Raw genomic sequence first — 218,775 nt, 5'->3', positions numbered from 1 at the left:
ATGAGTTCAGTTTTGGATCTAAGGCCTGAGAGAGATCAGGGATGGTATGAGTGGGGATAAACTCTAACCTTGCAGGGAGCGAGAGGAGCCATGGGCTTAGGGGGAAGGGATGCTGGGGCAGCACTTCACGGGCAGCAGGAAAGCCTTGGATGAAGACAGTTAGTGGGCAGCAGAAGCACCAGAGACTGTGGCTCCCCTTCTCCCTACTACCAAAAAATAGTGATGCCAGAGCATGGTAGCTGCTGTCTTTGTCGTCATACCAAAAGCAGTCTGTGCTGCCTCTTTCTTGACTGACCTGCTTTTATACAACTAGTGGGAGACTAAACTAAGCAAATCTGTTCTTTTGAGAAATTCCACATGTACTATTTTAGGTCTGTGGGATGTTTACCCTTCAAGTTTACCTTTGAGTCATTAGCACCCCCTCTCATTTAGACTCAGCCTGGTTTTGTGTTTCCATCAGTGGGGCTAAGAAATACCTTGTTGAGGGCTGTGCGTGTTAACACCCTCTTGTTTTAGAGTAGAAAGAATCCTGTGCTTTGCTTCAGACAGGGTGTAGACTAGAATCCTCATTCTCTTATTCCACTGGAGTTCTTGCGAGGTACAAAAAATACTTGTGTTCTTCCTTTGTGGCCCAGTGAAGTCAGCACTCCTGCTAGGTGAAACTAAGGTGCAGAGAGGGTAAATAACTGTCCAGGTTCTTCTAAATAAGTAAAACAGATTTTAGTTGGAAGTCTATTCAGTTCTAATGGCCTTACTATTTTATCTGAATTGTTTTTCTCTAATTATTTTTAGCTATATACTTTTAAGCATTAAGGAGGAATAGCTGGTCCTTGACTGTATCCTAAACATTTCTTTGTAGACTCCACCCATTTTGGATTAAAATATTTTTCTTGTGGAAGTTTTTTGTCACTTGACACTACAGAGTCTGTGCTTCCCCAGGAGCTGGTCATATTGGGGAACACCAGTTCTTTTCTAGAACTGAGCTCATTTTCTGATGGAGAATGTAGGCTGTAAATGGGTGACAGATGGGCTCCACCGTCACAGTACATGAACCAAATGTGGATTTCTGAAGTTCAGAACTAGAGGATGAGCAGAGGCCATGCCCAGTGCCCCCACCACCACTACACCTGGCCTGGCCCTGAGGACCATCATGGCAGCTCCTCCTCCCCTGCCTTCCCACACTGAAGCCAGTTTTTGCCCCTGAGCTCTTACGTGGGAGGAGAAGGAATACCTGCAACCCCTCACACCGAAGCTCCCTCTCCCAGAGCCTTGCCATCCACACCAACTTCAAGCACTTCTGGGCTCCCATTGTCCCCCCCTCCCTCATTCAGGCTTGTTCCACTCTCTGTCCCCAGAATACTTTCACACTTTTTAAAGTGCTGAGTCTGGAAATTTGTAAATTCATGTTCCTTCTGTGCTAGAGTTCGAAAAAGAAAAAAAAAAGTCTGAATAGTAATGTGTAAATTCCAAAAAATATTTTTTAAGGCAAATTTTACCAGGGACAGAAGATTCACAGTAACAAAAGAAACCCTGTTTGACCCTCTCCTTTGCTCTTGTTCTAGAAGCTGCTCTACTGCTGTGTTTTGCAAACTTAGTACCACACCACCATCCTTTCACCTGTCATGCAGGACCCACCACTGGACTCCACTTCCCAGACACTTGGCAGGACCTCCAGCAATTTCAGTTTTCTTGTCCAACTCCTGATCTTTGCAGATTTTGCTCTTCCCTGTTTGGACCAGTTGTAGCCTCAACCTCTTCTCTGCACCTTTCCACACACCCCCCTGGGCATCAACTAGATAGCTTCTGACAGGGCAGGGAAGGGGAACTCTTGACTGCCAAGTTCCTACGTATCCCCGTGGCATCTACACTGAACTGTGTGTGCTCTTACGGTGTACTTTGGGTTACCCCCAAGACCTCCCAGGTCTTGTATGCCAGGCACTGCTCACTTCCCTGTCTTGAACACTGGCAGCAAGGTGGGGGCAAGCAGGACTTGTTTGGGACAAGTCCTGGGCTCTTATGGGACTCCTTATTCTCACCTGTTAGGCTCCATAGGCTAAGGGCACAGGACGAAGCCCAGTTAAATGGGCTAAATCCTGGCTCTGCCACTTACTAATTGGTCTCGGGGCACTTGCTATGCCTCAGTTTACTCTTTTGTGACATACTTCTCTTCATCACTAAATTGTGGAGGGGATTAAATAAATGAAGACAAGCTGAGCACCCAGGACCGTGCCTGGCATAAGCAGACACCAACTGTTAGCCATCAGAACAACCTTCTTGGCCTTCTGAGTCAGTAGTGCTATATACAGTGCCATGGAGTTCGACCAGGTGCCACCTGCTCTACTGACCAGAGTTACTGCCATGAGTGAATGATATTAGCCTACAAGCAGGGCATACACAAAAATGAGGAGGGGACAGAATCCTACTGGAATAGGAAGGCTAAGCCCAAATACAAGTCATGGAAATGTGCAGAAATTTCAGGATATGGGCTAGGGAGCTAAAACATGTTTCAGTTTCTAGAATAACGCACCACAGGTTGTTAAGAATTACTGGTTCGGGCTGGGGATGTGGCTCAAGCGGTAGCGCACTCGTCTGGCATGCGTGCGGCCCGGGTTGATCCTCAGCACCACATACAAACAAAGATGTTGTGTCCGCCAAATACTAAAAAAAAAATAAAATAAAATATTAAAGTTCTCCCTCTCACTCTCTCTTTAAAAAAAAAAAAAAAAGAATTACTGGTTCCCTCTGGGAGGGAAGGCAGCAGGATAGAGGAGATCATTAAGGTGCAGACTTTCACCCTAGAGTTGCTTTTTTAAAATTCAAATAATATGGCAACTTGTAATTTAAAAAGCAAGTGTGCTCTATGGGTTGTAGGTCCCAGCCCCAAGACACACCAGTAACACCATGATACCTGTGCATGTGCAGTCCTGAGGAATCCAGCTTTCCTATCCCCACCTGGGCAGCCTGGCAGGATGGGACCACTCAGACTGACCATGGGACAGAGGTGATCACAGAGAGCCCCACTGCTGTGTGTGCTTCCGCTGCTGCACTTCTCACTGTTGCTTTTCAACTGTTTGTCCTACCAGCTTGAGTTTAGAGCTAGGACTCCTGTGGATCATCAGCACCTCTCACAGATTTGGTACAGATCTTATTAAAAATATCAAACAGGGGCTGGGGATGTGGCTCAAGCGGTAGCGCGCTCGCCTGGCATGCGTGCGGCCCGGGTTCGATCCTCAGCACCACATACCAACAAAGATGTTGTGTCCGCCGAGAACTAAAAAATAAATATTGAAAATTCTCTCTCTCTCCCTCCTCTCTCTCTTTAAAAAAAAAATGAAATAAAGGCCTGATGATAACTAAAGAATATTTTTAAAAAAAAATCAAACACATGAATAAACAGTACCGCGTGATCCTGACCTCCATCCCCTCCCCTACCACCCAAAATGGTTTCTGTTGATTGTCACCACCAACCACAGCCTCACTCCAACTGTCATTGAAGCTCTTAGGCCATCACCAAACTCCTTAATATGGTACATCAACCAGAGAGGGATTTAGCTGTCAGGGATAGAAAACCCAAAGCACAGATGCCTTAAAGATAGAAGGCTGGAGTTAGGCACAAAATTGCCAAGGACTCAGATCCATTTATTTTGCTGGCCTGTCACCCTCAACATCTGGCTTCCACCTCGTGACCCAAGATGGTTTCTTGGATCTTCCAGCCAGCAATGGGAGGAAGGTGAACTATAATCACTTCATGATTTTTTTCTTTACTGAGGATTGAACCCACAGTCTTGTGTATGTTGAACATGTGTTGTACCACTGAGTAAATTCCCAATAACTAGCCCCAAGTTATTTATTTGGGAGGAGTTACTGGGTATTGAGCCCAGGGGTGGTTTACCATTGAGTTACACCACAGCCTATTTATTTATTCAATTTATAGCAGGGATTGAACCCAGGGGTGCTTAACTACTGGGCCACATGCCCAGCCCTTTTAATGTTTTATTTTGAGACGGGATCCCACTAAATTGCTTAGAGCCTCACTAAGTTGCTAAAGCTGACTTTGAACTTGTGATCCTCCTGCCTCAGCCTCCTGAGTTGCAGAGCTTACAGCAGTATGCCAGCATGCATGACCTTGTTATTCTTTTTCTGAGTCTCTAATCTTTTCTTATTACATAAATAACCATGAGGGCAGGGACCAAAAACACCTTACTCTTAATATTTGTCACTATAGTATCAACTCCCTTCCCTGAAGCTTCACTGGGCAGTGGTTTATCTGGGTTTAAGATGGCTGTCTCACAACCGTGACTCAGTCACCCTTTGGCAGGTGCTTCCTATTGCTTCTCTAGGGCACCACATATTTACATCAGATCTCTAGTTTTTCATGACACCACCATGCTCTGGAGATAGTTCCCTCCGCCCCATACTGACCTCAGCAGACTGGTGAGTGGGAAAGGCTGTGGGCCCTTAGTGCTCATCATTTAGCTTCCTATGTGCCTCACCCACCCAGAGCTAAGCACATCAAGATTTATGAAAAAAAATGTTTAATTTGTCCATTCAATACTATTATTCCTCACAGTCCAAGGGAAAAGAAATCTTTTTCAGGACTGTAACCTGGGTTTGCTTCTGTTTCCCTCTTTCCCTAAGAAGGGATTTCTTGTTAGCCCGCTATCTGTGGGGGTCCCTTGGAAAACGAACCCTCAAGCTCTGTAATTTCCAAGAGTTTAATAAAAGGACTATTTACAACAAAATACAGGGAAAGCAAAAAGGGGTGGTGAAGCATCCTGAGGCTGGCAGGGCCAAGGAAGGGAGAAGCATAGGAGCCATGGACTCTGACACAGTGTATAACCAGCCATCCGAGGAGAGCCAGGGGAATAAGTTCCTACTGCTTTTGCTGTCCACACTCCTCCCAGGGCCTCGAGTTGGTGGGTCCCTCTTGGAGATGGACAACTCACAGAGGTCAGCCCTAGGGTACAGAGCAGGATGGAGAGCAGAGAGTGGACCTGTAGGAGCAAATGGAAACTGCCTAGCATGAATTCTTTTCAAAATCTTCACACTCATCTTGAGAAAAATCAGCTCTTTTTGTAGAGAAGAACTAATGGCACCCTGAGGTACAGCTTTCAATAGCAAGCAATAACTGCCAGCAGAAGTTCTCCCAGAGTCCAAGCTATTCAGTCAAGAATAGCAATTTTTGTGCACCTACCTGTAATCCCAATGATTCAGGAGGCTGAGGCAGGAGGATTTCAAATTTGAGGACAGTGTCAACAACTTACCAAGACTCTGTCTCAAAGAAGTCCTGGGGATGTAGTTCATAACGATTTTGTGGGGAGGGCACAAAGGTGGACTTTGTCCAATCTGTGGGGGGAAAAGAGATATTTTATGCTCTAAAATCTTGCGTCTTCTCAGCTCTTCTTACCACTGTGAGGCTAAGATGTAGCTAGCTCTTCTCTTCTTTGGTTTTGAGGGTAACTACTTGTACGAGTTTGCTCAGGCTGCTATAACAGTGTTGTTAGGGCTTCAAGAATAGGAATTTATTCTGGGGGCCAAAAGTCGGAAATCAAGTTCTCAGAAGGGTTGGTTCCTTCTGCATGGCCTTGAGAGAAAGATCTATTTCATATATTTCTCCTTGGTTGGTAGGTGCCTGTTTTCTGCTTGTTATTTCACATCATCTTTCCTCTGTACATGTCTGTGTCCAAATTTCTTTTTAAAAAAAATTACTTTGGGCTGGGGATGTGGCTCAAGTGGTAGCGCGCTCGACTGGCATGCGTGCAGCCCGGGTTCGATCCTCAGTACCACATACAAAGATGTTGTGTCCGCCGAGAACTAAAAAATAAATATTAAAAATTCTCTCTCTCTCTCTCTCTCTCTCTCTCTCTAAAAAAAAAATTACTTTGATAATATTTATTTAAAATATGAAAGAAAAAGCAAACCCCTTAAAATTTATCTTGAAACTTCTGCAATAGTTAACCTATCGAAGTCTTTTAACTCATTTAGAATGTGTTAACTGTCTATAAAAAGGTTAGTGAATGCAGGCTCAATGCCAAATTTCCTCTTTGGGCCCACACTGATTGCCTCATTTTATTGCTTATTTAAAGACTCTGTCTCCAAATACAGTTACATTTTGAGGCACCAGGGGCGAGGATTTTCTTACTGTCACGTTATCAGTATAGATTCCCTTGACCACAATAGAGTTGACGAGGACATGAAAGATGCCATCTGCCTTTCAGAGCCATCAGCCTGCCCACTACCCTTAGAAAGATCACTTTCTGGGCTGGGGATGTGGCTCAAGCAGTAACGCACTCGCCTGGCATGCGCGGGGCACTGGGTTCGATCCTCAACACCACATAATATAAAATAAAGATGTTGTGTCCACCGAAAAACTGAAAAATATTTTTTTTTTAAAAAGAAAGATCACTTTCCCTTAGGCCAAGGTGGAATTGGGGGGCAAGGTTTCTAGCCTACTCCTGTCCAGAGCAAATCCCCAGGGACTGATATGGGTTCAGCATGGATGATGAGATTTTGGATGACCCTTGTTTTCTCTGTTTCTTCCTCAAATATTTTCTGAGTACTGAACTAGGTGGTCCCTGGGGAGGTCAATGGGAACAAGGCAGGGTCTCTTCTGTAAGAATGAAGGAAATGAGAAATACGCTAGAGGCACTGCAACAGTACCAAAGCCTGGCCCCACGATGCACAGCTCTCTGGGCCTTGCATGGAGCCCTTCTCAACATGGATGTCCACTCTCCCCTTGTCAGTGATGTTCCTGTGACTGGAACCAAAAGCCGGCCATGGACTTTCGGCTCTTCTTTGGGTCCCTTTTACCCTTCTATATGCCCATCTGTGTACCTTGCTTCTAAGGCCCAAATCAAAATTTTCATCAGAGAACTGCCCCCTAGCCTCTGTAGTCACTTTTCCCAGAGAAGGAACAAAGAGCCAGAAGGGCTGGGACTTTATTCCCGCCCCCCCTCTGCCCACCTACCTTCAGGCATTAGCCAATGCTGGATGTAGACTGGGGGCAGGGCCTGCTGGTAAAATGTGGCCTCACATTCAAAATCAAAAGCAATGACTAGGGGTGTAGTTCAGTGGTAGGAGGCATGAGTGAGGCTCTGGGTTTGATCCCCAGCTCCCAGCAAAACACACACACAAACATCAAAAATACACCTACCAGACCCTTTATGGCTGAATTCTAGATTCTTAAGCACCCTGACACACAGGCCAAAGTAGAGAAGGACCTGTCTCAAAGATATTTGTGGATGCGGCTTTTGCATAATAGAGTGCATCATAATTTGATACACAGAAAACCTACACAACTGTACCAGCTTGGAAAAGAAAGGATAGGGACAGTTCCAGAGTGAAAAGTCTTGTTGGCCCTCAATCTTTTTTGGACAGGAAGCAGGTTGAGAAAATTACTCATGGCCAATATGAGCCATTTCTTGTAGGAAAGGATGACTTTAAGGGCAGAAGCAAGAGCTCCTCAGAAAAATGGAGAAACTTGATGTTTTAGTTGACTTTTTTGCTGCCGTGATCAAAAGACCTGATAAGAACAATTTTAGAGGAGGAAAAGTGTATTTGGGACCTCACGGTTTAGAGGTGTCAGTCCACAGAAGGCTCGAGGTGAGGCAGAACATCATGGCAGAGGGGTGTGGCAGAGGAAAGAGGCTCAGGACATCACATCAGGAAATATAAAGCAAGCTCCACTCTTCAGGGACAAAATATAGACCTCAAAGGCACACCCTCGAATCCCACCTTCTCCAGCCACACCCCACCTGCCTTTAGTTATCACCCAGTTAATTCCATCAGGGGATTTGGATAAGGCTCTCATAACCCTATTGTTTCACCTCTAAATCTTCTTTTTTTTTTTTTTTTTTTTTAAGAGAGAGTGAGAGGAGAGAGAGAGAGAGAATTTTTAATATTTATTTTTTAGTTCTCGGCGGACACAACATCTTTGTTTGTATGTGGTGCTGAGGATCGAACCTGGGCCGCACGCATGCCAGGCGAGCGCGCTACTGCTTGAGCCACATCCCCAGCCCCCTCACCTCTAAATCTTCTTGCATTGTCTCACACATGAGCTTTTGGGGGACACTACATATCTGAACCACAACACCTTGATAAATGTTTGACATTGAGGTTATTCTCTTGGAAGTGACCAGGACACTCGAAGTAAGCTCAGGCTAGACTACCAAATGATGAGAGCCACACAGAGCATACTCTGAAGGAAGAGCACCCATCATGGATATTCTCATCCCTGCTTAGTTGCCTGCTGAATGCAGCCACAGGAGTGACTTGTGCTGCATGGGCCATGCAGAGCAGAAAAACTACCAAGTTGAGCCCCATCAACTCACAGAATCATGAAACATAAATCATTGTTTTTTTAGCTACTAAGTTTCCAGGTGGATGCCACAGTAGACAAAACATTTCTATCTTCTTTTACTCAGTCTTTTGATAGCACTTAATGTAGTTGACCATCCCTTCTTAATTTAGATATTTGGCTGGGTGCAGAGTTGCACCCTTGTAATACCAGCTACTGGGGAGACTGGGGCAGGAGCATTGCAAGTTCTAGGCCAGCCTGGGTGACTTAGTGAGAACCTGTCTCAAAATAGAAAGGGCTGGGGGTGTAGCTCAGTGGTAGAGCATGCCTGGGGGATTTAACCCACAGTATCACAAAAAATAATGATTTTAGAAAGATCTTTGGATTTTCCAGGACCAGATGGATTCTCAACTGAGTTCTACCAGATCTTTTTTTTTTTTTTTTTCAAAGAGAGAGCGAGAGAGAGAGGGGGACAGAGAGAGAGAGAGAGAGAATTTTTTAATATTTATTTATTTTTTTTATTTTATCGGCGGACACAACATCTTTGTTTGTATGTGGTGCTGATGATCGAACCTGGGCCGCACGCACGCTAGGCGAGCGCGCTACCGCTTGAGCCACATCCCCAGCCCTCTACCAGATCTTTAAAGAAAACTAATACCAATCATTCACAAAAACCATGAAATAGAAAAGGAGGGAGCACTGCTAAACTCATTCTATGAAGCCAGTTATCAAAACACCACACAAAGAAACATCAAGGCAAGAAAACTTCAGACCAATATCCTTGATGAGCGCTGATGAAAGAAAAATCTTAATAAAATATTGGCAAACCTCATACAAAAACATTAAAAGGTAGTGCACCATGATCAAGTGGGTTTCATTCCAGGGATACAGGGTTGGTTCAGTATACAGAAATCTATAAATGTAACTAACTCACCACATAAATAGACTTAAGGACATGAATCACCTGATTATCTCAATAGATGCAGTAAAGGCATTTGACAAAGTACAGCATCCATTCATGTTTAAAACACTAGATAACTAGGGATAGAAGGAACTTACCTCAATGTTGTAAAGGCTATATATGACAAACCCAAGGCAACCTTATACTGAATATAGAAAAACTGAAAGCATTTCCTCAAAAAAACAGGAACAAGACAGGGATGCCCACTTTCACCACTCCTATTCAACATAGTCCTTGAAACTCTGGCCAGAGCCATCATACAAGAGAAGGAAATTAAAGGGATAAAAATAGGAAAAGAAGAGCTCAATTTATTTCTATTTGCTGGTGACATGATTCTACATTTAAAAGACCCAAAAAAACTCCACCAGAAAACTTATAGAGCTCATAAATGAATTCTGCAAAGTAGCAAGTTACAAGATCAGTACCCACAAACCAATTGCATATCTATATTCCAATAATGAATCTGCTGAAAAAGAAATTAGGAAAAATAATCCATTTCTAATAGCCTCAAAAACAAACAAACAAAACCTTGGGAATCAATATAACAAAACAGGTGAAGGACCTCTACAATAAAAACTACAGAACTATAAGAAATTGAAGAAGACCTTAGAAGATGGAAAGACCTCCCATATTCTTAGTTAGGCAGAATTAATATTGTCAAAATGGCCATACTACCAAAAGCACTATACAGATTCAATATAATTCTCATTAAAATTCTTCACAGAACTAGAAAAATCAGTTATGAAATTCATTTAGAAAAATAATAGATCCAGAAGCCAAAGTAACCTTTAGCAAGAAAAGTGAAGCAGGAGGCATCACAATACCAAATCTCAATTATACTACAGAACTATAATAAGAAAAACAGCATGGTACTGGCACTAAAACAGGCATGAAGGGCAATGGGATAGAATATAAGACACAGAGACAAACCTACATAAATACAGTTATCTAATACTAGACAATGTTATAAAAAATATATGTCGAATATATCTTTAACAAATGGTGCTTAGAAAACAGGAAATCCATATATAGAAGAATGAAATATGGCCCCTATCTCTTACCCTGCACAAACATCAACACAAGGTGGATCAAAAACCTGGGAATTAGACCAGAAACCCTGAAACTGCCAGAAGAAAATATAGGCCCAACACTCCAATATGTAAGCACAAGAATGGACTTCCTTGACAAGAAATAAAATAAAAATAAATGGGATTGGGGTTGAGGTTCAGTGGAAGAGCCCTTGCCTAGTATGTATGAGTCACTAGGTTTGATTCTCAGCACCACAAATAAATAAATAAAATAAAGGTCCATCAACAACTAAAAATAAAATAAATGGAATAGCATCAAATTAAAAAGCTTCCTCACAGCAAAGGAAACAAGAACATGAAGAGAGCCTACAGAATGGGAAAAAATCTTTACCACCTGCTCCTCAGATGGGGAATTAATATCCAGGATATACAAAGAACTCAAAAAATTTAACACTAAAAAACCAAATACTCCAATCAATAAATGGGCGAAGGAACTAAACAGTCACTTCTCAAAAGAAGAAATACAGTCAATAAATATATGAAAAATATTCAACATATCTAGCAATTTGAATAATGCAAATTAAAACTACATTGGGATTTCATCTCATTCTAGTCAGAATGGCAATTATCAACAATACTAATGACAATAAATATTGGCGAGGATGTGGGGGGAAAGGTACACTCATACATTGTTGGTTGGGACTGCAAATTAGTGCAACCACTCTGGAAAGCAGTATGGAGATTCCTTTAAAAGCTAGGAATGGAACTACTGTATGACCCAGCTATTCCACTCTTCAGTATATACCCAAAGGACTTAAAATCAGCATACTATACAGTGATGCAAACACATCAATGTTTATAGTAGCACAATCCCCAATAGCCAAACTATGGAGCTAATCTAGGTACATTTCAACAGATGAATGAATAAAGAAAATGTGGTATATATACACAATGGAGTATTACTCAGCCATAAAGAAGAATGATATTGTGGTGCTTGCTGGTAAATGGATGGAACTGGAGAATGTCATGCTAAGTGAAATAAGCCAAACCCCCAAAACCAAAGGTTGAATGTTTTCTCTGTTATGCAGAAGGTAATCCAAAATAAGGGGGAGGGGATAAAAAAATAGAAGATCAGTAGAGTAGAAAGGGAATGAAGGGAGGGGAGGAGAAATGGGTTAGGAAAAGACAGTGGAATGAATATGACCTAATTTTCCTGTGTGTGTGTGTGTGTGTGTGTGTGTGTGTGTGTGTGTGATATATATATATATATATATATATATATATGAATATACTATAGTGAATCCCACCATCATGTGTATCTACAAGACACTAATTTAAAAAAATAAAAACTAAATAGCAGAAAGATCAGTAGAGGAAGGGAATAGGGTGAGAGAGGAGGAAAGGGAAAGGGGATGGACTGGGGACTGAATTAGTATAAATTATATTCTGTGGGGGCTGAGGTTATGGCTCAGTGGTAGAAAATTTGCCTGGTATGCACGAGGCACTGGGTTTGATCCCTGGCACCACATAAAAATAAAAATAAATAAAATACAGGTATTGTGTCCATCTACAACTAAAAAAATTTTTAAAAATAAAATAAATTATGTTCTATGATTTTATAATTAAGTAAAAATGAATCCTAATGTTATAGAGAAGTAAAAAGAATCAATAAAAAAAAGATATCTGGCTCCTGTGACTCCATATTCTTCTGCTTGCTTCTTACTCTACTGGCTTCTCATCCCTTGGAATCCTTCCCTTCTAGAGTCACACTCTTTTTTAGGGTGCTGTCACCCAGTCCTGTGGGTTCAACTGCATTTGAGTCTTCTTTAAATGCCAGATTCAGATCCAAGCATCTGCTAGGCATTTCCACTTGGGCATCTTATAGCCATTCTCTCTTTTTTTAAATTTTTATTTATTTATTTTTATGTGGTGCTGAGGATCGAACCCGGGGCCTTGCTTGTGCGAGGCAAGCGCTCTACCACTGAGCCATAACCACAACCCCCTCTATTTTATCTTAAAACCCTTCATAATCTGTGTTCTAGAGGGATACCCAGGATTCATTTTAATCAATACACCAAGACTTACAGATGACAGTCACGAGGGAAGATTTTTATACTCTCAGATCTCTAGAAATAGGAGGGACAACAAGCCACAGGGAGGCAGCCAGAGCTAGGGGGAAATATGGGCAAGGGTCTTTATTGTGGCTTCTATAGTAAGGAAGTGGGTCAGCAAGCTTAGGGTAGGTTAGCCTGAATAATTTCTGCAGCCTGTGAGGCATACAGAGACTGTTCTCAGTGGCCTGAGACCCTGGGTCTGTAGGGAACAGGGCAGCGGAACAAAGGCCCAAAGTATGGTAGCTCCAAGAAGGAGCTGGCTGCAGGCATGGCCCCGGCTCAGCTGGTTTGCACTGGAAGGCAGTTCACATGTGACTTGTTTGCTAGCCCTAGGAACTAGCCAGCCCTGTGAAGGGCAGTACTTCCAGTGTCAGCAAAGGCTAAGATGTCAAACACCAAATACAGTATCTAGAAACTGTGGCTCTTTCTTCTTGTATTCCTGTTTTGTTTCTGTAAGGTCAGTATTAATGACCCCTTTTTTATACATTTTTAAAAGTTTATATCTATTTTTTGTGGGATTAAACCCAAAGGTGCTTTACAGTCTTGCTAAGTTGCCCAAACTGGCCTCAGAATTTGTGGTCCTCCTGTCTCAGCCTCTGGAATTGCTGGGATTACATGCATAAGACTACTCAAGGCTGTGACCCCTCTTTTATTTCTGCTATTAGTAATTTTAGTCTTCTATTTTCTCTTGATCAGTCTAGGTAAAGATTTGCGCGCGCGCACACACACACACACACACACACACACACACACATTTTTTTAAAAAAATCAGTCAAAGAACCAGCTTTTGATTTGGTTGATTCTTTGTGTTCTTCTTGTGTTCTCTATTGTGTTTATTTTACTTCTTTTGGGACTTGGTTTGCTGGTTTCCCCCCCTAGTTTCTAAGGTGGAATGTTAAGTTATTGACTTGAGATCTTCTTTTAAATGTAGGTATTGACAAATTTCCCTCTAAACATTACTTTCACTCTGTTTTATTTTTTCATTTATCTCAAAATATTTTCAAATTTCCTTTGTGATTTCTTTTTGGACTTAATATTTAGAAGCATGTTATTCCACATACTTGTGAATTTCCTTCTGTTGTTCATTTTTAATTCCATTATAGTCAGAGAACATATTCACAAGATTTATAATTATTGCATTGTGCAGTTGTCTTTTTAAAAAATATTTTTTAGTTGTAGGTGGACACAATACCTTCATTCTACTTTTTTTTTTTTTAAACGTGGTACTGAGGATGGAATCCCAGACTCTCCATCATGCTAGGTAAGTGCTCTTCCTCTGAGCCACAATCCCAGTCCTATGCAGTTGTCTTTTAAATTAGATGTGGGCAAAGAGTTGCAAACAAAAAAATATATATCATACTATACTTTTTAATATAGTATTATTAATTATTAATGCTATACCTTTACTGATGCTTTTTAGTTCTTCATGAGGATTTGCATTATTGTTTAATGTCCTTAACTTTCAGCCCAAAAGACTCTTTAGTATTTCTTTTAGTGCTAGCAACTAATTCTTTCAGTTTTTGTTTATCTGGAAATGTCTTAATTTATATTTCATGTTTGAAAGATGATTATGCTGGATATAGAAATCTTGGTTGTTGGGCTGGGGTTGTGGCTCAGCGCTCGCCTTGCACATGTGAGACCCTGGGTTCAATCCTTAGCACCACATAAAAATAAACAAAGATATCGTCCCCATGTAATACTAAAAAAAAAATTTTTTTTAAATCTTGGTGGTGGCTGTTTTTTTCTTTTGGACTTTGAATATGTCATTCTGAAGCCAGATTTAAAATTAGGCAGTCAGTGTAGTTAGGTAAATCGGTAATATTGAGTGAAATCTAAAATGGAGGCCATGTTGAGAATGAATTTCCGGAAAAGTTGAGCAACTCTTGAAATGTTAATGAAGTCCCAAGAAAAGCCCTAGGCCCAAAGTCCATCCCAAAGAAATGTTAATGAGGACTGGGGATGTGGCTGAAGCGGTAGCGCGCTCACCTGGCGTGCGTGCGGCCCGGGTTCGATCCTCAGCACCACATACCAACAAAGATGTTGTGTCCGCCGAGAACTAAAAAAATAAAATAAAATAAATATTGGGGCTGGGGATGTGGCTCAAGCGGTAGCGCGCTCGCCTGGCATGCGTGCGGCCCGGGTTCGATCCTCAGCACCACATACCAACAAAGATGTTGTGTCCGCCGAGAACTAAAAAAAAAATAAATATTAAAAATTCTCTCTCACTCTCTCTCCTCTCTCACTCTCTCTTTAAAATAAATAAATATTAAAAAAAAAGAAGTGTTAATGAACAGCCCCAGCAGATTTGAAGATAGCCCATCCCAAAGAAGTGTTAATGAAGTCCTTCCTGCCCAGATTACTTCTTTGGCCCACCTGTGTCCCACCCCTCGGGCCTTCCCACCTACATGCCATCACCAAAAACTATAAAATGGAGAGACAACCTCACCTCCACGGATTCTACCTCTTGGGTCCCCTTCTTCCTCCGGGAGAAGTCTTTTCTGCTGTCCTTTAATAAACTTCTAATTTCTACTCTGACCTTGCCTCGGCGTGCTTCTCTGGTGTTATTCTTCAGCATTGGGGAAGCAAGGACTCGTCACCCTTCAACAGCGGTAACAATTCCACTTCTTCTTTTTTTTTTTTTTTTAAAGAGAGAGAGAGAGAGAGAGAGGGAGGAGAGAGAAAGAATTTTTAATTTTTTTTTTTTTTTTTTTTTTTTAGTTCTCGGCGGACACAACATCTTTGTTTGTATGTGGTGCTGAGGATCGAACCCGGGCCGCACGCATGCCAGGCGAGCGCGCTACCGCTTGAGCCACATCCCCAGCCCACAATTCCACTTCTAATAAGTAAGATTGCTAATAAAAAAACATGGTTAATTTTATGGAGGATCCCTTGTGCATGATGAGTTGCTTCTTTTTTACTTTTGATATTTTCTTTTGTCTTTCAGTGGCTTAATTATGATGTGTTTAGGTGTGGATCTTGAGTTTATCTTACTGGAGTTCAATGAGTTACTTGGATGTATAGATTAGTGTTTTTCATAAATTTGGAGTTTTGGCCACAATTTCTTCAAACATCCTTTCTTTCCTCTTTCTCTTTTTTACTCCTAGTGTTACCGCTTTTGACCAGTGATGAGTCCTTGCTTCCCCAATGTTGAAGAATAACACCAGAGAAGCACGCCGAGGCAAGGTCAGAGTGGAAAATTAGTTTATTAAAGGACAGCAGAAAAGACTTCTCCCGGAGGAGGAAGAGGACCCAAGAGATGGAATCCGTGGAAGTGCGGTTGTCTCTCCATTTTATAGTTTTCGGTGATGGAATGTAGGTGGGAAGGCCTGAAGGGTTGGGACACTGGTGGGCCAAAGAAGTAATCTGGGCACTTAAGTCAGCATCTTCAAGTTTGCTGTTCATTAACATTTCTTTGGGATGGCCTTTCGCCTTGGGCTTTTTCCTGGACTTCATTAACATTCCAGAAGAGTTGCTCAACTTTTCGGGAATTCATTCTCAACATAGCCTCCATTTTAGATATTAGACCCGATTTACCTAACTACACTACCTAATTTTAAATTTCACTAGTACTTGGTGTCCAGAATGGGTCTGAGGATTTGCTCCTTTTGCTTCATTCTTTTTTTTGCTTGTTTGTTTTGCTCCATGGACCAGAAAATCTCAATTGACCTATCTTCAAGTTTGCTGACTCTTTTGCCTGCTCAAATCTGTTGTTGAATCCTAGTGAATTTTCTTTTCGTTGTTCTTTTTGGCTGTAGAATTTCTACTCAGTTCCTTTTTATAATCTTATATGGATATTCTCTGATGAGACATCATCCTCACAATTTCCTTTCATCTTTTGGAGAGAGTGTCGTTCATCTCTTTCGACATACCTAAAATAGCTGACTTTTGTCTATAAAGTCCAACATCTGGGCTTCCTCAGGGACCGTTTCTATTGATTAATCTTATTTACTTTGTATGGGTCATAATTTCTTATTTCTTTAAATGTCTTATAGTTTTTGGTTGAAAATTGGACATTTCAAATAATGTGGCAACTCCTAAAAGCAGACTCTCCCCTCTTTAGGGTTCATTGTTGCTTCTTGTTTTAATAGTTGCTGCTTCTTTGTTTGACTTTTCCAAACTAACTTTGTAAATCGTGTATCTGCATTGTACGTGACCATTGAGCCTCCAGTTGGTTAGCTTTCTGAATGGAGTAACATTTGGAAATTGTTTCCCAGTCTTTGCCAAGGGGCTCTGTGTGCATTTTGGTGCAGAGAACTTCAGTGTGAAAGGTTAAAATCTTTTGGAGTGTTTTCTGAGCTGGAGCTTTTCAAAGTTCCTGTGGACATCTAATTCTTCAGCTTTTTGTTAGTTTATTGTTTTCCCCAACTGTTATCTATTACCTTAGCCAGTCATATTATTAAAGTATTGACAACCCTTAGGCTAATTCCAATGAGACCAGGTAAAGGCAAACCTTTAACCACTAAATAGGTCAAATAATGACTTCCTTGGGAATGAGCCTTTGAAAGGGCTCCAGTACTTACCCTCTCCCTGGTACAGATACTGGGAATGTGGGCTATTAATTTTCAAGGTTGCCATGGAACTGGAGGTGGGAGAGGACTAGGGTAAGTTAAAATGCTACAAAGATTGCTCTTCCTAGTGAGATTCAGCTGTTTTTTCTTGAGAAATGCTAGATGAGTTACTGCAAGCCTTTGGTTAATTTCCAGAGCTCTGGAAAAGTTGACAATTTTGCCATTTTTTTTTTTTTATTGCTTTAATGCAAGTTTTTTTTTCCCATTACTTTTTGAGGTCTTAACCCACTCGTTTCACTGATATCACCTTTCCTTTCCAAAATTTATTTTATTGTAAAATAATATCAAAACCACAACTAAAATTAAAAATTAAATGCTTAAATTAAAAGTATTTATACTACTAAAAAATTAAAATCACAAAATCCAACAAAATTGCTCCTCATCCAATTCCCTAATTAAGTTAATCCAGGGGTTAACTGGGGTTGTGTCTCAGTGGTAGAGTGCTCACCTAGCATACATGGGGCACTGGGTTCAATCCTCAGCACCACATAAATAAAATATATTGGGTCCATCTAAAACTAAAAAATAAATTTAAAAACGTTAATCCATATTCATTTGTCCATGTTACTATGAAGTTTTCCTTACACTTAATAATTTTTATTTTTGGGGAGGTGGTGGTGCTGGGGACTCAACCTAGGGCCTCATGCTTAATCTGCTCTACCACTGAGTTGCACTCCCAGTCCCATTCCCCTCCCCATTTTTGTGGTAATTCTACAGTTAATATAATATGGGTTCACCCCAATCTTCCTGTCCCTCGTCTTCCCTTTTCCACTTTCCTAGAACCTATTGCTACATCCTACAACCACAGTTTCCTCCAATGCTCAAAACTATTCTGGTGCATACACACACAAGTAGGGTCTCTCTTTGTTAGACATTTCTATAATTTTTTTCTCAACACATCGGTCAACAGATTTAATGCATACTTGATAAAGCTGTTAATAGTGTGCCTTCGAGTCAGCCATATGCTCTCGGCGCTATCTAAATGCTTGAGTACGTGACTTCCGTTCCTTTTACGTCTGGTTCCCGGGCTCAAGAATCCTGCTCATTTTAAATTTAATAACTACCCCGCCCCCACTACCCGGAGGACTTTTAACAACTCACCCAGCAACACACGAGAGTCCTTGGCTCTGGAGGGCCTTTCAACTTTGTTGAGGCTTTACTTGGAAGGGGTGGGGAGAAACGGAGTCGTTTTTTAAAAAACCAAACCATTTTTTTCGGTTTGAAATACGGAATCCACTGCCTGGATTCCAAGGGCCGAGGCAACAGGCCCGTTTGTAATTGGGAGTGATTGTTTCCACTTGTTCCGGGGGGTGGAACCCACATCCGTTGTCCCGCTTTTTTGTGTGGCACTGGGGATTGAACCCAGGGCCACATACACTGGGGAAGTGCTCCACCACCGAGGCACGTCCCCGGGCCCAGGCTGGCCTCAAACTTGAGATCCTCCTGCTTCAGCCTCCCGAGAGGCTCGGGTTACAGGCGAGCGCCATCGCGAGGCCCGTCGCCTCTGCTTCTGTTGGTCCCTCCAGGAAGCCAGGCCGTGGCCTGCGCGACGCTTGAACTCCTTAAACGCGCCGGCAGGCGGACGGGCGTCCCCAGCGGCGCCGACGACGCCAACGGGCCGCCGCAGGGAAGGATGGCGGAGGAGTGAGCTGGCCGCCTGGGTGAAGGCGCTGAGCCTCGCAAGCGCGACCCCGGAGGAAGGGGCTGCTCCTCCCCAACGCCCGGCGACGCCCCCTGAGGGCCCCGGTTTTGAGCCCCCGCGGCTGCAGAAGGCGGGTCAGCGCCGAGCGGTCGTCGAGCCGCGGCGCCCAGCTGGGAGCGCTGAGGCGAGGCCCGCGGCCCAGCTGCGGCCCGGGGGCGTGGCGAGGCCGCACAGGTTCTGTTTTGCGCCGCCCGGTCCGCTTTCGGTTTCGTTTCCCGCCAGCCTCTCCGCCCCACGGGAGTCGCCCGGCCGGCCCATGTCCGTCGTCGCCGACGTCGCGCCAGTCCGCGGTCCGACGGCCATGGCCCAGGCCGCCGCCGTCGTGGTGGGCGAGGTGACCCAGGTGCTGTGCGCTGCCGGGGGCGCCTTGGAGTTGCTGGAGCTGCGGTGCCGCTTGCGGACGAGCGTGGGCGCCGAGGCGCTGGAGCGGCTGCTGCGGGAGCGCGGGCGCTTCGTGGTGGCGGCGCGGGCGAGCGCCGGTGGTGCGGCGGCCGCGGCCCCCGAGCGCGTGGTGCTGGCCGCCTCGCCGCTGCGCCTGTGCCGCGCGCACCACGGCCCCAAGCCCGGCTGCGTGGGGCTCTGCGCGCAGCTGCACCTCTGCAAGTTCATGGTCTGCGGCGCCTGCAAGTTCCTGAGGGCCGGGTAAGGCGCCGCGCTGGGCCGCGGGCGCCCAGCGGGTCGGGGAGGGGGGCTTCGGTGGCCTCGCCTCGTCGCTCACCAGAGCAAACCTCTGTGGAACGCTGGGAGAGGGGCTCGGGTGGAGGAGCGGCCTCTTCTCCCGAGGACGTCGAAAACCGAGTGGCGCCCACGGAGCGCGGTGCCAGGACGGACACCTGTTGGGAAGGGGAGAGAAAATGTGTCCGCCCTGGTCTCCAGAGCTGCCTGGGAGGGCCAGGCCGCCTAGAAGCCCATGTCCCTGCCATTGCCCTCCCAGGCCTTGGGCATCTGGTTCCTGCCCACCCTTCAGGGGTCCTTATTTACGGGAATCTGGATCACCGCCACCCAGCCAGGCTCATCTGGTTGCCTTCCTCTGTTTGGAAGGCCCTTTCTGGTTAATGCCTTGGACCTCAACTCAAAGGTCACTTCCTTTGGAGCTCTTTCCCCTTATTCATAACATCTAGGTGTTTATTTTTCTCATAATGCTCAGTCCCCTTGCCCCAGGTGAAAGTAAGGACAAAGGCCATAGCCAAATGCAACAAAGACGAAGGCCCTTGCAGTAAATAGTCTAAGGACCAAGGCCCTGCTGGCTGTCTCAGCGTCTAGCCCTGTGCTCTGCCCCCTGGCAGGTGGTCATTGAAATTTGTGGAATGGATTGCTGAGGTTTATGCAAAAGAATTTGGACCTTATCCCATCAAGCAGCTAGAGAGAGCAGCCATCAAGTTTGCATTTTAGAAGAGGTCTTAGGTGATGGTGAGGATGTTGATTTAGAGGACCTTCTTGGAAGCTAACCCAGTTATCTAGAATTATTTCTTCCCTTCTTTTGTCCTTCCTTACGCTCTCTTCTTTTGTCTTAACACAGTAGATATATTTCTTTCTCAGGTTTAATAGTCTGGGGCAGGGACCTTGATCCATGCAGTCATTCAGGGACCCAGGCTGACTGACCTGAACTCTGCCCTCCTCAGTACATGGCTCTTGGGGCCATTCTAGGTATCAAGTTGTAAAGGTAGGTGGAAAAAATGAACAAGGGACATTTACATGGGCTAGGTCTAGAAGTGGTAGACTCCCATTGAGTAGAAGCTGTCTCAAGACCATACCTAGATATAAGAATGTTACGAAATGTCTCTAGGAGCCAGCTGTCCAGAAGTATCCAGATTAGAAAACTTCTGGGGTATTTTAATATTCCAAGGGGTACATATGTGAGAACTTGGGGAAGTTTAGGAGTTGGTGACAGTGTGGAGAGAGGCTGTGGAGAACTGACAACTCTTGGGTTTCTGCTCCTACTGTGGATTGAGAGCAGGAGAGGATATTCGTTCTATCTGAAGCTTGGGAAGAAGGCTGGGCTTCTCAAGATACTGATCTGGAAGATTTTGGGTGGTGAGTGCTATGGCTCCAGTCCCAGAAGTGGATCAGATTTAGGGAGAAGCTTGTAAAGAGGCTGAGGTGGAACCCTGGGAAATCTGCCCCCCAGTATGAGCCACCTTGGGGGGGGGATGGAGCAGTTTCCTAGAGGAAGAAGACACACAATAGTGGGTCTGGATGGGGCCAGTGATGGGGATCACTAGTGAATCTTTTTTTTTTTTTTTTTTAAGAGAGAGAAAAAATGAATTTTTTAATATTTATTTTTTAGTTCTCGGCGGACCCAACATCTTTGTTGGTATGTGGTGCTGAGGATCGAACCCGGGCCGCACGCATGCCAGGCGAGCGTGCTACCGCTTGAGCCACATCCCCAGCCCCACTAGTGAATCTTTTTAATGTGTGTAGTTGGTAAAATAAAGATGACTTTTTCCACTCTTATGCTAGTTCCCCAAATTTAGGGTCAAATTTTACTTGTGTTGGAAATCTGATGTTTATTGACTTAAATGACTTGAGTCTTTTCTTCATTCCTCATCTTTCTCATTTCCCTGATTTACACAAGGAAGTTTCTTGAACTATCCTTCTCTAACTCATCAAGGGAGAATGGGTGTGGTTGACTAACTTTCTGTTTTCCCTGTGATTTGTCTTCCTGATCACAAGATCAGGTCTATGGGAAATGGGGTATCAGTCCTGCTACAGAGCTGGGAAGGAGTTATGGTCCCTGACTCCCAATCCTGTGCTCAGGGAGTGGGAGTCAAGAGCACAGTCACAAGAACTAGCCCATCTTGATTCAGCGCAGCTCTGCTCCTTGGCTGGTGATCTTGGGCAAGTGGCTTTATATCTGAGCCTCAGTTCCCTCATCTATGAGATGGGGACAATAATATTACCTCACAGGCTTGTTGAGAATTGAGTTAACGGGCTGGGGATATGGCTCAAGCGGTAATGCGCTCACCTGGCATGCGTGCGGCTCTGAGTTCGATCCTCAGCACCACATAAAATTAAATAAAGATGTTGTGTCCGCTGAAAAATGAAAAATCAATATTAAAAAAGAGAGAATTGAGTTAACTCATGAAGCATTTAGGCAGTCCTTGGTATAAGCTCGATAAGTTTTACTTGTTGTCATTATCATCATTAATCATCATTATAATCATTAGCCTCTGGCAGCACCAAACTACTTGCTCCTCTACCTGTGAGGTTCTGCCTTTCTCTCCTTGTCTGGTTCTTCCTTGCCCTCTTTGTGTTTGGCTTAAGGCTTTACACCTTCCAGCACCCTCTTGTGACTTGTTCTCCAGTCCTCTCCCCAACCCAGACTGGGATGCTGCTTCCCTCTTGCTGCCGTGTTCTCATTGCACCTGACCTTGTACTTTCCACCCTATATTTGAGTCATCTCTGTTTCTGTTGCCTTTACTGAAGAGGGAAAGAGAGGAGTCAAGAATGACCTCGAGGTTTTTGGTCCATGTGGTTGAAAGACGGATGATACCTTTGACTGAGGTGGAGGAGACATTGGGAGGTGCAGGTTTGGGGGGTAGATCGGGAGTTTGGTATTCTTTTGAGGTGCTTATTGTAAGTATGGCCTGTGTAGAATGGCAGTGTCTGGTTTGAGCAAATGCAATCTGCCCGACTCTTTCTGGTCTTGGTAACCTGGGCCATCAGGATGGGGTACCAGGTCCTGTCACCCAGTTCATGTTCCTCAGATGTTTGAGGATTGAAAGTATGGAGGAAGGGAGCTGAAAAACGGGCTGGGCTCAGGTGGTGTGTGTGTGTGTGTACGTACACGTACCTATGCATACGTTATCATAAGGCACTCTGATGGTTCACTCAGCCCATGTTTAAAAGTGCTTACTGATAGCCAGTGTGCTGTGAGGCCTTTTTGGATGTTGACCCTGTCATTCACTTTGAATGTCCTCAGAGAGGTGTTGTCCTGGGCCTTTGGCATTGCATAGTCCCATCTCTTTCTTGGTGAATAAACATTGTTTTTGTTACATGGGCATGCTGGTTTTCCTCTGGTGCTTGTAAGTACTATCAGGAAGTATTCCTGAAAAATTGTCATGAAGACTAATTTCACTAACTGTGTTAAGTTTGCCAAGGCTGCTGAGACAAAATGCCATAGACTGGGTGGCTTACCCAACTGAAATTTATTTTCTCACATTCTGCAATAAGGTGTTGCAGGGTTGGTTTCTTTGGAGGCTGCTTTCCATGGCTCCTTCTCACATGGTCTTTTCTCTATGCATGACTGTGTTCTCTCTTTTCTAAGGACAGCATTTGTGCTGGAGTAGGGCTCACTCTAATGACCTCATTTTAATTTAACTACTCCTTTGAATACCCTGTCTCCAAATTCAGTCACATTTCTAAGGTTCTAGGAGGTAGAACTCCAGCCTAAGAGTTTGGGGGGACACAACGTAGCTTGTAACACCATCTCTGCTTCTTTGCAGGAAGAACTGTAGGAATGGTCACAGCTTGACAACTGATCACAACCTGAGTGTGCTGAGATCTCACGGTGTTGACCACCTCACCTATAGTGAGCTGTGCCAACTCTTGCTTCAGAATGACCCCTGGCTTTTGCCTGAAGTGAGTGCTAGTGGGGGGAAGGGAGTCCCTGCATGGAATATGGAAAAGACTGGATGGTTGGAAAATAAGGAAATATTATGGTTGAAGTGAAGCCAAGGACTCTATCTTGACCAAAGGCCTGCTACATAGTGGAGACCTGGATTTAATTTCCAGTTCTGCTGATTTCTAGACCTGTGACCTTGGGCCAGCATTACACTTCTTGAAACCTTTCATTCCTTATCAGTTGGGCTGGTACTACCTCACTTGCAGGGCTTCGTGAGGTTGGGAGTCTGTTTGGCCAATGCCTCCAGTAAGTGTTACCTATAGAGAGGGATGAGAGATGCCAGCAGCTCATTCCTGTGTAGCAGGAGTTGGGACCACATTGCTGGGTATCACTGGACCCAATTGGTCTGAGGAGAAGCCTTCCATAGCTGCTGACAGCCACATGATGCTCTCTATACTCATTGCACACAGGCAGTTTTGAAAATAAGCTGATGTGAATCCTCAGATTGAGTAAAGCTCCCTGCACTGGTTCTGTAGCAGTTGGTGGGTGGGTGGGGATTAGAAGTATGAGAAATTAATTGGGGTAGGGAACAGGAGAGGGTGGGATGAACCTTCAGATAGCTGTGAGGCAGGTCTGACGTTCATGGCAAGACACAGGGAAAGACGGGGCTGGGTAGAAAGACTGACTGCAGCATGGTTCCAGGAAAGATTCCACCCTGAACCCTCAGGCAGCACTAGAGCTGCAGTGGCTGTGACTCAACCAGATTGGGCCTGCTTTGGGATCAGAGTGTGCCATCATAGGCTGGGCAAGGCCCCCAGTGTGAACAAGGCAGTGGCTCTAGGGCAGCAGCTGTGCATTATTTCTCATGTGCTGCAGGAGATCTGAGAGCTACACATTCCTGTAGCCAGCACAGGTTACATGGGTTGCTTTGGTGCTGTTTATGATTTGAGATAACAGAGATTGGCGTATTTTAATGAAAATGCTTCCATATTCAATGAAAGTCACTACCCAGGTGCTAGCATAGCATTGTGACTAGCACAAAATGTTAACTTTTTTCTTTTGCCTTTTGGAAATTAATGTTGATTTCATTCAGCTCAACTTTCTGAATATCCACTGTGGGTTAGGCATGGGGATCAGGAGATAAAAGGTTCTGCTCTGCCCTTCTAGGAGACACATTGAATGGTGAGACAGGTGCATGAGGCTTTGTTTGAGATGCCCTGGAAGACTTATGTACTGGATTCTGGGGACTGGGGAAGGCATCCTGGAACAGAAGATGCCTACTCTGAGTGCTGGAGGATGAGTGAGGGGAAGGGAGGGACTGTGAGGCAGATCTGGGGAGAGGAGCTGTTTTCTCTGGGACTACCCCAGCGAGGAGGGAACTGGCACAGTGAGGCTTGTGGGGCAGAGGAGGGGGAAGAAGGAGAAATGGGTGGGCAGAGGCTTCTTCTTTTTTTAAAATACTTTTTAGTTATACATGGACACAATATCTTTGTTTTGTTTATTCATTTTTATATGGTGCTAAGGATCGAGCCCAGTACCTTATATGTGCAAAGCAAGAGCTCTGCCACTGAGCCACAACCTCAGCATACCCCCACCCCCAGGCAGAGGCTTCTTGATGCATTCTGTATGCTGAGGAGTGTGTGGCATTGTGTTTGGAGAGGGAACATTAATATTTGGGAGCGGTCATGTTGTCTGTAGTGTGAACAGTAAATTAGAAGAAGGTGACCAGTAAATGACCAGTTATGTAGGCCTTTTCTGCTTGGGTGGGCAGGTTGGCTCAGAACACCCTGCCAGCACATGAGAGCTGAGACCTGAACCCAGATACAATGTGGCTGTCCTGCCAGGATTTCTGCTCTTGGTTTAGTCCCTTACCAGATGACCAGCTGGGGGTAGCCACTATGAATCAGGCATCTACCATGTGCAGGCATCATATTGGTCCTTTCCTATTTCCTGTTTATTCCTCACAAGAACCCTGTGATGTAGGTGGCATTATTCCCATCTTAGGGATTACAAAACAAAATACCAGAGCTGACTAGTGGCTGGCCCAAAGTCAGGCAGCTTGTAAGTGGCACAATGGATTTCATGGCCCAGCCCTTTGGCATTTTCCCTTGGGGCTTTCATCCCCATATGGGGGGGCCCTTGCTGATAGTAGCTTTGGTTCCACAGCCCTTTGAGTTATTCCAACAGCTTGTGAAATGTAATACCTGTGAATTGAGTAGATGGGCCCCTGGTGGTCTCTGGCCTGGTTCCCATTCTCAGGGATTTGGAATGTAGAGGAGAAGGAGCAGTTGATTAAAGTTCAAGTAGCAGGTTTGCCAACAACCCACTTCAACAAAGGTGCTGTGGATCCTGTGTGATTGGGGCCACCTGTTGAACTTCTCGTGAGTCTTTCGGCTCCCTTGAGAAATGAAGGAGTGATATTTGGCTTTCTCTAGATGCTTTGACCCCCAGAGCCTCTCTTATCCTAAATTATAGAAAGGAGAGCTGGGAGAGACTGGGGCCTGCTAGAGGAAAGTGGTTGAGGCTCTGGGTTGAGTGTAGGTTGGTTGGGAGTCATCAGGAGGCTGCCATTGGTTCAACATAAAATGCTGCTTCATACTGCTATGAAGTCTTTGGCTCTTCCCAATGGAGGAGCTGCTTCTAAGCAATCTGTTTTCTGCCTGGTTCCCATTTTAGCCAAGGGCATGTACTGGCAGTCCTCATATTGAATGAGGGATGGTTTCATATCTGTGGTCCATGTGAGTGATGGAATTACACCTTGGCTTCAAGGTCCCTTATCACATTACCTGGTGGGTAGGGAGGTGTGTGGTGGGAGACTTTCCTAGATTTATGTCTTTTTCTCTGTCAACAGATCTGCCTACATTACAACAAAGGAGATGGACCCTTTGGCTCTTGTTCCTTTCAGAAGCAATGTGTCAAACTCCATATCTGCCAGTACTTTTTACAGGGGGAGTGCAAGTTTGGTGATAGCTGTAAGAGATCCCATAATTTCTGTCATTCGGAGAATCTGGAGAAATTGGAGAAGTTGGGCATGAGCTCTGACCTGGTGAACAGGCTACCTTCCATTTACAGAAATGCATATGATATCAAAAATAAGAGCTCAGCCCCCAACAAAGGGCACCCTCTTCCTGCAGGCCCTCAGGGGACTTCTGGTAAGGTTGGTGGCAAGTGCTACAGGCCCTGGGATGTGGGTCTTTGAGTGCTTGCCATTTTCTGGACTGTGTCTTGGGCTCTGCTTATACCTTGGGGTGTGTGAGACATGTCTCCCCTCAGAGCACATAATCAGACCCATTGGTTGAGCTGTAGAGTAGCTACATTTTAATAGGTCACTTCCTAAAATACCAGGTGAGTGCTTGGACTACTAATCTTATCTGATTTTTCTGTTCAAAAATTATTTTTGCTGTATCTGTTTTTTCTTTCTATTTTCTTCACTTATGTTTTGTTAATCTCATATAACTTTAGGAAGCTCAGAAATACACATATTTTGCTTTAAATGGATGTTTAAGAGTTTTCATTGTATTATTACCTTGCTAGAAAGGGAGGGAGGATAAACTTCTGAGTAAGGTCCCAAGGGCAGTCACCACACTGGGGAAGAGAGGGAGGTACCTTCTGGGCCTGGATTTTTTCAAAAAATCCAGGGCTTATAATGAGAAAAGGGAAGATGAATAACAAAATGATAAGTGATACTAAGCAGGGAGATGTCACAAATGAATTTTATATGCTTATTTAGTGGTAAGTAGGTAGTGGTAAATGTAATAAATACTCACTGGAGTGGTTCTAGAAAAAGTAAACTCTGAAAGCACTTCCATACCCTTTTTATATTAAGAACCTTGTAATTAACATAATTTAAAAAGTTTCATTTGGAGGTGTAAACTTTCCATATATTTTCTTTTTCTTGATTTTTAATACCCAGTTCTAAGAGTTCATTAATAAGTATTTGTTATATAGAAGCAAACCTTGTTTATAGAAAGTAACCCTCCATTTGTCTTTTCCTAGTGACTTGGGTGGACAGCCAAGTGACTCGGGTGTACTTGGTTTGTTAAGTAGTTGTGGTCTTGAACTCCTGGCTTCTCACTGAAAAGCAGAGTGCCTACCTGGGTGTCTGGTGTGCTTTCACCCCTAACAGGATGGCTTTGTCAGTTTTCCTAGTCTGTTTCTATTTTGTGCAGAGAAATGAATGAATTCTCTTTTTTCTCCTTTGTACTTTAACTACTGTAACCCTACATTGCTGGAAAGTGACACATCTTTGTGCTGTTTCTTTGTAGAAAGAAGAGACAGTTCAGGTTCTGTGTCCCCAAACACTCCTACACAGGAGGAGAGTGATCAGATCTGCTTGTACCATATTCGGAAAAGTTGTAGCTTTCAAGGTAAGCTGGAGGAGGGCCTTTCTTCCCTCTCTTGGGAGGGGTAACTGCTTCTTTGTTCCTGGAGCTGTGCTCTGAGGTATCCATAGAGAGAGGAGGGGGCCCTGGCACTTTGACCAAACCAATTCTGAAACTGTTTTGTTGGGGGGTTGAGGATAGCAGGAATTCTTGGAATTTCTAAAATTGAAACTGTAGATGAGTTTTAGGAACATAACCATTTGGATCTGTAGCAAATAAATGCCAAGTGTTGACCGTTGGTCAGCTTGGGATGGAGCCACAGACCTACTTGAGACAGAAATGCTTAGTCCTTAGTGAAATCCAAGGTGAGTGTCACTTCTAAAGGATAACAATAGGCCTAGGGGAGTGCTAGAAACTGGAAGAGAGGAGACACTTGTGTTAATTCTTGGAGGATTAGTTAAGTTAGGTTGTTTTTTTCTGTCTTGATCCAGTGTATCCCTTAGTCCCTCTTTTATCAAAAGTAGCAGTGTGTGTGTGATTTTCACTAAACCTTTGTTTTCTTCTTAACTGCTAACCTGGCCTTTGAAGCAAAATTTCTTCTCAAATTCAGTGATTCCCCTTTAAAAGCAACCACCGAAACTTCTTGTTTCATTTTCAGTCTTTAAAAGTTACCCAAGCGATTCATGAATACTTTCACTTTGTGAAAGAGTCAGATAATACAGAGTAAAGCAGGAAGTCCTTCTTCATCCCTCCCCAAAGGTAAACACTGGCTGTGTGGTCGTGATATTTGTTTTACATATTTTTAAACAGACAGGAGCTTGTGAAAACATCCTATTCAATCTGCATCTTTTCGTAATGGTGTGTTTGGAGATTTTTTCTTTCCATGTTAGCATGTGTAAGTCCACCTCATTTTTAAAGCAACTGTCTAGTATTCAATTAGTAATGTTCTGTTAAGCATGCAAGTATACATGTGTCTTTTCATGGATTGATTCCTAGCACTAGATCAAAGAGTGTGCTATATGTATATGTATATATTTATATTTTAAAATCAAATTTGATATAACTTATACTTGATATGCATCAATTTAAATTATATGCATCAATTTAAAATTCTGAGTTTTGATAAATGTATATGATACTGACAGAATATTTAGCACATGGAATAGTTACTTCACTCCAAAATGTCCCTTTACATTTAATCCTTACCCCATAACTCACCAACTCCAGAAATTCTTGATCTAATTTTTAACAATGTAGGTTAGATTTACCTTTTCTAGAATTTCATACAAATGGAATCATATAGTATGTATTTTATATTTTATTGGGCCTGGCTTTTATCTTTCTCAGCATGTTCTTGGTATTAGCATGTTGTCAATATTAATAGTTTGTTCCTTTTTACTGCTGAGTAGTATTCCCTTGCATGGATTCATTGCAGTTTGCTTATCCATTCATATGTTGATGAACATTTGGGTAGTTGTCAATTTTTGACTTTTATAAAAAATAAAACTATAAATATTCATGTATAATTTCTCATGTAAATGATTTTCATTTTTCTTGGCTAAAGACCTAGAAGTGGATTACTGGGTCATGAGGCATACTTAACCTTATAAGAAACTGTCAAATTGTCTTCCAAAATGGATATAGTATTTTACATTCCCAACAGCAATATATATAAGTTCCAGTTGCCCCACATCTTTGCCAATGCTTGGTATTGATAGCCTTAAATTTTAGCCTGGAAGTGAACAATGGTGTCTCATTGTGGTTTTAATTTGAGTTTCTCTGATGATTAGTAATGGTTAACATTTATTTTCACGTGCTTATTGGACAATTTTGTGTCTTCTATGAAATAACGGTCAAATTTTTGTTATTTTTTGTTTTATTAAAATAGTGAATATGTCACAAACCACACAATTAACCCATTTAGTATTTTTTAGTTTAGTAACAGAATTGTGCAGCCATCATCACTGTCAGTATCAGGATGTTTTCATTGCCACTAAAGAAACCATGCCATTTGGTCATTCCTCATTCCTTCCCCGCACTCCCAGCTCTTGGTAACTATAGATGTCTGTCTGTCTCTATGGATTTGCCTGGATATTCACATAAACAGAATTGTACAATATTGATCTTTTGTGACTATTTTGCCATTTTTATTGAGTAATCTGATCTCTCATTATTGAGTTGGAAGAGTTTTTTATATTATGTATATTGAAAATTCATTCTCCCAGTCTCTTTCATGTTCATTTTCTTTATATCTTTTTAAGAATAGATGTTTTAATATTAATGTCCATTTAATATATGTCCATTTGATGTTCATTTTAATACCTTTCTTTTTTGGTATTTTTGTAATCTAAAAATATTTGCCTATTCCAAGACAAATATTCTCCTGTGTTTGATTTTTTCGTAGAAATTGCAAAGGTCTAACCATTATGTTTATGTGTGGCGGTTACCGCTTATCTCTGATTGTTCCTTCCCTGGGAATTGCTTCTCCTGTGTGGACTTGCTGCCTCACTCCATTATTTTCCCTCATGTGTTGGGTCATTCTTGGCTGTCTGTCACATTGTACTTCACAAGCCCATGCGTCTGTCTTCCTGGTTGATTCCAGGGAACTGATTGTGATTCCATCACAGAGGATTTGTCTCAGTGATGACAGGTAGAGGCTGCATGTCTTGCCATGGGGTGGGCTGCTGGCATGTAGGGACTTGAAGAGACTTAGTGACTGTCTCAGGTAATTTTTTCTTTGTGCAGCCCTGATATCCACGCTTACCCATTCAACTTGGAAGCATATAGCAAGGTTGGGCAGCCCAAGCAAGTCAAGTACGGGAGTCCCACTCCAGTGGGTCCCCTTATTTGCATTGTGATGGGCCTAAGAGTTTCATCTGCCCCTGAGTCTGTGAAGCCCCTGAGACAGTCTTCTTCACTATGTGGAATCTTCTGCATATTTTGCTGAGTTTTTCCCCTCTTTTTGTGTTAGTTTGGTTCTGTCTGCTGCATTGCTTAGGAATTCTTCAAGAAATCTGTTTTTTTGATGGTACTTTTTATTGCTTTCCTGTGCTTTGGGGTTGGTTCTTCTATCTGGCCTGTTATTTTAAGGGACATAGGGAGGTGAATGTAGGTGCTTTGCCTGCGCAATTGATTTGATTTCTGTGACTCACCCTCTAGAAAGCCTAGACTCTGGAATACCCCAGTGAAACGGGGAATATTAGAAGGAGGGAAAGAAAGTAGAGAAAGGGGACAGAGGATCAGGGAAGATGAGGACAAGGGAAAGGGCCTGTGCCTTTACCTCTCTGCTAGAATGTTCACCAGCCATGTGGTTGCAGTGACATTCTCCATGTGCCTTCCAGCTATGAGCAGTGTGGCCTTCATGCTTGCTCCTGCATCTACTGTTTGACCTCAGTGCTTTCCCCAGGCTCCTGGGTCTTTCTGGAGGAAACATCCATCTGGTGGGTCATGGCAAGGTACACCTTCCTGAGGGTGCTTTCTTGTGGGCAGTTTTTCTTTAGGCTGCCCAAGATTCACCTGGAATTTATAGAAATAGCCTCTCAATATTGGGGTGCTCTGGGGAGGCTTCTCTGCTCTTATCCCTGATCATTTCTTTAGTCTCCTTCAGGAAGGGAACAGGAACTCTTATGTGATCATGACCTCTGCACCATAGCCTGGCCTTATCACTCCTGACTTAGCCCCTTTATTATTCGTTGTGTGCATTCCTTGTCAAGAGTCCAGGAGGTCACTTGGGCTGGTGTGAGCTGTCCATGCTCAAACTCTGGATGAGTTCAGGGATCTCAAGTGTCTCCTGTCATGTGTCCCTCTTTGTTGAGCTTAGAGGTATCCTCATGTGAGTTCTAGCAGCTTGTCTCCTCAGCTCTTTCAGCCTAGTGCTCTTTTTTGCCCTGTCTGTCCAGCCCCAGGCCTGGTCTTTGATAAGCCCTCACAACATCCCTCTGCTCCTACATGGTGCTCCCCCCACTGCAGTGCCCTTTAGCAGACTCTAGGAAAGAACTGGCATTGAAATGTGCCTGAAGGAATGCATATGATTTTAGAAAATTCTGATTTTTTTCAAGTGTCAAATTAGCCAAACTTCATTAGTGTTATTTTGAAATATGAATAAAAAATGTACAAAGGACAGTAAGAAATAATTCTTTCTCACATCTGTTTTCCTTTGCACCCAGGCTCTAGCCATGATTACCCAGTCTTTAAATATCCATTTAGAAAGATGTCATCTGTGTACAAGTGTATGTCTATTCAGTCTTTCTTTTTTTTTTTTTTTTTTTTTGTGGTGCTGGGGATTGAACCCAGGGCCTTGTACATGCAAGGCAAGCACTCTACCAACTGAGCTATAGCCCAGCCCTCTATTTAGTTTTATTCTTACACAGGTGCATTGGCAGACTTGTGCCTTTTTCACTTCACTGGATATTTAACTTTTTGGAATATGTAATATATTCTTGTGGTTCAAAATCAGAAGTGTACAAATATGACAAAACTTTCCTTATAACTTTGTTTCTAGTCACCCAGTTCTCCTCTGCAAGAAATAATATCTGCATATATGTGCATTTAGCCACAGTATCTCCAATCTTTCCCCCTCATTTTCTGTCTGGAAGCATTCTGCACCTTTCTACCTTACAGCATGTATCTTGGCGGTAGGTCTGTGTCAGAGTGCAGGGAGCCTCCTGATCCTTTCCTTTCTCCCTGTCCTCTCCAGCCATCCTCTGTAGCTGTCACAGAATCTCTCAGAGGCAGAGAGTGGGTGAAAGCTGTGTTCCAGTGGTGGGACTGGTTAGAGCAAAGTTTAGGCAGGCATCATGACCTCAGAGAGACAAGGCAGAGATGTGGCTGCCTAGGAGCCCGGGGATGGTGGAGGGGAGGAACTTGAATATTGGTAGGGCAGAGCAGTGAGTGTGAGGGGAGACTGAGGGAGGGGTAAGTCTGTTGGCAGCCAGAAGATATCCTGGCAGCCAGAACTGCACTGCTGAGCCATAACCTGCCTCACATGTTGGGGTTGGAATGGGTTTATGGTAGAGATGAATCTGGCTTTGTCTCTGATCTCTGCCCGTCCACATGCCACATGTCTAGAGATATTGAGCACTCAGACAGACCCCCTTCAGGGACTCTTTTGTGGAGTCAGGGTCTTGCTGCCTTTCTTAGGCTGTCCTTAAACTTGAAACCCTTCCATCTGAGCCTCCCAAGTAGCTAGATTACTAGTACATACCACTATACCCAGCTTGTGATCAGCTTTTTCATAATAATGAAATGAAATTCATAGATGATGTAACCCACCAATGTACATATGTTTAAAAATCAATGAAAGGGCTGGGGATGTGGCTCAAGCCGTAGCGCGCTCGCCTGGCACGCGTGCGGCCCGAGTTCGATCCTCAGCACCACATACAAACAAAGATGTTGTGTCCACCGAGAACTAAAAAATAAATATTAAAAAAAAAATCAATGAAAGGTCTTATTAAAATATACAAAGTATTTCAGTATCTAAATGTTCAGGTATGACTGCACTAAGAAAACAAAGACTTCCCACAACTTGGCAGAATATTCTCAGGTCAGCAAGCAGCACTATACCCAATGATAGCCACAGGGTGTGGCTAAGCCATGTATTGCCAGGTTGTCTTACCACTTTATGTTTCTATTTTAGATAAGTGCTATAGAGTTCATTTCCATTTGCCGTATCGATGGCAGTTCTTGGATGGAGGCAAATGGAAGGATTTGGATAAAATGGAGCTTATCGAAGAGGCATATAGCAATCCCAGGAAAGACAGGTAGGAAATGTGTCCTTTGTCTCTGCTTTGTGCCTGGACTTCTGTGTGTAGTGTTGGAAGTTTAGCTTAAATAGCAGTGTTTTGTTTTGATGGTTTTCACATGCACACACAAACCCCTCACATACTCTAAGCAGCCTGGTCTGGAGGTGGAAGCTGGGCTAGAAATTGGAAGTTCATGTTCATACTGGCAGTTTGGTGGCTCTGTTCTCCCATCTTTCGGGGAGGAGTTGTAGGGAAAGGAGAAGATGGTACCATGACCAAGTGAGTTCTCAATTATTTACTTCTGTAATTGATCACATGCATTAATTCATTTGTTAATGCAGAAAAGTGAGAGGTGATAGTTTGTGATGTTTTAGCCTTTTTTTGTGAAGTTATATAACTGAACTACTGTTTATTGTTTAGCATTTAACTTTTTTTTTATTTTTCTAAACTTGTCCAAGTGTTTTCATCCAGTTAATTCATAGTAAATGGGAAAGTACCAGACAGCTTTATTTCCAAATACTTAAAATTATTTGGATTAAACTCGCTAGAATATGGTGCCAGGATGGGAAACTTAGCCTACCATTTGTGTAATTTGCAAATTGCTGTTGGTTAAGTATGTGAAACAAATTACTCTCCTTAGGAGGATTAAATGGTTCACATATCACCCATAATCTTTCTTTTTGAGGCAAAATTTATACACAGTGATGTGTACAGATATTAAGCCTGCACTTCAGTGAGTTTTGATAAATACATACAATCACATAACCAAAACTGATTGAGACATAGGACATTTCATCTCCTCAGAGGATCCTCATGTCCCTCCCAATCAACCTCACCCCTCTAGCCACTACTGTTCTGACTTCTTTATCATAGATTAGTTTTGCTAGTTCTCGAACCTCTTAAAAATGGAATCCTGTGGTATGTACTGGAGTCTGGTGTCTTTCTCTGAGTGCTTTGAGACTTACCCATGTTGTGCCAGTCTCGGGTGCACAGGTGAGTTTCTGTGGGGTGGATATCCAGGAGGGGCTTTGCTAGGAAGTGGGCTGCATACACACTCAGCTCTGCCAAGTGATGCCAGACTGTTCTCCAAGATGATTGCACCACTTTCCCCATTAGCAGTCTCTAGGGACTCATCTCCCTGACACCTGCACTTTCCTGGTCTAGAGTGTAAATATGATCTTAGTTTGAATATCCCAGATTCCTAGTGAGGGAAGCTCATCTCCACATGTCCATTGGCCGTTTTTGCTTCCTCTGCTGTGAAATGTCAATCCTGTTTTGCTTGTTTTGGGGGATGGGGACAATTTTTTAAAAAATTCTATTTATTCATTTTGAGGAATTCACTACATTTCTGGATGCTAAATATGATGTAAATGAATAAATTCTTCAGATCAATTTATTGTATCCTTTTAAAATTAAAAAAAAGTTATTCTTTTTTAGATATACATGACAGAGTATATTTTGACATTTATACATGGAGTATAACTTCCCATTCTTGTGGTTGTACATGATATGGAGTGACACTGGTCATTTGTTCATATATGAACATAAGAAAGTTATGTCTGATTCATTCTGCCGTATTTTTCTTTTTTTAAAAATATTTTATTCATTTATTTTTAGAGAGAGAGAGAGATAATTTTAATATTTACTTTTTTAGTTTTCGGCGGACACAACATCTTTGTTTGTATGTGGTGCTGAGGATCGAACCCGGGCCGCATGCATGCCAGGCGAGCGCGCTACGGCTTGAGCCACATCCCCAGCCCCTGCCGTTTTTTTTTCTATCCTCCTTTCCCTTTATTCCCCTTTGTCTAACCCAATAAACTCATATTCTTCCCTCACTACTTCTTATTGTGAGTTAGCATCTGCATATCAGAGAACATTTAGCCTTTGGTTTTTTGGGATTGGCTTATTTCACTTAGTCTCCAGTTTCATCCATTTATCTGCAAATGCCGTAATTTCTTTTTTTTTTAATATTTATTTTTTAGGTATAGATGGATACAACACAATGCCTTTAATTTTTTATGTGGTGCTGAGGATCGAACCCAGGTCCTGCCTTTGCTAGGTGAGCGCTCTACCGATGAGCCACAATCCCAACCCAAATGCCATAATTTCATTCTTCTTTATGGCTAATATTCCATTGTGTGTGTGTATGTGTGTGTACACACATACATACACACCATGTTTTCTTTACAATTTATGGTATCTTTTAATGCAAATATGTGTTTATCCATATTTTACTTTGTGACTTTCTTTTTGGTATCTTAAGAAATCCTCCTAAGCTCAACACCATAAAGAAATTCTCCTGAGTTTTCTTGTCAAAGTCCTACTATTTTCAGTGTAGTACTATATTTAATCTCTCCCTTCATGTGGTAAAAGTTGAGCCCAGTTTCATTCTTACGCAAAAGAATTACCAGTTTTGCCAAAAACTACTTTAAAAAATATATCTAATCTTTTTGTTGTGATAAAGAATATACAACATAATTAAAATGTACCATCCTAACCATTTTAAGTGTATTTCTCAGTGGCATTAAGTGCATTCACATTGTTGTGGCCATAATCATTGTCTATTTCCAGAAGTTAGTTTATTTTTAAACCCATAGAAAGCCAGATTTGGTAAAATGTTAACATATCTCAGCTCATTTTTAGATAGGGTGTCAAATTTCACTTTTTGAAAGAGTCCATTCTTCTTTTTATCTGTCTTCAATACCATCTGTGTTGGCTCTGCATTCACACGTACACACTTGTCAGTGTCTGACCTGATCACTGTCCATCTCTATCAGCACCACGCTGACTTTCTTGTTAGAACTCTCTGTATAGTATGTCCTGGCATCTGATAAAGCAAGCCCCCACCTCCTTTCTTCAAATTGTCTTGGTCCTTGGCATTTTGTTCCTTAAGAAATTTAAAAATTTCATCAGCTTTTACAGAAAACTCCATTGTGTTTTTAAATTGAAATTGCATCGACTCTTGTCAGTTTCAAGAGAATTGACAGCTTTGTGTCATTGATACTTTCTATTTATGTACATTATGGCTTTCTGGGCTCTCAGCCTTGGTCTCTTCAAGTGTTGCTTCTCTGGATTTCTGATTAGACATATGTTGAGATTTCCTCACTTTTCTTTTATGTCTCCAAACTTCTCTTTTATTCTTTTTCTTTCACTGCTGCATCCGTGGGAATTTCTTCTCCTTAATTTTCCAGTTTACTAGTTCAGGCTCACTTGGAATGCAATGTACTCCATCTAATTCTACTATTATTTACTTCTAAACATTCTGATTTTTTTCCTTCAATTTACCTGGTCATATTTTTGCAATATCTTAATCCTTACCGAAACTTTCAATATTTAATTCATGTTTAAAAATACTTTATACATATTTGCATCTGAGAATGCTAGTTTGTAGCTCTTGGTGGTCTGACTGTATTTATTAACTAAATTTCTCATGCTGTCCTGTTTCTACATGTGTCTTGTTATTTGCTTTTAATCTTACATTTGATGAAGCTTATTGGTGGAAATTCTCTTGAGGCCTCAATTGAAGGTAAATTTCTCCAGAGAGGATTTGTGTTTGCTTCTTTGGGAACCACACCTTTAAAACTCACTCTTGCACAGAAATGTGAAACAGAGCTAAATTCTGTGTGAGGTTTTAGTGGCTCAGGAGTTTGTGGGGGAGTTTTTTTCCTCTTCCATCCAGATCCATCATGAACACAGACAAATTTTCTTGCTGACTGCCTTGCCAAGGCAGGTTCCCTCCCCATGCCCTATTACTAAGGATGCATACTGTTTCAGGGCCCTGGGTTTATGCAGAAGTGTCTCTAAATTGAACCTTCTACCTTCCGTAGACGCTGTGTTTGTTTCCTCTTGTCCCCTTGACTGCTAAAACCAAGGCTCTTGGCCATTACTCACTGACACTGCCTGTGGACAGCTGCTGGCCTCAGTCCTCACTTACCTCTCTGGTTTTGTATCCCTCTCAGTCTTTGGGCAGTATGGTTTTGAAAAGGGAAACCTGTTCTGGTGGCTGAGCATGCTTCCCTTAAACCCTGCCTACCAGCTCTTTGCCTTGGGACATGTTTCTTAGCCTTCCTGAGTTTCTGTTTTCCCACCTGTGACATGGAGTTAATAGCCTCACCTGATAGGGTTATGAAAATTAACCTCCTAATGTATATAAAGTACTTAATATGGGGCTGGCTCACATGGTAACTAATCACTCAGTATATGTTAACTCTTGTTGCCTTCTGAGAATGTCTCTTCCTCAATTGCAAGCCATGCATTTTATTTTTTAACGAACCCAGACAGGTTCTCCTACAAGAGGCAATTCTCTGCCACTGCAGTCCTAGTGCATTTTGAAAAAAAAAAAAAATTTTTTTTTGTTGTATTAGGAATTGAACCCAGAGCACTTTAACACTGAGCTACATCCCCAACCCTTTTTATTTTTTATTTTGAGATGGGGTCTCCTGTCACTGAGGATTTTACTGAGTTGCTGAGGCTGTTCTTGATTTGTAATCCTCCTGCTTTAGCCTCCCAAGTTACATTACATGCATGCACCATCACACCAGCATTGAAAAAGAACATCTTAACCAACTTTATCTGTGTTTTGTAGTGAGAGGAACTTTCATAACTAGTCTTTGAATTGCTCTGATGATGATGATGATTTTGCATAGCAGACTTGAACTTAAAAGGCAGTTTTCCCATCTTTGCGAACACTTCTAAAAAATGTGCATGAGGGGCTGGGGCTCAGTGGTAGAACATTCACCTAGCGTGTGTGAGGCCCTGGTTCTATTCTCAGCACCGCATAAAAATAAATAAAATAAAGGTATTGTGTCCAACTACAACTTAAAAAATATTTTTAAAAAATGTGCAATGAAACTTTAATATTTGTCATTACTGGCTGTATATCTCCTGGCAGGAAGCTGAGGGACCTGTTTGTTTGGCTGTGCAGTTTTCAGTCTGCCTCTTGTTTTCTTTGGCAGGATCCTGTGTGCTGAGTCGGCCAGTAGCTTTCACTTTGATACTCTGAACTTTGACACTATGAGGTTCGGCACCGCCCAGGCTCGTCGCCTTTCCACAGCCTCCTCAGTCACCAAACCCCCACACTTCATCCTCACCACTGAATGGGTTTGGTACTGGATCGATGAGTTTGGTTCTTGGCAGGAATATGGAAGACAAGTAAGTGTGAAGGAAAGAGGGTGAGTATTTTTTCCAGGGTGGAGGAGCCATTGAATACATGAGCATAAAGATTGCTAGGGAGCCTTGATAGAGTCAAGGATCCTCAGATCCCTGAATGACTCAATGGCATGGGGGGCATTAACTCGGTAATGGTAGGACAAGATAATTTGGATTCATTTGTACCAGTTTTGCATCTTTGACCAATTAGACATCCCTTGGCTCCTAAGGACTGAATGAGAAAAACTGAAGTGAGACCAACTTTCTTGATTGGTTTTATTAAATGGGATAGACAAGTGCTTCTCTTACTTATTAACAGAAAACTCCAGAGCTAGTTCCTCGGCATGAAGGTGTGTTCGTGTAGCTGCAGTATAAAGTTTAAAGCTTTTCAAACTGCTTTTCTTGCCTATTTCTGCGACTTTCCAGAAGATGGCCATATATAAGAAAATTGATTCATATCAGAAATTGATTTGGGGGGGCTGGGGATGTGGCTCAAGCGGTGGCGCGGGTTCGATCCTCAGCACCACATACAAAGATGTTTTGTCCGCCGAAAAAACTAAAGTAAATAAATAAATTCTCTCTCTCTCTCTCTCTCTAAAAAAAAGAAATTGATTTGGGGTCTGGATCAAATTTCTCTCACTGTCAATTATTTGAAGGTGTTTATGATGAATGAGATTGAAGGGAGTCTCTCTCTGATTACTTGGAGAAGTGTAAGAATAGGGAGATAACCATTTATATAGGGATCCCTCTCCTCAATGAAAGTGAGCTGTGGAGCCTGATATCTATCTATTGTAATCTGGGTTGTAGGAGGCTATATTGAAGTTTTGGTTTCTTTTAAAAATATTTTTTTAATTAAAAAAATTATTTTTGGTACTAGGGATTGAACCCAGAGGCGCTTTACCAGTGAGCTACACCCCATCCCTTTTTTATTTTTTGTTTTGAGTCAGAGTCTCACTAAATTGCTTAGGGCCTGAATTGCTGGGGCTGGCCTCAAACTTGTGATCCTCCTGCCTCAACCTCCTGAATCACTGGGATTACAGTTGTACACCATCATGTCCGGCTGGTTTCTTGTTATTAACTGCACTCAGAATGTTATTTTCTCTGGCCTCACTTGGAGATCAGCTGCAAGGGAGCAAGGAGTTTTCTCTTTTGCCACTGCTGATGCATTCCCTATGCCTGGAATGATGACTAGCAGGTTCTCCGGAAACAGACATTGGCCAATTAAAGGAGAGTATATACTGCCCCTGTCTGTTGATCAGTTGGAGCTGGGCACTTACCAGTACACTCTTCATTTTCTCTTTAGCACCAGCCTCTCTTCAACTGTTGATCTGCCTGCCTGTCTTTTTCCCTCTGGCTACTTCTCCTCTCCAGCCTTCTGGGACTCATTACCTGTGTGGGAGCCTTGTTCAGACAGGTTTTCCAGAGTTGGTCAAGATCTTGAGGGGAATAGGCTGGGGCTGACTTGGAGGAGGGGGAAAGGACATTCTGCTGTTCATGCTCCATGAACTCTGCTTGCCTGCTAACAAGTAGGTTCCCCAGTGGCTTGTCAAACTGAGTTGTCACAACTCGGTGGGTCAGAGACCCTAATTCTCCCAACAACCTGCATTTGGAATTTTTTTCTTATATGTTCTTACTCCTTTACTGCACTGCATAAACTTGTTGAGGAGAGGTTAGGGTTCTGGGAATGAGCTGTATGTGGATGTTATTGACATATCCAGGTGCTAGTGGGGCATGGAAACAAAGGGGTGGACTTGGTGGGTTTCAGCTGCATGGTCGTTTTTTGTACCGTTAGCTCGACAGCCTCAGGACCATCTGTCTGTTTTTTCCTTATGCGTTTCTAGGGTAACTCCATATTAGGTTTCTTTTTCAGTTCTCTGCTAATTGCCAGGTCAAGCCAATTTTCCTCTTGATTATTAGAAAAGCTAGGTTTTTTTTTCTGTCTGAACTCAGGAGATACCTCAAAATTTCAAGGCATAATCAGATACTTTCTGGTCCTGCCTCAAGATCTGTGGGAACCTGTTCTAATACCCCCAGATACTAAACTTGGGCCTCCTTAGTTTAAAGTTGGCTTCTTCTTCCAGATCCTGGAACTTAGGCACTACTCTAAGAACATAAGGTAGGTGGTTACTTCAAAAATTGTCTACCAGGGGCGCTGGGGTTGTGGCTCAGTGGTAGAACGCTCGCCTAGCATGTGCGAGGCACTGGTTTGATCCTCAGCACTACATAAAAATAAATAAATAAAATAAAGGTATTGTGTCCAACTACAATTTTAAAAAAACTTGGGCTGGAGATGTGGCTCAAGCGGTAGCGCGCTCGCCTGGCATGCGTGCGGCCCGGGTTCGATCCTCAGCACCACATACCAACAAAGATGTTGTGTCTGCCGAGAACTAAAAAATAAATATTAAAAATTCTCTCTCTCTCTCTCTCCTCTCTCACTCTCTCTTTAAAAAAAAAATGAATCATTTAAAAAAAAAAAACTTGTCTGCCTAGTATACTCTCTGTTGATGGTCCTCTTGGAGCCAACTCATTTTCACTCCTCAGGCTCTGGCCTTGGCTCACGTCTTTTTTGCTCCTTCACCCCCACCTAATCTTGATCATTTTCATGAAGTCCCTTTAGCTTCTGTTGTACTCCATGCAGACCTGTGTGGGACTTTGAGCACAATACATAGACATGTCTGATTGCTTTTGTTTCTCCCTCCTTTCTTGCTGGACTAAATTGCCCAGAGGCAGGGGCAGATCTTGTTTAATTTATTGTCTGTCCATAAAGCATAGAACCTGTGGCCTAGGAGGAGCAGGGTGCTAGGAATAGGGGGAGTAGGAAAAGCTACAGGGACAGGGGGGGTTATAGGTTAGGTAACTTTAATTTTAGTTATCAGAGTATTAACTATAATAAAAATAATGAAGCAGGAAGTGGTAGTGCATGCCTATAATCTCAGCAGCTTGAGAAGGGAGGTAGGAGGATCACAAGTTCAAAACCAGCCTCAGCATTTTAGTGAGTCCCTAAGCAACTTAGTGAGACCCTGTCTCAAAAAGGGCTGGGGATGTGTCTCAGTGGTTAAGTGCCCCTGGGTTCAGTTACTGGTTCAAAAATTATGACAATGATAAGTAACATTTATTGAGGACTTTTTCCAGGCATTGTGCTAAGTGCTCTTCAGGTATTACCCTGTGAGGGTAGTATAGTCTTATCATATAATGCGATGAGTATGCATGAGTATGATAATTATTCTTGCTATATATTTGAGATAATGGAGACTCAGAGAGTTTAAATAATTTATCAAGAAATGGAGTCTTCAAGTTTGGAAGTGAATTAGTTCATTTTATTTGGCTGTAATAAAATACCAGAGGTTGGGTACTTTATAAAGAAAAAAGGTTTGTTTAGCTTACAGGAAGCTGAAAGGTAGCTCCATTTATTCAGCTTCTAGTGAGTGCTCTCTTGGCTGGGTCACAACATGGTAGAGAAGCAGAAAGGGAATTAGCTATGTGCAGAAAGGACCAAGTATGTGGGGTGGCCTTGCTTTATAACAACCACTTTTTTTTTTTTTTAACCAGATATAAAATCTTTTTTTTAAAGAGACAGTGAGAGAGGAGAGAGAGAGCGGGAATTTTCAATATTTATTTTTTTTAGTTCTCGGCGGACACAACATCTTTGTTGGTATGTGGTGCTGAGGATCAAACCCGGGTCGCGCGCATGCCAGGCGAGCGTGCTACTGCTTGAGCCACATCCCCAGCCCCATAACAACCACTCTTAAGAGAACTCTATCCTAAAGACCAGCATCGAACCCTTTTGAAGGCAATGTCCCCAGTGACCTAAGCATCTCCTCCCAAGCCCCACCTATTAAAGGTTCCACCCCTCTTAACATCACTACACTGGGGACCAATGCTCTGGAGCAGGAACCCTTGGGGAACAGACCACATCAATCCATAGCAGGGAGCCAGAATTCAAACTCAGTGCAACCCCAAACATTAGCTATCTTGGAGGTGATCATAGATGAGATGAGGGTTTGAAATGGATAACTGGAAAAATAGAAGAGTTTTCCAAGGGACCAGAAAAACAAAGCTTCATGGAGGAGGACAGAAGTTGGATTAAAGATGGTGGGAATGGAAGGAGCTGGAGAAGAGGCAGTATTGCTGGACTATTAGTCAAGCTGTGTTGGAGAATCCACTGTTGATGTTTCACCGACATTTGAATGGCTGCGTCATCCTTTCTGAGGAACTCCAACACTCTTCTGTTGCTCCCCTTCCTCTTACCCTGCTCAGCAGGACCTGTCTTATTGTCTTCAATTTACCAGGGAAACTTTTAGGAGAGTTGTGTTGCCTCCCTTCTGAGCATCCTTCCTTCCCCTGTCACACCCTGCTCCTTGGCACTCCTTCCTTCCTCATGATAGGACTGTCCTTGTGGGCATGTCTTGAAAGTGGTATGGATATACCACCATCTTTTCTCCTTATCATGGGTTCTTGCTTTCATAAGTTTCTGGCTTTCCCTTCATAGGGCACAGAGCACCCTGTAACCACCATTAGTAGCAGCGATGTGGAGAAAGCCTACCTGACATTCTGCGCCTCAGGGACCGATTCCCAGGCATCTACCCTGAAGTTCCAGGCTGGAAAACACAACTACGAATTAGACTTCAAAGGTAACCCCGCCCCCCAGCAGAGCCTGGCTTGTGTGGGCACAGCCTTTCACATGAACCTATAACCTGAGCTGGCATAGGAAAGAAACAGAGGAGTGCTCATCTAGAAGTGGAGGCAGATCCGTCAGTGGATGGTGCTGGCACCACAGGGTTGAGATGTGTTTGGGAAATGTGAGGAGAAAGGACCTGAGGAGGGGCAGGAGCCAGAGTGCGGAGGTGCAGGCAAGGCACCAGCTGCAATGCAGCTGTCATGAGGGCTGTGGTGCATCCCCAACAAGGCCCCCATGGCTGTATTAGCGTCCACCTCAACACTTCCTGGTAGGCAGTGCTGGTGTGCCTGCTTTCTGGTAGGTCCCCCCCAGCCTAGGCGGGATGCCAGCTAGGTTAAATATGTGGCAGAACAAGCTTTAATTAACAGTTCCTGAAACAGGGACCTGAATGGTTTGTCCCAGTTACTTTACTCAACAGAAGCATGTCGAACACTTTGACCACTTTCTTCAGAGACCAGTTTGGAAATTTCTTTTCAAGTTTTAGTTTTGCTATAGCTTCTCTTATGCAATTTCCACATGAATATAGCAGTCCAGCTATTTAGTTCAGTGTTGTTCATGTTTCACATTTTAGACTTGGAGTCCCGAGTGTTCAGCATTGTAAAGGGAATACTAGGGCCTTGCTCTCCATACAGTGTACTGTTTTTGCTATTTTTTAAAAAATCTTTTTAGTTGTAGATGGACACAATACCTTTATTTTGTTTTATTTTTTATGTGGTGCTGAGGCTTGAACCCAGTGCTTTTACACGTGCTAGGCAAGTGCTGTACCACTGAGCCACAACCCGAGTCCCTGCTTCTGCTATTTTTGTGGACCTTTGTTCTGTGTGGAGGGCAGCAGAGTGTTTCTGATGAACTATCTTAAAACTGCTTTGGCTGCTTGCTTTTGGTCAATTGGTTTTGTAGCACTTTGGTTTCGCTTAAGGCAGAGCCCATGCTGCTCAGGATACCCTTTCAGATAAGTCTCTTCTGCTCTCCAGTGGGATTAGCTCTGTTGGAGGATGTTGGTATAGGTGTGTGGTTTGCACTCCATGGCTGATAGACACAAGTATGTGGAAGGGCTCGGTGGGACTTTAGGACTGCCTTGTAGACTAGAGCTGTGCAGCTCACTTTTCTGCCTGCTGACAATACTTTGAAATAATTTTTTAAGTACCTAGAAAATATCAAACAGATACAACAAAAATGTCAGGTGCAGCACAGTTCATTCTTCTGAACCTAGACCTCACTGCCGGGGATATAACAGACTCTGAGGACAAGAGTGGAGAAGAGCATATGCAGGCAGTTAGAAAAAGCAACTATTGCAGCCTGGTATAAGTTCATTGGGTGGGCATAAGCCTGGTATAATTCTTTTTGGTAGGTAATAGCATCCACAAAAGAAGTTTGAGGTGGTTGGCTTTGCCCTCTACGAATAATGAAAGCAAGTCTCAGAACAAACTCTTGATATACACACAGACAGACATTTTTAAACTGTGTATTACGAAGCAAGCGTATTTAAGATATACACACAACAGTCCAAGTCACTACTTGTTCTGTAGGGTTAGGAAGACTCAGCTCAGTCCTTTTTGGGATGCTTGTCATAGAGTCACTCAAGGCAAAAGCTAAGATTTCAGAATCAGAATTTTGACATCCTGTTAGCTTAGCTAACTACAAACAGACAGAACTCCCCAAATCAGGGCTCATTTAGGGACATAGTCTAGTGTATCCTTTTCAAGGGCAAAGGTGGGAAAAGGCCTCACTTTATCCATGGAAGAAAGAGAAGGTATTGAATACATATTTAGTCAGCCTACATTTCTTGAAAAACTTTTAATCTCATCAGTGAAAGCTCATTTAAAATTCATCACAAATGGTTAATAGGCCAATAAAAAAACTATTTAAGTGCACTAATGAGCAAAGCATCAATGGGAAGTTGAGTTGTAGGTATCATAAAGGATCATGGAAATTGCATATAGGTGGTGTACTCCAAATGATGATGTGGGTGGCCGTGGTGTAAAGGACATCCCTTGGGTTATCTATCAAGTATATGCTCAAGCTCAGTAAGGGAAATTCTAGACATCTGTGATTTTAAATGTTAGGGTGTTCTTAAAATGAAAACAAACTTATTTTTGTACTATAAGTGTGGAAAGTAGGATTTGACAGGATTTTTCTGCTAGGTGGGGATATATGCTCTAACTTCTAGGTATTCATTTTTTAAATCAAGCATTTATTGGTGTTGTAACTAAAGGCAGTAGTATTTCCTCTACCCCCATCTTCAGAATGAGTAGGAGATTCTTGAAGCTGAGGCAGCAAGAATTTTGTTTATTAAAAGATGATACACATGTAAAAAAGTTGATAAACACTGCTATAGAGTTAGCTTAATCAAACTAAAACAAGTTGTAAGAGTAAAATTATTGTATTAACTCTAAATCCTACTAACTCAAGACATGGTAATTTGGTCTCAGGCTCGGTTGAAGCTATTTGATATTCAAGCTGGGAAAAATTGCTAAGCAAAATAATAGCTTAAACAAGATTGGAAGGAACAATTTAAAAGCACTCATGTATAATTGATACGTCAATTACTAATCATTCTTCTATTCATTAAACCCAGTCTCCCAAGGATACTTATTTTCTTTACAAATATTTGAAATGTATGAAACTACCTTATTTTTAAGCCTGGTTCAGGGCTTTACACATTTGGATTAGCTTTCCATCCCATTTAATTTGTGTTTATAAAACATTGTCCTCTCATTGGCTGGTTTTTTTTTTTTTTTTCAGACTTTGTTCAGAAAAACCTAGTCTTCGGCACCATCAGAAAAGTTTGCCGCAGACCCATATATGTGTCTCCCCAGGATGTGAAAACAAAGCAAACCTGGTAGGTTGCACAGGGGCTCCTGCTTGGTTGGCATGTGCTTTCAGTCAGGGTGCAAAAAGCACTATTGGTGTTGTGACTAAAGCTCTATCACTCAAGCCAGCATTCAGATCCACTAGTTGGGGAGTCGTGAGCTGGGGTTAGAATTATCTTGTGAGTAGAATCTTCATCGCATGTAATGCCAGGACTACCTGTTGGGATGTCCAAGCCAGGCTGGACTTGAAGCCAGCCCACCAGTTTGTCTTTTCAGTGTAACAATTGAGTTATAGACCTGAATTTTTAAAAATATTGACACGATAAAATAATGATGGAATTAATAAAACCCATGTATTTTAGTCTTGAATATCAAGGAATACCGAATTACCAAAAACTGGCATTACAGTCACTAATGGGCCAGTTTCATCTTCATTCAGGGTGGGTTTTTTAATGTCACAGAGTGGGTACCAGGAACCCCTAGGTGAATCCCTTTCCTTGGGAGCACAGTGGTAGAGGAGAAAGACCTACAGCTGATGGGGAGATTGACACTGATCAGGCCCCATTTGAAGCAAGATTTCAGGCTGGTGCAGGTTGATGAGATTGGAGTTAGGTGGGGAGGAGTCAGTACTCTCCAAACCACAGGCCATGTGCGGGGCGGGTGGAGGTCAGGAAGGTGGCCTAGATGGTGGGTGGTGGTACCACAGTGCCCCTTACAGTTTGGGTTTGCCACAGTCCATGTTGGGACTTCGGCCGCTGCTGTCAGCTAGGTACAGCTCCTTTATTCAGGCTCATTTGTGTTTCCTTGGAGATAGTATCTCTCTTGGTTCTTTTAAGACCTCAGAAGTAGATTTTGGTGGTTGTTTTTGTGAAACATAGAAAAGTCATTTAAAACACAATTTGTGGGACTGGGGCTATGGCTTAGTGGCATAGTGCTTGCCTAGCATGAGTTGTCAAACTCTTGGATTTTTGTCATTCTCACAGGTGCAAAAGGATGTGTCTGTACTTTAGCTTTTTATCAATGAGGTTGAAATTTTTTCCTAATGTGTAAATGCTATTTCTCCCCTTTCCATCTTATTTTTCCTGTGGTCTGTTTGTTTTCCTATCCATTTTTCTATCAACTTTTTGTTTTTTTGGTATTTTTCTTAAATAATGAGAACCTTTCTTTGTTAGGGAGACTAGCCCTTGGTTACTTGCTTCTGTCGGCTTTTCAACTTTGCTTATGAAGGATTTAACCATACAAACATACTTACTTCTGATTTTACTTTTTTTGTTAAATGTATCCATCTCTTTATTGCTTCTGGATTTAAAGTTTTGGTTGATTACTTACTACCTTCCTCCAGCTAGAAGTCATTTTTTTATTCTTTCCCTATCCAGACCTGTCCTAGGCACTTTGGAAAAGTTTGTCTCCTTTCTGAGACTGGCTATCCTGTGTCATCATTGTAATTTATTTTTCAGGAGGGCCACAAGCAGATACCAAATGTTAGAAATAAAAATAATTATTTTGGCCAAACACAGACTCAGATGTGAGTGATTTAGTATCCCTCCCTCCCTCTCTCTCTCTCTCCCCCCCCCCCTCTCCCTCTCTCTCCCTCTTTCTCTCTCTCTCTCTCTGTGGGCTGAGTGCTGCACACTGCTCATGCTGGTGAAGTGCCTGGTTCTTCTCAGCCTGTGTGATGGTAGCTGGTTGTCATTAACTCCACTGGGAAAGGCTGCTGGGGCCTCCATGGCCCAGTGGGACTCTCAGGTGGATCACATTCAGAAACATTTATGCATTTACAGTTAACAGAAGCACAAAATGTGATCTCCGTATTCAGAAGTTACAATACAGGAATATCATTTAATGTAATATTTGAAACAGCATTTATACACATCAAGTATCTGGTTAAGTTCTTCCCATTGTCCATAAAAATATTTTATTCATGTGCTTTGTCTTTATTTTTTCTTTTTGCACTTCTTAAAAAAGACTATTCTAGAAACTACATTAAATTACTCACATTTTTACCATTTCTTTGTCTTCTCATATTTCCCTAGAGGAAGATCTGTTGAAAAAAATCTTTTGTTTTGGGTTTGTCAGAATGTTTTTTGTTTGTTTGTTTGTTTTTGGATTGGGGGTACCAGGGATTGAACTCTGGGGTACTAAATCACTGAACCACATCCCCAGCCCTATTTTTTAAAAAAATATTTTTATTAGTTGTTGATGAATTTTTTTTTTTACTTATTCATATGTGGTGCTGAGAATCGAACCGAGGGCAACATACATGCTAGGCGAGTGCTCTACCGCTGAGCCACAACCCCAGCACCCCCCAGCCCTATTTTGTAGTTTATTTGGAGACAGGGTCTTACTGAGTTGCTTAGTGCCTCACTTTTTGCTGAGGCTGGCTTTGAACTTGCGACCCTCCTGCCTCAGCCTCCCAAGCCGCTTACAGGCATGTACCACAGTAGCTATCTGTCTGAATGTTTTTGTCCTTAATCTTGAAAGACATTTTCACTGAGTATAGAATTTTAGATTGTAGTTATTTTCTCTTAGACCATTGGCGACCCCATTTCACTGTCTTCTGGTTATGCTTTTGAGAAATTGGCTCTTGGTCTAACAGGCAATTCTTTGACAGTAGTCACTCCTTTTTCCATTGGCTGATTTTAAGGACTTCTGTCAGTCTTGGTGTTCTGCACCTTACTACACTGTGTCCAGTTTGTGTCTGTATTTATCCTGCCCGAGACTGATTGGTTGGTGTCCAGTCTGTTCTGCTCTGACCTCCCTGTCTGGAGCTTCCTTCAGGTTCTGACCAGATCGTGGCAAGGCCTTCTTATTCTTCTGTTCTCTGTGCCTCAATTTCTTCCCCAGTTTCTTTCATCATCTTTCAGCTTAGTGCTTCTCTCTCCTCATCTGCTGTTGAGCATGTCCATTGAGCTCTTGTTGTCAGGGAGTCTACTTTTCATTTCTAGAAGTTCTGTTTGGTTCTTTTTGTAGATATTCCAGGTCTTTTAATGGTTTTCTTGCATATGTTTTTAAAGTTTGCCTTTTATTTTTTAAACATAGGAAGAATAACTGTTGTTTTGTGAACTGATAATTTCATCATCTTAAATCTTTGTGTGTCTGTTTCTGGCTGATGCTTGCTGGTGGAACCTTGATTAGTTATTTTTAAACCATGCCATTTTCCTAGGAAGGTTATTTGTGGGAGTTCTTTGAGGCTTAGAATGAAGGGACACGTCTCATGCCAGCAAAACAGAAGGTAGATCTGCTGTGGGAAGCACAGCACATTCTGAAACTTAAGGAGAATGATTTGGAATCATAGTTTCACAGTTCGGTTCCTAATCCTGTTGGGCCATATGTCTTTTAGAACTGCTTTTATTTGTCTATTTTTATTTTTAGAAAGGTAATGTGGTGCCTGTATTATGTGGCACTCTATAATTTGGCACATTGAAATTACTGCAGTAAAGAATGTATATTGTTACTTTAAGAAGGATGAATACAAACCACAAGTAGTCTCTTACCAGTTCAGTTAAATGTCTACTGCCAAATGGGTTTTGGTGTCAATTTTAAGTTTAAAAAAAAATTAATGTCAATTACACACCATTGAGGCTTTCTAAAGAAAAAAGTCTTTGGAGCTTTTAAATTTCAAGACTGGATAAAGGCTGTGGCCTATGTGTGCTGTTTTACTCATGTGCTGTGATCCTTTTGTGTGGTTATTGGGATACAGATGAGAAGTGTATCTCTTGGGACTGATTGTTTTAGGTTTGGCCACAAAAGCAAAGATAAAAGTACTCCCACAGTATGAATATTGTGTTATGTGCCTCCTTGCATTGGGTTGGCTTTTAAAATATGCTGAGACTCATAACTGGTGATGTTGGTAATGGAGACTACCTATGATAGATTTGGTTGTTGAAGGATGTCTAAATGGTTTTGTTTACATGTTGTAGCAGTGTGAAGTTTCAAGGCCCAAAGAGCATCCCGGACTACTGGGACCCCTCAGCTCTGCCGGACCCAGGCTTTAAGGTATGGGACTCACGTAGGGCTGGAGAGGATGGGTTCTATAGAGAGGACGAGTGTGGCCAGATTGCACTGCGAAGCTGTGGCTCCTGAGAGCAGGAGGGCAGAGGTACAAATAGGTTTTTGTTTTTGCAGGGAGTTTTAAGCCCAAGTGACTACCCAGGAGATGGCTGTGGCTCTGAGGGGAGAGGGTACAGGGTAGAGGGAGGAGAATGAGTTGTGCAATTTGTTAGGAAGAGCAGAAATAAGGAGTTGTCCTTGGTTAATAAAAATCAGTTTTACTAAGGAAGAAAAGAAAAATGAGGGGAAGATTTGAAGGGCATTTATTTATTTATTTTTGGTACCAGGGATTGAACCCAGGGGCACTTAACTACTGAGCCACATGTCCAGTTCTTTTTTATATTTTATTTTGAGACAGAGTCTCACTAAGTTGCTTAGGGCCTAAGTTGCTAAGACTGGCTTTGAATTTGTGATCTTCCTGTCTCAGTCTTTGTAGCTCCTGGGATTAAGGGTGTGCGCCACCACGCCTGGAGGATTGTCGGGGGAGGGCACGGATATTTAAAGGGGAAAAGCAATAGATGCTAGAAAATAGGAGAATGGACAGTTCAGTAGCTCAGTATGGGCCTGCTCTCTGATGGGAGCAGTGCTGAACACAGTGGAGTACTCAGACTAATGTTCTACACTGCCCCATCTACATGGAACCCTTGGGCCGACTTCTGACATGTTTTCCAACTTGATGAGCCCTGTCCTGGGAGAGCTTCTCTCTTGGAGCTTACACGAAGCACAGGCAAACACCAGCAAGTGCAGGCAGCGTGTGGAAGGGCTGGAGGAGTTCAGACACCTTTATTGATACTAGCTCTTGTAGGCTGCATAGTCCATCCATTGTCTCTGGCCTGCATGTAGAAGAGCAGGGACGTCCTGCGTATACCTAGAGTGGCTGGTGTAGGCAACATGTACCTATTCTTCATGATGGTCTCCCAGTAAACAAGAGGGAAATGACTATAATTTGCAACTATCTCAGGCCTGGAGAGACCCTCTCCGAGGGGAACAGAGCATGGTTGTCACTATCTGGCTGACTTGCTTCTGCTGTTCTTACATCCTAGCAGTCGTAGGAGGGAATTCATCTGTATTTTGCACTTTGACAATAACATATTAAAATATTGTCCCTTTTCAGAGGATCATCCTGAATTCTTCCTCAGAAGAGTATCAAAAGGTCTGGAACCTCTTCAACCGCACGCTACCTTTCTACTTTGTTCAGAAGATTGAACGAGTCCAAAACCTGGCCCTGTGGGAAGTCTACCAGTGGTGTGTTGGGTTTGCTATTGGTGGGCTGGTGGCTCTGTCCCATCACCCTGCTACCTTCTTAGCAACAGCATTTTCCTGAGTCTCCAGGAAAATCAGTAGCACTGTTTACCCAGTGGTGCTGGGTATCTTGTCTCCTTATCCTCAAGCTGTGTGGCAGTGTGGCCCACTGTGGAACTGAGAATACTGAGGCTTCCCAAGCTTAGACTTTGTTCCTGTCATAACTGGTAGTAAAGGCTGCTCCCACCCTTGTCCATTCTGACACCATGAAGATTGGCGGGATGGGATAGGATGGCCCACCGCTGCTCTCAGTCCCAGAAACTTTAATGTATGGCCACAGAGCAGGGACCTCATTTTCCACATAAGGGCTGATATGGTCTTGGGCACTGGCACTTCGCTTTGTGGGATGAAACACTATAGGGGTTTCCCTGAAGGTTGGGGCATATGAATCTGTGCCCATATGGGTCAGGGACAGTGTCATCTGTACAGTGTCATGGTAGAGGGGAGAGGGTTGGACCCCAACTGATGAGCCTTCTCCCAGCTTTCCTCCACTTCCCAGCTTCCTAAACTCAGTTCTGCTTAGGTGGCCCTGCTTTCCTGGGAGATCTACTTCTGGAGCCTGAAACTGTGGAGGGAGGGGAGTTTCCCTTCTGCTCTTTGCCAGGGGCCATTCCACCTTCTTTCCCATTCCCTGGCCTATAGCAGGAACCTCCCGGGCCTGGCCAGGGAAACCCACAACTAATCTGGTCGCATGATGCTTCTATTATCTTGGCAAATGCATTTCCAGGGGTTCAATAGACTATATTTGGTGACTAGAACCCTCTGCCCCAATATGCATCCTTCTGCAATTTTAGGCAAAAAGGGCAGATGCAGAAGCGAAATGAAGGGAAGGAGGTGGATGAGAGGCAGCTGTTCCATGGCACCAGCACCAACTTCGTGGATGCCATCTGCCAGCAGAACTTTGACTGGCGGGTCTGTGGTCTTCACGGCACTTCCTATGGCAAGGGTAAGGCGAGGGCGGCCTCCACTGCAGCATGACTCGCCTCGTTGCAGGGCTGCCTGCTAGAGGGCAGGAGGGAGCAAGCCTAGGTTGATGAGCTGGTCTAATCGGCAAGAAGTGGCCACCTGCCCTCTGAGGGCATGCCCCTGAGCCCTCTGTGGGGATGCTCTCCCCTGCCCTGCAGTATCCTGACTATCACTCCTCTGTATATAGCTCAGAGCTCAACCTAAGATGTGGCAGGGCAGCCCTCCCTACTAGGATGTTGCTTCCCTGTGGAATGCAGGCCCTGGGAGGTAGTGACAAAGTCAGAAGAGGAGAAGGGACACCTTTTTACCCCGATGAGGTCACTGGACTATGCTTTCATGATGTCATAGAAACCTGAAAACCTTACAGTGTCATGGTAATGTCATGCTATTGTTCAAGTTATCTGCTTTCCTGGCCCTTAGTTATTTTTAAACTTTATTTGGAAATAACTTCAAACTCAGGAAAGTTGCAAGAAAAAAATATATATACATACATTATATAATCTCCTGCATATATTTCACCTACTTTTTTTTTTTTTACCTACATTCATCAGTTTTAACATTTTACCATGTTGGTTTTATCATCTTCTCTTTTTTTTGAACTGTTTGCAAGTAGATGGCATATATGGTATTCCTTCACCCTTTAATACTTTCTAAGATCAGGAAGGCTTGTCTTACAGAACCACAGTGTGGTTACCAAATTTATAAGTATAATAACCTGCAGTTCGTATTTCATTCCCATCGATTATCCCTCAGGAAACTTCAGTCTGATGTGACTATTCTGGGGCTAACATGGACAAGAGCCAGGGGTAGGTTTGTGAATCCCAAAGTAGAGATGGCAGCTTCCAGCCCAGGTTCCCATTTGACAAGGCTCATAGTTGTATATGTTGGGCTGCTGATGGCCGCAGAATGGCTCATGAATTGAATCTCATTCACTTTCCCCACAAAGCCTGTGAGGTTGGGTGGGGTAGCCCCATTTTAAAGCTGAGGAAGCAGGTTCAAGAGTTAAGTAGAGTGATGTGCTTGGAGACTGTTAGATTTTTGATGGTTTCAGAACTGGAAGGCGTTTTCTTGCTGACTTAAGTGAGCCCCCTGATGCCTTGCCATATGGAAGGCGTTGACATGTCGATGCATGTCCCTTCATGAGGGGAAAAGGTGAAGAGGAAAAGGGGCAGGGAGATAGGGTGTCGAGAGAGCAGAGGCTCCTGGAATTGCCCATTCCCACAGTGACATCTACCAACAGGTTTTTACTCTCCCCTTCTTGACTGTGGGCCTGTCCTCCCAGTGCCCAGCAGGGCCCATGTGTGTCATTTCAGGGAGCTACTTTGCCCGAGATGCCGCATATTCTCACCACTACAGCAAATCTGCCACGCAGACCCACACGATGTTCCTGGCCCGGGTGCTGGTGGGCGACTTCGTCAGGGGTAATGCCTCCTTCGTCCGTCCCCCGGCCAAGGGAGGCCAGAGCAATGCTTTCTATGACAGCTGCGTGAACAGCATGTCTGACCCAACCATCTTCGTGGTCTTCGAGAAGCACCAGGCCTACCCTGAGTACCTCATCCAGTACTCCAGCTCCTCCAAACCCCCTGCCACTGGCTCCTTCCTTGTGGCCCTGGGCTCCCTATTTGGCAGCCGGCAGTGAGGGCGGCTGGGGTGCTCCAGGCCAGCTCATCTCTTTTGAAAGAGCTGTTCAGGATGTTTTTCTTTTTAAACAAAACTTTTAATGAACTGTTGTTTAATGTTGGCTTCTCAATGAAGTTAAATTCTTAATCCCTTGCTGGTAATAGTTTTCCCTTTTAGGTCACTTTTAGGCTTGCTCGTGAATTCGCCAGAAGTGACTGTAGGTGAGCCCAGTTTTGCTTTTTAATAATGTGTTAATATTGTATTTGTACTCTGCTGACTTTGCTGCTTATTGGCATCAGACACAGAGTTTATAGACACTGTTTTATGGATTTGTTTTAATTGTTAAGGGTTTATATCTCTATAATGATTCCATTTCTCAGGGTCTCATGACCTCTGTTTTGCCTTTCATCAGAGGCACTGTAGCTGTGTGGGGACGAATGGAGTGTGTGGAGGGACCCAGGACAGGCCTGGTGCAGCTCTGTCAACATCTGCCTTATGATCTGGCACCAGCCCAAGCAGCTCTATGGCTGATGCTCCTGGGCTCTGTTGTTGGTTGAGCTGTGTCATGTTGTCAGAGCAGTGGCTCCTGTGTGGTGTCGAGTCCCTGCTGGTTTTCCTTCGTCTTAGTGGGGTCAGCAGTCATCCAGAGGAAACAATAGCCACCCTGGCAGGAGATGTGGATGAGTACCCCAACCCCTGGGCCTGGCCTGTGAATGCCCATATCTGTATCCCTTAAGCACATTGGATACCTCCAAGTGTGGGTTTTATGTCCCTATAAGGTTGAATACCTGTGCTGCAAATGTCACATGAGAGTATGGAAATAAAAGACTATTTATCTGAAGTGGATGAAGACTGGAGCTTATTCTTCTGTGTCTATTTTATTGAATAGCTGCTGGGTACCAGATTCTTTTCTGAATACTGGGAACTGTTTTAGTCCTTTGGACTGCTGTAATAACGTTCCATAGATTTGGTGGTTTGTAAACAACAGACATTTATTGCTCCCAACTAGAGGCTGCAAGTCTAAGGTTAGGGTACCTACAGATTTTGGTGTCTGGTGAGAACTCATTTCTCACAGGTGGCACCCTCTTACTGTAATCTGCATGGTAGAAGGTCTCTCAGGCCTTTTATTATACAGGGCACAAATTCCATTCACTCCACCCCAGGACCTAATCACTTCTTAAAATCCCACTGCCCAATATCATCACCTTAGGTGTGAGGGTTTAATGTATGGGTTTGGGAGAAGAAACAAAATTCAGTCCCTAGCTGGGTACAGCAGAACTGTCATTGGCCTTATAGGGCTGTGTATGGACTTAATCACAAAGCTAAGGGTTTGTGCCTCTCCCTTGCTTGAACACTTCCAAGGCCTTAGGAGGGCCCTAGCAATATATAGTCACATGACTGTGTGTTTTGGTAAAGTTTGCAAAAGTTTCATATTTGTTATATCCCCCACTCACAGAAAGTTTCAGCCCCACAAAACCCAGGTTCACTGTTGATCCTGTGCATCATGAACAGAGCATGCTGTGGTATCTGGGTGTTGGCTGGTTTTGGCCCAGTTGGCAGAGAGGCTGGCAGCCTCCTAAGAGAAGAGTTCCATCCTGACTTGGTGCTTCCGCTTCAGTTGATTTGTCCTGTGATATTCAGATCCAAGGCTAATTAGTTTCCCCATCTTTGCAGTGTTGCAGCTGTCTGCAACCTTACCCAGGTGATAGATCAAGCCAGAGAAGAGCTGAGTTCAATGACCAGAAAAAGGACCAGCAACTCCACCTCAACTACCAGCAGGGCCAGCCACATGGCTTCATGTGGTGTGATTTTCAGATCCCCCAATGATGTTCCCCTACAGCCTGACTAATCCTGAAAGTTCCTTCATTGTCCCCCACCCCCTTTTTTAAGATGTTGATGGACTTTTGTTTATTTATTTATTTATTTTTATGTGGTGCCGAGAACTGAACCCAGTGCCTCACATGCTAGGCAAGTGCTCTACCACTGAGACACAACCCCAGCCTCCTTCATTGCTTTTTGACTGTCATTGGTTACCAAGTCATTGTTACAGTAGTGGGGGAAGGGGCCATAGAGAGGCACCAGATCAGGTGCTTGCCTTGAACATAAAGGCTTGAATGTAAAGAACACTCCTGTGCTTCTTAACCACCCAATTACCCCAGGGGTAATTGTAACCAGGAATGGCTCACTTGGGAGTATGGGTGGAAGAATGGCCAGAGGAACAAGGTGGGAATTCGTCATATGTGCTGGGAAAGTTAAGTGAGCTATGAAGAACAGAGAGGCCACTGGATTTGGTGACCTTTGAGAAAGCAAGTAACTCCTTGGACTATCAACACTAGAGAAGGGCATGGTCCATGTGGACAACCTGGTGGGTGCAGGGGAGCTGTTTTGATGGGTCTACGAGAGGGTAGGCATTATGATGGAAAGGAGCCAGAATGATTACAACTCTGAAGATGTCTGGTGCTAAGGCATAGTAGGATCTAGGCATCTCAGCTGGAGGAGTTGATCATGGATGTTTGTGAGGACACAGTTGGAATATAGTGAATGATTGCATGGAGGATCCAACCAGTTTAGTCCCTGCCATTTCCTGCCCCATGATAGATGGTGGGCATGAACTGAGGGATTTAAGCAGGACCAGGGATTATGGGGTTCAACAGTGTAAAGTCTGAGATTCCAGTGATTCTAGCACACTCACTGTGTGAGCAGATGGTGACCACCTGGACATGGAAGGTGAGGGAGGCCTGATGGAGCTGATGGGCTGCGGACGCAGGGCCAGAGCCTGGCTGGGGCCACAGGGCCAGAGTTGCAGGTTGTAGGGACTGTGCTCCAGTAGGAATCTGAGTGCTCAGTTGGGCTGATCTGCAAGTTGAGGTTCTGAGGTGGCAGTAGGGTGCTTAGGGGTTAGGGGGCCAGTGAGGGAGGTGGATGGGTCCTCAGGAATTTATGGTTTTCTCCAGTGAGTCTGAGTTCCAGGCCCAGGCATTGTAGAGTCTGGATGACCCAGAAAAAGTGGTGACAGCAGGTGGGTGGAGAGGGTCATGTGGTCCGTCTGGCCTGGGCCTCCCAGAACTGGGGCCGTTGAGGCAGTGGTGGTTTATAGGGCTGGGACAGCATAGGGAACAAGGCTGCCATCCTTCTTTTTTTTTTTTTTTTTTTTTTTTTTTTTGGGAATCGAACCCAGGGGGCACTTTACCACTGAGCCCCATCCCCAGCCCCTTTTATATTTTGTTTTGAGATAGTATCTCACCACGTTGCTTAGGGTCTCAAGTTGCTGAAGCTGGCTTTGAACTTGTAATCCTCCTGCCTCAGCCTTCTGAGCTGCTGGGATTATAGGTGTGTGGCCTGGCTTTAAGGCTGCCTTCCTTTCTCATGTTCAGCCCCTTCAAGCTGCTTACATGTCGAATAGAGGAGCTTCCCTATTTTATAAGTGAAGAGACTGAGGCACAAGGAGGGGAAAAGCCCAGCAACCACACATCTTCTGAGGGCAGAGCTGGGATTCAGTTGACAAGTGCTTTGCTGAAAGTGACCTCACTAACACAATCGTTATTTTTACTAAAATTCACCTCTATATTTTGATTCCTTGATTAAAATTAAGAAAAGATTTGATGCCCATTAAGAGAAAAAGGATATTTCAGCCCACATTTTTTTTTTATCTGTGGAAACTTATAATAAAGTTGGTATGACTCTACCCAGAAAAGTCAAAGCATAATAGAGTTTTGGAGTGCTTTTGAATTTGAGTGTATGTGAATATCATTCACTCTCCAAAACTGCACAATGCATGAGAAACTGAAAAGCTCTGTTCTAGTGCCATTAGAACAGGCTCACCTGAGGGCTCCGTGTGTTCCCTGAACTGTAGAATCCTTCTTGTCCGAGGCCAGGACTTCCTTTAAAACACCATGTTCTCAGTAATTTTGCCAAAACTATACATTCACTTATTTATCCACAATCTTTACTTAAATCAGTGGTTTAAACCCCGTTGGCAGTGTCAAAACCAAGTACAACAAATATTTATTAAGCATGTGGGAAATACCTCATAAATAACCTCCTTTATACTTGCATACCAGGCACCCTCTCAATCATGCCAGATGTGTTTTAAAACATTGGCATTTCCATGTGAGGGTTTTCTTAGAACTTAGGGGTGCCCTTATAAAACACCAGTTTGCAGATACTGTAGCCATGAGATGTTCCCTCCTTTCCCAGACACCTTCTGTGTCAGCGAGACACAATCTTGATGTGGACTCCATTTTTGGGGCCCAAGGCAGATTTTGATTCTAGCTGCAGTGGAACCTAAAATAGAGGAAATGAAAATATTTATCAGAGTTAACTGTAAGCAGGAAAACTTCTTGGAACTGGGCCAGAAGCAGGGTCTATGAGATTTCCTCAAGATTAACAAATCTGCCTCTTGTGGCCTGGCGTGGGCCCCAGCAGCACACCATTAATGAAATTTTTAAAACATCCCCTTTTTCTGGTGAATAAAATGCCACAAATGAGGAGCGTATCAGGCCCTGCACTTATCCACCCAAGAAATCTGGTTAGGGTATAGTAATATCTCACTTGTCAAATGAAGAAACAGTTTCAGGGATGCCAATCAACACGTCTACGGTCACATGACTAGAACATGGAGAGTAAAGTCTTCCACTATTCTTTTTTTTTTTTTTTAAAGAGAGTGAGAGAGGAGAGAGAATTTTTAATATTTATTTTTTAGTTCTCGGCAGACACAACATCTTTGTTGGTATGTGGTGCTGAGGATCGAGCCTGGGCCGCACGCATGCCAGGCGAGCACGCTACCGCATGAGCCACATCCCCAGCCCTCTTCCACTATTCTTGCCATCCCTGCAGTCCCCTCACATCTCATTGCTCTCTTTGGGGATAGTAGCTTCAGGCTGTTCTCTGCTCACCCATGCTGTGGTCCCTGATGTTCCTAAAACTTTGCCATGTCTAACTTCAAAGGCAGAGGCCATGATGGGATTGGGGTTTTGAAACCTGAAGAACTACTAAAGAAGCCAGTTTACACACCCCTGGAGTGTGTGTAAAATGAGGATTCGGTGGCTGATGTGAACCTCAGAGCAAAGAAGGATCCACTGGGTTTCAGTGCTGAGGCCCCAGCTAGGCCTATTCGGATGCCTTTGAGGATTGTATCAGGCTGGAGAAAGGGTATATGCCAGGAAACAAGATGGTCTGCACCTGGGCAGTGAGCACCCAAAATATGGTCGTGCAAAGGACTGAGGTTTTGATTTGATTCGAGTAATTAGATCGTAAATAGCCATATGTGGCTAGAGGCACAGCATGGGTCTAGATGAACTTGAAACAGGAGTTCCAAAAATGGGGAGGTGGGTTGAGGCTGGAAAAATCAGAGAGGGCTTCTGATTTTGAAGGAACTGGGTGGGGCTGTGAAGGTGAAGCCATGGGAGTGGGATTTCTTAGAGGAGGTAGGAGGAATGATGTTCAAGGTGGGGCAGTAGTCCGAGGGCAAAACCCTCTTGGGGTGGAACGTTGGGTGGGAAGTTTCAAGGTGGGCTCAGGCTCATCTTTAATTCAGAGTGAGTTAGAATGGGTTCAGAATGGATCCAGCAGGCCCTGGTTTCTCATGGCTGGTTTTTGTTCTTTTTTTAGTATTTTTTTATTTTTAGTTGTTGATGGGTCTTTATTTTTTTAATTTATTTATATGCAGTGCCAGGCAAGTGCTTTACCACTGAGTCACAACCCCAGCCCTCATGGCTGGTTCTTGAGCTGAGGGATGTATTTTTGGACATTGATCTGGATATTTGTGTCTGAAAAGCCCCCAAAAGGAAGTAGTTGACCCTAGAATACTGAGACCATCAGATGCCCTGTCCTTCCTTTCAGTTTGACCCCTCACTTGTTCCACCCTTACCATCAGCCCTTGGTGGACGTTTTCATTGCAGGGCCTCAGTCTTTGTGTACCCCAGCCAAATCCATTTTCCTCCACACCCGCCTAGCCCAGTTTGTGTGTCAGAGGCACTGCCAGTCTCCAGATCTGGAAACATTATTGTCTGTCACTGTGTCCTTATCAGTCCCCTTACACTGCCTGTTCAAGTCTGCAGCTGTGCAGAAGGGTTTCCTGGTGGCAGGACCACGCGTGCTGAGAGTCAGTCCGCTATGCAGGGAGGTAGCTTGATGTCATGCTGGAGCACTTGGGAGTGTAAAGGTTCTAGGTTTGAACCCACCTTCTTTTTGGCCAGTCACACATTTGTCATTAGAATTTGTTGAATGAATGAGTGAATAGTGCCATGGCCTGACACGCAGCTGGGTACTGGGTACTGGGCACAGTACCATTGACCCTGCCCTTACTGAATCTGCAGTCCAATTGTGTGACCTCAGGAAAGTCACTTAACCTCTTTGAACTTGGTTCCTCATTTAAAGAATGGGAATAATAAAACCTACCACAAAAGGTGGTGATTTAAGCTTCCTGGCCTACCTCTGGGCCTAGAGTATGGGTGAGAGGGAGGCCGGGACGGGAAGGTAGGGGCGGGCGTGAGAAGGTCCCAGATGGGTGAGGGCAGTGTCTGTGAGCCTCACTGGAACTTCAGGAGTGAAGGTATATGTTGCTGGGGAATGTGTGTCACCACTTGTGACAGGGACTGAGCCGAGGCAATGGGGGACAGGAGAGTGACCATCTGTACAGTGGGAAGGGGAGCATCCTCCAAGGAACTGAAGCCCTTCTGCTTCCCATCCATGCAGAGAGGACTATAATGCGTTGGGGGAGCCAGAGAAGGTGCAGGACAAGCCATGCACCCCAAACCCTTCAAAGGTGGAACGTTTCACAGCCACGCACACATCATCTGGCTTCTCTGCTGAGGAGGGAAGAGCTGTAGCGACATGAGGCCCAGTCCGAGTGTACATCACAGGGCCACTACAGGCAGGCTTTTGTCCAAGCCCAAGTATTAACTCACAAGATTCTCACTTGGAGAGGTGGAGGGTATTTTTCTCATCACCCCCTTTTACAGATCAAGAAACTGAAGCCCAGGGAGGTTAAGGAGCCAGCACCAGCCCTCACACACAGCCTGAGGCTGCCCTGGTTGACCAGCTGTGGTGCAGAGAACTGGAGTGACACCCTCTCCCCAGAACAGTGGGCCCTCACCTGAGTCTCAGGGCAGGCTTCGAAGCAGAATTTGCTCAGGACATGGAACAGTGTCAGCTTGACCTCCAGCAGCCCCAGCCGGATCCCAAGGCAGCTCCGGGGGCCGGCCCCGAAAGGCAGGTATGTGAAGGGCTGCCGCTGCCTCTGGGCCTCTTTTGTGAACCTGAAAGTCGGTATGAAGGTCAGTGTTGGCCCGAATGCCTGCTCCCTGCCGTCTGAAGTCCCTCCTTCTGGCTGAGCAGCCCTTCATCTGAGCCCCCATTACCTCAAGTAGGCATAACCCCTGCATGGTTTCCTGCAGGACTCTCCCTAAGGCTCTGGGAACTAAATGAAATCCAGGTGGTAAATCCCAGCCCTGACCTGGAGCCAGAGGATGATGAGGCATCACCCATCTCCTTCCTCAGTTAAGTCCCTGGACACCGGCCACTGTGCTCCCTACAGACATCCCAAGGCCTGTCCTGCTGTCTCAGTTGCCTCCCCTACCACACTGGCTTTGCTGACCTGAGCACCTGAAACTTGAATCACTGGGACTTATGATATTTGGACACCAGAGGTCCTTCCTTGGAATTGCTGAATCTGCTACCAAATTGCAGCATTTGCCAGGTGTGTTGTGCCAGTGGAGCTAGGGGACCATCACGTTTTGTAACAGCCAACTTGCTTCTTACTACCTCTTATTTGGGTGCTGTTGGTATTTCTTGGTCTTTAACTATATTTCTAGGACCTGCTAAGCAGTGGGATATAATTTTTCTAGATCCCACTTCCCAGGGTTTCCTAGTGACCTTGTTGTATGTACAGTTGGGTTAGGTCCAGATGGTGCCATAAAGGTGAAGACACAATGGCTTTCTGGCCAGCTCTGCTCCTGCAGATGGCAAAGGGAGGGCTAGCGATTGATTCTGACTTGTGGCAGGGTGTGGAGGCCTGCTTGGGCATTTTAAATCACAGAATCTAGAAATGAAATTAGATAATGGACCAAATCCATGTCAGGAAAAGGAGGAGGATCCAGGTCTCATGAATGTAGATGGCAGGGAAGTTTAGCTGACACTATAGGATTGTGTTGAAATGACTGTTTCTCTCCAGTGCACACTCAAATACCACCCCACACCCTGCATCCTGCTTGAACAAATGGAAGAGATTGTTCTTTACGTGCATCGCTGCTGAATGTCAAATCTCTGGATTCAACTTGGGGCATTTTAAAATGTTACAAATGATGTCTGAATTGTCATGACCTTTGACTTTTGGAGGGACAACTGCCTGTACTTTTCTCACCGCTGCTGAGGAGTCTCAGTCCACAAACATGGCTCAGGGCCCATTTAACAGGGGAGTGCTCACCTTTCAGGGTCAAAAGTCTCAGGGTCCGGCCAGTGCTTGGGGTCATGGTGCAGGGCACCCACCGCTGTCTCCAGCACGGTGCCTGCTGGGATGTGCTGCCCCAGCACCTTGCAGTCCCGTGCCGCCTCCCGCGTGAACCTGCAGAGATAGGCAAGAGAGATTGCAGGTGGGTGGGCTGCAGTAGACAGTGTAGCCAATGTGGGGTGTGGAATGAGGCAGGGGAAGGAGGCCCAGCCCCCATCCCGTGAGCCCTCTACTGCCCAGGAGCCTCTAGTCTGCAGGCTCCTCAGGTGTGCCTGGCCTTTGCTGCAAAAGCCCGCAGCCACCCCTCTGTCCATCTATCAAGGAAGCAGTGGAGTGCCCTCTGTGTGCTTGGGGTTGTGGGTGCAAGGATGCCTTCCAAGGGCTTGTTCCTGGCAGAGGCGTGGAGGGTAGTTTTTCAGTTCCTTCCCTTCTTGTCTTCCCCCTCAGCTTCTTCAGACTGTCCTCGCTCACCCGCTTACTTCGTCCCCTCCGTTTCACTGCCTAGCCTACTGTCCAGCTTCTGTCTCCTCCCCCGGCCTGCAGACGGTCCTCATGCAGAGATCGCCAAAGACCATTTCGGCTTCCTCTTCCTCGGCCTCCTGGGCCACTCTTTCCTTGCACCTTTCTTTGCTTTGGTTTTGGTTTTTCTTTGGAAATAATTTTGAACTCACAGAACAGCTGAAAAATAAGCTGCTTCCTCCTCCTCCTCTTCCTCCCCTTCTCCTTCTCCTCCTCTTCTTCCTCCTCCTCCTCCTCCTCTTCCTCCTCCTCTTCCTCCTCCTCCTCCTCTTCCTCCTCCTCCTCCTCCTCCTCTTCCTCCTCCTCCTCTTCCTCCTCCTCCTCCTCTTCCTCCTCCTCCTCCTCCTCCTCTTCCTCCTCCTCCTCCTCTTCCTTGTCTTCCTCTCTCCATTTACTACTTGATTTTTAATGACATCACTTGCTTTGGTTTTCCTCCTGCGTGACAGGAGTTCCTTCCCCTCCTCTCTTTAGTAGGTTCCTCTGATTCTTCAACCTCTTATACCTGGTGTCTCCTAGGATGTCACCCACACTCATGACTTCCACTACATCCTGAGGCCCCTTCCCCAGCCCCAAACCAAACCGCAGGTTCGTATTTCCAGCTGCAGATTAGACCTCTCCCCTGGGCTGTTCCATAGGCTCCTCAAAGTTAAGGTGAGCAGAGCCGCTGCAACAGTTGCCCACCTCCCCTCCTGGCTCTCCTCCAGCGGTTCTGGACTCTGCCCTTTCTGCACATTTGCCGTGAGGCTTACTTAGTGGACGATCACATTTTACTGCCTCCTCCTTGATTGAGAGCTTGATCTTTTTTCTTCCAATCCAGTTTTCTGGCAGCAACCAGAGTGGCTTGTCAATCTTGTTAGGAGAGAGCCCTGGAGCTGGGCAGGAGTCCCAGGTGTCTGAGGCTGTGTGGCCCCAGAGTGGAGAATGGAGTTAAAGTTAGTGGCCAGTGAAGCTTGTAGCTGAATGTCAAGTTCAGTGGGTGTAATGGAGCCATGAATAGGAGAAGGAAGCAGGAGATCAGAAACCAGGAAAACTGGGAACAGTTTGGGGTGCAGTGAGAGCCTTTTGGGGAGCATTTGGGATTAAGGCCTGAAGTAGGTGGGGGCACTAGGGCCACCTCAGGCTACATCAAGGGCTGAGCTGAGGGTCTATGGACAGCTCCTAGAGCTAGTGAGACCATACCCCAAGGTGACCCTGGGCCTCCTCCATGAGCCTGCCTGTGAAGGCCCTTTTTGGGTCCTGAAGAGTTCTAGCAGGTTGAGTTCTAGTGTCCTTATCTCACCTCGGTTTCTTACACCGAGCACCCGTTACCCAAGAACACGGAGCAGCTGCACAACCCAGCACAGCGCTCATGGAAGCTTTGCCTTGCTTGACGTGGACAGAGATTCACCTGAGAATGGAGCTTCCAGTTTCGGAGCAGCATAACTTTACTCTTGGGGCTGAGCCTGGCCACCCCTCAGGTCAAAGTGGCTTTCTGCCTCTTCCAGAAAATTCTTGCCCAGGAAGATAAGCCACTAAACCAAGAAATAACTCCACTGTTTGCTTTAGAAAGTAAAGCAAACTAATTTATCTGGGCAAACAGCTTTCCTATCAGAACAATAGATTGCTCACTTGAGATAAAACAGAGGAGTGTCAACTATCAAGCCTCCCTTTAATACCCTCGCCTCCCTATAGCTACCAGCCCCTAAACGGTTGTGTCCTAGACTCAGCCCCATTTCAATCATTTTCACCTTAAACCTTTAAACCCTATATAATGCCCTCATTCTGAGGTCCTGTTAAATGAATATGCTGTTACACTTTAGATCTAGAATCTCCCAGAAACAAAAGTTGAGATGGAAAGCCAAAGAACCTCTCATTTCCTCAGTTTGGGTTACAAAAATGTAGAATTCTAGATTTTTGGTTTAGCACAAACTTCTAAGAGTTCTGGCCATAGTTTGTTTGGAATTTTAAAAGATGGGACAAAACCTTCAGGACAAGGGCAGAGTCACAGCCACTAGCTTCTCTGTATCACACTGCCCCTTCCCACCTGCCCACCCTCTTCCCAGCTACTTCTGGGAATATGGTGTTAGAAGTTTCTTTCTGATTTCAACATCAGCCCGCTTACTAGGCAGGAGGATTCCAAGTTCTAGGCCAGTCTCAGTAACTTATAGAGACCCTGGGATTATAGGTGTGCACCACTGTGCCCTTACTAGGCATGGACCACAGTAAGGAAACAAAGCCCACTTCCTCACCTTCGATGTTTCCTAACAGGAGGGCTGGTGGGGGTGCCAGTCATGGCCCATGTCATGGCTTGGTCTCCAACACAATTTCCCTTGTAGAGGAGGCCTGTTTCCCCAACCTGACTGGAATCTCAGGGATGCACATCCCTCCCCTCTGCCAGCCTACCCCTGCTCATTTCTGTACCACCCAACTCCTCCCCCCCAAGTGCCCAGAATCAATGGAAAATCTCCTGCATATTAATCCCTAAAACAGAACATGAGGGTGTCTGACTATAACAGCCTCAAAGCTGATGAGTCAGCTGCTATGGTAATTCTGTAATATTCTAATGCCAGAACTCACCCTGGTGAGGTTGGATTTACTCATTTATTTATTTATTTATTATTTTATTGTAAAATATAAATAGCATAAAACCTACCATTTGGACCATTTTTAAGTGCACAGTTCTGTGGCATTAAGTCCATGCCTACTGAGCCACCATTACTGCCAGGTCTTTTCATATTACCCAAGGGAGACTGTCCCCATTAACCACTGACCTCCTTCCCCTCCCCCAGTCCCTGGAACCCACCTTTGTGCTTTCTGTCTCTGTGAGTTAGATTGCTCTATAAGTCCTGTGAGGTTTACCTAAAGGAAATTGGGGTTCTCCATTATCTGCCTCTCTGCAGATAACTGCTTCTGCTAGAGAGGAGGAGGTCTGGTCAGGTTGTCATGCCTGATGGCAATGGCATAATGCCATTTGTTTTATTTTTAGGGTAGACTAGAAGTTTGCGTACGAATCTAACATTTCTGGAAGTATGCCTCAACTTGTACCAGTGGCTTCTCAAGGGACTTGGACTCGGGCAAAGAAGGATTCCTTTGGATCCTTCTTTATTTTTTAAAGTATAAGCAAGTTATTTTGGTAATATAATCACTTCAAAAATTAAAAATACTTCTATGCTGGCTTTTACTTCAAATCTGCCCCCATTCCCCACCCAGCCCTTTTTATTTTTTGAGACAGGGTCTCTGTGAGTTACTGAGACTGGCCTAGAACTTGGAATCCTCCTGCCTCAGCCTCCTGGGATTATAGGGGTGCACCACTGTGCCCTGAAGCTTACCTAAATACCTTAGAGGAAATATAATTATTACATAAGTTATGATGATACCCTGCTCCTGCTCATAAAAGAAACCAAGAGCAAATGTGAGGCTCCTCTCTCTGTTCTCCTCTGTTTTAAGTTTTCCTTTAAGACTGGAATAGTTAAGATGCCAGGAAGGAGACCCCATTCAGATCCTGACCTACTCATGCCTGGAATGGTAGCAAACACCCACACTAAGACCAGGGCATGGGTTTGTGAAGTCGTAACCTGTCCCGAAGGGGACAAAACAGGCCATCCTCTGGCACCTGTGCTTTTTCATCTTTACCAGAATCAGCTTTGACCACTGGAGGCTGGCTAGTAGGGCCCGCCCGTCCAGTGGCTGGGTCTCTGCCTGGCTAGACTAGGCCTCAGGAGAGGCATGCGGTCAGCTGAATGGTACTGTGCCCAAGTGGATTCATTCAGATCACTAACCAAGAATTGTCACATTTTCTACACTGAGTTTCTTCTGTGGATAAGTCAAGCTGTGACAGTGCTCAGGAGAAGTCACCATGCATTTCTGGGAGAAAGTAAAATAAACAAAATGCTCACTGTCCCTATATCCCCCTAAATGTCACTCTGCCCCAACCCTTGTGTCTGCTGTCTGGTGGGGGCTGAAGGCTGGGGGAGTGAGCTGCCAAAGAGCTGTCCTGGATCAAGCCCAGCGCCTTGTCCCCTCTCCACAACCCGCATGCTGTAGCTGCCTAGAGATGCTTCCATATCTATTTTCCTGGAGTCTCTCCGAGTTTTTGTGGGGCCAGAAGCACAGGTGTCATGGGAAAGAGAAGCCCAGAGCCAGTGTGGGGCTTTCCCAAGATCCCCCAGTGCACTTCTATGGGGGAACTTTAGTCAGTCCACCCAGATTCTCTAGGTATCTCAAGATGGTCTCTGTGGTATGTTGATTCAATTGAGATCATGGGTAACCTGGTCCCCAGAGCAATGACTGTACCAAGTGACTCTTTATTAAGGGGTTGCCAAGAGAACTGACCATAGCATTGTGTGTCCCCACACATGTCCAGGTTGATTTTTCTATTTTAGAGGCCGTTCACTTTGTTCTTCAACATGCCACCTACATGAAGTCTCATGGGGTGAATTCCTGATTGAGTTTAGATCCAGGAAATAGTGTGTCTTTAATCAGTTGTAACTTTCCTCCCACTGGGGAGCACAACTGTTCGACTCAGCTGGTTCCGCTCTCTGCCAGGAACCTCAGCCACCACGCAGAGGTCTGACCCCAGTTAGCAGCCATCTCTGAGCCCAGTAAGGGCTCTTTAAGCAGACTCATTCAGTTTTATCACTGACTGTTTTGTTTTGAACTTCATTTTAATGTGAATACCACTGCCCACAAGTCCCCTTGGAAGAAAGCTAGATATAAATCATGAGGGAGTCGGGAGGAGGAAGAGCAAGAGCGGGAGGAGGGGGCGGGAGGCGAGGAAGGGAGGAAAGATTGGAAAGCAGTTTGTTTGAGGCTCCCAAGAAAATTAAGAAAGAGCCACGGAATCAGGTCTTGATGCTGGTGTTGGGAGAGCCCCTGACTCACTGGCCTCTCTGTACCAAGACACCTGGCATGCACACCACTGTAAGTTTTCATATTTGCTTTTGAACTTGAACATCTTGCATAATATCTATAGTCACACTCTTTGTAATGCTTTTGGTTTGAAATATCACTTTGAGATATCCTCAAATCTTCCACATTTTCTCTTTAGAAATGGCAAAAGGTACCTCCATATGGTCTCTGTGGTATGTTGATTCATGGAAGTACTGACTAGAATTCATGAGATACAATTAACTGCCTGTGCTTCTTCTGTTTCTATAACCTGAAACCTGGCCACAGTTTTGCTGCTGTTGAGAGCCTGTGGACCAAGGTTAAGATGCCCTATTCCAAGAGAAGCCCCATTTGGGGAAAATTGAAAGAAACAGATTTGATTCCTATTCTCAGGGCACTTTCAGGTTGGCGTTGCTGACTGTACGTTAGTGACATGTTGTGGGGTGGTCAAAGTGTGTCGGAGAATATAATATGAAGTACCATTACTGCTAAAAGTGCTGGCAGGGGAGGAGGGGCGACAGGTGAGTCAGATGTCCTTGGCTGGGAAGTCTTGTCTAGGAGTTTGGAGGATGTTACGGGTTGGAGCTGTTGGACACCAGGGAGGAGCATCCCCAGCCCTGGATGATGTTGTCTTCAAGGGCAGGGACTTTGATCTGCTTTGTATCCAGGCTGACTTCCCAGTGGTTGGCAAAGTAGATGCTTAATAAACAGTTGCTGAACGAATAAATGATTAGACAGGGGCAGTGGCGAACTCCATCAAAGGCAGGAGGCCAAAGAGATTGGCTTGAGTCGGGGAGGAAGACTACATTAAGGAAAGACTGGTGATGCTTCGAGAAAGTGGTTAACCTACAGCAGAATGGGCCAAACATCCGGGGCATTGTGCCTGGTGCCACGGGAGACAAAGGAACCCAGGACTCAGACTTTGTCATCAAGAGCATATGTGATAACACAGCTGGTCACAGGCTGGGACCAGTGAGGGTTCCAAACTTCGATGCTGAAGGGACCCAGAGTGCAGGGCAGGGGGGGGGTTGCGCACATACCTGAATGCCGGCGGGTACATCCTCAGGGTCTCTGCGATCACCATGTCCAGATAGGGCAGGCCTTCCTGGAGGCTGTGGTACTCAGGGGCCCTCTAATGCAGGGTAGGGACAACGGAAGAAGGTCGGTTAACTGGAGCCCCACGGCACTATGCCTTTTTCATGAACTTCAGAGTTCCGCTGCGACCTTAGCAAACACTCAAGTGAAAAACCCACAAGATGAGAAGTAGATGCCATCCAGGTGGCATCAGACCCGCGCTCCACATGTTCTGTTGTGCTGAACTTCACAGTGCTGGACATTATGAGCAGGTACAGTCTTGGACTTGGGTGAAAGTAACATAAATTTTGTTCCCAAATTACAGCAGCAGTTGTGTTTATTAAGATCTGATTATGTGGCTGACTGAGTTCTGCACATCAATTACCCCTTCAAACCTCCCAGCAGACCAATGAGGAAGCTGTTTTCCCATTTCTTAGATGAGAAAACTGAGGCTGAGAGAGGCTGTCACATGGGTGGAAATCGGTACACCACAAAGTTAGAAGACAAATAATGAAATAGTAAAGAAGAAAAAAATGTTTATAACATTTATAAAACCTTAATAGTAACAAAAACCCAGAGAACTATTATAAATCAGTAAGAAAAGAACTCACTAGGAAAGCTGTTGAAAGGATGCTCATAGCCAAACCGAAGAACTACAGGTGGTTGTGATGAGAAACCAAAGTAAATCAATGAGATCCCCATTTTCACACAGCAGATTAGGGCAAGTTGGGGACTACTCAGATTTGGGGGGTTCAGGTATTGGGGGATCCTAGCATCACTCCCTGACTCTCACCCACATTTGAAGGGGGGGACATATTGCAGGTGGGTGGAGCAGGATGTGGGCACACCAGTGGGTAGGGTGGGTCAGGGTGGAGGCACCGGAAGTTTATTCACTGCTCAGTTTATTCACTGCTGGGCTGGTTTCTGCAAGGGAGGACTTCCCCGACCCTCCCAGCCTCTCCACATTCCTCAGGGCCAAGTGAGTCGGTTGGTAGGTCAATTCGCTAACACTAATCCAGGAAGGATCCCCACGGTGGGGGGGGGGGGCTTTCTTATGTCCCCGCCCCTCCCCGGAGCACCATGAGCTAGACCTCCTGGACAAGTTCATTCTGCCACCACTGCTTCCACAGATAGGTTCGGGTGGCCTGGCTCCCCTTGCAGGGGGAACCACTTAAAACCTGGGAGCCACCATGTGGCTTGATCTCCCAGTGATTTCCCTGGGGGCAGTAGCAGTACTGTTGCCTGTGAACCTGCTAGAAATGCAGAGAAGGTAGAAGGCACAGAGGTGGCAGAAGGGGCAGGGCCAGGACGCACGGAGTCTTGAAGTCCATGGTAGATGTTTTAGCTAATGTAAGATGGTATAGCTGTTCAGTATGGTGCATGTGTTCTTGATGCCCCTGAGTCAAGTTGCAGAATCTTTATAGTTTAATCCCAGGTCTATATGTTTGTGAATTTGGAAGACGAGTGAGGTATTGGCACTTTGTGATAAAAAATAACAATGATTGGTTTTCCCAGTGCGCTCTCATCTCAATTCTGGGTACTGTTCCTTCGTTAGGGTCTCACAACTTCACACCACACTTCCCACTTCCACTGCAGGCCTCCAGGGCTGCCAGATGAGCTCTGAGCAGTGGGAAGGGCCCTGTGCTTGGGGGCTGATGCTCTGTGGGCACTGTCTTAGAGTCCTAATAACTTCATCTTTTCTTTATGGTACCAGAAATTGAACCCAGGGGTGCCTAACCACTGAGCCACATCCCCAGCCCTTTTTATATTTTATTTAGTGAGACTATCTCACTAAGTTGCTTAGGGCCTTGCTAAGTTGCTGAGGCTGGTTTTGAATTTACAATCCTCCTGCCTCAGCCTCCTGAGCCATTGAAATTATGGGCATGCGACACCACCACGACTGGCATAACTTTATCTTTGAGCCTGTGTTTTGGAAGAAAGGGAGAGGTTTATCTGCACCATTAGTGGCACTTCCTCCTGCTTTTTGAAGATAGGCCTTCACGTTTCCACTTTGCTTTGGGCTCACAAATTATATAGTCAGCTCGCAGACTATGACTGGCCAAGGAGAAAGGAAAAAAGGAGCGTTGTGTAGTAGGCAGAAGTTGAACATGGGTTGAGCATGAGCTGTTGGTGGCCACCTTCTGCTTCAGGGATTAATGAACAGAAAACAACAGTTGGCCTGGGAAAGAAGACACAAATTAGACAAGTGGAGGGAGGCAGAGGCAAAGGACAGGGAGACTGTTTCCTGGTGTTTTCCCGAGCTCCGGTTCCCCTTGGCCTTCTGCTTTTTGGCAAGTAGCCTGGGGGGTAGCATCTCAGTGCTCTTCCAGCAAATTCTCAAAGTTAGCATCTGAATTCTGTTATCTGCAACCAAAGGAGTCTTAACAAATGCAAGAATGTGAAAGAAAGAAGAAAAGGAAGGAATAAAGAAAGAAAGGAAAGCAAAAAGAGAAAAGAAAACAAAAGAAACAACACTGAATCTGGAAGCCATGCTCCCAGCAGGTACATAGTGTAGGTTCCCAGTGAAAAATATAAGCTGTCAGGGTTTGTCAAGGGAAGTTGTTAAGATAGGCTGATTATGAAACCAAAGCCTCGGGGCTGGGGATGTGGCTCAAGCGGTAGCGCGCTCGCCTGGCATGCGTGCGGCCCGGGTTCGATCCTCAGCACCACATACAAACAATGATGTTGTGTCCGCCAATAACTAAAAAATAAATATTAAAAAAAATTCTCTCTCTCTCTCTCTCTCTCTCTCTCTCTCTCTCTTTAAAAAAAATAAAATAAAAATAAAACCAAAGTTTCCATCCACCCTTTCTGTGTTTCTAGCTTCCTACTCAAGGTTCACATGTGACCATCACCTTGGCCTAGTGGGTCTGGGTGCGCCTGCGCATCAGAACCAGCTGGATGGCTTTTAATCCACGCGGGCACTTGGTCCCACTCCTCAGGGATTAAATGAGTGGCCCAGGGTAGGGACTGGGCACCAGTTCTTTTAAAGCTTGTCTGGGACATGAGTGCCTCCACATGGGAGGAGTGGAAGGCAGGGGTGGAGGGAGGCCCCACTATGTTCTAGTGTAACCCAAACAAGGCAACAAAGGTCAAGTTCCCATCCCAGGTGCAGACCCTCCGTCCACCCATCCCTATTTGCTGGCCTGTAGTTCTTGCTTTGAACCCCAGTGATTCAGGGTCCTGAGCCAGTCCTGCCAGCAGAGGGCAGCAAGCGTATGGTAAATGAGGGTTCCCCATTCCTGAAAAGGACCTTAGAAATCATTGTATCCAAATTCTTCAGATAGAGATGAGAAAAAAAGGAGATGCAGAGAGGAAAGCCTTGGAGCCCAAAATCTCACGGAGAGAAAAGTGCTCCTTTCATTTAGCTCTCCCTCAGCGAACACCTCATGCCAGTCAGGTGCTGGGTTCTGGGATCTGGATATAATGAGGGCCCTGCCCCTTGGAGAAACACATTTCCAAGCATATCATGGTACTAGATGTGTACAGTTTTCTAGAATGGGCTTTGGAGGAGTGGAAGGCTAGTTCTTGGGAGACCATTTATTTAGCCATTTAGGAACTTGTATGGAGCCAGCACATACTATGGAGCAGGCACTGTGCTAAGCCCAGGAGGTGTGACTAACAACACTGGGTCTTTTACTCCCTTGAGACTCTCTCTCTCTCTCTCTGTCTATCAGGATACAATCCAGTGGAGAGGAGGATGGAAAACAGATGAAGAGCGTGCACCCCAGACATTTGGGACCTAGGAGGCTGGGGTGGGGGGACAGGGACCAAGGTCTACACTGAGACCTTTCTGATGAAAAGTGGGTAGGTTTGTTTTGATGTGTGTTCAAACAAACCAATGAAAAACAAATACCATGGATCAATCAGGGGACTTTGAAACCAGCTGGATATTTGATCCTTTAAAAAAAATTATGGCCCATTTTGTTTTTAGTGTAATGATGGCATTGGGGTCATGTTTTAGAAAAGACTTCTCATTTTAAAGACATATATGCTGAATATTGACAGATGGCTGGATATATATGATGTCTGAATATTTTTAAAAGTTGGAAGTGGAGGAAGAAGAGTGTGGAAATCAATGAAGCTGGGTGGTTTCAGGTGGGTCCTATGGAGGTGGGTGACACTCTGCATAATAAAAAGGTAAATAAAAAGTTTAAGTGACAATAGTGAATGGAACACCTATTCAGAAAACTCAAGGTGTGTGTACAGAATTTCAGGCTGGCCGAGTAGGTCAGGGGCCATTGTGAGCTGGCCCTGGAGAGTGGTCGTTTGCCAGGCAGAGGGGTAGAAAGGCATCTCATGAGGGCAACCGCTTGGGCCAAGCCTGAAGATGCTGGAGAACACAGGTGTGGCCCTGGGTGGGAAGCACATGGTGGGTGGTGGCTGCCAAGAGAGGAAACGGGATGGTAGCTGGTATGGATGCTGCATATTTTTCTTTGGCATCTAGAAACCCTGAAACAAAAAACTGGGGTGGGATCTAACTTGGGTGAAGAGGGAGAGGAAGGAAGCTTAGTGAAGGAAGTGCCTTTCCTTGGAAGAAAAGGCTGGCGGCTCATTCAGCCTGTCAAAAATGGAAGCAGCTTCTGGGCAGCCAGGCAAACAGGAGGACAGGAGCCCCAGGCTGAGCTCTGGGGCACAGACTGTTAGGTGCCTTCAGCCTCCACATGCCCAGGCCCCCTGCCAGCAGAACCCAGCAGATGCATTACTAAGAGCTAGTCAGGGCTCAGGCAGGTCTGCAAGGCCTGGTGGGCCAGGAAAACTTGGTGGACCGAGCAGGATATTCTCCAGTTCCAAGCCAGGCAGCATGCTAAACTTCAGCGCTTCCAAAAGATAAGGTTAAAGTCATTCCCAGAGATCTCCCTGACTCCTGCCGAAAAGGCCAAACTACTCAGAATTTGGGAAGAATCTGCAGCCTCTCTCCCTCACCCTGGCTGTGTCTGGGGAAGCCACCTGATCTGGCCAGGGCAGGCAGGGTTCAGATCCCGGTGGATCACCTATCAGCTGGGACCTTGGGCCAGTCATCAGGGCAACATGGACAGGTCACCATGGCTGCCGGTTGGGATCATGATGTTGTCCCTCCCATCTGGCAGTGTAGGGCAAATGAGATGACAAAGGCAAAAGTCCCTGGAAAGTTAACGGGCCCAACCAGCAGGGGATACTTCTGTTGGACATATTCAGTGGCAGGAGCTCATTTCCTCTGGAGGCCTCTGTCTTCGGTATTGAATCACTCTATAAAGATGTGTTAGGAAGAAAGCAATTTAAAGTCCTATTGAATTCATCTCAACTGGGACTTATTTTATCAAATAAATGTGCCCTTAGAAGGTTGAAAATTAAATATTGGGAAAAACAGAAAATAAAGAAGTAAGTGGCATCTTTGCCTCATGGTTTACATTCTCAAAACAGAGGTCCTTTATTTTCAGGGACACTGATTTATATGTAATCTTCAGTGACACTAACTTCTAATTTTATTTCTAAGGTTCTTGGTCTCCTAGACTTGCTATCATATAGCAGAATATCTCTAAACCAACGTTGAAATGCTGTAGATAGACCAGAGAACTTTGTGGAAAATCTATTGATAAATCTTTTTAAGCAGGAAATAACACTGTTCTCTCCTACAAGTCTTGCATTTCTATACTTAGGGTCTTTATTTTTCAGTGCTGGGGATTAAACCCAGAGGTGCTCTACCACTGAGCTACATCCTCAGTCCTTTTTATTTTTTGAGACAGGGTCTTGAAATCACCAGGTTAGCCTTAAACTTGTGATACTCCTACTTTGGCTTCCCAAGTAATAGGGATTACAGGCTTGCACCATGCTACATTTAGATTTTTGTGTATTATTCTCTCTGAAAGACACACACACGCACAGCTACACAGAGTCACTCATGTACTTATACATATACCACTCACTGGATATGACCTGGAATATAAATGAAAAAAAGAAAAGAAAAATGTCACCGCTTCCATAAAGATTGTCTCCAGATCTAACAGAAAAATTCTTTCCTGTTTTGCTAAAGGAATCAGAAGCAGGGGTGGCTTCAGTACTGTCCTTGCTGAGCAGTAGCCATAGCAGCATCAAATGCATGTGTAAGGGCTCTCCCATACCTCACTGGCCTGGGTACTTTGCAGAGGGACCAAGCGGGGCCAGCCTTTGCTCTCTAAAAGCAGGGAATTAGAAACCCTTTAAGCATGGGGACAGCTAGGGGCCACACAGCTATATGAAGAAGAAAGATTTCCATGCTCTTTGATTCCCTGAGGAACAGAAGACTATCATATGAAACCCATCCATGGAAAATGTGGTCACCTCACTTTGCCCTTTAACCACAAGATGAGAAGCAAGACCCCTCCCTGGCAACCTGAGTTTTCCTGGCCAGCTGAGGGAGGTTGGTGGCCTCCTGACTGATTCTCTGACTTGGGAGGCCAAGATCCTCGCAGCTCTGACAGTTTGTCTTTGAGATTCCATAGATCTGTCATTGGAGGTCATCGGGGTCCAGTGAGCTGTTTCAGGCGGGGAGTGAGAGGCCACTGAGGGTTTGGTTTTGAGGGGAAGGTGTGAAGAGTCTTCTACCAACATCACTGGCAGTGCTCAGAAAGGCGCATGGGCTAGCTTAAAGAATTTGGCAGATTTGGATGGAGAAATGTTCCTAAACCTTAGACAAACACCTGGGATAGTGTATAGAGCATCTGTTTATATCTATTTTATAAGAAAAGAGACAGAACCCGTCTCATACAAACCCAGGGATCATCCCAGGTGCTCCTGGACATTAAGGGATCAGGTGCGGGGATGTGATAAATGGCCATGGCCAACCTGCATCCAGCACACACATCCCATGGGTGTCAGTCCTCTGCCCAGGGCCCTGGGTGGAGTGTTGTCCATCCTGCTGACCCACTTTAGGATTCCTGTCTTCAGAGGTCTGTGATGATTACATCCTTGCCTTGTGCAGGACTGTGTTGCTCACCGGATGGTTCGTACATCTATTCCACTTGGTCCTCACAACTGCACAGTGAGGTAGGTAGGGAGACTTGTCTATTTTATAAATAAAAAAAGTCAGAGATTCACACAGTGAATGGCTTAGCCAAGGCAGAGTGAAACTGAATCCAGGTGTTCAAGTTCCAAGCCTTTCCCACTCTGCCCTGCTCCTGGGCCTACCTTTCTTCCCTCCTCCCTCTCTATCTTCTTTCCTTTCCTTTTGTGCATTTTGTGGAAGAATAATGTATGTGTAGAAAAACAGCACAAACAGAGTGTAGAGTTTTCACAAGGTAAACACACCTGTGTAGCACTGTCTGGACCAAGACAGAACATTTCAGAACATTGAGTTCCCCCAGGACCCCTTCACGAGTAAGCTGATTTCTAACACACAGAAGACTTGCATTTTCGCCGGAGCTTTCTATCAGTGGAGTATCCAGCAGGCAGGCTTTTCCCATCTGCCTGTTTTCTTAGTGAGATTCTTCCATGTGGTAGGTAGCTGTGGTTGTGTGGAGCTATAGTTGTTGTGTGTTCATTCTTGTGTGGTGCTCTGCTGTGCACTGCTACCATGTAACCGCGTATTCATCCTTTCAACTGTCAGTGGACATTTGAGATGCTCCCAGTTTGGGGACCATTTTGAATAAAGCAGATGTAAATATTCTTGAATACGGTTTTTGGTAAACATGTGCACAAGTTTCTTTTAGGTATATACCCAGGAGTGGAATTGCTGGGTCCTATGAGATGTGTATTTCCAGTTTGAGTAGCTATTTCGAGCAGTTTTACAAACTGGTTGTTCATGCTGTCTGAATTTTAAGGGTGACTTCTAAAGCAGCTTGTTGACATCTAGTTCCTCTGTTTACTCTGTGGGTTCCTTCTCCTTTCCTCTCCCAACCCCCTCCAGGGCTCTGAAGTCACCATTATCTCTATTCCAGGAAAGAGTTGAGAGAAAGAAATAGGGCACTATTTTGGGAGCTGAGTTATTTATTCCTATAGTGTGTGTGTGTGTGTGTGTGTGTGTGTGTGTGTGTGTTGGGGGGTAGGAACAAATAAGACATCTAATTACCTAATTTGAAAGAATTGTCCCAATTATCAGATGCAAGCACTCATCAGCAAAAATGCATTCCAACACCAAGTAGATTCGAGTCTTTGAATTATCTGTTGTTTTGCAATATTTAGGATCATTCACAGTTGATTGTTTTTGATGCTTAGAGAAATAAGTTCCTAAGTAAATGACAGTTAAATCACCCCGGCTGCTTTCTCTGCTTTGGGGGGAAAGAGTGGACTGCACTTAGTCTGAAGAGAAAATGAGCTTCTTCCCTCACTGCACAGGGAGGCTTTGCTCCCCACCTGGGCTGGGGGAGGGGAGGGGTAGATAGCTGTGACCCCAGAGCAAGAAGAACTGGCTGTGTGTTTGGGAGACCCTTTAATTGTTCATTCAGTGATATGTTATTATGGTGGGGCCGCTGAGGGCTTCGATGAGGAGAGGTGACACATTGGAAATGCTACCTGTGCTCTGACAAGGTCCTGTTGGAGTGGTGAGGAGAGAGCAGGGAAGCGGGTCAGTGAGAGCAGGCCACCGCCATCGTCCAGCCTCCAGCTACCTGTTAGCCACACGTCCCAGCTGTCCCTGTCGTTGCTAGGCTCCACAGCCAAACACTCTGATTTAATTGGTCTGGATGGGGCTTAGGACTTGGTATCCCTGTCCAAGCTCCCCAGGGGAGTACCACATGTGGCCTGGATACCACAATCGTTGCTATAAACGAAGACTCACCCGGGAGAGGGGTCAGCAAATGAAGGGAGATAAGAGCCATTTCCAGGCCGCCTTCCTGGGTGGCTGAAAGGAAGATGGAAACAGGGGCTGTCGAGGTGCAGGAGGAGCTTGATAGTGGCAGGGTCGTGCTGGAGGCCCTGGATGGACAGCAGCTCATGCCAAAAGCGGAAAAGTGACAGTGTCCAGCTCAGCCACACAGAGGTGGATGAGTCTTTGGGACAAGGCTGAGAAAGAAAAGCACGGAACTGAACCTTCAGTGCTGCCCAGGAAAACCTAATGGCTGGACAGCAGGGGACCTCAGAGGACGCTTCATATTGCCTCTTGGATGGGGCTGGGGGTTAGGGATGAGGAGAGGCCAGTGTGTTGTCCACTGGGGAGGGGGAGGACAGAGTGGGTACCAGTGGGGTCAAGGGATGAGCAGGCAGAGAGGGGACTGAGCACCAGGGAGTAAGGTGACTTTGATAGGCCACTCTCCCAGGTGCCCTGGAAGGACCAGGGAACCCCTGGGGAGACAAGGGCACCCTTGCATGTCTGTGGGGCAGTATGTGACAGGAAAGTCCACGCAGCTCCGAGAGGGCAACCAGGCCAATGGTGTAAGGCCCAGAGAAAGACCCTGACAACTCAGGCAAGGATTTTCCAGTGACCACAACTTAGCCACAGAAGAGGTGGGCCTCTGCTCACTGGGGATTTTCAAGACCAGTGACAGAGCACCTAAAAAGGTCACTGAAGGATCTTAATAGGCCCCTCATCAATAGTCACTTGACATGGGTGACCTCATGGTGCCTTCTATTTCTGGGTTGTTCTGAAACATCACAGCCATACCTCGTCCACCCAGGGACAGCCTTGTGACTTTAGCAGATCCTGGCCACTCTGTCAGGCTGAATAAAGGTCATGGGAAGGCAGAGAGTGGTCAAGTAGCTCTATCTACCCCCACCCTCCCAGGCACGTCCATCCCTCCTTCCTGCGTGAATCTCGTTGATAATTCAGCCTCAGAGTCACAGTGCCGGCCACTCACTGTTTGGGGAAATGGTAAACAAAGATAAGAGTGTTAAGCACTGGAATTTATTTTTTATCCACTTGGCCTAAAAGCAACTGCGTGTTAAATTTAGAAAGCTGGTTCCAGACCCCTCCTGCTTCCTGCCCCCTCTTCACTGCCCATGCTCTCCTCTGACCGTGGAATATGAAATGTGTTTGTAAAGCCCAGGAGCTTTTCGCGGCTGCCTGCCTGGATGTTTATAAAAATGTATCATTGGAGGGCCTGGGAGACGGGGGCCATTTCCTCTGGTCCCGGCTCCTGCTCACCATTCCAGCAGTAGCCAGAGCTGCCCAAATATTTACCCAACTGTCCTCCCAGGCAGGGCCCCAGACTCTTCTGTCTCACGCTGTCATTAGGTGGGACGAGCCCCAAGGGAAGTAGCAGCAACTCCAGCCAACCACCCTAGGTGTGTTGACAGGTCTCCCTCACACCCAGAATCCACCACGGAGGAGCTCTTTTTTCTAGGTGTGGGTTAAATCCCTTTGCAGTCAACTCGAAGAACGTGGAGAATCCCTTTCGTTGACCTGGAATTCTGTTGCTATGAATATGCTTTGAAACAGATGAGCCATTGTCTGGGCTCTGAATTTTCTGGTTGGAAAGAGATCTCCACCGTGATACAATTTATTGTAGCAGGATTTTTTTTTTTCAATTCATCTTCTATTCCCTGTCGCCCGCTCTGTCCATTTTCACAGCTTAGGATGTAAGTGAGGAAAGCTAAGCCCAAGCTGGAAAGGGAACAGAAATGAAAAAAACCTCTCCTTTGCCCAAGAGTGATGGCCAGAAGCCTAAATGGCGTCGGGTACCAGATTTTAGTGATTGCTGGGAGTAAGGTGCGTTTGTTTGTGTGGCCAGCTGAAGAGAAAAGAGTTGAACTCGTGCTCTCCGCTGGCACTGGTGATTAGTCATGAGACAGGACAAAAGAAAAGAGCAGAAGAGACTTGGCAGTTATAGGAGTTCAGCACTACCATTGTGTGAATGAGTAACCATAGCCCAGAGAGGCCAAGTGATTTGCCCAAGCTGCACAGCAAGTAAGGGCCAGAGGCAGTATTAGACCACAGACTCTCAATACTGGTCCAGTGCTATGCTTCTGCCTCATTGCACTAGAGAGAGACGATGAAACCACAAGAACCAGGATTAAGAAAATAATAATAACCAGGATACCATAGCAGACGGTGTATTCAGTGTTTCATGTCTAAGAAATTACCGAGCATGCTTCTTGGGTCACTGTATGAAATCCCAAGGAAGACAAAGGACTCATGAGAGGAGTGGGGTCCATTTTAGACCAAGGCAGCAGGAGGCGAACTTGGGTGGTGTGATTTGGTATTTCTTAATACTCTGTTCACAGGGTACCTCGATTCGTCCAGCCCAAGGGACTTCGCATACTGTTGGGTGGTATGGACTTGCCAAATAAAATGTAGGATGCCCTGGGAAACTTCTTTCTCCCCCAGATTTCTATGCTGAAGCCCTCACACCATTGTGATGGCATTTGGAGGTGAGACCTTTGGGAGGAGGTGAGGTTAGGTCAGATGTGAGGGTGAGGCTCCCATGACGGGGTGGATGCTCTTAGAAACCCAGGAAGAAACACAAGCTTGTTGGTTTTCTCTCTGCCTTTCTGTCCCTGTCTGCCTCTGTCTCTCTCTCCTCTGGGCAAGCACTGAAGAAAGGCCATGTGAGCACACATTGGTGGCCATCTGCCACCAAGGAAGCAAACCCTTACCAGGAACTGAATCTGCCAACACCTTGACCTTGGACTTCCGTCTTCCAGAACTGAATACCCAGAAATAAAGACCTGTTGATTGAGGCACCAGTCAGCGGCTGCTTTGTGATGGCAGCCCCAGCTAAGAAACTAGAGAAACGTATAAGTACGTCCCAAATATTGTACCGAACATATTTATGCTACAAAAACATCATTCATTTTTTATCTGAAATCCGAATTTAGCTGGATGTTCTTTTATTCTTGTTTACTAGATCTGGCAGCTCTAGGTGGTGACACTGTTCATGATTCATTGAAAGAGATGTGGTTGGACCCGTGCTCCCAGGGGCGCCTGATGGGAGACCAGTCAGCGAGCGAGAGTGGCAGAAGTGAAGAGCATATGTGGGCCCAACCCCCCATCCCCTGGATCTGGAACCACAGCCCAGAGAGGTGAAGTGACTTGCCCTCACATTTGCTCACACAGAAACTCTCATTTGTTTCTTTTCTAAAAATATAAATCCATTAAATCAGCTAAGCTTTAAAATGTACCCAACCCTAGTTAAGGATAAGTTTTTAGATTAAAAAAAAGAAAAAAAAATGGTCTAGGGAGTCATTCATTGTTTTTCTCTTTTATACTGAACTCCTGAAGGTTTGAGCTCCTGATTGGCAGGCAGAATGGGAAACTGAAGAGCAGAGGCGGGTGGGTCTGGCAGGGCCAGTGACGGGGCCTCATCAAGATTGCTCGCTCGTCTGTAAACTGCGGAGAAGTCACTCAAGAGTCAGAGCGAGGATCCCCTGTTAGGGAGGGTTTGTTCAGAGGCACTGTTTGTGACTCTTCTACTTTGGGACACATAATCAAATTCATTTCTGAAAGGGCTGTTTCTGACCCTGGGAGTCCATGAAGCAGATGTCATCTGGCCCAGGCAGGAGACAGCTGTGCCAGAGAACTGAGCCCCCCACTTCAGGGGGACCCCTAGGGGGAGATGCCTCAGAAGGGCCCTGTCCTGTTGGAGGAAGGTGGAAGGTATTGTTGGGTGAATCCAGGATGTGGCTGGGCTGCCACTGAGCCTCCAGAAGCAGGCCCAGCCCTATTACTGGACCCCCGTAGGGGTGGCCAGGAGGGCTGGCTGGGAACCCCCTGCATCACCCAGCACACCCTCTCTGCCCCCGTTAGTGGGCACCTGCTGGCAGGCCTGAGCCTGGTTCCTGCAGGTGAGGAAGCAGGGCAGTCATATTCTGTAGCTCTGGTCTGCCTGGGCCTTGGCTGTCACCAACAGGCCCCCTCAGGAAGCAGGCGCTGCAGGGGGACCTGCCTGGGGCCAGACTTTGCACTGGCAGCTAGGAGGGAAGAGCCATGGTCCTGGGCTTGGTGCTGGGTCCTTGTTTCAGTGTCCTTCTGACTCTTGGTGTTAACTTCGTGCCCTCAAGTGTGAGGTCCCCCTTGAACATGTCCCGTGAGAGGAGCCAACGGCAGGCCATGGCCAGCAAGGGCCTCTCATAACCATGCCTGTGAGGGCTGCTTGCCCCAGCCTGCTTGCTCTTCCTAATCCGGCTTCTGAGGACATGTGTGGCGGCCTCCTTGCCCTCTGTGGCTCTGCGTTAACCTCTGGGCCTGTGCAGGGCTGATGACACCCTGAGCCAAGGGCTGGGCCGAGGCATCTGAGGTCTTCTCACATGGCACGGGAGGAAATGGTGGCTCAGAGCCGAGGTGGCAATGGGAGGGCTGAGGGCCGGGGCTGAACCCAGGCCTATCCTAGGGCTGCCTCGGACCCATTCTGGCAACCACTGCCCACCTCTTCCACCTGAGACCTTTTTCCACAGCTGGTGGCTTCCAGTGAAAGGATCTTGTTGCTCAGTGTGGCCTCGACACTGGGAAAACTAAGTGAGGACGGGCCCCAGAGAGATGGCTACGGGAGCTCCCCACAAGCATGGGCGTGATGGTTTAGACGTTAGGTGTGAGACAATGCAAGAAGGTTCAGAGAAGAAAAGTTGGGTTAGGAGAGCCTTAACTCAGTGCATTAATCCCCTGATGGGATTGACTGAGTGGTCACTGAGGGCAGGTGGCTGGGGGAGTGGAAATTGGGGGCGTGGTCTGGAGTACATATTTGTATCTGGTGAGTGGAGAGCTCTCTCTCTGCTTCCTGATTGTCACGTGAGCCACTTCCCTCCACCATGATGTCGTGCCTCACCTTAGGAATGGAGCCAGTTGTCTGTGGACTGAGATCTCTGAAACTGAGTCCCCATAAACTTTCCCTCCTCTACAGCTGTGCTGGTTGGGTCCTTTAGTCACCGCAGCAAAAAAGCTGACTAGAACAGTGGGCCTCCCTCTCTTCAGCACTGAGGGCCAGTGAGTGAGTCAGAATGAGGCTCCTGGGGGAGAAAGGGTTTCTAAGGATTAAATTTAGGGGTGGAAGGGGACTTAGTAAATCACAGGCAGCACATGCCTCAGACCCTGAGAGCTGCTTCCTTACTTTCCAAAGACCTGGAGTTTGCGTGGTCGCTCAGTCGCTGCAATGCTGAGGGGCCGCCCTGGCCTGCTGTTGGCAGGTTCAGCTGCAGGTGATGGGGAACTGCCTCTCACGGGGGCCCAGCTGATCCTCCCCCCATACCAGATTACCAGAACAGACATGGAGGACGTGGTGGAAGAGCTACAGGCTGCTCCACGCATCCTTCTGTGCCTGGGCCAGGTGCTGCGGGTTCCCAGCTGAAGCCCTCCCCATCTGCCAGGCGCTGGCCGGCAGCACCCCAAGAGTTCTCAAGGGACTTGCTCGGGGGCGCCTCCCTTTGCAGGCAGGCTTTCCGGAGGACAGGATTGCCGGGCTCCCCAGGGCTTCAGCCCAGTCCCAACTCTGGGCCCTACTTTAGTTTGGGGTTTCTTATCTTTGCTGCTGGAACAGAACCCAAGAGAGCAAGCCTTCACTCCCCACCCAGGAAGAAGGGTTCTGTTGACTTTCTGTCTTTATGACTTTTATTTATTGATAGTTTTTTTTTTGAGAAACCAACACTGTTTTTTCTCATAAGAATTTTATCTGTCCTACAAGGATCCCCTTAGCAACCTGCGTGACTCCTTGGATGTTGATAAGCTGCCTCTGCCATCACCCTGACGATCATTCTGCTGGGGTGATTGCTTGGTGCCTGTTGTATACCCAGCATTGTTCTAGGGGCTGGTTGGTCCCTGGGAGGGAGGAGCCCAGGGACCTCCTGGCGGGTGGAGGAGGTGTGGGCACTGTGGCACCATGGAGGCCATGTGGGGGGTGGGCACCACTGTGGCCAGGACCTGCCCAGGGTGGGGACTGGAGGGGATCGGCAGAAAGACTTCCCAGAGGTGAGGCTGATGCCAAAGCAGTTTTCAAAACGCATTCATGTTCTTTCACACAGAAACAATAAAAGCACTTCAACAAGGTTTTGGAACAACATTGAAACAAGTTCCTTAGCCGCGGCACCGTTTATTGCCATTTTATTGGAGCGTGTGCTCTGCGGTTTCTGCCTGGCTCCAACCGCTTCCCAGCCCAGAGACTGTGGCAGTGGCTCATGTTAATGATGGTGATTTGCGTTGGCCACAGATCTATGGAACCCTGTTTCTTTTGCCCAGGACAGTGCTTCGTGTTACCGTGGACACCTCACTCACAACCCCTTGGACTCGGCCCAGTCCCACTTTACCCCCCATGGTGCTGGGGCTTCTCAAAGGGACTTGGCCTGAAGGTGGGGGGATTGGGTTCCCTCCAAGGTGTCAGAGGTGATGGTCACACCAGGGAGGCCCTGGGTGGGCCAGGGGAACTGGATGGAGGGATTGTTGCAGGATCCTAGTTCCCAGATGCCAGGACAGAGGTCAAGTCCAAAGCCACAGACCCAGGAGACCAGATGGGGGTGGTAATTAGGGAAGGGAGGAAGCAGTGTGGGGGTGGGTACGCGCGCGGTTGCAGAGAAGCCGATGTAGCAGCCCTGATGGAGTGGGCACGGCTGAGCTGGCCCTGTGGGGTCCAGGACAGGGGTCCCAAGGGTTGGGACTGTGGTAATGGGAGGGCCTCCCAGTGGACACGAGAAGGCTGGGCTCCCTGGAAGACACCAAGGTGATGTGCCACCAGACAGGATGTGGGTCTGGGAGGCTGGTCACTGCACAGCTAAGTGACAACAAATGCCTCCAACTGTCCACCCTTGAGGTGTCCACTTCCACCAGGAGACGCGGCTGCTGGCACTTTCATGGTGGACAGACCCATGTGCAAGTGTAAGCCGCCCACTGGCTGCCAGCTGGGCTGCCCTGGCCCATGTTCTCAGATCTCCCCTCACAGCCACCTGGCTCTGGGGCAGCCAGATGTGGGGGCCAGAGAGAAAGAGCCTAGCCTGGGGGAGGGTCAGGAGCGGAACCAAGGATGTCATTTATGAGAAGGGTTCCTACCGAGGCTCCTACTGAGCCACTGTGCTCAGCCTTGCGGACCACATCCTGTGGGGCAGGCCCGGGGCGAGTTTCACCAGTGTCATTTCATTGAGGTTTATTTTACAGAAGAGAAAACTGAGGCTTAGAGGCAAGTCCATGTGTAAGGTCAGTAGGCAGGAGATGGCGGAGTCGGGCTCAGAGAGAGGCTCAGAGTTTGGAGTGAATAAAAACCTGAGTCTGTCATAAAATTCCAGAGTCCGTGACAGTGACAAGAAGGAGGCACAGGAAAGGGTAGGATCCTCCTGTCAGGCAGGACAGGCGGGGCTGTGCTTGTCACTTGACTATTGTGTGACCGCAGCCTGCAGGAGGCTGAAGGAACAATCTAGGCCATATGAAACAGGTCCTCTCAGAACCAGAGAATGTAGGAGCAGGGGTTCCTGGGGTGACTGGGAGAAGAACTGTGGGCCAGGAGAGGAGGGATGCTGTGGGACCCCTGCTCAGCTCATTTGGGAGAAACCCTTGCAAAGACCTCGTGGGTCCCCCTCTGCGTCTGGCAGAGAGCATGTCGCTGGCTGCTCTGGCCTGTGAGGGCTAGTCTCATCCAGGTGGCACAGGGCTGGGGCAGCTGTTGCCAAGGGACAGGAAGTCAGGCATACTGCAGCCCTTGCTCATGGTGGGGCCAGCTATGAAGAATTTTAACCTTTTCCTCTCCCTTGGCCTCGACATTCAGCTCTCTGGGCACCTGTGGACTCTCTGGCATTAGGCCCACACCAAGGGCGACTACCCTCCTTATTATAGCTAATTTGGGAGTGGGGGCTTCCCAGTCCAATTTTTTAAACCCCTTTCTCTAACTCCAGCTGGTATTGTCTTCTCAGATGAGGATCAGGAGCCCAGAGACTGCCCTGGGGCCAACAGGGTCACTCTTGAGGACCTGGCCAGACTCACAAGTCTATTTGGAAGGTATACGAAGATAATGGTGTACACGGCTCTCTTCACTCCCGCTAAAAGCAGGGCCAGAGGACATGGGGCTAAAGAGAGCAGGAGAGGGACACCAGTGTCCTCTAAGTGTTCCTTCACCCTGCAACATGCCGTCTCCTTCCTTGAGTGCTCTCTTTCTGGGCTGGTTTTGGTGGTCTCCCTGCCTGGGCAAACCCACCTCTGCACGGCCAGCCAGGCCAGCAGGGATGCTTGCATAGGGCCCACCACACATGCCCTTGACCAAGGGCATCCCTGCTCCTGCCACACACAGAATGCCAGTTAAGTTTTGTCTGCTGAGCGCTTCCGCCCTCTGGCCTGGACTTCAGGCTCGTGTGCTGGTGGGTTGGGGTCTGGAGTTAATGGCAGGTGGTTAATGGTGCCGCTAGGGCAGAATGCCTTGTGAATCATGACCAAGAAAGCACCACACCCTCTATCATCCCTGCAGCTCGGGAGGCTGAATTCAAAGCCAGACTCAGTAAAAGCAAGGCGTTAAGCAACTCGGGGAGACCCTGTCTCTAAATAAAATGCAAAATAGGGCTGGAGATGTGGCTCAGTGGTCGAGTGGCCCTGAGTTCAATCCTCAGTACCAATAAATAAATAAGAAAGAAAGAAAAAGGCAGCACCACACACATCCTACAAGTCAGCACAGCCCAGGCTGAGGGTACAAAGAAGCTTTGTAGGTCCAGGCAGCTGAGGCAAGTGGAGGTGACTGGTCTGTAGTATGGGAAGGTTGGCAGGAGAAGCAGCAGAGGAGGGGTCCCTGGGAGTCAAAATGCAAAACAAGGAGTCTGGGGCCAGGCAGAGAGCCAAGGGCATAGAGCTCAGATGGTGATGCAAACCCCAGGCCCACAGAGCCTGGTGGGCACTGTGGCCCCGAGTCGGTGGGCCCAGGGGCAGGGGTGTGATGGGGAAGGGCCACGGTGCCTGGGCTTTGACGGGGTTGGAGGCGCTTGCTTGGCAGATGGCTGCTGTGGGGTGGTTTAATGGCCTGAGATTCCATCGTTTCCAAGAAAAGCTGGAATCTAGATTTTTTTTTTTTTTTTGTAGAATTCTCCTGCTTTTTATATTTGGGCAATTAATTCAACTTTAAGAAGCAAATCAAAACCTCTGCCGCTGTGCTCAGCTTGTGGGCTGCCTCTTTCTGACCCCATCCCCCGGCATGCTGCTGGAACAGGCCTGTGGGTTGGACAGCCCCCGTCTGCTTATTTTGACGTCTGCCCACTTTGGCCCAACCCATAGGATGCTGTAATTTTTTTTTTCTTCAATTAGCTAAGAAAGAGACTCCTTTCCCCCAAAAGTATGCTAATGGCAGGAAGGGTTGGATTTCTAGTTTGGGAGTTAAATTTTGTGAAACTGGTAATCTGTCAATAGGAAAATGCCATTCCTTCATAGAGGTGTCACTACCTTCTGGGATATCCCTGTGACCCCCAAGGTCTCTCAGACCAAGATCAGGGTGACCGGGTCAACCTGCTCTAATCTTAATGACTCCCAGATTCCTTAGAATCTCAATATATGTATATATTTTAAAGTAAATTAAAACTAGGGCCAGGATCCTATAGATCGAAGGCAAAAACGTCTGGAACTAATTTCAGAAAGCTCTTAACATCCTGGGGAATTACTTTTCTTTCTGCTGACTAGTCTTAGTGGGAGAAATCTGTTGTAACCAAACATGTGTTTTCTAATTAGGTGACTGTTTTAGGTTTTATGGCGAATAAAACTGGGAACACGGGGTGAGACTGGACCTGCACTTCATTCCTAGGCATTCCTATCAGAATTATTGGCAGGCAAGTTGAAAAGAGCAAAGCACAGTCAAACAAAATTGCCAGGCGGTCCTGGGCCTGGGGCATGGGAACTCGCAGTCAGTCCCAGCTGGTACACGTTTGCTCTGGCCTGGCCCATCCTGGCCTCTCCTTCAGTGTGTGTGTGAACCTGAACTTCCAGCCTTGATTAGGGAGTAGGAACAAGACTCCAGCTCTGGGTTTCCCAGCCCCTGAGCTCTGGTAGGTACGAAAGAGCGGCTTCCTTCTGTATTTCAGTTCCTAGTGGTTCCCAACCTTGAATGTGCCTGTGGAGCCATCAGGGAGCTTGTGAATACCCAGATGCCCAGGTCGCCCTTCAGACCAATGACATACTCTGTAGGCATTAAGCTCCCCAAGGTGACTCGAGAGTACAGCCAAGGTTGAGAAGGCCCACTAGAGACCCCAGCTGGGTGTTGGCCCACAGCTGTATCTTTAAGCTCCTAAGCCCACGGCTTCTGTATTATACCAAGTCTAGCTCTTACAGACAGCCTGGGAATGTGTCCAGGGCTGCTTCCTGCATGCTACTTCAAATTCCCACCTTGGGAGCCAGTACTGCATAGTAGTTAGAAGCACACAGCAGTCACACTGCCCACATTTGTATCATCACTGACCCGTGGTGTGGCCTTAGCCAACTTGTGCAGCTTTAGTGTCACACCCTAGTCCTGCTCCATAAAGTTGTGGTGAGTTCAAAGTGTGGTTCTCCGATAGCATTAGGATCCATGCCTGTGCAGGAAGTAGCTCAATGGGTACTCACTACTTCTGCAGTTAAAGACATGCATGGTTCCCGTATCCATCCATGGGGTTCCTCTGCTCAGACCAGCCTGCCTGGATGGACCGCTTCTCTGGTGGGCCTGATCACCTCTTTGATTTGCCCCCCCCCCCCCATTGATGCTCACTGAATGCTGGACCCTGTCCTGAGGCTGTGCTGGGAGCAGGTTCCTGGAAGGTCATCCAGCTGACACCTCAGGTTGGGACCCCCAGTTGCCCAGCTCACAGTGGGAAAGGACTGGATGAGAGGAAGTGGGACTACCATCTATAAGGGTGGCCCATCTACGCATCATAAGGGCACCTGTGACGGCCCAGATAGTGTACTGGGCACTGGGATGCTTGGGTGGGTCCCTCCTTGGGTGGGTCCTTCCCTACATGGGGCTTTTAGGTGAGTGGAGGAGACAGACTTCTCACTTCGCATGTGAAGTCACGAGTACTAAGGGTTTTGAAGAAAAGTTGTGGGGAGGATAAATTGGGAAGTGTTCTCCAGACCCCAGAATACTTGGAAGAGTTAATTTGGGGAACCAAAGAAAGGAACATTCCTTTTTTTCCAGGGTCTTATAAATTTATAGGGCTGGTCATTGTGCAGGGTCACAATAATTGAGATAATCTCGGTAATTCAGGGATGATAATCTGAAGTGAGTTATGATAGGGCCACCCTGGCCTTTGGAAATTAACATCATGGAAGCAGCGCCAAGCTCCACCTGGCACCGTCATCCCACATGAGGTCTGCTGTGTTCTGAGTTGGGCATCCTCCAGAGGGGCACAGACGGTCAGCTGGAGGGGGACAAGGAGAGGTAGGAGACGTGAAATCTCGTGATATGGAGACAAGTTGCAGACACTGGAGGGTAGAGACTTCAACTTCGGAGATGAGTTTGAAGCCATGGGTGGGAGGTGGGGAAGCAGGCCAATGGAAGGACAGTGGTCGGGCCCAGCTGTGTGCAATGCGGCTCCCTGAAGAAGATCTGAAGCCCTCATTCCCTGTGCGATGGGCTGACCCATTCCCAGGAGAGACCTAGGAAAGGACATTTGGGCCTTGGTTGCTGGGATCCACTGATTAGCTCTGGAATCCTTCTGGGTTCTCAGATCCTGGCCATTTGATCATTATTTTGTGAGTTTTCTGTGAAGATGGGATGTCAACAATGTGAGTTTGGCTGGGGGAGTAGGAGGCCTAGAAAAAGTTCTTAGGGAAAAGGAGGGCACAACCCTGAGTGGCAGGGAAGGGATCCTGGTCACCAAGGGTGTGGAACACGGAGGCCCTGGGGGACAGAGGCTTGCGGGCAGGGCAGGAGAGAGATGTTTTGGAGATGGCTGTAAAATGGGAATGACAGGGAGGTCTGGAGGATTATCTGATCTTCCAGCAGCAAAACTAGAAACAATGTAGGTGCCTGCTCTGCCGGGTACTTTCTATACGTCAGCCCACGGCGTCAGCCTGTCACTTATGGGCAGATGCCATTATTACCTGCTTTCAGCAGGTGGGACCTGAGGCCCAGGGAGAATCTGTATGGTCAGGGTCCAGCCCAGCTTCGAATAAAGGATTGGCCCTTGGAGTCTGTGCCCTTAGCTATCAACCCACCCCAGCAGAGGGTGGGTAAAGGTAAAACTAGTGCAGGGGCTGTGAGGCCTGGGGAATGCTGTTAGTGAGTCTTGCTGCGAGCACTCTGGGGGCCGCTCCTGGCTTCTCTGTGCCCAGCCCTGTGGGGTCTGCTGGCAGCTGGTATAGTAGCTGCTGGGCCAAGAGGAACCAAATGCAAAGTGTTTCCCATGGGATGGAAGAGGGGGCCAAATCCATTTCTCCCTGTAAATTGATCAGTGAACTAATAAAAAAATTGGAAGGAACTCTGGATTTGGATTCTGCCACCCAAGATGACCCATGGGACAGTCACAGGAGGAGGAATGGACAAAGATTCTCTGCAAACAAGGATTTCTTTGAGATTTGTCTGGGATAAAGAGTGTGTGGTGCAGGTACCCCACAGAGAAAACCCAGAGCATGGTAATTGAGCGATGGCAAAATTCTGGAGTTCTGTATGTGGTTTGAAAATCTAGACTTGAGTAGGTGAGAAAACACAACATACATGCACATCTCTTGCTTTGCTGTTTTTTTTTTCCCCTCCCCTTCCTGTTTACTTGTTTGCCATCACCTCAGCTTAGCAACTCGTGTCCTGATGACAGAGCTAAGGGTTGGAGCAAGATGACTGAGATTCTGGATTTGCTGTGTGACTAGGGAGAAGCACTTAACCTGTCTGAACTTCTATTTATTTAACTCTAAAAGGAAATACTTTGAGTAGATACCCTGCCTACTTCCTAAAGTAGGGAGGACAAATAGTAGCAAATAATAGTTACTGTGTTTTTCTTTTGTTACCCGCTGGTGCTAATCCCAGTTAGAGCACATGGAACTTTCAGGGCCAAGATCTCCTGAGCATGGAAAGAGTGAGACAAGATTTTAGCAGTAAGATGCTAAAGATCAAAGGGTAAGAACCCCATGAATGAGTTTACATGTTGACTTGAGTCAGGTGGATGCCAAAAGCAACAGGGCAGCCAGTTCAGACCAGGAGTGATACAGAGCTTAGAAATTTGAGAAGAAAAAGAGGTGATAAGAAAATGGCCACGAGTCACATGATGGTGTAGAATAAGGCGAAAGTGGACCCCAGACTGTGGATAATAACTTGAAGACCAGGAAAGTGGATTCTAGAAAGAGTAGTGAAACCAAAAACAGGCTCGGGTGTTGGGAGACCTAAGTTTTATTCCTTGTTTGGTCAGAAATGAGCAAAAACGGTCTTGGAGAGTCTCTTAATTGATTCATTTCCTCCTTTTTAAAGTGGATTTTTAAAAAATCTCATTCACTTTCTGGAATTGTGATGCTCTAACCCAGTGCTTTTCAAAATGGGGCTGTGATCCTGTAGGAAGTCTGTGAATCCAATTCAGAAGGTCAAGACCAGGATTAGAAAAGATGGAAGAGAACAGAAGAGAACACAAGGCTGCACACCCTTTCATCAGACTCTCATTTCAATGACACAGTTCTGCACGTTCCGGATTGAATTATCAATTACATTTCGTATGATGAAATTGTAGTCAGAAAAGTTTGAAAACAAAGCTGTCACACACGGGGTGCCGCCAGGAAAGCCCAGGTGCGCTGCCTGCCTCAGTCTCCCCCTTTGCATCAGCACCTCTGCGGTCCATCCCCTGGACTCTGTGAGTGTCCGAGGAGAGCCAGCCTCCCCACAGCACGCAGATACAAGGTCCCAGCACTCAGTGCCTTCCCTGCATGACAGTCCCCTGTGTCCTGCCAGGAAAGGGTCAGGAAATGTGAATTTCAGACAGACTATGACTAATTTTAGTATATCCCAAATATTGCATGAGGTATACTAAAAAATTAGCCATTGTTTATCTGAAATTCAAATTTAACCAGACGCCTATATTTTATCTGGCAACCCTAAGTAAGTAATAAACAACGAACAGGAGGGAAAGTTTCAGAAGATTAAGACTTTTAAACGCCTCTAACTACAAAACTTTGTGTCTTAATATGATCATAAATTAACAAATTAACAGCTGTATTGTATTATGCAAATTTATGTTAATTTATTCACTCTCTGTCATCATGCTCCAATAAAAATTGTATATATGACATTTAGGAAAAAAATGACATCTTCTGATAAGAGTTTTGCTCTGCATTTCGGCAGCTGCAGCTCACCTTTGGCTCTGTCTGAATGCGGCTGCCCGGGACGTACAGCAGCAGGCCCTTCGTGAGTGACTCACTGAATTACTTATGGTCTGTTTAAAATCCTCAGGAACAATCCCCGGGAGTGGCCAGTAATTGCCCTTCCTCCATTTTAATGACTTTCCAAAGAAATGCTGCTTGGCGTGGAATAAGAGCAGAGAGTGGCCCTACGATCCATGGGAGACGGGCACCTCCTGCCAGGAGCCCCCCAGCCGCGTGCAGGAGGGCGTCATGGACACACGGGGGGGAATGATTCCTTCTCTAATCTCCGTGCCATCCTGTTTCTTGGGAATCACACACACACAGGGCACAAAGCCCTCTCTGCCGTTTCCCTCTCTGTGCACAGTGATGGCCACCAGTTGGCTGATTTAAAATTCAGAGCACCCACAAGCCCGAGCCACCGGCTAGCCTTAGGAAGGTTTGCTTGATCTTCTCACTGACGGCTGTCATCCTCCTAAAGGCTCCTGGTACACACCCGGCATCTTTGTTTTAGCTTCTGTAATTTTTTTAAAAAAATTGAATACTGCAGGTGGGAAGAAATGCCCATGTCTGTTCTGGAAGGGAGGGGTCAACCTTGCTAAGGGCATGTGACAGCCCCAAACTGGCAGGGAGCAGAGCCTTGAGAAGGACAGGAAGCCAGATGGCCTCAAGGAATCTCTGAAGCAAGCCAGGCCAGGCTTGGAAAACAGGCTGTTGATGATACTCTGGGAAGGAGGCAGGGAGGCCTGTGCAGGTGACTGGGAACCTTCATGTGCAACAGGAACTAGAGCTGCTGACGGAGTAGTCCCCCTGGGGCATTTGGGGGCTGCACCACGGGGCCCCTTACAAGTGCAGACCCACCCTGCTACAAAGGTGGATGGGCAAGGAAAGGGCACGATTGTCTCCACCCAGCCTTGTAAGAGAAGTTGCTGAGGTCCTCAGATACGCAGAGAGATGAGCATGGGCCTAGAAGCTGGAAGCCACATCAACCCCAACCGGGCCTCTCCCAGCATCCTCTGCCCCAGTTTCCTCATCTACAGAATGAAGGCACCTCATCAAATGATCTCTAAGTTTCTTTAATTTCAATGTTTAGTTATTCAATTAATTATCGAGAACCTACTGGATGTGTCTGGATGTGAGGACAAAGAGGACCCCACATTCCTGGTGCCTACAGTCGGAGTGTCTAGGGGTCAGCAAGCAGAAGTGTCCTCCTGTCTGTGAGAAGAAGTAGAGGAGAAGAGGAGGGAGTGGGAGGCAGGAGGAGGGGAAGGCAGAGGGGAAGGATGCCCTGTGATGGGAGACTCCTTCTTAAGTGGGTGGCATCCAACTCTGTGAAATGACCACAGATCAATGCCAATTGGCTGCTGTCACCAGCTCTCCCAGCCACGGAGACACTGCCTACTGCTGGGACATGGACCATGGGGAGGTGCTAGTTTCTAGAAGTGCATTTCCAAGTGGACCCATGGACCACTTCCCACTTCAGCTATTTCACATGCCAATGAATGAACTGATCAGAAGAAACCTGCCCCTCATCTCCAAAGCCTTTGGTATTGATACAGAAAAGAGTTGGGAGACATGGGTGATGCCTCCTGCAGTAATCGACCTTAACTTTGGAAAAGAAAAGTAAGTAGATGTAACAGGATAGTGTTTAGACACCAGCCATGAGAAGGATTTGTTTTGCTAAATTATAGCCTGTAACACCAGAAATCTCATGAAGCCCAAGAAGGACACCCACAGACCTTATTAAGTGGGCTTTAAGTAAATTTTGAGAGACAGGGAGAAAATGCTACAAGATACAGTGATAAATGACAGGTTTGACATATGAATTATTCCTGAGGGAAGAAAGTGTCTGTCGAAACTCCAGGGACAGGAAGAATAGAGGAATTCTTGATATGGTAGATTTTACATAGGCAAAAAACAATGTTACATGGAAGCATAAAATTTTATTTTAAGGCACCCAAGGGCAGACAAGGAGAATGGAAGTTGGTCAAATGTTAAGTAAAAGAAACAATGTACTTCTTGGCTTAGTGTTTTTTTGCTATGTATTTTTATATTTGACCTGTTCATTGGCTACTGATGTAAATTAAATTTTCATGGTAAGGACAGATGCATCTTGACTTACTAGGATTGCTTAGTTGCCTAAAGCTGAAGATCCATGTGCTGTCCACTTTGGACAATCATCTACTTTCATGGAACAATCTACCACAGAGCTAGTGGTCATTCCCAAGATCTGGCATTAGTAGATCTGGGTTCAGATTCATGCTTTGCCTTGAAGTTGGCCTAGACACTCCATCTCTGAGTCTCAATTTCATTTTAATCTATAAAAGTGGGGGATAATACAGAAATGGTTGCTAGAATTGTCTGGCTCAGCCCCAAGCACAGAGCATGTGTTCATTATATTCTCAAATTTAGTTAAAGCCCACTTAATATATAGTCATCCTCATCATCACCACCACCACCACCATCATTATTTTTGATGGTGCTAGGAGCCAACCCAGGGCCTCATCATTCTACCACTGAAATACATGTCAGGCCTCCATCATTATTATCAATATTATTTAATATCGAATACTTGATCCCACAGGGTCACTCCTTGATAAAAAACAGGCGAGAAACAAGGTATTTCCATAGCAGGCCTTAGCACAGATACTAGAGGACTACAATTGGCCCCAGGTTATGGAGAACTGGAAAGGTGGACAGTACCCCTGAAATTGTTCGAGAGACCACAGTGAATGAAGTCTAGAAACAAAATAACCAAAATTACCAAATGGTTCCTGCAATATGGGAGATGCTTCTAGGAGACTTTAATTTTTTTTCTAGGATTCTTGGTTAACAGGGCCTACCTAGTCCTTTACAGTAAGGTCAGATTTATTTAACACATAAAAATTATTATGAATAATTATGGTGCCCCATAAATGTTTACTATTATGGGGGTGGCGATCACTGTCATTAGTATTTTTCTGGTCTACAAATTTCTAATTTGCAGCCAGACTGGAGAATAATCAAATGAGATTTTTCAAAGACGGGTGAAAGGTTGGAAGAGAGAGACAGACAGACAGATGGACAGAATGAATGAATACTGCTCACCCTACCACCCCACAGCAAAAAAACACCTTGCCTTAATTCTGAACCAAGGTGTGGGTCTGAGGTGGGATGTCCTCGGGCTTCAGTGGCCTTGTTGGTAAGATGGAGAAATTGCTGCTCACAGTCCTAGGGTGGGCATGGACCAGATGACCTCCCGGGGTGGGTTGATAAATCTGTGAGATGCTTTCAAACTGGCTCGTTAGCCGAATGCTGCCAGAGAACCATCTCATGGGTCTTGCCAGGGATTTGGTTTCTTGGCTCTCTGGACAGGCTGAATGTGGCCACAGCATGATCACAGAGAGCCCGCTATTTCCTCATAACCTCTGAGGGGCTTTACTAGAAGCAAATAGCAGTTCCAGCTGAGCATTTACAAGTCAGTGCTGTCTTTAGTAATGCAGGTCACTGCTAAAGTGAAGTTGGCATTGATTCCTCATGGCACGGTGGCAATGGGTCTTCACGTGGGTTGTGCCCTAGAATCCCCAGGGGCTTTTTTAAAAAATATTTTTTTGTTGTTGTCAATGGACCTTTATTTTTTATTTATTTCTATGTGGTGCTGAGAATTGAACCCAGTGCCTCACACATGCTAGGCAAGTGCTCTGCCACTGAGCCACAACCCCAGCCCTCCCCAGGGGCTTTTGAGAAGCCCAGACAGCACTTCAGACCAACCACATCAGAAATCTCCAGGGGTGGATCCCAAGCATTGCTATTTTTAAAGTTCTTGAGGATGTATGTGGAAATATCTGGGTGCTCTTAGGCCTTGATTTGCAGGTGAGCCCTTGGCCTGGCTGGTGACATGAGCAGATGGTATATAGAGGACCTGGAACTGTCATAGCATCTCTAGTTATCTGGAGTCAGATTGTGTCTAGGGACAGCCTGGGACAGCCCCATAACCCCATGTTGAAGCTCTGTGTAAAGCAGGCCCATCTTGCTGCAGTAAAAGAATCAGGGGCCTCAGTGAGGGTTGGAGGTCTTGCTTCCTTCTGGGAGGAAAGGTGGGGGGCACCTGCACAGTCTCAAGATGCCAGGATGGTCCTCCCCTGCCAGCCAGGACTCCCAGGAGTCTCTGAGATAGATGAAAATGGCATTTGGTGGCAGGCAAGGGCAGGCTGGCTGGTGACAGAATCCACCTGATTTCCTACAGATCTCAGAACTGGAGCTATTATGGTTTGGAAATGAGGTGTCCCCCAAAAGCTCACATGTGAGACAAGGCAAGATGGTTCAGAGGAGAAATGATTGGGTTGTGAGAGTCTTAACCCCATCAGTGAATTAATCCCCTGATAGGGGATTAATTAGTGAAAACCAACTATAAGGAGTGGCAACTGAAGTGGCAGGTGTGGCTGGAGGTGGTGGGCATTGGGGGCGTGGCTTGGGGATATATATCTGTATCTGGCAAGTGGAGACCTTTCTCTCTGCTTGCTGATCAACATGTGAGCTGCTTCCCTCTGCTACACTCTCCTGCCATGATGTCCTGCCACACCTGGAGCTCCGAGGAACGGAGCCTGCTGTCTATGGACTGAGACCTCTGAACCCATGAGCCCCCAAATAGACTCTTCCTCCCCGGTGGTTGTTCTGGTCAGGTCCTCTAGCCACAGCGGTGAAATAGCCGACTAAACAGGGGCAGCGCCGTTGCTCGGCAGAGGCAGCCCAGCAGTGGGCAGAGAGAGGGTCCAGATGGCAAGTGGGCTGCAAGACACATGTCCAGGTGCTTGTTGAATGTCCTTTAACAGCGCACATAGTGAAAACCAACTCCAAGGAAGTGCAGCTAGGGAAAAGGGCCAGTGGGGGCAGAACCCAAAGAGAAAGCCTGGGGTGGCCACAGAACCTTCTACAATGAGTGGGACGAGACCGTTCACAAATCAAGTCTCCATTTCAGGAATGTCCTTGCCAAGTGGATTAAGCATCCAGGGACCTAGAAACTTCTAGGGGGAAACCTCCTCTCCTCCAGGGGAGCAGTTACCTGTGTGCAATTCATTCTGCTCTATGAGGGCCACCAAGAAAGAATTCTCAAACTCACAGGATGGACGATGAAATGAGGACATGGAATGAAGACAGGCTGTGGCAAAACCAGGACCTTCCAGGAAACCTTATCCCTGGGGCGGAGAACGAGGGTGACAGGTCCAGGATGGCGCTGGTGAAGGTGACTGGTGAGGGGGTGCGTGCCCTTGGGGCAGGCAGGCAGGCAGGGCAGTTGGTATTTCCCTGGTCCTGCAAAAGCATGATGCAAACACAGTTCCAAGCTGCCCCATCAGCAGGTGGCCCTGAAGCTCCCCTTTATGGAACCACAGAGCCATGATTGCCCGGCCGGTTGGACAGGAGTACTACGGTGCTGAGGATCCTGCCACACTAGAGACAGTGATGAGAAGAACAGATTCGGTACTGTGATGGACAGGCGTGTGCCAAGCCTCACATGCCCTTCCTGATGTATCCCTCATCTTCTCAAGTTATCCATCTTCTCCAAGCCCCTCTTGAACGGAGCCTTCATGTCAACCTCGTTAGGCTACAGCATCCAGACACTAAATCAAACATATCCTCTGTGCTGCAGCGAAGGTGTCCTGCTGGTGTAGTTAACACCTACATTCAGCTGACTTTAAGTAAAGGAGATTACCCTCCGTAAGGTGGGTGGGCCTCATCCAACCAGTTGAGGGCCTTAAGAGCAAAAGCTGAGGTTTCCAGCAGGAGAAATTCTGTCTTAGGTCTATAGCATCAACTCCTGCCTGAGTTTCCAAACTGCATCCTGCCCCACAGATTTCAGACTTTCAGCCCTACAATCACAATAGCTGAATCCTTAAAATAAACCTCTCTCTCTCTCCTCTTGGTTCTGTTCCTCTGCAGATCTCTTTCCCCACCAGTGAAGTGGGCTTGGCGATCGGTCCTACTTCATAAAGTTATTGCAAGGATCAAGTTCACACGTATGTAAAGTGTTTGGCTTAGGGCCTGCCATAGAACCATTCCATCATCATCCTCGACAGTAGAGAGCTAGTCCAATCCCTTCTGCTTACAGTCAAGGAAACTGAGGCATGGGGTGGGGGATGACAGGACTAACCCGGATGTAACGTCAGTACTGTTCCAAACCTAGGAAGTGTGTGAACTTGCTTTATCTCAACAACCCCATGAGCTACATAGTGTTACTATCCCCATTTTAAAGACTGGAGAACTAAGGAACAAAGTGATTATGTCAGTACCCAGGAAGTACTGCCTGTGAGTGACAGCTTGGTGTCCCATGTGCTCAGGCTGTGGCCAGTGTGGGTCTTAGGGCTCCCTCCTGCTCAGGGGGCCTGTCCTGTGGTCAAGTCTAGGTTTGGTGGAGTGTGTTGGGAGCCCATCTCTCATATACAACCCTCTCTGCTTTGGTACCAGCTGGATCTCAGCACAGCACCAGCCCCAGGATCCCAAATGCAGTGACTTAACAGGGGTCCAGGATCTCTAGCTTTGCCATGTTCATTAAAAGGTTTTGACTGTAAAGAACCCTCTCTCCATTTGTCAGCCACTTGAGCCAATTACTCTTCAAGTTGAAGTTCTTGCCTAGAGCTACGGGGGTGAGGAATTTGTCCTCTTTCCTGTCCCAAATTACTAATTATAATGTCTCAGAAAGGGGCCCACTGCAAAAAGAGTCAGGGTGGCTTTCTAGCCCTTCTAGCTGACAGCCGGGGAAGCTGGTCCTCTTCTCATCTTCATACCAAGAACTCTGTTTGCAGGTGTCTGTCGAGTGCTCCCTACAGCTCTGGCCCCCGTTTGGTCCCAGCAGGGGAGGCCAGTGGAGTTAAATTACATTCTTCCTATCGGGAATGTTCAAGGAATGAGGCTTTGAAAAACAACTTGTGCTACCAAAAAGCAGGGGGAAAAAAAAATCAAACCAAGTGGGCGAGAAACAGGCATTGCCTCTTGTGTCCTAGGGACCCAATCTAAATATTTAAATTTTAAAGACAGATTTCTAAATGCTTAACTTCATAAACCTTACGCGTGGCAATTCACGAGGGAGTCCAACCTGCCTTCTGATGTGGAATGTTCCTCTGCCTGGACCAACAGGCTTACGGAGTTGATATTTTCACACATTCTGTATTCAGTCATAAAGCTTCATCTTAAAAAAAAAAAAAAAAGCCCAAACCACGGAAACAAAACATCATTCTGCCCACAGTCCTGGGGCAAAACTGGCCTCCCGGAAAGTCTGGGCCTCGAGTGAATGCTTCTTGGAAAGCTCCCTAATTCTCTGCTCATTCCCCACCTTCCCTCCTCAGCTCTGAGATGCCCAGTGGCTAGCACGAGCATAGAGAAGCCCTGGGCAAATGCCAGGAGTTTTCAGACTTCTAGTGGACTCCCCAACACCATGGACCCCAAGGCTGCAGACAGGCAGGCAGCAGGGGTAGGGGTGGTAGGTAGTGAGCTCCTTGTTCCTGGAGCATTCAAGCCCAGCCGTGAGATCTCTTACACGTCTGTCCTGAGTGGGCAGCTGCCTTAGGTGGCCCCTAAGTCCCCTTGGAACTAAGGGTCCTGGTTCCCTGCCTTTCTTGCCTTGACACATGGTAGGTGTCAACTCATGGGTCTGTGTGGTGCCCGTGAGAACCCTGTAGGGTCCAACTGTTGGGCTGTGGGGACACCTGGCATGGCCCTTCAGCCTGCCTCCATCTCCCTCAGCAGTGGCCCCTCTGATCCAGTCAACTCCTTCCTTCCAGGAAGCAGGAACCTACATGTTTCACCCAGTGTGCCCCTGGCCTGTCCCCCTCTAAACTGTGCCCAGCCTCCAGCTAGAGAAGGGAGAACTGCATTCATTCAACCTTCTCTCTAAGCCTATTTCTCACCAGCCCACTATGCGCCAGGCACTATTCTGGGCTCTGGAGTCGACCAGGAGGCCCAGCAGGGGGCCAAAGTGGCTCCCTGCTCCCAAACAAAGATCCTCCTAAAGGTGACATTTTCAGCCTAATGATGGGTGGAGAGAGAAGGTTTATGTAGAGACCAGGGGTCTTTAAATTCTTACCAGATGACATCATTTCAAAGTTCCTGCTCCCTAAAAGTGGCTTTGGTCAGTAGTGTACAGGGAAGTCAAAACAAAAAAAGTGTGTGTTTATTTTTTTTATTTCAAAAGCTATTTGTTGGAAATAAAACCCATTCTTCTGATGTGCTAAGAGCCCATAGTGTGCTCAACAGTTAAATAAATGAGCCATCTGTCACCAATTACCTCAATGTCAAGTGGATGGACATACAGAGCACTGAGCCTCACCTGTGGAGGTAGCAGCCCACGGTGGCTTTCAATTCTTGCTTTTCTAGACTGCTGGAAACCACCCACCAGCTTATTTACTTAGCAAATGTGGGTCCCTCCGGAGACCCAGATATGGAATATAAGTTACTCTCAGTTGCCACATGAGGAGCCCCACATCCATGCTGATTGGTGTGGCCCATTCCCAGGAGGAACATCTCTTTGTGGGTCACCTCTCCCTCTGCTCTGCAGGGACTTTATGGATAGGGGGCACTTGGAGCTTTAATTGCTAAAACTGCTACACCTGATGAAGCAGGTGGCCCAGAAAAACCACTATGAGTCCTTCTTGCCCCTCTATCTGCCTCCCGCCTTGGCACCTTGCTGTGTGTGACTACAGGCCTCTGGGCCATCCAGGGCTCCTGAGTGGGCAGTGAGCCAGGAGGTGGAGCAGGGGACATTCTGGGTCTCCCTGGATCTGGGAAGAAGAACTAGAATGAAAATAAGAAAAAGGAAGAGGGAATGGAGGCGTTTAGAGCCCTGGGTATGGAGATGGAGTCCATTCATAGCCCAATGTGGCACAGCCTACCTTCCCACAAATGTCCCCAAGAAGAGAAAGACTCTTCTGTTTGTATAATAATCATGGATAATTTCTTCGTTGCCTGACTGGTCACTCTGCTTTGGGGACTCTTGAGTTGTTGAGTGACGGGTCTCAGAAGTGCCTTCTATCCTGTCCCCCTTCTGGGACCTAGTGCTTTGGCAGCAGGGGCCACAAACCACAACTTGCAAGATAGAGTTCCAGGCACGGACCCAGAGACGCCTTTCTTCACAGGCTGTGTACTGCCCTGCCCTGGTACTCATCAGGATGCCTGTCAGATGCTTCCAGAAAGAACAGGAAATGGGCAAGTCGGATAGATTTCCAAGCCCCACCCAACCTCACAGCTCTTACTCCTAAAGTGAAAATAGTGCAGATCTTGATGGAGGCCCCCAGAGAGATGGTGTCAGGGGAAGTGCCTTTTGGCCACAAGACTTTACCATGCCTCCTCCAGGGGTCCGAAGCTCCTGGGTACACCAGGAAGTCCTTGGGGGAGTTATGGGCTAGATGAAATTCCCTGACTAAGAGGTTGGCCTGATGGGTATGTGTCCATTGTGACAGGTCCCCAGTCTACACAAGTACCCAGAGAGAAACCTCTGGGTGCCTATGTCACCTGCTTTGAAAATGACTTTAAATCAACTCAGAAGCACTTCCTGACTTCCTGCCATGGAGAAGTTATTTAAGGAAGCAAGATTTTAGGATTAATTTGGAAAGATTTATATACTTCTAAAGTCTATTAGATTAATTCCTCCATCACTTTATCTCCCACTCAATAAAGAAAGTGCCATCAAACCCATTGGAACTCTTTTGAAGCCTTTCAAATGTATTCACAAAAGGTAAACCATTGCAGACCAGTGGCCCCTCTGTCATCCGGGATAAATACTACTTCAGACATCATAGTAAAGATAGAGGCAGAAAAAAAAAAAGATAGAGGCAGGCTTTAGGGTTCAAAATTGTTCCTCAGTGTGGGCTGGGAGCTGTTAGGAATGCAGATGCTCAGGCTCCACCCCAGACCCTGCAAATCAGATTCTGCAGTTTTTAACAATATCCCTAGGGGATCCCTACCCACGATGAAGTCTGAGATGCTCCAGCTGGTGGCTGTGCTACAGGCTGTTGCCTGCTCTGCACTGTTATTGCCCCAGTTCTTTGTGTTGTAGTTGGACATTAGGGCTGCAAGTTGTTCTTTGTTCCTACCTCTCTCCTTCTGCCTTGTGGCTTTGTGTCTATTTCATAGATGTGGCATCTGAAGGAAAGGGAGGGATTCTGAAGAGCCACTAAGGCCTGTGTGGCTGGGTTTGAGCTGGTGGGGAACACCTGAGTTCACTTCCAGTGACTCCCCTGCAGACCTGGGCAAAGGGGAGGGGACCTTCCCAATGGGGAAAACCCATTTCCAGCTTTTCACTTGATCTCAAAGTTGACTGTGTCTTACTGCTTGTGTGAAGATTGACTCTGGGAAGGATCCCAACTGGGACACAATTTTCTCCATCGTGAGCATGAATTTATGTTGAGCTATTCACATATTTTTTTTCTCTGAACCCTTCCCCCCTGCGACAAAGGACATATATTAATGAAATAGCTGGTCGAGGGTAAAATGGTTATATACATAAATTTTTGTAGCCATGGAATATGCTTGTTTCCCTTTAAGATCCTCTGGCTGCTTCGAGAACAAATTCCTAACCTTGTTCTTACTGTCAGTGTGAGCCAATCAGCTGAAATAACCAGCTTGGAATGTCCCTTTACCCGTAAGAGAAAAAAGAAGAGTATGTTGTATTTTAATTAGATATTTATAATAGGGACACAACAGCTATTCAAGAGATGTTTTAAGAATCTGGCCTTCCTTCTGAGGCATAACTGTGTTCAAATTATCCTAAAGAGAGACTGTATATCAATCCAATCCAGTTTGTGATAAATTTACAACTGGGTTCTATGCAGTAGATTTATATCAACAATTAAGCAGAAGGAAAATGGGTCATAAATTTTGGCTGGCACAGTCCAGCACCAAAGAGAAGAAAAGAGAATGGTTTAGCCAGATCAAAAGTCAATAATTTCAACACAAATTGCTAACGCTATAACAAAAATTATTGATGTGGGAACAGATTGTTCCCCCCATCCTTTTTAAAATTATATATTAGAAGACAAAATGAAGCATCCAAACAACAAGGTCTTATTAGAAAATTGGTGTTTTTTTTTTTAATTTGGTAAGGGGTAAAAATACATAAACCCTTCTCTGCTCCTTCACTATTGAATTTAATGGAAGTGCCTCCTCTTCAACATGACTAGGACAACAAGGGGACAAGAGAGTGTCCTCAAGATGGGGTGACTTGAGAGCTGGGGGTGTGGCTCAGTGGTAGAGCGCTTATCTAGCATATGTGAGGCACTGGGCTCAATCCTTAGCACCACATAAAAATAAATAAATAAAATAAAGGCATTAAAAAATAGCTTTAAAAAAAAAAAGATTGAGTGACTTGAGAAAGGGAATTGTATGGTTTGATTGTCCCCAGAACTCAGGGGTAGAAACTTAATCCCCTAGTCATATGCTGATGGGATTTGAAAGTAGGGCCATTGGGAGATAGGGAGGTTTAGAAGAGGTAATGATGATGTCATTGGTGGGATTGTAAGAGAAGGAGACTGGGGGAGCTGGCGTGCTTGTTGTGTCTCATGATGTGATGGCCTCTGCCATGTTATGATGCGGCAAGGATGACCTTTTCAGATGCCAACAGATCAGATGCTGGCAGCATGCTCTTGGGCTTCCCAGCCTCCATGAACTCTGAGCAAAATAAATGTCTATTCTTTAAAAATTAAAAAATAGACATACCTGGTCTAGAATAAAATACCTTGTCTCAAGTATTTTGTTGTAATAATGGAAATGGACCAAGAATTTCTAAATTGATGGGGTTTTTTTGTTTGTTTGTTTTTGGTACCAGGGTTGAATCCAGGGGTGCTTCACCACTAAGCCACATCCGCAGCCCTTTTTTCTATTTTATTTTGAGACAGGGTTTTGCTGAGTTGCTTAGGGCCTCACTAAGTTGCTGAGGCTGGCTTTGAACTCATGATCCTTGTGCCTCAGCCTCCCAAGCCGATGGAATTACAGGTATGCACCACCATGCCCAGCCCTAAATTGATTTTTGATGGTGGACAAGTGTAGGGGAGGCTATACAAAATTCCTAAATCAGATGAAGTGGAAGAAAATTTATGTTTCCTAGGAAGAAGCAGCCTAGATGCATGATTTATCAAGTGGTTATAACTGTGTTATACACTGGAACAGAAGTCCATCCCTTGAAAGGAGAAAGGCAATCAAGGTCATTTGGGTCAAAGTAGCTGGTAAGAGATGGGATGTTGCTAGACAGAAGATGTGGGCCAAAACACATGTATAAGATTTTCCCCAATAGTGAAGGAAGCGCCTAAGGTATCCTTCTTGTGCCAGGGTTTGGTTCTGCTGAAAATATATCATCCGAGTTACCGCCCTTCATGGCTGACATCTTCACTTCCGGATGGTTCAGTGTGCAGCCAGGCAAACTGCCAGCCTTGTCTTTAACCATTAGGAAGGACTGACTGGCTCTGCACCACAGGCAGTGTGGAGTGGCCGCACCATGTACAAGAAGTACACAAGAGAAGTTGTCCCAGGCATTGTTGGACTTAGGCCCCTGAATTTGGAAAGCTGGTGTTTCGTCCCAGGCATTGTTGGATTTAGGCCCCTGAATTTGGAAAGCTGGTGTTTCGAAGTTCAGAAGGAACATGACTGCATGACAAGAAACTGGAAAATGAGAGGCTCTCATCTGGGAACCACGGAGTCTATGCATGACTTATGGAGATGAAGGCAGCCCCTGGGCCTGGCCTTCTGTTCTCCTTGGTCATCTGTACAATGCAGCAGAATTGCTGATTTGCCCTCTCTACCTGTTTGAGGAGAAGACAGATAATTGGAAAGAGATGTCAGGGTGGAGGGAGGGGCTGGCAGAGGGAGCGATCACTGCTGGTGTGGTAAGAAGTGTGCTTTCTGTGGGTCCTGTGGATGCTACAGGAGGCATCGAGGCTCAAGCCTTCTTGCCAATGAGATCATTGGCTGATTGCCACAAAGAGACTGTAGCACCAAAACTGTGAATGGGAGCTGGCCTCTGGAGCTGGTGTCCCCGGTCAGGGAACTGTGTTGTGGGGGCTGCCCCAAGAGCCCTCTGAACCACTCTTGCATCTATCTGCTCCTCAAAGAAGGTGCAGACAGCAGCCCCAGAGGGTAGGACTTGGGATCTGTTGCAGCACCCAAGCCCTGGAGAAGAAGGGGGTCCAGCAGGTGCGGCAGGAAGAAGGCAGGAGGAAGAGCAGACCCCACCCCTTCCCGGGTGGCTTCCTTGGGCCATGGGTCGGCCTGGGTGGAAGGCACAGCAGAGTGTTGAGTTGCATCTGAGACTGAAGTTTTAATCGGAACCAGATGGGTCTGGACTTTTTAATGCCTCAAAGTGACAGGCACTTTTGAGATCTGCCCCAGGTGTCCGGAAATGGGAAAGGAAAGCATGTTTTAAAAAAAAAATTGGCGAAAACACCACATGGTTTCATGTTTGTACCTCACTGAGTTCACATGGTGCAAAGTACTAGTCACTCAGCCATCTTGAGATGACTAGAGGGACCGTCCCAGAGGGTGAAGGAGCAAGTGAAGGTGAGAGATGTGGAGAGAGCCTCTGGGGAACGGGGTTGGAGCTGCTGTATCCAGCGGTTTCTGAAAGCAGCCCTGCCCCTCTGGAGTTTGTAGCTCTGGGGGCTGAGAAGTCTGGGCCACTTTCTGTCACCGCTCAGGGAAGGAGTTTCAATGCATATACCCACTCTTTTCTTTGGAGGGACAGGGTTCCCCTCAGATGCTCAAAGGACATTGGTAGAAGGAAATGGCTCAGGAGAAGCAGCTCCAGTGAACTCCAGCTGGAATCCAGGGACCTCGTGGACAAACCCAAGGAAAGGCGGCACAGGGGCCTCTGGGGGTGCTCTCTACTCTAGCAAAAAACGGTGTGAGGGAGGGTCCTGAGCCCCAGGAGCTGGCATTAACTGGCACTCGAGAAATATTTATTGAATGGAAACCAGCAGGAAAATTATAACAAGTCATACTTTACATGCAAATTCTCAGGAATATTTTCAGGAAAATAGCTAATGTGTGAACATCTAATCTGCATTTCCCTGTCCTGACAGATGGCCCATATTAACAGAGCTCTGATTATAGTAAAAAAAAAAAATTTAAAAATTTTAAAAAATAAAACAAGAGAGAAAGAAAGAAAAGAAAACTTACAAATTTAATTGAGTGGGTATCCTGAGCAAGGCCACACAAAGAAATGCTATTGTGACTACCAAATTTATTTTTTAAAAGACAACAACTAGTTATTCTCATTTGTCAAAGACCATCCCAAACATTGCCTGAGGAAAGAATATGATCTACAGAGTGGGGTTGTGAGGCTAGGGCAGGGCATTGGATGCTGTTTTTTTTTTTTTTTTTTTCTTGGAAGAGGGATCTGGGCCCTAAGAATCCAAGATTACATTCTCCAAGTGGAACCAGTGTCCCCACCTGAGGATGTTTATTAAAAATACATGTTTCCAAGCCCCAGTCCAGACTTATGGAATCAGAACTTCTGAATCCAGGGCCCTAGAATATGCATTTTATACTGTCTTATCAAATGATTTTGCATGCACTCAAGTTTGAAAACCTTTCTCTCTATAATCAGTTTATTTGCCAGGGTAATCTCTTCAGTGCCTTGGGCTATTTGGCACAATCCATGGGAGATGGCCCTGGGGAAGAACGGAGCCAGGGTGGCTCTCCTCAAGGTCAAAGTCAATTCAGGCCATGACAGAGGTATCCTGTGTGTGGGAGGGCTTTAGATGGAAGCTCACACTGTGTCCCGGATATTACTACACCCAGGTCTGACGGGGTCTTAGCTCATGTGATAGGCAGGTTCCTAGGGCTCTGTAGCTCTCCAAATGAAGCCATATTCTAGAATCAATTTTTGCTGCCTTTTACTGCCCTGGCGGGTTTAATATGGAAGGGAGATATCGTTTAATAGATACAACTGAATGGTTTATCAATCAGCCTTTAAGTTCCCTCAAGGTGCCCATCAGGACTTCTACCTCTCGGAGTTCCGGCCCCTCTCTAAGCCTCTCTTCTGTCAGGTCTACTTGCTGCCGGGCACCTCCTCCTGGTTTATTTGGGACTTGGGGCTGGACCTCCTGCTGATGCCTTCCTGGGATGGCGCCTTAGGCATTCTTCAGGAAGCCATTCTCCCAAGTTCTCAGCCAGATGACCTGAGTAGACCTGACCTGGGGCTGGGGTCTGATTGGCATGAGGCCATTGGGACCCCCATTCCCTGACCATGAAAATGGGGTCCAGAATGGGCAGTGACCTTAGCATTCCATCAGAGTGCCCTTCCTGACTCTGGCTGGGAATTTGAGGCCACAGACCCTCTTCGCTGGGGAGGATCAAGGAAGTATGTGGTCACAGACATTCCTGGCAGGCTTCCTGGGGCTTCCAGAGGACAGCATGACCCAAAATGGGGCCCACCATAAGGACGCACAGCCAGGAACTAGGCAGAAGATCCTGGAACCTGAGCACATATTTTGAGGCCTGGATAGAGATTTTCCTGAAGCAACATCTATCCCTGAGCTGTGTGATTATTTGCATTCATAAATATAAATTTGTGAGTTTGTTTGTGTTTTTGTTAAGATCAGTTTGAGTTGGGGTTCTGTTACCTGCAACTAAAGGTAGCTATAGGGAAGCCCTCCAGCTCCCCTGGTTTCTCTTGCTCCAGTGTGCTCCAATCATCTTTGGTCCCTCCACCCCCTCCTCAATTTAAACCAAATATTAAATAAGTACCTATAAAACAGGATGAGAGAGGTGCTAGGGTTATTGGGATTCGCAGCTTGTTGAGACTCCATGCCCGAAGAATATTGATTAATGGATCAATGTCAATCTGGAGGGAGCCCTGTCCTGTTCAACATTTTAATCAATGACTTAGATGAAATAGGAGACATGCTTAGCAAGTCTCAGATGACACAAAGCTGGAGGAACTGCTAATATGACAGATGGCAGAATCAAGATTCAAAATTATTTTGACTGACTTGAACAGTAATAAGAATAAATATAAACTCTTGCATCTAGGCTCAAAAGATCAATTGTAGGGGCTGGGGATGTGGCTCAAGCGGTATCGCGCTTGCCTGGCATGCGTGCGGCCAGGGTTCGATCCTCAGCACCACATACAAACAAAGATGTCGTGTCCGCCGAGAACTAAAAAATAAATATTAAAAATTAAAAAAAAAAAAAGATCAATTGTATAAGCAGGGGACTGGGAGACCTGGCTTGGCAGTTGCCATAACAACACAGAACTTGAAGTGGACCATAAGCTCATGTTGAACCCCAAATTGAGAGAATTAATCACACAGTGACTCAGTTTTCAAATGTTTAAAAGCTGCTAGCGGAGAAGAAAGACAAACTTTGCCTCTGCCTCCCCAGGAGGATAGAGAAGTGAAATTTTCCAGGAATCAGTTTGTGGCTTACAATATACAAATTTTTTTTTTCTAATGATTCCAATAAGAGAACAAGCCACCTTCCGAAATTGTGAGGGTAATAAGAATGACATCAGAATGGAATAGAAAGGATGCCATTTGAAAGCACAGATTTTTTAAATGATTCTGTTTAACAACTCACAGGTCGAAGCCCCCCCCCCCCACATGCATACACACACGTGCACACATGCACATACAAGCATCCAGAAGACACACGAGGTGAAAGTAGCCTGGCTCACCAACCCGGCAGGTTGGCTGAGAAGGGTCTGATTTGGAGGAACCCCAGAGGCCCAGCCCCACCTCGCCAGCCACCTCCACCTCCCTCCGCCTGTGGCCCTCCTCAGCTCAGCTGGTCTCCATTCCTGCTTCAGCTGGGCCTGTCCTGTGTCCACTCCTGTCCTGCGGCCCAGCTGCCTTTTCTGGCTCACACCTATCTCCCCCAGCGTGGCCACTTCACAGTCAGTGTCGGGAAGCCACATCTCCTTCCCAGACGCTGCCCTTGGACGCCCAAACCTTCCTGGGACTTTGCAGGTTCCCTGGCCAGTTTGGGGGCAGTCCCAGACAGTGAAGGTTCCCGCACCATCTGCCTTTTTTTTCCTTCTGTTTTTCTGACCCCTCTATTTTACTCACTGGACCAGAAAGATGGAGAAGGCCAGCAGTGGCCTGATTTCATCTCATGAACTTAGGGTGTGAGATTAGCAAGTTAGTCAAACAAGTTTCACTTCCAAGGAGCACAAAATTGGTCCCCTGTGGACCCCACCTGTACTCACATGTTTCTCCTTGAAGAGGTCCACCTCGCTCAGAAGCCTTTTCTGGCAGTCGGGGTGGGTGGCCAGCAGGTAGGTGGCGAAGGACAGTGTGTTGGCGACCATCTCATAGCCCGCGATGAGGAAGAGCACGGCCTGACCCACGATCTCATCCACGGTCAAAGGCGTGGACAAGGCTCTGGGTTGCTGCTGGGAGGGGTCCGCTGTGCCCTTGCCAGAGGAGGGGACCTCCTTGGCAAAGTCAAAGTTGTCCGGGCCCACGGAGCGTGCAGAGTGCCGGGCGTCCAGCACTGCTTGGAGGAAGTCTCTCCGCCTCTAAGGACAGAGCAAAATGCACATTGTGACCTTAGAATCACCGAAGGAGGTTTCTTGGAGGACAGAGGAAGGAGACGCATGGCCTAACTTTTGAAGAGCTCGGTAGGAACAGGATCCTTGTCACGGGGGTATCTGAGATGGCCAGGACCTGGAGACCACCTCATCATTCCCTAGACTTGGGCAGCAGCGGGCAGACTGTGACGCTGATGGTCAATAAGACAGGCTGGCTGAGGTGGGGCTCAGCGGCACAGAGCGCACTGGCACGCACGAGGCCTCGGGCACATCCCCAGCACCGCAAAAAAAAAAAAAAAAAAAAAAAAAAAGCACCATGCTTTTTTTTCCCCCCTAATTGCACATATTTATGGAGTATAGTGTGATTAATGTATTTAATGTGTGATGGTCAAGTCAGAATACTTAGCATTTCCATCTCCTTAAATATTTATCATTTCTTTGTGCTGGGAACTTTCAAACTCATTTTTATTTCTTTACAAAATGTGAAATAAGCTGCTGTAAACTATAGTCACCCTACTGTGCTACAGAACACTGGGACTTAATCTTTTAATCTAATAGGATTTGGTACCATTATTCAATAGCCCTCTAGCCTCTCCTTCCCTCACATCCTTCCCAGCTTCTAATGACATGATTCTACTTTCTACTTCTATGGAAAAAAAATCCACTTTATTATTAGTTTCCACATGTGACAGAGGACATGCTGCATTTGTCTTTCTGTGTCTGGCTTATTTCACATACCATAACAGTTCCCATCTATGTTGCAGCAAATGACATGATTCCATTTTTTTTAACATTTATTTTGTAGTTATAGTTGGACACTATACCTTTATTTCACTCATTTATTTTTATGTGGTGCTGAGAATCGAACCCAGGATCTTGTACGTGCAAGGAGAGCACTCTACTGCTGAGCCACAACCCTAGTCTGATTTCATTATTTTTAATGACTAAATAATATTCCACAGGGTTTATACACTACATTTCCTTTATCCATTTGAGATGAGGCCATTTTATTCTATCTGGGTTGGTATGGAAAGGTGTGGAGTCACTTTGTTAAGCAAACAAAACAAAACAAAAAAAAACATTGGGGAGCAGTATGCGTGGGATCTAATTTCTGTAAAAACAATAAGTACACAATATGTGTAATCATGTGTATACATCTCCGCATGGAAAACATTTAGCAATGTCCACACTTAACAGTTCCTAGTAATCTGGGGGAGGTGGGAAACCAGGGCAGCATTTACTTTTTACTCTGATATGTTTGTACTGTTGGTTGTTTCTCTGATAAGAGCACAAGAAAGCTTCTTATAGATTTAAACCAGAGCCCAAGCTCAGTTGCTCACTCATGCACAATTTAGAGCTCCTCTGGGCAGTCAGAAGTTTTCTCTCATGGTAGAAAGTCAACAGAACTGGGGGACAGGAGATGGAGCTGACCGATGGAGCATGTCTTCAAAGCCCCCAGACCTAGCTTTCTGCTTCCTATCCATCCCTTTTGTTCTCAGTAAATCCTCACCCCCATTTAAGTGGTTAGAGCTTTCTTACCATTTCCCCTACCTTTCTTATCAGTAATTTGCATATTCTTTATATTTTTAGGACACTAGTTTTAACTACAGGAGTGTTTACATATTGCTTGAGCATTAACAAAGTGTATGCCTGGTGCATCTCTTCTTTGAAATGCCCTTTAATGTGATGAATGACAACCAAGATGATGTTCCTTTCTGAAGTTTATGGAATTAAAACAGCAAAAGAAGAGTATCAGAACCCCCACCAGGAAAATATTTTAATTTCAAAGTACTTTGCTAGTTGCAGCCTTTTCTCAATTCATTGGCTTCTGAATTTCTATTGCATGAATAATCTATGCCCCACACATTAGCATGTAATGCCATCTTTTTAAAAAAATGTAATTCCTCTATTAAGATTGTTGTGATTTCATGTGTGGTTGCCTTTTCTGCTCCGTCAGGTTATAAGCATCCCCAGGGCAGGCCCCTCTGCCCAGCCCCCATACGTGCCTAGTTCTGTGCTGAGCCCATATTAGATATGCAATAAATAGTTCCACCAATCAAAATGTAAAGCCATAAACACCCTTTGAGGAAGGGTGAGCTGGGTTTGATAACAACTGCAAGTTATTTAGAGCAGAAGGCATCCCCGCTTTGTGACCTTCGAGGTGTCTGATGAGAGCCTTAGCAGAGCTCAGGGCTAAGGCTGTGGATGTCGTACATGTTGGGGCCAAGAAAGTGAGCCCTCTGCTGCTTGGCATCTAATAGCTGAGAAAACGGCCAAGGGTCAGCAAGAGTCGGCCTCTTCATTCCGCCCTGACCCTTGCTCCTGTAGATGTCTAAATGGCATCCTCGAGGGCTGGCATTCCCCAGCATCCCTCTTGCTGTTTGGCTAACATGGTGGCTGCTGCAGTCCCACGATATCCCTGTGAACGCAGAGCAGAACCAGGGTGGGGTGGAGATCTGGGGGTGGTGTCAGGGAGAAATGAGCACCCGCTGCTCCCCTAGCCAGCAAGGGACTCCACAGCATCCCTGGACCTCTCAGGTGGTCCATTTGAACCTCCTCAGGGTGTGACACAGTTGTGGTCCCTGAGACTTGGTGTGGTTTTGCAGGGGACGGGGTGGGGATGATGACACGGCACAGCCACGTCCATACCATGTGTTTTTCCAGGGGCAGAGGGCAGCTGGCAGTCTTTCCTCTTACCCCAGCTCAGCTAGCCTGCTAAAGGGCTGTCGGAGGCTTGCAGAAATGAGCCTTCACCTCCAGCTAATGAGGTTGGAGGGAAGGGCTGCTCTCCAGGGCTTCTGCGCTGCAGAGGAACATTAGTGTGGACGGTTCCCATTATTCACACAGCATCATGGAGGCTATCTGAACACTGCCCATTTAGGACCAAAACAGTGCTGGTTGATGGTTATATCCAAGAAAAATACGCGTCCTGATAGATGTAGGTGTCTAATCCACCCAACGGCTAGAGCTTAGAAAAATATTTACCTTTTAACATCTGTGCAGCATTTTCTCTGCACAAACGCACATCTGCTTGATGGAAGGTATACAGAGTTCCGATGGCTTTCAAGTAAGTTTTCTTAGTAACCTTATAGCTCAGTCTTGACACGGGCAGTCCTGGATTTGTGGTGGGGAGGTTTCTCTCAGATCAACTCATTGTTTGAAACAAATAGCTTTAGAGTTTATAAAAGGAAAAGCTCTAGGCAATCCCAGTAATGGGATCTTTAAAAACCTCTCACCTCTTAGTAAGTCACTCAGTGAAACAGTTTTTAAAATTTTCAGCTTGATTCCACAACCAGTGGGTTTCAGGCTTGGAGTGTAGAGTGTGTGGAGTGAGTGTGTGTGAGAGAGAGAGAGAGAAAGAGAGACAGACAGAGAGACAGAGAGACAGAGACAGAGAGACAGAGAGAAGGCTTACATAGGGCAGTCCTTTACAGTGCTATTAAGGTTCAAAATTTTTCTTTATCCTTCCTCCCTCAGCCTGTCTCCTTGCTGCCAAGAAGGCAGCACCTGGTCTGTCCTTCGGGATTCAGAGTCAGGCTAGGTAGACCAGTGAGCTGATTCCTCCCACATCTCCAAGCACATTCAAGTTGAGTTTATAGTGGTGTGGGCCAAGGGGCCAAGAGTTTGTATAAACCTTCCCATGTCTTGTGGATCCAGATGCACTTGCTGTACGGTCCCCAGGGTATGAAGATGAGAGGACAAGGCCGCCGCCCAAGGCTGCTCTCTGAATCCAGCCACTAATCGACTCTGATTTCATTCTAGGCCAATGCTTTAACCATTGGACCTCATGAATTCCTCTGAGCCACTCAGTCTTTGGGAAAACCCTTTTAAAGCTCCATCTTGAACAAGTCAGTTAAGGAAAAGCCCTTTCAGCCTCGTTTTTCCTTTCAGTAAGTTTCTTGAATGCAACGAGGCCCTTAAAGAACAGCATTTATGCATGCATGAGCATATCCGGTATTGAAATGATCTTCCTTCACAGTGAAAATTCTATTCTTAGCCGAGTTCAATCAACAAATATTGACTCGATTCCCACTATGTGCCAAGCAGAGTGCAAGTCTGTAAGGAGGAAAGAAAGCTCTAGATCTCAAATGAAGCCTGCTAAAGAGACCAGAAGGCACTCAACCACAGATTTTGTAGCAACATCTTCTACCCTGAAAGGGATCGTGGGATTGATTGACAGTTGCACAAACTTCTCTCTAATATTTATGCTATTCATGCTATGACACTCCGTCTTGCCATTTTTTAATAAAAAGAATATGCTCATGAAAATTACATGGGGCACATTTACCTAGAAGATTCTTATGGGCTTCTCTAACCTGCGCTTGGGGTGATGTTTGAGCTGGAGAGGCAGTTTGGGGGGGGGGGGCAGCGTTCATTCTGGTCGCCACGTCAGGGGAGGGACCCATTGCTTGGGGCTTTTCCTCCTCCTGTCCTTTCCCACCTCTCCTTCCTGTTCTCGTTGACCTTCCACTTTGCTTTCCACTGCCCCTGGAAAGCTCAGGGTAGCAGATTGCTGGAGGACAGCATGGCATGATGTGTGGGGTTGGGAGGGAAGAAAAAGGAGAGAGAGCGATGGCAAATTAGGTTCCATTCTGTTTGCAGGCTGTATCCTATTAAAATACGTTACCTCTTCTGCAGCTTGCTGGTCCCGCAAGGCAATCTCATTCCTAATGAGTTTGTTAAAAAAGCCATTCAGTTCATCTCGGTTCTTATTGGGCAGAATCCGGGCCAGTGGGACCATTATGGATGGAAATGATACTTGAAAGAAAAACAAAAGTGGCATTGAAAAGGGGGCCATAATAACCCATGGCTATTAGACGCCTGTTACTAGGAAGCAAGTGCGGGCCTTGAATCCGAGTCATCCCGAAGGCCTGCCCCCTCCCCTCCCCCAGGGAATCACTGCTCCTCAGAGCTGGGTTATGTCTGGCTCCATCTCTGTCCCTGTCACCATTCCTTGCACATAGTGAGCACTCAATAAATGTCTGCCTGATTGACCAAGTCCTCCCCCTCAGCTGGCCCTCTACAGGAGGTCTCAGCTTGTGAATTAGTGGTTCAGGTTGTAGATATTCAGACTGAGGTCTTTCTAATCTGTCAAGACAGCAGATCACAGGCTGTGCTTCAAGTCTTAGCAAGGGGTAGAAACTCATTTACTTTCTTAACTTTCCGGTCATTTGCATTTCTTTCTCTGGACAACTGTCCCCAGAGCAACTACCTGAATTGTCTCTAAGAGCCATTACTACAAGGCTGACAAGAGTGCTGGCCCCATCTGCCATGGGCTCCTCCCTTGCATGCCAGATAAGCCTGAGTCCTTGGTGCTGTGCCCTTGGGATAGGCTTCCCTGGGTCAGCACCACCTAATCCCTCCTGGAGAGTGGTTCTGGACCCAGGGCCTGAGGCCTGGCCACAGGGGAGCTCAACTCCATGGTGGGCCTACTGCACACAGGGTTCTGGGCTGGAGCTGGGCTGGAGAGGACAGTTCTGGACACTCAGGGGTCTCAGAACACTCTGCCCAGATAAGAGGCAGAGTGATCAGGGGAAGCAGGGACAATAGGGCCACCATCCCACAGGACACAGGATGGGTCCCATAATTCAAGGGATGGGGCAGGAAGAGACTGCTGGACCTTACACGGACATCTACAATTTCAGTGTGGAGCTGATGGAGGTGACGGGGCCTCCCATGAAACTGGTTAAGAATTTACCCGCCCAGCAGAGTGGCCGGAAATCAGGGTGAGTTCGCTGATAGCAATAAAAATGCGTCAATGCTTCCTTAAAAGCAAGAAGATGCTGGAGTTGGGGGGGGGGCAAAAACTCATTTGTAAAATAAAAATGAAGCCAATGGACCTGTATCTGTAGCATTAGGCCACCTCCTAGTCACCCACCCAGCAATTTCTATGTTTACTATGAAATTGTAAACAACTCCGTGTTTGCTACACAGTTTCCTAGTTTACTGTACATTGGGCTTCCAGCGAGAAGTCTTCTGAAGAGGATTTTGCTGGAGGGGAGAAAAATGTGCTAGAAAATGAAAGGTTTTTGGTTCTAGTCTTGGCTCTGCCTTCTCAAGCCTCAGTTTTTTCATCTGGAAAGTGGGGGCAAGGATATTTCTCAGAGGCAGAATGGCAGGACTTAATGAAGCAATGCATTCAGAGTGTCGCCACCGTTCTCACCTCCATGGTGGTGACAGAAGCCAGGGCGACCTGTGTTGGTGATAAGTGGCCCCAGACTGTGACAAGAGAACCTTGGTGACTCCAGGAAGACCCCATCCCTGCAGGGCAGCTTTCAGAGACCCTCAAGTGTCCTTTCCTAGCCGCATGGATAGAGCCTGCAAGTGGCCCCAGGTCTGGCCTTACCGCCCCGGGCAGGAGCTGTACTTACACAGTAAGACCAGGAGAGGCCTGGGGATAGAGAACGCAAAGAAACGCCTGCAAGATTCCACAAAGGGGTCCTCGGGAACCTTCCGGGAGTCCACCTGGGTGCCGAAGGCGACACTGGCCACCAGGTCTGTGGTGTAATAGCAGTAGCACCTAGGGAGAGGGGCACGTTTGAATTTGCAAGGTTGCTGGCCGTGGCCTACCCCCATGCACCCTCCCAACAAAGTGAGGCTCCCTGGCTACTGGGAGATCCTTGCCCTGCAGAGGGACTTGAGACGTGGGAGAGGAGCTGCTGGGGTGCGCAGCCGCAGCAGAGTGTGGGAGCACACGTGGGGCCCCCAGTGAGCTTACGGAGGGCGCGGCTAACTCAACCACCGGGTTCAGGAGCCCCGGACCCAGCAGAGCCGAGCCAACTACCAAGAGGCACATTTACATTCTCTGGCCTCTGGAGGAGGGAACTCTGGGGCCCCAGAGCCTACAGCTTTGCCTCACGGCTGTGCCTGCGAAGGTCAGAATCCAGTGATTAATTGGTATCTGTCAAATTGTCATTAATGAACAAACAAACTGATGGTCTAGTTTTATTAACTTTTCCCTCCTTTTCTTCCTAATGATTTTTACAGTTTTGTTTTTTTTTAAAGAACAACAAACAAAAAATGAGGACTCTTCCCACTCAAATAAATACCAGACGAACTTTAGGACAGGCTTCACGATCTTCTGTGTGTTATTACAGAAAGCACACTTTGCACTTGAGAAACAAACAGAGGAAAGTATCTGGCAGTAGCTCCAGAAACTTTGACCTCTTGGGCCATAGGAAGCCTGTCTCCCAGAAGGCCATTTTAAACTAGAATTATCTTCATTTTTCCCTTTTTGCTTTCTTCCGGGAGAAGTCAGCTTAAGTTCTTTTTAAGAAGACTAACAACTGAGTTATTAATATCCTGGATAATTACAAGGTCTATTTCTGTCCTGGATGTGGGCACACATTTAGTGCCTCTTCGACATCAGTTCCATAGCCACTGTTTTAGTAAGGAGTAAATGACATTTCCAGATGACTTTAGAGTTTTGGCTGCTTCTTTTGGAAACGCTTCTACCACCGATTTCCCATTGCCCGCCCGAGTAAAGACAAAACCGAGGCTGCTGAATGTGGCTCCATGGGATCCTAATGGCTGGAGATCTAAGGGTTTTAAGAGTCATTTACATTGCTTTCATAGGTGACTGGCCACCTTATCTTCAGCCACCTTCTGCATCCTATAATCAGAGGGAATGTGGTTGAGAAGCCCTGTGGACATGTGAATGTTGGTGATGATGGTGTGATTTTATGTGCACGGATGATCATGAGTCAGCGTCCAGGTGATTTGCTGTAAGCCATGATTTGGCATCAAACAACTAAAGGTTTCTAGGAGGAAAGCCAGATAAGCAGCCATTAAGTGTAATGTCCACGCCGTGGTTTCCGTATGGAGGTGCTGCACTATTTTTCTTTTTTTAAATTCTTTTTAAAGGATGTTGATGGATTTTAATTTTATTCATTTATTTACATGTGGTGCTGAAAATTGAACCCAGTGCCTCGTGTGTGCTAGGCAAGTGCTCTACCACTGAGCCACAACCCAGCTTCTGCACTATTTTTCTTGATGTGAAAATTCACAGACTCTCCCCCAGTCCCTGTCCCTTCTGCCCAGGCCTGTCCTTCCCACCCTGGGTCTGCAGAAGGAGGAAGACAATCCAACACTGCAGGGTTCTCTTCAACAGGCCACGCCCCCCTCACCTCTGTTTCGTGTTTTAAGTGGGTTTCATTTTTTTCTCACGACTCAGTCCATCCATACTTTTATGAGCTTCTAGTATTTCTATAGTTTGTTAGTCCCAAGGTAATTGTCCCCTGATTAGGTACAGTTACAAGAAGCAGCTGTTTAAAACTGTGACTTCTCATCTGTCACGTCGCATCCTTACCTCTGGATGTCAAACGCAGCCCCAGACTCTGCATAGCTCTTTAAGTGATCCAGGAGAAGGTCACAGGCTTGGCTGATGAGGGGCATCATCTGATAATGGACAATAAAGTGTCATTAGGGCATCAGGCAGGCAGCAAGCCTGAATTGGCTGCAGATGATGAGGTTAGATGGGGTGCTTTCTGGGAAAATGGATTTTGTTCTGAAGGTGGTTTTTATACAGCTAAGATTAGGGAGGAAGCTCCAAAATGCATAAACATGTAAAATACAATAACTATAAACATCTATTTTGGTTTAAGGAAGCTTTTTGGAGGAGAAACAAAAAAAAAAGAAGAAAGGATTTAAAGTAAATATGGCAAAATAATCATGAAAGTGATCATTAAGTGCGTAGGATCCGCGTTCGGTTTCATGGTGTAGTTAGCAAGGAAGTAACAGACAGCACTCCATGTGCCCTGTCTCTGGAATTAACCCAGGTCCCTGTTTGCTTGTTCCAATTATAACTTAGATCTTCCACTAGAACATAAACTCAGTATCCAAAGGGACCTAAGGTCATCCATTTCAACTTCTTAATTAACATAGAAGTTATTTTTAGAGCATCTCTGATGAGTGGTTATTCATTTGTGCTTAGCTGCTTAAGACTTTGAAATCAGTGTGGCTCTTGACTTCAAGGGGGCTTCTCTCACACACAAGGCAATGGCTGGTTTCTTTTATTAATATTAAAATATTTACATCATGGAAAATTTCCCACAGAAAGGTGGAGAGCATGGGATCAGGTAGCCATCACCCAGTTTCCAAAAATTTAGACATTGGTTTTGGTTGCCCACCCAGCAGGCTTGTTGGGTGGTTGGAATTCTGTGGGCATCTTCAGGATGTGTCTGAATGGCCAAGCACCACAGCTAAAGCAGTATGCGGTCCGCCATTGCTCTGAACACTTCTTATGGAAAACATGGTTTTAAACGTTACCTTAAGTTTACATTTTACTATTGTGACACTTGACCGTTAAGTTCCTGCGGGCAGGGGAAGTTTGGCCTGCTCATTTCTGTATCCCCAGAATACAGAACAATGTCTGACACATAGTAATCATTAGTCAAATGAACGGATGAATTTTAATGATTACACAATACCTACTCTTTGCTCTTAAAATACTGAAGTATTGGGGAAAGTTATAAGACGTCAGTCTACTTGCCAGGAGGTATGCTATTGTGCTGAGGCAAAATCTGACTCCTGCTATTGTTTGGGTCTTAAGAGTCACCCCAGTCTGTGTGCTAAAGGCCTGCCCCAAATAGTGGTGTTATTGGAAGGTAGCAGAACCTTTAGGAGGTGGGGCCTATTAGAAGGCCTTGAAGCCATTGTGGGTGTGTTATTGAAGGGGATTATGGGACTCCAGGCTCTTCCTCACTCTCTCTTTCACTTCCAGTTATGAAGTAAGAACTTCTGCTCTGCCCTGAGCTCTCACCATGATTGCTACCACACATTGAAGATCAACACATCACGGACTGAAACTTCTAAAACTGTGAGCCAAAATAAACCTTTTCTCTTTATAAGTTGATTGTTGCAGGCATTTGTTATAGTGACAGAAAGCTAACCATTGCACCCTCTGACAACCTCTCTTTGGTTTCATTTCTAAGTACTTCTGTATGATAGTGCACTCAACATTCAGACGACTGTATTCATCTGCACCTCTCCTTCTGCAACATGATTGTTCCCTTGCCTTCTATGACTCCTCTAACCACATGGTTTGCACATCTCTTTAATCTTACTGCTCCTTTTTTTTTTTTTTAAATAGGGTCCCTCCTAAAAGGCAGCCCCATAAATGGAACAAAGTGTTATTTCAGGTGTGATCCAGTAAATGGTAAATGAATCACTTCCTGTGATCTGTACCTGGCATGTCAATCTCAAGGCCAGGTTGGCTTTTTCAGACAGTGATAATACAGACAAATACCAAGGTTCAGGTTAATGAAAACCACAAGGCCTTCTTCATGAATCATCGCCATGAGCAACTGATTTTTTGGCCCTTTAGCATCCATTCATTAGAATGGCTTTACATTTATATTGCTTTTGTTTCTGGAAAAAGTGCCAGAACTGTATTATGAGCAGAACAATCTCTGAGCTACCCTAAGGCATTCAGGTGATGGAGAAACCAGGTAAGGTGGGGCAGTTTGGGCCACTGGTGGTGGGATATTGGTAGGGAGCACACAGCTTTGCTAAAACCCTTCCTCTGACAACTCCCTGCAAGTGAGCCCCACATGCTCTGTGGTATAAGGAGAGGCTCGTGTCACCCGGTCCCCTGTGTCCTCTGCTCTTCTCTCTGAAGTAGTTGGTCCTGAGAAGCCCTGGGGGGCATTCCTGTGGAACGAGAGTGGAACGTGGGCTCTTCCTCTTCGTCTCCTCTAACATTTGCTAAGTGTGTCTTCTAAGTCTTCCTTCAGTTTGTGGCTTTGGAGAAAGGTTCAAGTGCAGAGAGTCCTGTGGCCCTCACTACAAAGCTGTTTTAGAAAATTGCAGAATTTTCCACGATCCTTTGGCCAACCACAAACAAACCTCAGTAAATATTGCACCAGGCCCCATCTTACCAATGAAGGGCTGCGGTGGACTTTGTCAAATGACTGACTAAGGCAGAAATGTAATTTACCTCCACAACCCATCCTGGAGTTCACTCTGTGCTGACCCTTCATGACTACTGCAGTCTTTTCTAAATTCTCACAAATCATGATTTTAATCATCCATCAGTACAAAAGTGGTATAACTGGTCCCCTAAATGGCCTCTGAGCCATCATTTCCAAGGTGCCGCCGACCTCCCTAATATTTGGAGAACTCAGTACTATCAAAGCCACATTTCTATGACTAACTTCCCTGGCTACTATATTCCTTCAATTATTTTAATAAACTTAGTGGTATGAATGCACACTATTTTAATAAAATCCCAGATATTGAAATATCTTTAAAGATGTATTTCAGAGGAAGAGTAACATGGTAAAAAGCTGTTTGAAAGGAAGTCTCTTTAGATACCAGGCTCAAAGCTTCCTTCGGGTAACAAAAGAGATGCAATATAAAATTTGATTTACACACAGCTCTTCAGAAGCACGTCCTGTGTGGTGAGAGAGATCCACTCAGACTGAATCCAACCATAGGCCTGGACAATGCAAAAGGGAACCGGACCAGCTGCCTACCATTGGCTCTTCATGTGCTCTCGACTAGAATGCTTTGTTCCTGGCTGACGTGACTGCAATTTTCTACTATACTCTGCCTGCTGTCTGTCGAGCGGAATGGATAATGACATTTTTATTTGGGTTAATGTGATATGAGATGGGGCATGTAATATGAAAAATGTTTTTAAAAGCAATGTGGAGAAAATATTGTAAGACAGCAGAGCATGATCTGTATCTTAGCCAGCAACCATGGTTTCAGGTTCTCTTCCTCGATTATATACAGCAGTTATGGAATATTTACTCTTACATGAGTTGCATGCAAACAAAAGCTCTCTGATGGGCTTGTATAATCTTTATACAAACTCCACAGCTCTTCCCCTAGGTTTTCGGACAAGCAGCGAATGTGGCATGTGCACACACGTGTGAACAGATGAATCTATGATGCTATTATCCCTTGGATCTTAGTAAAAGGCTCACATTTGTGGTTGTTATGTTTCATCTTCTTCATAGGATGAGTGATTTTCGTTTTTGTTTTATTCTATATTTTTCATAATGCACACCTATTGTATTTATAATCACATAAAATATTAATGCTGTCAGGTTCTTTTAAAGTGATTTCTTCCTGAGATGTTGTTTTGGACTGAATGTTCGTATCCTCCCCCCAAATTCCTGTGTTGTCATTCTGATTCCCAGGCTAGCTGTATTTAGACATGGGGCCACTCAGGAAATCATTAAGGTTAAACGAGGTCAAAAGAGTAAGGCCCTGATCTGAGATTAGTGTTTTTATAAGAAGAGACACCAGAGGAGGTATGTGCTAGGATGAATACTCGCCAAATTATATTGTTTTGTTGTGTGCATGTAATATGAACAACAAAAGTATATGTAAGACAAATCCTACCATCGTGTACAACTCTAATGCACCAATAAAAAAATGTAGAGGAAAAAAGGACTCCAGCACTCCCCCACCCCCCACCCCCACCTGTGCACCCAGCAGGATGGCGGCCATCTTCAAACCATGAAAGAGGCCTAACTGGAAACCAATAATGCTGGCACCCTGGTGTCCAACTTCCAGGCTCCAAAATTGTGAAAATACATGCCTATGCTCTTTTGCCAAGGCAGCCTGTGTTGACTAAGGCCGGGGATTGCATTCCAGCCGCCAAGCCAGTTTTCCATTCTGTTTCTCTCACCTTTCGCATTGGTTGTCCCTGTTGGAGATGGTCCTGAGTGGATGGCTGGACCGCTATTTGGTAACTAGCAGTAACCACTGAAGGTAAAACACCATCCTTAGCCTGGGAAGGAAAGTCCCCGAAGAATTTCCCGCTTAACCTGAAGTTTATTACTTAAGTTTCCATTTTTGTTTTGCTTTGTAAAGGACTGTACCAATGGTGTCTAAGGAATTCTGATCAAGGGGAAGACAGAGGGCAAGAGAGTGGATCCCAAAAGGTGGGAAGGCTTTAGGTCTTCATGTATCATTTAAAGAGATGACACAAGCTCTCTTGGTGATGAGATGTGGTCACTGCAAGTAGATAGGCCCAATGAGCTGACCCTCTACTGCCCTGATCTTGGAAGTTGGCTGTTTTTTCCCGTGCAAATGTCTCAACCTGAGACTCCATGGCTTCCTTGGAGACCTAGAAGGTCGGTGGAGAGGGATTTCAATAAACCCCTCATCAGGCCCCTCTCTGAAAGAGATCAATGCCAAGTAGGCTGAGGAACTGCCCTGCTCAAAGCAGAGCTTGGAGATGATCTCCAGAATTCCACCATAGCAGCTCCTTCCTTGAGGGTAAGAGTTGGCCTTGTAGGTGCACTTGCCCAGGGAGAGCAAACGCTCTAAGCCATTATCAGTGATTGTTTCCTCTCCCTGGCTCTTTATAGTTTTGTGATCTGGTGCTGGTTCCTTAGCCTCACTGAGTTTCTTTTTTTCTTTTCTTTTTTTAAAATAGTTTTTAATTGTTGATGGACCTATATTTTATTTACATGTGGTGCTGAGAATCGAACCCAGTGCCTCACACATGCTAAGCAAGCGCTCTTCCACTGAGCTACAACCCCAGCCCCCTGAGTTTCTTTCTTTATCTGCAAAATAGAAATAATATCTCCCCTGAAGAGTTGTGACAAAAATTAGAAAAATTAGAAACAAAATATGTAAAACACATAGAACTATATGGTCCTCTGGAGGATCCCATACCCAAGAGTGGTTGAGACATGAGGAATCCTCTCCTCTGTTCTTCCCAGACGACCCCACCGGACCCACCTCTTCTGGTCTCATTATTTGATGATGCTTCTTTTCTTTCATCTGTTCCTTTGTCTTTATCTCCCTGCTCACCCTCTAATTCAAGCTTTGCCACCTGTCACCTGTGGTAGCATAAGCATATTTGTGGTCTTAGTGCCGTGCCTGACACATAGGTGTACTGAAAAATGATTTTCAAAAGAGCCTCCAGGTTTTTCAATTTCCAATCCATCCTATACCCAGTCATGAGTATAGGCCTTCTGAAAATACTTGTTTTCTGAGTATTTGCTTTTCTGAAACTCTCTGGAGATCCCCACGGACTAAAGGAATGACACAGACTTTCATCCTGCCTTCCAAAGCCCAGTAAGAACTGAATCCTGCCAGGAACCACGTGAGTCATTCTTGAAGCAGATCTTCCCTGGTGAAGCCTTCGGATGAGATCACAGGTTAAGCTGCCAAATTGACTATGACCTGGACCCTAAGCCAGTGGTGCCTGAGCCACAGAAACAAGGATCAAACAAATTGTCGTTTGGGGGCAATCTTGTTACATAGCAATAGATAGATAACTTACTCTCAATGTGACTTTCTTGGGCAACTCTCGTAGTTGTCATCCATGACTGGAGATTTGGGGGTACGTTTCATATCAGGAATGAGCACCGTGATCCTCGGTCAGTTTTGTAGAAGTATCTCTGTGAGGACTGGGTGAACACTCCCCGAGAGAGTTGATGTGGCAGGCCCCATGACACAACAGTAGATTTAGGGGTTCTTTCTATCTTAACATGAATATGATGTAGTTTGCTAAAAACCTGCCCCAAGATCCATGATGGTTCTGCCTCTTACTTTGGGCATAACATTTGAACCTTTCTGAACTTGGGGTTCTTACTCCAAATGAGGGGCTAATTGAAATGAGTGGTAACATCCCTCTCCACCGACCTTCTAGGTTTCCAAGGAAGCCATGGAGTCTCAGGTTGAGACATTTGCATGGAACCTTGGAAAAAACAGCCAACTTCCAAGGTCAGGGCGGTAGAGGGTCAGCTCATTGGGCCTATCTACTTGCAGTGACCACATGTCATCACCAAGAGAGATTTTTGTCATCTCTTTAATGCCTCGACTTCAGAATTATACATGAAGACCTACAGAGAGGAAACTGAGTACTTTTGTGTTCAAATAATTTTGTGAAAGTGAGAATCAAAGCTCCAGACTGTCTGACTCCTGGTTTGTGCCCATGTCCCCTTTACCTTTCAGTTCAATCACTTCTAGGTTATAATTTCTCTCTATGCAGATCTGGTGCCATGAACTTGAGAAAGAAACCAACAACCCCCCCCCACACACACACACCCTTTAAAAAGCCTTTGGAAGCCCTGGGTGTTTGGAGAACGGAGAATCTCTGAGTGCCGAGGGAGACATATGTCCTGTGTAGGAGGAGAGGATGCCTCTTGTGTTTCCTTACATTCCTAAACTAAGAAGATCCCCATAAGTTGATGTGTGTAACCCAGGTGAGTCATCGATCCATGCATGAAGAGAGACTCAGAAAAAACCAGACTGTCACCCTAGCACCAAACATGACCCCTGGTAGACTGGCCACCTTGGGGGGCTACTGTAAAGAGGAGACTCCAGAGGTACAATCTGCAGTTCCCCTCATCTGCTCCAGAAGAGTTTGTCCCCCTACCCCACCACCCACCAGGTGTAGGGAACGTCTGGCATCTTGGAGGCTAAACAGCTGAAGTGGAATTCTTTTTCCTGCAGGTGACTTTTGAGCAAGTCACTCTGCCATTTCAAGTATTTGATAGCTCCTGGCTCTCTAGTGAAGGACACAACAAACACTCCCCCTGGCACAGAATGGCCATCTCTACGAGTTTCAACCTACTTTGCCAGTTCTCTCTCTCACTAATCCCTTCCGTGCATGCTGTGTTCCAGCTGTTCCCTGAACACGCCTTGGGCTGCCTGTCCAGGTGACTCTGTTCTCGCACTCATGGGCCTGTAGCACACCTTCTCCCACCATCAGAACTCAGCAGCTTCATCCTGGGTCAGTTCCAAGGCTATTCCCTTCGCCCTGAAGTGGTTTCTGATCCTCAAAACAGGACATGGGCTCTGTCACCACCTCCCACTACTTGGTCATAATGCAGTAATTGATGTGCCTTGCTGCTCTTTATAAACCCCTTAAAGACAGGAAGTAATAAATACTTGTAATATATGAATTGAACATTTCTTCCTATTTGATGCTCAGTAAGTGCTGTTATTTGGATCTGGAATGTCTCCCAAAGGCCCATGTATTAAAGGCTCTCCAGCCTGAGAGGTGGGCCCTAGTAGGAGGTCTTTAGGTCATGGGGGTGCCATTGAAGGAGACCGTGGGCCCCTGACCCCTTCCTCTTCCTCTCTTTTGCTTTCTGGCCCCCAGGGGTGTGGTTTTGCTATACCAAGTTCTCCCACCATGATGCTGCCCCCCACTCCAGCAGAGGTCTAAAAGCAACGTGTCAATTGCTCATGGTCTGAGACCTCCAAAACTGTGAGCCATAATAAGACTTTTCTCTCTATTACTTGATCATCTTGGATATTTGTTATAGTGACAGACAGCTGACTAATCTAGTAGGACTGTGGGTAACGTTGGTTTGGAACTGATGTCAAAAGGGAATTTTCTGAATAAATAAGGGTGATATAAATAAGGGTGATATAAATAAGGGTGATCTAATGAGGGCGGGAGAAAGTACTTTTACTGTTGGTTCAAAAAATGGAAAAATGAACACCTCAAAATGCTCTAAACTGGTGACTAACAAATGAAAAAATTAATTCTAGCTAACGAAACTTATCACTGCCTTCCTCCACTACACCAGTGCTAAACTGCCACCCAGATATTAAAAACATCCGTGACTCATTTTTATGCAAAATGTCCTACTGATAAGTATCAGCTCTAGCCATCTAGGTGAATAATCAAGTGTCGTTTCTAATATGTCAGTGACTCCTGTCAAGAGTTGTGACCAATTAGAACTCACCCGGGTGAGGAGGTGGCTGCTGGTGTTGCCAGGCAACGGCCAAGCTTTGAGGCATTTCGATGCTCTTTTAGATTTAACCAGCAGCAAGTCGGAGTGACATTATGATTCTGGCAAAGGAAAGCCGAATTATAACCCAGGATGGGGTGGCCGGGACGAGGAGTGTGTTTTCTTTTAAATGCAAATGGAAAAGGAACATTTTAACTAGAATTTAAACAGTCCATCATTACACCGATTTTAATTAGGAGATTAGGTGTCCGTGGCATACAACTGTGCCACGGGATAATGGTCTCTTGCTGCTAGATAAATACCCAGACATTCTGGAAAATGGGCAACTGGTCAGGCAGGGACAATGTATTTATTTTTGGACCCTGAAGTATTTATTGCCACAGCCACACTTGATTATAATGACTTTCATTTTTATTGTTCAGAAGGATTAAGAAATAAAAGCAAATATTAAAAATAGACTGCTGTAGGCCGATGCTGCCTGGAGAAAGATGCTTGCTCCAACGTTATTGGAAAACCGTGTTCTGCCTTAGAAGCCCCCGAATGTGGCTGTCTGACGAGTTTACAGTGGAAATGTAAAGGCCAAAGAAAACTGTGTTGATGACTGTGATCCTGCAAAGACTTTTGCTCTGAAATGGTCGCAGCTCTGCATTTGCTCGGAAGCCGGCTAGATCAACTTGAATTTTTGAAAATGGGAGTCATTCCTGAGTAATATGTCTCCTCCAAGGCAGGAAAGGCCCACAGGGAATAATAACCGCATTTGCCTCTGACCCACGTCTGTTATGGACTATGCCTTCCTGACGGAAAACATCTGGATGGAAAGTGAAAAATTGGGCAGAGAGCCGGATTCTCAGTGCTGGGCAAGATGCCCGCCACCCCTGTGAGTGTGACTTTCTGAACACTGGGTCCCCGGGCACAGCAGTGTGGTTGCCTTGTTTGCTCTGGAGTGACACAGGCCACCCTGACCCTGGGTGAATGAAGAAATGCCCACCATTTATGTTGGGCTTTGAGGACTGAGAACACACAAGCTGTCGGAGATGATTTGGGCGTCGAGTGTCCCTCCAGAGGTCCATATGTAAAGGCTTGGACCTCAGGGTGGTGGTATTGGGAGGTGCTGGACCTTTAAGGTGCTGGACCTGAGGTCACTAGGAGCATGCCTCAAAGGGAACTGTGGGACTCTGGTTTCTCTCTCTCCTTCAGTTGGAGATGTGGCCATTTGCTCCTACATGCATTCTAGCCATGAAGTGCCACCATCTGTCACCCTCCCTGGAGGCCAAACCAATAGGGTCATTTAATTTTGTACTTTGAACCTGCAAAACTTCAAGCTAAATAACCTTTTGTCTTTATAAGTTAGCTGCCTGGGTATTTCATTATAGTAACACAAAGCTGACTAATATGCTGCCACATTAGATTGGGTCTACGGTCCTTTCAATTTGGAAGTTGGCCTCTGCTAGAGGAACTCAAAAATGAGGTTCACCATGGAAGCTGCCTGCAAAGGCCTGGGGCCCAACAGCCTTGTTCCTCTCACTAGCCAATGAAGAAGTTAATTACCCATGCTTTCACTGTTTGAAAATCTATTTGAACCCAGAATAAGCAAAACAGATTTATTTACTAAAGATTTTCCCAAGTCTTTAATGTGCTAAAGCACATGGTGACTCCCAAAGAAGATGGTTTACAATTATTTCACCAAATTATGTAACCTTGTCATCCTCAATGATTTCAAAGTCTTTTCCTTGGTAGTTGTGTTAGCTTTCCATCACTATCACAAAATACTTGAGATAATTAGCTTATAAAGAGAAAATGTTCATTATGCCCCATAGTTTTGGATGTTCCAGTCTACGATCAGTTGGCTCTGTTGCTTTGGGTTTGTGTGGCAGCACGTTGTGGTGGAAATATATGGCAGAACAAAACCTCTTACCTCATGGCCAGGGAGCAAAATTGAGGAAGAAAGGGTGCAGTCTTGCAATCCCTCCGAGGGCACACCTTCAATCACCTGAAGACCTCCTGCTAGGCCCACCTTTCCCAGATCTACTACCTCCCAATAGTGTCACTTGTGGGACCAAACCTTTAACACAGGGTACTTTGGGGGACATTCCAAGGTCCAAATCATAGCAGCAGTAGCTTGAAGTTCCTTATTACATCAGTACAGTTCAGATGATTTTCACCTTAATGTGTTCTTTTTTTCCTGCTTACAACTGAAGGTTACCTGCCATTTTTATGCTGACTCACACAATCTTAGAAAAGTCTCCGGAAGTTATTCTTACGGACTGAATATTTTTTCAAATCAGAAGAGCTTAGAGGAATACACAAATATGTGGATTTCACTGTGTTCTCCCTCTTTCAGATGAGCTACAAAATTTAAAAATAAAACACATGCTAACCTGGGTCCTCAGGGGCTCTTGTTATTTACATTTCCCCCTCAAAGAAATACGAATTTAGTTTTGATCTTATTTTCTGAAATAAAATTTATTTACTACCTGATCCATAGAAAAGTTTTACCCAACCCCAGGATTACTTACTCATTGTCTTTGACGAGGGATCTAGCCAAAAGACTACCAAATTCTAAATAAATCTCTTTGTTGCCCTTTTCAAAGCATTCATCCTGGGGGGGGGGAGCGGATGGAAACTGGCAGGATAATTGGGCAGAATTATCCCTAACAAAAAAATCAGTGTTTTCCCAGCAATGCTCAGTTATGCTTTCATCCAAACCCAGTATCTCATCTGTCGTCGGACTGTGACAGCAGAGGTCTCTTCTTCCTGAATCAGGTCTGCACCAATCACATTTTCAGAGCTGGCTTCTCTAGCTCTACATATTATCCCTGGTAAAAGTAGAGCCCAAACCCAGTTTCATTTTAACTGAAAATATGGTGTAATGACATAAAGCTGATTTTAAAGTAACTCCCATCATCATTGACGGAGGCAGACTAATAGCCAGGTAAGTAAAGATGGGGGCCATTTAGAGCCTTTGATGCTAATGTCACTTACAGACACAGGTGGACAAGGATATAGCAGCCACAGTTCTAAAGAAAAAGCCTCAGAATTTCAAGGAAAAACAAGCCTCTATCCCAAGAATACACTCTGAAAAAGTCCAAAAACAACGTATGTCCTCGGAAAGGACTCAAGGGGCTGATATTTCACAGCTACTTCTGGGAAAACTGACTCAGGTACCCACAGCGGAATACCCATGGCTCAGCCTCTCTGAGTGGACTCCCATCTCCGTGTCTCATTCTCTTTGTGTCCTCGTGAACTGCTTTCTCTATTTTTATATGTATACACTGTGACCCTCCAAAGAGAAAGCCAATAACTTGCCACATCCTCTTATGTAACTGTTTCTTGATAAAATGATTTTCCTTTTATTTTTTTATCTCAGTCTTGTCATATGCCATTACTTAGGATAGGTAAAAAGCTTCTTGGGTCTTTGATTTATCATCCATCCATTCAGCCACCATTATGGAGTGCCTGTTATGCACCTATTGTGGGTAGTTAATAGTAAAGAAAAAACCAGAGACGAGAAAACCTTTGTCCTCCTGAAGCATACATCTAGCAGGATGAGACACACAATAAAAAAACAATAAATGAGTGAACTAAATGGATTGTTAGTGCTACGGGGGGAATAAAGCAGGCGAGGGGCGGGGCTGCTGGGCTGGCACCCTGGGCTTCAGAAGCAGTGGGTGTGAGACGGTGAGACAGGGATGGAGAGGAGCCTTTACAACAGATGGCTTCAGCAGGACTCATGCGGGGGACTTTCGCAACGTACAGGTGCTCAGTCACCCTTAGGCATTTCAGTTCTGTAGGGCTTGGGGTGGCTGCGGTTATATATTTTTTAACAACTGATCCTGATGCAGACCTTGGTCCCACAGTGAGAGCCAGTGACCGACAGTCCAAGGCTGCAGTCCAAGGAAGCGCCCAGAAACTCAGTATGTTGGTGAATGAGGTTATTGTGGTTTGGATATGAGGTGCCCCCCTAAAGCTCCTTTGTATGAATATTCAGAGGTGAAATGAGTGGATTGTGAGCGTTGTAACTTAATGAGTCCATCCTCGTTTGAATGACTAAACTGGGTGGTAACTGTAGGCAGGTTGGGGTGGGGCTGGACAAGGTGGATCCCCAGGGGTGTGCCCCGGAAGGGTGCCTCTACCCTGAGGCCCTTTCCCTCTCCTCTCTCCACTTCCTGGCTGCCAAGAGCTGCCACCTTCCTCTGCCACACCTTTCTGCCGGGTCGTTCTGCCTCACCTCAGGCCCAGAGAAGAGTTGGCCAACCGTGGACTTGAACCTCTGACACTATGACCCCAAATAAACCTTGCTTCCTCTAGGTTGATCTTCTCAGCTGTTTTGGTCACAGTGACAAAAAGCTGCCTAACACAGAGATTGTCAGGATACTGCTGTGGGGGGCTACCCTCCCTTTTGTCTCCCTTCCACCCATCTTCTCTGCAGGCTAGAAACCACTTCCTGGCACATTCTGCATCCCGTCTACACCACGGCTTAGAATGACTGTTTTAATGAGCTTTTTCGCTGCTGCAATTCAAAGACCCACCAGAACAATTGTAGAGGAGAAAACATTTATTTGAGGGCTCACAGTCATTTTAAGACTGGCTCCATTCCTTGGGGCTCGAGGTGAGGCAGGACATCATGGTGGGAGAGTGTGGTGGAGGGAAGCAGTGCATGCACTTCATGATCAGGAAGCAGAGAAAGACTCCGCTCTCCAGGTACAAAATGTGTACCCCAAAGCTACGTCCCAATGCCCCCTTCCTCCAGCCACCTCATTGCCACTCAGTTAACCCCTATCGGGGGGTAATTCGCTGATTGGGTTAAGGCTCTTGTAACCCAATCATTTCTCCTCTGGACCTTCTTGCCTTGTCTCACACGTGAGCTTTTGGGGGACACCACATCTAAGCCACAACAATGACCTCCGTGCTCAGAACCCCAGACCTTTCCCTTCTTAGGCAGAGGGATCTGCTGTTGGGGTTCGGAAGCTCTTTCATAAGCACGGCTCCCGTGGCCACTGCTGCACTGGGGCTCAGGGAAGCCTGATGTGTGGTTCAAAGTTGAGCACTGCCCCCTGGGTGGGGTGGGTGAGGGAAGCCCTGGGCACGTGGACTATGGACACGAAGTGCACTTGTGGCTCACACACCTCCAAATCCCCACCTCTGTCACCCTTTTGCATTCTGTGTTTCCTCCTGTGTGAGCACAGGGGACACCCCTGGCTTAAGATGCTCTCCCCTTCATGTCCTCCTGGCTTCCATTTCGGTCTGTTCTTCCTGAATGTCCCTGGTAGGTCTCTCCTCTACTCCTCCCTTAAATATAGATCTTCTCAGAGCCCTTGACACTTACAGGATGCACTTCCTGGGTGGCCTCACTGTGTCTGTGATCGTCTTTCTCCCTTTCTCCCCTGAGCTCCAGGTCCACTAGGCTAAGCTCTCCTCCACGGGTGTCCTGAGAGGCCTCACACTCACCAGGTCCAGCGTCTCCGGAGGTGGGGGGAGTTGACTAGCCCACCCCGGGAGTGGGATTCTTTCCATAGAAACCCAAGGACCTGCATCGAACTCTCTGGGGCAGAAAAAACGACTTTCAGTGGAGCTTCAGGTTGACTGGGGTTATGTGAGGCAGCCCCTAGGGGTGCTGTCCGGGGAGTCGCTTTGCTTTGCCCTCCACCACCGCAGCCCGGCATCTTAGTGCTGTGAACAGATCAGAGGAACTTTATCTTCTGCAACGGATTCAGGCGCTGAGGACTTGATTTCTGAACCAGCAGATGCTTTGGCTTTCAGAAGCAGGAGCACTGGACTGGTTTGGGCAATGACAATGGGTCATTTTCTGGAGTTTTTCCTGTAAGGTGCTAAGGAAATCTAGACCCCATCAGACTACTTTATCAACGAATCAGAGCTCAAGATGAGAGAACGTTTTCCCCCTGAACTAACTTATTTCCTTTCTCTCTCCCTCTCTCCCTCTCTTCCTCATGCCCTCTATCAGCTTCTTTTTAACACAGTGAGGAACATCTATAGTGCTGGGAAGTCACTGCTTATTGACGAATGAAGACGGATGAGACGTCATGCTTGAGCTGCTGCCGTCAGCCCTAGGTCACCCTCCCCCCACCCCACCTTTTCGTTCCCTCATTGTTTTAGTGGTGGGATTTGATACAGGTGGTGTGGAACAGTGGTCTTTTTTTTTTTTTAAACAGTCCCTTCCTTCAAATAAATTCTTCCATGGGACCTCAATAGATAAGAGATAAATGTGGAGCAGGATCAATCGCCCCAGTGAACGCAGAGGTTCCTTCCCCTCCTCTCGTCTCGTGGGAAGTTTCTCGTGGTGGTGTTGCTTGGTGCTGACTTTCTATTAGCCTCACCTGAGAGCCGGAGAAGCTCCTGGAGCCTGGGCTGCCTCTCAAACCCAACCAATCCAATCTGAATATCTAGGAGGGGGACCTGGGCAACAGTGGGCTTCCACGCTCCCCAGGTGACCGCAATGGGCCCCCGTGGCCCAGGATGGCTGTTCCTTGCTGTATCCTCTTATCCAATTGAGCCTGGGAAGAAGGAACTGAGCATGTGTGGGCCCGGGCTCCCCCACCCCCACACGGGTAGCGGTACAGTGGACCCATTCTGGAAGAAGGATCCACAAACCCACCAGATCATAGGAGGCTGCATTCACTCAGTTAAGGTGAGTAGGGAAGGAGGGCATTTGATCTCTCTGCCTGAAACCTGTTTCCATACCTCAGTCAGCTCCAAACCTAGGCTGGAAAGGGAGAAGCAGGCTGTGACCCCTCAGCTCCCAGAGGCCCAAGGACTCCACTGCCTCTCTCTGCAGACTGCCCCCTGGGACAGTCAGAGGGGCTTCAACCCCCCTAGGTCAGAGAGGCAGCCACACGGAAGTGATGTGATTCTAGCCCTGGCTCTGCCACTCACCAGCTGTGTGATCAGAGCACTCGCTCTGCCCATGCCTCGTCTCCTCCTGGGTAAAACAGGGATGGCAAGGACAGTAGTATCCACCTCACGGGGATGTCGTGAGCATAAGTGTGTCCATAAACATGGGATCCCTTGGAGTGGTGAGTGCGAGCTAGTGGGACCAATGGCCCATGTTCTGCCCCCAAGCAGCAGAGGCTGCTCATGAAAATGCAGATCAAATCTTCATGATTAACGCCTGTCATCCCAGCAGCTCAGGAGGCTGAAGCAGGAGGATTGAGAGTTCAAAGCCAGCCTCAGCAATTTAGTGAGGCCCTAAGTAACTCAGTGAGACCCTGCCTCTAAATAAAATATAAAATACAAAATGGGGGGGGGTGCTGGGGATGTGGCTCAAGCGGTAGCGCGCTCGCCTGGCCTGCGTGCGGCCCGGGTTCGATCCTCAGCACCACATACCAGCAAAGATGTTGTGTCCGCCGAAAACTAAAAAATAAATATTAAAAATTCTCTCTCTCTCTCTTTTTTCAAAAAAAAAAATAGGGCGGGGATTGTGACTCAGGGGTCGAGTGCCCCTGAGTTCAATCCCTGATACCCACCCCCTCCAAAAAAAACCCAACTTCATTGAAAACTGTCAGGCTCACTAGTTCCTGAGTGTGTTTAATTGCATAGGAGGAAGCGGGGAACCCTGTCTCTTTGGGAAGATTTCAGATTCATAGGAATTCAGGGCCCTGTGGCTGAGCATCTTCAGACTGAGCGAAGAGGAGCTTTAACGTGTTAAACTGAAGACAGGCTACTCCAAACCCAGTGTTCTAGAACAGCCACCCAAACTGTGGAAGGTCACTTGCTTTGGAGCTGCCCCAGATCTGGAGTCAGTTTGGGGAAGCCCAGTTGCTACCCCACATCAAAAGGGTCTGAGTTCTCACTCTCGAGTTAATGCAGAATTCACAACTACAGACACCAAGGTCAGACCAGCAATCCATCAGGCTCAGACAAAAACCCCAGGACCAGGGGCAGGCGATAATGAGTTGCCTGGGAGGTTCCTGCAGACCCGGGCCTTTGGCTGCACAGCTGGTAGGGAAGAGCAGCATTGGGCTGGGAAAGGAGAGCACCCAGGGTGCTAAAGAGCTGGAGCACCGAGTGGAGTCCACTTGTCCCTCTGTTTTGGCCTTGAAGGTTACCCTGGCATGGCTGCCCACCTAGAGTTCTGCCAGGAAACTTCTCCATCCTCCTCCCCCAGAATCCACAGCCCTCACCTCAGGTGATTCAGCACCTGCCTTTGACTCAGGCTGTTGTCTACTTCCTTGCTCTGTGCAATGTGCTTGCTGTTCATTGGGGGATTGGGTTGTTTAAAGACACACATTGGGACCTCACCCGAGACCTCCTGAAGCATCATCTGCATGTTAACAAGCTCCCCCGGGACCCATTGTACATGGGAGTATGAGAAGCACTGGTCCAGTTTTCTCCTGAAAAGGCATCCAGCAGTGTCTGGGACAGAGCCAGAGCACTGTTCACTGATGGATTTACAGTGGCTGGGAAGATGGAAGACGCATCATAGCACAGTATCCTGAGCTTTCTCATGAAAGAGGGGCATGAAGGCCACAGTGAGTAGGGCATTTGGATGTGCCACCTGGGCCGGTGATGCAACCTGATCGGGCTCTCTGCTATTGGGAGGGAGAAGCTCATTCCTCAGGGGAAGAGGGGCATTTCCTGTGTCTTACCTCGTTCAGCTTGGCAGGACTGAAAGCAGGAGTCAGGACGCCTCTGATCTCTTCCCATCTTTTGTCACGTAAGAACAGAATGCTGTTGGCTACCAACTTGGGCTCCAACCCTGTGGCCTGTTGGAAAGGGACAAGCAGAGGGTCAGGACCCAGGGAGCCAAGGCCACCTTGGAGGCAATACAAGTTCACGGTAAACACGCTGGTTACAATTCATCAGTGACCAACGCTTAGGAGGTTTCCCTTGCAAGGATACGGAAGACAGCTCTAAGTGCTTGTGGACAATGATCCACAGCTGAGGCCCAGGGGGAGCGGGTGGCAAGGTCTGCTGGCCCGTATCTGCCCTGTCACAGTGTGGTCATCACCATAGAAGTAGCTCAGTGGCCCCTGTTTCCTGCTGCTCTCTGCTGAGGAGGTCCTCTGAGGTTAGACGTGGTGGTCTTCCTGGAGATGTGTCAGATTGAGGTTCATGTCTGAGCTTCATGGAAAAGGATTTTGTGGGCTGTGTCAGTTGGACCCAGAGTCGACAGACTCATGTGTCTGGATCCTTGAGGAATGGATGAGGGAAGAGGGGAGGGGAGGAAGGAGGGCCCTCCAGAAACATGTCTGCCGCCGTGTGTCTGTTCCATCATTCATTCATTTCTTTCCTCAATCAACAAATATCCGCTGAATGCCTAATGTGTTATAGACTGAATTGTGTCCCCCACAAAAAAACTTCACCTACTGAAGTCCTAATCCCCAGAACGTTAGAATGAGACTGGGTTTGGACATAGGGCCTTTAAAAAAGGTAGCTGAAGTAAAATGATTCGGGTGGGTCCTAATCCAATATAAGATCCTCATAAGAAGAGAAAATCAGGACATGGCCATATGCAGAGGGAAGAGGTGGAGGGCACAGGGAGAAGATGGCTGTCCCCAACCCTGCCCACACCCTGCTCTCAGACTTCCAGCCTCCAGAATTGTGAGGAAATGAGCGTCTGTGTGAGTCCCCCAGTCTGTCTGTGGGAGTCTGTTCTGGCCTCTAGCAAACTCAGACGAGCTTCCAGAAGCTGCGTAAACAGAGCTGAATCCAAAGCTTTGGCCCTTGTGGGGAGGTTGGTCTAGTGGAGAAGTAGAGAGAAAGCTCATAAACCAACAAACAGATACTATCACAGCTCAGGAGAAAGGACATTATGAAGGAAAGAGGGTGTGGGGGGCAGGGCCAGCAAGGCTCTCTGAGGAGGAACCCTGGAAGCTGAGGCCCCAAGCCTGCCAAGGGGTCTGGGGACTCCTTCTCCCTTCTCCCAGGCCCTTTATTCCTTGCTAAAGCCAGCTACCCCACACTTGGCTGGAGTGTCCCCAGCCCAGGGACTGCAGGGGAAATGCAGGCCCCAGCCCTCTTCAGGACCACGTGGTGCTGTACGGTTCCGCTATTTCTTTCCACTGTTTTAATTATAGTTGAAACATGAAGCCAGCCATCATAATTCAAAAGCCTTGTAAAAACTCCTATTTAGAGGAAAATTATAATTTTCTGATAAAATATGAACACTCAAAATAAGCCATAAAACATAACTGCAAAGTATCTAGAGGATTTAATTATATATTAGAACCAAGTAGCTGGATATTTTTCTGCCGAGGAATACCTCTCTATATTTAGAATGAAATTCTTTAGGAGTGCTGTGGCCACTAAATTATGGTTTTATGGAATTTTTGGAACCTAATCTGTTTGTTTAGGTTCCAGAGTCAAAGGAGAAAATCAGACATTCTGTGTATTTATAGAGTGGGCAAAGCCCCCTCCTGCCACACTGAGAAGACATTTCACTAGAAGGAAGGCGGATGGGGGTTTGTGTGGCTCTGAAGAGACAGAATAAATTAGAGATAAGAGTCAAGATTGATTGAATTTGGATCCGTCCTTAACACCTGGGGATTGGATCCGTGCTATTTTTTATCTTGCACCTGAAGGACAAATCTCAGCCTCTGTGTGATATGTCATCACGCCCCTTAGACACCTTCCTCGCCAGCCACCGCTCTCTCCTGGCCTAGAGGCTCTTTCAGAACCCCCCATTTTTTGATGGCAAAGTCTGGGGGCAGTGATTATTGTAATGCTTCATTTCTAGATGTCAGACTGGAAGAAGGAGACCAGCAATTTAGTCATTTCAAAAAGGCTATCAGATGGCAAGAGGACATTAAATAATGTAGAGTGTGTGAGTATGTGTGTGTGTGTACACACGCTCATGCACTCACACGTGTGTTTGGGTTGCTGGGTGACCCTGAGGGGCAGAATCGGGTTTACTAGTGGAAGCTGGCAGGGACTTGGGAGTTTGATAGCTCATCTAGAGAACTGGCCCACTACTCAAAAGCCAGAATTTTTCACCCTGCTCGCAGACTTCCAGCCTCCAGAATTGTGAGGAAATGAAAGTCTGTTGTGTGAGTCTCCCAGTCTGTGGGAGTCTGTTCTGGCCTCTAGCAAACTCAGACCAGTTTCCAGAAGCTGCGTAGACAGAGCTGAATCCAAAAGTCATTGCTTTGGCCTTGTGGGGAGGTTGGTCTAGTGGAGAAGTAGAGAGAAAGCTCATAAACCAAGAAATAGATACCACAGCTTAGGAGAAAGAGGACATTATGAAGGAAAGAGGGTGTGGGGGAGCAGGGCCAGCAAGGCTGTCTGAGGAGGAACCCTGGAAGCTGAGGCCCCAAGCCTGCCTTGTGCCACCAGGGCCATGCACCACTCATGGACACCACTCGGGAAGTTTGAGCTTTGGAGGGGTTGGATCTAAGTCATCCAGAACTCTTCCACCCACAGACTTCATCTCCAGAACAACACACCAGACATTTTAAAGAGTGAGTTTACACATAGTTTTTTAAAGTTGTGCCTAATGTGGTGGTGCACACCTGTAATCCCAGAAACTCAGGAGGCTGAGGCAGGAGAATCGCAAGTTCAAGGCCAACTATTTAGTGAGACTGTGTATCAAAATAGAAAAATAAAAAGTGCTGGGGGTATAGCTCCATGGTAGAGCACCCCTGGGTTCAACCCATAGTACAGCAAAAAGAAAAAACTGTGGCAAAATAGACATAACATAGAATTTCCTGTCTTAACCATTTCTTAGTGTGCAGTTCAGTAGATAAAGTGCATTCACATTTTTGTGCAGCCGTCACCACTATCTGTTTACAGAATTCTTTTCATCTTGCAAATCTGAAACTCTGTACCTGGGAGACAACCCTTCCCTCAATCTGCCAAGCCCTGTCTCCATAGGTGCTAAGCGATACCTTGAAAGGTACCAGAACTTTCCCTGCAGGAGTGAGGAGCACACTGGGGAGTTTGACAGGGCAGGACTGAGTGCTGGGCCGAAAGGGGATTCTGGGTCTTGGGAAAAGAGATCTGGGGACACAGGGCTTTCCAGACCCCACCTGACAGCCTGAGCTGGTGTGTTCCAGTCTCAGCGAAGGTGTCTCCAATCTCTCTCTAAGGCAGAATCTGTCATGAGATCAGTGTAGTGGGTGGTGAAAAGAAAGAAACAAGAGATAGACTAGAAACTACAGGACTAGGAGTGTGGCTCTGTGGTAGAGCGCTTGCCTAGTACGAAGCTCAGTTCCCAGGACTGGGGTGGGGGAGGAGAACTTTACAAAGTAAGGGTCTGTATTTTATCATTGAGCACATGTAACATACGTGTGTGTGTGTGTGTGTGTGTGTGTGTGTATGTGTGTGTTTTCTGTTATTCTGCATCAACATGGGAGATGCAGTTCTTCTAGTAAGTCATGGTTGAAATGTTTGAAAGACCCATTCCAACCCAGACCACACAACCATGAGTCATCTCCTCCCAACTAAAATCCCATCAGTCACAGCTCGGAAATCTCTGCTGGGCAGCTGCCTCCATCCCCACAACCACTGCCCTGGCCGAGGTCACCATTACCTGAGCCCCTGATTTCCCTGCCAGATCCCACCCTTCCACTCTCCACATTGTAGGGTGAGTACTCCTTTTATCTATCTATCTATCTATCTATCTATCTATCTATCTATCTATCTATCTATTTTTTTGAGACAGGGTGTCACTAAGTTGTTTAGGGTCTCGCTAAGTTGTGGAGGCCAGCTTTGAACTTGTGATCCTCCTGCCTCAGCCTCCAAACAGGCACTTGCCACCATGTCCAGCTGTAGTGGGATCTCTCTAGAACAGGAAAGTTGATCTCATGGAAGTTGAGAGTAGAATGGTGGTTTCAGGCGGCTGGGGGAGGAGATGGGGAGGTAGAGATGGGAGAGGTTGATCAGCCGGTGCTGGTTAGGAGCAAGAAGCTCTGGGGTGCTATTGCATGGTTGGGTGAACTTAGATAACCATTATGGACTGTGTATCTAAAAAAGATAGAAGAAAGGCTAGTGAATACTTCTACTGTGGAGACATGATAAATGTTGGAGGAAACAGACCTTTTGAACCTGGTTTACACATTAGATAGTGTATACATGTACCCAATATCACATGGTGCCCTATTGTTATGCAAAATTTTAATGACTCAGTTAAAAGACAAAAATACAAATCTACCCTGGTACCATCTTCTTGTGCAAATTCCCTAACTGGATTTATAAGACCTGGCATGCTCTTGCCAATTCCTCACCCTCTCCAAGCACAATGCAGACTCAGTGCTTTATAGTAACAGTCTGGAGACGGTATGGAGCTTTCTGGAAGCCCAGGCTGTACTTTCTACCCCAGGCTTGAGCAGGATAAGGCAGAAGTAACAACAGACCTAGATTCAGACCCCTGGGTTCAAGTCTTGGCTCTGTGTGACCTTTAAAACTGACCTTTCTGGGCCTCAGTTTCCCAATCTGTAACTTGGAGATGATAATGTGCCCACCTCTCAGGATGATGGTGAGGCTTCTCACTGAAATATTTATTGAGAGCCAGGCCCTGACATAGGTACTTAGGATACATTTGTGAACATGATGAAGCTTTTTGTCCTTACTAATTCTAGTGGGAAAAGGCAGACAAATACAGAAGAAGTTACTTGAAGGGTCAAATGTGGCATTAAATCAAAGGGTCAGGACTGGGCTCTTGCAGGAGGTGGGATTTGAGCCAGGGATATAAGGAGCTGGGTAGAGGGAAGTCCAGCTCCAGGCAGGGGACCATTGTGGCAAAGATACTAAGGCATACTTAAGGAACTCAAGGAGCCCGGGAGGCTAGAGTGGAGAGACGGGGGTGGAGAGGTCACAGGTGCTGTGTGTGGAGGGCCTCGGGGGCCCAGGTAGAATTTTTACTCTAGTCTGGGTGACACAGGAGGCAGTGCAGATTTTTGAACAGAGCTGTATCCTGAGTTGACTTGTATTTTAAGGATTCAGTCTGCTTTGATGTTGAGAATAGTCTGTGAGGACCCAGGATGGAGGTGGGTTGAGCCATTCAGAGGAGCACATGGACAGCTCAGCCCAGGGTTCTGGCTGTGGATGGGGTGAAGCAGTTAGATTTGGCAAGCTTCAGAAGGCAGGATTTCCTAATGGATTGGGCGTGGGGTGGGGGAACAATGGGAGTCCTCGGGGACCATGGGTTTTGAGCAATGGCAAGGTTGAGTTCTGACATTTGAAGAGTTTAGAGCCGTCCCTGGCGCGCAGGTCTGAGATGGCTTCCTGTAGTTCTGTTGGTACCTCGACCACACTCTCTTCTCCCTAGGGTCTTCGTCTCCTTACAAGCTCTTTGCTCTGTACCTCGAGTTCTCCATCCCTCTGGCCCCTTCCTCCTCTGCCTGCTGACTCCTATTTACATTATGAAACGTCTCAGGAGACACCTCGGAGGGAAGCCCCGTTGCCCGGACCTCACTGCCAAGCCCCGTACAAAGAGCATCTCACTCTCATTTTCCAAAGATTATTTTTAAAAAGTGGTTTTTAGGAGTCAGTGCGAGTTCACTAGCAGCAAGTAGTGCCAAAGTAACCTCATTCTTTTTTCTTTCATGGAGCGACAGATCTATAGATGTGGGAAAGAAAACATTTTATGGTTTCCAAGGACATTCTTATGGAGAAGGAGGAGAAATAATGGGTGGGTAAATAACTCCTTTGGGCGGTTTCAGGGCTGGTAGAACAACCAAAGACAAATAAAACTATCAGTCTGGAAACAAATAGAGAACCTCAGGCTTCTACACTTAGCTCAGTCCAATCAAATATTTTATTTGTTATTTTCATAGTAAACTTCTGATTTGCAGAAATCACAGCTGGAAGATTAACACTCCCTGGATCACAATTTAACATGAGACTGGACCATCCCAGAAGCCAGATAAGCTGATTCCAAAATCTGACAAAAGCTTATTAAAATGAAAAACTATAGGTCAATGTTTCTCATGAACATAGAGGCAAAAATTTTAAAGAAAATATTAGCTTATGTAATCCCGTGATCCTTTAACAGAGTCATTCATCCAGATCCCGTGGGACTCATTTCACGAATGTAACTTTTGAAAAGCAATCAATGCAACTAGCTGCATTAATAGTAAAGGAGAAAACATAATCTCAACAGATGCAGAAAAGATAGTTGCTAAAATTCAACACCTATCCACGATAATGACTCTTGGTGGATTATGAATATAAGTGAACTTTCCCAACCTGATGAATGATATTCACAAAACAAATTCCAGCTAACATCACACTCATTAGGGAAACACCCAACACTTCTCAAGTTTGGAAGCAAGACAAGTGTGTCCCTTATCACACTTCTAGTTGACATAATAGAAATGTAAGAAGGCAAGAAAAAGACAAGAAGTATGTAAAAATTGGAATGGAAGAAATAAAGCTAGTTATTATAGATGACATGATTATATAACATGGAAGACCCGAGAACTAACACAAGTAAATATTATAATTAATATTGAGATTAATAAGATTGTTGAGTACAAGTTCTGTTTTATTTCTACACTTGGAAAACAAAATTGGAGCACAGAAGATACTCTGTGTCTTGATGTGAGTTATAGTCACGTGAGTGCTGCATACACAAAGTGCATTGGGTTTGGAGGTGATCTCAATTTAAAAAAATACCAAATCATAAACCTTTCCTGTGGACGGACTTGAATGCTGGATGAACACCAACAAGATGAATAGACGTAACTAGAAGGCTTCATGCCTTACAATAACTCACATTAAAAAGATCTGGGAACCTCAACTGACCACAAGCTAGTTGGCGGGGCTGTGTTGGGATATCCATGCTGGGGACAGAGGAAGCCCTGCCTACTGCACTAACAGGACAGCGCCTGGTCTCAGGAAGGGTGTCCTATGGTGGTGTGTGATAGGATTAGACCACGTGGTCTAGAGGATGGTTTTCAGACAGGGATGCATTTTAAAAGGAAAGGGAAGGTGAACAGAGGGAACGCAAAGTCCCTGGGAGTGGGGGCGGGGCGGTGAGGGAGGTGACGGTGATCACAAGGTCTTTCCCTCTGTTGACAGGGGTGGAGTTAGAGCTGGCAGTGGGAGGGGACAGAAAACCCCAGCAAAAGGACCCCTCTGTCCTCACTTGCTCTGATCCAAATTGCCATGCCTTGGACATTTAGAAAGATGAACGTTTAGAAGACATGGATGAGCTTCACAACTGAAACCCTGGACTACAGCCTCTGGTGCTCCCTGGCAATCATGGCCACAGCTGGACAGCTGCCACTTTCAACAGGGGCTCGCCAAGGCCTCGGGAACCCGTGACATCACCAAGGCAGCCTTGAGCTGGGTTGCTGCATTTTATGTTTGGTGGTTTGCCAGTTCAGCTCTGAATAGTATCTGTCTGTTATCAAGCTGTGAACGTTTATGGAGTCCTACTATCTCCAGAGGCTGGCCCATAGTAGGGCTCAAGACAGAATGGAAACTCACAGTTCATTTGCAGGGAATGGGGTGGTTTATGACCAACACTTGTCAATATTACAGCTCACCGATTGCTTTTTACCTTACAGCATGAACTCTTGGGTGATTCTGATTCTATCAGTATCCTGATAAATAGCTTAGTTGTGGCCTGTGGCTCAACTACTAAGGTCCCCTCGGACAGATAAACATGTTTGTCCTTTCAATTAAGATCCCTATTTTCTTATTAGGCCAGCCAAGGATAAACTTTCAACTTTGAAGAGTCACAAAGTCCCGAGGAGCAAATTATTAAGGAAAACCCACACCTCACATACCATGCTTGCACGAAGATCACTTCTGGGTGTTTATGGGCTAACCTGGTGCCCCTCAGCTGGCTTGGCACAGCTGCACAAGACCCACAGACTCTTCCCAGAGTGCTACAAGATGCGTCGCTGCAATTCTGCTCTAACTCAGGATGTATATTATCCTGGCCAAGGATCAACGGGCAACATGCATCATGGAGCTGTAGCCGGAAACAGTTTCCTAGTGTCTGAAACACGCAAGAACCTTCCCTCGAGACATGAATGACCTCCAGGATGCATTGACAGGGTGGAGGACAGGTCTCCAATGGCACATAGAACTGAGGGTACCAGGAAAGCAGAGCAAGGGACGCTGTGACACTGGTGAATGTTCCCAACTCATTCATTGTTAAGTTTGTCAATTCAGCTGCAGACGTGTTAATATCAGATAGGATGCATGATCTCCAAAACTCTGTGCTCCACTGTTCCTGATGTCCTTTCTGATTCCCACACAGCCCTGTACACCCATGAAGCCGCTGAATAGCCTGCCTCCTCCTCACCAGGTGTGGGAAACATCTGGCACTGCCCCCTCACTAGATTATGATCAATTAAATCTCAGAATGATACGTCACTTGAATTATCCTAAATTCTATGCTTGAGGCTATTTTCAATTTACGACGGTTACTACCTGGCTGTACAAAGATGGAATCAAGTAGCGCTTATATTTTGGTGCTTTGAAATAACAAAGATGTTCCTTTTACTAAAAATGATGTAAACATTGAAGAATGAAATACTAAAAATAAAAATAGTAAAGGTTTCCCTCTGCTCTCACAGTGGATCATTTTCATTCCTTCTCCGTGCCCATAGGAAATGGTCCCAGAAATTACATAATCTTCCTTTTCCCTGCTTTCAACTGGGACCCAAAAGAGCAGCCACTGAGTCAGCTGTGAGGTGTGTCCACAGCTCAAGGGGCCAGGCACGTGGCAGGTAAAAAGCAAGCTCGTGCTCCATCTGCCAAGGTGGTTCCGGCCGATGGAAGGGGCCTCTTCTCACCTGGTTGAAGGCGCAGGACAGACTATGGCAGCCCTTCCTGAGAGTTCCAAGTGAGTTCTAGGAAACCGTACACCCTGCCTTTCCATGAGATCCACTCCGACAGCGAGCACCCTTCTTGAAGGGGGGTGGGAGTCAGGGGCTCATGAACTCTTCTGTGGAAACTCTTCAACAGATTTTAGTAGAGTTCCTTGCCAGAGCAGTGTCAGAGAAGGGTAAGGGTGTCCCTGATGGGACATCTGTCATGCTCGGCTGGAAAGACATTCCCTGGGGGGAGGCAGGGGGCGCTTGGCTCTGCATTTGAAGCTTAAAATGGCTCCCTGGGATGCTGGGGAAACTCTGGTGACCTGTAAGTTCTGACTGCCACATGCCACGTGATCAGGGACCAAACTGACCTCAGTGAGTAGCTAGCCTAATACTCATGTTTTACGCAGGAGGAAATTGAGGCTCAGAGAGGTTAAAGGACTGGTTGAAGGTCACATGGCTAATCATAGGTAGAAAATGTGGAATCTGATTTAATCCCTTTTAAGGCTTTTCACCATATTGCTGGGCCCAGGGTTAGAAGAAGAGCAAATGGAAAGAAAAGAAATGTTACATAAAGGAGACCGGGCAGGGAAGAGGGAGGCAGGGGACTTACTGTCCCGGTGACTTGACATTCATGGAATGTTCAGGAACACAACCACTTTGAGACCAGTATTGCTTCTGTGGCTTATTTACTATTCTCACCCCAAACTCTAGATATTAATCTCCAGGTGTACACACTTATTTCTACTTCTGCCACTGCAAGTGAAGGCAAGAAGACATAAATGTAAGAACAAGATTTTACTTATTTCTTTTTAAAAAAATGTAAAGTTGACTTCCCGCTGAACTAAGAGCCTAGTAAGACATAAAAATATGAAATCATTTTCAACAAGATTTTTAAATTAAGAAAAAAGTTCTGCAAGGCAGAGAGAAGAACACCTGAACATTCACAATCCATGCCACTTAGCACTATTCATTCCTGCGAGCCCAAGGCTTCACAAGGCACTCAGTTCCTTTCAAGCCCGTTCAAGTTCAGACTCCCCTATCATGTTCAAAACTCGCAGCTCAGTGTGTTTTACAGATCAAATGCAATCCCATGGATCTGACTTCTCCAGGACTAACCGCATTCAGCCATGAGCAAAGCAGGTGAAAGGGGAGGCCCACAGGCAGGGGACAGGCAAGCCATTGTGGCTGACATTTGGGACTTGCAGTGGGCAACCCATCCTGGGACCAGAAGCTTCCTGCTCAGGCTGGAGAGTTTCCTGAGCATCACAAAACATTTCACGTGCATCAGAGAGATCTTCCTCAAAGGGAGGTGGCACACTTGCAATCCCAGATGCTCAGGAGGCTGAGGTAGGAGGACCCAAGTTCAAGGCCACCCTGGTAAGATGGTCTCAAAATAAAAACATTTTAAAAGGGATGAGGATGTATCCCAGTGGCAGAGTGCTTGCCCAGCAAGTGTATGGCCCCAGATTTAATCCCCAGTCCAAAAAAAGAGAGAGATGGAGGTGTCAGTTAGGCAAGTGGCAGTTCCGTTTCCCTGCTCTCTGCCGACTGGTAGAGCTTCCAGGCTCCTGCCTCACTTAGAGCTGCAGACCTAGAGCCTGAGTTGACCTTTCTCAAAAAACACAGCATCCAAAAAGCTTCCCAGATTTGCTTGGAGTTCCAAGAGCTTCCCTAGATTGTACGCAACAACCTTCTCACATCCTAAACCTCACAGCACATGTCTGAACAGCTGCTTGTCTTCACTTACTCACTGTTTCAGTTAAAGGAAAGGGGAACAGGAACTCTAGATGGTGCCAGTTATAGGCACAGGGACAAGTTAAAAGGGGCAGTTTTACGGCAAACCTGCTGATGTCCCGTCTCTTCTCAGCAGATGCCAGCAGGCAGGTCCCTGAGGCCCCAGCATGGGTGGGTCTGGTCCACCCATAGCTCTAAAGGGACTTTTCCTTATTGATGAAGCCCCTGTGCTTCTCTGGACCAGGGTGTTGCTGCAGGTGCACAGGGTAACCAGGTCTCCAGTGACTCATTTGCCTGCTAACTTTAGCCATCTTTTGCCAAGGCCAAGGGGGTTGTGGTTCCAAAGTGACTCATCCTTAGATTTTGACAGTCATGTGGTGAGGGGATGAAGCAGGCCTTTGACAGGCTAAACGGAGGGCGTCCAGGCCCCTGGGTGCTTATGGATCTGGATAAAGCCACTCACCAAACTCATCACATGGCTTTAGATGTAATGCTTGTGGGTAGCCTGATCCATGCCTGAAGAAGTGACCTCTGTTAAGGATAAGGACCTGAGGGCTTATACTCACCCACCCCTCCACACACACATACAACCACCCTCTCCTTCCATCTCCATTCCCATCTAAGCAGCTGATCCATTCTCTGTGCTGCCATTTTGGTCCAGAGCTCATAGCCCCAAGGCAGCAGGTCTCAAGATTGGACAGGTACATCGCTTCCATGTCCCCTCCCTCATCCAAATAGAATGAAAATGGGCTAAAGACAGCCTACCCCTTATCATCCTTCCCACGATTCCCCAACTCCAGGCCTTGATGGGAGGCCAAGAATAGGGTGCGCTGCTACTGGTTATAGTAGTTTCTGCTGAGTCACATGGACCCTGTTCCAGTTTCCACAGATATTTAAACAAAAATAACAATAACAACAAAAATACCCTCATGATATAGAAGATGGACTTGGGTTTAATGATTAACTGCAGTTGGACCCACAGTTTCAGGAAGCCCTGAAGGCACCGATAGGGGAGAAGGGGCAAGATGGAAAGGACGTGCTCCACAGGCACAAGTGCAAGTGCCTGGGAAAATGTGGGACTGCAAACTCAGACGTGACAAGCGCCACCCCGGGTCCTACTCTGCTCTGCTCAGTGTTCTGGGGTTTGAAAAAGAATATTTCATTCAATGATTTTGGAATTCAAATATGTGCTCGATGCTGACTTGGGTTTCCCTCTAGTCACTCCTCCTCTGTGCTCCAAGGGTTCCTCGGGGGGTGCTCACAGCTCACATCAAATTTCAGCTGAACCCAGCTTGGCACATCACTGCCATTCTCTGCCAGGCTGCCCAGGGTCGCACATAACTCAAGCCTGGATCTGGGAGCAGAGATGAGCTCTCACTGTTGGAAGATGAAACTCTGCGTTATTTAAGTTCCTTTTCACTTAATGCATCAAACTAATATGCTGAAGTATTTCTGTATCACAGGGGACCGTTTGGTGGAGGCTCACATAGAGCAAGCGTTTAATGTTTACTGAGCGAATGTCTAATAAGGCCCAGTCGCTCAACACTTAAGTAAACATGCCTTATTAGGGAGAAGACAGCCTGGTGTCAGGAAGGAGAAATCACGCCTCAGTAATCTCCTTGAGTTCTTTGAGCAGATAAATAAGCATATGGATAAGAGGGAACCACAGAACCCAGTTTAATTTGACTTTCAAAAACCTGTGAGAAAATCCCACTCTAACGACTGTTTTTAAAAAATTGAGTCACTAAGGGTTGTTTTATCATGAATATGGAATTGGCTTAAAGACCATAAACAAAGATAAAGATAAGTGGATAGGGTCCCAGATGGAAAAGGATAAACACTAGGGTTTCCTGGAGATCTAATCTACAATGGGTCTTTGATGGGTCTTTTTTTACCCCTTTTTTCTTTTCCCAATGTGTTTGTGAATGTCCTAGATGGAGAAGTGCATATGGAATCTCCAGGTTCAGGTAATGCTTCATTCTTCTGGGGAGGTTGTCATGTTGGTGGAGGCTTAATTTAGTTTGCACAAAAATATATTGGGTGCTGAATAGTCCTTATGCGTTTGGGCCACAGGGTCCAGAAAAGAAGTTCAAGATATGCTTCCTGGCCTTCAAGGACTAAAGATCAAGTTAGGGTGAAAGCCGCACCTTCCTTTACTATAAATAGCAGAAGGCTCAGTGGGATCTATTGCAAAGATGAGTGGTGCAGATAAGCGGGAGCCTATGAGTCCAGGGCAAGGAAAGAGAGAATGTAGATGGAGGCAGGGAAGGCTTCTTGGAGGAGGCAGAATCTGAAGGGAGCCTTGAAAACTGGCTAGGGTTCGGATGGGTGTGAAGGAGGTGGAGTTTTTCTTGCTAAAAGCAACTCATGCACCATGATTGCTTGTCTTGCCTGCCCAGCGCTGCCCAGAAGCTTACCTGCATGATCCCGTTTGGCATTACTCCCCATATCCCACAGGAGGAACAAGTAGTTTAATGAAGTGAAGAAGTTTGCTCAAGCTCATAGGGCTATTGAGCATGAAGCCTACTGTTCCACTGTCTCCCATGCCATGGGGCTGTCAGCATGAGATCCAGGCTAGGGAGAGAATGGAGGGTCCCTGCCAGAGGGAGTGACAGCTTGTCCTGGGGAGAAGTGGGAGATTAGGTTGGAGCACATGAAATGGATCTAAGTTACAGGGGCCCTTAAATCTTGTCTGGGGGACTTGAACTTCATGCTGAAGGCTTAATCCTGGGATGAGTGGAAGAGGAAGGAAATTAGAACCCTACTCTGGAGTTTGGGGTCCAGGACCAACACACTCCAGTCTGGGGGTGGAAGAAATTAGGGAGAGCTGCCAATGGTTTGGAGGAGAACCTGACCAAGGCCAAAGGCCTTTGGTATCCTCAGCTCAAACACATGGGTTGAATTTGTCTGCTCGTAGAGGGGGCCCTCTTCCAGGTCTGTTCTCAGGATCTTGTGCCCTGGGGACAGACTGGGTATCACTTGAAGCCATATAGAAACACACAGCTGCCACATCCATCTCACTGCTCAGGGCTCGGGTGGGCTCAGGAATCATGGCAGGCTCCTAGGCAGCCTTCACTGCCTGCTCGGATGGGACTTGGTGGCCCAGGTGCTCTGACGCTCGGCTCCCCTGGCTTCTCCAATCAACACCCCTTGCTGAGCTGGTGGAGCAGCAATCTACACTGAACCAGGACTCAGTCTGTAAGACCCCAGCAGACAAAGGCCTTCGGGAGTCTCCGAACAGCGGGATGATGACTGTGTCGGGGAAGATAAACTAGAAGCAGTTAAACCTCTGCGATTTCTTTGGCCACTCGGAGATGACGGAGACAGAAGGCCAGGCAGTTACCTCCTTCCAGTGGCCATGTGGTGTCTGGCATTGGGCATGATGCTCTGGGAATGAGCATAATTTTGGGTGAGGGACCAATTATTCCCTTAAACCTTAACATCCAGAAATGTCACCCGAGCCAGCCATTGTAATCTTGTAGTAAAAGAGAGTTCTGGACTTGCCTTGGGTGATGCTACGCAAATCTCTGCTCTTCCCCCAGGTAGTCATGTGACCTGGGTTGGTCATTTAACCTCTCTGAACCTTGGTTTTCCTGTCTGTGAAATGGAGATGATAATTGCACCAATCTCATAAATTTTGTGAAGACCAAAAAAATCTACTCTGATAGCCCTACTACTACAGAATGCAGGAATGCTGTGGATAGTTCCTTTAAGATGCAGGCCCAGGGATCTCACATCCACAAGCTTTCCCCTGTTCACAGCCTGGATGGCCCTGAATTTCCACTGCAGGAGGCCTTGCCCTGCTGGTTGGTGCTGGTCTCTGCTGGTCTGCCTCCCTCACTAAACTGAGCTCCTTGAGGGCAAGACTGGGTCTTCTCTCTCTTTACAATCAGCACCTAGACAGTGCCTGGCCTGTGGCCAAATAAATCAACAAAAGAATGGAATACGCACATTACCTACTATCTATGGAAAATGAGAGTTAGTTTGACATCCCCCACTCCCCCCAAAAATAAAGATTGGCACGGAATTGTTTGAATTCTCACAAGCATCTGTTTGTTAATTCACTTTAGACTTTTTCTATGAAAGCAAAATTGCTATGAAAAAGTCTAGAGGGAATTCCTGCTAAAATATCTATGCAAAGTCTAAAGGGTACAGCCTGTAATCCCAGCAGCTCAGGAGGCTGAGGCAGGAGGATCACAGGTTTGAAGCCAGCCTTGGCAACTTAGAGAGGCTGTAAGCAATCTGAGACCCTGTCTCCAAATAAAACATAAAAATGGCTGGGGATGTGACTCAGAGGTTAAGTGCCCTTGGGTTCAATCCCTGGTCAAAAAAAAAAAAAAAAAAAGTCTAAAGGGAATTCCTGCTAGAATTTCTCTCTCTCCATTTTGAGAAAATATGGATAGCACTCACCTCTGTCATTTTCTGTCACCTCTGCCATTTTGTGAGATTTTTTTTTTTTCATAAAAGATTAAAAAAAGGGCAGGGGGAGAGGCAGTATATCCTTTAGTAGGTTGGAGACTTGAACTAATAGGAAGGGCTCCCTTACAGGCTCCTCCTCCTACGTGGGGACAAATTTCCCTATCAGTGTTGTGTGCCTTCCCTTTCTGGCCTTAATACTTTTATGCCTTCTAGAAAAGATATGAACATAAAACCTGCGGCATTCTGCTTTCCTGCTGACATTATTAGCCTTGCTCAGAGTTCCAAGATGACTCGGCCTGTGCCCCGTGGATTCCCCTAGCCTCCGACCCAGCTTTAGGAAACTCTCCTGCTTTAGCATTTTTCTTAGCCTCAACTCCTCTCAAGCTTTGGCTTTCTGGAAGAGGTTCACAAATGTAAATGCCACCTTTTTTGTAGCAGTCCCATGCATCCCTTTGTAGTTCCCTGAGGAGGTGTTTACCTAAGCCCTGTAAGAGGCGCACAGTATCCCTATTAGATCCACCGTGCAGTTCTTGCATCTTACAATGAGTCCCTCATCCATCCACACACAGAGAGAAGACGACATACCGCTCTGTTGGAAAAGTTACTGAAGTTCTCAACCAACACCTGCCGGATCATGTCTGGCTTGGACATAACAATATACATCCGACGACCAAGATAGTACCTGCAAGGGAAAAAAAAATCACATTAAAACGTGTGGCCTTAATCTACCCACTTCTCTTTCCCCAAAAGAATCCCTGGTGGCTCAGGGGAAAGGATGAAAGTAAGTAGAAGTGAAGACATGGGAAAGACGAGGAAAGGCTTGCTCCAATTGCGAGCACCAGTAGAGCCTGACGGCCTGACATTAATTTCTTCCCATCGATATTTTGGGGAAGCCACCTTGTACCAGTCCCTGGAGGGTCCCTGCCTCAAGGAGCTTCTAATTAGGAAAGGCAGATCTGTAAATGTAAATACAATAATAAGGCATTCATCCACAAGATCCACTAGGAAGACCAAGGAGGAAAGTGGCAGAGGTCAAGGTCATGTGCATGTTCCAAAACTGGGGAGGTGGGCATTCTGTCAAAGACCAGTAACCTTTACACTGATTCTTGAAAAAAGTCTAAAGCAAATGAATAAACAGATACTTGTGAGAATTCTGGAGAGATGAAGCCTCTGGGGGAGGGCCCAACATCTGGTTTCCATGCCTGTCTGTGGAGAAGCTCAACAGATACTTATGACATTCAGGAATAGATGGAGAAGGAGCACCTGCAGGCAGCTGGTGGGGAGCTCTGATGGAGGCCGTTGCTCACGTCCGTGTCTCACACTTAAGAAAGTTCAGGAGACACGGAGCAACCAAGGCCTGGTCACGGGCTTCAGGGGTCTCAGCATCTGATGGGAGGGACAGTCAGGTAATCAGCCTCCAGTGTGACATTCTGACAATGGAGGAATACTTAACAGTGCTGGTAGAGGAGAGGAAGAAGGCTTCCCGGGTGGGGCTCCCAACCCATGTTCTGGAGGTGAGCAGGAGTTAGTTCCAGAAGGTGGGTGACAGAGGAGGAGAGAGTGTGTGTGGGCAGAGCAGGCAGCTTGAGCACCTGGCCAGGGCCAGGCTGCCCGGGGAGTACTGTGAGTGCCCCATGGCCAGGTGTGTGAAGCAAAGCAGACTGAGGACAAGGGACCACTGAGTAAGGTACATTCTAGTGCACAGCGTTGTACTTTCAGGGTTGTGACTTGATCACTGGTATATCCAGCTCAGAGCAGTGAGGAACAGATTTTATTTCTTTTTATACCTTTACTTTATTTATTTATTTTTATGTGGTGCTGAAGATCAAAGCCAGTGCCTCACCTGTGCTAGGCAAAGGCTCTACCACCGAGCCACAACTCCCGACCTAGGAACAGATTGTAAAGGGGAAAGTTTATTCTAGAATTCTTACTCAGAACTTTTCACAACCCAAAAGCAAGTTAATTTTTTAAATTCTTTTCCCTCTCACTGACTGGGAAGAAAAATATTTCTCTGGCACATATTGAACACTCATAAAATATTCACCTAAGTGATCATATTTTTCAAAACTGTTGGGAAAATCTTTTGACAACAGGGTTTCAACAAATGAAGTGCAAAGAAAGAAAGGACACCAACTAGTTTCTTACTGGTTTTAACCAAGAAAAGGAAAATAACCTGATAAGATCATAAACCAATACTTTTACAAATCTTATTACAAGTGTCATAGACTCTTCTGAGAATCTAGTGAAAGCTGTAGACACCCTTCTAAGAGAAACGAACACCTTGCAGTAGTTTGTGTATGATCTGAAGGGCTCCTGGACCCATGAAACCTACTCCAGAGCAGTTTCTCAAACTTAAAATAATATGCCTAAAGTCACTTTACTTTGAAGAAGTAATAGTTGAAAATTACCCCAAGCTGGCAAGAGACAAATTTATAGATTCAAGAAGCTGAGTGAAGTTCAAATAGGGTGAATCTGACGAAATCCATGGCCAGACACTTTATAATTAAGCTTCTGAAAACAAAAAGAAAGAAACAAAGAGCCTTGAAAGCCAAAAGAATGACATCTATGGAGAACAACTGGGGACGGCAGATTTATTGTCAGAAACCATGGAGACCAGAAGGAAGTGGCACATTTCCCAAGTCCCAAAAGAAAAGAGTTGTCCACCACAAGTCGTCTATCTGTGAATGAATCTTTCAGGAAAGAAGTCGAGATCAAATCACTCCTAGATGAAGAACCTGAGAGAATTTGTCAGTAGTCCATCTGCCCTTCAAGAATGACTACCGAAGTTTTCCGGCAGAAGGGAAATGATAACAGAAGAAAGTGTGGAACTTCAGAAAGGAAAGAATCATGGACTGCGTAGAAACTATTAGACTGCCCCACTTCTCATGAGTTTCTTAAATATACTTGATGGCTGAAGCAAAATTATAACACCAGCTGATGGGATAAATGTACTTAGAGGGAATACTTGGGACAATTATATTTTAAGAGTAAGAAGAGCAAAGGGACCACAAAGGAGTAAGGTCACTTGAAGTGGTGAGGCATTCGTATTCATAGCCTGTGATGAATTATGTATGCATACCTATGTAACCACTAGGAAAACCACGCAAAATGACATAAAAATTTTTAAGAAGTTAAAAAAAAACATGTTAAATCATTTTCAAAAAACCCCACAAGAAGGCAAGAAGAGTGAAACACGAAATGAATAAACAAAAGAAAATAAATATATTACTATATTTATAATTATAAGTATAATGTAATAATTAGATAACAACATATTAAAATATGGGTTAAAGCTAAAGCAGAAACAAGAGAGAAATTCATAGGACTAAATGCTTCCTTAGAAAACAGGAAAGATCTTAAATGAGTTATCTATATTTCCACCCCAAGAAAATGGCAAAATAAGAGGAAAAAAAACCCTAAATCTTGCAAAAAAAGAAGGAAATAATGATGATAAGGGCAAAAGTGATAAAGTGGAAAACAAAACAATACAAAATTAATTAGACAAAAAGTGCCAACTCTTTAAAAAAATCAATAAGATGAAAAAAAACTAACAAAGATGAAAAAAAGAAGAAGACACAAATCATTAATATCAGGAACCAAGATATTATCATCATAGATATTGCAGTCATTAAAATGATAAGGGAGCCAGATAGGGAGGTGCACACCTATAATTCCAGCTATTTGGGAGACACAGGCAGGAGGATCACAAGTTCAAGGCCAACTTGGGCAACTTTAGGAGACCCTGACTCAAACAACAAACTAACAAAACAAACAAACTCACTGGGGGTGTAGTTCAGTGACAGGGCCCTTGCCTATCACGTGTGAGGCTCTGGGTTCAATCCCAGTACTGCAAGCAAAACAAAACAAAAGAATAAGCAGCCATAATAAACAACTTTAGACGATGATTTTGAAAATGAGGAAATGAACCATTTCCTTGAAAACTACAAACTACTAAAATCCAACCAAGATGAATGAAACAATCTGAATAATCCTATTACCATAAGAAAATTGAAATCATAATTTTAAATTTCCTGAAAAAGTCATCTCCAGGCCCAGATGGTTTCAATGGAAAATTCTACCAAATATTTAAAGAACAACAACAATAACTGTACATAATCTCTTCCAGAAGTTAAAAGAGGTGGGAACACTTCCCAATTCAATTCATGAAGACATTATAACCAGATGAAGACGGTACCAAAAAGAAGAAAAGAAAACAAAACCACAGCCCAGAATCCCTCACATCTTAGACACAAAAATCTTCAACAAAGCAAATCTAGCAATGTGCAGAAAGAATTAAATACTACAAGTGGCATTTATACTAGGTATACAAAACTGGCTCAATATTTTAAAATCATTCAATATAATCCACCATATTAACAGCCTTAAAAAGATAAAATATGTGATCATATCAGTTAACATGAAGAAGTCATTTGACAAAATTCAGCACCTGTACATGATGGAATCTCTCAAGAATAAAGGGAAATTTCCTCAACTTGATAAAGGGACATTTATAAAAATACTAAAATGAACATCATACTTAATGGTGAAATGCTTTTTCTAAGATCAGGAACAAGGCAAGGCTATCTACTACTCCTATTACTCTTGTACATAGTAGCCAGTATAATAAGGCAAGAAAAATAAATAGGAAGTGTATAGATTGAAAAGAAATGAAGAAAATTGTTTTCAGTTGGTTTGATTGTCTGTGGATAAAAATACTAAAAAAAATTAAAAAGTTTGCAGGATTCAAGAGCAATGTAAAAAAAATCAATGGTATGTCTATATGCTAACAATTAACATGTGGAAAACATTAACTGTTGATGAAAGAAATCTAAGAAGACCTATGTAAATGGAGACACTTACCATCCTTATGGATTGGAAGACATGTCAGTTCTCCCAAAAGTTGTCTAATAGGTTCAATGCAATACCTAACTCCAAGCAATTTATATGGAAAAACCAAAGACTTAGAATAACTAAGTCAATTTTTAAAAGAAGAATGAAGTGAGAGGAATCAGTGTTTCATATCCTAAGATTTAACTATAGTAGTCAAGACTTTGCACCACAGAAGAGTCGTAGACAGATACTTACAAATATACATGATACCCTACCCCCCCATACACACTTGAGCACACATAAACCTGAATAAAATCTGAATAAGTTCTGTGCATTGAACCAATGTGAACCTTCTGGTTTGGTAATATGCTATAGTTATGGAAGAGGTTATCACTGGGAGAAGCTGAGAAAAGGGACACAGCATGCGGCTGTGGCTGTGGCTCAGTGGTAGAGGGCTTGCTTGGCATGCACAACACCCAGGCTTCCAACCTCAGCGCACAACGCATGCACACACACACTAATACAGGTACCCAGACCCTCCTTCCCCGCATGTATCTCCAACTTCCTGTGATTCTATAATTATCACAAAATAAAAAGTTTTAACAGGTCACCTAGAAGCTTAATAAACTATGAAGTCGCAGCTCTGCTCACCACCAAACCTGATCTATGAGGCCTGGTGGGACCCAGAAATCTGTATTTAAACCATCTCTCGGATTCTGGATGCAGCAGGACTGCAACACACTCTGAGAAACACTGACCTAGAACAGTGGTGGGCAGCCCTGTGGGTGGCCAAAATCTACTGGGGAGCATTTAGAAAACAAACATGCCTGGCCCCACCCCGACCTACCACACCTGGGTTTCTGGTGTGGAACCAGTCACCTCTTATTTTAACAAGCTCCCAGGGGACCCTGATATGATTGACAGTAAACAGATTGGGGACCCAAGTTAAAAACGCTTCAAGTTCACACCCATTCTCATTTCCCTAAATCCTGAGCTGTAAAAAGAAAGCAGTTACACCCTGGGGTGCACACACATATTTTGGTAATATATTTGTATTGATTTCATTATTATCAACATAATTTTTCCCATAATCTGGACTCAAAAAATGCTTCTATATTCCAATGAAAGTCGTCCTTTCAAGTAGTCACCTTGGGAGTCTTTCTGATTTTTTCTAGTAATATTGCTAATGCTAAAAACAATTTTCGAACAATTCCTTCAGAATTGCTTCAGAGCTGGTTTATGAACCTCATGAGGGAACTGGCCCCGTTTTACATGTAAATTGTGTAATCTTGTGAATTTATATTTATAAAAATGCTCATCTGTAGTTTGAGGAGCTCCTGGAAAGATATTGAATAGAGAAAAGTATCAGTGAAGCTCGTCTTAAGCAAGCGCAGCCTTCCTTCTTTAATGGCTCCTCTCTCTCCATCTGCCCACCACGCCTTGGGGAGCCAGCCTTCCTATTCCACAGAGTTATGAAGGAGCTGTGAATTATGGAACCTTGTCCCTGTGGTCAAGGGGATGGACTCACCATCTAGGCATGGCCAATCACAGGATCCCATCTCCTTGGCAACCACGACTGGTCCAGCTGGTGTGCACATGACCCAACCAGCCAGGGTCAGAACACTTCTCGGGATTTCTACATGGGACTGAGACTGACATGCTCAGTCTTTCTCCTAGAGCTGCTAAACTGGGACTGTAGGAGGTTAGGGCTGTTGATGACCACTTTCCTGCCATACTGAGACAATCTGTCTGCAGAAAGAACTGAGAGAGACTGCAGCTGAGATTTATGACACATGTGCAGGAAGGACAAAGTCAATCCAAGTCTCTACCTACAGCAGCTCTTGGTTTGATCCTCCAGGGTTGGGTGGTTAGTTTGTGCTAAGATGGGCTTGACTTGGGTTTTCATCAGGTATAACCAGGAAGCCTAACTGGTATGGTGCCCTCTTACCTTTTCCACCTTGTGGATACCTGGGCCATTCTGCCTATAAAGCTCACTTCCCTAAAAGCTTCTGATATGAGGTTTATACTTGGGTATGTGCTAGGGTCTGCATGACCCCACCAAACTTCTTGTTGAAATTGAATCCTGTTGTGAGGCTATAAGGTAGGCCCAAGTGGCACATTTAAGAGGTATTAAGGACATTTAATTAGGTATTAAGGGCTCTGCCACACGAATGAATTAATCCATTCATGGGTTGATGGAGTCTGGTTATCCTGAGAATAGGTTTGTTAGGAAAGCCATCTTAGTTCTGTCACTTGGATACGCCCTAGAATGATATCATTCCCTGTGACACCTTGGGACTCTGTAAAGAATGTCCTCCAGCAAGAATATCATCAGATGCAGCCCCACCCCCTAGTTTATGGAAAGATGAGCTAGATAAACCTTTCTTCTTTACAAATCACCCAGTTTGTGGTATGCAGTCATGGCAACAGAAAATTTTTTTTTTTTTTTTTTTTTAGAGTGAAGAGAGAATTTTTTTTTTAAATATTTATTTTTTAGTTCTCGGCGGACACAACATCTTTGTTGGTATGTGGTGCTGAGGATCGAACCCAGGCCGCACGCATGCCAGGCGAGCGCGCTACCGCTTGAGCCACATCCCCAGCCCGGCAACAGAAAATTAACTAAGACAGCATGAATATGTAGCAGTGTCGTCTTGCTTCTTGAGATGGCTTTGTTCTAAGTGTATATTTACTTTATTATCTCATGTAATTCTCAGGAAATGGATGAGGTAGTTATTAAGCCCACTTTTCAGAATATGAAACTGAGACTTAGTGCGGCTAGGTAATTTTGTCTGAGGTAGGGACTGACCCCTGCCTCGGAGCTGTCCTTGTGGTGAGCAGGCTGCCATGGCCTCTTCTCCAGGCTGGCCTTGTCTGTAGAACAGCTCCAGTGCTGGTAGGGAGTGAGAGAAAACAGGCAGGCCCCCAGCTGTGCAGACTGTGGCTTTTACAGGTAGAGATTTAGGGCATATTCTTGCTTAATAGACCGGAAAACCCCCAGCCTAATTAAGGAGGTGAGGTCTTGTTCCCCTCTAATCCAAAGTCGTACCTCTGGCAGGTAGATTCCATTAGGGGCAAGAAATTTGTAACCAGTTATTCATTTATCCCTCTTTATGCACATAATAATTTGCTTATTCAACTCCAAAGCACCTGGGTGGAGAGAAAACGTAGCAAATCTGTGAAGTATTGTGCAGACAAAAACAGCACCTGTTTGACTGGTTTAATTAGTGGTTTTCTTTTTTTAAAAAAACTGACCAGTCAGTTCAACCAAAATAGCACAGCTGCATTCTGGGACTGCAGGGAGAGAGAGCCTTGGTATTTTCCTGGGGGCTGCCTGGCTCGGTTCCAGAAAGCCTGCCCCTGCCAGGGTGACCGAGGTCTGACTGTTCATGGGGAGGAGGAGGATGACCCACAGGCACTGACTCGGAAAGGTGTCCAAGTTACACAGCTGGACAGAAAAGCGTGTTGTAAAACAGTGTGTCTAGCTCAATTAATAAATCAAAGCCAATCTTAGTGTTGATCAGAATGTCCAGGGAGTGTTTCCTGAGCACAAACTCTGTGTCAGGCAATATGCTGGGGCCTGATGACCAGATCAGACAACCAACAGCACATGTGTCAGGGCAGGAGGTCATGGGGTACTTTTACCTTTTGTGTTACATGTTTCTTTACTACTCCTGTGTTTTATATCAAGTGGGTGTGACCTTGGGATAGGAAAAGAGGAGGGGGCTTGTCACTGGGCGGTCCCACCGAGGCTGTCCGGAGGAGGACTGAGGTTGGCAGTGCTGAGGCTGCAGTGCTGGGGTCTCAGGGGCTCCTTCGAGACCTTATTTTGTGATTTGACATCCGTGTCACCTTGAGCAAACTCAGCCTTCATGACCTTTTCCTTGCTAGGAGGCGCTTATGGAGGTCAGCTGGGAAGTCTGTCGGCAGGAGAGACCAGCCTGCAGGAAGGGAAGGGCCCACACGCCCCAGTGGGCAGGTCACACCCTGTGGGTGCCCATGGGGGACCAGGAGAGTCCTAGTGGAAGCCCACACTCCCTGTAGACAGACAGAATACGAACACACCACACACAACCCAGGGGGCTTCGGCATCTCTGACCACTGCCAAACACCGAGCAGCTGAGAAGCGGGGGTCCCGCAGAAGCTGCAGCCCCAGGAGGTTGAAGATGCCACCAGGGGCACCAGCGTCAAGGCCTCAAGTTGGGCCCTTTGGCCATAGATATGGAAGCATCAGGAAGCTCAGTGGGGCAAGGTGGGCACACATGGCTGGAGACTTGTCACTTCCAAAGAGTTGAGAGAGAGCTACAGAGAAGCCCCCGTGCTGGCGGACCTGGAGCTGGGCTGGCAGCGACTCCTCTGGAGGGTGGTCCCCACAGTGCCAAGGAGTGGCCGTGGCCTGGAGTTCTGGGGCTCTCTCCCTGCTTGGCTCATGGGGGCATCTGGCCCCCTTTGGTTAGGGATCCCATCTGTCGTTAGGGCCAGAGGTGGCTGAGGGGCAGAGCAGACTGTCACTGGGACACTGTTCCAGGGACCAGGGACAGTCAAAGGGCCTTGGAGTCCACCCCTGTCACTCTGAGCGGGCTGTGCATCAGCTGCCCTTGGAAGTCTCAGGGTGCTCAGGAAGACTCAGGAAGCCCTGCAGAGGCTGCGGCAGAGTCGGCCCTTGCCCACTGTCCCCTCCCAGCTGACCGGCCAGGCTGCCCCTCTCCTGCTTCTTCATGCTGCTACAATTCCTGGTCCCTCACGATGGCCAGACCCTGGGCCTCCCACTCAGACCTCTGTACTTCTGCCTGTCTAGCATCCTGTCTACACGAGAGCCTGGGTTTCTCCAGTTTCTTCCCCCAGGACTTTGTGAAGTGCCAACCTGATAATGCTACCCCTTGATTGGAAGCCCCCAATGTTTTGCCAAGACCAAGCCCTCTGGGGGTCTTCAGCACGTGACACCCAGCTGGCCTCAGCCCTCCATATTTCCCGCCACTCCAAGAGCCAGATCTGACAACCAATCCGCATCTCCTAAACCCTCCACGATCTCTCACTCCCGGGCCTTCGTACATGCTGTTCCCACCTCGCAGGGACAGCACTCCCTGTTCTTGCCTGGTTAACTCCTGGTGGTTCCTACCGATTATAATTCTTTCTTGACCATCTTTCCATGTGATTTCAAGTTCTTTAAACATGGGGACCTTGTCTTGTGTATCCAGGGTTTATTCTAGAGTTAGGTATGCAATAGGAGCTGTATAATGCTCATGGAGGGCTGGATTCTCATTTCAACCTCGATCCCAGCTGTGTTTGGATCCTGCCTCTCTCCCTTAGACCAGGACAGTAGCCCCATCTGGGCTCTCTCCACAGACCAACTCTCCCATCAGGATCCAATCCTTTGTGAAACAGAAGCTGACCGTGTGGTTCCACTCCCTGGGACTCTCTCCCTGCTCCCCAGCCCTCTGCAGGAAGACCTCTCAGCTTCTCCATGTGTAACCAGTGGCCCTTCTGGGGATTATCACCTCCTGTCGCCGCTGGTCTCACACAAGGGTTTCCCAACCTTCTCAGTTCATGACACCCTCAGTGACTCAATAATAGTTTTTTATAGCATCCCCCGGCCAAAGAAGTAGCCAACAGTCTCATTTTTAAGCAGTTAAGCCCAAACAATAAGTATTCATGTTCTAACAACTTAGAGGACTTTGAAAAAAAAAATGATAGACATAAATTGGAAGCAGTTCTCATGGGGGCTGACAGATGTCACCATATTTTTATAGCCATTTGAGATATCCCAGGAAGCCCCAGGGAGTTCACTGTGGCACCCTGGGGTGTCTCCGCACACAGTTTGGGAAACTCTTGCTCTTTCAGAAAGTTACGTGTGGTTCCCATATTTTCGGCCTTTCCCCACGCCCCATTCCTTTCCCAGATTTCCCCTCTGAAGTGCCACCCACCCCCTTTGTTAGTTTGGAAACCCTTCCGTGCACTGGTGTCCCTGGCCCCTCTTCTGTAGAACCTTCTTGGGCCCTTCGCTCCTCGCAGTTTCCAAGGCACCCAGGGGTCTTCTGTCTGCACCACACAATTGATCGATGGGCTCCTGCTGCTGTGTGAGTCTTTGGAAGACAGAACGCTGTCCTGTTCCCCCCCCCCCGTGTCCCCAAGGGCTAGCAGAGGGCCTGTCCATGGGGAAGTGAGCCTCTGGGTCTGCCCCGGAAGTCCCGGGAGATCCCTGTGTCCTCCCATGTCCTGTTTCTGCTCCGGGAGAACCTGCAGCCAGACTTGGAGCCTCAGATCGTGTTTCTTTTACTCACAATTATCCTGCATTTCCCAAGGCACCCGTGCCTGGCCCTTCTCCCACATGGGGGCTGCTCTCCCTGCCTCAGTCCAGCCACATGGAGAGGTGCCCCCTGTGGAGTCATTCAGTCACCTGCACCTGACCTCTGTACAAACCTCAGGTCTGGGACTCACCCCCTGGGGGGCCGAACATGCAGAACGCCCCCCTTGCCCTCATCCACACCTTCCTTCAGAGCTGCTTCCCACCAGTTGCAGGACAGACGTCAGCTTCAGTGTTAGCCTGAGCAGCAGGGACCCCCGTGACTTGAGGGTAGCCCTTCCTGCACCAGCCGGCACACCGTGACTGGACTAGGCTGGGGACGGGCCTGGCCGCCCTCCTCCCTCCATCCGCAGGAGAGAATTCCTGGTGAACATCTTGCTCTCCAAATCCACCTCCCTGTCAGCTCTAGAAACCAGCCTGCAAGATGTGGGTTTAGCCAGCTCAAAAGCCATTAGTAAAAATGGTGAGTGTCCTCAGCCTGGTCATCAAGGCTGACCATCACAGTGGGCGGCTTCCTGATCCATCTCTGTCTTCTCCTCCGCTGCGGACTTCCCTCCCCCCAGCTCCCCCAGCTCCAGGTCTTCTCTCTGCTGCTCTCCTTGGCCTCCCCTTCCCCCGAGGCTCCTCCAAGGCCAAGACCCTCCTGGAAGCCTTCCGGCCCTCCCTGGCCTGTGATCCTGCCCGTTCTTGGCTTCCCATTGCCTGGTCTCCCCCATGGTAGCCGTCCACGTCCTCTCTGGCTGTCATGTGCAATTTAGCTCATGTCTGTGTTTGTTTTCTAAATTAGAGACATGAATGACTTTTTTTTCAAAGGGGAAGGGTGGTCTCTGCCGCTGTCAATGGCTCCGTGTTATGCTCAGAGCAAAGACTGCAGGGCTATGGAGTGGACCCTGTGCAGGGGAGGAAAGGTCATAAAGAGGGAGGAGGGGCACCCTCCCAGAATGAGCAGAGGATTGATGAGCACTGTGTTTGGAGTTACAGCCTAGAGCCAGTCCCTTGGGTGTGTGGGCGACTGTCTCTACACCTGGTAGATTTCCCAAGTGTCAGGTTCAAAAGCAGGTTTCATGCCCTTCACTAGCAGCGCTCTAGCCTACTGCTGGGAATCTGTGTGACTGGTCCCTAAGTCGTGACAGCAGGGGTTTAGTGAGGGCTTGGGTTCCACATCACACAGAGCAGGCTTGAAGAGGCCACAGGACTGTGGCTCTTACCAGGGGAGTCCCCAAGGAAGAGGACCCTCTTCTACACACTTTCCTAACCACCCCACCCCACCCTCCTGTGAGAAACACACACAGTGACTGCTCTGTGCAGGACAGGGCCTGCCCACGGCTCAGAGTGATGGTGGTGGGTACCTGCAGGAGGCCTCGCAGCCAGGAGATCCGAGGATCCACACAATGTGCGTCTCCCATACTGATTATTTGGGAGCAGGCAGGAAGATAGCCTCCCCTCTGGCCCTCAGAGTCTTCATCGGTAAGATGAAGTGGTCCTTCTCATCTGGGTAAGTTACGGCTGTGTGAAGCTTCAGGAAAGCTTTCTCCAGAGCAGAGCTATGGCTACCAGAGAGAATTGGGCAGCAAAAGGGAAAAATATCTGAAAGAAACCTCTAACGATAAACCTCCCTCCCCTCTTGGATATACCCGCCCATTTAATTTATTCAGTTAATAAAACTTATTCCCCAGAGGGGAAGAGGCAGAGGTAAGCTGCAAACCAATCTGCCTGTGTGAGCAGGGGTTTACATGTATAGCTCATAATAATAATAAAAAAAAGAGTAATTAAGAGATGTATTGAAGTATGCAGAAATCCTGAAGGACACCGAAGATTCCAATTCGAGTTACTGTCCTTGGCGCAAATTTAATTCCAGGGGGAAGAGATAAATAAAAATAAAGAAAAAACAAATTCAGAACAGATGTTAGGCAAGCAATTTTTTTCACAGTAAGAATCATAAACATGAAGAACAGCCTATAAGGCAAAGTTGTTGATGCAAACAGCATCGAGCTACTAAATAAATAGTTCGATGGCACCGCAGGGACAAAGACACATTAAAATAGTCATTTGTCTGTCCCTGAGTATTTTTGCCCACACGTTATGCCCAGGCATGTATATTCTAGGGTACTGGAGGGAGGTGTGTGTGTGTGTGTGTGTGTGTGTGTGTGTGTGTGTGTCCTGTTACGTAGAATACGTGCAGGAAATGCATTTGTGTGAGTATGTAGCAAAATCAGCTCTCCCCAAAGGATGTGGGAGTATGTGTGGACTCCGAATAGGAATAGAGGGCTTGGCAAATAGAGGGCTTGGTACCATTTCTGCATAGACGAGGAGGCCAGGGGAGGAACCCCAGTGCCCGGGGAGGAATGTGCTGTCCTGAGCAGGGTCTTAGAAAGCCCAGATGTGGCACATTGAGAGAAAGGGAAATTTAAGGGCAGAAGAATTTCAGACAGAACTGGGGAGTAACAAGAGGCTGGGGAAATACATCAAAATGAAAACACAGACACAGGACTCCAGGGGTGAGCAGCAGCCCTGAGATGATTCTAGTCCAGCCCCTGCCCTCTCACAGCTAGGGAATAAGGAGCAAAGAGAGGAGGTGACTGGTTGCCATGCGCCATCTCCTGGGGGCCACTTCTCACCCAGGAGGACCCTGGAGGGGAGCAGCAGGGCAGGGTGGGGGTGACAGAGGCAAGGAGGTGAGAGGTCCTGGGGCCAGGAGTCGTGGAGCTCTCCCAGAGCTGGTTGGAGAAGGGGCTCCCCAAAATGCTGGCTGACTGCAAGAAGGCCTTCCAAACTCAGGTCAGAGGAGCAGGGGACTCAGTCGGGATCCCTGCTGCCTGGACGGTCTACACCAAGGGAGCTCAGAGTTCCTTTGGTTCTCACGTCAGACCTGTGAGGGACACAGGCACTTGGGTATGTTTTTAAGGTGAGAAGATGGTTGAGGGACTCATTCTGGTCATTCAGAGTTAGGAAAAGCTGAGCTAAGACAGGAAGACTTCGAATTCAGTTTTCTGGGTGCTCTCGGTTGATCCCCCAACAATAGGCTACTAGGAAATGACCCCTTGGAAGTGGGGCATGAGTGATCCAATAATGACTTGGGTGAGTGGAGCCCAGCTGGTGCCATCAGAGTGGATCCTTCACCTTGTCTTTTTAATCTTTTGGGTCCCAAGATGGCCTTTCCTGGTAGAAATCAATTTTGTACTTTGATAAGCTAATGATTGATGAGAAAAATTAGGGGCCTCCCCCACCTAGAAGCCTTGATTTTTAAGCACTACTTTCCCCTACTTCTTTCATGTTCTCCAAGAAAATAATACCCATTATCAAACTAGCAAAATAACAAGATCTTCTGTTTGAGGTTTCCTTGGGAAAGACCTGTTATAAAAGGCATGCAGAAGAGGCAATTCATTTAGTCAGTCAACAAAGATTTACTGAGCATCTATTTTGTGTTGGGCACTATTCTAGGCACTGAGGATATCAGGAGGAACAAGAGAAAAAGTTCCTGTCCTTGTGGAGTTTGCACTCTTACAAGAGGACAGGACAATAAATAATTACATCACCTCTTGTCAAGGCAGGAGTGTTTAGAGTCCCCAAAGCACAAGAAGAGACAGTGGAATGGGAGAGTTTTGGGGGTAGAAGGAGAACCCACACCACCCAGCCTGTTCCTCTTGCCAACCACATGCCCTCTCAGTTTACAGTCACACATTTCTGTCTAAGTTGGGGATCATATGCTCCGCCCAAACCAACTCCCAGTGTTGTTGGGCTGATCACGTGAGGTACTCTATTGGAAAACTATTATGGATTGACATTTAGTATGGAAAGGGGCCCAGGGAACAAAGACATGTCTTTCTTGCAGTTATAAACACAAGACAGACAGTTCATAGAGCTCTCCCAGGTCCATGAAGGGCCCCCGGAGAGAATGTCCACTGCAGGATTGTTTGCTAGAGGCCACTGGTGTCTCCCTGGGGGACAGGGGACAACCAAGATGCATGCAGGTGACAGGCAGCAGTTAGAAGCAACAGACTTAATGGGCACACAGCCATGTTCTGGATCTTGAAAGTAGAGCGCTAAGTGAGGAACCAGGGCGTAGCATGAAGTGGACACATTACCATCAGCACACACTAAAGACTGTCCAAGATGGCGACACGCAGTTTTGTAAGGACATGTAAAAGAGCACACATCAAGTACCCCGGGGATGGGAAAGGGGATGGGGGGAAGGCATGGGTGTGAATAAGCCAGCATAGCACGCAGCAGGCCTCCCCAGCTCTCCATCGTAGCAAAAATAAACACTCCCCAGGTGAACTTCAAATGGAGGCAGTTATTAATTACTGGTTGTAATGTTGGAAATTCACAGTGATGAACTAACTGCCTTTACCAATGGCTGTTTTCCTATGTGGGATTCTTTAGGCATAAATGCTGCTATCTTAGAGAGATCCACGCTTTCTCTCACAGCCTGTTCTCCATATTCTAGTCCCAAGAGGTGTTCTGGAAAACAAAATCTGGCCTGGGGTCAAATAAACACACACACTGGACTCCTCACTGGAGACTTTCCAAGCACATATTACATGAAAGGTGCTGAGCTGTCCTCCCGTAAAGAGACCTGTGTTCTTTGACTAACCCCGCATTCCACCGTTTGACTGGAGGGGACTCCCTGCTTTTATGTTCCATGTAACAATTATTATTGGTGATGGAAATGGTCCAAAGGACACACATTAGATTGTTGAATACGAGGTGGAAGATTCCAGATTCCAAGCACACCCGGGAACTCTCCTTCCTTATGCATTGAGTGATCCTTAGCATGCTTCATTCTCAATGTCTCAGCAGCTCTGCCACCATCTGAGCATCTGTGCCCCCGCCCAGTTCATATGCTGACCTAATCCTTAAGGTAGTGGTGTCAGAAGAAAGAGCCAGGTCGGGGCAGAGCCCTCTTGTAAGGGATTAGTTCCCTTTAAGAGTCCCAAAGGAGCTGGGCCCTTTGCCTCTTTCCTCATGAGGACAAGGGAAGGTGCCACCCGTGAGCCAGAAAGCAGACCCTCACTAGGCATTGAGTCTACAGGAATCTTCCCACCCTCCACGACTGTGAGCAAGACATTCTTTTGTTATAAGTTATCCAGTTTGTGGTGTTTTGTTATAGCAGCCTGAATGAACCAGACAAGCTCCAACGGACTACAGCAAAGATGAGATTATTTCCCCTTCATCAGGTTCAACCCCTTTTATCTTTGGAACTGAAAGCCAGAGTCAGGGATTCAGGTTGACTCATCTTTGTCCTTACAATCAGTGACTTGCTCAATTCTGCATTTTTTTTCCCTCCAGGACATTTCTTCTGCAAAACTCTCGCTCTTTTCCTGCCATTTCTGATAATGCAAATCACTGTTTTCACAACTGGACGAATGGAATGTTCTTTGTTGGCCTGGGGATGCGGCTCAGTGGTAGAGGGCTTGCCTAGAATGTTCTTTGTTTTGTTTTGAGAATTCTGTCCTCCCCTGCGCCCCTCCCTTGTCTTTCTTCGCTCTGAGCATGCACACATTTCAGACCACCCCCCTCCTTAGCACTGTTCCTTAGGTCCATCTCATCTCTGGCCATTGACACGTCTGTCCTCTCTATTGCTGTCCCCACCATCCCCCTTTCCTGGCACACCCTCAGCCCTAGCCTCCACACTTCCCCCCAAGCCTGTGAGCCTGGCCATCCCGTGTTTGGATGGCTGAGAAGCCAGTGCACCTCTCTCGGTGGGCTTGCTGTCCGTGCAGGGTACAAAAGGGGAATCCAGCGTGTCTCTTCCACAAAGGGTCACATGTGCCTATGAAATAGTAAGAGTCTGTGAAAGAAAACCAGATTCATTAATAAGCTACCCAGGGCCAGGACACCATCTCCATGGGTTACTTGCAGGAGGAAGCCCTGAGATGGAAGGTTCTAGGGAGAGAAGGAGAAGTGGCGAGCCCACGAGCAAGAAAGCAGAAGTCAGCGACACAAGATGAAATTGATGTGAAGCCCAAGGGTCGCAGGGAGCCGGTGGGAAAGAGGGAACTTGGAGGCGGTGAACGTGGAATGGAAAAGCAGACACATAAATTGTAAAGGTTTGGCAGAGGGGGTGAGATAAGAAGAGGAGGAGCTCTGGGTGGGGACTGCTGGGAATTTATTAAAACGAACTGAATTTATGGTGCAGGGCAAGCATTCGTTGGTAATGGGACTAGTTTGGTAAAAAAAAAATGTGCTCGATGGCTCCCAGCCAACAGGAAGTTGGAGGCAAGATCACTGGGGTCGTACATTCCAATCAGAAATGTGTGGTTCACATTGACCCGCTGAGTTCCAAAGTGCAAATACAAGCATAAATTTCCTTTGGAGTTCACCCTGGAGGTTTGAAAACAGAAATAATGGCCACCTAATCACGGTGGAAAGGGAACAATAAAGCCGTGCTATAAAGGGTCCTCCAAATGTAACATGATGGGGTCACTGTGGAAAACAGGAGAGCAGTTCCTCAAAATACTAAAAATAGAATCGCTACATGATACAGCAACCCCCACTTCTGGGTAGACATCCCAAAGAACTGAAACTAGGCACTTGAAAAAAAATATCTGCACACCCACAATCATGGCTGCATTCAATCAGAGAAACAACCCAAGGGTCCACCAGCAGACCAATTCATTAACAAAACGTGGACTATCCATGCATATGGCGGAATTCATTCAGCCTTGAAGGAAGCTCTGACACATGCTTCCGAGTGGATGAGACTTGTGGACGGCACACTATGGAATAAGGAAGACATGATGGGACCTCCATCCCAGAAACCTGGCTCATGACGTTCCTCCTGCCAGCCCAAGTGTGATGCATGGCGTCCAACCAGGAGGACAGACTTCTTTCCCAGGCATGTTACCTGTGATGTCTCGGGCTTGAGGCCCTGGAACCCATCAACAGGTGTGGATTTGGAGAAGGGTCAAATCCAAGATGCTGAGTGTCTATGCTGGGGTGGATATAAAGCATCCTAGTGGGCTCTCAGCCTGAGGAGGACAAAGCAGTGAGACTTCTTACACCTGGGATGATCTGGGGAACCCAAACTCTTGCAGAGAAGTCTGCGGCTTCTGAAAAGTCTGAGAACAGTCAAGAATCTTTTGGCTAAAGACTTTTGAGAGAAACCAGTGTCCGTGGTGATTATGGGAAACAAACTGTGTTTGACAATGAGACAGAAAAGAGAGCTTGAAAAGTTACAACCTTCATAGGAAAGTGGACATTGTGTTCAACAACATCCCTGCTGGTGATTCATAGGGACCAGACCCCATATTAACCCCGGAGAAGATGCTGAGGGGATCACCCAGAGAGGAGCTGGATTTCCTGTGTCAGTTCAATACCTGGATGCCCACTTCTCCTGTGGCCCGAGTAGCATCTGGAGGTGCTGACAGGTGTTGCAGCATCAAAGACCACAATCACCAGGTCCACCTAACAAGTGAGGACTGGCCACCCACCAGCCATAGGTTCAGGGCAAAAGTTGGTAATTTCCTCTTTAAGCACAGGCAAATATACAATCACCTACTAAAAATGTCTTCTTAGTGGTTAATGTGGGTGTCCTGGAGGATATGTCAGAGACTCCAACTTTCATCAATTGGCCAATAAACTGAGAACTATACCCAGGGTGGAAAAATTTCATATGATGTATTGCAGAATTCTTACAATTTAAGGGGAAGACAGGGAGACATGGTCTTAAGATGCAAGGGATAATCAAGGAACTTATTTTAGTAGTTCTGCTTCTGTTATCTGCCCCGGGCATGTAGGCATCATAAAACTTGGCAACGCCTTGCTAGGGAATTACTTAGCTATAGAAATGTTACACATAGGACTGATCAGGAATAATTGGAATACATAGGAAATGACTCACACTCTGAAAGATTTAAGAGACCTACGGAAGAAAGGAGAATGTGTTCTAGTTTAAAGATGAACTTCAATTATTCAGAATTTAGTAGAATTTCAAAATGCATATGTGACATATGATGTTTTATTTTGATATGTATGCTAATATCCAGAGGTAATTATGATTGAGAAATTTAGATGCTGTAGGCTTACCTTTTGCCCTGTGTGAGGAATAAGACTTAGAAATGGTATTTTAATCATTCAAGGGTTCTGAGAAGTTAAAATGTGTTTTTTTCCCTCATAAAATAGTGATCAAAAAGGAACTATCAGCTCTATGTAATTTAGAGTGCATTGCTTCTTTGAGTTTAGTGATGATTTTTTTAAAATTATGAAATCAAAGATGGCATGTCATTCTTCTCTTTAGAGAGAAAAGGAATGCTTTTTGCATTCTCAATTAATTAGACTTAAGAACCACAAGAATTGAGTTAAGTTTGTGCCATTTTTGAGATTGTCTGTGCAAAGGAGTTCTTGACAAAATATATATGCATAAAGCCATGTGCTATCAGGACTTTCTTCCAGAAGGGAGAATGCCTGACAAATGTCACAATGATTCATGACCATGTGATGTAACTATTATGCATTTTTGAGTTGAGCAACTTGGATTTGTTGCAGGTACAATTCAATTAAATGTGGAATTTATTCTTTGAAATTATTAGCTAGAAATAAAGCTTTTATGCAACTTTAATTTGAGATATTCTATTGTTTGGGAACACACCTGTGCTGGTTGTCATTTGAGGGATAAAGAAGTTATTGATGCCATATTCAATTGTCCCTGATGGAGCATGAGCTCCCTCCCACCTTGAGCCTGAGATACTACTGCCCATGCTGGATTTGGGATGTGAACATGGGATGCAAAATGAAAGCTGTGGCTTGCTCTCCAGCCTCTGCAACCTTTCATTCTTCCCTGCTAGGTGCTCTGTCCCCACCTTCAGTGTGCCTCAGTCCTGGACCAGAAGAAGCCCAGCGGTGCTCCCTGAGCCCTGACTTCCTCAGCCCGGATCTATTCCAGCCAGAGTGGCCCTTTCCTCTGTAAGTAATGTTGGGACCTTGGTGGTTTCTGAATTTTTGGCTCAGATCCTGGTCCAGGTCTGAGAACTGGTGTCTATACCTGATCCAGCCGCAGGCCCTGACGCCTGCATGCATTCCCACCAGACTCCCTTCGTAGAGGCTTCCCGGGTTCCTAAACCCCCTCCTAGTTGGGCCCACGTGCCCCAGGCAGACGCTCTAGTTGGTTGGCTGCTTTACTGAACACCTGACTTGTCCAGCTGACATCTCCTCCGTGGGCAGCTTTCCCCCAGGCTCTCCACGCGGCCAGCATTTGCTAGAATGGATAATTGTCAACTCACACTGCACTTACCCATCAACTTTTCCCTACTTGGCCCACCCCAAGTAAATGGGCAGTTTCTAGCCCTTTCTGTCCTGCTGCCCTATCCCCCAGGAGTAAATATTCAGCTGGCCAGACCTCTTGATGCAGGAGAGCCACACGGATTCCTTAGATATTCACGCCCAATGCAAAAACCTCACAGAGAGATGTTTTAAATTGTTAGTACAGTTTTGCAAGCCTTTTGGCCAGAAGGATTCTGGGCTAAGGCTGGGAAATAGTTTCCACAATGGTTGAACTTGTGATTTTCAAGAATAAGAAGGTGTTATTGGGCAGGGGGTGCCCGCCCTGGGCCTGCAGCCGGGCATATGAGCCCCATTTCTGAGGAAGCGTTTCAGGTTGGATTCTGCGGCAGCTGTCAACAGTGGGCTTTGACTGATTTTGTCAGTGGTTTCTCAATCTTAAATCTCAAGCGGCGACAAAGCAGCTTCTAATAATCTCTTAATGTAGACTGGCAGGGGTTGAGTCGTCAGCTTGGAATTATCCAGTTTATAACTGGGAAAGACTTGGGATATCGTTTGGTCCTTCAGTTTTCCAGTGGCTGATCTTGACTCACTAGTGGTTATGGAATCCATTAAGAGCGTCATGTCCAGCTTGTGATTTTATTTTAATGAAGAGAACGGAATAGATCAAAGTGGCTCTTACATAGTAGATTGTTTTGTAAAATGTTTATTTCAAGTGCGCATGTGGACACTGGAATGCAATGGTCAATCTTTTCTTTACTGAGGCTTGTAATTAAACAGGGCCAAGGTCACTGATCTAGTCCAAATGTCTAAGTAAACTGATGCTGTAGAGGGAAAGTGACTGGCCTCAGTCCACGAAGCTAATGAGCGGTAGACAGAGAATGCGTGCTGGAATTTGTAACCCCAGTTTTCAATCATGCTCTGTTGGATGTTTCTACCCAAAGAAGAGGGAATTATTATAGGCCCTCCATCTGCAGCACTGTGGGTCACAAGACTTGGACGGCAGTAGTCACTAAATAGCTAGCAGCCCTCCCTTCCGTGTTCTCATAGAAAGGGTGGGTGTGGTCTGAGATAAGTGGGGTGAAAGAAGAATCAGAAGTTCAGGACTTTAAGTGAACTTCAGAGAGGTCTTTGCACCAAGTCTAGGAAACAAGATGGCCTTCACCATAGGGATGCTTTGTGGCCGTTTACCATTAGGTATGACAAGAGGTCATGATCATGGCAGGAAGGTGAAAAAGAGTCAATGAAAGAGTCATTCAAGAGACGTGGGACTCTAGGAGAATTCCTCTGCCTCCCTGTGGTCTAGGATACTTATTTATCTGAGGACAATTTTTCCACTGGGTAACTCTGCCTCTCGGGCCATTGCCTGGTGTCCCATTGACAGCTTTCTTCCTGTTCTCCAAGGCCTCCTGTTTTGTCAAGGTATTCAGTTTTATAACAGAATGGCTACCATAAAATGCAATAACAGTTTAATAAATTCCATTCATTTAAAAATGTGCACCTATAGGCTTCGTGTTAGGGACTAATCTATTTTGATGGGTAAGAATATTGATATTTAACTCACTGAATGACTCCCCATAATTAGGGCACACAGACCACCAGGTGTCATGTTAATCTTGGTTCCAGACTCACGTGACCTGAGACTGGTGATCCCCAGCTTCCCTTTCGCCACTGTCATGAAAGATGACTTTGACAAGCTGGGGTGCTGGTGTCTACACAGTGCCCACAGTTTGGCCTCGTGGTCAGAAATGTGAGGGTAACTTAGAATTTCTGGGCTTGCTTCCATGCTTCACGGGTACTATGTTCTCTCCTTGACTGTAATATATTTTCATTGTCATTAATTCCTTTGGAAACTGAGGCACATTTTGAGATTAAACACTTAGCACAGAGCTTCCCCCAAGGTCTGCCCTCCAGCAATAGAGACTTAAGGCTTCCTGGGCATTTGGGTCTGTGAAGCTCTTCTGCAATCATAGCCTGATTTGTTCCCTTCTTCAACACGTGTGATTCTACAGAGCTCAGTCCAGTGTAAAAACAAGTGTAATCTCCAGGCATCAGGTGCCCTGCTTGAGTGTGAAAATTGTGTTTCCTTGAACAGATTAGCAATAGCTTCCATCCTGCCCCAAACGTGGGCACATTTTTAAGCCCACTGTATCCAGATGTCTCATGTCTTGTAAGTCAACTTCCACATGACACAGAGGACCGTGTGGCATCCTTCAGAGCCCTGTGATCCCCAGAGTTCTTGATCTGTGAGAGTTTTTGATCTGTGAGGCTGAGGGAATCTCCCATGAGTTGACGACATAGCTGCTGGACTGTGTTAAGTGAACCGCCTCTCTACTGCCCTCCACCCTTGTCTAAAGGGTCCATAGCATGGTGTTCAAGAGCACTTACATAAGAAAATTCTCACACCTCGGTCACTTCTAGAGCTCAAGCTCTCCTAATAGATAGCACCATAGAAGCTGAGCTCACAAAAGTGTTAAAATGACCCTATTATTTTCATAGCTGGTGCCACATGCTTTTGCAGATGTATGACAAAGTCCTCAACTTTCTTTCTGCTGGGTGACAAAGTGCTGTTAGTTCATGCATGCTAGCTAATTTAAAAATGCTGCTAAAGACCTCCAAGTTGGAGGCACATGAGACACCTCCCCTTCCTGTGGCATAAACTTTGACACTTAGTGTCAGCCCTTTTCACCAGAGGCTTATTTGCTTGCTAAAACAAATATTTTCAGCATGAGGAGCCAAGGTTCCCTGGGAGGTCGATTGCTTCAGGTTATGATACCTACTAAGATGTTCTTGGGATACCCTGCTGCTGCAGATATAAAAAGCTATACAAATAATATTCAGATAGAGTATTTGATGTGGTGTGTGGTTAGGCATTGCAATGAAAGAGAGAAGTTGGAAATATGCATAGAAGTTAACAAATGATGAAAGTGACAGTTGATAAAAGTAGCATTTCAAACCAGTTAGAAAAAGATGAATTTCCAGATGGTATACCACCATCTAAAAAATGGGGGATCCTGCATTAATCAGCTTTCAGGCATTATAACAAAATACCTGAGATAACTAACTTATAAAGATAAAAAGTTTATTTGGGCTTATAGTTTTAAGAGGTTCTGGTCTATGATCAAGCTGATCCATTGCCTGATGACAATAGCAGGGAGCACATGGCAGAGCAAACTGTCACCTCATGGTCAGAAAGCAAAAGAAGATGAAGATCTGGGGCTCCTATAAACCCCTTTGAGTGCACAACCCCAGAGGCCTAAGGACCTTCCACTAGGCCCTATCTCCTAAGGGTTCTACCATCCCCAATAGTACCACCCAAGGGACCAAGCCTTTAACACACAGGCCTTTGGGAATCAACATCCAAATTCTAGCAGATCCCTACCTCCACCCTTGCCCTCACATAAATTCCTGATATGTCAAACATCCTAGTGTGTGTGTGTGTGTGTGTGTGTGTGTGTGTGTGTGTGGTGTGAAGGACTGAGCCCAAGGTCTCATGCATGCTATCCAAGCTCTCTGCCACTGAGCTACGTCCCCTGCCCAAACATTTTAAGTTTTTTAAATGAAATTCTGAAATCCTAGAAAAAATTAAATTGGGGGGGGGTAATATCCTTGATTAAGAGAGCCTTTCTGAGATATAATATACAGATGTTGTTAAAATTAAGTTCATTAACACAAAAATGTTCTCCTATTAGAAAAAGTACACAATAAAATCAAAGACAAATGATCACAAGGAGAAAACATTTGCAACACATATTAAAGATGAAGGGTTACTTTCGTTCCTATGTAAAGAGCTTCTACAAATTAACTGGAAAAATATTAACAACCCAATAGAAAAGTAGCAACAGATTCCTCAGAAAACAGAATACAAAGGATTTGAAACATATGAAAAAATTCTCAAACTTGCTCATCATTAGAAAAGTGCAAATTATAACTACAGTTATAATTGTGACCACTGATTTTAACTGTGAACATGTAAGGGACTTGTGGCTCTTCTATGCTTATTTATGGGGTGTAAATTGATATAATCCCTAGAGAGCAATTTAGTAATGCTTATCCAAATGAAACAATGTAGATAGCCTTCTCCTAATAATTCCATTTCTAGAAATTGACCCTACAGACACACCTAGGCAGAGGGCAATGATGTATGTGTGGGAGTATTTACTGCAGTATTGTTTGAAAAAGCAAAAGATAATCATCAACTGATATATCAGGATATATCAGGATATATCCATGCAATCAAATCCTTAATAAAAATAGAATAGCATTTAACAAGAATGAGTAGATTGAAATATGACAAAATTTCCAAATGCTATTAATGAACAAAACAAGATCAAGAATAGTGTGGGGCTGGGTTTGGGGCTCAGTGGTAGAGTGTTTGCCTAGCATGTGTGAGGCCCTGGGTTCAATTCTCAGCACCACGTATGAATAAAAAAAAATAAAGATTCATTAACATCTAAAAAAATTTAAAAAGAAAAACATTGTGTCCACCTAAAAAATAAAAATAAATATTAAAAAAAGGAACCATGTGTGTCGTAAATGACCCATCTGAGTGTGGGCAGCAGAGCTTGCCTCTGTGGGGAGGTGACTAAGGGTTGGGCCAGGAACAGGTGTGCTTCTCTGTATTCTCAATTGCTCTTTATGAATTGTGCATGATATTCATGTTTACCTGCTCACAGCTAATGTTCTAAGGGGAATGTAGATTACGCAGCAGAGCTGGCTTCGTGGAAGGACCCAGGGACGTGCATGCCACTTAGTAAGACAGAGCAGCATAGGGGACGGGTGCCAGGAGCCATCAAAGTCAAGTTCAATAAGAGGAAGCCGAGTGTACACTAGTGATCAAAACCCAAGCGATGTGGAGGCAAGGAGAAGTGGGGCTGAGGCAAATAAGAGCAGCGCCGCAGCGCCAGGGCTTCAAAGATAGGCGCGGTGAGCGAAGGGGAGCTTGGCATTGGGCCTTTGGTTGTCGCTAACGAGCCCGGCTTGGGTCTCTACGTAAGTAATTAATAGCAACAGCTCAAGAAAGGCTTGTTTTCCACTGGATTACAAAGCCAATTACGAATTGGCGGGGGCATAATCTCTATCCTGTTTCTGTTGAATCACCAATGCACGAGGATTATGTTGAAATCATCCTTATCAGGTTTGGGAAGGGATATCCATCCAATTTGGGCTCATCCTTCCTGGAAAGAGGCCACAGGTGATCACTACCTGGCGGGAGGCTATCCTGAGCTTAGGTGAAGCCTGGCTTGCTTTGTGTCGTGTGGCCCATAGTACTGCTGTTCAACTCAGAAGTGGTCTTGTCAAGTGCCACGAATTAAAAAACAAAACAAAACAAAAAAACATGTAGTTGTGTACCAGTCCCTGGCTTCACATGCAAGTTCAAAGCAGGCAGAGGCCCTGGGTATGGTGGTATCCACACAGAGCCTGGCAAAGCAGGATATGTAGTTAGATGCTGGGTAAAGACATTTGTTCTCAGTGGTGGTGGTGACAGTGGCAGTAGTGATGGTGAACACTGATGTCACTCCCTCTTGACAGAATCCTTCCCCAGCCATGTCCCCCTCTCCTGCATGGCACTGAGTGGGAGGGGAAAGGGGGCGGAGCCTGTTTCTACTTGTGAGCCCTGACCACTGACTGAGCTGCCCTGACCACCAGATCATAAGCACAAATAGTCACCATGGTTGGCTGTCAGGTGCAGAGCAGTGAGGAGACCCTTGCTACCCACATTCTTCTGTGGGTAAAGCGCTTGCCATCATCTAAGGGCCCAGTGATCTTGTATGGTGTCCATAGTGTGAGGTTTCACTGGCCAATGAGGAATCAATCTATTATCTCAAGTTTTCAGAGGACAAGATGGGATTCTATTCCCTAATAATAATAGTAGTCTAAAAATCAGTGTCATTTAAACCACATTGTTTCCTAAAAGAAGGTTCCTTGCTGTCTGTTGAATGTCGTCCTCTTTGACATTCCCAATCTGTAAAGCCGTTTTGCTAAAATTTAAGCAGTAAGAAAGTACTATTTAGAGTTAGAAAGGAGCCTAGATACAGCCTCATTCAGCTCTGCCACTTTTGCCCCAGCCCCAGATTGCTCGAGACCTGGGCGAGGACCCATTTACAAAGAAGTTGGCATCTCATGGCTTTTCTTCTTCTTTATTTTAAGGAGAAAAAGTCGTTGGCTTTGTATGAAGAAATTATGCCATCACCTTTCTTTTTCACCAGACGTGGGAACAAAGAGTAGAGATGATACTGCAATTTTGATCTCCGCAACCTCATTTGAAATCATTCTCTATGATTTAAGTTTTCTTGAAATAAGAAGGATAAATTGTGTGAACTTGTGTAAAGTTCGGGGAAAAATTTGATTGGACATCCTGTTGTCAAGGAAACCAATTCACTCCACCTGTCTCCCCCACCCCTTCACACACACATACGTCAGTTAGCACAGTGCTTTTTAAACTCTTCACCTGACGTTTTAAATTATTTAAAAATATCCAGAGTTTTCACTGTGTAAGAAATCTGTATAAGAAGTACTAGAGGGAGGTGATTCCTTATATTCAAACTCAGAAAGGACTTTTTCTAATGCTGGTGAAGACACTATCATTCTGAGTCAGTGCTCTGTTTCAACACATAGGAGACAGCCCCCAAGGCCAAGGTCAAGTCGAATGTAGAAAGAGACTATTGGAAGGAGAGAGCTGGAATGAGAACTTTTTAAAAGTAATAGAAAGCACAAGAGTAAGAGAAAGGTAAACAGTCCAATCCCTTAAGACATAATTTGGGCACAAAAAAAGAAAACTAAGCTGGGGGTGGTGGTGCACACCTGAAATCCCAGTGGCTCGGGGGCTGAGGCAGGAGGATGGCAAGTTCAAAGCCAGCCTCAGCAACTTGGTGAGGCCCTGAGCAATTTATCAAGACCATGTCTCAAAAGAAAAAAGAAAAAAGTGCTGGGCGTGTGGCTTAATGGCTAAGCACTTCTGGGTCCCATCCTTGTCATACAGAAGAAGAAAGAAGAGTAAGTGAAGGCCAAGTTGAACGACTCATAGGGTTCTTATTTAAAGATGTGCACTGCTTCCACATACTCAAACCTCACTGCACCGTTAACACCAGGCTTGGCAAAGGACTTGCTTGGCCTCACAGGGCCACACTGTGCCTCCACCCCTGATTTTCTGTTTGGACACATAACTTCATTCAGTTGATAGGATGTTAGTTGACATGGTGAACCACTGCTTCCTGCTCTCTTGAGTCTTTGCCTTTGCCAGGAGAAGACCCTGCCCTGATGAACCTGCTCTTCATGGAGGAGGAGAGTGAACAGCAGACTCAGGATGGGTCCCCTCCCAAGCAGACCCACCAGGAAGTCCAGTGGGGCCTTCCTGCCAAGCAGGGCTTAGACGGGCCCACTCCAGCCAGTGTTTAGACATAGATAATAAATTGTGGTTTATGCTACAATTGTGGTTTTCTTTTGGGGGGGTTGTTATGCAGAAATGACAAACTAATAGAGGATAACTAATATACAAAAATATATTAGTTTTTCAGAATCATAAAAAAATCAAAGAGTAGATAGAAACGCTTAGCCAGAACTGTGGGTCTCTTGGGTACAGCCATCTCCACAGAGTAGAAGCCAATTCTTTTCAAAAACAAGTACTGAGAGAACAGATGTCCCCGAATCCTATCAGCAGAAAGGCTTACAAACCACTGGACCCCATTAGGCTGTGCAGTGGTCTAAAAACAGAACCTTAATGCCCTAAAAAAGTTTCCATTGACCTGGGGATCAGGAAAAGGCCACTAGTAGTGACCTGGTGACTAAGGAGAAGCTATGTAAGGACAGGACCCTGGTATGAAGGAACAGTTGAAGAACAGTGTGATTGACACCTGCTAATCTTGAATAGAGAAAGTGGCCTGACATGGGCTTGTGCACCAGATCTGGACTTTTAGAAACAGAGGAGCACACTCTGAGGCAGAAAAAGAGAAAATTCAGGAAAAGTAAAGGGAAGAGCTATGTTATTCCACACAGGGCCATATCTCCCAGGGTTTTCAGGACAGTCTTGGTTTATACCATTATCCTAAGCAATTATAGCATTTCCTTTCACTCTCCAAAGTTTCCTGGACTGGATGATAAATTGTATGATAATAGTGTTGCTGGCAGGGCACTGTAGCCATAGGGTTGAACCATACAGGTCCAAGTAAGATTTTGATGAGTTCATGGGGCGAGACCCATCCTGGTCATCAAGGCAAATTGGCCTGCTTGCTCTGAGGCCTGGAGGGCCACGTTGTCCCAGGGTATCCTTCTCATAGTGATAGGAAAGTGGAGATAAAGGAACCCAGTCCAGCAGGCTTTGAAGGCCTAGAGTGTATTTCAGGCTTGCAAGATGCTCCCCCCCCCCCAGGTCTTCTTTAGGAACGTTGTCTATACGGCCAGGAACCCTCTTTGTGGACCCTTGAAAAATAGAAATACTGTAGCATTCCCATTCTTGACATTACTTCTACATCAGTTCAGGATTCAGAAACCAAGATAGATAGAAAAATTCAGCTCCGTTCTTACCCACACAGAGATCCATATTGTCTTCTGAGCTCCATTTGGCTTTCCCAGAAACCCTGAGGAAAAACACGGTACTATAGTGAGAAAAAGATGAAGCGACATTTCAATTATTCAAACTTATTCAGAAACAAAAAAGATTTAGAACAGCCAGAACATAGTTATATAAACAATAATAAAAAAAAGAATTGAAGTTATATTGCTTTCAAGTACTGTGGGATATGGGATAAACGAATAACTTTTTAAAAAATTCTGCCAAGTAAAGCTCTCAGGCAGTTCTGCGTTAATGGACAGAGGAGATCATCAGAACTTAAACTATTTGTGGATAATTGCTGCTAAAATATTTGAAGTGGTTTGCTTTCTCAACTGTAATGTTCCCCTCTGAGATTTGGTTCCTGTTCCTATCATTCTTGGCCAAGACCCTCTTCATGGCCCTATGTATGTGAACTTCCACTGCGTCTGTCTGAATTATTACATATTTGGAATTCTTGTGATCCAAGTGAGACTTTAACTAAAACCAACATATTCAGCAGCACATAAGAACCTTCGAGTAACTTTGGGATGAAGCGCTATATACATCTCATGGTGAAGTGTACTAAAGATGCCCATGGGATGGGCGGGGTGGAGGCCAGATGATCCTAGACCCACTGTGCTGAAGGGATAGGGTTGTGTGATGGAGATGGGTGTGTGTGCAGGCACGGGGAAGTCCTGTGGGTTGGGGTGGGAATATGTCAGATGTGGTGGGAGTGAAGTGTACATGAAATGCACCTGGGTTGGGTGGGCGTGGGTGGAAAATTCTAGATGTGGTGTGGGTATGTAGTAGATGAGCAGATGCACAGGGCTGGAGTGGAGAGTCGGGGTTAGATACGGATAGTTCCTTTCCTGAGTAGATGCATGCTCTCTTCTCATTAACGCCATCGAATTTCAAAGTGCAAGTCAGTGCTCTATCAAGGAAAGATTATGTGAATGGAAAAGCAAGCCGTGCAATGAGTATGTTCTAGAAAGTGCTTGGCAGGGTTTAGTATATACAGAGACGATGGCTGAGAAGAAACATATGTGGGAAGTCATCCAGAGGCAGCAGCTCTGTATTCTCCTCACATCGACAGTTAACACTGTTTCCCCAAAAATATTAATACCAAATTAATGACTCAATGGAACCTGGCAGATCACTTCCCCCTAGCTCCGTGTGAAGTTTACTTTCTTTACGTTTCTGGTTTGTTGTTCTATTTTGACACTTTTAAATTTCTTCACACTTGCTGCAAGGATCCACAGGAAGCCTCAATGAGCTATTGTCTGTGGGTTTGAGACTTGTGAACTGGTCACCCTGGAGAGAGCCATGAGAGAAAAAGGTGTTTAAACCAAGCTAGGAAGAGAAAAACAGCCCATGGTGAAGGGCAGAGAAGGGACGAGAGGACTGGGAAAGAAATTCGGAGGAAAAGGGACAGGAATACTGTGGTCATTTTCTATAGAGCGCCCAAGGCCAGACTTTGCAGGGCAGGGACAGGGGAAGTGGCCAAGAGTCTTAGGGGTTATTATCGGGGTTAACCCAAGCTCTTCCTTCCTGCTCTTGGGTGGCTCTTCATCTCAGGATCTCTTGGCTCCTGATGTTGGGTCTGGTGTCCGGGTCCCTTGAGTTGGCAGAATAAACCAACCGCCCCCTGAGAAATCCAATGTGAGGGAAGAGCAAACAAAACTGTAGATGATCGGGACCTGGGTCTGTGTCTAGAAATAGGTACTGGCCATTTCCACTTGCAGGTCGCTCTGGCAGATCAAAGGTGACATACTTAAAATAAAGCATGCTTTCTCGCCGCACCAGCAACCCCCAGCCTTCCCCTGTGGTCACCCTACGGGCACTCTCTGCATCAAGACTTGGGCTGATGTTAGACTCATCTTCCCTTCAGTCCTCTGCTCTTTACTCGTCACCAGAGTTCTTAATTTTGTCTCCGTGGTCTTTTCTGTTGGCTGTTGTCCCCACCCGGAACCAAGCCCTCTCCCTATCAGCCTCCATGTCAGGGACACTTAGATTCTTGTCCCTTGAGTATTGTTCTACTTTGATGTCCCTCTGCTACCCAGAGATGGTGGTGGATGAAGAATCCTTTGCTCGCCCTCCTGGCCTGAGGTGTGTAGCCCGTCTCTCTCCACAGCCTCCTTCCTCAGCCTCCTTCCCTGATCTTTGGTTTCTAGGTGCTCCAGGCAGCTGGTCGACCTTTGCCACCCCCTCCTGTTGCTGTGTCCCCTCACATGGGGCTCCCCACCTGGTGGGGTATCCTGTCTACAGCACCCCCAGGACCCCCTACTTTAGGAACTCCCCCAGGATGATTCTGCCCTGACACATCTCCTTCTCCTCCAAAGCAGAACCACAGCTACCATCTGCACTGCCCGACCGAGCCCAGGGCACCTCCCATCCGAGCCCAGGGCACCTCCCATCCGGTGCTGGACACCATTATTTGGTGGTGCACTTGAGGGTATGAGTTCTACCGCTGCGTTCCGGGATCTGGCGTGTTTCCATGCTCAGTAAATGGGGTTTGGGGGGAAGGGATGGACGACAGAACTTCCCTGGTCTCAGCGAGTCAGGGCCTTACCTGGCGGAAGAATGTCAAGTTGCCGATAAAGGGCGAAGGCCTGGGATGTGGGACGCCCAACTCCTCCAGCCTCGAGAACGCCGATGTGGAGTACCTGGAGGGAGAAGCCAAGTTCAAACACCAAGAAACTCAAGTTTGAGTCATGCCTTTGACCCTGTTAGAAATCAGAAATCTTGAGTTCCCTGGAAGGAAGGACAGGAGAATACGCACCAAGTTGGCACATCTAAGGGCTGAGGGACAGAGTCCTGTGGCAGGACGGGAACTCAGTGATGCCTCTTCTTGAGTGGCAGGTCAAAGATCAAGGGTCCAAAACCTCAGGGCTGGGTCTGCCTGAGGGATGAGGGGGTCCAACTACCCTCTCCTCCCTGAGAATCCCATCAATAAACTCCCCAAAAGGAACCTTACCCTGTCCGGTTCCTCTGCCTATCAACCTGCCATGGAAAGCCAGGTGACAACCAGCAAAGGCAGAACACAAGTCTTCCGTGCATCTGCTTGTTCTGTTGATCAAGACCGACTTCCCCTCCATACATAACCTGTCCCTCGTCACATGAAAAAGGAGGACAGGGGCCAGCCATAGAGAGGAGATCCTGTCACCAACCACTTAGGACCCCTTCGAGTCTTGTTTTCCTGGCCTGAGACCATATGGAAAGCAGATTGTCTTAACCCCAAATCAGGAAGTGTGGTCCGACAGATTTCTGTGCCACTTCCCAGGAGAGAGCGGCAGTCTGAGAAGCGCAGCGTGGCTGTCACAACATTGGAATTACCAGGATAGTTTAGCAGTTTATGGGAACAGAGGGAGAACACAGCTAAAGTCAGAACTGGCTCCGAAAAACCTGGACATATGGTTCGGATCCCTCACCAGCCAGCCAGTTAGGTCGAAAGTTCAGTTAGTTCAGAAAAACCCATGAGTCCAACTGGGCGTGCAGCACCATGCAGAGATCAGCCAAATCACGATTTAGGGGCAAGGCAAAATAACAGGGAATAACACTATTATCCGGCTTCCTAGAAGCACTGGAGCCCAAAAAACAGTGTTGGGAGAATTGCTCGCTTAGGGGGAAGGATGGAATACTTGCTACATTTTTTGACCTTTTCCACCTGTAGTCTGATAAGGAGCACTTAAGAACATTTCAGCCAGTACTCAGATATTCAGAGAAAGGACGACAGAACTTAGGTTCTGAGTTTGCATTATTCTGAATAGTAGGTCTATTTTAAAGTTGCTGCAAAAAATAAAATAAAGGGGGTGCAAGGGAGACCCAAGTGGGGTGATGGGGAGGATACTTCTCCTCCCAGCTTTCCTAAGATTTCCATCTGGGGCATTATTAGGTTTGAATGAATTCCCAGGACGTCACATTTAAGTCCATGTTCAAGTGTAATTATAAACCCTCCTCCAGAGCCACAGTGAATTACACGGATTAGTCATGCCAATATTCCTCTTCATTAGTGCATGTACCAAAGGTTGACGCATAACTGGTGAAAGTTGTTCTTTCAAGGGGGTGATGATATTTTAAGCAACTACCCTTGCACCTAAGGGGAAAGATCACTTAACATTTTCTTTAACGTCCTCAGATTGGGAGTCTATGTTGATTTCTTCATCAATTTTTGTGTGTGTGTGTGTGTGTGAATTATCTTCTAAATGGAATCTCTAATGGGTGGAAAGAACTATGAAGATCTTGGGCCATGTAATTACATCTTAATTTTGTAATTAGATGTCTTGATTGTCTAATTAAAGGACAAGAAGTCTGTGCCTAATTACACATGCTAATTATTATGCAAGTCCATGCCCTAATTATGTAACTGCACTTACAAGAACACTGCCCGTGTGTCTCTGCACAAAATTTAGACATTTTCAAACATATGGCATCAAGCAGAGAGTGTCCTGGCCACAACCACAAACTTCACTCTGCAGCCTGGATTCAAGTGCAGATTGTGAGCGTGTTCAGCTGGGGATTGGCCCAGTATCATCATCAGTAACCACAGTCCCTCCACCCAAATCTGCAGGGAGAGAAGTCTGCCACCAGACTTAGAGCAGAATCGCAAAGCGGATTCCATTCGTCTTCTTCTTACTTCCTCCTCCTGCTGTCTGGCCCCAGGGTCCACACACGGCCTTCTGTCTCTACAGCTCTGCACCCAAGTCCATGGACTCCACTTGTAATGGGGTCGATAGGTTCAAAAAGTGAAGTGGAAGTCTACCTCCAGGATGTCAGAGAGCGGCCTTATGGGGGAATAGGGTCATTGCAAACATCATTATTAGGACGAGGTCATACTGAAGTAGACCTAATCCAAATGATGGGGTTCCTTATTTCTGGTGTTTTAAGGCACCCAGTTTGGGGTACTGGGATGTGGCATCTCTAGGAAAGCGGTACACCAGGAATACCAATGGATGGGTTTTAGACAGTTGATGGAAAGATTTTTTAAGAATTTCCTCTTGTTACTTTAAAACTTGTCATTGTCAAAGAAATTTCTTTTGTGTCAAATTGTGTCATTAATTCCTGTGCCATCCAAAAATGTACAGGTGGCCTGGGATGCTACTGTGAAAAGCAGGTAACGTGCCATCCCCGTGTTGTGACATTTAGAACAGCTTTCGTGTGACAGGAATTAATGCAAATGTGTCACACGGCGATGATTATGGACATCTGTCATTGTTTACATTAAGGATACTTCAGTTGGAAAATGACAACTGAAAGTGTAGATAGCCTCAGACAGCATTCTTTGGTCTAATTTTCACAACTAAAGCAGGCATTAAATACTGCAGGACTGTGTCCTGAGGTTCTGGTGGATAAACTTACACTGTCCCTTCTCAAAACACACTGAGCCATAGGGATCACTTTCAAAATTGAGCTCAAGTTTTGAAGGTCAAAGATTTTCCTCAAGACAATGTCATCTCTTCATGGACTCAACGTAGGTGTGAGGCCCATGTTTAGCCCCAGAGCCACTCACGATAAACTGGGGGATGTTTTTGATGAATCAAAAAGAGCAAAGAATTCCTATTTGTTGAGCTGTTTTTGCAGATTGAAGAGGCTGTGGATGTCTTTGAGAGGGTGAAAGAGTTCTTTGGCAGGTAACACTTTTCCTGGGATAAATATAGTGATGGTCTTAGACTAAAGGAAGTCAGGGTCCCACTCTTTGGAGAAGAAAAGCCCTTTGTCATGATGCCTGGCTCTCTTCAGCAATTCTGAAAAAAGTCATGGTCACATCAGAAGCTTTATCAGAAGGAGGGCCTTAAATTGCTCTCTTTGTAAAACAAAGTTTTGTTAAGAAATGGAAGCAGAATGTAAGATTTGTTGGGTTTCCAGAAGGTAGATCTTAAAGTGCTTGACAGAAATTTGGGTAAAAAAACTAGGATGAACTATCAAGAAGAAAACATACTGTTGTTTTATTATAATTATTTCTAGTTCTTTCCTCTGTGAATTTTTATATGTTCGAGATCAGATTCTCTATATTTTTTCTGTTTTATTTATCTATATGTCTGCCTTTGTACATTTAGCATAAGCAAAAAATCTCCATATGAATATTATCTTCATGATTATATAGTATTCCTCTTGTGGATATTTCATAATTAACTAAATTATATGTATTGTTAAATATTTATAGTGCTCTCAATACTTTTATCTACTTTAAGTCCTGCTACAATAATGAATATTTTAGTGCCTCTGAGTTTTCCAGCATTTTGTGTATAAACATGTTCCAAACCTGAAATTCACGAATCACTGGTTTTGAACATGGATACGTAATGCCAAATGCTTTCTGGAAAGTTCTCCCCTGTTCATCTCACTGTCCCATTCCCATTTCACCAAATGCTTTCATAGAAATTCTTTCCTAATTTGGTAGACACATCAATACGTCTTTCTTTCTTTCATTATTAGAAAAAAAAAATTTGTTATTGCTTCTTTTCTGAGTTCAAAAATATTTCCCAACTTTGAAATCCTTCCTCCCTCCCTCCCTGTCCCCTCTCTTTCCTCTCCTTTCTTTCTCCTTCTCATTTCCACTGTGGCTTATCTAGGTGCCGGCAGAATTGTCTTCTCCCGGCTGATTAAAGGACTGGTTAGAAGATGAGCCATCATTGATAGGTGACCACAAGCTGATCCCCATGTGTGGGCACAGAGGGGGAGATGGTAGATGAATTTGGAAGAGCTTCCATTCATTTAGATAAGAATGATCTACAGTCTCGTTGGTTGAGATGATGTCCTTTTGCTTCTCTTTTCTCCCCCCCCCCCCATTCCTCCCTCACATGCACAAGTGAGAAACTCTACAGACAGAAATAGCCTAAGTCGAGCCTCGAGGCAGATGTTCCTGGGGAGACACTGAAGTGGTTGATGTGAACCTCTCGGTTCCCCTTTCAGCACTGAGGTCTGCTCCGACACTTTCATTGCTGTTTTTGGTTCCCTGTCCTTCCCTCAAGACCTTGCTCTCAGCTTTCCCGAGGGCTGGGAATCACTCGGTGCACATTGGCTCTGTGTGGTAGCAGCTGGACAACCCCCTAAGCTACCACCTGCAAAGAAGAATGTTCCTTCACTGAACTATGACGATAGGCATTTCCCCCTAGAAATGAAATTCTGGTATCTCTTGCTCAGAGGAACTTCCCAGCTACTGGGGAAGAGAAATCAACCGCAGAGGGAATGCTGAGACAGTCTACCAGGAGAGGTGGCCCGTCAGACTGTTCCCTCCCTGGGATCCTGGCTAAACAATCCTGCCCCTGCCCTGGGGTGGCACAGGGACAGTGTGCTTACTGCCCCACCGCCTTTCCCTCTCAGGTATAATGCCACCTCTCTTTGTTACATAACTTGGTGGTGTGGGTGCATGCGTCTCTTCTGATCCTTTTCTCTAGCTTATGCCAGTGCCTTACTGTTTTAATTATTATAGCTCTAAAACGTTTTTAATCTTACTTTTTTTGTATTAATTTTAGAGTTCATTAGTCTAATTGGATAAAAAAATCCTGTTTGGATTTTTCTTGGAATTGCACTAAATTTATCAATTAATTTAGAGAATATCAACATTATTAAAACATAGAAAAATTGTAGAGAACATGATCTCAAACATATAAAAATGTAAAGAGGAAAAAAACTAGAAAGAATTACAATAAGACAAGGTTTCTTCCCTCACAGTTCTAGCGTTTTTTGCTCAAATTTCTGTCTCTTCTCACCTATAAATGTTTAGTCTCTCTATTTTCTCTGTCCTTCAGTAACACTTTATTATTTTGTGCATGAAGAGTATCTTTTTGCTATTTACATATATTTGCTATGAGCATAGCTCATTTGTAGGAACATCATTTTTTAAATACCAATATTGTTGTCAACGATCCTTTTAGATTTTCTTATTAGTTATACTGATTTACATGTAGAAACTTTTTGATTTCCTACATTGACAGTTCTATTTCATGCAAATAAAATCAATTTATCTCTTTCTTTTTTTTTGAGAGAATTTTAATATTTATTTTTTAGTTTTCAGCAGACACAACATCTTTGTTTATATGTGGTGCTGAGGATTGAACCCGGGCCGCATGCATGCCAGGCGAGCGCGCTACCGCTTGAGCCACATCCCCAGCCCCTTATCTCTTTCTTTTTAAAGCTTTTGCCTCACTTTTCATTTTCTTTTCTTATTACATTGGCTGGTATCTCTAGTAAAATATTAAAAAGGATGCAATAAGAATGAGTCTCTTGTTCCTGATTTATAGGAATACATCTACTGTTTCAAAAGTAAGTGTGAGGTTTTGCTGTAGATTTTTTATAGGTATCCTTTATTGAGGTCATGACATTTCCTGCATTTTGCTTCTTGATTAGTCTTGCCATAGGTTTGTCTGTTTTATTAATCTTGTCAAGCGCCCGTTTTTTTGTTTTTGTTTTTTGGTGGATCATTTCCAACTTTTTGTTGTTTTCTGCCTCATTAATTTATGTGCACATTTTGATTATGGTCTTCTTTCTATTTTCTCTGGGTTTGACCTTGTTGATTTTTTTCTTTTATTTTATTCATGATTTAGATCACTTATTTTGAATGAATGCATTTAAAGCCATAAATCTCCCCCTGAGTATTTCTTTAGCTTCATCCCACACATTTCAAAGTGTAATATTTCATTGTGGTCTAATAATCTCACTCTAATAGGGAATCTCTAAATATAAAATGTGCCATAAGATAAGTACAAGGAATAAATATTTTGGAGTTGCAAGACCTTCCTATTGTTTTCTAATTCTGTCCAAATCTGTAGATTTAGTGACAGTCATTATAATGTGTTCCCAAACGTTCAGAAACAGGCAGCAGTTTATGATCTTCATACCTCTGGGGGAAAAAAATAGAGGACTACTAAATAAATATGTAAGAACTTAGCCAAATTGAGTTCTTTCTTCAGTAGTGTAAGTGCCACAAAAACATAATCAGTGCAATCAAGAGCCTTAGGACAACCCTGTCATCACATAAGAAAAACAGTTCTACGTTTACACAGACATACAAGTTATATAACCATCACTATTATAATTCACAATAGGTCTCAGTGTTCCCCATGTCCTAGGTCCTGTGGTGAAGTTCTTATGCATAGTCTTGGGTGACCTCCCAACAGCCTTATAAAAGTAGAAATATTCTCATTTACTGCTTGGGAGAGTAAAGTGTGGAGGTTAAACAAAGACCCTGGGGTCACCACTGCATCAGAGGTAAAGCCAGTTTGGCCACATTTCAAAAAGGTGTGGTTGTCTACTTGGTCCACTAGCCGGTTCCATCCTCTCCTCGAGGCTGGGACTTGTGGATAAACCACCCCACGAAAACACGCAGCAAGTCTATGGAGAACAAAGGCAGGTTGCTCAGAAACCAGAGGTGTGATCAGAGTACCACTGGTGAACGGAGGGGAAGAGAGAGGGTCTGTCTCTCTGACGCCAACCCCTTCACTTCTGTCCTCTGCCCACCGGTTACTCATTCTCAATTATTCTTTTCCTGTTGCCCTGATTTTCGTCTTTTCTACTGGATCATCCCTATCAGGACACGAACGTAGCCCAGCATCTCCCATCTCCGAGGAAGAAAGGCAACTCCTCAATTCTGGACACTGCTTGCCTTTCCTCACTGCCCGGGAAGCTCCTTGAAGGCAGCACCTAGTGTGTTCTCTCCCCTCTGCATCCTTGCCTCTCCTCCACCAGTGCCACTGAGCTTCCCTGGGATGCCCTGGTCAAGTTCACTGATGGTTCTGAGCTTGTCAATCACAGGATTTCCTGCTGGTCTTTTTCACTTGAACTCTCAGTAGCATTTGGACAGAGCTGACTGGGACCCACTTCCTGCAACACTCCTCTCTATTTCCATGATGTCACCCCTCCCTCCAGAGGGGCTGCCCCTTACTGTCCCTGTGGCTCCTTTCCTTCCACTAGTCACATGGCTGTAGGTGCCTCCCGCCATGAGTCAGTGACCCTGCATTTCTACCTCTGGCTTCATTCTCTCCTCTGAGTTCATCTTTTTTACCCAAATTCCAACTTAACTGAGCCTTTTAATGTATACTTGGCATTTTAAAATATAAATATCTAATCTGATTTCAATTTTCCCTCTAAATATATTGTTCCTCAACACCATTGTCACCACAGTTCACTGGTTTTTCAAGCCAGAAACCCTGGGATGCAGTAGAGTATATAATTGTTCAAAATACGACTCCCCACACAGATGAAGATATCTCCCCCCACACACTTACTTCAGGGAAGGCAGGAGCAGAGATCCAAAATATGCAGCCATGAACCAGCAAGGCAAGGATCAGATACTCCCCTGGAATCTCCAGAACAAACCCACTAACTCCTTGGCTTTACCCCAGCAGGACTTGGACAGTTCCATCACTAAAATAATAATTGCAATGGATGGAAACACACTAAGTATGTTTGAATCCATGAATTCAAATGATACAAATGTATCACGTGTCACCATTGTGAAATGTCATGCAATTAATATTTGATATTTCAGCCATGTGAATGCCTGTTAGAAATAAATAGATTTTGAAATTCATTAATCAGGGTTCTTCGTAACTAGAGTTACCTTAAATATATAGTGGTGCATTATATAAAAGATTGCTATGGTAAATCTTGCCAGAAATTGAAGGCATTTTTTAAAGTCAGCTATTTTTTCCCCAATTGTATTAGTTTCCTATTGCTGCTATAACAAATAACCACAAACACAGTGATTTAAAACAACACTAATTTATTCCCTTACAGTTCTGGAGGCCAGAAGTCCCAAATCAGTCTCACTGGTATAAAGCAGGCTGTTCCTTCTGGTCCCCCTTGGCTTGTGACCAGGGCAGTTCAATCTCTGCCCCTAGTTAATGCTCTGCCTTCTCTCACATGGTACCCCTGCATCCCTTTAACAAGGACCCAGTGATTACACTTGGGGCCCACCCAGATAATCCAGGATATTCTCCCTTCCCCAAGATTCTCAACATCATTGATTTTCAGAATTCCTTTTGTCATTTAAGGTGGCTTTCACTGGACCTCTTTGGGAGCCATGATTCAGTCATCTTACCAACTTCTAAAGCATACAGATCCAGATTTTATTTTGGGTGTGTCTGAAAAGGAGAAATGCCTTGGCGAGCACCGCAGGTTGCCTTGGGCTTCTGTTTGGACAGGACTGGATGGTGAGCCTACTGGGAAGAGGGGAGGCGACCCTGCAGCCAACACACCCAGCTCCACCATCTTGCAGCACCATCTTGCTTTGGTAGCCCTAGTGTCTCAAAGGCAAGTAGATGAGAACTTTACAGAAAATCTTCCAACTTCAGAAATAAGTTACCCCATTGATGATCACTGTAGTGCAGAGAGTGAACAAACTTTTCCATTTTTATGTTAAGTTTTCAGGGCAAGAAATTCAATGGAAGTCCTGTAGTCTCCAGGAGTCTAAGATCTAAATCTTCTAAAGCCAGTCATTTGTAGAGCACCTTGGTCATTTGGCCTTGTCTGAAAATGGCATGAACTTTTGCCTACTTCCCAGTTTCCTTTAACTAAATGCATTTATTTGAAAAGGAAACTCCATGTGATGAGCGTAAGTGAAAATCAGTTCCCCTTCCATAAATAAAAACTGAAGGTGAAACTAAACACTTTTCAATGGAAGATCTCCAAGGTGCGCCCCTTATAATGATCTCATCTGCCATCCAGAGTCCATGAACCCTCCCAGGAAATGGGGATCCTCAAGGTTGTTCCAAGCAAGCCATGACAGAAAATGAGGTCTGTTTACTTAGGTTCTGTGGCCTGGCTGATAACTTGACACCATGGCCAGAGAATGACAAAGGAAATCCCAGCCATTCTTAGAGTACACATGGAGGGCTGGTCCACATGAATCTCATGGTCTCAGAACTATGGAGAGTGGTCTGCGTTTGACGTTGGGTTTATTCCAAACTACAATGGTGGTTTCCCTGTAGGAAGGGGAGAAGTCTCAGTAGCGGTCCTTGGCAGTGTCGGGGCTGATGCTAATGGATGTTTTACCAGGAAAGAGAACCGTGGGGACAACAGGTATTCATTCACTGACTCCTACAGGCCAGCACAGAGCTGGGTGCCACATGCCAGGATGCCATGGGTCAAGACCCATGCCACTTACAGCCTAGGGGCCAGACAGACATCCAACAGCACAAAGCAAATAGTTAATTAAGCATGTACATGATGATCCTCTAGGATCCTCACAGCAAAGAAGTGTCACAGGACCTGCCACAGGACGCACCCACTCAAATACACAGTTTCTGCTTTGATTATACTTCTGACTCTTACACGGTATTTGTTGAACAGCAGCAAATGGGCCTGGTGCTCACTGTTTCCCGCCAAAACGAGTTTGTAAACAAAAACGGCCAGGGACCTCCAAAGAGGACCATTTCCCAGAAGACTGTCAAGCGGAGGCCTGGAGCTAGAGGTGGGAGCGCGGGCTTTGTTCCTGGTTCTCTGCCACAGCACACAGGTGGCACCGAAGGATCCTGGGAGTGTCCTACCCTTTTGTCCCAAAAGGAAAAGACTGACAGAGACACCCGTGGTGTCCCAACGTGAATACACGTGCCACCTTCACTTCCACGTCAAAACCAGAACACACCGCAATGCGTTGTCCAGCCAGTGAGTGGCTGGTGTTCATGACGCGCCTTCCTGCCATCCCCCACGCCCTGCCCACCAGGATGCGAGGAAACACAGCCACAGGTTCTGGGTTCCAGGGACACAAGTCCCGAGCTGTGTTTTGCAGAGGTGGAAAAATAACTCAGTTGCCCCAGATCCGCAGGAGCATGCTACAATTTAAAGGACTCTTGTTCCTCCGAGAACAGGTCAGGGTTGAGGCCACAGCCTTGGAGTTTGAGTCTCTCTGTCTGCCAATTAGCAGGCTGGGCCTCACTGATAATTATGCTCTCGAGGTGGTGGCTTGTTTAAGTAATTGATGATGTTGTTCTCATTGGGGAATCTTAGCACATCAAAAGCTGTGGAGAAACCAAAATTCACCTAGAGTCTGAATTAATCATTTTGTCAAGCACAACAAAGACTTGCTTGCTTTGCTATTAATCCCAGATGAGGTAGCAGCCCTCAGTTAAATAAGGAAACCGCGGTGCCTTTAATTAATGTTTCAAAGAGCAAAAGCTCGCTCTTTCACTGGTTTTATTTTCATGAAAATGGTGGGAACTACACGTAGAACAGGTATTTTTCATGCTTCTCCAGTGCAAGGAGAGTGAGATCAGACTTCACTAAAGATTACAGAAAAGGGGGGCTGGGGATGTGGCTCAAGCGGTAGCACGCTGGCCTGGCATGCGTGCGGCCCGGGTTCGATCCTCAGCACCACATACCAACAAAGATGTTGTGTCCGCCGAGAACTAAAAAATAAATATTAAAAAATTCTCTCTCTCTCTCTCTCTCTCTCCTCTCTCACAATCTCTCTTTTAAAAAAAAAAAAAAAAAAAAGATTACAGAAAAGGATCTTGGGAGCTTAGTTGACCACAAGGTCAGATGTTGCCTGGGTCAGAGTAAGTTCAGTGTATGACTCTAAATGCTACCCAGTGGCCTTAGCACTTCTGCCTGCCACACACTTGGCGTCTGAAACACCCCCCAAGAGTTCCCATTTCCCCCAACACTGCTGAATCAGCCGTACGGATCCCAGATCATCTCTCATAAGACTCCTTCGCCAACCTCGGCAGCTCCCCCAGCCTCCTGACAGCCCCTGGTGCCTCTTTGTCTCCACCTCCAGAGCCACAAGCTAGCCGTGTCCTCTGCCTGGTGTCTGGTCACATGCAGACTCCAACCCAAGATCACGGGGGCCAGAGCAGAAGCCCGGGGTGCTGGTGTCCAGAGGGGAGGGTGGACATGCGCCGTGCTGGTCTGACCCCACAGCACACTTGGACACCCCAAGACCAGCGAGGCGCCAAGAAGCCAGTAGGGAAGGGGTCTGAAAGCCCCTTAATCCAGCTCAGCCGCACTTAACAGAGCGTGGATGCCGTGCAGAGGATGAGCACACCCCAGCTCCTAGGGAGCCGCCAGTGGGCCATGCTGAGGAGTGGGGGTCACCTTGGACTTGGGAAAGCCGAGGTCACTGTCCCCAAGTGCTTCTGCTCTTGCCTGTTAACTCTCCACGTCCTCAAAATCAGTAGTGTTTACAAACCCCGACGTCGTCTTCGACTCTCTTTTAAAACTGTCCGTATCAGGTGTCAGAGCCCCACACGATGCTGAGGTCTTATTTTGACCTAACCATATACACAGGGAGTAGAATTTCGGTCTCCAGTCCTTCCTCTCCCTCCTCCCTGTTCCCCTTCCTCTTCTCTACTGGTCTTCCTTCTACTTATTTATAGTTTTTTTTTTTAAATTGGTGTTTTATAAATAGACATAAAGGTGAGCTCACCGTGGCCTCTTCCTGTGTACATTGCATGACTTGGTCAATTCATTCCACCTTTCCTCTCTTTCTCTGTCCCTCCTCCTCCTTCTTCCACTCCCTCCACTCATCTCCCTTCTATTTTCATGGCATTTCCCCCTGTTTATTTTGGTCTATCTTCCACATATGAGAGGAAACATTTGACCTTTGACTTTTGGGGGAGGGGTACCAGGTATTGAACCCAGGGGTGCTTAAAAACCAAGCCACAACCCCAACCCTTTTAATTTTTTTGTTTAGAGACAGGATCTTGCTAAGTTGCTTAGGGCCTTGCTACGTTGCCCAGGCTGCCCTTGAACTTGCGGTCTTCCTGCTTCAGCCTCCGGAGCTGCTGGGATTACAGGAGTGCGCCATCGTGCCCTGCGGCCCTTGACTTTCTGAATCTGACGTTGTCACTCAGCATGATGTTCCCCAATTCCATTCATTCACCAGAAAATGCCATCGTTTCATTCTTCTTTATGACTCAGTAAAACTCCGTTGTGTATGTGTACCACCCTGTCTTTACCCAGCATCCGTTCATGGGCACCTGGGCTGGTTCCGTAACTCCGCTACTGTGAATTGTGTTGCTCTAAACACTGATGTGCCTGTGTGAGGAGTTTTTTAGGATAAAAACCAAGGAGTGGGGTGGCCGGGTCATATGGTGGTTCCAATCCCAGTCTTCTGGGGAATCTCCACACTGCTTTCCAAAGTAGTTGCACTAACTTTCAGCCTCACTAAAAATGTGTGAAAGCACCCTTTCTCCACATCTTCACCAGAATTTATTATTATTTGTATTTTTGATGATCACCATTCTAACTAGAGTGATACACTCTCAATGTAGTTTTGAATTCTATTTCCATGATTGCTAGGGATGTGGGATGTATTTGTTGGCCATTTGTATTCCTTCTTTAGAGAAGCATCTGTTTATTTATTGACTGGGCTTCCCCCCCCCCCTTTGGAGTTAAGTATTTTGAGTTATTTATCTAACCTGGATATGGATCCCCAGTCAGAGCAGCAGCTGGCAAAGGTTCCCCCCCATTCCGTGGGCTCTTTCTCTGTGCTGTTAATTGTTTCCTTTGCTGTGCAGAATGTCTTTAATTCAAGGCCATCCCACTTATTGATTCTTGGTTTTATTTCTTGGGCTTTAGAGGTCTTGTTAAGGAAGCCAGTGCTTGTACCAATATGTTGGAGTATTGAACCTGTTTTCTTCTAGCAGTTGCAGAGTTTCTGGTCTAATTTCTGGGTCTTTGATCCACTCTGAGATGACTTCTATTCAGGGTGAAACACAGGAATCTAGCTTCATTCTTCTACTTGTGGTCTCCAATTTTCCCAGCACCATTTGTTAAACAGGCTGACTTTTCTCCAATGTATGTTTTTGGCACCTTTATCAAGTATCAAGTGGCTGCATGTGAACTTGTCTGTGCCTTCTATTCTATTCCATTGCTATTTATGCCTGTTTTGATGCCAGCACCATGTCATTTTTATTACTAGAGCTCTGTCGTATAATTTGAGATCAGGTAGTCACAATACCTCAATAAAATAAAACAATTGGGAATAAATCGAATGAAGGAGGTCAAGACCTCTACAATGAAGGCTAGAGAACACTGAAGAGGAAGTTGAAGAAGAACTTAGAATATAGAAAGCCTTCCGTTCTCCAACAGGCAGAATTAATATTGTTAAAGTGGCCGTGCTACCAAAAGCAACATACAAATTCAGTGGAATCCCCATCAAAATACCAATAACATTCTTCATAGAACTAGAAAAAAAAAGTCCTGAAGTTCATGTGGAAGAACAAGAGACCCAGAATAGCCAAAGTCTTGATTCTTTCTTTTAGTCTGTCTTCAGCAAATTCCCAAGTACCGTCGCTCTGCGTCTAGACCTCTCCTGAAGGAGGTCTCCACATGCATTCCTAACTGCCCCGTCCGGTGCCAGCCATCCCTGTCTCTCCTTTGGACCTGGACTCTTCAACAGAGTCCCTAGAGGATACCCAGCCTCCAGTTTCTCCTCCCGTCCACCCATCAGCCCTCTGCACCAGGGCCTAAAGAACGTGCTAATACGTAAATCTGACTATGCTGTGGGTCTGCTCAGGATTCTCTGTGGCTCCTTGTCACTTTCAGACCACACACTCGCCTCCTTTGTCGGGTGTAGAGGGCCTGTGGTGATCTGCCCCAGTCGTTGGCTCTGTGCCCCTTTAGCCCCCGAGAGCTTCACACTTCCTGTTATCCCTGGTTGTTTCGGACTTTGGCCTCTTCTCCAAGGTCAGGCCCGGGAGAGGCAGGCAGGGTGTCCAGAGCGCAGCGTTTCAGGAGCCCGTCCCCCTCAGGGGGGGTGCAAGCACCCAACCTGCCCTTGCATGACCCTGAACGTGGCATCCTGATGCCCTCCCTCCCCCCGGTGCCCGCCCTCTCTCTACCTGGCAAGTCCTGCTCGTTCCTAGATTTCTCTGAAAGGGCTGCCTCCTCCTGGAGCCCACCTAGATCACCCTGGGCCCATGGAGACATTTTTCTCAGCGACTCAAAGAGTGACCGTGTCCCTAACAGGGAGGGTTGCCAGTGGATCACAGGGGAACACAGGTGTGTGTTTGTAGGAATATAATCCTGCCCAAGTTCACTATTTCCTGGACCTGGTTCAGTTTCCATGAGGATGCTTTACTTGTCAGGAGTTAATCCTTTGTTTTTATGAAGTCCTCAAAGAGGAGCGGCATCTCCCTCCAGTGAACCCCAACAGACAACTGAATTAAGAGCCCAGAGAGGGCACCCCGGGCTGCTCCTGCCTGGATCCTGATGGTACAGAGGGCCATGCTTGCCCTGTGAGCCAAGAGCCCTTCTGATTGCTTTACACAGAGAACTCTTTTCCTTCTCCCCTCCTCTGGGGCACACACTATCACTACCTTCATTTTGCAGATGGGACGAGCGAGACTCAGAGAAACGAAATAACAGGACTCAGGTCACGCAGCTAGTAATAGCAGAGATTTGAACCCAAGGCGCCTGGCTCTGGGCTCTGTGCTCCTCTCTAGCAGCCCTCACCGTGTCTCATTTCACATTTGCAGAGCATCAAATTGCCTAGAAACCAACCCATCTGTAAAAGATGGGGTGAGGAGAGCCCTACTTGGTCTCCTTTGTGGGACGGGGCCCTGCAGAAAAGACGAGTACCATTTACAGGACCCTACCATCCCCAGGGTTCAAATCACCTGGAGTGTTGTTCAGGGCTCCAAGACTGAGATCAAGCGGGGTCCTGACCTGTGAGAGGAATACAGGAGCTGTTTCTTTGGCCAGCTGAGGTTGGCTATCTCTCAGTAGCCAAGGTCAGTACAACAGGCAGTGGGCATTTGTAATGGGTCCACGGAATGATTCCAGGTTCCTTCCTATCTAGCCGAGTAGGCATTCAAAAAATATCTGCCAATTGGATTAGAGGTCACGCCTGCACAGACACAGCCGATGCCCCCATCTTTCCACTGCCTTGTGAAATGCTGATTTGCCTAGAAGAGGCCTGGGAACCCAGTTCTGATGCCCAGCTTGGCACACAGCTTACAACACTTAGCAACTCAAAGGCACAAAAGAAGATTGTGAGTGGTTCCAAAAATAATCATAATCCTATTGCATCTTGTTGGTACCAGTAATCCCCAAATCTTTGTCTTAACCTAATTCTTGGCAAGTTCACCCATTGGGCCTTTGATGATCTCTGGGCTAGCTTGGTCAACGGTGAGTCCAGCTGGAAATTGTATTATACAAGATCAAAAGGCAACAGCTCCAGCCCAAGATCACTGAGTCTTGATTCCTGTTGCTCATCAATGTGGTTGGTTCTGGCTCTCACCACTCTGGGCTCTGAACCAAATGCTGAGACCCACAGAACCTGTCTGACCCTTCCTCATGGCCAACCCATCTGGGTTTGGCCTCTTCTCTGCCCCTTGAACCTTGAAATTCCTTCCATTTTTGTAATTTTGTCTTAATCCCAACCCCCTAGCCACTTGTATCTCATCACCTGTATTAGTTAGCTAGTGCTGTGTAACAAGTGAACCCCCAGACTTAAGTGACTTAAACTTCAGAGTATCTGAGAGTCCGGAATCTGGAAGCAGATTACTGGGTGGTTAGTTATAGCCACGTTGAACAACCCACGCCCATGCTCACCCACTTAGCTGGGGGCAAGCTGTACCATCTGGGCATTTGTAGGGCTGCTCAGCTGGCTTCCTCCCCCAAACAAGCAATCCCAGGTAGAGAGTGCAAGGGTCTGGGATAGATGCTTCAGTCTTCCGTAACCTAATCCTGGAAGTGATATACTGTCACCTCTGCTGACCAGCCCAGGTACCGTGAGAGAGGAGACTCTGTGAGGCTGTGGATTCCAGAGCAGGGATCACCGGGGGACATTTTGTAGCTAGCTACTGCATCACCAGTGTCCCAGTGTGGACAAATTCAATGAAATGACATCCTCCTCCTGAAGTTTCACCTTGGATTTTTTCAAATGGGTGACTCAGCCTCGTCATGCCTCTGAGCCATTTCCTCCTGCCATGAGATTCTCAGACAAGATGTGACTGTTCCACTCTTCAGGAGGTATTTGTTGCTTACTCTGTGCCACGTGTCATCCCCACGTGCCAATGTCCATCCTGAGAGAAAGGATGGGGCTTACTTTGCTTTCACTGTAAAAGAAATTCAAGGAAAACTTCAAATTGGAGTAGATAGAGTGGATGTAAAATCTTTGGAAAGCAGCAAGGGTGACGATAGCTCATATTTACTGGGCCCTTGCCGTGAGTCAGGCCTTGTACTGACTCATGAAACAGAATTACAAAAGCGTTTTATGAACATTGTGCCCTCTCGTCTCCACCAACATTCTGTTAGGCCCATTAGACAGATTGGGATGCTGAGCCTTAGAGTCTGACCACAGGCCTGGGCTGGTGGTGGGCAGCCAGGCCACAGTCTAGGCCAGGGCCTTACCCTCAAGCCAGGCCTCGGCCTCATCCATCCTGCCTGAGGCTGAGGAGGCTGGACTTGTTTCTGGGGGCTCCTCAAACAAACTCCACAAATTGGGTGGCTTCGGACAGCAGAAATCCCTTCTCCCACCATCCGGAGGCCAGACGTCTGGAATCCAGGTGACAGCAAGGCCGCGTTTCTGTGAAGACGCCAAGGAGGATCCTTCCTTGCCCCTCTCTAGCTTCTGGAAGGGGCCGGCCACCCTGTGTGTCCCTCGGCTTATTGAGGCACCCCCCCAGTCTCTGCCTCCATCTTGGCACGATGTCCCCTGTGACTAGATCTTCATTTCATCATCCACAAACACACGTTTGCGTCCAGACTTCCCTCTTATGAGGGCCCCAGTCACGGGATTAGGGGCCACCCTGTGTCGTATGACCTTGGGTTCACCTGTTCAGATCTGCAGAGACCCTACTTCCTAGTGAAGTCACATTCTGAGGTTCTGGTGGGCATGGACTTAGGGGGCACTGTTCAACCCAGCACCCGAACTGGCACAGCCCCTAGAAAGGGCCGTAGGGGAATAGCCCTCCAGGTGTGTATCGGTGGGGAGGGAGCATCCTTCACCCTAGGGACCCGGAGGAGGGAGCCGCCTCTGGTGAAAGGAGATACTCTTACCAAACTGTCCCCCAACCCTTTCCAAAAGTCCTACTTTGTTTTTCTGTTTTCTTTCTTTTTTTTTTTTTTTTTGCTACACATGATTATGATGCTCACTCATCTGTATCTTAGTCAGCCCACCCTTTCTACAGGAGGAAAGGCAATAAGACTCCATGGCTGCTTCTGGACACCAAGGCACCTCCCTGCTCCTCTCCACCACTCCCTAGAGGACAGGGTGCAATGTGCATGAGATGTCGATGCGGAAGAGTGACCAGAGTCTCTTCTTATCTTTCACCCCCAAGTTAAGTTCACCGTGTGCCAAGTGGATATGGGGAGACTCCCCTTTCTTCTTTCACCACTAGCCAGCACCAAGGGGTATTTTCTGGAAGGACAAAAAAATGAACATATTTTTTTCCTTAATAACCCAGTAGGGCTCCAGGACCCGTGAGAATATTTAACACAATTCTGGAGCTATTTGTTTTCAGCCATAGCCAATTCTTGGCGGAACGACATCCATAAATTTACTGCCCAGCGCAGAACAATGAATTTGTCCTAAACAATACAGCTCTCGGGCTGCAAGGCTTCCCCAGGCTGTTGTATTTCAGGACCTGGAGAGCAGGCTGTGTTTTCTACGCCCAGGTTTTCTCTGGTCTTCTTTCCTTCAAACTGCCTCTTCAGCCTGGGGTTGGAGGCTCACGGCCCTCCCCAGAGCCTCCCCTGAATCACTCATTTGCTCTTCTTAGAATATGTTCCAGATCCTTCATCGGTCAACCCTGACTTTTATCACTTATTTGGCTAGAAATTTTCTAGGCACATCCCCAGGCTCCACCCAGATCTGATTGGGGCCCTGCACTGAGTCCTGAACCCTGCTTTAGCCCCTCACAGCCAAGACCCACCCTGACCCATGTGTCAGGGTCTGGCCTGGCAAATTCCTCATCCATGTCTATGTTTTTTATCAGAGTTAGTTTTTTCATTTATAATAAAACTTCAAGGGTCCATTCGTCTTAAGTTTCATGTTTATTTTAATTTCTATGATTGTTTTATTTTGTCTTCTCACTTGTGGCCATTTTCTGCTTTGCCAGAGGGTCAGAATCCAGATGTGTGACCTTGGAGCCTGTGGCAGATTGATTTGTTGTCCCTGATTCCTCGTGTCTTCCCTGTATCCAAGTCTACATCCATGTCCTTTGCTCCATAACATTGCAATACCTCTTACTCCATGAGGACAGACTTCTTTCCCACCTTGTCAATGTTGGGCCTGGGTGTGTGGCTGGCTTAGCCAGTGGAAGTGGGTAGAAGTGACCTTAAGGCATTGCTGGGATGAAACCCCAAATACATCGTGTTTCTGCTTACATTTCTTGCATTCCTGTGGTTTGTCCAAACTATAGCTTCCCCTTCTCACTGCCCTAAGTGGCCTCTTTAGTCTGGGCCATATTAAAAATATGTGGCATTGATCTGAACCCCACCCTTAACCTGGGGTGGGGTTCAGAGCTACCTAGTAACAGAGCTACCCCAGCCAACCCATAGAGCACAGGAAAAACAAATGTTGTCATTTTCCAATGAGTTTGGGGTGGTTTGTTACACAGCATTATTGTAGCAATAGCTGACCAATACAGGTCCATTCACTTAACTTCTCTGGACCTTCATTTTTGCATCTATACAATGAGACTGTTGGATTATCATCAATGAAGAACAATCTTTCTTCTGCTACACAACTAATGGTGATGAGAGAGAATCGACAACAACAGGGACTAAACACACCAAAGTCAAATACTTCAAAACACTAAAGAAAAGTGGATTGGGAAATACTAATTCAGGTTAGGAACTGGGGACTTAGTGGTGACCAGCAGTGAGTTATTTCAGTGGAAATGGAGAAGAAGCCCCAATGTAGAGCAGAAGGGTAAATGGGAGGTGGCAAGTATATGGTCTTCTCTCAACCACCTTGCTAGGAAGGAAATGATGGGTGGGATAGAGCACACAGAAAGGAGAGGCAGCCTGCCGGGCACAGCGACTTGTGATGCTGAGGCAGGGGGATTGCAAGTTCAAGCCCAGCCTCAGCAACTTAGCAAGACCCTGTCTCAATAAAAAATGAAAAACTCTGTAGGAAAGTGCCCCTGGGTTCAACTCCCAGTACTGAGGATAGAAGAAGAAGAGTGATTGTTTGGTTGACTGCCTGACTTACTTGTTTGTTGTAAGACAGAAGAGAATTGAACCTGCAGAGAAACGTCAGCAATGGCACAGTTGAGCATGCTGCAGCAGGGCTTGGGGCTTGGGCCAGGACAAGCAGAAACAAAATGTCTGGCCCAGAGAGAGAGGAGCGTGGCTTGGCCGGATTCGCCCATTGATTTGCTACACGTCATTTACACTTCAAGTTCTCAAACCCAGGGGCAAGGCAGGTGTCATGAAAGGAAGACCAAATGAGAAAAGGGCTCATGTCATTTAAATAAGATGATACCTGTCAATTTTGACATGGAATTTTTAAAAATTTTTTTGGTACCAGGGATTGAACTCGGGGGCACTAGACCACTGAGCCACATCCCCAGCCTTATGTTTTATTTTACTTAGAGACAGGGTCTCACTGAGTTGCTTAGTGCCTCGCCATTGCTAAAGCTGGTTTTGAACTCACAATCCTCTGCCTCAGCCTCCCCAGCCACTGGGATTACAGGCGTGCGCCACTGCACCTGGCAACATGGAGATTTTTAAAAAATTTCTGGAAAGTGAATTGAGTTCCAAGTTTGATTTATAGAGAGGTTTTTAAAGAAAATATAGATTTTCTTCAACTTTTAAACACCTACAACTAAGAGGCCATGGGGAATAAAACTGGTCATCAATAAATTAATAACAATGTAGGTTAATGCCGGGTTTGCCACTCACAGGGTCCCCGTACTTGCTTTCAAGGAGAGGAGGAAGGGAGAGCACCTCCGCTTCACCATTCAGGAGGTGGTAAGACTCAGAGAGGTGGCTGACACATCTCTATGTCTCTGGCCTCTGTGGAAGGAATGGCACAGTGTCCTCCACACTCTCCTTCCCAAACACTATACATCTGCTGTGTTCTGACTTCAGTCCCTGCCACACGACTGATGGTCCCTGTGTCATCCTCTTCTTGCCAAGTCCCACAGGCATTTTATAAACCTCATCTTAGTTGCCAAGGTCAAAATCCACTTAGTGGTAGAAGTTCAGGAGCAACTCCAAGGAGGCCAGTTGCTTGGAATGAAACTCTCCTTGCTTTCCCACCCCAATGCATCCCTGGGGACCATGTGAGAAATCAGAATGATGTTTAAAAAACCAAGAAATAAAAGCCACGATCTACCTGCCCAGTGCACACACGATTACTGTTGAGTACGTCTGCAGTCACCAGGTCACACTAACAGCCAGCACTGACTGGACACTATCAGTGCCAGCCACTGCTCCAAGGCCATCCACGATCCAGCACATGCCATCCTCCCCCGTGCCAGGAGGGATACCGTCATTATCCTTCTGTGACACAAGGGAGAGTGAGATACAGCGACCTTACCTAGCTTGCTTGTGGTGCATAGGGCCAGCCAGAATGTGACCCCAGGAGCTCTGATTGCAACCCCGAGCTCTGGACGGTTATGGAGCAGGGAAAGGGGTTGCCCAGCGGAGTTGAGCTGGCGAGCTGCTGGAGAACTTGAGAGCAGCCTATTTTCCTAAATAGGTTCAGCTGTCACTTTGCACTATGATTATGTGTTGCGATCCTTTCCTTTGCAAATATCACAGAAGTGAACTTCAACCCTCAGCCCGGTCCAGCCTGAACTAGAAAGACAAGATCTTTTATTAAGATCTGAATCTCAAGGCAGTGAATTCTGCAGTCTAACAAGTGAGGGTGGTAGCTGGTCGCCCGGGGGCTGCAGTCAGGACCAACTGGAAATGCTCTGCGAGGACATTCACGGTGGCCAAGAACAGCTCACGTGCCCTGAGCATCCACACACTCCAAGCACACGCCACACGAAGTCCGAGAGTCGGCCTCTTTCGCTCCGTTTGCTTGACCAAATCATTGAATGATGATTGCCAGACAGAGGTGTGTCGGGTGCACAGGCGCCATGCAGGCCCTTGGGCTGAAGGTGAGGAAGACCAGCCCTGCCCCTGGGAAGCTTGCCTGCTAATGAGGCCAGGTCAGTGGTCAGGGGGAGACAGGGTGGCAGGTGTGTGAGGCAAGAGCCTGGGGTGCAAAAAAGGCGCCTGGGACAGCCCCCTGAGCAAAGGGGCGGACATCCCCATAGAGGGAAGGAAATCAGGGGCAAGCAGTGCTGGGTGGAGGAGTTGTGAGCACCAAGGGCCAGGGGCCAGGTGAGAAATGAGAAGAGATGGGCCACAGAGGGGACAGGATGAGGCCAGAAAGAGCCCGTGGGCTGAGCCAGGAGGACCAGGGGAAGGGTTTCATGCAGAGGAGCATGGGGCTCCCAGTGGGCTATCTCTGTCAGCAGAGGCGGGACAAATTCGAGGAACACAAGACAGGAGGCGGGGAAACCAGTTGGGGTGATTTCCAGCCCCGGGGTGTTCTTGAAGTCCTGACTGGGCGGGAACCCATGCCTCTGCTCAGAAGTGGGTCCTCCTGGCCCTCTCTTAGGAAACTAGCTAGCAAGGGTGGACGACTCACCCAAGGTCTCAGAGCAGAAGCAGCGTGTCTGTCCCTGGCTGATTTCCACAATCAGTGGAAATCACTTCCAGAAACTTCCAATGACCAGGAGGTGATGCTCTGCCCACTCTTGTGTACAGAGACTGTTAAAAACCTGAAGGGTGCAGCTGTCTTCTCCCTTTCAGTGCGTTCCAGCCTGGGGGCCTCAGTTGCCTATTGATTTGGGAGGCGGGAAGGCCGCAGGAGGTTTTGCACATCTTGGAGAGCCTAATGTACATTGTGCATTTGTTGACAGTGAGAGGTGCAGGTGAGCTCAAATGTCAAGTCTCTTTGCTGTGGAGTGGGATTATGACCTGGTACTCTCATGCTGGTTATCTCATTGATCAGCCCTTCTCATTGGCAGAGCTTCCAATCAGCTTGCCTTGGAATAATTAAGATGGGGGATCAGTCAATCCTTACTTACACACACATTGTGGTTGGGACATAGAACCCAGGACCTGTGGGGAAGGTAATAGAAACAGCGGCTATTGGTGAAAACTTAGATGCTGTTGCTTTGACCTATGAGGACTGCAGTTCAGCAGGACAGTAAAGGGGGAGAGTGTCCTCAGCTGTTCCCGGGGATCCCACATCTGCTGGTAGTAAGATGCCTCCCTCAGACCCTGAGTGCTCTGTGAACCCCAACATACCACATCTGCTGAATGGCTGTGTCCCTTCTTTGCAGTCTTGATTTGCAGTGTCTAATGTGACAATCCCTTTTTCTAACTGGATTCATGAGAATGTTATCCTCAGCTGGTCAGTGAAGTAGACCAGCACACAGCCCAGAAGGACTCTGGTATCAATGCGTGCATGAACTAAGAAAGAATTTATTTATTCTCTCAATAATGAAAGTGCAAGGCACTCCTCCAGGAGCCAAAAGTACGAGTCGGAGAGAGATGGATCCTACCCTCCCCCACATGTGCAAACACACACACGCACACCTGTGCGCACACACGTTGTAACCATCATCATTTGGAAGCAGTGTTGCTATCTCCATTACTTGTGGTATGATCATGGTCGTGATCATTTATTGAGCAGCTACTATGAACAGGCACGCAAGGTCTTAAGATTCAGGCTCTGCCCTTAGGGGCATATAGGCAGGTGAATACACAAGAAAATAATGTAGTGAGTGCTAAGGCAGAGACAGAGAGTCCTAAGGGCTTCCAATCAGGTTGCCTTGGAATAATTAAGATGGGGGAACCAATCAATCGTTACTTACATACACATTGTGGTTGGGACAGTAGAACCAATGATATTGGGGGCTGGCCTGATGGCAGAGATTTTCACCAGCAGAGTGATGTCAGGGGAAAGAGGAGCTGGAATTAGGGAGACAGGAAGTGTTCAGGCAGCATAGGCTGTGTGTGTGTGACGTGGGGAGAGAGGAGCATGGTGCACAGGTGGGAGGGCAGAGGCGGGAGGACCTAGTGAGAACGTGGAGGTGGCTGCTGGTTTGGGGGCAGGACACTGGCTCCCCCCAGGGTGTCTACATGCAGTGCTTGGGAAGACAGGATTTTGGTAGAAGCCACTATTAGAGGCTGGCTTGTTTTGTGGACTGTCTCTGATGTCATTTTTGCAGATATTTTTTGGGGAAAAATGTGGTCCTCTTTCTGGAACCATGTTCAGGAATTGGCAGTCCACGGAAGTGAATCACACCTTTGCAAGCACACACAGGAGGTGTATGGTGACCCTGTGTGACTCTGTGTTGAGGCTGAAGACAACCTAATAAAGCTGAGGGCTCCTGGGAGCTGCAGAATCTGTCCACCTGCCTCCTTAGCCCAGCCTCTAAGAAGCTGCGAGACATCACATATTTCTGACACACCAGGAACAAGGTGGTGCTTAATAATTGAAGCACCCATCAACAGCAGTGTAGGCATCTTCCTCGTCCCTCCGTCCCCAAAGTCTCATCCCCATGTCCAGATGCACATTATTCCTGCAAGCAGAGACAAGTCCCTCTAATGCTACTGAGGTTCCCAAAGACACACCTTCAACGGCAGGTGACAGCCTATTAAGTTTGTCCCCATGGCATTTGTGGGTAGGAGAAGGAGTCATCCAACATCTTGATTCCTAGGAAAACCACTTCCTCCCAGGGAAAGATGCACCACCCATGTTCTCAAGCAGCTCAGTAACGGACAAATGTAAACCTGATGGGTTGCTTTGTTTATGTGACAAATGAGATTCTTCTTCCATTTCTGCTCAAAGAATAGATGGTACCAGAAATCTGAATTCCTTACTGGATGAGAGCATCTATGACCATAAGTAGTGAGAGTATTGCTGCTGTTTTCTTAAACAAAACAAATGAACAAAATGAAACAGAAAACAACTCAGGAGCCCAATGAACGTGGCCCTTCAACAGAGTCTGCCAGCTTCTAGAGGGCGCGTCCCCCTCTGGAACAAACAACCAGAAGTCTCATTTGTTTTATAATCACATTTCATTTTGGATTGCAAATCATCTTACCTGGTTTAATCACTTACTTGCCCAAAATCAGGCTGTTTTAAAAACTCAATCTACTCTCAACCAAGATGTGTCACCGCGAGGGCTTTACCGAGACAACACCTAGACACCAGGCACCGCCCTCTGGGGAAAGTCCTGAGGCTGAGTCCTCTGATAGTGGCGAGTCTGCAGGGAGGGTTCAGCCATCAGGAGGATGTCTTTGAAGGTCACGAAATTCATTTGGCTGTATAAGTTCTGGTGTGTATGCTAAAATAATCAGTCACGTTACTTTATAGTCACACCTCGTTCTCTGGCTCTGGAAAATCAATAAAGCGAAGAGAAGGACAAGGATATGGTGTATAACTATTTAAAAGAGAGAAAACAAAAAACAATATTCCGTGGAAATGGTCCTGGAGGAAGTGCAGACCTAGTTTCCATAAGCAGGCTCGATTTTATCTCCAAGCTCATCACTGAGTTATTAAACCAAAGTACCCAGCCTATCCTAGGCAAAAATACAAAAAATAAAATAAAAATAAAAAAGGGGAAATAGCACGCATCTTTCTCTAGGTGCTGGGAGGCACTGGGAATTATCCACAGCCTTTAAAATGGATTTCTAAACTGTGTCCATTAAAATGAGTTTTTAAACTGTGTCCATTATTCACACACTTAATGTTTTGTTCCACCAAATGCCACAAATCCTAGTGTCGCTTTGCCTGGGAAACTTCCCTACCTAAAATGTTCCTCTCCTCTGCCACCTGCATTCCAAGCCCCAGCCTAAGACCCTTCCCAAAGTCATGCCCCACTGGCTGTAGACACAGGAAGGACCAAGGGCTAGAGCTAGAGGAGGGGAAACGAGTCCTACATGAGGGTTGGTTCCAGGGCGTTACCAGCTGCAGGACACCCCGCCCACCCCAGGACCTGTCGCCGAGGATGACTAGGGAACCGGGGCAGAAGAAGGAGCAGTCCTTCATGGATCCCTTGGTCACATCTAACTTCCTTTGCGTGAGCCACTGCTGGCCTCACCACAGACCTGCCTGTGCTACAGCAGCCACAACCAGCACAGATGTCACCCAGTCCAGATCTAGAAGGTTCCATTGTCGTTTGTGACAACTTCCCATATTACACAGCAAGTGCTTTGGTAACATTCCTGAGGGACGTGGAGGGACATTGACAACCTGCCAAGGCATATCCCAGCCACCTGGCCGGACAGCTGTGCTTTCTCTTTTTCTCTGATGTGGAACTTGGAGCCAGTCCCACCCATTGACCCTACTTCTACCCCTAGCCTTCATCCACTCCTGGTCCTGAAGTTCACAAGACACCAACCCTTGGAAGCTCAGAGTCTGCAAAACGGTCATTTTAATGTTTCCCTCCTCTATTTAGTAGCCCCTTCCTTCCCGGCAGGCCCCAAACACATCTGACCTCTCTTTCCAGGGATGTCCACCTGGTCCTGTTTGCCCCTCCCTCCCTAAGTGTGGTTCACCAACATTAAACAGGTTTCTTTACTGCAGAGACTTTCAGGGCCTTCGACCTGCTGTGAATCTCCAAGAATGGCCCATGTGAACACCTGATGCACCCAACGTCTTGAGGAATAGAATGAGGAAGGTTTCAGCCACATTTGGTCTGCAAGTTCCCACATTCCAAGACTGGACACGGCTCCCCTCCACCTCTGATTGGACCAGAGAGCTCAGTCGTCCCTTGATATCCACAGGGATTTGGTACCAGGACTCCCAAAACCCAAGGATGCTCATGGTCCTCATGTAAAACAGGGAGGTATTTGCACATGACCTTCGCACACCCTGTCCTACACTTTAATGTAATGTCTTGATTACTTACAGGACCCTGTGCAGTGACAGTACCATGCAGATGATTGTTACGCTGTACCCAGACAGGAAAGAGATGGGGAGATGCCTGTCCGTGTTCGGCGCAGCTGAACAGACCAACTACACAGAGCACCAGTGAAGGACAGAGATCCAGGCGTGGATGTGGGAAAGTGTGGCAGGGTTCGACCACGCGTCCCTCATTCTGGTGGCTTCAGTGGGACGCTGGGTACGTGGCCAATTCAAGTTTTGCTCTGTGGAGTTTTCTAGGATTTTTTTTTCCAAATATTTCAGTCTGCGTTTGGTCGAACCCAGCAATGCAAATCCACAGACATGAAGGGCACTGTCCCTAAACGCCTTCCTACTCGAATGAGTTCAAGATTTCTCATGTGGCTCCCATACACCGCCACCCCAATGGTTTCTTCTAAATGAGCCAAGGAGTCTATGTGGGTCTGGAATTGGAATCCAGTTCTCCCTCAGATAGAGCAAGCTGTCTTCTGAGAGAGAAACTTCTAGCTGTAGCGGTGGACTTTTCTGTGACCATGTGAAGTCTTCTTTTAAAAAAATATTTTTAGTTGTAGATGGACACAATACCTTCATTTAATTAATTAATTTATTTGTTTTTATGTGATGCTGAGGATCAAACCCAGTGCCTCTCACATTCTAGGCAACCACTGAGCTGTAACCCCAGCCCCATCTTAAGTCTTAATAATCCCCATTCATGTTTTAACTTAAACGTGTCTTAGAAGAAGCTTGACCGGAGTGCTACCGTACTGATTCCCACTTTAACAATTTGTACCTCTGTGTCTTGGTACCTGAACTTCAAATGCAGCCTGGCACCAAAAGCCCTTCTACCTTTCTGAGACAGCTCTTCTCCTCCTGTAGCTGCTTAGACTGCTACGCTACCTGGCTCACAGCCTTGTCAGCCAAAATGCCCTGTTACTCCAAGTTCCCTGGACATTCTACTCCCCTGGTAGAAAATGTGAAACCTACATCCCCAGAACTCCATGCCCAAAGCAAGATGCTGCTTTCCTCTTTATCACTAGAAAGGAACAATTTCCCATTCTTTAGTAAAATTACTTGTTCTTTCCTAAGTATGCATACTCATTAAAAAAAAATACGAAAGATGCAGAAAGACTAAGAAAAAAATCAACCATAACTTCACCACTGAAAGAAACCTACTATTAATATTTGGGCTATTTCCTTATACCCTTTCTTAAAGAATAAAGAAATCTTTCTCCTCCCTACAGGAATCCAGCTGCCAATTCTTAGGCATTGCTTTGAAAGTTTAAACACACTAGTACTTAAGGTTGCCTTGAGCAAAATTCAAGTCATGCAACTTATTTCTTGGAGTAAGAATTTCAAATCATTTTATACAGAAAAATGGGAGGATTTCTTTTGTTTGTTTGTTTTGTGTTTTATCCTGGTGCTGGGAATCAAAGCCAAGGTCTCATGCATTCCAGGCAAGTGCTCTGCCACTGAGCTACAGCACAGCTGGAAAATGAGTTTTAAAATATTTTACCTGGCAGGCTGGGGTTGTGGCTTAGTGGTAGAGTGCTCACCTAGCATGCATGGGGCACTGGGTTTGAGCCTCAGCACCACATAAATATAAAATAAAGATATTATGTCCACCTAAAACTAAAAAATAAATATTTTTTTAAAAATTGTGTTTTAAAAAAAGATATTTTACCTGGAATGTCAATCACTTAGCATGTGCTTCATGTCTTTCTAGCTAACATAATCTACATCCCCAGATCCATCCCCAACCCCAGTGGAGCATCCCTGACCACCTGACACCCCAGGTCCCTCGCTCTGCCATCCATCTATCAATTTAGACCATCCTCATTGAAAAATGGCATCAAAGGTAATCGAGATGGGCGGGGGTAATATCAAAATATGCCCCACCTAATTTATAACAGTCTCTTTTTCATTGAAATGAACTTATTTTGTCTTCTTCCCATATCCATGCATACAATTAATAATTAAGGTTTACGAAGTCCATGGCATGGTCTGTGTGCTACAAGGTGAGAGGCCGTCTGCAACAGTTAGAAAAGCAGACAGCAAGCTGGCTCACACTGCAACACACTGGGCTTTCAGAAAGCGGGTAAGTCATGTGGCGAGAGATTTAAGATCCATATGGAACTGCAAAGGCCAACAGAAGACCAGAGGAAGAAAGCACCAGCAGAGACCAGGGGCAGGAAGGGGCCCTCAGCCAGCATTCACTAGGTGCCAACTATGTGCCAAGCATTGTGAGGGGAAGAGATGGGACAAGGAATCTGATAAAAGCAGTGCTGAGGAGGGGTTTATAAGTGCCCTTGGGAAACAGGAAATGTGTCCCCGGGGAAAAGCTCTCAAGTTAGCCTCGAAGGAAAGAGCAGGGGACGCACACTCCAAGCCAGGAGGCCATGGCACGCAGCTCTGCTCGGTGGCCTCCTGGAAGAGGAACGTGGAGAGCCCAAGGATGGTTACCTTTGTGCTGCATCAAGGGGTGGACCCAAGAGCCCCAGAGCCAGGGGCGCTCTCCAAAAGCCCCCTCCCCTTCAGCATTGACCTCTCCAGACATCGAGGTCACCTCATAGCCTCCATGTCTCCCCTGCCTTGGGCATCTGACCCGGACCTCCTGTTCCCTGACCTTGCACGGGGACCTCCCACCTTGCCTGGCACACATTAACAGGTCAATAAATATCTGGGTGATAACAAATGGAAGCCAGCTCTCACTTCCTATTCACCAACCGGGCTTGGAGCCGCTATCTTAATCTCTGTGTCTTTGAACCCAGTTATTAATTTGGCCCTGAGAATAGATTACACACGCACAGCTGCCTTGCTGAGCCGCGTGGGGTCCGTGAGTAGCTGCTGGGAGCCGATTGTAAACACCCTGTTACCGCAGCTTATCAGACGGGACACAGCAGCCGCGTTGATCTATGCCATCCAGGCATCCTCCCACCAGACATCTATTGAGGCCACACTGTACGGCAGGCACAGAGCTGGGAGTCACGCACACAGAAAGAAAAAGGCACCGTGAAGTGGAGAAAAGGGTACAATAGAAACACTGAGACCACCCGGAGGACTCAGGTGGAACAGAGTCTGACAACCACAGAGAATAGCTATTGATGAAAAACTAATATCAATAAACACATTTAGCAAGAAATTAAAAATAACCTATACACCTAAACCACTAAAGATGGGAGGGGGTGCCTCTGGGGATGGAGCCCAGGATCTCACACCTGCTAGGCAGGCACTCTACCACTGAGCTATTCCCCTAGCCCCAAGACATATTCTCCTCAACTTTTAGGTTTCATAGGGGGTAATTATGATAGCCAACATCTACTATGCACCTACTGCATGCCATGCCTTGTGTATCCGGCTGTGCTAAGCACAGAAACATGCTGAGCTGGATTCATGGGGATGAGGGGCCAGGCCTAACCATTTGCTCTTGGATTTGCATGTGGCTGGTTTCAATGCCAGATAAACTACAGATAGAAAAGTTCAAAAGATAATTAAACCAGTTAAAAAGCAAAACGGCACTGGAACTGAAGCCAGGCTTCAGAACCAATTTCCAAGAAGTAATTTCATCATCATAGAACATCAAACGTGACTTCTACTTTCAGCTATACAAATTCCAAAAGAATAATACCTCACATTTGCATAATGCTTGATGCTTTTCAAAGTGCTTTCTCAGTTATTAATCTACAGGAGGCTTTATTACCACCGGAAACATAAATCAAAATTCCGTTCAAACTCCATTATTTTTTCCACTTTCCCCTCAAAACCCAGAGCCACCTAAATCCAGGTGCTTTCTACTGAGAGGGTAACTCTAATATATGTAACTGACAGAGTGGATATGCACGGATGTAGCATATTGTGAGATCTTCCATCTCCAGACATCACAGATCCAGGCTTCAGAAAATCTGTGGTTGAATTAACAAGACCACAGGGGAGCAACCGGTAGTTCAAGTTCAAGATTCTTTCAGGGTCTCAGACTTTGTGGGAGCTGTACATGTTCATTGGAATTCATTCCCTTCTATTAGATATTAGGAAATTAGCTCTACCACTTTCTCCCTAAGTCCACAAAGTGGCCCACATTTGCCAAACAGATTCCCTATCTTTTCTGTTTTTATTGTAATAGGAACCAAGAGGCGGAATCTGCTCTAAATCCAACAGAGAAGATCGTGGAAACTCGAGGTGAGAAGATAAGACAGGGTATGAGGATAGACTTCTCCCCAAATCGAATGCCTTTCCAATTTGTTTCTTTTTCCATCTCTTTCAAACTTAATTATGTGTGGCGTTCCCAGCCACTGAATCACCAGTGTTTCCTGACACTTCAATCTCATGCATTTTAGCAAAAGATTAACCTGCCTGTTTGCTTTTAATTCCGAAGCTGTGTTAATACTCAACTCCCTCTAGATTAGGAAAGAAGAAAAGCACACTCCCACATACCCCACCCCGCACCAGGCACCAGCGAGGCTCCAACGTCGCTGTCCCTGGGGTTGGCTGCACTTACCATTTCAGGAGGGCCAAGAGAGCCACCAGCAGGGCCACCGTCACCAGGGGGCCACTCGCTTCCAGTTTCAGAAATCCCCAGGCTTCCATCATTCCTCTGAGACCCCAGAGAGGGCGGTCCTCCAGGCAAAAGAGGGGGGGTTTATGTCTCTACCCTCACAGGAGCCCTGAGCTTCAGGTGGTGGAGGAGGAAACAGGCACCCCAAAACACGCCTCGCCAGTGGGTCCTCAAAGTGTGCTCTTTCTCAGAGAGCCTCTTAATAAAGAGGAAGGAAGAGGAGGGGAAAACAAAGGGTTTGAGGGTAAGGCAATGATTCAGCAACTTGGTCTTCTTTGATGACTATACTGTCAACAAACATTTATGTTCACTTCCTTGGGAAGCAAGAGCAGATGGACGGTCCCATGTTTGCTGAGAAACGAGACGGGGGCAGCCATAGACTGCGACTCCCACACACAGTCCTCCAAGAAGGCCTCTCCTCCAAAATATGCATCTCTACACGTTCACGATGAAGTGAAGATCTGGGTCAGAAGATGATGAGGGTCCTGGAAAAACATGGGGCCCGACATCAGCCTGATGGAAAACGCTCCCTACTTTGAGGCCAGCCTCCCCACAAGGCTCCCTAGTTCCTGGGGCTGGTGAGCCCTCTTGGCTGGGAGGGTCCTGGGGTTCTGGCTGGTGGAGCAGAGCACAGACCTGGGCTCAGGCCAGCCAGCGCTCTCGTGGTGATTCGGGAGGTTCCCGGAATGTCTAAAGCACGCCCACAGGCTGTGTGTGTTCAGCTCTGAGCCACCTGGCTGACGGGACAGAATCACCTGGGATTAGTCAGCATAGTCCACCTGTGGGAACGGGAAGGGCGGAGCAGAGAGGTAGGTGGCAGGTCACAACCAGCTGGGGGCTTTGGGCCGTGCTCACAGGCCCAGTACTAGACCCCGGAAGGAGGTGGACGACAAAACAGGGAGACAGAGAAGGTGAATTGCAGGTGGAGAAAAGGGCTGCCAAGGTCATGGGCACGTGGCCGTGAAGGGGCGTGGGGATGACCCACTGCAGGGTGTGGCCCTGGGTGGGCGTGTGTCTCCAGAGGAAAGCTTCCAGCCTGGACGTGTCCCTGTCCGTGGCGGAGGAGTTCATCCTCTGAAGAGCCATCAGCAAAGCCTCAGGGGACATGCATGAGGGTCCTAGGTGGGGAAACCCACACGTCGTTGGCACTGCAGAGAGACCAGTGCCATCGGAGTCCAGAGAGCCGGCTGGGGCCAGCAGTGGCTGGGAAGAAGAGCTGAGGTCCCCAGAGGCCAGATATCCACTGGGGTCACTGTCAGAAGCTTGGGCTTCATTTTCCGGGTCCCTCGGGGTGTCGTGTGGCCACATTTACCCTGGTTCCAGAGCACGTGGGCTGGACAGAGAATTCACTGGGAGACAAAAGCAGAGCCCTTCTAGGGGTCTAGTGCCTCGGCCAGACATGAGGAGGCTTGACCACGGTGGGCAGGGGAGGTGGGAAGGATGAGGTAGGGGTAAGGCACTTTGGGGTGGACCCCATGGAATTCACAGTGGAGCCATGTGAAAGGGAAGTGGAAGGAAAGACCGTGTCTGACTTCCAGACTCCTGACTTGAGCTCTAGGTGTGTAGGCCCATTGATGAAGACTGGGGAGGTGGAGTGTTGGGAAAATCACAAATTCTGTTTTGATCCTTGAGGTGCCTGGGAGAGGCCCGAGTGGGGCTGTCAAGTCCAAGTGGAATCTCAGCCCAAAACATAAATAGTAGCCATAATTAGTCATGGTGACCCCATTTATGGAGTGCCACCCGTGTGCTAGTGGCTCTTCTCTGAGCTTTCGTGTGTTCATTGAATCCTTATGAACAAGTCTTTAAGCCCCATCTTACAGAAGAAGAAACAGAGGCCTGGGCTGTGACTCCAAGGCCGTGACTTCCTCAAAGAAACATTTAAGCCTGGACGTCCTCACTGTAATTGTGGTGTTTATACCCAGAGAACCGCTGAGTTTCAGCCATAAAGAAGACGGTGACCCACCCAGGCACCAAGCGCCTTCCTGGCTCCCCGGCTGCCCTGCCCCTCTGTTTTGTTTGCTGGCTCCGTGCCCCCAGCTGCAGCACCCCATCTGGACAGTGTCCTCAGCTGCAGCCCAGCCCTCTTGGATTCCCCTCCCCTCTGTCCCATCCGACCAACACAATGGACCAGGTGTTCTCTCTCCCAGGGCAGGGCCAGCGCTCTACAGGGGCTGACCCTCCATCCGCAGTCCAAGGAGCCGCTGTGCAGGGTGGCAGCGAGTGCCATGGAACAGTGGCAAGGTCATCCTGGCCTGGGAGAAGTGACCTTGGATGTGACTTCATTCTGTGCATGTAACAGACACGCAGAAAAAATAAAATAAAAATAAAGGATTCCGAGGTGAAATAAACATGAAAAAGGCGGGTGGTGTGAGCTTCAAGAAGTTTATTTACTGTGCGACCTCTCAGACACTTGAACCTGCTCATGGGCACAGGGGACGTCCAACAGAGGGCCGTGGAGACCAGCGTTGCCCAAGTGCATCTGACCACGGAATCCGTGTGCAGGGACACTTATTAACATACCCCTGATGTAGCTGTAAGGCACATATTTGAGAAATGTTGACCAAGGAGTAGAAACCCCCCAAAAGAGAAGTGGCTGGTATGAGGTTCTGTCCCTGTCTAGTGATAGGAGCCAGGTCTCCAGTCCCCTTCTCGGGCTCTTTATCTAGACCACGCCCCTCACATCTCTCAGTGGGTATGCTCCTGCCCACCTGGCCCCGGTCCCTCCTGTTTATGGAGATGGCTTGGCATGCTGGTGGCTGGCCCAGAGATGTCCAGCTTTCTTGAGATGCCAGCTCTCCAGAGGACGCTGAGTGCACTCTGCCATCCTCTGACTAACATGCCTGGAGCCCCTCTAGGTGACTCGTGATTTCCACACCCTTTCTGTGCCTGCTGCAGAGTAGAGATAATACTCAGAATCGTGGACCGTAAATTAACCCAGGTGAAGTGCAAGGGTCAGAAATGAGAAATCTGAGGCATTTGCATCAGGAAAGTCACATGGATAAGGACGTCTTGCAATTTTAATATCTGCAGTGTGGTGCAGGGACAGTCTGGGTGGGATCTTTCTGGGACAAAGGGCAGACAATTGCCATGATATTCACCATCATTAAACATTTGAACTTTAACTACTTTATGGACATTTTTATTTTAACAATATGTGTATCAAAAATAATCAACTCAAGGGCTGGGGTTGTAGCTCAGTAGTAGAGCACTTGCCTAGCATGTGTGAGGCAATGGGTTTGATTCTCAACACCACATATAAATAAATAAAATAAAAGATCTATTGACAACTAAATAAATATTTAAAAAACCAATCAACTCAACAGAACTGTGTGGTAAATATCCTATGATTCCCCACTCCCACAAACAACCCCCATTAACAAATCAGTATACATACACTGGGTCTTTTTCCCTGCAAGTACAAATATGTATCTTTTTGGTTTTTGTGGGAAAAAAGATCATCATGTTCGTGCAAATACGCAACTCATCTTTTTAACTTACTGTACCATGAACATCTGGCCATGACCATACCTAGAGAAATATATCATTTATTACCTAGGACTCCAATTGACAGACGTGTTATAATTCACTTAGTGTATCCTCTGTCGAGTGGCACTTGAGATGTGCCCACATTTCCCCAACTTCCAATGAAATCTTAGAAATGGAATGGCTGGACCCAAAGTCATGTGTTTCAAAAATTCTGATAGGCCAGGTGTGGTAGTGCATGCTTATAATCCCAACGACTCGGGAGGCTGAGGTAGGAGGATCACAAGTTTGAGGCCAGCCTGAGCAACTTAAAGAGGTCCTAAGCAACTTAGGGAGGTCCTAAGAGACTGAAGTGAGAACTTGTGTCAAAATAAAAAATAGGAAGAGCTGGGGATGTGGCTCCGTGGTAGATTATCCCTGGGTTCCATCCCCAATGTTACAAAAGGAAAAAAAAAAAAAAAAAAAAAGAAGACTGCTGGTGTGTTCTACCTTGCACACGGGCAGTATGACTGTCCCTCCCTGAGTGTGTGCAGGGCCCACTGACCCCATAGAGGGGCCGCCCCACAGAGCTGTTCCCTTCCATCTCCGCCCACTCTGAGTCTATCGTTTCTCCTCCTACCTCCAGGCAGACATCTCCCCAGAGTTGAGTCAACTGTTTTGACTTGAGTCTTGTGTTTCTTTTTAAGGCTTTCACTCCATAAACTCCATGGTATTTCCTCCACGTTCCCTGTGTTTAAAAACCGTCTGTGCAGATGTCGACGCGGGGCCTCCCTCCCCAGTGGAAGGTTCCCAGCTGCTCAGCTCTGAGCTTGACGTCTCTGATGGGGAGAGGCAGAGGCTGAAAGAGGCCACGCAGGGCCCTGGGCAGAGATAACAGTGTGTCCTGGGCACCCACGGGGACAAACAACTTGGACACGTCACCTCATTTCTGCCTCAGAGCACCCCGGGAGGAGCCGAGCAGCTGTTTCATTCCTGGGTTCCAAGAAATGGGAGGTCTGGTGACATTAGGGGACGTGCCACACTGCCTGTTATCAGACACTCAGTACTTTCTGGAAGCCAGACTCAAGCCCGATCTTCCCCCTTTAAACCGAGTGTTTTTTCCAATAACTCTAAAGTCACACCTCAGCTTTGAATATCTACAGGTCACCTCGCCAGTCCAGGGTTGTGACACAGTTTACTGATGCCCGCTGCCCCAGGCTGCGGAACAGCACATAAAGGACAACAGAGGTTGGTGTGTGTCCTCGGTCTGCTTCACTCCCTGGCAGTTATCCAGGGCCCCCTTGGAAGGCTGAAAACCTCAGCTGTCCCCATTCTCCTCAGTGTCGCCCAGTGTCTTAGGAACTCTGTCCGGTTTGGGGGAATGTAAGATCAGGTCAGGAGGACTCCCCTGTCCCTTCATTCCTGTAGCCAACAAACCCTGAATGAGGTTCTGGGCACTGGCAGTAGAATCCTAGCGCATAAGACCCAGGTCTCACCAACAAGGGGCTCAGCTTCCAGCACAGGGAAATGGACGTGAAAACACCCAAGGGCCCTCTGCCATAGCTGTGAAGGCACAGAAATGCACGGGGCTCAGAGAGGACAAAATCGGAGATCAGGAGATGGGTAAAAGGTTTGGAGTAAATGACACCTGAGCTTAGACTAGACGGATGAATTCAGCAACAGACAGAGCAGAATAGACGAGATTGGCACAGCTGACGCTTGCTCCAAGGCACTGGAAGCTAGGGAGAGGGGGGAGACGGGGACAGCCCCCAGGACAGATCATGCAGGACACTGTGGGCTGTGCCAGGGAGTTCACATTTATTCCAGGGTCAGAGGGAACTCAGAACAGGAGCTGAAGTTGGCGGCAATGGGATCAGCTTTGCTTCCAGAAATATCCTCAGGAGGTCTACACCCGAGGTGCAGAGCCGAGCCGGGAGGCTGCAGATCATGTGGGGAGAGATGATGGCCTCAACAAGGCAGAGGACATGGAAAGGGGGAGAAGGGCTGGCCCTTGCCATCATGGAAGGCAGAATGACGGTACTTGGTTGCTGATTGTCGGGTGGAGAAGAGAGAAGTGGAGGATAATATCTAAATTTCTGGTGGCATTGAGAGCCCTTGGTGGTGTCACAGAGCACAGTGAGGATTCGGAGAAGGATCATGTGTGGGAAATAATAGTGGCTTTAGCATTTGCATGCTGAGCCCAAGGACCCTGGTGGCCGCACTGGGGAAGATGCTCAGGAGGTAGCCAGACCCACCGAGGGCAGGAGAAAAATCTGATGGGGGGAGCTGTTTGTTCTTGAGAACCAGTGCATACAGATTGGGCAAAAGTGCAAGATAAAACTGGCCCCAGAGAACACGGTGTCGGGAAGTGGACCAGGGAAAGAACACTCAGAAGGACAGCCTGGGCAGGACGGAGCAGGGAAGACCTGAGAGCAGGAAAGCCAACAGCGGGGCGCTCTGTTAGTGCTTAAGGGTGAGGCTTTTTGTTTTCCAGTGACCCAAGTTCAAACCTGCTGCCTCAGTAGTTCAGATGGTCTCAGAAAGCCGCACCACCTCTTCAAACCTCATTCTGTCAAACTGAATCCTGGGGAAATTGAGGTACCCCCAGTAGGCGTCCTACGGCTCTGGCTCACAGTAAGCTCTTACTACATGTGGGCTATGATTATTGTCACCAACGCTACCCGAGGACAGTGGCAAAACCAGGAAGTGCCCAGGGACGTTGAATGTTCCAGGAAGACCAAATGAGGTGGCTACGGAAGTGTCTGGATTAGGCAAGTTGGTCGTTACAGCCACCCCCAGGATGGCTCTGAGAGAGATATGTGTGGAGAGAGGACTAGAGAAAAGGAGCTTTAGAAGGGGCTGATGCGCCCCCACCTTTGGGTGCCATGATTGAGACATGGGAGAAGGTACAGGCTTGGGCTGGCTGGAGCAACGGCATTTCCAGGTGCTGCTATTTGTAGATCCTCCATGAAGTGAGAATGCCCCTTGCATGGGGGACTTGTGAGAGACAGCAGCCATCTGTGTGCATCCCCTGTCTGTGATAAGGGCAGAGCTCTCTCTTCCCTTTGTGGTTGCTATGGAGATGTGGATGGGTGCATCAACAGCTCTGAGGTCTATGTCAAATCTTGATTTGTATTGGTTGTGAGGGCAGGGACCATATTTCATACATC

The 218,775-nt window shown here is 46.2% G+C and overlaps 2 protein-coding genes across 4 annotated transcripts; one reads left to right on the top strand and one right to left on the bottom strand.

Annotated features, from left to right (window-relative positions):
- Positions 1–18,463: 18,463 nt before the first annotated feature.
- Positions 18,464–119,395, top strand: PARP12 (poly(ADP-ribose) polymerase family member 12). Of its 3 annotated transcripts, XR_014021190.1 has the most exons (13): positions 18,720–19,311; positions 23,115–23,250; positions 26,085–26,385; positions 27,499–27,600; positions 33,191–33,314; positions 38,252–38,447; positions 42,934–43,075; positions 45,868–45,964; positions 49,856–49,931; positions 51,100–51,230; positions 52,082–52,233; positions 60,836–61,089; positions 119,071–119,395. XR_014021190.1 is itself a non-coding variant. In XM_081287464.1 (12 exons), exons 1-12 carry the CDS (start codon positions 18,926–18,928, stop codon positions 53,890–53,892), a joined length of 2,169 nt encoding a protein of 722 aa, XP_081143590.1. In that variant the 5' UTR covers positions 18,464–18,925; the 3' UTR covers positions 53,893–54,708. The 3 variants fall into 3 exon arrangements, 2 of the variants coding, with proteins under 2 accessions (XP_081143590.1, XP_081143591.1); XM_081287464.1 differs by lacking the exons at positions 60,836–61,089; positions 119,071–119,395 and adding an exon at positions 53,567–54,708 and having other exon boundaries at positions 18,464–19,311; XM_081287465.1 differs by lacking the exon at positions 60,836–61,089 and having other exon boundaries at positions 119,071–119,391.
- TBXAS1 (thromboxane A synthase 1) lies at positions 57,362–212,288 on the bottom strand. The gene is made up of 13 exons (XM_081287467.1): positions 212,087–212,288; positions 181,354–181,447; positions 178,778–178,830; positions 150,490–150,586; positions 134,626–134,742; positions 117,658–117,746; positions 115,721–115,869; positions 113,977–114,107; positions 109,026–109,337; positions 68,748–68,839; positions 62,299–62,436; positions 60,970–61,132; positions 57,362–58,157 (listed from the first exon to the last, which is right to left on the bottom strand). Exons 1-13 carry the CDS (start codon positions 212,176–212,178, stop codon positions 58,083–58,085), a joined length of 1,602 nt encoding a protein of 533 aa, XP_081143593.1. The 5' UTR covers positions 212,179–212,288; the 3' UTR covers positions 57,362–58,082.
- Positions 212,289–218,775: the final 6,487 nt, after the last annotated feature.

Source organism: Spermophilus citellus (genome assembly GCF_964194105.1).
Source record: "Spermophilus citellus genome assembly, chromosome: 3".
Lineage (NCBI taxonomy): Eukaryota > Metazoa > Chordata > Mammalia > Rodentia > Sciuridae > Spermophilus > Spermophilus citellus.
This window is presented reverse-complemented; position numbering and strand designations above follow the sequence as displayed.

Bases quoted from the DNA above. Each gene is read 5' to 3' on its own strand.
- PARP12 (XM_081287464.1), top strand. From the start codon at position 18,926: ATGTCCGTCGTCGCCGACGTCGCGCCAGTCCGCGGTCCGACGGCCATG. The intron at 19,312-23,114 runs GTAAGGCGCCGC...GCTTCTTTGCAG, and splicing joins TGCAAGTTCCTGAGGGCCGG to GAAGAACTGTAGGAATGGTC. The intron at 52,234-53,566 runs GTAAGGCGAGGG...GTGTCATTTCAG, and splicing joins CGGCACTTCCTATGGCAAGG to GGAGCTACTTTGCCCGAGAT.
- TBXAS1 (XM_081287467.1), bottom strand. From the start codon at position 212,178: ATGATGGAAGCCTGGGGATTTCTGAAACTGGAAGCGAGTGGCCCCCTG. The intron at 181,448-212,086 runs GTAAGTGCAGCC...TTCTCCCTCCAG, and splicing joins CTCTTGGCCCTCCTGAAATG to GTACTCCACATCGGCGTTCT. The intron at 58,158-60,969 runs GTGAGGGCCCAC...CCTCTATTTTAG, and splicing joins AAGCCTGCCCTGAGACTCAG to GTTCCACTGCAGCTAGAATC.